The 288,358-nt window shown below is 38.4% G+C and overlaps 1 protein-coding gene across 10 annotated transcripts; it reads left to right on the top strand.

The window, feature by feature from the left end:
* The first annotated feature begins 58,657 nt into the window (after positions 1 to 58,657).
* LOC131036686 (uncharacterized) lies at positions 58,658 to 234,912 on the top strand. Of its 10 annotated transcripts, none has more exons than XM_057968638.2 (14): positions 58,664 to 59,026; positions 87,618 to 87,757; positions 87,864 to 88,006; positions 89,549 to 89,694; positions 90,103 to 90,182; positions 132,422 to 132,682; positions 145,978 to 146,088; positions 146,603 to 146,725; positions 186,664 to 186,785; positions 186,953 to 187,022; positions 196,266 to 196,358; positions 209,941 to 210,068; positions 234,150 to 234,274; positions 234,386 to 234,912. In XM_057968638.2, exons 1-14 carry the CDS (start codon positions 58,879 to 58,881, stop codon positions 234,424 to 234,426), a joined length of 1,731 nt encoding a protein of 576 aa, XP_057824621.2. In that variant the 5' UTR covers positions 58,664 to 58,878; the 3' UTR covers positions 234,427 to 234,912. The 10 variants fall into 10 exon arrangements, 9 of the variants coding, with proteins under 9 accessions (XP_057824626.2, XP_057824627.2, XP_057824621.2 ...); XM_057968636.2 differs by having other exon boundaries at positions 58,673 to 59,026; positions 234,150 to 234,303; XM_057968637.2 differs by having other exon boundaries at positions 58,678 to 59,026; positions 87,621 to 87,757; positions 234,150 to 234,303.
* The last annotated feature ends 53,446 nt before the right edge of the window (positions 234,913 to 288,358 follow it).

Genomic DNA, 288,358 nt, shown 5'->3' on the forward strand with positions numbered 1-288,358 from the left:
TATCTCTGGGAATTTGATCATAAGATTCATAACCTATATTAGCTAACCACAAAAAACTAACAAGCTATGAAAGAAATCCCAATACATTCAATAGAGCTATGAAGACAAAGCACTTAAAATAAATATGCAAACCATAACGAAGTACTTCCTCCATGATTCTCCATTGTTTCTCTTTTTCCTCCAAATATGTGGGCTTCACCTACAAAATGCAAGTGTGAGAAAGAGAGCAAGATTGCAAATGAGTTCGACAACATGAGGATATTCGAGAAGTGGTTTCAAAATGAATGAGAAATGAATCCAATTTATAGAGAAATTGGAGAGAATGATCAAAGATTGGAATAAAATCAATAAAATTTACAATTTACTTCAATCAAGGGAAAAATCAAACTGAAAAAGAAATGCCATGACACTTTCCCATGCAAGAGGATAAGATCATGTCAAGATAAGATTTTCAAATCCTTGAATTTGAAAATTATAGAAATAATATCTTCCAAAAAAATCCATCAAATAGGATAGATTTTAGGAAGGATATTAGTTGGCAAAATCAAAATAGAAAGTTGAGGAACTAGTTGAATATTGATGAATTAAAAATTAGGAAAATGAGAAGAAATTAATAATTAGAAAGTTTTTGAAAAAAGGAAATTAGAAAGAATCGATAAATAAATATTCCTTACTCATTAATTCATAGTTAGCCAATTAAATAAAAATATTTAATTGTGATAAAGGGACCTAAGATAAAATAAATAAATTTATTTAACCTAGAAGGATTAAATGATTAAATTAGAAAACCCTAGGAGATGAATTAGAAATGCAAGAATGACAATTAGGTCTTGACAAAAGATAATTGATGTAGGGTTGATATGATCATGATGAAAATTGGACAATTGATAAAGTACCGAAGTCAATTGAACAAGATCAAAATTGACAAGGATTGCAATTGATAGGCGCCAATTGACGAGGACCAATGACTAATCGATCCAAATTGACAAGAAATGATAAAATTGATGTTGATTAAGACAAAAGCCTAATTCAACATTGAGAAGGGTTGACGATGTTCTATTGACATGATAATATTGATAAAGATAAAAGATCACAATTGATAATGATAATGTTGACAAGACCTAATTAAGGATGCGACAAATGAAAGAAACACAGAAGAATGACAAAATGTCGACAAATAATAAAGATCAAGTGTGCGAGATAGAAGAAATGTTAATAGGATGTGAAAACCCTAAAATAAGGTCACACAAACATGTTAAAGTATGACACCACAAGTGTTGACCATTTCTAGATGCCTACAATACACACACACACACACACACACACACACACACACACACACACACACACACACATAGTTCACGACCCATCTCCACCCACACCACTTCATGTGCCGCTCTAAGAGCCTCTTCAATCTGCATTAACTTTGCAAAAGTTTTAAATGCCTCCCAACCGCAACATGTCAAAGCTCAGCACCTTGCTTTTAAATCATCCTCTTGCCAGCAAAAAAAAGGAATGACATTCAGAGGTTCCTCCATCCCTTTCAAAAAATCAACAACACCCGAGACAGTCCATTCAAAAATTTAGTCCACGTTTCCCATAAATTCTTTTGCAATTAACTCCTTCAGCACTTGTTTTACCTTATCCACAACATCTTGAAATGATATTATTATTGTTTTTCAAAATATAATTTTTTTTAATTATTTATATATATACCTTGCAATATCACTTCAAAATTTCTCCTACAAATAACATGATATTGAAAACTAACTTCATATGAATTCAAAGACTATTTTATCACAAAAACAATGAACTCTCATTTTTCAAAAATCAAGTGTTCAATATATAGAAAAAGAGAGCCATTTCACACTACAAAAAATAAAAGAAAAAGATTCACATAATCTTTTCCAAAAATATTTCCATGCAAGACATATTCCTTACAACTTGTCATAGTGGTGGTGGGGGATTAATTTGACCATGCATTCAAATTTTGAATTTGAATTTCATTTCTAGAATCTGCTTGTCATAGTGGGGGTGGGGGAAGGGGGTTAATTTGACCATGCATTCAAATTCTGAATTTTAATTTCATTTCTAGAATCTTCTCTTTTCTCCTACACCACGTGCTCAATTAGAATAGTGAGAAAATAATTAATTTCCAAATAAATTATGACCTCATGTAAGAGTCGCCATTTATTAATTCCTTTTTATTTAAATATCTCAACCTTATTCCAATTTATCTTTTCTATCTAACATTGTTCATTAACAATATAATAATAATAGTAGTAGTATTAGTAAGAATAATAATAATAAGTCTAATCAAGGTCTAAAAAGAGGGTTATGACACATTTGATATACTCTCCATATTTCACATGGCTGACTATAAGCTTGCACCGACTCCATTTTTGTTTAGGATTAAACTTGAGGTTAAGTGCTCTTCACCATTGGTTGATGGCACTTCATACTAACGACTTGTTGAGATTCTCATCTACTCGACTCATACAAGACCTTACATTTCATATGTTGAGCCATGGTCTGTCCATTCATGTAGGAGCCACATGATTTGCATTGGAAAGCAGCTAAGTGGATCCTCCACTACATTCAGAGTACTCACAATTATGTAATTCAGATATTGAATTGGTGGGATATATAGATTCAAATTGGGTAGGTGATTGTCAAGATCACAAATCTACTTTAGGGTATTGCTTCTCACTTGGTTCTTCCAATTTGTTGGTCGAGCAAGAAGCAGTCTGCAATTGCTCTTTCATCAACAAAGGCTGAGTATTGAGAGGTGGTCAATTCCACCACTGAGGCTATTTAGTTATTAAATATTCTCACTAAATTTGGTATTCCAGTCAAAAATCCTACAATCATCTTTTTGTGATAATCGGAGTGCTATACAGATCTAAAGAAATCCAATTCATCACCAAATAATGAAACACATTCAGATGCATATGCACTACATTTGGGAGCTAATTCAAGAATTCATCATTAATCTTAAGTATTGTTCTACATCAAAGCAAACCGGGGACATCTTCACCAAACCCTTTACGTGAAGCAAGTTCCTTCATTTGATATATTTTCTTGGGATGTGACAAGTATTAGGAGAGGCTTCTTAGTCTTTCATTCTCTCTCTCTACTATAGGGCGGGGTTTGGGGGGGGGGGGGGAATGTGTTTCTCTCTATTTGGAGGGGGATATTCCTATTATGGGGGCAGGGGATTCATCTCTTGGGAGGAATCTCTATGTACATGGCCACCTAAGATGGCCTTCAGGACCCACCTTTTTACCCACCTAAGCTACGCTTAAGTGGGAGTGTTAACATAGGTTTTTTAGTCTTCCTTAGTTGAGTGATTATTAGGAGTCATTAATATGAGCGGCTACATGTGTAACTCCCACCTACTCATGGGTAGTTGAGTTACACACCCTTTTTTGGCTTGTTGAGCCACCTCATGTAACCACTATTTTGTCATCTCCTAAGTGGGTTATTGATGTAGAGCAGAACATCAAATCAAAATCAACACAATTCAACCACCTAATAGAGCTCGCAAAAGTTCAAAGTGGGAATATTTCTCCCAACTCACCTATCCATTCACTAGACCCCAACTCAATGACAATTTTAACACAACCTTATGACAAACCTCAAAATGTTTTAACCTTTCAAAGGTAGGCTTCTAAAATGACTAAGGGCATCATAACAACACTCATCATACCCTGGTTTAGGCCCCACGACTTTCTTTGAGGGGGGTTGCTTCACAACTATGCTAGACTCCTTGCAGCCCTACTCAGAGGGTTTTTCCAACCTAACTCTTTGTACGAACAATTTCAAGACAAAACAAAAGAATTTATGAATACCCTTTTCGCTGGTCTACAACATATCCGGTTTTGGAAGTGGAGGCTAAAAACAACTTATTAGGACCTTATGTGATGTGTTTGAGCCCGAGGAGTGGAGGTTTGAAGTTTGGCACTTGTATTTCTAACAATTTCTTTGGAAAAGTGACCTAATTAGGCCTAAAAGCCACATTTCCAATCTAAAAAAGAGGTATCCATTCCATAACAACTCTTAGGGAAAATTGGATATGTTGTAGACCAGCCAAAAGGGTATCCATAAGTGTTTTTTTTTTTTGTCTTGAAATTGTCCGTACAAAGAATTAGGTTGGAAAAAACCCTCTAAGTAGGGCTACAAGGAGTCTAGCCTAGTTGTGCAACAACCCCCCTCAAAGCAAGTCAGGGGCCTAAACTAGGACATGATGAGTGTTGTTATGATGCCCTTAGTCACTTTAGAAGCCTACCTTTGAAATCTTTAAACATTTTGAGGTTTGTCTTAAGGTTGTGTTAAAATTATAATTGAGTCAGGGCCTAGTGAATGGATAGGTGAGTTGGGTGGTTGAATTGTGTTGGTTTTGATTTTATGTCCTACTCTACATTAGTTATGGGGTAGTTGGGTTTCTCACCTTCTTTCAACTTTATCTACCACCTTTATAACTCCTTTTTTATTTTCATGTAAGGAGATTTTGCCACATGTTTTGGCATTTACCAAGTAGGTAAAACCTCCCACTTTTTATGGGGAGTGGGAGTTAATGAACCTCTTAGATTTATATGCTATTATTTTTCTATATAATAAGCACTATACTCTCACCTTCACTAGTTCAATGATAGCTCAGTGAGAGTCTTCTCAAAATCCTCTTCTTTGTCTCTATTTTCTCTCATTTCCGATATCTCTTCATTTAGCTATTTTGATATTTGATCTTATGTTGCTTGGAGTTGCATGTGATCCATGAACGACATCAGATCTTGGCTTGGTTCTCACTTCTCAGAAAATCTAACAATTAAAGAATCACCAAGCATTCTCTGAACCAATTCTAACATAAAACCACTGTTAAAAACAACAACAACTAACTCTACCATTTGAGTAACAGAGGACCTACAAACTTGATAGTGCAAAATACATAGATCATAAACATTATATATAAAACTACACTCCATAATCTTCACATACCAGAGGAATGTAAAGCATTCTTCTTTTGGGACACTAAAAACTCTTTCCTACATAAATCTTGCTTCCTGCGTATTGAAACTTCCACTACACCAACCTTCTAAAAACACCTCAAATTTGCTTAATATCACTACAACAACATCAAAATAGTCACTTCCAGACCAATTTTGAACCAACTGCAACATCTATACAACATGTAGTAACATAAATGACAACACCAAACAAGTTGACATCAATGAAAACACAACACAATAACTTGAGTTTCTAACAAGTTCGTACTTAATTGAACAATAAGAATCCTGGTGTCCATGAAATATTAACCATTGTGTATGTTTTTATTGATGATCAAACCCGCGGTTGAACTCTCCAAAATAATACTCATTATTTCCCTAACACTTATGATAGGGAGCTTGATAGGGAAGTGCTCACAAGGCTAATTTGCTCAAAAATTATCAATTTGTTACCAAAGACTTATAGATTTTGTTGTGTATGATTACTCAATCTATTTGATTGTCATGATGCCAAGTACTCCAAGGTTTTCTTGCCTAGCAAACTCCCTTACTGGTGATGACTCTTGCCCATACACAAAACTACTCAAAATACTTAACCCTTCCAACTACACTTGCTCATGCTTGGCTCTTGGGGCCTTCAACCTTAGGTTCCGGTGTGTACTAGGGGTCTTCCACATGGAAATATAGGGGTAGTAAGGTAATGTTCACCTTTGAATGCTCGTCATCTTGTTTGAGGTCTATACCCCTTAACTTGCTCAAATTCGCTAACAAGTCTCAACTACCCCCAAATGAGGATGCACACGGTCTAGGAGTCCCAAGGAACACTAGTTGGACTACTTGGAATGTTTCCATTATGTTTAATAAGCCCCAAGTTTCACTTTTCAATCGGGTTCATGCAATTTGCAAAAACTGTCAATGTTGTGTGTTCTGCAACAGGGCTACTAGCCCGTGGAGGCCTAATTGGCCTTGTTTTGCTCCTTCCAGGAAATGATGGACATTTTAACCATAAATAATGTTTGGGATGGTGTTTTAGAGGTGCATACACAAATATTTTTAAGGTTTAGCTCCCTATTAGTGCAGATTTAAGACTGTCCACCTTTTGTGGTTGATTTGGAGGGTTTGGTAGGGTTTTGGGAAAGTAATGTTGGATAGTCACTCTAAACCCACTCTATAATCCTCCACAAGGGTTTGGGACCTCTATCACACCTTTAATAACCTTCCCCATTCTTTTTCCTGTAAGTAAATTTTCAAACACTTGGCAAGCAAGAGGGAAAATAGTGAAATGCCTCTATCACAGTCTTTTTCTGCCTTTTACCAGTCAGCAACATTTGTTCTTTGGTACCTACAAGTATGAAGAGTTTGGGAATGGAAAAGTACCTAAAAGAGGTCTTAAAACATATAGCACTCTTCCTATTACACTGCCTTCAAGATACAAGGCATGGATAATGCTTTTAGAAGCATCCCAATGAGCATTTTACAAATTACCATTCACAAAACAGTGAGCACACTGTTTGTTTACAAAAATAGGAAAGTTTGTCAAACAAGATTGATCCAACAAGCCAAGGTGATGATAAACACTCTAGACCATAGTTCCATATCACTACCTCATTGATTAGTTCATTCCAAATTGCTTTTGGATGACAATCTTGAGTTTCAACCATGAACTAGCCTAGTTGCTCCAACTTGCCTCGTTCACACTCAAATGCATCTTCAAACCATTCTTCTGGCACAAAAAGAAGGAAATGTACATTATATACACATGGATCAACTTGTAAGAATCCATTGGAGGGATCCCAAACCTGGATCAACCAAGTTGACACATTTTACAACTCCAAACCCCTGGCAAGGCAACAGATTCACAGTTTACAAATATTTTTGTATAAACACCTTGCCAATGAAAAACCAAAGAAATAATTACATGAGAAGCCTTATTACATAAAAATATCAACTTCCAAGAAGGTACAGTATGGATTTGTACAGCTACAGTACGAACTGCCCTTCAAAAGCAGAATAAAACAGTCATAAAAGCTAAAAAAACTTGATTTCTATTGAGTTTTATTTGTAAGTATGATCACCAACCCTTTCCAAGGTAAAGGGAGGCCTTATATAGTTTCTCCATTTGGTTTCCATTCCCTTGTATGGACAAAAGGCTTCAATAATTACATTTTTCAAGAAAATGACAATTTTGACAACTTTCTTAAGTCAAATGACAACTTTTCTTGCTCACAAAGGCATTTTTGACAACCTAGCCTCATCAACTTTCCTAAACAACTTAGACATGCTTAAAAACACTAAAAAAACATGTTACAATGCTCTTGAAGACATTAGGAGACCTTTTTGGCAATTTTCCACATTTTTGCCAAAAATTGTCAACTCAAGGCCTAAAAGGCAAAACTTGATCTCTAGAGCCCAAAATAAGATCAAAACCACTAAACATGATCCAAAACAACCTAAAATAGAAAAACCAACCTAAAACAAGACTTTACAAACATAAAAGCATGAAATACCCAAAAATGGGAGTTTTTACCCAACTAGGTGCTCCTGCACCATACTCCCCCAAAAACAAAGAAGTCATGTGACTCCTTGAGGCAGCAAGGAAGAAGAAATGCCAAATTTCTAAAAGTCAGCTTCAGGTATCCAAGTGGCCTCTGAAGTAGGCTGATCCTTCCACTTGATGAGGTGCTCCATATAGGTGTGATTCCTTGTCTTTTTGAGAACTCTGGAGTCTAGAACTTGTTCAGCTTGGGGAAAAGAAAGAGAAGGGAGAGATAGATCAGAAAGGGATTTGGAAACATCTAAAACTCTTTGAAACTCCTCAGGTGGCTACCCTTTGAAAGCAATCAAATCTGCAACATTAAAAATGGGGGACAAAGAAACATTAGTAGGAAAATCAACTTTATAAGCATTAGACCCATACTTAGCCAAGATCTTGCAAGGGCCTATCCTCCTCATCCGAAGCTTGCTTGGAACTCTCTTTTGTAGCCTTGACTTATTCAAATGAACCATCAGATAATCACCTATGGAAAAATGAACATCTCTCTTTGTAGCATCCACTCTTGCGTTGACTTTTTGAGAGGTGTCTTGGAGAGCTTGTCTCACTTGGTCATGAACCTCCTTCATGGAGTGAGCCATGTCATCTATTGTCCCACTCTTATGCTACAAGTTATTGATATCCCTCAACTCCATTATACCCCTTGGATGCATACCATAAAAAACTTCAAATGGACTTTTACCTATAGACCGGTGAACACTATCATTATAGGCATATTCTACTTGATGAATGAGCTGATCCCAACTCTGCCCATAGTCCTTTGTCAAACACCTAAGCATGTTTCCAAGAGAATTGTTCACAACTTCGGTTTGGCCATCAGTTTTTAGATGATAAGCTGAACCAAAAGAGAGATTAGTACCCAATCTCTTCCACAATGTTTTCCAGAAATGACCAAGAAACTTAACATCCCTATCTGAAACAATGCTAGTAGGCAAACCATGAATTCTAACAACTTATTTTGAAAACAAATAGGCAATATGTCTTGCATCATGTGTTTTTTTGCAAGGAATAAAGTGAGCCATCTTACTGAATCTATCAACTACTACAAAGATGCTATCAAATCTTGCTTGAGTTCTAGGTAGTCCTACTACAAAACCCATGCTAATGCAATCCCAAGGCCTATGTGGAATGGGAAGAGGCTGATATAAACCAGAATTAGAGGAATTACCTTTTGCTTTCTTGCATACCAAGCATTGCTCAACATACCTCCTGATGTCTTGCTACATTTTAGGCCAGTAATAGAACCTTTGTACTAGTTCTAAGGTCTTGTTGAGACTGAAATGACCACTTAAGCACCCATTGTGCTTCTCTTGAATGAGGTTCTCTCTCATAGAACCCTTTGGAACACACAACTGACCACCCCTGAATAACAAACCATCCTACAAAGTGAAATTAGCATATGCACCATGGAAGTTATTCTCAAAATCTACAAATTTTATAAGCTTCAGCAAAATCATTATCAGTAGGATACATGTCCCTAAAACTATCAATACCAATACTCTGAACTTTAATCTCACGAATAGTTAATAATCTTCTACTCAAAGCATCTCCTACTTTAGTCAACTGATCCTTCTTATGCTTAAGAGTAAAAGTGTAAGCTTGCAAGTATTCTACCCATTTAACATGCCTATGATTCAGCTTATCCTATGAGTTCAAGAAACTGAGTGCCTGATAATCTATATATACAACAAACCCTTTAGGAAGAAGATAGTGTCTCTATTTCCTAAGTGCTTGTACTAATGCATAAAGCTCTAAATCATAGGATGAGTACTTTTTCTTTCCATCATTCAATTTCTCACTAAAGAATGCAACCGGTCTATTTTCTTGACTTAAAACAGCTCCTACTGCAGTATTACTAGCATCACATTCAATAGTAAAAAGCTTATCAAAACTAGGTAAAATGAGCACTAGTTGAGTAGCTACTTTAGTTTTCAGTAATTCAAACTCCTTATTTGTTGCACTTGTCCATTGAAACTTTACCTTTACACCCCCTTTGATGATGTCCAACATTGGAGCATAAATCTCACTGAATCCCTTGATGAATTTCCTGTAAAACTGAGCCAAACCATGGAAGCTTCTGACATCACTGGTTGTCTTAGGAGTTGGCCAACTAGTTATTGTTGCAACTTTTGAGTGATCCATTTTCAAATTGCCTCCTGATACAACAAAACCAAGATAGACCAATTCTTGCTTCAAAAAATCACATTTCTCAAGATTAATGGTTAGTTGTTCATCAGATAACTGTTTCAAAACATTAGCTAAATGTTGTAGGTGCTCTTCTTTAGTCTTGTTGAAAATAAGAATATCATCTAAATACACTACAACAAATTTGCCAATGAAATCATGTAAAACTTCATTCATGAGCCTCATGAATGTGCTGGGAGCATTAGAGAGTCCAAAAGGCATGACTAGCCATTCATAGAGACCCTCATTTGTTTTGAAAGTTGTCTTCCACTCATCCCCCTCTTTGATTCTTATCTGATGGTAACCACTCTTCAAATCAATCTTACTGAAATACTGTGCACCCCCCAAACAATCCATCAAATCCTCTATCCTGGGTATGGGAAATCTGTATCTGATGGTGATTTTGTTTATGGCTCTGGAATCTGTACAAAGTCTCCATGTTCCACACTTCTTAGGTGCCAACTTTGTAGGTACTGCACAAGGACTCATGATTTTCCTAATCAGCCCTTGGTCTAAGAGTTCTTGTATTTGTCTTGCTACCTCTTTGTTTTGTTCAGGGGTCATCTTGTAGGTTGCCTTCTTGGGCAAAGAGGCTCTAGGAATGAAGTCAATTTGATGGCTAATGGCTCTAGGAGGTGGTATGGTTGTAGGTGTACCATCACTGATTATTTGTTTGAAGTTATCAAGGATTTGCTACACCTCATATGGTATCTCAACTTTCTTTTCTACCTTTTCTTCCTTAGGCTTTACTATGAGTGCAAATCCTACTCCTTCACCTTCTTCTAGTGTTTTTATGAACTCTTTCTCATTCACTAACAAGATGTTAGGTACCTTATTGTTGCTCTCTCCTTCTTCAATGAGGGATTGAATTTGATAGCTTACTCCATCTTTCTAGAAAGAATAGGAGTTTCTTTCCCCATCATGTTGTGCTTTTCGGTCAAACTGCCATGGTCTACCCAACAGCAGGTGGCAAGCATCCATAGGAAGGATGTCACATAGGATCCTATCTACATATACCCCAATGTGGAAATCTACCCAGGCTTGCTCATTTACCAACACATGTTGTCCCTTATTCAACCAGGTGACTTTATATGGCTCCTTGTGTTGTATCCTAGGTAGTTTCAATTTGCTTATTGCTTCTTCTAATATGATGTTATCTGTGGATCCTGAATCTATGATCACCTTACACACCTTTCCCATGATTTTGCACTTAATCCTGAATAATGCTCTTCTCTGTGAGGCCTCTGTACTATGTGGCTTCTTCATTAACACTCTCTTGATCATCAAACTCTCACCATCTTCTGAAGCTAGGTGGTTCAATTTTGAAGTTCTGGTACTACATCCATCTTCCTAAACATAATTTACCCTCTTTTCACCTCCATAGGATGAACTAGGCTTCTCTGGGCATCTATAGGCAGGGTGGCCTAACTTTTGGCAGTTGTAGAATTTCATGGTTGAGAAGTAGGACCCTCTCCCTGGTCCATTAGATCTACCCCTACTCGGGTTGCTTGATCCCCTACCCCTATAGTTGGGTTTGATATGAGAATCCCCACTTTGCTCAATAAGCTTAGACTCTCTCTGGGACCATTGATCTATGTTTCTTCCCCCAAAACTGCCTCTATGGCCTCTACCATCTTTTCCCCTACCTCTTCCTCTATTTTTTTGTTCTTGCTTTCTCCTACCTTTCTCTTCCACCTTAAGTGCCAATTGATAGCACTTGTGTACGGTTTGTGGGCACAACAAGCTCATCTCTTCCTAGATGTTCCATCTTAACCCATTCAAATACCTTGCCACTTTGATACTCTCATCCTCCACTACTCTGGATCTCATGCACAGTTTCTGAAACTCTTCGGTGTAGCTACTGACATCTAGGTCTTTTTGTCTCAAATTTTGTCTTTTCTTGTGAAGCTGTATCTCATAGTCTTCAGGAAGGTAGGTCTCTTTGATTTTGGCTACCATTACCTTCCAGGTGGCTAGTGGATGCTTGCCTACCTTCACCCTTTCCTCTTGGATGAATTTCCACCATGTTAAGGCTGCCCCTTTCAACCTTGATTTTGCCACCTTGACCTTTTGTACTTTAGTCACTCTATCACACTCAAAATGGTTTTCTAACCCTTCAATCCACTCTATTAGAGCATCTGGATCCATCTTCCCACTGAAAAGAGCCACTCCTTCTAAGGTCTTACCACTCATAGCTCTCAAGGCTTTCAAGAATGGTTCTTGCTCAATGATAGGGTCGGGCATGGGAACTTCATCCTCGATTGCCATCATTCTACCCTGATCTCCAACCTTATCATGGACTTCTTCAGTTTTGACCTCTACTTAAGCTAGTTTCATTGCTAGTTGATCTAATCTTTCTCTGAGTGCCCTATTTTCCTCTTCTTGGTCCTCAACCTTCTTATCTAATTCTGCATTGGTTACCATGTTTGCCTAATGTGACTTTCTCCTGAATCTTTTGTTGGCTCTGATACCACTACGATAGAGAGCTTGATAGGGAAGTGCTCACAAGGCTAATTTGCTAAAAAAGGATCAATTTGTTACCAAAGACTTATAGATTTTGTTGTGTATGATTACTCAATCTATCTGATTTTCATGATGCCAAGTACTCCAAGGTTTTCTTGCCTAGAAAACTCCCTTACTAGTGATGACTCTTGCCCATACACAAAACTACTCAAAATACTTAACCCTTCCAACTACACTTGCTCATGCTTGGCTCTTGGGGCCTTCAACCTTAGGTTCCAGTGTGTACTAGGGGTCTTCCACATGGAAATATAGGGGCAGTAAGGTAATGTTCACCTTTGAATGCTCATCATCTTGTTTGAGGTCTATACCCCTTAACTTGCTCAAATTCACTAACAAGGCTCAACTACCCCCAAATGAGGCTGCACACGGTCTAGGAGTCCCAAGGAAAATTGGTTGGACTGATTGGAATGTTTCCATCATGTTTCATAAGCCCCAAGTTTCATTTTTCATTCGGGTTCATGCAATTTGCAAAAACTGTCAATGTTGTGTGTTATGCAGCAGGGCTACTAGCCCATGGAGGCCTAATTGGCCTTGTTTTGCTCCTTCCAGGAAATGATGGACATTTTAACATCATCAATCCATTCCAATGCTCAAAACATAAAAAGGTCTTTATCCTAAGTTCTTTTTTGATATTGCTTGAATCAAACACAAACACGTCACTTTTAGAGTGTCTGTACATCTAGGATAAACTCATCCTAAGAGGCATTTCTACGCAGGTTAAAACTAGTCTATGAGTGCATCCTCTCATTACCAAGTAGTTGAGTTTGTAAAACATCTCAGATTTCTCTAAACCTTATCACATCAAACTTTTTCAATCAAACACAACAAGCAATTCAAGAAAGAACTTTGGTAACATCTACCTTTAGTGCTAGAGATTCATATGCAAAACACTCCACCAAACATAAATCTTTCGTTTCATCAACAAATCATCATCATTTTCACCCAACTTCAACAAAAACTTGTAAACAAAATGGTTCATACTAGATCACGGTCCAGACAACAAGAAATTGAGGAAGAAGAGGAGGAAAATATCAATGAATTCCAAGAAGCTCTTGGAGGAAATCCAAATGATGAAAATCCAAGTACTCCTACTCCTGTGGCAATAGAAAGGGCACAACACAACCCTCTCTTTAATAGACTTTTGATGAAATACTTAGGAGCAATGCTGATGCTCACTTTTTAAGACTTGCTCAAGAAGGAGCCAAACTACCCTCTGACTTTGATGTTGCACAACTAAGGCAAGCATCAGAACGTCAAAGTCGCAATGAGGAAGAAAGAGATCGAGATCACATCAGATACAACCTTCATCAAGGTAATCTACCACCTCCTCCTCCTCCAAATGAAATAGAAATGTTGCGGCAAAAAGTTGAAAATCTCGCCCAACAACTTCATAGTGGTGTGAAAACTAATCAATTTTCACTTAATGACATTTGTCTCTATCCCTTTGATAGGAATCTTCATATGCCACCTTTTCCATGAGGGTTTGAAACACCCAAGTTCGAAAAGTATAGAGGAAAAGGAGATCCTCGCGATCATATTAGAGAATTCCATTCAGCTTGCCTAGAATTGGCATACGAGGATACCTACCTAATGCGAATTTTTCCCCAAAGCTTGGGAGGAACAACCACATCATGGTTTTCCCGATTACCAGGTTGCATTAGGACATTTGAAGAACTCATCCAGAAGTTCCTAGCACACTACTCACACAACATTGAACGTGATATCAACATGGCTGATCTATGTAACACTAAACAAAAACCAGGAGAACTATTTTCAGTCTTTCTGCAACGATGGCGTCAAATGTCTAGCAAACGTTCTCTTCAGTTACCTGAACAAGAACTAGTGGAAATATTTATTTCCAACTTAAACGAAGAAATGAAATTTCACCTGGACGTAAAAGACACAGGCTCTTTCAATGACATAATCACCAAAGGTTTAAAATGTGAGCGAACTCTCATCAAAAAAGGGCTTATCAAGATATATAATGAGCCAAAGGATGGCCCTCACCCACGCTTCAATAGTGACAAGCCTAACTTCTAGAACAAAAACAAAAGCGTCATCAATGACGAGGTTGTGGATGATAGAACTATCAAAAGTGCACAACCTGTGGCCCACTTTGTAGGACAAAATCCCCCACCCAATAATAACACAATTGCTCCTTCACCAAATCAAGGACGCAATGTACCTCAAGAGGAACCCAGAAAGCGTCAACAAAATTTTAAACCAAAATGAACATACACTCCCTTAGGGGAACCTATTGAAATGGTGTTACATTTGTTGGTTTCTCAAAATCTGGTGACCTTACCCAAAACATCAAATTACGAACCTCCGGTCAAACCTTCATGGTGGAGGGATATTGAACATTGTGATTTCCATCAAGGGAAAGGGCATAAAGCAATTGTCACAGATTGAAAGATCCTATTCAGGATCTTATTGACCGAGGGGAGATTGAAATAGAAGGGCACGACCCAAAAATAATAAACAATGATCATCTCATGTTTAAAAATCCACTTCTATCACAAGATCAGAGGGGTCCTTCCACTTCAAGGCGAAACATAGATACCATTGATTATACACGATCCACCTATAATTACACTGTGAATCACCTATATGATGCCAGTGAACAAATTACAACTATTACCATAAAAAATCCCAGTTCCAACTGCAATGTTGTTATATGTCATGACAAGATTACCATAAAAGCAGCTCCACAAGGCACCACATTTATCCCAAAGCAGCATAACCTTGTGGACCAATTAGATAAAATTCCCGCACTGATATCTATCTTAGAGCTATTGTGCCTATCTCTATCTCATAGAAATATCTTGGATCAAGCTCTCCAAACAGGCATCAGTCCCTACAAACTTAAATACAAATCAGTTTCAAGACATGGTTGGAAATCTAAGGTCATCACCTTGTCTCACTTTCTCTGAAAGTGACAACACATCCTTCCAGCAACCTCATAACGCCTCACTCCACATTGAAGGGTTTATCAACCAACATAGGATCAAGCGAGTCTTGATCGACAATGGAGCAGGCCTGAATATTTGTACACTAAAATTGGTCACAACATTGGGATATGCAATTGAATCAGTGGATCCTCGCAAGAAGATAACAATCAAAGCCTATGATGATGCAAAGCATTCATCCAAAGGAGCAGTGGTGCTACCAATTCGAGTGGGCCCCGTAGTGAAGCATATCATATGTCAAGTTCTGGACCTTCCTCTGCCATACAATTTATTGTTAGGAAGACCTTGGATACACGCCATGTAAGCCGTTCCATCCACCTACCATCAGTGTATCAAGTTCCCTCATAATGGTGTGGAAATTACAATCCTAGGAGATGCAAATCCCTTTGCATATTGTCACAATATAAATCATCAACCAAAGATTACTGTTCCCAACAATAGAGAAGTTGTCCCATCCACCTCATACATAAGTCTAGCCTCTCTTTCCATTTCAAACACCACTATACCCAAGCAAGAGAAGCTCAAGATGAAAATAGCAGAGGAAGGTCCTGGGGAGAACAATTTAAGCCAACTCTTTTGTGTTGGACAAATGCCTACTTCTCCTAGAACTCATGGCAAACCTCAAAAGTTACTTCAAGCACCACTAGTCAAACCAACATGTACTCTCATGCCTTTCATCCTTGGAAAGAGTCAAGAAGAAGAGACCAGAGATGAGGACTTAGCAGATTGGATCTATAAAGATCCTATCACCACGAACATCACACAAGCTAAGCTTCCCACATATCAATATGGAAAAGGCCTTCTCATTAAGCAAATAATGGGTTACGATGGTCAGAGTGCTTTGGGACCTTGCAAGCAAGGATGACATGAGCCACTGCAACCAGAATTGAAGCCTAAAGATAACACAAGATTAGACTTTCAAAAGGAGATCCTTCCTAAACTCAAATTCAAAGGGAAACCCATCAAACCTCTATATCAGCCTATCACAAACATAAAGAGGTCACCTTTGATTATATAAGAAGCACCATACACCACACCAACTGCCCCATTGAGGCTAAAAATCCCAGCAATAACATCCACATCACCAATCATCCCACCAATCAAACTAGCAGCAACAATGATATCAATAGCACCACTATCAATATCAACATCTACAAGAGTATCAACAACACTGGAAATTCCAACAGAAGCAACAAAGTCAACAACGTTGATACTCCCCGTATCAGATTCATTGATTCCAATAATCCTTCTTGCAGCATCAATCATTATGTCTATCCAGGTACAACAGTCGATCATACCTGTAGTGTTTAAATCAAAGGATATTCCGGTATGGTATAGTAATAGAATACTGGAAAGTGACTCAGAGACCAACTCACATGAGTGGGAATTTGATTCAGTACATCTCAATACTTCAGATGAGGAAGACGCATCACCCCCTCCACCTCACAAAGAAATCCCTATTTACGGAGAAGCACAGATTAAAACCTCTTGGGTTCCTGAACTGGAAACATCTTCCACAGACCCTACGTCACATCCTATGCCCAATTTTGACAGGGAGAGTACCATCAATGACCTTCACCACAACGTCTTAACCCTCACTGACACATCTAATGAACTTAACCTAATCGATGAGGTAATGCCCATCATCCATCCTGAACTCATTGAATGGAACCAACTTAATCCCCCATGCCTTGACCACTTCCAAAATGATGAGGTGATCATTGACTTTTTGGAACTATGGGATAACATACCAAGTGGGGATCACAAAGATGGATTCACCATAGAACTTGATAGTGCAACATACTTTGGGGCGGATGCCAAACTTTTCAGCTACAAAAATATAACAATAAAACATGGATCTTCCAGTGAAAACCACATTGTGGCACTGTTTGATCCCACAAAAGTAGAAAGAAAGAGCGTATCCAACAGTAAAAACCTCTCTGAGGTGCCTGAGGATGAAATATTTGACATCCTCCCCTCCAGTACATATCCGGAATGATCAATGATTCTCATCGAGGAAACCAAAGAATACAACGTGGGGACTCTTGAAACTCCTCACCACATACATCTGACATCTCTTTTAACTCCAGAGGAACAACCTAAGTTTGTTGAATTCTTCAAAAAGCATCAGATCAACTTCACATGGTCATATGCAGATATACCTGGTCTTGATCCTAATTTAGTCATGCATCACCTCACCATAGCAGAAGGAGCTAAGCCTATCAAATAGAAGCTTCGCAAGATGCATCCCCAGATTGCAGTACTAGTCAAAACAAAACTTAAGAAACTCCTAGATGTTGGTTTCATTAGACCAATTGATTATGAAGATTGGATATCCAACATTGTGCTTGTCGGCAAACCAAATGGGGGCATCCGTATTCGTACTTACTTTAGAGATTTGAACAAAGCATGTCCTAAGGATGACTTCCCCCTACCAAACATCGACATAATATTGGACCTAACAGCAGGACATGCCGTGCTTTCACTCCTGAATGGCTTTTCAGGGTACAACCAAATAAAGATCACACCAGAAGATCAACATAAGACGACCTTCACATGTCCATGGGGAACATACTATTGGAATGTAATGCCTTTTGGTCTCAAGAACGCAAGAGCAGCCTATCAAAGAGCAATGACCACCATCTTTCATGATATGATGCATACAATAATGGAAGATTATGTTGATGAATTACTGGCAAAATCACTCACAAGAGAAGGTCATCTAGAAATATTAGAGAAAATCTTTGATAGACTGGAACAATATCATGTTCGACTCAACCCAAAGAAATGTGTCTTTGGAGTAACCTCAGGGAAGCTTCTAGGATAGATTGTCTCAAGAAAAGGTATTGAGGTCGATCCTGCAAAGGTCAAAGCAATCATAGACATGCCACCTCCAAAGAACATCAGTCAACTAAGGACATTACAAGGGTGACTATAGTCCATCCAAAGATTCATTGCACAACTAGCAGATAAGTGCCATCCTTTTACACATCTGTTACACAAAAACATCCACTTTCAATGGGATACCAGATGCCAGTAAGCATTACAGATGCTTAAAGATTATCTCATGAATACACCATTGTTGATCCCACCAGATCTGAATAACCTCTATTACTCTATATATCAGCAACTAATACAACATTGGGAGTAGTACTGGCTCAACATAATGCAGAAGGGAAAGAGTGTGTTATTTACTACATCTCTCACACACTAGTAGGCTATGAACTCAATTACACATCTATTGAGAGAGCTTGCCTAGCAGTAATCTTAGCAGCCACTAAACTAAGGCACTACCTGTTAACATATAAAGTACAACTCATGGCAAAGATCTATCCACTAAAGTACTTACTCAACAAAGCAACATTGAGTGGTTGCCTGGACAAATGGGTGATGATTCTAAGTGAATTTGACATCAAGTATGTGGACCGTAAGGCTATCAAGGGCCAAGTTATAGTAGATCAGTTGGTCGATACACCCCTCACAGGTGATCATCCTCTCATTTCCAATTTTCTAGATGAAGAGATATTCATGATCACAAAAGCACAACCATGGAAACTATACTTTGATGGTTCATACACTAGGCATGGCTTGGGGGCAGACATCCTGTTTATCACACCTCAAGGTGATAGCATCCTGAAGTCTTACAGGCTCACATTTCCATGCACAAACAACATAGCAAAATATGAGGCCTTGATCACAAGACTCAGAGTAGCCATACAATGGAAATTGAAAGAGCTACAGATATATGGTGACTCTCAACTGGTAATTCGACAAGTCACTGATGAATATCAAACCAAGAATGATAAACTCATGCCATACAAGCAAATGGTGGATAGTCTAAAGACATCATTTACAATTATCACCTTTGAGCAGATACCCAAAGATCAGATTCGGGCTACTGACACTATGGCTACCATTGCATCTCTCCTAGATCTTCCACAGAATTCAACACGCTACGAGTTCTTGGTCTAACAACTTTGGATTCCCGCTTATGATATCCCTGAAACCAAGATGATATGTCACCTTGTCAGTTCTGAATCCCCATTTTATGGTGAATTCTACACCTAACTCCGTGATCACACACTTCCTCCTAACGATTCAAATAACCAACGTAAAACCTTCATTCACCAAACTGCTCGATATACCATTATTGTTGAAACCCTATAGCAATGCAGTCTTGATGGTATTCTCCTTCGATGTTTGGAATAGGATGAGATAACAAAGGCCTTGTAAGAGGTACATGAAGGAATTTGTGGGACTCACTCAAGTGGCTCGTCACTAGCCAAGAAGATCATATGAGCTGGATACTATTGGCCATCCATGGAAAAAGACTCATACTACTTTGTCAGAAAATGTAAGAAATGCCAAGTTCATGGAGACTTGATACATGCACCAACACATGAATTGCAACCAATCACATCACCATGGCCTTTTTGTCAATGGGGACTTGACCTTGTGGGTAAAATCCATCCATCTTGATCAAACAACCACAAATTCATTATTACCGCCACTGAATACTTCACAAAGTGGATCAAAGTTGTTCCACTTACCCAAGTAACCGGCAAGCAGATCATCTCATTCATCCTCAATTACATCATCTATCGGTATGGTGCACCCGTGTCCATCATCTCAGATAATGAGCTTCCTTTCAAGAATCGGGATGTCCATGAGCTCTGTGAGAAGTTTCACATCCAACACCGCTTTTCCACTCCCTATTACCCACAAGGCAATGGTCAGGATGAAGCATCAAACAAAAACATATTAATAATCCTCAAGAAGACAGTCAATGATGTCGGTCGTGATTGGCATGTTCAATTAAATCTCACACTATGGGCGTATCGAACTAGCATTCAAACCCCTACAGGCGCAACTCCCTACTCACTAGTCTATGGCACAAAAGCTATCTTACCTATTGAGGTCAAGATACCATCTCTACGGGTTTCCTGGCATAATCTCATAGATGATGAAGCATACAGAGTCTCACGTCTTCAGGACTTAGAGCTACTTGATGAAAAATGACAAGTTGCATACAACCACCTCAAAGCCTATCAGTAGTGCATGAGCAGAAGTTATAATCATCGGGTTAGACCTCATACATTTGAGGTGGGTGATCTTGTTCTAAAAGAGAATCCTCGTAACCAACCCAACCGAGAACATCAAGGAAAGTTTGAATCAAATCGGTTGGGTCCATATGTTATCACTGCTATTTTGGGGTCTGGGGCATATCGGTTGGCTACTTCAGAAGGAGAATCGCTATCAGATCCAATCGAGAACATGCACCTCAAAAGGTTTTATACCTAAGATGCACAGGGCATCAGGCTCCCATACATATCGGAAAAACACTAAAAACATTCAGAAAAATGTCCTAAAGAAAATACAAAAACATCAAAATAGTAAAGAAAAATCATGCATCCAAACAGTGAACAGCCACTCCGGTGGCACCTTGGGTAAGTGCGATGGTGAAAACCTGGCAAATAGGAGCCACTCGTAAAGGCTATAGCTCCATTGTCTTTCAGGCTTGTTGCGATCATATTCATTACATCCACTCATCCATCAATCCAACACCATGGCTTGTTATTGATCTGCAATCAAAAGATAGTACTTCATGCATCTTGCATCCTGCTTTTTCATAGTCATGTCTAAACTGGGAGCAATGCCCTTAATCTGTTTAATAGAAGTGGATCCTGCATTACTTGTGATTCATTGAGTTCTACATTCAAATTGTCTCATAAAATACCAAAAACATTCAAATTATCTCATAAAATACCAAAAACATTCAAATTATCTCATAAAATACCAAAAACATTCAAATTGTCTCCCAAAATCCAAAAACATTCAAAACAATCATCAAAATACCCAAAAAACATTGGAAAACTATCTCACAAAATCCAAAAACATCAGAAAACATAAAAAATAAATAAAAAACATGACAAACACCTTGTACATACGCATCCAAGAAGATACCAAAGAAACATTGTGAAATACTCAAACAATACCCACATATCACATCAACCCAACAATCAACATCGACACACAAACTGTCTAAACAAGGATGCATCCTTCCTTACCAAAACAAAGACAAGATGACATTTTTCTTTGACAATAAAATTCCGTTTAAGATATCAAATACTTGGTTGATTGGTAGGTTATTCATTCATATATATCAGGTTCCTACGCTGCTCTGGGATATCCACAAATGATTAGAGTGGCCGAGATGGTTCCTTCAACATTGTTTGTATGTCTTCTGTGAATTATTCCAATGAAGTAATGGGGCATGTACTAATGGTGTCTACGTGGGAAGTTCACTAAGCTATGTGCTCATATGCAAAATACAATCATAGATCACTACGGCTTGCTGACTACAACGTATACCTCGACCATTTGAGCATGAACCATTATCGAGGGTCCATATTCTTTATTCTTTAAATATGTTGTTTGCTTATAGGTACAATGCTCCATCTTTGGTTCCTACTGCCTCATCCAAGCTTGATAATGGTTTATCTCTTACTATGGTATGAGCTTGTCTCGGGATATGATCGACAAAAGATCAAGGAGGACGTTCCAAGTCATGCATGAAAGAAGATAATCATTGTCTATTCCGCAAACAATACTTAGGACAACTTGATCCATTATATCAAGTTGCTTGTATTAACTTGATATATCAAAATCCATGTAAGGAATACTCAAGTCATCTTGAATCATTATGTCAAGTTGCTTGTATTTTCTTACAACATTTTAAAGCTCAATGATGAAAATCAAGCACTATGGATCGTCATTCCATCTCATCTATTTATATTGCATTCCATTGCATATCACCCATCCATTTAATCATTCATTATTCATATGCATGGTTTTGTATGCAACTGTGAACAAGATTAATATGAGAAGTTATGTGAACATTGAGTTGGTCTTGGATACAATCACGACAGAGTACTCTGATACATCATCACTGCATCATGCAAAGTCTAAACAACCTTGCATTCACCTATCATAATCACATCATTATTTCATTTAGTTGCATTTGCATATAGTGCATTTCATATCATTTAATTGCATAAAACTACATATAGTTCATTATCATTTATGGGCATTAGTCTCATTATATCATTTCATCATTACACACTCATGACATTTAGATTCATTTATCTGATAAAATTGTCCTTATTTGTATTTGCTACCATGATTAGCCATTACAGATGCATTCATTTAGTACCATTTAAGATTCATTAAGAAAGCATTCATTATCCTTTTAATTGCATTAAGGTGAAGTTATTCATTACCCATGAGTTGCATTATCATTTCACTTCATATTTGTCATTTAGCTCATTATATAAAACCATTTGTATTAACATTGGTTTATACATTACACATATGCATTTATTTAGAAATCATCATATAAACTGATGCTTTGCAAAATAGACAAATGCTTAGATTAAAACTTGTGGTCATATAACACACAAAAACAAGAAACAAGGATCAAAGTTAGTGTTATTCAACCAAAAACTAATCTAAGCAGGCATATAAAAAAAGACACTAAAAACATGATAAAGTATTTAACTATGGAAACAATATCACAAGGCATCTCCAAATGCCTTCTAACATGCTCTTAGCTCCTTCTCCTTTGTTTCTCTCCTCTCCAAGTTCCAAATTAGTGTAGCTCTTAGTAGCTTTTTGCACTATGGATGTCTTATGGAGGTTCAAGATTATAGATGATTATAAAAAGTATGCTAATGCAAGCTTAATAACCAAAAAGATGAGTTATCTAGATGCTATTTGTTAATTTTAACCAAAAGAGTGAATATGACTAAAATATGATAAATGCTCTCTAAAATTCACTATAGATTAAATGCATACAAGTTTTCAAGATTATGACTATGAATGCTAAATGCTTGAGGGTTTGAAAATGAGGAATGTGAGCTCTATTTGTAGGAAAAATGGAGAAATGGATGGTTGAGATTGAGTAATCTCAACAAGGGTCGGGATTGAATGATATTCAATCCATGTGAAGGCTTTCAACCCAATCCCAGGATGACAAGTGTCAATATGAGATAGGTTGAGAGGAGAGGGAATAAGTGTCAATTTGGTTTAATGAATGAATTAAAATAAATTGAATAATTTATTTTAATTAATAAGAGAATGTTTGAAGATGAATTAATTAAATATTAATTTAATTAATTCATGGCTAGTGGGTTTTTAATCAAATAAATAGCAAATATTTAATTAAACTGGACAGATTTATGTGACTACATAAACATTTGTACTTTACATTTGTTTATCCATATCACATTCATCTAAAGACCATCTAGATGCATTTACATAAATAAATCATTTATTTTAACACATTGCATCAACATCATTGCATATCATTATCTTATCATCAATTCACCATAAAGTACAAGATACTGTATATATCATCATATGCATACATAATCATCATGGCATTACATACATAAAGCATTACATCTACAAATCATGCATCTCAACCTGCATCCATATGTTAGCATCACAATCATAAAACATGCATATAGACATCGTGTAGGACTACATCATCATGAAACATACATATAGGAATCATCTCATCAATGCATACATATAGCAAATACAACTATCCATCTAAGCACAAATGATAAGATCATCATCCTACATAAAATCCATACATATCAACATGCATATGCACACAAAAATATGGGATCTCCTCATATATCATATCATATCGCCAAAAACATACATGTATCAGAGTACAATGAAGTCCAAAATATCGGCTACCAAGAGCCATCCAAGACATAGTCCAAAATGATGATGTAAATGCATACGAAATGCTCTCTCAAACACCACTCTGACCAGATGTTGCACCACCATCACCACCTGGTCCCCCACTAGCCCCCACACCACCTCATCTATCTCTTCGTGGAGGACCCATCGCACCCCCACTGCTCTACATCCTCCGAGACCACTCTGATCTCTTCGATGGATCTGTAAATAACTTAGTACTCGTCGACTAGATGGCCCCTCCTGCTCATAAAAACCTAGCCAGTAATCAACCTCTACACCTACTCTCTGTACCTCCCGCGCTAATGCATCCACAGAAGCCCCCTATCCTTGTACTCCCTCTAAGGCCCGCACTCTCTCCTGTAACTGGATCACCCTGTCCACGACTTGATCTCTCTCCCGCAGCACTACAGCCAGCTCTTACTCACATGCAAACAACTACACATCTCTGATGACCACCTCTGCCTCCATATCCTCTAGTCGAGTCTGCAAAACTAATATCATATGGTCCCGCATATCTCCACCTGTAGCTCCCTCCCCCATATCCATAGGTGCCTCTCTAGTGGCTCCCTCACTTGTAGCTCCCTTCCCTGTATCCATGGGTGACTGTCCCTCACCTACATCCCTGCTACCTAGTCTCATGCCTCCCTGCATCAAAGGTCCCTGCGATAGCCGAAATGACTGCCCACCTCTCCCTCTCCGTTGTAAGCGTCCACCACCCCCACCTCCACCTCCACCTCCACCTCTGACTCCACCCCCTCCTCCAAAACCCCCACCCCTCCTCCTCCTTCGTCTATGTCCCCTATCCTCCTCAAAATATGGAATTGGCTCTGTCGGATTTGATATCCGAGGAATCTAATGTGTCGTAATATACTGAGCATACTGCTCTGACACCCCTGCATCTACCATCCCCGACCTCATATGCCATGGTCTCGCCTGTAATATCTAGAACTTTTCCAGCACCTGATCATAGGGTAACACTAGTCCCCACAAATACCTCTCTCATACCACCCATGCATACTCTCTTGATCCACTAGGCAATCCCTGTCACCGCCCAAACTGTCTCAGCACTCTACCCAAAAGCTGTCTCTCCACATTGTAGGTTGTCCTACCAATGAGGTATCGTGTCATGAACGCATACAATAATGCCTCTGCATCATCCTCCCATGGCTCACACTCAATGTATGACCTCCAGATCACTGTATCCAAATCATCCAGTGCCCACCGCCACCACTCTAACTTCCCCAGGTGGGGCTGACTCATCATCCCTCCATACATATATACATAGGGTTGGTCTACTGCCCGAAATCTTAGACTAACTGGTCGGGATAGAGGTAGGTGCTCCCACACCCAAATGTGCAGCAAAGTGATCCCCACTCCCAATGAGCTCACTCCTTGGTATGCTACCTCATGCAACTCTCAATATAAGTGCAATAGCACGTACGGTCCCCATTCAAACCGGTTCCCCTTTGTAATCATCTGCTCGATCACTTGACCCCAACCAACGGCAAGTCCATGCAATCGTCGATCTGGACATAGTAGCCCCCCAACAATCCCTGACAACACTACTGGTAAAGGCTCGTATAATGCTACTATATCCTCTCAGGTTATCGATCTATCATCAATGAAGACATCCTCATCAAAAAATCTATACACTGCTACTGTCCCCCAAGCTCGGTCATAGGTCACCAACTCGCCTCGAATAGGAATGTGCAGGATGTGCCATACATCCTCCAATGTCACTGTCATCTCTCCCTGCGCCAAGTGAAATGAACATGTCTCACTATGCCATCGCTCTGCCAATGCTATGAGCAACCCGCGATTCGTCCGAATCATGGGAATATACATAACATCATACAGGCCTATCGTTGCAATACAATCCACCTCGGCCTCTATCAATTGATCGCGCAACACCTGTGTGGCGGGATGCCTCTCGCGCATCTATAAGATGCGAAGATCCTCCTACACACGCACATCAACCATCATCATCAGTTGTTTTGTTCAAACTTTCTTAAGTTTAAACCTAGACTATCAACAGATACTTTGGTCAAGTATCTTCGGGTCTCAACAGGTAAGTAATCATGGCACACCTAGACTACAACAGACATTTATCCTAATGACCTAAGTCTCATCAGGACTGCTATGGTTCAAAACAACTCTCACCTCACATCTCCATCCATCCATCATTGGCATCTGGAGATTCTTGTTCACACACACTGGGGCATTTTATTTTCCTAACAAAAGTCCTATTCTGCATTCAACAACTCTACACAGCTGACAACAACGCTAAATCAACTACCCAATAGCGCTAAAACCATCAATAGTGCTACATTGACTATACCATAGCACTACTTCACATCAATAACGCTAATTCAATTATGCAATAGCGCTAAACAAGCAAAAGCGCTAAAACAATTATACAATAGTGCAACTTTTGACAAAAGTGCTAAAACCACTCTGCAATAGTGGCACAATAGCGCTAATTTAGTTGACAACAGCGCTAAAACATAGTTTTAGCGCTATTGTCTTGACTCAACTTGAACCTAGCCAAAAACCTATAAAAAATGCATGAAATTCAAAAATTTAAATTTACATACCGCTGGTCTGTAGTCGTCTGGCCGCTGGAATTGTTAGACTCGCTCTAAACGGTGCTCTGCTATGGGAACCGGCATCCTAACTGCTCCTTGCTCTTCCAAAAAGTCAAAACCAGAGCTCAAATTTCACTATGGACACAAATGCAACTGACCTTGTTTTCACCCCTTCCTCTCCATATATACCCTTCGTCGTAACCCTACTTTTACCCAACTCACTACTGTGGTCCCCGTGAACTTCTCGAACCTCCTATTTCTTCATTTTATCTTTGATTTCTTCTATTTTTCACCATTATTACTAAATTCTTCTCTTCTACCACCCTGCCAATTTTCATTCTTTTTCGAGAGATTGCCTGATTTTTAAAAAAAAAATCGACCCATCTCTCGAGGGGGCATACCACCCATTAAATTAACATTTTACGGGGCATATTTCTTCACACCTATTTTTCTTTTTTTGAAACGATGTGATAAACCGCACCTTATCAAAGAGGGGCAAATGTAGTCACATAAATCTATCCAGATTAATTAAATGAATATTTGCTATTTATTTAATTAAAAATCCACTAGCCATCAGTTAATTAAATTAATATTTAATTAATTCATCTTCAAAAATTCTTCTATTAATTAACTAAATTATTCAATTTATTTTAATTAATTCATTAAAAATCAAACTCACAATCAATTAAATGAATACATCTTATTTATTTCATTTAACCCTTTTCCTTTTTTAAATAAATTAAATAAAACATTTATTTAAATCATTTATCCCCCCCCACTTGCATTTTCCTACAAATGCAAGTTGCAACCACAAGTTGAAATAAATAAATTTATTTTAATAAGAATCCTATTTTCCCTCACCCACCAAACCCACTTGCACTCCTAAACCCCCTTCTAGATTCTTCTAACCCTTTCCTAATTAGCCTAATCTATCCCCTAATTATTGTCACATTCCTAAGCAACTTGGAGTCACTTCTCAAAGACTTCAAAGTCTTTGGAAAGCATTAAATGCTTTGTGTGTTCAACAATTTAATTTCTAAAGTCTTCCAAACCACTTATGGCTCTTACATGACCGTTAATGGTTAAATCCACTTGCACCCATGGTTAGAGACTTTAACCCCTAACTCAACCCTCATGTGACTCATGTGTCTCCTCAAGCATTTATTTCTTTGACCATGGTTATCCCTTTAACCTTTGCACAAGAGTTTATCCATTGGATAAAAGCTTTATTCTTTGAATAAAGAATTTATTCACTCAACCCAACCTTGACTTAACTCCCAAGTTAACTCCCAGGTCATGTCAAGCATTTAATGCTTATTCCCTCTCCTCTCAACCCCTCTCATGTTGACACTTGTCATTTTTGGGATTGGTTTGAAAGCCCTCACATGGATTGAATATAATTCAATCCTGACCCTTTTTGAGATTACTCAATCTCAACCATCCATTGCTCCATTTTTCCTATAAATAGAGCCCATTTTTTCATAATCCAGATCCTGAAAACTTGTATGCATATAAGTTATAGAGAATTTTAGAGAGCATTTAACATATTTTAGTTGTATTCACTCTTTTGATTAAAATTAACAAATAACATTTAGATAACTCATGTTTCTTTGGTTATTAAGCTTGCATTTGCATACTTTTTATAATCATCTACAATCTTGAACCTCCATAAGGCATCCATAGTGCAAAAAGCTACTGAGAGCTACACTAATTTGGAACTTGGAGAGGAGAGGAACAAGGGAGAAGGAGCTAAGAGCATGGTAGAAGACATTTGGAGATGTCTTGTTATATTTACTTCCATAGTTAAATATTTTGTCATATTTTTAGTGTCTCTTTTGATATGCCTGCTTAGATTAGTTTTTGGTTGATTAACACTAATGTTTGCCTTTGTTTCTTGTGTTTTGTGTTATACGACCACAAACTTTTGTCTAACCACTGTCCATTTTGCAGAGCATCAGTAACTAAAGTTTTTTGTTATGTCTTCTCATATTAACCACTCCTAATAACTATTGGGTGAATATTTTGTCACTAGCGTACCAATGACAAAATATATGATTCACTCACAGCTATATTGAGAAATTAATCTCTCCTCTCATCAAGGGGAGATTCCCTTTGAAATTTATTCTCTAATTAATAAGAAATTAAAATATGTGGATTGGTATTGGGCATATAACTCTTTTTTTTTAGAGTCTATGTATTCTCGCTCCACCTTGTTACAATTCTCTGTCCCTTGGGATACTTAGAGAAAAGAACAATGAATCTAACAAACTATTCTAAAACTTACAATCAAGTAGCACAAAGTCTCCCTTGAATGTAACACTAACTCAAACTGATTATTACAAATAATTAGAAACTTAACTTGTAGCTCAAAGTCTTCAAGTATAAATTTCTAGTCCTTTAAACTACAAGTAACTGCAGTAATACAAAGCCTACCACTAATCACTTAATTATTAGAAAATTTTCCAAATATGCGAGGAGCACACAGTCTGCTTGCACGATTCAAGAGCTCTTTTACTCACATAACAATATCTCCAATGTCAAGGAAGTAAATAACATGTATAAGTAATGAACATAAGAACATTAACTCATATAAACAACTTTCTTGACACAACACAAAGGTTGAGATCAAACAAAATTGTTTTCTTTATTTGCTTGATAGAATCTTCACAACAAAAGCTCAAAGTCTCAATTGAAGCAAAAATTATGCAGAGTTTTGCTTACCATGAAAAAGATCAAAATATACAAATGAGGGTCCCCCTTATATATAAGAAAATTGGAGAAAAATGTGGGCACAGTGGAATAATTCAACTGCACAGTCCCACTTGACTATAACTACAATAGAAAGAAAATATGCAACTGCGAGAAAACTTGCAGCATCTAAAAATGCAACTACATGGAAAGGAAATACCAAAAAGGGGCACTTTATTCATTTCTCTCCTCCTCATTTGATTTGTGGAATTCCTCAAACCTAGTTAGGATGGCCTCCATATCTGCTTGGTTTGACATATGGGTAGAATCTGTGATTGAACATGGGAGATCGTATCTTCAGCCTCTACAAATTTATTTTTTTCGTCTTTTAGCATGGATGCGAGGACCTCAAAACTGGCTTGGATTTCCAGTAACTTGTCAAATGCATCAATTAAGAAGTCTTGTCTAGTGCAGTGATCCATTAAGGATATAAATTCCTATGTGATGGCATCACTAGTAATGAGATTCTGATTGTCATCATACAAATAATAAGGAAGGTCAGCAATCTTGGCAAAAATGAGATCAATCTCATCATCACCTTCCTTCCATTCTTGATCCAGCTCTGCTATCACCAACTTTATTATCTCTTTCCTGTAAGACAGTAGTGACAAGATTTGGATATATTTGTCTCTTGAAGGAACCACTTTATTTTCAATGAGGATGTCTATTTTGAAGTCCTCTATTTTGCTCTAGAGTGTTGTACTTTTTTCAATATTTTCAATCTCTTGAGATAGTGAAGTTTTAACACTTTGCATCTGACTTTGGATCACTTCAAAATTTGTCAACAATCCAACTATTGAACTTAGGAGATGAGACCCTTCTAACTTCAGTCGTGCTATCCACTCATGCACCACTTGGCCCTTGGCCCCTAGCTTTTCAATTTTATTGAGAGCTTCAATGTCCATCGAGGATCCTATGGGCTCAACTTCCTGAGAGGATTGCGTAACTTTCAGAAGAACATTAGTCAATTGTATACATTTTTGTTTTAATTCATTATTCTCATCCCTCTCTTGGTCAAGTCTTTGTATCAAAGAGTTTAAATCCATCTAAGAATCCAGCTTAACACTTTCATGCGTCTCCTCCCCAAGCTCTACTGTTTGCATGATGTAATCCTCAAGTCATATATCATCCTTATTCTTATCTGATGATGGCACCATGACTTCAACATACTTCCTTTTAGAGGTCGAGTCTACTAACACCCAGGAAACAATCTTTGACTTCTTTGTTCCCTTGGGCTTTGGAGGAACCAATTTCTCAAAGTCAAACTCATTAGGCGAAATCACCTATTTCTTCCTCTTAGGTGCTTCTACCTCCATCCAAGGCGGTAATTTAGGATTAGTCTGTGGGGTAGTAGCTTCTTGCTGAGTGTCACTTGGTATTTCAGGAGCATACTAGCTTGAACTGGCAACAGTGACTGATATCAATGCTGAAGTATCCAATGATATACCTGTTGATGCAACAACAACTGTTGATGCTGACCCTTTTTTAGTTATGGCCACAGAGGAGAAAGTGAAAGGTGCAGTTGAAACAACTTGAGTAGTAACCAGAGGTGGAATTTCTGTTATAACTGTCATAGTAGAAATAACTTTAGGGCTTACCTGAGATGGAATCTTTGTTACGACCACCGTAGAAGGAAAAGTCATCATTTGTTGTTCCGCGAACACTTGCTCCATATCTTCAGGAAACCCCAATATTGAAGATTCAATAGTGGTTGAAGGAATATCATCAAGGCTGGAAAAGTTGGATAGTGCGAAGAATTGTTGAGCAGTCTCTGATTGAGTCATGCTCATACCTAGGTCCTCATCATCGAATTCCTCTTCCTCTTGATCAGAATCAGAATAGATGGAATGGATAATCACTTGTGAATGAGTTGGTGCCTATGAAGTGGCTCGGACATTAACTTCACCAAGATGTGATTTTTCTTCAACCTGTGTTTCCTCTTGTTGAGGAATTTCACCTTCTTCCATCTCTTTCTCTTTTCTAGTATCTCTAGCAATCTGTTGTTCTGGCTCCCTCATGACTGTCTCCTGTGCTGTTGAGGATGATTCAACTTTCTTAGACCCTTTAATTATGAACTTGATTTTGGGTCCTTTCCCCTTGGATTGCGTTACAGGAGCTAAAGACAATGCTTGTGAATTTGCTTTGGCCTTGGTTTTTGTTTCAGCCGTAGCTGTCTTGCCAGTCGGGCCATCACTATTATCATCATCTCCAGAACTAGCAGGAAGCTATTTCATTCTAAGATTCTTTTTAAGCAACCATGCATTGGTGTTTGCCAAAATAGGAGAGATTCTTTGAGTGATAGATTTACTTTCCTTTTTTGACCATTTTACCGGTGGGAGTGAAGGGTCGACAATCTTCTTTTCATAATAGATAGGGTCTATTATATCATCAGTGTCTTCCATGGTCATTGGGATCTTTGCTAAATCCAAGTTTTCAATCTGTTCCAGGGTAAGATGACTGAAGTCCATCCTTCTTATATCTTCTTCATTTTGACAGTCTACCCATACATCTTCAAACCTATAGACATGCGTGTAACTCCTCTCGAGTTTGTTCTTCATGCCACGAAAAAATTAAAAAAATTGTGCCTTGAATCTTCTCATAGTATTCCATTGCATTTCTTCCTCCATGTTTTTGGCTTTGGGGTTAGTTAGAACTGAGTACCTGGCAATTGATTCTGGGAACTTCAACCCAATCTTATGTGCTTGCGATTGCTTTTCATGCACAAAAATTAGTTTCTGACACAACTCCATGAGAACAATCTTGTTAGAAGGATACCTTGGTAGAATGAAGGGTTCACCTGAGAAACATCTGATTCAAATGTAAGTGAATGTTGGGAACTGAAGAAAAACACATCTAAAATGAGACACCCTATTATATGCAGCCTCTGATAATATTTTCTTTTGCAAGCTCTTATCAAACATGCACTTCCACACAACAAAGAAGGCATCATTAACTCTTCTAAAGTGGCTACCTTGATCCTTGATCGTAAGTTGGTCATAGTATTCCTAGACAATAACTAATCTCATGTCACCTTTAGTAGACAAACTTGGATATTGCCTCATGGAAGCGGCTACATAAACCAAGTAGGAAGTCATATAAAATCTCAATGTCACTTTGACTTCTTTCAATTGTGTGCAGAGTGCTTCATTGATCTGCTCACCCCAATCAATCATAGCAACCCCTTTCCTAATTATATTCATGTAATAACACATCCAACTTTGAAAGTAGTGAGATTGTTTTAAACCCTTCACTCTTGATAACATGGTGTCCATATCATTGTACTCCTCATTGAATTCACTCCTATGAAAAAACTGGGCCATTGCGAGGTAGTGGAATTTATGGCATCAGAGAGGTACATAGTATTGATCACTTTCTTGCATTTGATGTCATTTTTCTCATATTAGTCTTGAGCACTTTCTTGAGAAATATCAGCTACTTCTTCAACTAGAGAACCTTTGAAAACACTATTGAAGAAAACACTATCCAAAGTCATGATGATATTTTGATCAGCATCCCTAACCTGTCTTGTATTCGGATCAAAGTGATCCACTATTGCAAGTACAAAATCTGGCTCATGAGCTGCAACTAGGAAGGATGCATATTTATGCAACTCGAATATGATCAGGTTTGTTAGGCGGGCAGGAGCTTTCTCAACTCGGTCAATAAAATCCTGCATACTGACATGTCCAATTTCTATATCTTTGATCTCCTTGATGTTTTAGTCTACTGAACTTTCTGGGTACAAATTCAAGTACTTATGATACTTGTACTTCATCTTTTTTGTTGATGTTTTACCTGGAGAAGATTCCAACTAGCTCGAAGAAGGCTCTAATTTGTCATGAGAGGGATTTGACATTTGCAAATGACTACATTTAACATTATGGATTAGCTTCTTTGATAGTTACCATCATCAATAAAATCAACTTTTATCAATCAGATCGAAAAATCAGACTCAGAATAGGCTTGGGAGCAAAACTGTCAAAAATAGTAGGTCAAGGAAAAAGGTCTGATTTGCACCTTAGGAATCAAAATTTGCACATCGGACTTTAAAAATAAAACATATTTTCTTACATATCGGACTTTAAAGTCCGATGTGCAAGTTGGGGAAAGATCATCGGCACATCAGACTTTAAAGTCCGATGTGCAAGTTGGGGAAAGATCATCGGCACATCGAACTTTAAAGTCCGATTTACAAGTTTGAAAAAAATCATTGGCACATCAGACTTTAAAATTTGATGTGCAGATGGGTAAAACATTTTGAAAACCCACATATCAGACTTTAAAATTTGATGTGCAGATTGGGGAAGGGAAATGGATTGACATGTCGAGTTTTAAAGCCCGACATGTCAATCGGTCATTCTCCTCTTCGCATATCAGATTTTAAAGTTCGATATGCGAAGATTACACTCCTGCATATCGAGCTTTAAAACCCGATATGCGGAGAGGAATCTCCGTTAATCAACCTGCATACCGAACTTTAAAACTCGGTGTGCAGGCTAGGGGAAAGAAAGATTTAAAAGGGAAATCGGATTTTAAAGTCCGACTACCCTCCGAAGACAACAACCAAGCAAAAAACAAAACTAAGGCAGAAAGGAAAGGAAAAATGCAAAATAAATAAAACCAAAAACCTACCTCAATCCGCCACGGTGAGATAAAAATTCGATGGAGACTCGATAAATCCACAAGGTCGACAAGCAAAATTGAAGGAGGAAGGAGGAGGGCATGCGCAGAGGAGAAATCGCAAAATGAAAAAATGAAGAAATAAACTTCAAAACTATTTCACTATGCGTTCTCATATTAACCACTCCTAATAACCTAAGCAAGCTTAAATTATATGTGTATGAAAATTAATGCCCCCTAATGTAGGAAAAATAAATAAACCTACACTAACACTAATATGAGGTTTTTAGTGTTGTGACTTGGAGGACATGTTCATTTAGTTTGTGCGGTATCCCAGTTCATTTTTCTAGTGATCATTTGATTGACAAGTGAAGCTACATGATGTTTTGAGTTTTGTGGTATCAATTGGGTTGGTTTCCAGTTGACCGAGTTGGTGTATCCTATCTAGATCATGTCTTTTGGTCTTGATATGCTTTGGTAGATGAGTTTGGAGGTTGATATGGTATCACTATCGCATGTGTAGATTCACATTATGTTTTGTGCATTGGAGAATGTTTATTTGGGTTGATTGTTTAGCATGCTACATTGTTGGTCTACACATTTCACTTAATGCCAACTTTGGAGGATGTGTTAAGATGTGCAATTTATAGGAATCATTTGGAAAGGATGTGTTTTTATATGTTTTGATTCCCTTTAATTCTTGAAGTGGACCATAATGGATATTATAGGTTCAAGAGGCTAGACTTATGTGATATTGTTCATTTTGTCTATGACCGACCCTCAACTAGGGTTTCAATGAATTATATTGTATGTATAGGAGTGTAGATGTAAGAGTTGAGTATGTGATGTATGTGTTGGCAATTTGCACTCAATTGGTTGGTTTCACTATGTTGTCATTGATGGAAACATGGTATCTTATTCCGGCTTCATGTTTTGGTTTAGTTGTGTACCGACAGACACTTCACAAACACTACATCGACACTGACACCAACACCGGCACCGACATGATAAAAGGATTTCTTTCGTTACCGGCAATGCAAGACGACGTGGTTTAGAATATGGTTATCGGTATTGGAGGCCGACATCTCTTGGATCCGACATTGGGAATTATTTTCGGTATTCATGCATTTATGTTATCTAGGCGACATGTAATTTGATATTGTAATTATCTTTGTAAGTCGACATAAGGCATGATAAATTGTATAGGGTATATAGGTCAGTTGGATTAGATCATTTTGATATAGATAACAGATATGGTGATGGATATGCGAATGTGATATAATATAAAATATATCATAGATTATGTATGTAAGGGTTATTCCGGTAAAGGGTTTAGGGTTTAAGACCGAAATAGACAGAGCTTAAACCAAAACTGTATTCTAGCATAGAAGATGCTATCTTAGCAGTTCAACACTTCTCTGAATCGTAGTTTGGATTTATATGTAGTCAGTGAGGCTCCATTTGTGTTTGAGCAGTGTGCTCTAGGCTGTAAGCCTTCCTGCAAGTGCGGGCCCCTTATATTTTGTAATATCTCTTCATATGGCTAGTGGATTGATATTGTGGGTCACAAATACCATTGTGTTTTTTCCTCTTTGAGGTTTTCCATGTATAATTCTCATTTATGTGATTGTCTTATTGGTTGCTTTACTTATTTCAATTGTGTATGTACCAGTATATCGGTTGGTGTATGCATGTTTTAATAAGGCTGAAATTGATCATTTTGGTATAACACTTATTCAGACCACCCCCTCAGTGTTATTGGATTCCAACAATTGGTATCAGAGCTTTGTGCCTTAGAGGAAGTTTAACAACTTGAGGAAGATCCTGAATCCGGAACCCATGGACATGGCTTTGGAGAAACAACTTGAGATGGCACTTGAAGATTGTGATGCTGAAAGGTTGAAGAACTTAAAGCTACAAAATGAATTGAATTCTGCTAAGGAATTCATTCTTGTCCTATAGGAGAGGCTACCATCTATTTAGGCTAGGAGGAAGGAACTCTTGCAAAGTTAGGATGATGAAGAGAAAGATGCACTTAAGGAACAATGTTAGAAACTGAGTCAGGAGAACATGGTTATGAGAAATTAAATGCAAGTTATAACTATGAGAATGTCTAAAGAGATCGAGGACCGAAAGACAAAGGAAGAAAATCTTGATGTATCCTTGAAGAACAAATTTGAAGAATGTGGTAGGTTGGTTCATGAGAATGATATGTTGAAAACTAATTTAGTACAATTCCAGAGTAATGAACAAGATCTTGAGAGACAAATGATAATTCTAAGAGAAGATCTAACAACTGCAAGTGAGTATAAAGAAAAATTCAATATTAGCTCAACACAACTAGATGAGTTATTGAAGAGACAAAGGCATATTGAAGATTCCAGTGGACTTGGATTTGAGAAAGCACAGAGTTCCGGTACTGCTAACGAAGATCAAAACCATAAGGCATTGATAAGACAATTTAATCCTTATAAATTTAATGGTAGATGTTTTGTTTTCAATAGACTTGGTCACATGGCTAGACAATGTAGAAACAGAGAAAATCAAAACCCTGATTCTACTCCTAGTAAATGTTCTAAATGCAATAAGTATGGTCATAAGACAAAAGATTGCAGAATGAATGTTAAATGCTATGCATGTGGATAGTTTGGACATATGGCTAATCAGTGCAGGTCAAGCAATTTCACTGGCTTTAGCAAAACAATTCAAAGGAATAATGTTACATGTTATGCATGTAATGAGGTTGGACATATTACTAAATTTTGTAGAAGCAGAAATCCACCGGTTGCTAATGGAGGATCAAATGACAAAGGGAAAAATAAGGTTAATGAAATCCGACAAGATCATACTCAAAGATGGGTTAGGAAGACTGAAGAACAATCATCAGATGGAAATGTACTGATTAATTATCCAGTAGAGGAGGTTGCTCTTGCATCGGCAAGTAGCTCATCTGGTAACTGAGACAGATGTCTTAGGGGTAGGAAAAATTCATTAAGATGTTGCATATGCCTCGGGAAGAGGTCCTGGAAGATGTTCCAGACATTAGAGATGCTTATCCAGCATGCATATGTTCTGTTCGAGATCCGGTATCTTTCACCGGCAATCATTTATGTCAATAGAAGATCAGGGTTTTTCTCGGAGGTTAAAAGGTTGAATTCACTTCATTATTGAGCACCTTGCATTTAGAGCAATTTCAGAGTGATTAAGAGCGACTAAGAGTGATCAAATTATTTCAGAGCAATCAAATTTCTTCTTGAGCGATATCACCGGCAACTGGAAGAATTTGTTAAGGATTTTCACTGAAAGCAATCAACAGTATTTATTTTTAAACATGGAAGTGGGATCATCATCTATTCCTATCTTTGTTGCAAACACAACTATAGTAGAGGTCAAGGACCGCCCCAGGCCAATTTTCAAGCGGTATCCCATGTGGCTACCCTAGAATATTCGGTTGGAGCATTTTCCCATGTTCTGGAGGGAGTTGTATATGTTGAAGATGTTAGGGCATACATACATTGTCACATTGAGTACTTAGAAACATCTGAAGTAAAGGGCATGTACATGAGCGAGCTAATGGGAGAATCTGGAAAGATCAAATTGACATACAAGCACATTGAAGACTTAGGGTTTACAGACATTCAGGACATCCCATAATTCAAAGATGAGATAATTAGGTATGTTTTGAGTAGAGTACATGGGGAGTTTATTTGGTTAGATAAACCTTACAAGATCAGCAAGGAAGTCATTTGGGCAATCATTGGTTTACCATCAGTTGGGCAACATCCAGATAAGAAGGTTTCAAGTGATTTCATGAACAAAATCACTAGCGCAACATCTGATAGGAGATCTATGAGAATAAGCACTATTACCGACATGGACATTAGATTCAGTAGCATGATCATCGGGTATAAGGTATTTTAGTCAAATCGACTGAATTCTGTTTCCAGTTCCTGCATTTTCAGTGCATACAAAATGATGAGAGAGAATGTGAAATTGGATCTATGGGGTTGGATGTTAGATGAGTTACTAATAAACCTAGGAAAGATCAAGGGAGAAAACAAGGGAACCTTCCGGTATGGCAACTTAATAGTCTGCTTAATGTTATTTTTCATGAATGATACACTCGGTTTTGGTAAAAGGCAATGGGCATTTGACATCTCGGTAGGGAGACAATTGAAACAATCAATTGCTACTTTAGGCAATTAGAGAGATGATAAAATATGGGGATATTTCAAGGGGTTTTAAAAATCTATAAAGTCTAGGGAAAGGGTTCCTAAGCATATTGTAAAAAACTATTCAACTGACATATGCTTCATGGTGAAGAAGGATGAAACACTGACGGAAGCGGTTAAGCCTCAGAAGATTTGGATTGAGGAAATGGGCTATGAAGTGGATGCATATATTCTCAAGGCTTATGCAAAAATGTTGATTGATGCACTTATTGATGAGGCAGAGAAGCCCTGTGGTACTGCGAAACAAAAATCACAAGAGGTTGAAATAGAGTTCAACCAAAAGAAGAGAGAGAAGTGGGAAGAAAAGGATAGAAAAATTGTTGAGAAGGTCTCACAAGACACCAAAGCATTAAATGATGTTGTCTCGGAGAAAGGCAAGAAGAGGAAGAATCTAGAAGTACACATTGAGCCTGTTACAACAGAGTTTGAATCTGAGGATGAGACACCCTTGGCATTCAAGAGGGTTGTAAGGAAGAAAATAGAGGAAACAAAGGTAGAGGCTAAAAAGAAACCGGTTAGGAAGGTTACATTCAAAATACCGGCACAAAAGCAAGCACCAAAGGCAAAACCTTTAGTTGCATCTGGTACTACAAAGAGGAAGAAGAAGAGTGACATTGATTTGGTAATGTGAGTATCATTCCACCTAAAACTTGTGTAGAGTTAGTAGATGAAATCACTAAGGATGGCATGTTGAAGAATCTACAGTTCTACTATGATCGTTTAGAGGATGATGAACAAAAAGAGGTAGAGGAAGCAGTCTTATTATATTTGGATATTTATAAGAAAGTCTTAATAGAAATTGAAACCAAATACCGACAAAGTTATATAATTTGTTAGATGCTAGAAGATTGTCAGCTATGCAAGAAGACAAACATATTAAAATTCAAGAGTTATTATTTGTTTGTGTTACTATTGCTCCAGAGGAAATGGAAAGGACACTTGAGGTGGCAGATAGAAAAGTCTTTAATAGGAAACATATAATAACTAGTCTGATGCTAGGAAGGGTAAATGAGATAATAAAAGAGACTCAAAAGGCATGGATTAAGTTCTTTGGAGAGAATAGAGGATTATTTACTTCACTAGAATCAAAGACAAACACTGTATACACCCCGGTTGAAGGAAAAGGAAAGGGGATTATGGGTACTTCACCCTCAATTTTGAAGAACATTAAGATAGTGGAAATCAAGCCCCTGATAAATATAAATGTACAGACAGATGTTGAGATACCAACTAATACAAAGAGTGAAAAAGTTAATGATGTAAAAGATACTAATATTGAGGATAACAATCCTCTAGATACAAATGTATAGGTTGAGGTTACAGTTCCTACAGAGGAACCGACAATTACAGAGACTGCACCAAGTGGCGAAGCCACCGGGGCAAGTGAGGAAGCTATAAAGGATAAATCATCAGAGGAGAAGAAAAGGGAAACCGATAGAGAACCAGTAGTTGGTCCATCATTGTTTTCAATTGAAACCTCACAAGTTGAAAATAAAAACATAACAGAGATGAGTCCTACTGAACTTGTATGCGGGAAAAGCGGTTCAATGAAATCCAAAATGTGAAAATATTTCAAGGACTTGCCCACACACCCATGGGACTCTTGGTGCAAGTTATGGAGCTATAAGAAATATCTCAACTCCCCAAGGCGTGTTCCATGGTTTTCTATCTCACAAGGTCCCTCCAGCCAATGCCTTTGCTCTCAGATCACCGAGCAAAGTGACTTAGGGATGACTAATGCAAGAATGAGGGATGCTTTGAATTAAGTTTAACATGAATGCATCCTAGTTATGCATGATTCTATCAAATAAGTTAAACTAGATGATAAGATGACAAAGTTAGTAACAATACTATCCTAACATGATATACTAGTTATATGATTTAAGTTAATGATAATAGAAATAATCTAAAATGCTTATTAGATTAATTCCTATTGCAAAGAGAGGCTAAATGCTTGTTAAAATTGAGTATAAGTATGATGCTAAAGACTTGGATGATGAAATGGAGGAATGAGGGCTCTATTTATAGGGAAAATAGGGCAATAGATGGTCAAGATTGAAGGATCTAATCAAGGGTCAGGATTGAAAGTTATCAATCCATGTTTGCAATTCTCACCAATGAAATGGTGACAATTGTCAACATAAGACTGGTTGAGAGAGGATGTAAGAAGAATTAAATGCTTGAGAAGACCTCATGGTTACATTAGGAGGTAAGGGTTAAGGTTAGGTTAAGGTTATCCATTGGATAAAGCTTTTACCCAAGGGGTAAACTCTTGTGCAAGGGTTAAAGGGATAACCATGGTCAAATCAATGACTGCTTGATGAGACCCCTGGGTTAGATGAGGGTTGAGTTAGGAAAACAGTCTCTACCATGCCACAAAGGGTTAGTTAACCATTAATGGTTTGAATGACTTTGGGGAAAAACTTGTAAGAGTCCTTCCAAATTTGAGGGTATTCAACAAGTTAGCTTGTTGAAGGCATAAAGGCTTTAGTACCTTTGGAAGACTTTACTCCAAATTTGAGAAGTGACCTCCTCAAATTTAGGGAAAAGGGATAAATGAAGGGTTTAGCTTAATTGATTAGGATTAGATGGAATCTAGAAGAGTCTAGAAGGAGGGTGAAGAGGCAAGCGAGAGATGTAGGAAAATGCAAGTGGGTGAGGGATAAATAGGATTTAATTAAAATAAATTGCTTTATTTTGATTTGGTTGCAAGTTGAGGATTTAAATAAATTAGATTTATTTAATTAGGGTGAACTATTTAATTAAATGTAAATTTAATTAAAAGTAGAGATAAGGGATTTAATTAAATAAAATGATTTATTCAATTAAATGATATAAAGGGCTTAAGTGAATTTAAGTAAATAAATTGAATAATTTATTTAATTAAATAGAGGAATGTGGATGATTTAATTAAATTAGATTTAACTAAATAGAGGAATGAGAATAAAATAAAGATTAAATATTCATTTAGGAATATGGTCATTTTTATACGTCTAGAGAACTCATGATGATGGAAACACAAAAACTAATGAAAGAGGGATCTACAGATAAAGGGAATATTGATCAATCAATCACTGTTTTACATAGACTAGTCTCGAAGTGCAAGATTGACAATGAAGCGAGCCCATCTGGCAAGCTTAAGACAATTATTGAGCACATTTCAAAGGAATTTCAATCCTTACAACATATTTCAAACCAACAAGCATTGGAGAGGTTCACTCAGGCTAAGAGAGTTGCATTTGATCAGGTGATTGAATCTGAGAAGAAGAAGATTGATGAAAAGCTGAAACTGATAGAAAATTCTGTGAAGCAGTATACAAATATTTATAGGGTATGTTGTAACACTGATATACTTACAGTTGATGTGGATAAGAAGATAAAAGGATTTCAAGAGAAAATTGCAAATATAGCTAATTCTTTTGATGGATTGACTTCATTGACTACATCCATTGATGGTCAAAGTTTGATTATGGAAGCCCAAATTTTTGTTCTTGAGAAGGAAAGAGACAAAATTATAAGAAGAGCCAGAAGTCTGAGAGGCTTGGTGAGTCCCCGGTTGGATTCACTCAGTGTACATAAGAAATAATGTATGGATATGGTTGGAAAGCCTACACCGACAGAGGTAAATGAGAAAGAGTCATTTGCACATATATCAAGTGGATTTGTATCTATTTTCGGCACTTTCAAAACTGGTTGGGATACCTATCTTGAGCTATTGGAGAAGGCTTATCCGAAAATTTTGAAATTTGTTAAGCTTCGGTAATATATTTTGGGGATATTCTTTGTACGATTTTTTTTGGATCTTTGACATTCTTTTTAGAAATTTTGATGGCATTGATGTCAAAGGAGGAGTGATATAGATGTGAAAAAAATAGGAGTTGTATACATTAGGGGGAGATATGGAGATATGGAGATATGGGAGTATGAAGTATTTTGCATTAATGAATATTCAACTCAGGGGGAGTAGGTAGGATGGAACCGACATATGAAACCTTGATCATTTTTCATGTGAGTGTTGCCATCAATGCCAAAGGGGGAGATTGTTGGAAATTGACACTCAATTGGTTGGTTTCACTATGTTTTCATTGATGGCAACATGGTATCTTATTTTGGCTTCATGTTTTGGTTCAGTTGTGTACCGACAGGCACTTCACAGACACTACACCCGCACCAACACCGGCAGGATAGAAGGATTTCTTTGGTTACTGGCAATGCAGGTCGACATGGTTTAGAATATGGTTATCGGTATTGGAGGCCGACATATCTTGGATCTGGTATCGATAATTGTTTTTAATATTCATGCATTTATGTTATCTAGCCGACATGTAATTTTTATTGTAATTATATTTGTAAGCCGACAAAAGGCATGATAAATTGTATAGGGTATATAGGTCAGTTGGATTAGATCATTTTGATATAGATAACAGATATGGTGATAGATATGCGAATGTGATATAATGCGAAACATATCATAGAGATTAGGTATGTGAGGATACTTATGTAAGGGTTATTCCGGTAAAGGGTTTAGGGTTTCAAACCGAAATAGATGAAGCTTAAACCGAAATTGTATTCTAGCATATAAGATGATATCTTAGTAGTTCAACACTTATACGGATTGTAGTTTGGATTTATATGTAGTCAGTGAGGTTCCATTTGTGATTGAGCAGTGTGCTCTAGGCTATAAGTCTTCTTGCAAGTGCAGGCCCCTTATATTTTGTAATATCTCTTCATATGGCCAGTGGATTGATATTGTGGGTCACAAATCCCACCGTGATTTTTCCTCTTTAAGGTTTTCCATGTATAATTTTGTGTGTTATGATTCTCATTTATGTGATTGGTTTATCGGTTGCTTCTATGTACCAGTATACTGGTTGGTGTATGCATGTTTTAATAAGGCTAAAATTGATCATTCTCATATAACACTGATTCACCCCCCCCCTCTCAGTGTTATTGGATTTCAACAGTATGCAAATTGATGTGAAGTGAATATGAATAATGCAGAAGAAGATTTGGTATAATAGAAGTGTGAAAGATAATTTTTGAAAAGTTTGAGACAGTGTTTGATGTCAAATATGTTTTCCATGATATTGGTTGCTTGACACAAAGGTTCAAGGAAATTTTCATGATCAAGTGATTTTTTTTTAGTTCATTGATCCTTTGCACCTGTTGGAGGAAGGTGTGTTTGTTACGAATATTGTCATTGATGTCAAAGGCCAAAACAAGATTGTCATTGTTGTCAAATAAAAGGGGATAGGGCATATGAAAAAGAATTAACATGTTCCTTGTTTGCATGAATATCTATGAAAGAACGGTGATATAAATGTAGACAATACTTTATACATACATAACATGTATGCAATGATAAGCGTTCTTGATTGGCAAAGATCATGGAGTTTGATGAATGCTTGCACATTGTTGATTATACAGAAGTTTGATTTACACTATGCTTTACATGATTCATATTTTATAGTCCGATCATATATATTTGACAAATATGATTTAGTTAAAGAAGTCCTCATCATCCTCATCCATGTTGAAGACTTGATCATTGCTACCATGGACTAATATGATTAAAAATAAGATCACAAACTATCTCTTCTACAGTGTAGAGAAAGATAATGAAATTTCTCTGTGACAAATCAGGGAATGCACATAAATGAATGAATAGAGATCAATGATAATAGACAACAATTAAGAGAAGATGGTGATTAAAGTCTCCAAACAACACATATTATTAAAGACAATGTAATCATTTATTTAATAGAATATATTATTATTATTTGGAATGATTTATATAGGACGATGATCAAAACACATGCGACATAAAATTTAGACATTCGTGAAAGGAGACAACTAAATGAAAAAAAAAATAACAATGAAGAAAAAGACAAAATCATATAACACAAACTTTTTTATCATTCAAATGACAACTCAACAATTAAGATAGCCTTTAATTTGTCTTAATCAAAAGACAAAAACCTCTGATTGTTCTAAGTGTGTCAGCAACAATAAGAGACAAACAATGAATAAAACAAATAATTGATGAGTCAGCGCACAATAGATAAATATTATAAATCCAAAGGTGGCGGATTAGTAAAGACAGTGATATCATAAAGATCTAATACAAGCCTTAACAACTTACCAAGTCACCGCATAAAAGAATGCGATTTGATGGAAAAGAACGAGTTTGATTATAACAAACAAATAATGATTTTTATTGATTGAATCGACTCTTTATAAGGTGAGAAAGGCTCATTAGGAAAGGCTACGATTTTATTAAACAAAAAGAAAGTCTGTAAAGATATCAATCAAACTATCAGTAATACAGAGTGATTTGTTAAGAGAGGTGTAATTACTAAAGGATATATAAATTATTTTGAAGTGGTGCATTTATTATGAAGGGTGATATCCCTAAGAAGGTTCATCTCTCTTAGTGAGATATAAAATCATTAGGAGAGAATTGAAAGGTGTTGGTGAAGTGTGTGTAAAAATATATATACGTGGATAGTATTAAGTATATAACTCAGAAAACAAAGAGTTCTTAGGAGCAATGTGATGTGTGAGAGAATGAATTAATGAAGTGTGTGTAAAAATATATATATGTGGATAGTACTAAGTATATAACTTAGAAAACAAAGAGTTCTTAGGAGCAATGTGATATGTGAGAGAATGAATTAATGTAGGTATACACAGAGTGTCATAGTGTATAATTCTGAAATTATATTCCAGATAGAAGGAGAGTTTTTAGATATATTTTGTGTTATGTGAGGAAGGAATATATGTAGATTTATGTAGTGTATTGAAGATATTATAAGGAAATGGTGATCAACTTTTTATGATAGGTTTATGGCCAAGTTATAGCAGATTTGATGGGGAGGTTATGGCAGATTTAAGAAAGAAAATTATGGCAGTTTGAAGAAGAGCTTGTGAAGTGAAGAGACATAGAATTTGACATCCGTTGTTATAGAAACATTGTCAAGGTGAAAAATCAGATTTATGTGAAGTGGGTTGGTGCTCACGAATTCTAAAGTGGGAGTTAGTGCTTCCAGTGGGTTGGTGCCTCTAGTAGGTTGGTGCCTACGAACATTGTAAAAGAAGAAATTTATAAAAGCATTAATTTGCCATGGTTTTCTCTCATAAAGGTTTCCACGTATATATCTTGTGTTCTACTTGTGTTCATATTAGTTAAATCACATACAAATGTTGGTATGCAATGAATATGTTAATGAGTTAATTTATATACTTGTGATTGAAGTTGAAAAAATTTAAATTGGTTGTCATACTAATTCAACCCCCCCTCTCAATACAATCATGTGCTCTTTAGTGTTCTTTTTGGTAGTTAGTGCACTCATTTGTATATTGCCTTGAGACAATGAATCTCAATACTACAAGTCCTTTGTATTGTTCCCTAAGATTGTGCACATTAGTCTTGCAAGTTCTTTTAGGGGCGGTAAGCTCCTTGGCCTCTGGCCTAAACATTGTTATTAAGTGTTCATATTCTGAGTGTGATTATCGCTATGGTTTTTTCATGTGTAGGTTTTTCCATGTAAATCTAGTGTTCATGTGTCTGTTGTGGTTTGTTTTTCATGTTTCATAATTGTGTTAATAAGTTAATTATAGTTTGAAGTTTAATTGAAGTTAAAATATTTAGAGGTCCAAACCAATTCAACCCCCACTTAGTCCTGTGGTGTGTTCAATAATTGGTATTAGATCTTGGTTCCTCTTAGAGAAGCTTAACTGTTTCAAGAAGATCGAGAATGACATACAAAATTAATTTCAAAGCTTCAAAGTTTGATGGCACGTGTTACTCTTATTGGAAGTAAAGAATGGACTGTCGTTTGGAATCATTGTAGACTGGAATATGGGAGAGTATTTAGAAGGAGTATACTACTTCAACAAATGGTCCTCAGACTCCAGATGAGATGAAGGCACATGAGAATAATGAAAAGGTTAAAGTTGCAATTATCAATTGTCTAAGCGATTCAATATTTGTTAGTTATAGGGTTGAAGTCAGCTAAAGAGCTCTGGGAAAAGTTGAGTAGTGTATATGAAGGTGATCAAAAGACAAAGAAGGACAAGTTGACAAATCTAAAGCACAAGTTTGAGAACTTGAGAATGTCTAATAATGAGAACATTTAAAGCTATCTACATTGTGTAAATGAGATTATGGGTGCAACTAGGAATATTGGTTGTAAAATAGAAGAAAGTGAAATTGTGAGAAAGGTGGTGTTGACATTGCCTAAATGCGACAAACCTAAGAAGTATGCCATTGAAGAAAGTCATGATATGTAGAAGTACACATTGGATTAGTTGTATGGCTCACTCTTTGCATTTGAGATTGTCGAGCTAGATGATTTGTGACAAGAGAAGAAATAAGCAACAATCAAAGCTACCAAGAAGATTGAAGATGAACTTGAAGCAAGTAATGACATGGATGAGATAAAAGAAAACAATGTGAGAAGACTAGAGAAAGGATCTAGAAAATACAATGGTAAGTTGCCCTTCAAATGTTTCAATTGTGGAAGAATTGGTCATTATGCTTCTAGATGTACTTATAGGGAAGATTATGGTAGAAGCCCTGATGATGATAACAAAGGAAGAGATAACCATAGGTAGAATAATAGAAATAAGAGAATAGATGACTGAGACAAACCCACGAGTATTTTTTGTTTAATGGAGACCTATTCGTCCGAAGAAGAAGAAAATGATGACTCAAATGAATAATCATTGTTCTTAGCTTTAGAGGAGAAGAGAGATGAAAGGTCTAATAATGTAAAAGATATGAACAACAATAAAACCAATAAATGTGAAGATGTCACTACATGCAAAAGTAGAGCCTGAGGCATGGATAATTGATTTTGAATGATCAAATCATATGATAGGTGATAAAAGAAAGAACACTGATTTTGAAAAGCATGATGGTGGTTCTGTAAAACTTGCAGGTGAGGAAGATACACCTATTTGTGGTAAAGGTACTATTTCAATTAATGATAAGCATAACACTGACAATTTATTATGTTAAGGGTTTGAGACATAATCTTTTAAATGTGACTCGGATGTGGAGTAAGGGACATAAGCTTATATTTCAAGGGTTTAGATGTGAGATTAGAAAAGGAAGTTCTGAAAAAATAGTTGTAGAAGGTATAAGAACTAATAACAATGTTTACTATGTGAAAGATAATAGTGGAAACAATTGTATACTGGAGTAGAGCAATGAATATTGGTTATGGCACAAAAGGACGGGACACATCAATTTTGACAATATGGTGAAGATTAGTTCTACTCATGTTGTAAGAGATTTACCAAATATTATCAAACCCATTGATGCTATGTGCAGGAAATGTTAGTTGGGAAAGCAAACAAAGAGAATATTCAAGAACAAGGAGTATTCAACTTCAAAACCTTTGGAGTGGCTCATATAGATCTTTGTGGACCCACAAGGTAAAGAAAACTGGATGCTAAAAGGTATTTTATGTTGCTTATTGGTGATTATTCTAGAGTGACACAGGTTACCTTAATAAGAGAAAAATCTGAAGCATTAGAAAAGTTTAAAATATTCAAGTCTATGTTTGAGAATTAAGTTGATGCTAGGATCAAATGTTTAATATCTAATAGAGAAGTCTTGAGTTTACATCAAATGAATTTGATAGATTTTGTGAGGAACATTGTATTAAAAGATTTTTTTTTTCTCCTAGGACCCCTCAATAGAATGGAGTTATTGAAAAAAATAAGAGGACTATTATTGAAATGGCTACAACTATGATGAAGGATACTAACATATCTAATGTGTATTGGAGAGGTTTTGCATGTCATTGTTTACATTCTTAATAGAGTTTGGATAAGATTGAATCACACAAAGACACCTTATAAGATATGTAATGGAAGATCATTTACTGTTAATTATTTCAGAACCTTTGTGAGCAAGCGTTACATGAGGAGAGATGAGGAAGATCTAGGGAAATTTGATGCAAGAACATATTAAGGCATATTCTTGAGATATTCTATGAGGAGTAAGGGTTATTCGTGTTACAACAAGAGGCTAAACAAGATTATGGATAGTGTAAATGTTATATTTAGTGATGAATTTAATTAGACAAAGACTATACTTGAATATTAGACTAAGATAGAGGTTGTTCTTGTGGCTACAGAAGAGAAGGTTGCTCCAGAAGAGAAAGAATAGACAAGTGTAGAAGAAAAGGAACCTAAATGGTCTCGTAAGCCACCAACAAAGTATGTGAAGAATCATAATTCAGAGGAACAAATTATGAAAGACAATTTTATAAAGGAGTTCAAATAAGGAGAAGGCTTGTAGAAACCAGTGAACCAACAAATTATTGTTTCTTATCTTAGGTGGAACCAAAGACCTATGCCGAAGCAAGCAAGGATGAAAGTTGGATTAAGGCAATGGAAGAGGAGCTGAATCAAATAGAGAACAATCAAACATGGGATTCAGTACCTAGACCCGTGGATAAAAATGTGATAGGAACTAAGTGGGTGTTCATAAACAAGTTGAATGAAGATGGAAAACTCACAAAGAATAAGATAAAATTGGTGTGTAAGGGTTATTCATAGGTTGAAGACATAGATTTTGAGGAGACATTTGCTTCGGTTGCAAGAATGGAGGCTATAAAGATGTTTCTTGCAATTGTTGCTCACAAGAACTCTAAAATAAATTAGATGGATGTCAAGTCAACATTTTTTAATGGAGAACTTGAAGAATAAGTATACATTGAACAACTAGATGGATTTCAAGTTATCAAAAGATCCAAATATGGTTTGTAGACTTGAGAGGGCGACTTATGGACTCAAGCAATCTCATAGAGCTTGGTATGCAAGGTTGGATAGGAATTTGTTGTAGTAGAATTTTAGAAAAAGGTACTATAGATATTAATCTTTATTTTAAAGTTGAAGGTGGTAAATTATTGATTGTTGTTGTGTATGTTGATTATATCATATTTGGAGGAGATGATAATGTATGTAGGAAGTTTGCAGAAGAGTTGTAGAAGAAATTTAAGATGTCTATGATAGGTGAACTATCATTTTTCCTTGGTCTTAAAGTAACTCACTGAGAAAAAGGCATTTTTATTTCTCAGACCAAGTATATCAAGGAGATGTTGAAGAAGTTTGGGATGGAGAATTCTAAACTGGTTGCAACACCTATGGCTATTGGTTGTAAGTTAAGCATGGATGACATATTTTCATATGTTGATCAGAAATAATATAGATCTATGATTAGAGGATTATTTTATTTAACCACTTCAAGATCTAGTATTATGAAAACTTTTTATTTGGTTGCTAGATATCAAGCTAATTCTAAGCAATCTCATGAGCAAACAATGAAAAAAATATTAGATATTTGAAAGAGACTCCAAATTATGGATTATGGTATAAAAAGGATGATAATTTCACTGTAAAAGCATATACAAATGTTGATTGGGTTGGATGTGTTGATAACAAGAGAAGTACAATTGGTGGTGCATTCTACTTGGGAGACAGATTGGTCTCTTGGTTGAGTAAGAAATAGGATTTAGTGTCATTATCTATCGCATAAGCACAATACACTGCAACAACATCTTGCTGCATTCAGTTTATGTGGATTAGCCAAACTCTTGGTGATATTAAGATTTAGTATGATGATGCAATTCATATAATGTGTTATAATACAAGTGTTATTAACATTTCAAAGAATTCGATAATGCATTCAAAGACGAAACACATTGCAATCGAATATCATTTCTTAAGAGAGAAGATTGCACAAAAGGAAGTTAGATTAGAGTATGTAGCTATCGAGGAACAAATTGCAGATAAATTTAATAAGTCTTTGGTGAAAGATACATTTGAGTATCTCCAGTAGAAGTTAAGGTTGCCGCCCCTTCTTTAAATTGGATACATTCAGATGGTGTATCTATCTAGGGGGAGTTATAGTTGGTGTAATTTATGACTCATGTAATTACACTTTACTTAAATTGACTTAGGATAATGCATTCGTTGTAGTTTGCATATGAGACACTTAGGGAATGTGCATCTAGTGAATATGGTTGTCGGAGAAATTCCACCTTTTGTGGCATTATCTTGTTGTCACATTCCACCTTCGGTGGGTGATCCACCTTTAGTGGAATATTCTATTATTTAGCCTACCTACCCCTACCCACTCTTGTATCTCATTGGGCCACATGTCATGATTGTGTGCTCTCATAGCTTTACCTTTACAAGCAAGCACATTTACATTGTATGTATTCCAATTTGATCAATCTAATTGGGTATTTTACATCTTGATAGAAATGCATTTTATTCTTATCACATTTATTCTCTCTTGTGCATTATTCATTTGGCCTCGAGATCTTGGGTTGCTATAGGCAAATTCTCATAGTTCTAAGTTTATCGTTTGCTCCTAGATTGGTGTAGTGGCTACTCTCAAGAGGAGTAGTGAATGTTGCAATTATTAGAGTTGATAAAAAAAATGGAGAGAGTTCAATAGTGTGCCCTTTGTCCTTAATGTCAAAGGGGGAGAGATATATAGATTGGGAGAGAGATCAGTTATATTTTTATTGTTTGTTGGTGGTATGGGTTATGCCATCAATGACAAAGGGGGATAATGTTGGAAACTCGAGTTGTCGTGTTGTGTTGTCTTTGATATCAACTTGTTTGGTTTTGTCAATGATATCACTATGTGCTGTATGGATATTGTAATTGGTCCAAATTTGGTTTGAAAGTGAGTGTTCTAATCTTGTTGTAGTGAGATTGTGAAAGTTTGAGGTGTTTTCAAAAGGCTAGTGTAGTGATTGTTTCAATATGTAGCAAATAGTATTTATGCAGGAAATAGTTTTTAATGTTCCAGTGGAAGAATGCTTTACATTGTTTTGGTATGTGAACATTATGGAGTGTGGTTCTGGATATAATGTTTATGATTTATGAATGTTGCACTATCAAGTTTGTAGGTCCTCTGTTGGTTAGACGGTAGAGTTAGTTGTTGTTGTTTCTAACAGTGGTGGTTTGTCAAAACTAGTTTGAAGAATGCTTAGCGGTTCTCTGATACAAGGTTATTAGTGTTGTGACTTGGATGACATGTTCATTTGGTTTGTGCAGTGTTCTAGTTTAGTTTTATAGTGATGGTTTGATTGGCAAGTGAAGTTGCAATGTTATGAGTTATGTGTTATCAAATGGGTTGGTTTTTAGTTGTCTGAGTTGGTGTATCCTATCTGGATCATGTCTTTTTGGTTTTGATATGATTTGATGGATGAGTTTGGAGGTTGATATGGGTCTCACCATGGCATGTGTAGATCCACATTGTGTTTTGTGCATTTGAGAATGTTTTTGGGCCGACTGGTTGCGTACTACATTGTTGGTCTACACATTTCACTTAATGTCAACTTTGGAGGATATGTTAGCATGTGTGGTTCATTGGAATCGTTTGGAAAGGATGTGTTATGATGTGTTTAGGTCCCCTTTACCTCTTGGTGTGGACCAGAATGGATATTATAGGTTCGAGTGGCCAAATTTATGTAATATTATTCATTTTGTCCGTGGCCAAGTCTCAACTAAGGTTTCAATGAATTATCTTGTATATATAGGAGTGCAGATGTATGAGTTGAGCATGTGATGTATGTGAATTAGATGCGAATGATGTGCAAGAATATTTGGTATATCAGACGTACGAACGGCAATTTGTGAAGAGTTTGAGACAATGTTTGAAGTTAGATATGTTTGCCATAATATTGGTTGCTTGACATAGTGGTTCAAGGACAATTTCATGATCAATATTTTTTCTTCATTTCAGTTCATTAATCCTCTACACCTACTAAATGAAGGTGTGTTCCTTTTGGCAATAAGTGCATTCATTTGTATCTTGCCCTAAGATAGTGAGTCTCAATACTGCAAGTTCTTTATATCTTACCCTAAGGTTGCGTGCCTTAGTCTTGCAAGTCCTTTAAGGGGAAATGAACTCCTTGGCTTTTGGCCTAAACATTGTAATCAATTATTCATATTATGAGTGTGATTCTCAATGTGGTTTTTCCTTGTTTATGGTTTTCCACCTAAATTTGGTGTTCATGTGTCTGTTGTGGTTTGTGCTTTCATGTTTCATAATTATAGTAATAAGTTAATTGTGGTTTGAAGTTTAATTGATCAGAGATAAAGTATTTTGAGGTCCAGACTAATTCACTCCCCACTCTTAGTCCTCTGGTGTTCTCAACACAACTCTCATCAACTTCTTTGTGAAATAGGGAGGTGAAAAAGACCTAAAGAAATAGGATCTAAGAAAGGGTCTATCAATTTTTACACTATTGAAGTAGTGGCACCAGAAAAACACTTTATTTTGGATCATGATGCCTTCAAGGACATAAGAGGCAAGCATACCATAATAATGACAAGTACATCTTGACATAATTTATTTAGTCTCAAGGATACCATTAAAAAAATAAAGATGCTTATCGTCTTCTAGAATTAAAAAAAGATTGAAATAAAAAAATAAAAAAGACAAATCAGATTGTCTCATAAACTATTTATTCTATTATTGTATTACTATGCAATAAAATACATTAAAGTATCTATCTATTCTATTAAAGGGAAAGAGAGAATGCTAGTTGCACAATTGAGAACAAGATCACATCATCTTAGGTGTGAGATCGATAGGTGGAAGATACCCAATGAAACAAGGGAGGAAAGAGCTTGCATATTATGCAATAAGGAGGCAATGGAAACATAACGACACTTTATCATGGAGTGCACATGTAATGAGGATATCCACACTCAATACAAAAACAAATTGAAGGTTCACAACATGCACCATAAGATCAACTAGACATCCAACCTCCTAATCAAAATTAATAGTAGTAAATTTGACATCAAAATTTTTAAAAAATAAAATTAAAAATGTTGATCTTGGTCCCATAGATTGTTTATTTCATTTCATAGATGGGATACAAGTAGAATATCTAAAGTGGGGCATTGAGGTCCTTGCACCTCATATCAATCGCATCTTCAACAATGTCACTTAAGAGGGTTTCCAAGAAAATTGGACAACCAATGTTGTGATCCCTCTTCACAATCTATTAACACTTGAATTTCAAGGCCGACCAATAAGCCGGGTTTAGACCTCCTTAGGTTATGGTACACTGGAACGAGAAAAGCCTCAAAAGAAGAGGATTCACACATTGAACTCAAAGAAATGAAGGTGCACGGAGAAGGCTTTAGGTTTCAATTCCGGTTGGTTACTCGCTATCTGAGATTGAATGGTTGGTAGGACCCGAACTCATTGGGCCAAGTGGCTCCATTGCTCCCTTGTAGGGGGTAGAAGGATGGAAACAAATAAATGAACAAACATAGGCAAAGGGCCTTGCTTTAGGCAAGCCATATTTATCCCTTTCTTGCTTGAATTCTTTGCTCGATCCACTTATTTGGAAGTTGTTTGGAAGCATGATTGAACACATGATTAGTAGCTAGGCAGAAATAAGAAGGAAAAGAGCTAAGGGACAGGCTGGTTTTAGACAAAAACACACTACTATAGACAATGGTGTTACACTTAGATTCTTGGTTGAACAAATATGGAATACATAAGGGGCAAGGCCTTTTCTTGCTTTGTAGACTTTAGAAAAGCCTTTGATATAGTACCACGGGACAAACTATGGCATAGGATGGAAGAATTGGGAGTTCCAAATGGGCTTACGACTGCAGTTCATAGGCATCATGAGTAGGTTAAGGCTAAATTCATAACCTTAGAGGGAATGTCAGAGTGTTTTAGCAGTGATATTGGTGTCAAACATGGTTGCCCTCTTTCTCCAATGTTGTTTGGGCTATATATTGATAAGTTAGAAGAGTGCCTAAACAATAATAGCAACGAAGGAGTCCAGTTGGCTAATTATGTAGTAAAGCTACTTCTATATATGGATGATCGCATCTTAATAGCTAAATCTGCAAAGGGTTTGAGAGAACATTTGCAGACACTTGAAGATTTTTGTTAGGAAGTAGGGATACAAGTGAATATTAGCAAGTCCAAAGTTATGATCTTCTCTTTGAGAAGAAATAAAAAGATACAAGATGATTTTCTTTTTGAAGGCAGCCCGTTGGAAGTGGTGAATGAGTACAAATATCTTGGACTTGATTTTCACAATAAACTTAATTGGGAAACGTGTAGAGAAAAAACAATTCAAGGCAGATGGAAGGCGTTGTACTTGCTACAAAATAGATGTAGAAATGCATAACTTTGGGATTGGAAAAGAAAGAGAATGCTTTTCGGTTTGCTTGTCACTCCAGTGATTTTATACGGATACGAAATTTGGGGTAACAATGTGTCAGATAAAAAATAGAGACAATTGGAAAGAATCCAAAAACATCTAATCATAATTAGTTTCAAGATTAAAACTGGTGTTCCATATGAGATTCTATTGGCTGGAACCGACACCTAACCCTTGAAAGCTTTAGCGATGGTTCATTTGGTAAACTATCTAAAGAAAATTCAAAATATGGAAAAACATTGTTGGCCTAAGTTGATTATGGAGGAAAGACTAGATAGAAGGAAGAACACATGGATGAAACAAAATGACAAATGGATTGAAAAATGGGACATTGGTATACAAGAATGCCCAAGCACCAATGAAGAAATAAAAAAAATTTGTGAAGGAAAAGTTCATGAACAGATTATGGACCAAAAAAGATGGGCATAAAAAAGTCTATTATATCACAAAATTCAAGCCCACATGAGATCGTGAAGAAAAAACCTACATAGAAGAAAATATTAAATGGAAAACAAAAATGCTAATGGCTTGGTTAAGAACCAACTCTCATCACTTGAGGTGTGAAACATGTAGATGTATGTTGCCTAAAGAAGAGTGGGAAAAGAGGATATGCTTATTTTGCAACACAAGTGCAGTAGAGACGGAATGACATTTTGTTGTGGAATGCTTGACATATAGTGACATCCAGGTCATTTATGAAGACATTTTGAAAACAAACAATTTAAACACTTTTTTTGAAGAAACAAAACTAAAAAAAACATTGAATTTGTTGATAAAAATTCACTGCAGAAGAGCAGGTCTTGAAAAGAGGTTACATGCATAGTAAGATCGTGATGCCTTGATTTTGTGGGATGTGCACTGTCCGTGAGTCCCATAAGCTGCTTTGACCTCATGGACGTTATTAAAATCCTTCATTTCATATTTAGCTGATAGGCTTTTTTTTAAGTGGACTTGCCACACTACATCTTCTCGTAAAAGTTGTCTCACGCCTGAAAACAAGCTTTGTCCACTGTCTAACCATTTTTTAGTGAACTACAAAATAAAGTCTTACTGAAAAACCTCCCACCGAAAAAGTCTAGGCTTTTATTTGAGCACATGCAACGAGTATGGTGGCAAAAGTGAGGACACCCATACCCTGTTTCTAGCTTTTATTTTGGCATAGGCAACGAGTATGGTGGCAAAAGTGAGGACACCTATGTCTTCTGTAAGCTGAAATACTCGCATTCCATGACAAAAAATCTTTTTTCGTAAAATAAAGAAGACATGAATAAAATTTAACATTTAAAAATGTAATATATCTTGTAGTATCTTGTGACCGTAGTTTATCATCCTAGACAACCCCAAACAAGAATGGAAACAAGCAAACCCTTTGTACAATTATTCACAGGTTACAAAACCTTAAAACACTTCCATATATGTAAGTGAACTATATGTAAACAAACACTTAGACATATACGGTAGACTCTAATATTACTTCTTAATTCTTGTTGGTAAGGATTTGAAAGGAAAGTCACCTGAACTGGACATTGTACATAACTAGGGCTCTTAATAGAAAATGAGATTGGCACAATATTAAAACAAAAAATAAATGCAATCACATCCATAAAACATCTGAATGAGCAACTTATAGTAAACCAAACGTTTTTGACAAATTGAAATAACTGCTGCTATTGAGGAGATTTCTTTCAATTGTTAGAATGGAATAATGAACTGCATGAGCAATTATTAAAAATGTAGGCGATAGTTTAAGGCGGTTGGCATACATTAATTTCTTCTATGCATTAATTGCCTCATTTCTCTCAGTGCTGCTTCTATGTATTGATTTATTTCCTCTTTTGTTGAGTATTAACAACTAGGTTGCTATCTACACGAGCGGGAAACAAGGGAGTGAATAAATGCAAGAAGTGAGAAGTGGGGGAATGAAATGGTTAGTGGGAAAATAAATCGAAGTGGGAAAATAAATTATTAAATCTTTACCAATATTTTTAGAGCTATGAAAACCTTATATCAAAATGGTTTCCAACATCAGAAAATGAGGTAACAAAGCTGGCAAGTAGTTTTCAGGTGTGAGACAACAAAATTCGAGAAGATTTAGTGGAGCAAGTCCACTTATAACAAAAGCCTATCGGCTAATAATAATTAAAAAAATGATACTTTTTAGTTTTACAATTATTTATAAAAATATCTTGACTTTTATATTGTGACGAAATTTCTACTTTATTATTTGCAGTTGCAAGTGCGCTGGTAGACATGTATGCAAAATGTGAAAGCATTGGCAAGGCAAGTGAATTATTTCAAGCAATGCCTCAAAGAAATGTGGTCACACAGAATGCCATGATTGCAAGATACACACAAAATTGTTGAAAGTCTCTACTTGGATTAGTTTATCATTATAAATAATTTTGTACAATTTATATTTTCAAATTAATTTGCATTCATTGATATTTAAAATTTAATATTCCAAAATCAAATCGTTTGCGTTACAAATAATTATAATCTTTACATTATATGATTTTTACCCTCCAATATATTATTTTAAATATATATTACTATTACGGTAACCTTGCACTTTATTTTGGTACAATAGTGAATGAATGAATGAATGAATGTTTTTAATAACGTCCACGAGGCCAAACAACCTATAGAACCCACAAATAGTAGTCTGCACTTGGGATTCCAAAGGAACTTAGGGTTGCTGTTCACAAACTATATGGCAGGTTAGAGCTAAAATCAGAATTAAAGATGGAATGTTTGAATGTTTCGACAACGACATCGGGGTCAAACAAGAGTGTCCTTTATCTCCTAGTTTGTTTAGCTTATATATTGATAAACTTGAAGAGTGGTTAAACAATACAAATGGAGAAGGTATCCAATTGGCAGGCTATGTGGTGAAATTGTTTTTATATGTTGATGATCTTATTCTTATAGCAAAATCTGCTCAAGGTTTGAGAGAGCTTTTAAAGACTCTTGAGTTATTTTGTCAGGAAGTTGGGATGCAAGTGAATACCAGCAAGACCAAGGTCATGATCTTTTCTTTGAAGAAGAGACAGTAGCAGGTAGATTTTATATTTGAGGGCAGCACCTTGGAGGTAGTGGTTGAATATAAATACTTAGGAATTGACTTCCACAATGAGCTCAGCTGGAAAATATGTAGATCAAAAAAGATACAAGGGGGCTGGAGAGCTTTATACCTTCTTTGAAACAGATGTAAGAAAGCGGATTTGTGGGATTGGAAGACTAAGAAAACACTCTTTGGTTTGCTAGTGGTTCCAGTTATCCTTTATGGGTGTGAAGTTTGGGGGAATAACATGTCGAACCTCAAATGGAGACAAATAGAGAGAATACAAAAGCATCTTATCACCAACAACCTCAAAGTCAAATCAACAATATCATATGAGATCCTTTTGGTTGAAGCCGACATGTATCTAATCGAGGCTTCAGTGGTCATTCGATTGTTATGCTACTTAAAAAAGGTGGAAAGTATGGATAAGCACCGTTGGCCCATCTTGATTGTTGATGAAAACTTAAGTTGTAGGAAAAAGACTTGGAAGAAACAAAATAACAAATGGATGAACAAGTGGGACATAAATTTGCATGACTGCCCCAACAACAAAGAGGAGATAAAAAAGTGGGTCTTAGAGAAATTTAGGAATGCCATGTGGTTAAACCAGCTAGGTAGGAAAAAAACGTACTCTATTAAAGAATTCAACCCTACTTGGGCGCACGAGGAAAAATAATATTTGAGATCTACGATCAATGGTAAGGCCAAAATTCTAATTGCATAATTAAGGACTGGATCTCACCATTTGAGATGTGAAACTGGTAGATGAAAGGTGCCTAAAGAAGAGTGGGAGGAATGAACATACTTGTTTTGCAGCAAGAGGACAATAGAAACAAAATGACATTTCATTATGGAGTGTACAATGTATGAAGACATTCACAACCAGTTTGAGAATGAATTAAAAGTAGATACTCTGAACGAGCTTTTTGAAGGATCAAGACTTCACAAAACAACAAACCTCTTAATCAAGATTCACAAAAGAAGATCCAACATAGAAAAGAATCTGAAACTGAAATAAATTGAACTGTAAGTCCCTTAGACCATTGAGTCTAGTGAACATCATTAAAACCTATTCATTCATTCATTCATTATTACTGTCCAATAATTTACGTTTCACAACAAACGTTAATGGCCTTGATTTGTCGGGTGTGATATTTGAAGTGACGTGTCCCACTCTTCGCAGGCATAGTTTGGCGGCTCTCAAAGCCACACGTCCATATGTATATACATTCAGTTAAAAGAGAACAACCTTGTCTTGTGAAATTCTGCAGCTGAAACATTCGCTCCTCCTAGGTCCCTATTTGCTCTCTGAATGTTAAGGGGAAAACTATAGTTTATGTACTTAAAACTTTATAAAACCGAGGGTTCCCTTCAATTAAATTAGCGTTTACGGGAAAGATGGTGATTATGGCTGCGATTGCGATGGTTTATTCGCGATCCAGGATTCTGAAATACTCAGTGCCGTTAAATTCTGTGCTAAATCCGTTGAGATTTATGGCGTTTAGTACAATGTCAACTCCATTTGTTACAGAACAACATCCTCCAGGTAAACGATCGATACTCTGATTTATTTAGGCTTAGATCAATTAAATTATCATACTAGAAGAAACATTTGATATGCTTAAATAATTTCTGAGTCTTAAATGTACACTTCTTATTTCCTTTTTTCTCTAGGCACCCTTATTTGTAGTATTTCCCCTGATTTAGACCCTTTGTCGTATCTTGTTTTCAGTGCGAAAGCTCTGAGGCAATTTACCACATCCTTTTCCAGAGAAAGAGAGCATATGGTGTGCTGAAATGATTTCTAATTATTAATCATACACTTCTTATTCCCCAAGTTCTCTTATCTGATTTCGTACCTGTCAAATCTCGTTGGATTTGGGCGCATTCCCTATGAAAGCTCTAGGTAGCTGCAGAAGTTTAGATAAGGGTTTGTTCTCTTTGAGGGCTGCCAAACTACGCCTGGGAAAATTGGGCCGCATCACTTCAAAAACCAACCCCCACAAATCAATGGCTGTTAACAGGTGTTGTTAAACATAGATTATTGGACAGCAATAGAAGAATAATAAAACGTAGAGTTCCAAATGTCAAAATGGTGCAGACAAAATATATATATTTTTTATCACACAACTTAATTAGATGATTGGGGATACCTATAACAAATAGGTTAATTAGCAATCATGTACAAATGAAGAATTTTTTAGTGTTATTAGCATAAATTAATATTTTCTATTTTCCAAATAGATGGGTCCATAGATCCTTAAATGGGTGTATGATGGAGAGATGTGTCACTTCCAACAAACATGCCTATGCATGACAAATGTGGTTTAGTCTGATAAAATTCAGTTTATATTTTTAACACCTTCTCATACACTTTTTTTTATCACACAACTTAACTAGATGATTGGGGGACACCTATAAGAAATAGGTTTATTAGCAACCCATGCACAAATGAAGTATATTTAGTATTATTATCTTCAAAATGTATATAGTCTTATCCTTGTTTTGAATTTTCTTGATTATTTTTGTCCATCATTATCCATAATAAGATGTTTTTCATGGTTATATCTATAAGAAAGGTGAAGTATTTCCAAAGATCTTTGTGATCAAAACCTTTATAGATATCAATAAAGAAAGCAAAGTATTTTCAAAGATCTTTGCCATTAAAATCTTCATAGATATCAATAAAGAAAGTGAATCATTTCCAAAATTTTTTGTAATCAAAACATTCACATATATTGTTAGAGAAGGTGAAGCATTTCAAAAGATCTTTGTGATCAAAACCTTCATAGATATCAATAAAGCAAGTGAAACATTTCCAAACATCTCTATGATCAAAACCATAGAAGCAATGATTGGGAAAAAATTGTGATCACTCGCGATTAATGGGCAATTGTGGAGGTTTTCGATTTTTTCCCCAAAAAATCAGCAAACTCGCGTTGATCAATTTTCAATGATTTTTTGTCCAGTTAAAACATGAAAAAATCAGAGGTGTAACTGGCAAAAAATCGTGTCCACGAAAAACCCTAAAAATGCATAAAAAAGGCGTGAAAAGTTTTGCGAAAAATGTTATAAATAAGATGCTGATGTTGCTTCTTCATCAACGAACGCCTTATATTGCTTGTTTAAGCAAAAACATCCTTCGAGATAGCAGGGATTCCGACGTTTGCTGTTGATTGTGACGGGGAGATGAGGGATTTCGTTGGTTGAGACCCAAAGCTGCGACTCGGAAGTTGTGACCTGAAGCTGCAACCTACAATTCCGTGGAGACCCATCCGTTGTAGAGCATCCGATGAAGCCAGGTATTTACCCTAGGCCTTTTTTTGTTAAAAATTTTAAGTAATTTTTTTAAAAATCAAAACAAATAATTGGTGTATCAAATTTAAAATAAATAAATAAATAAATAGATAGTTATATTTTTGTTTATCAAAAATAAATATATGATTTTATTTTGTCTATCAAAATTCATTTAGACAGAATTTATTTAACATTTAATATTATTATTTATTTACAGAATTTCAATTCTCTAAATAAATAATAATAAATATTAAATAAATTCTGGAGTAAACTTTATTAGTTTTGTAAAATGGAATTTATTTAATATTTATTCTAATTATTTATTTACAGATTTGAAATTATGTAAATAAATAATAATAATAAATATTAAATAAATTCTGGTGTCTATTTTTTTAAAATAAATTTTGTAGTAAAATAATATTGCAGTTTTTTTTTTGATTGGTAATAGTATATTTTATTGATTTAAAGAAAGTTTACATGTACTGTCAAAAGAGTACTAAACTACCCATCAAAAATCATTTACAAAACCACCTTACAAACCACCCTGCATTTCAAGACCACTAACCCAACCACCCATGCAGACCCACCCTCCAAAAATACATACTTTGAGCACTCAAAATTTGCTCGTTACAGTAGCCAAATTATACAGAGGATATTCATTTTAAAACAGTTTGACAAAAAGAACTAAAATGACTAAAATAGGGATTAACCCCTCAAACCAAAAAATAGTAAAGACACCATTAACAAAGAGACTTGGAAGCAATCCGGAGGAGGAAATAGGGTTCACTTGCTTCCTCTTCCTCGTTCAATGACCCGCCTCTTCCCTTGCTCTTGCATCTTCTAGTGTGCGTACCTCTCAATGGCTCGTTGCAGCTCCGCTTCAACCTCCAATAAATCTACACATACCTTCAAAGCTTCCCACCCAATATGAGCCTCCCCACTGAAACTTGCCTTTGTTTGGTTATCTCACCACCTCAACAAAGTTATGTAATGCTCGTCTGGAAAGCGATGGTAATTCATAATCCCTTCACACAAATCAAACCACTCACTAGGAACCACCCACTCAAAGATTGATTCCATGGCCAAACGATACTCCTCCACGACAATGGCGTTCATCACCTTCTTCACCGGCTCCGCAAAATGCTCCAATTCTAGTCCCACTACAAAATTAGCGAGTATAGGTCCATATTCGTCTTGTAACGGTGCTCCACCACCCCAATGGATTCGCCCAACAACTTCTTGACACACTTCACCAGCCTTTCATCTCTGGAAAGAAACATGCCATTCAACCTCCTCTTTGAGATGAGCCTGAGAAATGGACAAAGTTGTTTCTTAGTCATTTTAAATGGATAAAGTTGTTTCTAGTCTTCAATGTAAAATTTGCTTCCATTTCTACTTGGACCGGTTTTGTATTCGCCTCCACCAACCTTAGACATGAGTTTTAATTCCAACCTCTCGAAAGAAACAGTAATGAGGATGGAAACAACACAAATCAAAGCACTAAAAATAAGATCATTTAAACCTATTAATGTACTGTCCTCAGGTTGTTGCCTTTCAATCATGATGAGAGAGCTCGCATTCTTCCCAAGGTGGTGAATAAACCCTGCATTAAAGACTCGTACTTGTACAAGGAAATTAAACATTCCAACGGATAACACTACACATCTCCTACCATTAATATAGCTTCCTGACAAGTCATTTTTCACTCTTTCCTATGCAAAAAACATGGTGTCCAGTATTCTTGACATCACCTCAAAAACAATACAACCAAACCCATTGGATGCCAACTAAGCAGTTCGATGTACCTCCTCATCTGCATTTCCCCACCACCTGGTTGCAAAAGGATCCAACTCACATGCCACATTAGACAAATAATTTGCCACACCATTACCTGCCCTTTTGATGTGTGAAATTCGAATATCTTGGAAGGTTCATAGTTTTGAGCAGATGATAGAAATAAACTTACTGATACACCAACTTGGGGAGGAGCCCTTAGAGATTGCATCAACAACTTTTGAGTCTCCTTCTAAATGATCCTTCAGAACCTTTAAGTTGCTAGCTAGCTCTATTGCAAGCAAAGCTGCTTGAACTTGCACTTCGTTATTTGTTCCATCTTGCAAAGGCTGAGCTCCTTTGAATAAGATTTTTCCATCCTCATTACAGGCAACACAACTTGCACTTGAGATGCCCGGGTTGCCTCTCGAAGCTCCACCAAAGTTAACTTTGATCCACCCTTGCTCCAACTTAGCCCAAACACAATTTGAGCCCTCACCACCACTAAGATTAACCTTAGACTGCCCATGACCAGGCCATAATATTGCATAATTTATTTACAAATTTGAAATTCTATAAATAAATAATAATAATAATAAATATTAAATAAATTTTGGAGTCTATATTTAAAAAAAAAATTCTATAATAAAATAATATTGCAGAATTTATTTAATATTTATTATTGTTTATTTACAGATTTGAAATTCTCTAAAAAAATAATAATAAATATTAAATAAATTTTGGAGTCTATATTTTTTAAAAATAAATTATGTAGTAAAATAATATTGCACAATAAATTCTAGAGTCCCTATTTTTAATATTTATTATATGTTTGAAAAACTTTATTAGTCTTATTGTATTGAAAATGATGTATTATTTTTATACTTATTTCACCACGTTAAAATATTAACTCAAAATTATTATATAACAATTAATTCATACACATACACCATTAGACTATTTTGTTGACAATTAGAGTGAATGTGAAAATCTTAAGATCAACAATTTGACTTGACCATTCAAATTAACCTCCTTTTGAAATTAACTATTAGTAGGCATTTCATCCAAGTGACAACATCCACCATTAAGATTCATGACGTTGATGCAATATTATAGGACATCCTAATAAATGAAAAGTAGAAAACCTTGGTTGACTTGTCTACAATCTACAATAATGATATTGTGATGATGATTAGACAAAGTCAATCTAATAATAAATTCATCAAAATCATTTACAACTTTCACACTAAAATTTTATGTGGTGGTTGTATAAGTCCTATAAAATGTTGTTCTTATGTCTTCACCCTTCAAGATCTAACACCGAAATTGGAAAAAATCTATTCAATTGAAATTGTGCAATGCCACATATCAACATTTTCTTTTAACAACCAATAATCATTCCACCATGTGATCAAATTGATAACACTTTGTACACTCCATTTGGCATGAAGTAGCAATTGCAGAATTTTTTTCATGTTCTACAAATACTTTTGAAATTTCTGATTTTTGTTTCTACTTTCTACCATATCTTCGTTGTTTTAAACTTGAAATTCAAGTACATTTACACTTCCAATTTCCCATGTCAATGAAATTCAAATGCAATTATTGTACACAAACCCAACCCTAGATCCCTTAGAAATTAAAGACCGAGTGTAATGTTTTTGCAGATTTGGTTATTGATCACAATGCCACGTCAAAAAGACTTTGCATGGACACATTGTAGACCAATTGTTGGTAGCATGAAGGTTAAATGCAATTGGTGTCTAAATGAAATCAGTGGTGGAATTTATCATTTCAAATGACATATGTCAATAGAATGAGGAAATAATACCGTGATTTGCAAGCAATGCCCTGCTGATGTCTTGTATTAGGCAAAGCAATCTCTTGATGGGATTGTTGAGAGTAAGGCCAAAAAGGCTAGAACCGTGGTTGAACTATGTTTGAGTTCTATAGATGCTAGGAGGAACCGTTTGGGTGGGGAGGGAGGTGACGATGGGGTTTTTAAGGAATTCGGGTCAGCGCCTTCTTCTACAACACGTGGATCAAACATAGGTGGAAATGATTTCTTCCAACCTTGTACTACACCAGGATCACAAACCACTTTGGAGAGTCCATGATGGAGGAAAACTGTCCATGAACAAGCAAAGAAGGCAATTGCTAATTTTTGGTACTCCTCTAGCTTGTCATTCCATGCTTTTAGATCTCCATATTGGCAAGCTATGTTAGATGCTATTGTAGTTATCGGTCCTGGGTTTCAAGCCCCATCTTATGAGTCATTGAGGGTTGGTATTCTCAAAGATGCAGTATGGGATGTCGAAGATGTTGTTAAAGAGTATCGATTTTAGTGCGCTATTAGTGGTTGCATCATTGGACAAATAGAAGGAACTGAACCCTCATTAACTTCCTTGTTTCTTGTGAGATTGGCATTATTTTTTTGAAATTTGTGGATGCATTTGATATAATAAAATCTGCAGCTGCATTGTTTGAGATGTATTACATGGTAGTTATGGATGTAGGGCCACAAAATGTGGTTCAATTTATCACAGACAATGCTGTTGCTTGTGTTGCTGCTTAGAGACTTCTGACAGATAAACATCCCTCTTATGTTTTTTACACCTTGTGCAACACATTGCCTTGATCAAACCCTAGAGGACATTGGAAAAATTGAAGGGGTTAAGGAGGCATTGCAAAAGGCTCACAAGGTTACCAAATTTATTTATAATCACACGAGGATTTTGTCTATAATGCGCTCTTCCATAGGAGGCAAGGAGCTAGTTCAACAAGGGGTGACAAGACAAGACTTGTAACACACTTCCTTTCATTACAAAAACTATGTGAACCAAAAAGTAATTTGAGGCGGATGTTTTTATCAGCTGAGTGGATGGAGTCTGGCTTCACAAATAAATCAAATGGCATAGCAATGACAGAGTACATGTATTCTACTAGTTTTTGGGAATCGATTGAACAAAATTGTAGAATTTTCCGTCTCCAGTAAAATTCTTGAGTCTAGTGGATGGGGAAAAATTCCCCATGGCATATTTGTATGAGGCCATGGACAGGGCCAAGGAGGTGATGAGTAGGTTGACAAATAACAGGGAGAGGTATATGCCGTTGTGGGACATAATTGATAGGAGGTGGGATGGATAGATGCACTCCCCTCTCCATACTGTGGGATACTTTCTCAATCCATCGTTATTCTTTAAGACTCCATTCAGGGATATTGATGCTGAAATCAAACAAGACTTCTTCAAGTGCATGGACAAAATGTTTCCAAATGAGGATAAATTTAATGTAGCTATGTCAGAGATGGAAATGTAAAAGCAGGCTAGGGGTTTTCTCTCTTTTGGGGCTGCCATGGAAGGCAAAAAGACCTTTCAACCAGGTAGACTCTATAAACTTTTGACACACTCTTTATTTTGCTAACATGGTCATTAAATTTGTTAAGATTTTAAAATATTCTTACAATATCGTCTCCATATAATGTGTTTTCAGCTCAATGGTGGGCTTGTTTTGGTGACGAATGCAGAAATCTTAGGTGGATGGCGGTGTGCATTTTGACCTAACCAGGCAGCTCATTCGCTTGTGAGCATAATTGGAGTGTTTTTGAACACATACATTCTAAGAAATAAAACCGCCTAACACAACAACAGATGAATGACTTGGTGTTTGTTCACCACAACCTCCCCTTGAAGCTAAAGAAAGCTCAAGGTTTTGCAGATAGTTGAAATTGTATTCATTGTGTTTTTCACTTGTAAGGCAAAGACTAATTTCTACACGGGCAAAATCAGGAACTATTGAGGAAGACGAGCCAATTGACCTTGATGAGATAGATCCAGAGTTTTGAGTGGATTGCTATTGATGACGATGATGATTTTCTTGAGCCTAATGATTTTGATATCATGGGGGAAGCTGGCTTGGATCCTCAAATTATTGAATGAATTAGGATAGGCTCTCACCTAGGAGCTTCATCATCAGGGCCTTTTGCCCTCTAGCCTGTCATTGGCTATAGTTGATTTTTTGGAATTTTGTAATTAATTTACAGGTTGACTTTGAACAAAGTCACAAACTATATTGTAATCGACATTTTGACAACTGTCACCATCTAGTTATTATTTATGTTGTGGTATGTTCTATGCAATGTAATCACCAATATGAATATAAACAACGAAAATCTATTTTCTATTATTCATGTGATGAAGTCTCTATTTTGATTGTTTTTCCTCAATTTTTTACATTTTTTTGTATATTCAATTTTTTCAAAAAATCTTATACTTTTGTTTTGTTGATTAATTCCCCAAATGATTAATGTTGCTATGATTAAAATGTTCACAAATATCAATAGAGAAGGTGAAATGTCTCTAATGATTCTTGCCATCAAAACCTTCATAGATATCAATAAAGAAGGTGAAGCATTTCCAATGATCTTTGCGACCAAAATATTTATAGATTTAGCAACGATCTCTGCGATCAATTTCAACAATGATCTTTGCGATCAAATCCTTCATAATTTTAGTAACGATCTCTAAAATTAATGCTACAACTTCAATGATCTTTGCAACCAATGTTATAGCATTTTAGGTTTCACAATGATCTTTATGATTAATGTTAGAACCATTCATCAATGATCTTTGCGACCAATGCTACATCTTCTTAGGTAAAAAAATGATCTTTGCAATCAACATTACAACCATTAAATAATGATCTTTGTGATCGATGCTACAACTTTTTAGGTTCAATGATGCTCTTTGCAATGAACATTACAAACATTCAACAATGATCTCTGTGATCAATGGTAATTATTCTACATATATGAGCGCCAACTTCAAATCTCACATATATGAATGCTTTAACTTCAAATCTCGCAAAACCACATGTATATAATTGAAGTATCCCTTATAGTAGTAAAAAAATTATAGATTAAATTGTATGATTTATAGAATAATTTATACATTAAATTGTATGGTTTATACTTGTGACCTTTTGCCAATTGATATACCAATCCATCCACAATCCATTTGTATACTATCTTTATGAAGTTTCTTCTTCCACTTTTTGGTCCAACGCAATTTCTCAAAATGATTCTTCAATCCACAAATAGTACAAGGATGAAGTTTCCAACATTTTTCCACTTTATGTCCTTGCCTATGACAATGAGAATGTTGCATATATTGCATTCCTTGATTTGGTTTGTTTGAACTTGTAATACTTACAATATCACTTCTATTTCTTTCGCCGCTTACATATCTAAGGCCTTCATTTTTTGGCCTCATTATTGCCTCAATGGGCTCTGTAGCTCCTTGTCCATATTTTCTCAAACATTTTCCTTCATTTCTCATTTTTCCCATTATCTTAAAACTAACATTTGTTGGAAAACATTCTTTATCATTATCTTCACAACTAGCCTCACAACCAACAAGAATTATAGATTTAGATATTTTGTTATCTCCAGTTGTACACTTGTTATCAAACAATATTTAACATAATTACATGATTCATCAATTGAATAAAATAAATCATTTGTATCGCATGAGACATTACATAGTGTAGGCTTAGACTTTAAACACCTATTTTTCTTTACATATGCTTCAAGTAATTGATTGAAAAAAAATCAAGGATACCAAGAGACGAGGGGTACTTGGAGACTAGTACCGGTATCGGTACGACAAATTTTCAAAAATAGGAGACGAGGGTACTTGGAGAAACCAATTTTTTTAATATAATTTAATAATTTTCAGAAAATATCATGACATAGAACTTTGAAAACAAGAACAGTGGTAAAGTTTAAGTCTTATTTACATATGCCCACAAATCTATCATTAATTAATCTATGTTAATTTATGGTAATGTGTTAGCAATATGTTGGATTAACTTAGGTTAAGCCTAAAAAAGCATATTTTTTTTTATAAATTCTATTGCATTATTTTTTAATAACAAATTTTATTTTCTTGTTTAAAAATATATCAAAATGTCTTTCATAATAATTTTAATTGAATGATGAAATGAAATTCAACCCTAAAAAAAAATTATTGCAAAAAATATTTACTATTTTAATTTTAAATAAAATGTAAAATTGTCATTGAATATTTAATATTTAAATAAAACTAAATAAATTGTCCAGCCAATTAGATTATTGGTTTATTCCATGGAGAAACCTGATATTTCAGACTTTGCATTAATCTAATCATTCTAGCATATTTTTTTAGGTAGGTTTAATTAGTGACCAGATTTATAATTAAATGATAACACTGTTGGTATTTGTTTAAAATAAATTTTCACAAAATTTTAGAAATATATTTAAAAAAATACAGTCTATAGATTAGACCTTAACGTTATCTCTACAGATTGCTTTGGAATCATTTCATGTTTTCTTGGGTGCTTTGATTTCTTGGTTAGGATTTCTTCCAGCCTCATGTTTTGGTTGTAGACCTGCGTTTCTTCTTTATGTCTGATGTTATTATCTTTTAGTTGCTTTTTACCCTAAAAAATTTGCGGGGGACCCCAAAACTTAAGGTGCGAGATGTGGGAGACTTATGGAGACGTCTGTCTGTCTCGCACACCGAGGAACCCTGCAAGACTCTTGAAACATTTTTTTAATGTCCTCTTTTGTAATTGCTCTAGATTTTACCCCACAATCACAAATTCTTTTCAAATAAGAGAGGTAAGATGGTTAGAGGTATAACTTTACCAGTTAGATCCCGATTGAGACTCCTCGATCGTGTTCGATATAAGATCAATCTTTCCTACTAGGGTTAGGAACATTTTCTTAATCATCATAGTAGTTTACATAATGTGCACGTGGATTCCCTTTAGGCTTAACCCAATGACCCATCCATGCTATGAAGCCCACGAGAGATCATACAAGGCACCTTGAGCCTATCCATCAAGTTCAGGGGCATAGAAGTACATCCGTCATTCGGCCTTCTAAGTGGCACAAAAGTACATCCATCATTAGGCCTCCTAACTTAACTCGAATGGAACTTGACTGCATGCTTTCTTTATATGTCCATATCTCCCCTCCTTAGTAGGACGACAAATTGGATGAAGCTTTAAAGGAATCATTATGAATCATTCATACTTTCTTATTTTATTATTAATTATACATTAGAAGCACTAGAATATCTGCATACATTCCTACTTCCGAACAAATGATAGTCCAATAATAAATCAGCCAATTCATATTGCTATGCATTCTACTTCATACCACACAGTTCGATAATTATAAATGCTTGTTGGTTGAAAATTTTGTACACTTGGGGAAATATACAAAATTGTGGTTTCAACCACAGTGTGTGAGTAAAACTCTCCTAATTAAGGGAAGGCTCCCCCTATCTAACTACAACTTTAAAAATAAAATAGGATGGGACAATAGTCTTTCTTCTTCTTTCAAGAAAGACAATATCCTTTTCTCTTCACAGAAAAGTGATAGCGATTTGATAGAAAACAACAGTAACAACTTTCGAAATGAAATGAGAGAAAGGAAATGAAGTTTCCTGAAAGCTCAAAGACTTCCGTCACTTCCTTCCGGACGGGACAACAATATCAAGCTCAAAGTCTTGATTATGTGAAGTCCTATCTACCCTTTTCTGTACTAATTTTATTAAGAACAAATTATAACAACACAAAAACTGAAATATCTTATTCTTTCTAAGCAAGACAGCAAGAACAAGTGTGAGCTCAAAGACTCACAACTATTTCTCATAAAATCTACTTACTTCTAAACTCTGTTAAGAACAAGTGTAAGCACAAAGTCTTACAACTTTTTCTGAATAGAACTTCTACTTTAACTAAATTAATCTCCAATACTTGCACCTCAAAGACTGCAAATCAAATTTGAGTAAGTTCTCAAAGAAATACTTGCAAGAAAGGTAATATGAAAAATAAACTCAAGAATGTAGCACAAAGACTCAAAGCTTGAGCAATTTTCTTCTATTCCTTTCAATTCTTCAATTTACACATAAAAGCTCAAAGACTTCTTTGCTACAAATTTGGCAGAGTTTTTGCTTGCTTTCCAAAAGATAAAGATTACAATAGACCCCTCCAGTATTTATAGAAGAGGAGCCTTGAGAAAAAGGTGGGAGGATCCTAACTAACTTGAGAAATTTTTTCAACCACCAAGACTTATTCAATAACTAACTAAGACTTATTCCAACTACAGTCCTAACTAAACTCAACTTGTAGTTGCCTTACATGTAATTACAAAAGTGCAAGTAAAGACTTAACTCGCAATTTACAAAAGGCTCTTACATGTAACTTGTCAAAAGAAAAACTACAACTAAAAGATTACAAATCTGGAAAAATACAACTAAGTGTTAAAAATAAAACACTTAAGCTGCAGTATGTGAAGACATGAATTTTTCGAACTTCTGGATGATCATTCGTAGCTTGGCGGGATTTAGTTCGTGGGTGTTCTTGGCAACAACCATGGTCTTCACAATGGTATCATGACATCGAAGAAGCATGGAGTTGTCTTTCTCCAAGACGGACTGGATTTCGTGATAAAAGGTTTGATGTTTCATCAGAGCCTGAATTGAAGCAGCTGAGAATTGTTCGCTCCTCCATTCATTATGACTCCTCATTTGTAGATCTGCAAGAACTTTTTCTGGTATCAGCTCTCCATTTTGACTCATTATGTTGCAAGAAGCCTTCTCACAATGGGAAACAATACCTTGAAATACTTCACCCCGCAATCTTATTGCATCATCAATCTCCTCAATGAGGGATTTGAGAACAAGGGCTTTATTCTCTAGAAGTTCTTCAAGTTCCAAGTACATGACCCTGGAAGAAATAATGGCATGCTCCTGAAGAACGCTCAACTGTTGTTCGGGCATGGTGCGCTAGATTGTCAAACTATCTTCAATCCTTTCTAGATTCTATCTAAAAGTGTCGGAGGTATGATTCAATTTCTCTCCAATGGCCTCCAACTTAGACATCATTTGAAAAATGTCTTTCGGCACTTGTGCACATAGATCATGAAGTTGATCCACCCAAGAATCCAATGCTTGTACTTTTTGGGCAGCTCTCTCAACCCCACGAATCGGTTCTTGGGAACTGGAAGAATTTGTAGGATTACTCCCTTCACCAACAGGTTTTGTAATTTTACGAATTGCTGCAACAAGTTGCCGGTTCTCCTCTTCTAGCTTGTCTGTTTTTGCTAGAAGTTCGTCATACCGTTGCACTAGTGAGGCTACAGATTGCTGGGCATTGTGTTTGACCACTTCATGCGTTTGTTTGCCCAATTCTATCCTTGTAACCTTGTAATCAACAGCTTGCATTTCCTCACGTGGCTTATCCGCAAGGGGCTCAACAATTTCTGCCACTTTCATCTTATTGCTATCAACAATCACTCTTGAGATTGTCTTGGCCCTTTTAGCAACCTTGGGCCTAGACTGTTTGAGTTGCTGACATTAAAAGACATCAGGAGAGATTTCTTGCTTCTTCCTCTTTGGGGTAAAAGAACTAAGCCATGGAGGTAAATCAACTAGTTCTCCTTGAGTAGCTGCTGAAAGCGAAGGAGAAACAGTTTCTGTTTGAACAGTGGTGGTCACCCTGGGAGGAGTATCTGTTTGGATGGCGACTATGGTTTGCTTAGTAACCAATGGGCATGAAGATTGCCTCATAAATTCTTCAAAGCCAAAAGTGGAGGTATCAATCTCTGACAACTGGATACATGCAGGAGTATCCTTAGGAATTTCCAGCACACCCTCTTGTTGATGATCAAGAGGCGGCTCAAATGCTGAAATAGAAACGACATTATGAGGAGACTCTTCCACTATTATGTCAGGAGGAGAAAGAGGCGTCTCAATGGAAACTGAGGAAGGAATCTCATGAGGTGAGTCTGAAGCTAGAGACTTAGGAGCATCATCAGATTGCTGTCCTCCTTTTGGATTATCAGGATCGATCACATGAATATGAAACCGAGACTTTTCTTTTCCACGAACTATCGCCTCCTTAGGAGGAAGCACTACTGCCTGACTAACCCGCAATTTGATCTTGGTGCCAGAAGATGATGCACCTTCCTTGTTGTCAATTTGAATCTTAGACTTACGTCCAAGAGGCCCCATAGAGTCATCTTCTTTCCCATCCTTGATTTTGATGAGTCTAACACCATTTACCTTTGAGCCAAGTATCGGTGTTAGCCAAGATAGGCTGAAATCTTTCAAGAATGGACGTGCATTCTTTATGCGACCATTGGATTAAAGGAAGTGGAGCTTCTTCAACCCTTCGTGAAATATATTCAGGATCAAGTACATGCCCATCATTAATCATCCCTTGTGGAATATCCACCAAGTTCAAATCAATAACTTGCTCAACAGTAAGCCTGCAGTAATCCATCTTGAGAACCTCCACTTTTGTACAGAGATATACTCAGATATCCTCAATACGATGCACATGTACGAAGGACTTTTTGATCTTCTCCTTCATAACCCGGTAATCAAAATCTGCCCTAGACTTAAACCTTTTGAGTTTAATCTCTTGCATCTTAGCCTCCATAGCTTTGGCTTTGACGGATGTGACAAGAGAATGCTGGCCAATTTTCAATGGGTTTGTTGTAGAAATCCCCATTCCAACCTTATGTTTGACAGATTGATGAGCGTGCACAACCATGATCTGTCTTCCCAACTCCATAAGAATGATCTTATCAGTCGGATATCTAGAGAGCATGTATGGCTGCTCACTATAGCATCCGACTCTCATATAGGTAAAGGTCAGGAATTGAAGAAACAAGCACCCATACTCATTCACTCTTTCCCATGCCTCATCTGACACCCTTCTGTTCTTTAGAGTCTTGTCAAACTGGCACATGAAGTAGCCAAAGAATGCATCTTGAACTCTTCTGAAATGCAATCTGCTGGGTCTCAAAGGCAGCCGATCATAATATTCCCATACAGGTATAAGCGAGCGGTCACCCTTGGTAGGAAGACCAGGGAAATGTCTGAGTGACTCTGCCAAATAAACTAAGTATGAATTCATGTAAAAAGTCATGGTGGAAGGGACTATTGCAAGTTTCTTGCACAAAGCATCGCTGATAATCTCTCCCCATGATATATGATGAGATTGCCTTATGAACATGGTAAACTGATACATCTAGGGTTCAAAAACATTGGAGTGTTCAAGACCCATCATCCTGCTAAGGAGATTTATGAGGTCTCCAATTTCCCACTTAAAGTCACAGCGGTACAACTTAGCCCACCTTGAGAAGGCGGCTCGTAGCTCATGAATCCACCTGTTAATATGACGTTTGCAGTCCTTTTCCCTCTTGACATAGTACTCGGCTGCACTATCCTTTGAAATTTCCATATAAACAGGTGTTGGTGGTATTCTGAAGACTTCCTCAATTGTATCTGCATCAAGGCGGATTATTGCTTCACCATCATCATTTTTAATGGTTCTCGTCTCTTTGTCAAAGCGATGGGTGCAAACGAGAACAAATTCAAGTTCTAGGGCAGCCACTGGAAAAGAGGATGTGTGATGAATGTGGCTGTCCAACAGCTGCTGCATATTACTATCCTGCGGATCCTCCACTCTCTTGACAAATTCCGACATGTCCACATGCCCTATCTTCGTGTCTTTGAAGCGATCCAAAGGAGAGGAAACTTGCGAAGGTGAAACTTCATTCTGGTACTTGTCATATTTGTACTTCATCTTTTTTGGAATAGGAGAGGATGGTAAATTTGACATTGAAGGACAATCTGGTATTTTGCGATGAAGACTTAAAAGTGTTAAGGCATCATCATAATCAACTGCAACTAACATTTTTCCTTCTTCAAATGGGAAGAACTCCAACCCTTGCACTTCACGATTTTGTGAGAGAAAGATGGGAAATAAATGGGAAATGCTAGGAATCTTGCCTTTGACCAATTTCGGATCTTGGGGAAAATCTTACAAGTATACAAGTTGGGAAGAATGCACATGCAATTGGATTTTTAAAACCCAAATGCAAGTATACTTGTAAATCAGAAAACAGAGAAATGACTGAAAAATGAGAATTAGATTTGCGGGAAATGACGTGAATGGAAAGTACGGATATAGGCGATATGGATGGGAAGATTTTGGGAATGTCATTTCCAAGAAAATGGGAAGAACTTTGAACATGCAATCCGGTTCTAAAAACCCGATTTTGGAAGGATGGGTATTTTTCATCTTTGCAACTTGGAATTTCAACAAAAGATGGTTAAATTCTTTTAACCGTAAGGGAAGAACAATGATTTTCATCCAACTTGTAATCGGGATTTAAAATCTCGAATACAAGTAAAGAGGGAAAATGGGGAAGAACAATGCAATTCAAAAATTGCTTTTCAAAGGGGAAAATCTCTCTCACAAAACCGATTTTTGGGGCAAAATAAATATATACACAAATTTACACCTAGAAAAGAAAAACAAGAAGACAAGAAGACAAGAAAATGAAACAAGAAAAGAAGAGAAATCATATCTTGCTTCAAATTGAAAATGCCTCTTCAAAAGATGATCAATCTTTGAAAGAAGGAAGAACTCTTAAATAGAGAAAAAACCATTTTCAAAACCCTTGCCACGTTTTTACAAAAACGCTTTGGGCAGCAAAACGTGGCACCAAATGCAAATCAAATGGCACAAGAAGTGGTCAATCCTCCATCCAACCTCAACGCCTTGGCATGAAAAGCAAAAACGACCTAGGAGATTGCAACTTCGTGGAGTTTAGATCCCCCAAAAAGTGGATTTAGGAATCACGTGGTAAACCGTTTGGCAGAAAATAAGGGTTGAATCATTCACCAAAACAGCAGCAACATGTCCCATAACTCACACAAATCGCCTTGCAACAAAAACGCCTCCTTGCTCCATGAATTTCTCCACAAAAAAATTGGGAAGAATTTGTGGCAAAATTGAATTAGGAGAGGAAAATTGGGTTTTTGGAAAGGAAATACAAGTTTCATTTTACATGCAATAGAGAAAATCGGGTTTTAATTCTCATATTGCAAGTTTAAAATGTCACTTTTCCTTCAACAAGGCAAAATCGGTTTTTGGAAATGCAATTACAAGTTTAAAATTCCCCAATTTGCACTTTATGGAGAAAATCGGGTTTTTTGGGCAAAATAGCAAGTTTAAAATGTCACTTTATTTCATTTCTAAGCAAAATCGGGTTTTGAAGAGAGATGTGCAAGGTACAAATTACTTGTAAAGGGAAAATAAAATCCCGACAACAAGTTTAAATAACTTAACACATGTAATAGGGGTTTAAAATCCCTATTACAAGCAAAAGACATTAAAATAGGGTTTTTAGAAAAGAATTACAAGTTATAAATAAATATGCAATTTAAAATTGTCACTTATCCAAAAAATCCCTATTATGACTTAAAAAGCCAAAAAACATCAAGGGGGAAATAAAAAGTAAGTTACAAGTTCTTTTTTCAATAAAGTGCACTTGTAATTAGCCAAAAATTTCCCTACAAAGACCAAAACAAAATAAATCATTAAAACTTGCAATTCAAAGAAAATTTCCCACCTGCAATCAGGGAGAAAAAACCCGAAATTGAAGGAATGACATAGCAAACGAGCCCAGAATGCGATGAAATTCGAAACGTGGTTCGAGGATGGATTGAGGATTAAGCCAGTCCAAAGATTAGGCAAAATTTTGCCTTGGGAAGCATGCCACAGAGTAAAATTTTTATTTTTTGACAAAAATTTCATGTAATGGCCCTTCATTTTTGAAAACAAAAATGAGGACAACAATGCTGCCAGTTAATATATATTTTCTGAGTTCTATCAACTTTTCTCAGATCGAATGCTTATTGATTACTTCTTTGATCCTTTCACTTGATCGTTTGCTGTTGTTCCTTTATACTTTTCCATTGGGTGTGTAGGGTTTTGACTTTTCTCATGGTGGTAACCTTTGGAAAGAGAAGTGTCCTCTTATCAATTCGTATGCTCCTTCATGACTAACCACTTCCAAACATATCATTAATAATTCTAACTAATTCTTAACCTTAATCCATGCCTTTTCTAAACTAACAGCTGCCCTTAACTTTAATTGCTTGTTCTCAATTAAATACGAATGCTGGAATATAAGCGCTCAATTTGGGAATATCTTTTGATTATAATATTATATTAGAAGCACGAATACTTTAGGTGCTAGTGCATGATTAAATCTTCTAGCAGCGATTTGTTGCAAATATTAAACTATGGGTTTTGGGTAGATTATTGCTGGGCATGAACTTGAATCGATGAGGCACATATTGGAAACTTTATTGATTTCATTCAGCAATCTTAATACTTGCCGCTGTGGTACCAAGGCCGTGGTTTGTATCAATATTGCAATCCTCTGATAGCCATTCCCACTCCTTTTGGTCAATGTATTATTGGAGGGATTGACGTGAGGTTACTGTTGGTGTCTGTTTTATCATCTACCAAACATTAGGATAGGATACCCGAAGGCATTCTATCCTCTCCTGAAAAATCACTACTGATTCCAAGGTCTATATGTGCGAACAAGCGACTTTAGTGGAATAGCTTCTTGGGTAGTGTATGCTGAAATTTCAAGGGGGACTTATGTTGACAAGTATCTTGAACTGCTGAACTTAGATGGATTTGGCAATTTTAGGCTCTTTTTTTTTGGGGAATTTTCTGGGGATTTAGACTTTCAAAAGAAAGGGAAAAAGGGACAGGGTTTAGGAAGGCTAATCTAATCCTACGAACTCTGGAGATGGTATCAACTGGGTGCTCTCGAGAAACCAAACCTTGCTTCACCACACTAGGGACAACTACACAAGGCCGGTGCAATCTTCAATGGGTTGTGCTTATGATCGAGATGTTGGGATGCACAGGGGATGGGCTTAGACTAACTTTGCACGGTAGAATGGAAATCATCCATTTACCAAAAGTATGAGCAGAGATACACCATTGATTGACGCTTATCAAATCCTTCATTCAAATTAACAACAATGAAAGCAAATCTAAACTAATTTTAACTAAGTGTTGAGGCAATTGAAATCATGCAAATCATTCAAATAATAGAGATTACAAAGCAGTGCACATGCAATATATTATCTGGAAATGACCTTAAGCAACAATACATCAAAAACCTCACACTCTCCAAATGAGAGGAGGCAACCTTATATAGTTCTCAAAAATAAATGAATGGCCGAGATCAAACAACGATCAAGGGCCAAGATTGAAAGTCCTAAACCCTAATTAGGGCTTCCCGAAATACTATCAGTTCAAACAAATGAAAGAGTGACAAGTGGCACAACTGCTAATTTCACTGAGGTGAGTGGCCACTTTTTTCTTTTAGAGATTCAACATATCTGGACACAATGAGCTTGACCTCCTCCATGGTGACACTTGGCAAACCGCCAATCTGGAAGTCGATGAGGTCCATGTCATCGGTACATGTGGCAAGGATGCCTTCCCACTCAACTGCTTGGGTGAGGAAATTATCATCGATGGAGAGGAAGTTTGCAATCTTTGAAAGATCGCCTTTGTCAATCATCCTTGAATCCCTGAAGAAGCTCGCCTGAATCTTGGCTCTCAGGTTCTCTGCTTGTAAATGCTTCTCCCTTAGGCTTTCCTTCTTCCAGATTTCTGACGCCACACAGAATACCTTGCCCAGGATCTCTCTAACACTTGCCTCTGTCTCAAAACACTTGGTCTCGAATTTCTTCAGAACCTCAATCCGAGTGACCAGAGTATAGTACCACGTGCCGAAGTCGTACCTGTCTCCTGTCTGTATGATGCCTGCATCTACTAAGCTTCTCTTTGACATGCCTCGGATAACCTTCAGATGAGGGAGTATTTCATTCTGAATTTCATCCACCTCTTCCCAATTGGACGCCAGATCCTGGATACGATCAATCAACAAAGAAGTTGCCTCATGTGCCGATACTAAGTTTTCCACCAGGGTGTCAGCACGCACTGAAGCGTCTGAAATTCATTCCTTTTCTTGAGTGTATGAGCCCTTTATATCATCATAGTCCTTCATTGATCCCTGCTGAAGAGGCTGTGGCGGAGTAGCCGGGACTTCACGGTTGAGTGGGCTGGTAAGATGGAGAACATACTTCTTCCACTGTTGGTTCTCTTCTTCAACCTTCTTCCTCTTTTCCTTCTCATGAGCTAGCCTTGCCTTTAGAACGTTGCAGGAGTCATCAAAATATTGGACCTCTTGGTCCTGGGTGGGCTTACCCAGCTCTATGGTGGTAACCTTGTAATCATCTGCGGTGACATTGTCTCTGGTCTTCCCTTCTTTGGGCACTACTATCTAGATTGTCCAGAATCCGGTTTTGTTTTCGATCTTCTTTATCCTATGGAATGGATCAAAATCTTTTCTTGCCTTGTATTGGTAGAAGGGATACCAAGCCAACTCCTTCTCTGTGGTTGCAACAGCTTGTGATGATGGACATGTTTCCAGCCCATTACCAATTGTGAGTGAGGACGTTCCTGCCTTCTTTTGCTTATCCCTTTGAATCACTATATACTCCTCCAATTGTCTCACAACCTCAAGCAACACCACTCGGTTGGTAGGATAAGCCGGAAGCTTGTATGGAGGCCCGGAGAATCCTTGAATTCGGAGGTAAGTGAATTTTGGATATTGTATGTACCAACACCCGAACCGATCGATGAAGTCCATAGACTCCTGAGAGAGCCTTTGGTGCAAACCACCTTGAAGTGTCCGGGTGATGTGCATCAGGAAGGTATCATTCACTCTTTTAAAATGGAATTTCTCCTCCATGTGGAGCTAGGGATAGCAATCGTACACTGGGAACTGGTTCTCCTTGTTCCCAACTTCTCCTCTGCAAGTGAGACCTCTGTATCTGTAGGTCCTGGCCATTGAATAAAACAAGTAAGAACTCATGAAGAAAGTCCTATTCGTCTCCAGGTTCCTCAGCTGGCTGTCTAGGTTGTCGCTGATCATCTGGGCCCAGTCTATCATCCTCACTCCATTGATTATTTCATTAATGAGATAATACATCCAGGGTTCGAATGGAGCTCCCTGAGGATTTCCTATTATTCTATTGAGCAGGACAATCATGTCCCCAATGTCCTCCTTGAAGTATGCTCGCACTAGGCTCTTTCTCTGGAGTTTGGAGGTGCCCTTCCTCGGCTTGTCTAGCCAGGAATGGTTAACTATGGCATCATATTCCTCTAGGTGGTCCTCGTACAGACTGTCAGCTTCGTCCTTTGTCATATACACTGTGTTGTGGTACTCTGGGATCCTGAAGCCCTCTCTGATGGCCTCATCGCTGACATTCACCAACACTCTTCCATCAGGTGCAACAATGTCCTTACTGATGGGGTTGCAGTGTTTGGCACATTCAACTACTAGTTCATTGCACTGCATGGTGGGGAGGAAGCCAACAACGTGCACGATACCACTCTTCATCATTTTTCGCGCAATGGTGGTAGGCACAAGGTTGTCTAGACCAAACATTCGCTTCTTAAACTCCCTCAGATTGATGTGTCCGAGGTTGGTGTCGCTGATGTTCTTCCACTTTGAAGTCATCCTCGACTCTGGAGGAGTATCTTTGTCTACCTGGAATTTCATAATGTCTAGGGCCTGCAGGCAAACAATGAAATTTTAAAGTTAGAAAATGATTTGCAAAGTTTTGAAAATAATGGGGCTGCGAAATGGCTAAGTGTTGGAAAATTTTCCATTTTTTTATTCTCATACTTAGCCATAAAAATCGAATTTTCACCTTAAAACCCTCAGTCTTAAGGCTAGTTGTGGTTACCACCAAGTGTCAAAATTTTCAAAAAAATTTCATACTTAGCCAAAAAAATGATTTTCTTCCTCCAAAATTTTCGACAAAAAATCATTTATTAAATTCTGGAAAATATCTAGAAAATTCATAATTTTAATTTCACCTTTGACTTGGATAGAAGTAAGGCTAGAATTTTCTCCAAAATACTCAGAAAATTCAGAAAAGTTTGGATGATTCTTCCTCGTACTAGTTGCCTTTCTCCAAAAATCTGTAAACCTTTTGCCAAAAAATATTATCCAACTTCCAGCAATATCTAGAATTTTCTCCAGATGATCTTCAAACTGACATACTTTACTAAGCTCTCCTTAGTAACTTTGAACTCCTTGGTGTAACAATGAAGTTGGTAATGAAGTATTTGTAGACAAGGTTAAATCTTCAAGTAAAAACCCCTAAAATCATCCAACTCATACTTCTAATTTAAAAAAAAAAACTTTCCATTTTGATTTCAGTTTGAAGATATTTATCAATTCTCCAATATTCCCTTTCAAAAAAAAACTTTACATTTTGAATTAACATCTCAATAATCTTCCATTATTCTTTCAATATTCTCTTTTTCCAAAAAAAAAAAACTTTCCATTTTGGATTTATTTTGAGGATTTAAAAAAATAATCCTTAGATATTTTCTTCATTTTGGATTTAATTTTGAAATCTCAGTGGATTTTGTGACATCACTGGCATCTTGTTGATTTTGTTTGACTTTTCAATGCGTAGGTGGACTTTTGAAATTTATCTCTATCTTCTCCAAGGTATGGCGGACTTTGGAGACCTCTCCTCATGGCTCTCTTCAAGGCGAAATTTTGGCTAAGGCATGGGGCGGACTTTAGCCTTTGCTCCTTCATGGCCTCATAACCCTTGGTGAACTTTGGACTTGGCTCCTCCATGGCTTTCTTACTTTAGCAAACTTGGGAGAGGCCTCCTACATGACCTCTATCTTGGGCGGACTTCTGTCACTCCTCCTCCTTAGCCTCCCAACCTTGGCGGAATTTGGAGGGCTCTTCACCTTGGCGGACTTTAGGCTAGGCTCCCACCTTGGCGAACTTCAAACCCATCCCCTAAGTGGACTTCAAGCAACATCCCTCTTGGGTGGACTTTGGAGGGCTCTCCACCTTGGGCGGACTTTGGTGTTAGCTCCCCCATGACCTCTCTAGCCTTGGCAGACTTTGGCCTTTGCTCCTTCATGGCCTCCTAACGTGTGGCGGACTTTAGAAGGCTCTCCACCTTGGGCAGACTTTAAGCATAGCTCCTCCATCACTTGGGCGAACTTTAGGCATCTCTCCTCTTGGGCGGACTTCAAGGATGGTTCCTTCATAACCCTCTTAGCCTATGGCGGACTTTAGAGCGTTGGCCATCATGGCCTCTTTAGGCTGGGCGGACTTTGGAGAGTGCTCCCACATGGCCTCCCAATCTATGGCGGACTTTAGATGATCTTCAACACATGGTCTCCCGCATTGTTGGTGGAGTTTGAACTTGCTATACTTCAAAACCCTTGTTAGCCAGACTTAGAAGAATTTTCAGAGAAATTTCAAAATTTCACAGCTTAATCAAATTTAACCGGATTAAATTGAAATTTGAAATCCATGCCTAGGTGGATCATCTGAAGCAGCAAAAAAAGCCTAAAATCTAGGGATTTAGCTTTTTAGGTCGAAACTTGGATTTTTTTGAGTTCTAGTCGAAGTTGGTCAGTGGTGCAAGTGTAAACCCTAGGTTTGCATCCCGAAACAGCAAAAACCAGACATCCCTAAAAAATAGGAAAGTTTTTCTAAAAATAGCCATACTGGGGATCGGGCTGAAAATGCCAAAAACAAAACTTCCTAAAAAATAGGAAAAAGCAAAAAATCAAACTTTCTAAAAAATAGAAAGTTGTCCAAATTCATCCAAATTGATTGCAATCTTCGTCCTTTGGCCTTTCTAAGCACTCTGGTGGTGTTCACACTTCGGAATCACATAACTTGCAAAAACTAACTTTCAATTGTCAGGGCTTGAAATGCTCTAAACTGGACAAGGCTTGGTGAAACTGCGGCAAAAGGTCACAGGACACTAACAAAACCCTAGAAAGCAGGAAAAGAGAGGGTCCCCATTGGCAATGGGGCGATGTGTGAAAAAGGTCACAACAGGTACAAAGGGGAATAATGTGCTTTCACTCTTCCTTGATCTCCTTTGTTATGACTTACTTGTCTCGTATAGCTTAGAACTATTGTGTCCCCTCCTTTCAAGAAGGTTTCCATACACAAAAAAATACAATTTATTTCTTTTAAATTTTTTTTCTTTTAAGAGTATAGAAATTAACGGTTTCAAATTTGACAATGTGATTTGTTTTGGGCAGTCCTTAAATGTTTTGATCTTCTTCATACAAAAGATAGCCTTTTTTTTCTTTTGTGATCGTTTAACTTTGTGATCCCTTTTGTTTGCTTTCTCTTGCTACAAATTTTCTTTCCACAACAATTGGATTCTTATTTGAAATTCTAAACTCTAAATTTTTCTTTGTTGAAAATTATGTTATTGTTCCTAAAGATTGCATAACAAGAAGACAGTCAATTTCTATTACTGATCTTCCTTCAAATATAAGAATATTATTGCTCATTTTCTGCTTATTCTTGTGAGTCTGTGACAACCTCTGTAGGTTGTTTTCTCTTTACAAAATGATGTTGTGATCTCTTTCACTTCGTTGTAATGGTTTTTAATTTAATCTCTCTTTTGAAATTCAAATTGCCCCTTTTAAAAAAAAATGATATTAGCTTGTTCAAGTGGTGGCTTCAAGGAACTAAATTGGTGGCTTCTTTTTCTATGGATTTAAACAAGTGATCTTTATTCTAAAACTGGCTTTACTGGCAACTCCTTCTGGAACACACCCTATAATTCCTTTTAACAGATACAAGAATTCTCTTCAAAAAAAATTGGGATTTACCTTATTTCTTCAGGTGTCTTAATTTTCCTTAGCAGCCAACAACTCTTTATTTATTCTCCTATAAACTATAAACTACTTTTGGTTGGGTAGAAATGATAAGATTAGCTTCCTCTATTTTGACTACCTTACATGGAAATAATCTGCACTCCTGCAATCACTTTTATTATTTGTGATCTGCCTTCATTTGGCTACATCTTTGTAGTTGCTAGCTCGTAATTTTACCTTGGACAAAAAATAATGATCGCTAGGTCATGCAGCCTCTCATTCATTTGAGTGTGAGGTTACCTTCTTTCAATTGCCACATACAAAAAACCACCTCAGACTTAATGAAGTGCTGTTTCTTCCTAAGATCAATATTTTTGTCCCCCTTTCAATTTTGTGATTGCTTTCAAACTCGAGCAATAAATGGAGCGGGTAAGTCCTAGGGTAGAATATCTTTTCTTTAGATTTCAATTTTAGGATCTTTTAGCTTTGATACCATGTAGAAAATTGTAGACAATAAAATAATTTTCTATTTTCCAAATAGATGGATCCATAGATCAGTAATCAGTAAATATGTGCATGTATGGAGAGATGTGTCTCTTCCAACCGACATGCCTATACATGACACATGTGGCATACTCTTATAAAATACAGTTTATATTTTTAACATATTTGAGCAAAAGATGTATTCGACACACTTACATGTTTTGTACTTATTACAGTAAATAAAATTAAAACCTTTTAGTCACAATGAATGCTACATCCACAAATTTAATCTCATATATTTCTCGAGCTGCTTTACAGGCCTGTGACAATATCAAGGATTTAGTTAATATTAAAGAGCTAATCCAAAGTCGCCAAGGCTAGAAAAGCAAAGGATACTTGAATGCTGTTCGCTTCTGCTAGAAATATTAATATGTAATATAGAACTAGGTAGAATGTCATTAGTTTACTTAGCTATAAGCCTAACATATCCTCCCAGTATGTGGCAAACCTTTATAATGTATTTATTAGTGGCAAAGAGGAATAGAAAAATGTAATGCATGGTGATTTTTGTTTTATTGAATCCCTCAGATGGGTTTTTGTTTCTCATTAATGCTCTTCTTCTAATTGTTTGTGTAACGGGTTTGTGTTGTGAATAATCAAACTTGTGTACCAAGTGCAAGATTTTATGTAGGCATTATTGCACCAAAATCTTTGCTAATATGGAAGTAGGTCTTGGGGTTCAAGTCATTCCATTCTTGTGTTAACATCTTCTCGCTCTACCGTACTATTGACATGGGAAAAGTACGCTCTTTGTTTGGTCAACATAGAATAGAATGCCGAGTATCCTATCCTCTTTTGAATAAGGAAATCCCTAATGTTGTTTTGAATGATCAAAGGGTACAACCTCAAGGTTCCAACTGTCAGGTCTTGATTGCTTAGGATAACTTAGCGGTTGATGTGTTTTGTTGGGAAACACGAGGGAACTTACAAATGCTACAAGCTGGCCTGCATATGCCAATGTCTTGCTTCTCAAATTGGGGAAATAAATAACAAAAGGGATATGGTTTAGGAATCCTAAGGACAATGATAGTAACAATTGGTGTTGCGGGTAGACAGATTTCACATAAACTAATTCTTACTTAGGCAGACATATACTCACAATTCCACAAGAATAGTGCAAGGTCCTAAGAAATAAAAGATTTTTAGACTATGGATATTCATTTAGGCACTCAATTCTGGCACAGCTTGAGACAAACACCCACAATTGAACAAAGAATAGTATTGGGTTCAGACTAACCATACGCGGAGACCTACAATCAACAAGCCTCCCAATGGTATGAACTTGAAATCAAATCAGATACCCTCACACTTCACCATTAAAATCATTGAACGCTAACCAACTAGATGAAGAGAAACCATGCAAACAAATTAGGACAAACAACAAAACACCATGCTTCAATGTTCCATTCATTTGTTCTAATCGCCATTACAACAATTTCTGTTCGGCGGTCCTATTCTACTTATAGCTACTTCTAATCCGTAAAAATCCTAACTATCTAATTGTTCTAACTCCTAAAAAATCTAACCTTCTAACCCTTTACAAAGAGAGAGGCATTGGCCTTTTATAGATTTTACATTTTTGAATCAAAGGCCAGGATTTAACCCATCCAATGGCTATGATTTGCCTTCTAGAAGCCTTGACAACTTTAACCCATACCTAGTGATTCTCATAACTTCCCAACTACCTCTTTTCAACCACTTTCAACTACACACTACAGGACAAAAATAGACAACTTTGGGCATATGGAGAAATAGCTAACCTTTTGGCCTTTTTTTATTGTATTAGATTGAGCGAAAAGTAGTTATTTTACAGTATAATAACTCCCTTTTACAATAAAGCATTTCCAGTTGTCACTTCCACCTGTCAATCTTTTGAGTATGCATACTTTCTGTAGCATTCTGTGTTCTGTCACTGTGTTCCATAAATTTGAAATATCATCACATTGGCTCCTTTGCGCTATGGTTTTTCCTTTAATCCCTCACCCTGGCTTTCAACTTGTTGCCGGTGGTGGTGGTTTCTCCTTCCCGATCTTTGGGACACGTTCTTCATTGGTGCTGCAAGCCACTGAGATGTTCCCCTTTACCATCACTCACTCATTCCATGCCTTAGCCCTGAAAAGACAAAGAAAACTCTTTAGCATTGTTGTGAGTTGATATTAACACATGAATGTTAATAAAATCTGATTTTCTCTTTATTCACAAAGCCGACCTTGGCATATGTTTTGAAAACACTTTTAAGTGTTGAGCTTTGGTTTCCTTGTCGGCCTTTGCAAAGGTGTTAGTTCTTTTGGCCCTTTAAAATAACTAAACACCACCCTCAGTGTTTACATTGGGGATAGCAGGTCGATTAGAAAAACAACCCCACCATGCTGCTGGCCAAAAAAAAAAAAAGATTACATTTTGCCTTCACCGAACTTCACATGTTTTGATTTTTTTTAAATGCTTAACATTCTGGGTTCCTTTCGGTGATATGAGGAGCGAAGACAAAAGACGATGTTGAAAAAAAAGGACTTTATTCTAGACCTTGCTTGAACTTCATTTCCTTTAGCACTTTGCCTTTCGACATTTCTATTGACATTCTTTCGTTAGGCGATAACAAGGCTCGTAAAAAAATTACGAACTTTCTTTTTATTGTTTGATTTGAAAGCACCTTTCGGTGCTTAGTTCGACATTTTTTCAAGGTGAAAGAGACATCTCATTGCTTAAAAAAAAAGATGCCCAAACTTTATCATTTGTTTCGATTTCAAATCCTTGTTTGGTATCTTTTGATCAAGTTTGGATTTTGGAGAAAGACCGAACTTTTGATACTGTTTCGGCATTCATTCTGGCTTGGAGGGAGATGATTTAAAAAAAAAAAGTCTGAACTTTTCTTTGTTTGCGTTGATTTTAGAAGCACCTTTTCAGTGCTATTATCGGGTTTGGAAGGGGCGTTTTACAAAATACGATTAAAAGAAATGAGCCCGATCTTTTATTTATTTTTTCGCTCCCCTTTGATGTTCAGACTTTACATTTGTTTTCTTTGGTCTTCATTACTTAGCATTTCGGGGATGATAAAAGAGTTGTGTCCGATAATGCCAAACCATCTAGGTCAAGGATTTCAACTCTCCTAACTTTGCTTGGAGCTCAGGATTTTTGGTGATGCCAATGAGGTTTTAGCGGCTTTAAAGAAACGATTCTGCCGAACTTTCACGTTTTGACTTCGGCCTTTAATTGTTCATTGCGTTTCCTCTCTAAATGAAATTTGAATTTCGGGGTTATTCTCGACATTCTTATCGGGATGCATGAAGGTGAAAGCAAACACGACCTCCTATTTTTCTCAGAGCTTCCTCTCTCTCTCTCTCACACAGAGCAAGTTAGACAAAGGGGGGTCCCCGTTGGGGAATGATGTGCAGCGCACAACACATACCGACAACTCTATTTACAAGTTATTCACTGCAGTGGCATATCTGTATGATTAGATTTCATTACACATTAATACCCTTTAGCTCTTCTCTTAATGGTCTTGACTGGAATAATATATAAGAATGCTCATTAGAATATAGTTGAAAATGGAAAAAAAGAATTTGATTAATCTTAATCGCAGATGCATACAAACTTTTTCTCAAGGCAAATATCCAGTAATCATTTAGGCTAAGTATATATTGTGGTATTGTATCTACATGAATTTCAAGTTATGATTCTACAAGTCAAAGGAAATTGGGTTCTGGTTGGATATCATAGAATTTGCATATGCTTAGAGAAAAAACATGTTTGCAGTTCCATGCTCTGGCTCCTCAACAAGCAGTGCAAGCTAATTATGTTAAAATGATATTTCATTTTCCACAAACATTGTTATTTTATTTCTTGACAGTTTTTTTAGGCAGGGAACTATGCCATGCAAGCTCTTTAAGTCTTTGATTATTTAATAGCAGGTCCACTTGAGATTTACAAGTCTAAGGTGAGGGAAGGGACACTGAAGTATGATCCTCAGCAGGAAATGGTAGCTGCAGGATTACAAGATCTTCTTGGGCAGTTGCACCAATATGAGAAAGATATGGAGAATTATTGTGTATGTAGGATCTATCCCATTTGCAGAACATATTTTTCAACTTATTGTTGGTTTTTCAGTTTTTTATTTTATAAATTCTTATTTATTTTTTGTTATCTTTTTCAAGGCAAGGCTAAGGGAGTGGAAAACAAGGAGAGAACAATTAAGACGAGAGCTTCTAATTGAGGAGGCAGAAAGACAGCAGAAGGGTGGTCTATGGAAAATTGTTGCGAACATGAGTGATAGCCAGATTGTAAATTTTTTTTCACGGTAATTAGCATTAGTCAAAGGCAGAGAAACTCTGATATGCATTTGTGACAAAGGTTAAAAGTAAAATTATCTTAGGAACAAGTCCACAAATGCTTAAAGAGATATGTAACATTATTATCTTCCATGCTGAGCAAGTACACTCAAGAAGCCTTTTGACTTATAAGCATTTAGAAGCAATTTAAAGTCATGCCTGCAGTTCTGTTTTTACACTCAAGAAGCCTTTTGACTAATAAGACTCATGCTTGCATTTTTGTTTTTCACTTTTTTGTATTGCATTGTATTCATTAAATTTAAAATTGTCGTTGATCTTGTCTTAGCCTTTTGCTTTGCATTCACATTTCCCCTTATGCATGCTGTTATTTCTTTATTTTGCCTTTGGGAAGGTGCAATTGTTCCTTCCAAAGATTAAGAATAGTAAACTTTATTTATGATGACATTTAAAAATTATATAAAGCTTTTCATTGACTGCCATTTAGTAGGAAGTGTCGAGTTTTTAGCTTGGATAGATTAAATACTTTACTATTAGTACTCTGAGATGTATCGTCATTAATTTTGTGATCTTCAGCAAAGTATTCTATTAAGGAATCAGACTCCGTCTACCAACTTACATCTTGTAGAGAAGGTTGTCTTGTTTTTTCCATTTGGTTGGAAAGGTTTACACACTGAGCAAAAGAAACATTTTGAAATATTTTTGGGTAGTGCAAGATTGTACAACACTTGGGATGCTCCTACATTGCTTTCTTTCTGGCATTGATCTTGTAATGTTTCCTGCTTTATTCTTGTTGGCTTGTTGATTTGTTGTACTGATACCAACACATTTCAGTGAAGAGATAACCATAGTCATTTGGGTGCAGGGCATGGGTGATGGTCTTCAAAAATGTCTGTATAGGGTGAGGATAAACTTGTAGCATAAACAATTGTAATATATAATTGTGCATGCATGTATGTACGTGTATGTATGAATGTATATGGATACACACAAAGACTATATAGACAGATGTCATAATAAATTATTGGTTTGGATATTCTTCAAATATGCATGTTTCTGTTTTGGGCCAGGTGTGTGCATCCTCATAACAGCTTAATGCTCCTTACTTTTTGATGATTTCGTTTTCTGCATGGGATTTACTGTGTTGACTCCTTTTTCTTTAAATGTGGAAATGAAGTCTGTCTTTTGTTGTCCTGGTCTTTTGTACCTAGTTTTTAATAGCTCAATCTGCTTTTTGAAGTTGTTAAGAACTCTTATTTATCCTAGATCCTTTTGTTTTTCTCCTCTTAGTGTTTATATTAGGCGATGCCATGTACCATTTGATATTTTTCTTTCCAGTGCTATAAGTATAGAGTAAGCTAGTTTATTGTCGCATATATTACTTAAGGTAGTCCTACAGGCATTTTAAAGGAGGTAGCTTCTTCGGAACTTGCTAGCAAATAGTTAAAAACATTTTCATCATAAGTAAATTAAAATAGTAAATGAAAGAAACATGCTAGGCTGACATATGTCAGCTGCTTCATGCTAATATTGATTCACTTTCCTTTCATCAGGAAGAAGAAAGAAAGGGCTGAGCCAGGTACAGGAAGAATGGTATCTTACCTGAAGCGGGAGAAAAGGTTGGATTCTCTTGTTGGTTCTTGTCCAGTTGTGCCGCCTGCTCCTAAAGGACTGTACTTGTATGGAAATGTTGGTTGTGGTAATTGATCCCATGCATTATTGACGAGTTAGCTAATAAGAAAATGCTTTATTTCTTCGAAGTATTCAGCGAATTTGTGTTGTAATTGGGTGGAGATTGTTTCCTTTTTGTTCTGAACACTTTCTTTAAAAGTATGTGTTTACTATCAATCTTATATGGCAGTAAAAAAGAAAGAAAGAAATCATTAATATCCACAGATGACCAAAAATAGGTCTACTAGACTGGAAAGGTACATTCAATTTTAATGGAGTACTACTACAGTAAAGGAAAATTAGATATTCATTAAACTCATTCAATAGTCTAGTTTATTTGAGTTGATTAATGTTTCCTGGTTTTATGGTCTTATTTTACATGCAACAGTGAGGTTGTTTGTTCTTGTATCTAATGCAAGGAATTTGAACAATGCAGGAAAGACTATGCTAATGGACATGTTTTATAATGCTACCAAGGGAGTTGTAAGACATCGATATAGGCTGCATTTTCACGCGGTACATATCTTAGTGAAAATCTTGTCAGATTTCTTTGATTATAAATTGGCTATAGGATTCAATATACAAAGGACCTATGTATGTATTAGACAGTCTCAAAATGAAAACATAGTATCTACACACCTTCAAAAATGAATTATAATTTGTTGTGATTCTGCTTTTTCCTTTTTGAAGGTAAACACTTATTTTTTTGATTGAAAGTTTGTTCTGTTAGTTGAATGAATTCATGTCTCTGCAAGACTTTATAACAGTAGCTGAAATATCATGTATGGAACCAAGTTATCTCTTTGGAGATATTAGTAGCACACATAATATCTACAAAACATAGGCATTAGGCATATTGGAAGTTGCGTTGGTCAGGGTAGCCTAGAAATTACTACAACACATAAGCATTAGGTATGTTAGAGATTGGGTTGGTCAATGTAGCCTACCATTCCTTCGAATCATGCTTTTGGAAACCTCTTCCAAAGAATCAGTGTATTATGATCATTGTATCCAGTAAGCCTTCCCTTGTTACCTTGTGAATATTGGCAGGAAGAAACTGTAAAGGAAATAGGGGTAACAATTAGAGAGTACATTATTGGCTCTGAAATCAATAAGGATATAGTAGTTATCAGCTATACTTTGATCTACATGAATATAGATCTGGATAAACCCTTTCTTGACTAGGTAATCTTGGAGATGGAGGGTATTGAATGGGAACAATCGTTGGACTGCGAGAATCTCCAATTATGATATTGATTATGCGATGAATGGAAACATTTGACAAAAGTTTTATTCCAAGAGTAGAAGGAAACCTAGTTCCCAATTAAGGGTCTTTAAATGATGAACAAAGAACAGATCCAACATGTATAAATCAATTCATGCCTCCAAAATGTAGTTTGACAATAATTAAAAACAAGTTATTTTGTAATTAAGTAATTAGTCCCTGACAAGTCGGGTGTTAGTTGGTAGTTGTCGACGGTTGGCATTCTCAGCCAACATCGACTTGGCTATATATATCTTATTGTACTTGTAGTTGAGGACTGCACACATGACATTCCTATATCTATTGCACATCCAATAAATAAATGAATGAATATAGAGACATATCTTTCTGGAATATAATTGTAAGTAATTGATATTGTTCTGTTTTGTTATTCTATTATTTTTGTTTACTTTATAAATTATTCAAGTAGAACATAATTTCAGTTTGGCCAATGGATTTCAACCGGGTATTTTGTATACCTTCTACAGGGGTAGCTGTGTGCAAGCCGGTAAGAAAAATAAATCCCTAGCATAATGAGGCCTCACCTCGCATAATATGCAGGCCAGATTTAACACAACAAGAGAAAGATAGTATATGGAGTGCAAGAAATAGGGGCTTGTGAAAAAATTTCTTGGCTACCATAGAATGCAGGTGCTAGTTGAGCATCATGTTTGGCCATTTGGATGATCGACTATATGGTTGGCTTAAGCATGGGCAAGGTATACAACTAGGTGAGATTGTTGTCAGAAAGAATTTCATAGAAGTACACAGAATTTTACATGATTCAACATGCCATTGCTCTATTCTTGGATGCCATTCATACTCAAGTCCTTGCTAACAAATGGGGCAAGTTCTAGCTTGTGTCATAGCTTGATCCCTTTTCGGTGATGACGTTTTACTAGACTACTTTGGATATGTAGACACCTATTGGGGAGGAAACAAAACAACCAGCTAGAAAGAAAAAAAAAAGGGATATGTCGGGCAATAGTGGAGACAGTACAAAAGAAAACTATGAACATGTAGAATTGTGTAATGTCCCCATTTTTACGCCTTCCAATTCTGATAGGGTTGGCTTGTTCCTGGAGGTTTATAGTTTCTCAGAAAATGTTTTGGAGTTGTTTGACACTTTCTGGGGTGATTTTGGGCAACTAGTTTGAGACTTACTATTTTTTAGTAAGTGTCAGTTTTGACACCATTTGATTAGTTGGGAATTTGGGTTGACTTACTATTTTTAGTAATTACTATTTATAGTAATTGCTATTTCCAACAGTTGGTCATAGTTCAGTCGCCTCCCAACTTTAGCATGCAACAACTTCAGTTAGTAGGTTTTGTGTGTACCTTCCAAAGTTTTTATTGGTCACTTTTGTTCATACTTACTATTTATAGTAAGTCAGAGGATGATTAGTGGGTATCATGGCTATTTCTGGATAGTGTTATTGTAGAAGTTGATAGTGTCATGGTGACTGAAGCACTTTGATGTTGCTCGTCAGATGTTGGCTATGTTTGGTTCGGGTACTCCTTTCTCAGATGAGCACAGTGATAGTGGCCTTTCTCTAGCAGAGTTCCATTCACTATGAGAAGCCATTGGGATAATGAAACATAATTCCTTGCAGTTCGTTGCTGATAGAGACTTTCTTCTCGAGTGGGATTATATTTGCTATGATGCACTGAACGGGAAGGAGGAGGAGGTTGACGAGCTCACTCATGAGATTGAGCTGACTATGAGCTCATTGGAGAGCACCCAATTGGCCCTTCAGGAGTCATAGTCACGGTTAGAGGAGCTTACCGCGGAGTTGAGTTTGATACAGTCTTCACCAGCTACAAATACAGTTCAGTTTTCTATAGTGGCAGTTGGTGATGATGTTATATTCATGGGTTGTGGTGATGGACATGTTGAGAATGTGACTACATCCATCACAGATATAGGAGCAGTAGTCTTGGATGGGATGAGTATTTTGGGTGAGAGCAGCAGAGAACCACTGGTTGCTCCAAGTTCCCTTGCGGATAGTTCCATGACAGGTGATGAAAGGCAGATTATTGATAACTCTTGTGACATAGTAGTTGATTCTTCCGAGAGTTGTGTGTTGGTACACGATGCTACTCCATCTTTTTCACAGGAGATTTACAGGGTGTCATCTGGTTGGGAGTATGGCTCTCATGTTGATTTGTTTCCCTCTCCTAGAAGCAAATCTGTTTCTTCATATCATGCAACTGATGATGTTAGACAACTTGTTGTGTTGGAGAATCAGAGTGATCAGCTGTAGGTTTCAGAGGATAATGTTGATTCCGCCTTATGTCGTTTTTACTGCACCGATACATTTGCTGAGTACTTGCTTGAGAGTTCAGAGTTTTAGGAGGGGCTATTTGGGGTCACTAGGGATACTATCATTCATGGTTCATGCGCTATCAGATGTTTTGTGGGAGTCATTTTAATTACTCTGACTAGAATGTTTCCTCATAGAGATTTTGTGGTTGGGTTTGTAGAGCAAGTTGCCAGAGGCGCTACCCAACCAGTGATTATAGATTAGAGATTGGAGCTGCCTCTTGATTCCAATATTGCTAGTGATGAGCCATTGACCGAGGTAGGAGTCTTCTACCGTAGTTGCATGGTGGGGAACGCTCACCATTTTTCTTTTGATCCACACACGGAAGAATTGATGATGCATCGGCGTGGATTGGTTCCAAGATTAAACCATCCGTTGTGGGATGGGTATTCACCATCTTTAGTAGATGGGATTGATAGTTGCAAGTTGGATTACTTGCGGAGTCAGCACATCCATGGGATTTCAGTAGAGTATGGAGATAGTTGTGGTGATGTAGATACCTTTAGTTATTCCTATCTCCACAAAGCAGATGGATGTGAGTTTGGCTTGCATTGGGACCTGAGTAGTGATAAGTTTAGCACTGCTGTTAAGATGAGTTCCATTCATTGGCCTCACCACTTCTGGCATGGTGAAGTTGAGATCAGATTTGAGCAGCGGAGGTCTGGGAGTGTTTCTCATAACAAATTTGCATACCGGCTATGGGATCTAGGGATTGTTCCATCTGGTGGATTACTTTTCCCTGCTGTTGGGGTTGACTTAGTTGCTCCATACAATGGTATCATGTTGATGCCACATGGTTTGGAGGGAGTACTATACATAGTGATTTGGGATCTTGGTATTCAGCGCATTTAGCTGAGCATTGAGTATAGAGTTTGGGATTCTTTGGGTATATTGGGATTCCAAATAGGGTTTATAGTTGAGTATTGAAGCGTGTTCATTGTGCTGAGATTATACGAGCTCATCCTTGGCCTTCTTGAACATGTTTTGATGTTGATGCACTATCTTGGTGCGCAAGGGTTGGATAGTCGACATGATGTGTCCTTGCGCAGTTGTGTTTATGTTGGTGCTACAGGGGTCGGTTGGAGATGTGTGGGACATTTCAAAGTTCATCTTTTGGACCTCTGGTGGAGTGGAGTTGATTTGCAGTAGAGATTGCTTGAGCACAAGCAATTTTAGGGAGGGCGAATTGTAATGTCCCCATTTTCGTGAGCATCAGAGTTCGAGGGATTAGCCTATTAATTGGACTTTCGTAGGCTAATATGTTTGGATAGAGAGTCTTAGTGGCAGTTAATGGAGATTGTTGTCGCTCCATGTCTTCAGTTCAGTCTCAGGTTCAGTTCCCGACCTTATATCAGTGTTTGAGCTTAGTTGAGGAACTTACTATTTAGAGTAAGTCAATCTGGTAGTGAAGCTATTTTTAGTTAGGGCACCTGGACACATGGAGGTTATACAGTGTTGACCCCAGCTTCTGATGGAACATCAAAAGATTGAATATTGAGGGAGATATTAATAGTTAAGTGGTTAATTTAATCCTAAAGGGGTTATTATAAACTTATATTATTAACTTTATTAAAAGTGGGCCACTTAAATATTATAAAGTGAATATCAAAAAGGTATGCCTAAGTGGGGGATTAATTTAATTGATGCATAAAGTATTTTAAATGTATTTAACTCCTTTCAAGAAGGAAACCATACTTTTTGGGGAATTGTGCCTTTTTGAGGGTTATAAGAAGCAACAAAGACAATTCAACCTCATATGGTTGATTATTTGACATAGTTTATTTTTGGCTTCTTTGTGCAATTGTCTGAGACAAGGGTTACAACGAGTTTTCACCATTGGAGAACGATAATTCTTCATGGATTTGTGATCTTGAGGCTGTGGAAGATCAGCTGAATCATTGCATTCTGAGAGGGCTTCATTTTGGAGTCCATTTGTGCTTCATCAGAGCTTATTTTCTAATGTTCCTCGATCGTACTGGCGAGGGAGGCAAGGGTGTACGGTAGTGTTTGGTGCAGAGACCTTATGGTGGTATAAGGCAAGGCCGTACGGTGTTGGGCAGAGGTCGTACGGTGGATGTTCGATGGGTGTATGGTAGTGGGCCATATGGTGGGTGCTGGATGGTATGTATTGTATTGGGCCGTACGATGGGTGCTGGATGGGGATGTATGGTAGTGTGTCATACGGTGGTTGTTGGGGTGTACGGTTGTGGGTCGTTCGGTAGGTGAATGCGTGCCAAGTTCCGCCCTTGAGCCCTTCAGACACTTAATCAATTCGAAGTAGTTGTATTGAGTAGTGGAATGAATTATTATTATTCCAGGCACAAGAGACTTAGGTGTAGATGATGAATACTCGCATATGCACAGGGAATTATATTGATTATGATCGCACAACAAATTACACAGACTCGGAACAGAAACAGAATAGGGCGAGGAGAATTCCCACTGAAACTACGGATGCCAAGTAGGGAGGATCTCTCACCTCCGAAATGATAGACAATCAAGATGAACTCCAACTGGAATTCGCACATCCAAAGAAAAATACCAAATTCGCATACCGATGACAAAGACTAACTCGGCCATATATATGGGCTTCAAGAAACTTCCCGAAGGGTTACAAACGGGCTGACACGACTAACCAAGACTTGCCTAAACTAATTAAATAAAAGGGCCCGAAAGATTTGTTATTAAATTTGGGGCCTTACAATAAAGTAATTAAATTTATTATTTAATTATATCGGGGACATCACAGTCCTCCCCGGGCCAAGAATTGCTTGCCCTCAAGCAATTTCAGGTTTGGATGCTCCAGAATTTGCTCGCCTTCCCAGGTGGCATCCTCGATGGGTAGATTCTTCCAACACACAAGGAACTCCTTGACTGTGCGTGATCTTAGCCTCTTTTCTTTGACATCGATGATCTCTGTCGGCTCCAGAATTAGTTTCCCTTCTTCGTCGATGGGTGGTAGATCCTTGGACACTGTGATGCGCTGCCCAACGACCTTCTTCAAACATGACACGTGAAAACCATTGTGAATCCGACTTCCCTCAGGAAGCTTCAACTCGTAGGCAACTTCACCCACCCTTCGAACCACCCTGTAGAGTCCATAGAAACGCGGCTTCAACTTGTCCTTACCACCTGTCTTCAAGGAGGATTGTTTGTGCGGTTGAATTTGGAGGTGTACCAGATCGCCAACCTCAAAATTTCGCTCAAATCAGTGTCGGTCAGCGTACATCTTTTGCTGGTTCTGAGCCCTCTGTAGGTTATCTTTGAGAGATGTTAGGATGTCTAAACTCTCCTGAAGCCAATCTTTGGCCCTCAGTGCATGACTGTCTCCCAATGCCAGGTCAACAAATGAAGAAGGTTCATAACCGTACAGAGCTTTGAAGGGTGGCATGCCTATCGACATGTGATAGGTGGTGTTGTAACAATGTTCACCCAAATGTAACCAGCGAACCCAAGCCTTCTGTTCAGCTGAGACGTAGTTCCTAAGATAACCCTCCAACCATTTGTTCACAATCTCGGTTTGTCGGTCTGTCTGCGGATGGTAGCTCGTGTTGGGTGACAACTCGGTTCCTGCCAACTGAAATAACTCCATCCAAAAGGTACTTAGAAAACGGCTATCCTTGTCACTGACTATGTTTCGCGGTAGACCATGTAAGCGGAATACCTCATGGAAGAATAACTCGGCCACTTGAACTGCTTGGTATCCTATGGGGATGGCAAAAAAATGTGCATACTTGCTCAAGCGGTCAACTACGACGAAAATGCAATCCTTTCCTTGCACTCTGGGGAGCCCAGTAATGAAATCCATCGAGATGCTATACCATTTCTGGTCGGGGATTGGCAGTGGTTGCATCAGTCCGGCCGGCAGGGTGTGCTCATATTTGTTCTGTTGACAGGGGGAGCATTCTCGCACATATTGCACGACGTCATTCTTAAGCCCCTTCCAGGAAAACCTTTCTCGGATCTGTGTAGGTTTTCAAGTATCTCGGGTGTCCAGCCAAGGGAGAGTTGTGCATTTCCTTCAGAATCTTTTCCTTCATCTTGGACTTGGGTACCAGATAAATTCTATCCTTGCAATAAATGATGTCGTCAACCACCTTGTATCGGTAATCCTGCACTTGACCATCCATCGGTTTGCAAGAAAAAGTATTCTTGGAGTATTCAACCAACAGGTGTTCCTTCCAATCCACCGAAATTTGGGATAAAGAACATATGGCAGGCCTTCTTGACAAGGCATTAACTACCACGTTATTCTTGCCCTTCACATATTCAATGTCGAAATCAAATGCCTTGACTTTGCTCACCCACTTATGTTGTCGTTCACTCAGTTCCCTCTACTCTAAGAAATATCGCAAGCTGTTGTGGTAGTCCGCACAACAAACTTTGCCCCGACGAGGTACTGTCAAAACTTCGTCAGTGCGTGCATGATGGTGAGCATCTCCTTGTCGTAGATGGAGTACAACCGCTTAACTCCCGAGAGCTTCCGACTCTTGAACGCAAGGGGGTGATGGTCTTGCATCAACACCGCTCCAATGCCTTCCCTCAAGGCATTGGTCATTTCGAATTTACATTTGGACCTTTTGGCATATAATGATTGCGATTTCATAATCCCCAATACTGCATCCAAATGTCCCAGATGTTCCTCCCAGGTCTTGCTGTAGATGAGTATGTCATTGAAGAACACCAGTAGGAACTTACGTAGTTGCTTGTTGAAGATGTGGTTCATGCAGGACTGAAAAGTGGCCGGAGCATTGGTTATTCCAAACGGCATGACCAAGAACTCATGGTGTCCGTAATGGCAACGAAAAGCTGTCTTTTCGACATCTTGCTCCCTCATACGGATCTGATGGTACCCGGAGCGGAGATCAATTTTGGAGAAATAGATTGCGCCATGTAGTTCGTCCAGCAGCTCATCGATCTTGGGAATGGGGTATCTATTCTTGATAGTCTTCTTGTTTAGTGCACGGTAGTCAACACATTTTGAGAGTTCCGTCCTTCTTCACCAGTACCACCGAGGACGCAAAGGGGCTAGAGCTGGGCCGAATCCATCCTTAATCGAGGAGTTCCTGGATCATTTTCTCTATCTCTTCTTTGAACTTTTTCGGGTGGCGGTTGGGTGTGGTGATAACGGGTTTTGCTCCTTCCTCCAACTTGATGGTGTGCTCGAACCCTTAGTGTGGGGGGTATACCAGGTGGAATGTCAGCGAAGACCAAACTATGCTTATCCAGAACCGACTGAAGTTCCTCATCTTGGTAGTAAGCCGAATGCTCTTTCACAGGTTTTGTCGAGATCAAGCAATCTGTTGCCCAGACTACTTCATCATGTCGGAATATGGCTTCCATCCGTTTGGCGGAAATCTCCCTTGGGCCGCCATTCAACATTCCTCTGAGAACCACCTTCCTGCTATCCACCTCGAATGAGAACTCCATCCTTTTGAAGCTCCATGTGTACTGGTCGAGGGTTTCCATCCATTGAATGCCCAATATGACATCCGTGTCATCCAGATCTACTACAAAGAAATCGTCGGTCACCGTGTAATTTTCCATGGTGATGCTCACTTGCGAAACAAGTGAGTGCATGATAGGAGATTGCCTCCTGCTACCTTGACATCGAACCCTTCATGCTCCTTTGTACACAAACCCCTTCGGGTGACGAGTGATGAGTTTATGAAGTTGAGTGAGGCCCCACTATCGAGCATAACCAAGACTCGTTGCCCTTGGAGTGTATTATGTACCCTAAATACACTGCACCTTGGGGTACCCGCCAATGTGGCAATGAATCCTCCCCTCCTAACCAATGTGGAGATTCTCTCTGCTAGGCTGGTTGCCTCGGTAGATCCTTCCCTTGGTGGTTCACTTTCCTCAGGCTCCTCTTCTCCATCGGACATTACTTCAATATAGTGAATCTTTCCTTTGCCCAAACATCGGTGTCCACCTCCCATGGCTCCTTGCAGGTGAAACAAAGCTTCTTCCTTCTAAGTTCTTGTTTTGTGGCTTCATCAAGAAATGACCTCTTCGGAAAGGGTTTATTATCCTTCTCCTTCGGAACGAAAGGTGGCTTGGTATGTGCAAAATTTCTAGAAGAGGAAGATGTTGCCATGTTACAGGCCTTTTTGATTGCTTCCATGAGCGTGCTGGGGTTGAACCCTTTTACCCAACCTTTCAGAGGTTCCATCAATCCGTCCATGAACAAGACCACCAATCTCTGCTCTGAGATGTCTATTACCAACACGGACAGTCTCTGGAAGTCTGTGATGTAACTGTCCACCGGTCTCGACTGTTTTAGTTGTGCCAGCTCCTTGAAATTGAGTTCTAGATCCTTCCCGTCAAATCGATCTATGAACTTCTCCATGAAGTCAGCATAGGAAGTTATCTGGTCATGGCCGAGAGTGACCATTCCATGATGCCACCAATCATGCGCGACTCCTTCCAGGTGAAGTGCCTCAAACTTGATAGCTTCATCTTCAGGTAAGGGGTTGAGTTGGAAGTAGGTATTTACTTTTTGAACCCAAGCTCGTGTCGAGGTTACTCCGGTCCCATCAAAGGATGACAAGTGATCTTGCCAACCTTCTGCTTGATGTCATTGTTATAGTGTCCATAATAGCGCCGACTTCTGCCACCTGATTATTTCATCCGGAGCTTAGCATAATCCTTGAAGGATATGTCCCGCTCGAGATTTGTATCCCTCCAATCTTGGTTCAACTGTGCTTGCAACTCCCAAAAGGTGGGTTCATGTTCTTCGCGTGGCGCTTCTGATTGCTGAGGAAAAGTCGGCATCAACGGTCGTGAATGTGAGTGTTGGACGTTTGACCTTCTAGTGACCGAGTCATCGCCATGCCCATTTTGTTCCCAATTCGTCTTTCCCAAGGCCAATTGTTGTAAGGTTTCGTCCATGATTTGTTGTCGTTTCTCCCCTTTGGTTATGGTGTTGTTGAGCTAAGCTTGGCTTTTGGTTAGCTCCCTTAATAGTGCCATGACTTCTCTTGCAGTATCTTGTGGTTCCCCCATTCGGTCGGCTAAACGGTACCTCCTTCTAGTGTACACTTCCATCCACTACACGATAGGCTGGCAAGATCACAGGTTCTGATACCACTGTAATTTTCCCTGACCGTACTGGCGAGGGAGGCAAGGGTGTACGGTACTGTTTGGTGTAGAGACCATACGGTGGTATAAGGCAAGGCCGTACGGTGTTGGGCAGAGGCCGTACGATGAATGTTGGATGGGTGTAGGATAGTGGGCCGTACGGTGGGTGCTGGATGGGATGTACGGTATTGGGCCCTACGATGGGTGTTGGATGGGGATGTACGGTAGTGTGCCGTATGGTGGTTGAGACCTAGTCACTCATCTGTACCTTGGAAATTATGCTGACCTCTACTATTTTCTCAATATCCTCCTATACCTTGGCAGTGTAGTTTTTGTTCATCTTGTAGGGTCTCTTTTGTATGAGGGGCATTCTATGTATGCAGGGTTTTGGTAGTATCCCCTTTAGGTCCTTCTATGTCTAGGTTAAGGTGTCCTTATATTCCATTAATATCTTTAATGTAGCTAGGTGCCTTCGGTATGGAGTCCCTGTTGTCATCGACCAAGATGACCTTCAGGTTGTGTTCATCGCTAAGATTTATCTTCTTCACACTCGACTCCTAATATATATTATCTTTTCCCTTTCAAAGTGATGGTTTGACGTATCATCCACCCGCGCCACTCCCTCCTTGTACTCCTCGTACTCCAGGGGCAAGGCAACACTCTTGGCACCTTGGTCACCTTCCTTTATCTCCCTAATCTGTAGCATCTTGCATTTGGGGTGGAAAATTTCGTAGTCTTCCATTTACCAGTGAAATAATCCATTTAGGAAACTTGTTTAATCTTCAGAGTAGTCTTCCAGCTTGAGCACCCCTTCGTGATTAGGTTCCATGCCTTTCCTTCATCCATACCCAACTCTTTGTCTTTTGACTATGATTTGGAGCATGCTAGTTCCTTGTTCACCGCCTGATTCCTGAGATTGATGAAGTATTTCCTCCTTTCGACCTTAATCGAGAGTGTGTTCCGCTTCCAACTATGATTCACCTTGGTAGTGATCAAGTAACCTTATCCAAGGAGTGTGTCATATACCTTCTTTTGTGACAAGATGATTATGAAGTCCAAGGAAAAGTATTGTGTCCTAGTTGTTACCTTTTGTGCCATGAGTGTTCCCAACAACTTGATGCCATGTTGGTTGGCACCCACCAAATGGAAGGTTGGCAGCCAAAATGTTGGCTTACCAAGGCATTTCCAAGTTTCTTTCGACAATACATTGATTCCCGAGCCACCATCGAGAATGGTATTTGTCAACTTCCACCCCATTCTCTCCATCTCAACAACAGCTGGCTTCCTCCTGATGCTTATCATCAACAACATATAATCACTGGCTTTGTTAGTGTAGGTTTTTTATTTTCCTTATGTTAGGGGGTATTTATTTTTTCCTACACATATTATTTAAGCTTGCTTAGGTTAATAGGAGTGGTTTATATGAGGACACATGGCAAAATACTTCAGCTACATGTGTAACTCTCCACCTCACATGGGTAGTTGAGTCACACACCCTCTTTTGACTTGTTGTGCCACCTCTCATAACCACTATTTTGTCATTTCCTAAGTGGGTTATGGGGTAGTTGGGTTTCACACCCTCTTTTGGCCTTATGTGCCAACTTTCTCAACTCCTTTTTTGTCTTCATGTAAGGAGGTTATGCCACATGTTTTGGCATTTACCAAGAAGGTAAAATCTCCCACTTTTTATGGGGAATAGGAGTTAATGCACCCCTTGGATGTATATGCTTATATTTTTCTATATAATAAGCACTATACTCTCACCTTCACTAGTGAAGTGATAGCTCGGTGAGAGTTTTCTTCAAATTTTCTTCTTTGTCTCTATTTCTCTCTCATATTGAAATTATCTTCATTCAGCAATTTTGATCTTCGATCATCCATTGCGTGAGGAGTTGCATGTGATCTACGACTGACATCAGATCTTGGCTCGGTTCTCGCTTCTTGCAGAATCTCACATGGTATCAGAGCTTATTGTCTGGTATAGCTCATTGCTTTTTTTGATTTATTTGAGGGATTTGAAACTTTTATATAGCTAATATTTTCCTTAAAAACTAAGTATGCTCTTCTCCTGCATTCTCGTGTGATCTGGAGAATCAGAACAGTTTAAAGGAAAATAGCTTCTAGTTAAATCTGGTTTACATGTATGTGTTTTTGTAAGATCTGGGTGATTGCAGCTTTGTGGTAATATTGGAAGCTTAATAAGAATTTCTAGAGTGTCCATAAGGCTTGACAAAGTCAAAAGTGACTTTTACTTCACCAAAATCAGAGTTTGGAGGACACAGTAAAAAATCAGAGTAAAATCTTTTTACTGGAGCTGTTTTCATTTTGGCTTTAGTGTTCCAACTTCTGTTCACTTTCACGAAAAACGATTTCTAGGTTTTCTTCCCAGCATCGAAAAACTTCTGGGTTTCGGATGGTATTTCCAAAAAATTAATAAATTTTGCAGAAATCGAGCTTGAATAGGGCTTAAGCTGTTTTTCTATCAGAGAAATTCAGCAACCTTTCTTAAAAGTTGCACAACTTTTGCCTCGGGTGTCAGATTTTTGCAAACAAATACTTGACAGAAAGCTGGAAATGAGCACTCTCCATTATTGCAGGTCTAATTGATTTTTTTTGCCTTTTTCTATCAGATATTAAAGGTTGTATCAACTGTTTCTTTTTCTCTTCAACTAGTCATATCTTTCTCCTCACAACTCTGTTTTTCAAAACTAATAGTTGTTGGAAAGGTATTGAGATAAATTAAGCAGTTATAAGGCTAATTTGTTTTAGATCTTGTTTCAAATTATTTGTATTTAAAATCTCTATTGGTTTCTTAAAAGAATTGTAATATGATAAAAAGCCTTGTAAATGCACTAATTCTAAAGTGCCAACCTTGTAATATTTGGGGGGGGGTGATTTCTGAGACTAGTGAAAAGGGGGGGGTGTCTCTTGTGCCTTCTTTCTTGCAGTTTTCCTGATTCTTTGCAATCTTTTTTTCTACTATCATGGATGCATCTATAGTTCCACTTTTAACACCATATAATTATTTTGAATGGAAATCTAAGATGATAATATATCTGAAAAGACATGGATATCATCGTGTTACTATGGGACTTGAAACTGAACCTCAAGATGTTGCCGAAAAGATTAAATGGTTTAATAAATGTGATGAAGCTTTTGGTACTCTATTAATGTCAGTCTCTTTAGACCTTCTTTTTCACATTGAATCTGCCACTACACCAAATGCAGTGTGTGGACCACTTTGGAAAACCTCTTTGGTAAGTAGGATGAGCTAAGAGGTCATCAGTTAGAGAATGAACTCATAGGGTTGAATCCAACCAATTTTGATACTATACAAGACTTATTCACTAAACTTAAGTTTGTAAGATTGCAGTTGGAATGGTGTGGAACTAAGAAAGATGACAAGCAACTGATCTTGAGTATTCTTTCTAAGCTTGGTCCTAACTATTCAGTGTTTGTTTCTACATTCTATGTTACAAAATGTGCCCTAGGTACCACATGCAAAATGCCTTCTCTGGATGAATTTGCTGCAGAACTCACTAGGGAGCAAGACAAATTGGTTCAAATGGGTACAATAAAACCCTTAGTTGTAAATCAAGGCACAAAAGAACAAAAAGGGTTTAGTAAGCAAGATAAGAAACAAAAGAACCATGGAGAGAAGAAAAAAGATCAGAAATCTGCTACTTCAAAAGCAGATAATCGGACCTCTTCATTAAGAGGTGAACAACCTAAGAAGGAGAAGGTCAAGTGTTCTTATTGTAAGAGGCCTGGTCATGATGAACATAAGTGTTTAAAGAAACAAATTGATCACCTTTCAAATCTTCTTGAAAAAAATAATATCAAGGTGCCTGATTCAGTCAAATAGAGTTCATCAGAAGGATCTTCTAAGGATACAGATAAGAGTAAAGGGAAAGGAAAGGGTAAGGCCCTAGTTGCTGTTGCTTCACAACCCAATTCTTGGATAATTGACTCGGGTGCTTCGCACCACATGGCTTCTTCAAAAGATGATTTCACCTCTTTAGAGCCATGTTCTATGCCTTCCATACTAATGGGTGATGACACTCCTGTTGAAGTGCATGGGAGAGGGTCTGTTGATGTGGGCGAAGGAACATTTAAGGATATCCTTTGTGTTCCATCTTTATCAACTAATCTCCTATCTGTTTATCAGATCACTCACACTGGTTCTAGCAAGCGAGTTGAGTTCACACCAGATACAGTGGTAATCAGTGAAATGCATAATGGGTCTACTATTTCTATGGGAAAAGCAGATCATCAATCCAGATTATATCAGTTTTCTCACTTTGTTCCTGACTCTCCTTCGACAATTTTACTCACTCATGCAGATGAGATTAGTTGTTTGTGGCATCAACGATTTGGCCATTTGAACTATCGTTACTTGCAACAACTCAGTCAACAGGACATGGTTTCAGGGTTGCCTTCTATTCGATTTTTTGATGGAGTTTGCTAGGGATGTATTCTTGGTAAGCATCCTGAGGAGAAGTATGATAAAGGCAAAGCATGGAGAGCTCCATAGCTATTGGAGTTGGTAGATAGTGACTTGGCAGGACCATTTCCACAACCATCTTTTAGCAGGGCGAGATATGTCTTAACATTTATTGATGACTTTTCTAGATTTACATGGGTTTACTTTCTCAAACAAAAGTCTGAGGTATTTGAGAATTTTCTAGATTTCAAAGTTTTTGTAGAGAAACAATCTGGGAAGTTCATCAAGATTCTACGTACAGATAATGGGGGTGAATATGTTAATAATCAGTTTGAACAATTTTGTGCTTCAGAAGGTATCAACATGCAGCACACAGTTCGATACAGTCTTCAGCAGAATAGTGTCGTAGAATGGAAGAATAGGTCCTTGAAGGAGATGGCGAATTGTATGATTCACTCCAAGTCTTTGGCACCTTAGTATTGGGTAGAGGCCATCAATTGTGCATGTTACATCTAGAATCGAGTTCCTCATAAAGCTGTGAAGGGGGTAACTCTTTTTCAAGCTTGGACCAGTCGGAAACCTTCAGTTAAGCATTTCAGAGTGTTTGGTTCTCTTGCATGGGCCCATATTCCAGCAGAGAAATGCAAGGCTATGGATCCGCAGAGCAAGCCTTGCATATTTGTTGGGTATCCAGATGATGTCAAAGGGTATAGACTTCTCCATCCCTCTACACATGAGTTGTTCATTGAGAGGAGTGTTCGTTTTGAGGAGAGTTCTTCTATTTCTTCTCATACCACTTCTCCATCCACTATCACATTGGAGACATTGCATGATGATGACAGTTCTTCTGAGGATCTTAATCCTCCTAATCCTAATGAGGAGTCTTCTTCCTCCACTTCAGATGGTGATAGTGATGGTGAGGATTCACATTCTTCTCATAGTCATCCTTCAGAGGTTGATGATTCTGCCCTAGACTCTCTAGCTTCAGTGCCTCTTTGGGCTTGACAAACTTTTGAGTCAGCAGGAGATTGGCTTGGTGATCCATCAGATACTAGAAGAACTAGGTCACAATTTCAGCAAGCTCCACATCTCTTCATTGCTTCAGCTTTTGATCCATAGTCTTTTCGAGAAGCTATAGGTGTTCCCGAATGGGATGCTTCAATGCAAGAAGAGTTTAATTCCTTGGAAAGGAATCACACATGGGATTTAGTTCCTCTTCCTAGGGGAAGGAAACTTGTTCGATGCAAGTGGATCTATCGAACAAAATTTGCAGCAGATGGGTCGGTTTATAAGTATAAGGCTCGCTTGGTAGCAAAAGGCTTTTTCCAAGTTCCAGTGGTTGATTTCTCTGAGACTTTTGCTCCAGTTGTTAAGATGAATTCCATCCGGCTTGTCCTTGCTATTGCTGCAACCCATCGTTGGGAAGTTCATCAGATGGATGTCAAGAGTGCATTTCTTCACGGTGACCTTCACGAGGAAATCTACATGGAGCAGCCACAAGGGTTTGTTCAAGATCCTTCACTTGTGTGTCGACTTTGAAAGTCTCTCTATGGCCTCAAACAAGCTCCTCGAGCTTGGTATGCCAAGATGGACTCCTTCCTTCTGACAGTTGGTTTTACTCGATGCCATTCTGATCCGAACGTTTACATTCTGCACCAGGATGATACTCTCACATTTCTAGTTCTCTATGTTGATGACTTGTTGATCACAGGAGTCACTCATCCACCATCAAGGTAGTGAAAATTGCTCTACATGATAGATTTCTGATGTCAGACTTGGGTCTTCTACATTACTTCTTGGGAATTGAGATTACTCAATCTTCTTCAGGCATCTTCCTTGGACAACCCAAGTATGCACTCGATCTGCTCTCTAGATTTCGCATGGTTGATTGTAAGCCTTCACCTACTCCTTTTTTGTCTGGGGTCAAACTTGAGGCTAAGTGCTCTTCACCCTTGGTTGATAGCACTTTATATCGACAAATTGTTGGGAGCCTCATCTACTTGACTCATACGAGACCTAACATTTGATATGCGGTGGGCATGGTCTCTAGATTCATGCAGGAGCCACATGAGTTGCATTGGAAAGCAGCTAAGCGGATTCTCCACTACATTCAGGGTACTCACAATTATGGAATTCAATATGCAGTAGGCATGTATATTGACTTGGTGGGATATACGTATTCAGATTGGGCGGGTGATTCTCAGGATCGCAAGTCCACTTCAGGGTATTGCTTCTCACTTGGTTCTGGTCTAGGTTGTTGGTCGAGTAAGAAGCAGTCTGCAATTGCTCTTTCATCAACAGAGGCTAAGTATCGAGGGGCAGTTAATGCCACCAGTGAGGCTATTTGGCTTCAGAATATTCTCACTGAGTTTGGTATTCCAGTTAGGAAGCCTACTATCATCTTTTGTGATAATCAAAGTGCTATATAGATCTCAAGAAATCCAGTTCATCACCAGAGGACGAAACACATTGAGATACATATGCACTATATTTGGGAGCTCATTCAGGAAGGCATCATTGATCTTAAGTATTGTTTTACAACGGAGCAAACTGCGGACATCTTCACCAAACCCTTCACCGAAAGCAAGTTCCTTCATTTGCAATCTCTGCTTGGGATATGACAGGTGTCTACTTCAGGAGGGACTTCTTAGTCCTTTTTTTCTCTCCTTATTTAGGGGGGGGGGCTATTCCTCTGATGGGGGGCTTCTTCTTTTGGGGGGGCTATCTATGTACATGGGTACCTAACATGGTTGCATTTGCTGGGACCCATATTTTCACCCACCTAAGCTACGCTTAAGGGGGTGTTAGTGTAGGTTTTTTATTTTCCTTATGTTAAGGGGGTATTTATTTTTTCCTACACATTATTTAAGCTTGCTTAGGTTAATAGGAGTGGTTTATATGAGGACACGTGGCGAAATACTTCAGCTACATGTGTAACTCTCCACTTCACATGGGTAGTTGAGTTACACACCCTCTTTTGGCTTGTTATGCCACCTCTCATAACCACTATTTTGTCATTTCCTAAGTGGGTTATGGGGTAGTTGGGTTTCACACCCTCTTTTGGCCTTATGTGCCAACTTTCTCAACTCCTTTTTTGTTTTCATGTAAGGAGGTTATGCCACATGTTTTGGCATTTACCAAGAAGGTAAAACCTCCCACTTTTTATGGGGAATAGGAGTTAATGCACCCCTTGGATGTATATGCTTATATTTTTCTATATAATAAGCACTATACTCTCACCTTCACTAGTGAAGTGATAGCTCGGTGAGAGTCTTCTTCAAATTCTCTTCTTTGTCTCTATTTTTCTCTCATATTGAAATTATTTTCATTCAGCTATTTTGATCTTCGATCATCCGTTGCGTGAGGAGTTGCATGTGATCTACGACCGACATCAGATCTTGGCTCGGTTCTTGCTTCTCGCAGAATCTCACAGGCTTGGTTACCTTCTTCTGTTGGTTTCACTATTGGTTCCTCTTATGACTTACCTTGTTTTTGGCCGATTGTGTCAGCACAGACTATATTGGTGATTGCCATTTTTAATTGTGGCATAGTTTGTAGAAGGTCTATTACCTTTACAGGTATTGTTGTTTGCAGCACCTGACGTAATATATTCTTCTTGTACTCCGGCTATAGTGGAGTATTGGCGGCTTAATTGGAGGCTCTTCTTTCGCTCGCCATTGCCTGTTCAACATTGGCTTTGGCTTCTTGAAGTCTCTCATTCTTTGTACATGGATTCGTGTATATTGGCTTCTTTGTTTGTAGCGTGGTGATTGCTAGGACTTCCTCGTTTGGTTCTTTCATGACCACCATATTCACTCTTTGCTTTGGGCAGTCTACGTCTTCGTGATTCTTGGGTCCACACCACTTGCATAGCATGCCTGAGTTATTTTGACCTCTTTGGCACTCTCAGGTGAAGTGATCCCATTCATTGCACTTCTGACATTGAATCATTGGTCTCCCCTTTGTGTCGTAGTGTATTTTTCTTTGTGGGCCACTATTGTTATTGTTGTAGCGGTTATTATTTCCTCGCCTATTATGGTATTTTCTAGGCGATGTGTTGTTATTGGTTGGTGGTTTTGGTGGTGTGATTGGTGGGGTTGTTTGTTTGCCTTGTGTAGAGAACACTTGTGTGCTTCTTGTTTTTAGGTTTTATGAGCATTCCTTGATGGAATGTCCCAATTATCTATAATAGATGTCAGAAAACAATTTCTTCCAACAGATTAGTTTTGTGTGACCTACTTTACAATCGGTGCACCACATTTCCTTGTTTTCCTTCAGATTGTCTTTCTCAGCCTTCAATTCCTTTAGCTTGCATTTCATGTTGTGTGTCAAATTTTGTACTGTGTTCAAGTCATCCTCACTATTGCTATCCTTGGTTCTCTCATCGTCACTTGCTTTGTTCTTTTTCAATGATGTTTTGTTCTCACTATCAATGCCCATTGCCTGCTTGTAAGCATTGGCATACGAGGATGGAGGAACTACCTTCATCTTCTTCGACAAGGAGGGGATGAGTCCCTCAATGAACCACTTCTTATTCAACTCGTTGGCTGGTTGGTTCTCCATCTTACCATGCAACTCCTTGAGCCCACGATTGTAAGCCCGTACATTCTTGTGCTTCCCTTGTTTGGTATTATAGATTTTTATAACAATTTCATTGTCATCTCTTAGAAGTTTGAATTATGCCTGAAATGCCTTCTTCAATCTCTCCCAAGATTCTATGTCCATCTTCCAGTTCTGTGAACTAGTCGATTGCTATTCCTCATAATATTGTGGGAAATGAGCTTAACCAATAATCCTTATCAATTTGATTGCTTGTCAACCAGTTGGTTTTGCATATCTTGCAGTGTCTTATGGGGTCCTGTTGATGTGTTTTTCATGCACATGCGAACACAGAATAAAATACCTAGAAGGTACCTTATCCTCTCTTGAACAAAGTTCCCGACTGTTGAAGATCTCGCCTGAAGGATCAGTCAGAGTAACTCCAAGGTTCTTGTATGTAGGTTCTTGTTGACGTGTATTTTGTACACAATCATACACAGAATAAAATACCTAAAGGCATCTTATCCTCTCTTGAGAAAATAGTCTCTAACTGCTGAAGATTCGCGTAAAGGATCAGTTAGGTAGACTCCAAGGTTCTTTTAGTGGGGTCTCCACGTGTGGACAAGCTCCAGTAGTATGATGTGATTTGCTGGAATCACAAGGGGACTTACATGTGATGATTGAACTTCCGATCTGCTTTGCTGGACACAGGCTCTGACTAACTTAGATTAAAAAAAGGGAAAAAGGAAGGGGGTGAAGAGAGGATCTATTCCTAATACTAAGAATGTAGGAGCAATGATTTGATTTTTGATGAAATTCTAACTAGATCTTGTTTTGACATCAATGGAACATCTACACAAGACTAGTGCGATCTTCTAAGGGAGCTTTATGATGTTCAAATCATCACCGCAGGCATAGATACCATCCAAGTTGATGCATATCGATGAAGAAGCGACAAATTGAAATTGAGCTTAGGCTGAATGATTCCAGTTGACTACACAAGGCAAGTCTGCAATCAACAAACTGCTAGTAGTATGGATATACGAATTCCACCATTAATCAATCACATTTCCTCCATTCATCTAATCATCTACCATCTAGAATTGAAGACTCAACAAGAAACCATGCAAATTGCAAGAAAACGACATATTTCACCATTACTTCAATGAAAATGGAATTTGTTTACAATCAATGGCAACAATTTCTTGCCTTGTCCTCCTATTCTACTCTCTATCTACTAACTACTTTCAACTATTTCTATATTATCTCTCTAATTATTGCTAATTATTCTTTACAAATGAAATGCCTGGGCTTATATAGTGCCCACAATACAATTTGATGGCTTAGATCAATTCAAGATCAATGGCCAAGATTTTACAATGAAAACCCTAATTAGGGTTTGTTACAACCATTACATAACATTTAATGTTTGACCAATGATAAAATTGTATTGCTTGGACACATGTCCTCTTTAGAAAAATCGACCAATGGATAGCCAGGGTAGGTACATCGGAGTTTGTGCCACCTTCCATGAGTTAAGTACATTGAATCTGGACATGCTGAGATGGACTTCACTGATTGGAGAAATGATGACTGGGACGCCACCTCATTTGACACTTGGAACTTGGTAGATATTCAACTTGATGTTGTTGAGAAGCTTGCTTTAATTAATTCATCTGGAACTATTTTGCTTCTTCAACGAGCCCTTGTTCTAACTCCTTTTGTCCTTGATGTGCAGGAAGATGATGTACCTCGCCTTGGAACACTGGATTGAAAGAGTTCGCCCTTGTCCTGGCTTGATCGTCCTGACGAAGACCGTCCTTGATCCGGCTTGATTTTCCTTGAAGAGATCTCCATTTGATGCCTACACAACATTTCAAAGTTAGTAACATGATTTTGCAACAAATAGCATAGATTAAATTAATTTTAGGAAACTTCATGATTAGTCCTTGAATTATCATTTCCTAAAAAAGATTGAGCTAAGGATTCAAAATTTCAAAATTTCAAAATTTAAGCTACAATAAATCCATATCGCCATACCTCTCTTGAGAGCCTAACTCTAAAATGCAAAATAAAGGAATTCGCCTAGGCAAAATTTGAAATTCGATAGTCTTGATGTGATCTTCAAAAGAACGTTCCTCTTGTCAACTTCGCCACCCTTCAAGTCTTGGACGTGATCTCCTCTTCAAGTTAGCAATTTCGCCATCTTTGATATGTCCTTGACGTCCTAGGCAACTTCGCTCAAATGGAAACTTCAAGTTCGCACCACCTTGCTTTGAAATAAAATTCGCTCCTTCAAACACACTCGCACTTCTCCCTTTGATCGCATTTGAATGATAAAATGGTGATGTGAAAATGAAGATTCTCACCCTCCCTTTATAGCGCTCACCTCATACTTACCTTAAGGCCGACTTTGTGAAAATAAAGCAAATTAAACGATTTTTTAATAAATAACAAGGCCGACCTTGACAAAATAAACCCAAGCGCTCCCTTCTGATTTTTATTAAATAAATAATTAATTATTAAATGCCTTTATTTTTAATTAATAAATTTCGATTTTTTACAAAGGCAAAAAATAATTAATAAATACATACCATGCGCTATTTAAATGCTTTTAATTAAATATCGATTTTTTTTTTTAGCATTTAAATAAATTAAAAAAATGTGTTTTAAGCGCCAAAATGAAAAAGTGAGAAGATACGTACCTCATCGCCCTGGTCCCTGACTGAGGGACAGGAGCGATCCATCAATTTGGTCATGATTCTTGCAATTTTTACGTCCAAGGTCCTTATTTCCACGTTGGAATTGCCATTTTTGCTAGGTCCTTTGAGCTTAATTGACTTGTTCTTGCAAATGAATATCCTTTAGATATGATATCGCCCTGGTCCCTTGGAGAGGGACAGGAGCGATCTCCATTGTTTCTCCTTGATCTTGCATCTTTGAACTTCAATCTTCATTGTGGGGACAAACAACGTTATTCCTTCATTCCTTTCTCATTTCACTTGAATTTTACAAGGCGCTTTGATGTTTAGAAGATCATCGCCCTGGTCCCTTGGAGAGGGACAGGAGCGATCCTTGTGTCCTAGCTCAAATTTGCAAACTTTTGATCTCCGTTCTTCGTTCATTGCCTTCCAAAGGACGTCCTCGATCTTGCCCACCCTTGCATTGTCTTGATTTTGTCGGAACATGAGTGTCTTAGTAAAAATCGCCTTGGTCCTTGTCCAAAGGACAGGAGCGATATAGTCTCTTGGTACAAATTGGTGATCGTTTGATGTTTGAAGCCTTTGGTATATCACCTTCGAAGGACGCCTTAGACCTTTTATCACCTTGCAAAACATTGACTCAACGTGATTTTTGTATGAATTAGCCAATATATTCAACATCACTCTGGTCCCTTCCTGAGGGACAGGAGCGGATTTCAAGATTTTGAGCTTGTCTTTGCCTTTTTCAACTTGCCATTGTCTTCATTGGGTAAAACGTGGTCCCTTGATCCTCCTCAATCACTTGATGCGTGATAAACTTTCAAAATTTAGAGCCTTTATACAAATTTCGCTCTGGTCCCTTCCTGAGGGACAGGAGCGAACTGGGAGTCTTAGTGCAAATCTTTCAATGTGACGACCTTTGTAACTTGTTGCTTGATGGAAATGCCTTGAGACGTCCTTGCCACCTTGTTCTTCGCCTTGGAGTGGTTTTGAACTTGAAGAAAAGGCAACACACTTATTGTATCGCCCTGGTCCCTTGGAGAGGGACAGGAGCGATTTTGCTCTTGTGGGCCTCATTTCACTTCATCACCTTCGAAAATTATATTCAACGGATTCGCAATGCCTCCTTTCATTCAATCATGCCTTGAGATCGATTGAAATTTGGTGAGAAAATCATCTACAACAAAAATCGCTCTGGTCCCTTCCTGAGGGACAGGAGCGAACTTAAGCATTTTGGTCCTTTGTTGACGTTTGATAATCTTCAATTTGTCTTCAACGGGTTCGATTGACCTCCTTCCTTGCCTTCAAACATAAAGTTGACTTGATCTTTGCCCAAATCGTACCTTATGAAGAATTTCGCTCTGGTCCTTCAGTGAGGGACAAGAGCGAATTTGACCCTCTAGGCAAAAACTTCATCATTTCGTTGTTTTTGATCAAGTCTGGATGTTCTATCATGCTCATTTCGTCCTTCACCATGCCTTTGATGTCTCGATTCGTCCAAACAAGGTCAGGAATGGCTCAACTAAGCATTTTCGCTGTGGACCCTTGGTGAGGGACACGAGCGATTCGCCTTGGTCCCTTGGAGAGGGACAGGAGCGCTTTTATACTTTAAGTTATATTCCATATATACTTTCAGGATGTTTGAGAGTGGTTTCAGACCTCCAGGAGTTATATTGCAAAATCTAGTTTTTGGAGGTTTTTTCAGTTTCCAGACTTAGTCAAATTTCAAGGTCAGGACATTCCAGACTTAGCCAAATTTCAGGATCAGGACCTTACTCAAGCCGGACCTGCTACCCTGTTGATCTCCCCGACAGCACTTCAAGTTATATTCATTTGATAAAATATACCTCTTTGGACCTTTTCACATCGTCAAGACGTTAAAATCTTGCAAGGACAAAGCAAAATTGGATTTGTAGCTCCGGTCCTTCACTGAGGGACAGGAACGATTTTTCCCCTGGAGGCATTTCTGTGTTCATGAAAATCTTCAATTTATATTCAATGGAAAGATCTCGCCTTTCTCCATCACTTCCAATTCGTAATTCATCTTGACCCTGCAGGAATAGTAAAATATTTGAAAACGAGCTCCCGTCCTTCACTGAGGGACAGGAGCGATTTTGCTCCTACAGGCCAAAATAACATGATTTTTTACATTTTAACACTTCACGAGGCGAAAACAAAACATTTCCAATGCCCAGGATCAAATATCAAAAAAGTCAAAATTTGGTCAAAATTACTCAATTGGACAAAATTCACATTTCATCTTCAACACTTAGACAAATTTAAGCTCTGCATCAACATTCCAATTGAAAATAGACCATTCTGGCGAATTCATTGCATTCAAAATTTGCATTCTAGAAAAGGAAATTCAAAAAGCTCCCAAAACCGATCGGATTTTGGCCTGAAAAGACAAAAGTTAAAACCCTAGGGGTTGACCCTAAATCCAGACGACTGACTGACTAACAAAACCCTAGAAAAAGAAAAGCGAAAACGAGCAAAACGAGCAAAAAACATGGGTCCCCATTTGCAATGGGGCGATGTGTGAAAACGTCACAACAGTTCTCTACTCGTGGATAAGCTCTCTGTGGTATGATGTGATTTTGTTGGAATCACAAGGGGACTTACACTTGACGACCTAAACGTCTGATTTGCTAGAATCACAGGTCCTATTAACTAATTGGAAGACAAACAAATGGCAAAAGATGCAGGGTTCAGGAAGTCTACTCTACTACCTAGAATGCGAGAAGATGGATGAACGACTAGGTGGAGTCCTTTTGGGCTGGGTCTCACCATCAAGTTGAACAATTCAACACCAACTCAGTGCGATCTTCTGGGGAATGCTTCAAATATATTCAAATCGGACTCCATTAGATACTGATCATCATTCAGGTTAATGCATGAACAATAGACGTGTAACGATTTGAGATTAAGCTCATTTTATGCCAGTTGACCACGCAGGGCGCACTTACAATCAGTAAGAGGCTAGTGGTATGGATTAGACGGATTCCACACTGGTGCATTCAACAACTTCTTTCATTCAATTTAATTATCTATCATCTAAAATGAAGATTCAACAAGAGACCATGCATATTGCAACGAAACGACATATTTCACCATATCTTCAATGAACAAGAAGTCTTTACAATTAAGGCAACAATGTCTTGTCTTCTCTTCCTGGTCTACTCTAATTGCTATTCTATTTGGTATTCTACTACCTATTCACAGACTATCAACTATTTTCTCACTATTGTCTATTAGCTAACCATTAGCCTTTACAAATGAGGAGCTAGGGCTTATATAGCGCCCTCAATACAAATTGATGGCTGAGATCAACTTGAGATCAATGGCCGAGATTTTACAATGAAAACCCTAATTAGGGTTTGTTACAACAAACTCAATTCCGGCCAATGAAATAATTGCATTATTTGGACACGTCTTCTCTGGAATATTCGACCAATTGATAACCAGGGTAGGTACATCGAAGTTTGCGCCATCTTCAATGAGTCAGTTACATTGAATCTGGACATGCTGAGGTGGACCAATCCGACTGGAGGAGCGATGACTGGGATGCCACCTTGTCTGACACTTGCAACTTGGTAGATATTCAATTTGATGATGCTGAGAAGCTAACTTTAGTTAACTCTTCTGAAACTGTCTGCTTCTCCAACGGACCCTTGCTTTAACCTCCTTTGTCTTCGATGTGCAGGATGGATGGTGTACCTTTCCTTGAAATGCTAGACTGGAAGAGGTCGTCCCTGATGATGTTGGACCGGAGAAGGCCGTCCTTGTCTTGGCCTGGTCTTCTTTTAACTGCAAGACAAACCAAAAGATGATTAAGGACACATAATAAATTCATTTCAACATAGTATTTCTAAAGAAAATGTTAAAATGAAGTTAGTTCAAGACTCTTTCCAGGGATAGGTCCTATCCAGAATTTCGCTTTGGACCCTCTGGAAGGGTTAGGAGCTCATTTAGCATTCCTAGCTCATTTAGACCTCCTTTCAACATTACCTCACAATTAGCTCCTCGCCTGGCCCCAACAAGGTGAAAAATAGCAGTTTCAAAGGATTTCGCCTTGGACCCTCTGGAAGGGTTAGGAGTGAATTTTGCATTTTTGGACAAATTCCACCATGTCTCTACTCCAAAATGCCTTCCAAGGCAAGCATACGCTATCCTTCTCCTCACCAAAGGCTAGGAATCCACAACTTGACCTCTATCATGAGCAATCTAGGTGATTTTGGGAATTTCGCTTTGGACCCTTTGGAAGGGCCAGGAGCGAAATTCCTTCTTTAGGCTTCATTTTGCGCTTCCTTTACCTCAATTCGCCCTATAAGGTAAGAACATCTCACTCCAACCTCAACCATGCCATAGGAATCCAAATCTTGTCTTGACATGATGGGGAAATAGTGGTTTTGATGAATTTCGCTCTGGACCCTTTGGAAGGGTCAGGAACGAAATTCCAATTTTAGCTCAACACATGCATCTTTTGTGGTCAAAAATCTTTTCAAGGTATTTCAAATAGTTTCTCCCATCTAGCCTAGTCTTGAATTCACTCAAACTCTTTGAAAATAGGGTGTGTTTTAGGATTTTCGCTCTGGACCCTTTGGAAGGGTCAGGAGCGAAATTCCTTCTTTTGGACTCATTCCTTTGTCATTTCATCTTGAATCCACCTCACAAGGCAAGGGAACACTTCTCTTCTCTCATCCAACCCAAGTTTGACTTGATTTTGCAAGGAAAAATAGGTGATTGTAGAATTTTCGCCCTGGACCCTTTGGAAGGGTCAGGAGCGAATTTCTTCCTCTAGCCCAAAATCATCATTTTTGGAGACAACAATCAATTCAAGGGCAATCTCAAGGGCATCCCTCACATTGGTCTAGGCATAGTTTGGCACAAATTTAAATGGAATAGGTGGATTTTAGGATTTTCGCTCTAGACCCTTTGGAAGGGTCAGGAGTGAAATTCCTGTTTTACGGTTATTCCTCCATCCTTTCAACTTCAATTCACCTCCAAGATTTAGGACACATCGCCTCACTCCTCTCTAGGCCACAAAAATCAAAATTTTAACTTGTCTTGCAAAGAAAGTAGGTGCTCTTGGGATTTTCGCTCTGGACCCTTTGGAAGGGTCAGGAGTGAAAATCTTGACTTGGTTCAATTCCTTCAACTTTAATGATTTCTAGCAACTTGAAGTCACTCTTAGGGACATCTCCTTCTTGATTTTACCTTAGCCCACACTTGATCTAGCACAAAGTTAATAGCAAAGAGAGGTTTTGAGAAAATTCGCTCTGGACCCTTTGGAAGGCTCAGGAGCGAAAATCTCATTCTTGACCAAAAATCATCATTCTATCAAGTTGAAACTTCATTGCAAGGTAAAATATCATCTCTATTCACCCTAGGAACAAGGTTTTAAGCCTAAGAAAGGTCAAAAAGGTAGGTTTGTAAGCAATTTCGCCTTGGACCCTTTGGAAGGGCCAGGAGCGAAATTTCCTTTCTTGGCTAAAACCCTCATTCCTCAATGCTCTCAAACACTCTCAAAGGCAAGATCATGTCCATTTTCCCTTTCAACATGCTTTGGACATCACAATTTGGTCAAATAGGGAAGGAAATGAGGTCTAGGAGGATTTTCGCTCTGGACCCTTTGGAAGGGTCAGGAGCGAAAATCATGATTTGGGCTTGATTCTTCATTTCTCCAACTCAAAATCACCTCAAGAGGCAATTAAACATCATTCTTCACCCAAGGGATAAGATCTTAAACCAAAACAAGGTCAAAAGAATAGGCTTGCAAGGAATTTCGCTCTGGACCCTTTGGAAGGGTCAGGAGCGAAATTCACCTTCTTGGCTAGAATCCTTCATTTTTTCAAAGCTTTCAAACATTTCCAATGTCCAAACATGTCCACTCTTTCCTTCAAGATGCCTTACAAATCAAAATTTGGTCAAATAAGGCAAGAAATGAGTCTTAGGTTGATTTTCGCTCTGGACCCTTTGGAAGGTTTAGGAGCGAAAATCACAATTTGGGCTTGATTGTTCATTTTTCAAACTTCAACTTTCTCTTGGAGGCAAATATAGATCGTTTTCCATCAAAGGAGCAAGGTTTCAAGCTAAAACAAGGGAGCAAATGAAGTTTATAGGGAATTTCGCTCTGGACCGTTTGGAAGGGTCAGGTGCAAAATTCTCCTTTTGAGCTAAAATCTTGATTTTTCAAAGCTTCCCACTTCCTCTCAAGGCAAAAACATACCCATTCATCCTCCATCAAGCCAAATCCATTCATCCTCCATCAAGCCAACGCCTAGCCAAAATAAGGAGGAAAACAGGAGTTATAAGGATTTTCGCTCTGGACGCTTTGGAAGGGTCAGGAGTGAAAATCATGTTTTGACCTTGATTCTTGATTTTTGCAACTCTCATCCTCTTTGGGAGGCAAACATAGATCCTTCCTCATGCATCTCCACCTTGGTCTTGACTCTTGCTAAAGGAAAAATGAGTGCTTTCAAGAATTTCGCTCTGGACCCTTTGGAAGGGTCAGGAGCGAAAATCTTGTTCTTTGGCTAAACTCTTCACCTCATCCAACTTTACTCACCTCCTAGGGTTAGGACATGTGAAGACACCCCCAAACATGCCTAAGGAAATATGAAACTGGTCTTGACAAGTGATAAATTAAGGTGCATAAGGATTTTCGCTCTGGACCCTTTGGAAGGGTTAGGAGCGAAATTCCTAATCTTGGCCAGCTTCTCACTTAGGTTCACTTCATTCTCCACCAAACTTGATCAAATCAACTTCCTTCTTTCACTATCAAGATATTCCTCCATCCAATTGGGTCTAGGCAAGGTCGAACTAGGCCTTAAGGCCAAAGGAAGGCAAAAGGGAAGATTTCGCTTTGGACCCTTTGGAAGGGTCAGGATTGAAATCCTCATTTGAGGCTAGCTTTCATCATCTTGAGGTCCAAAAATTCCTCTTCAAGGCAATATGTACCAAAACCTACCAAACCATGCCTTAGAAGCTCCTAACTTGGTCAAGCTAAGAAGCAAAATAGAGGAAATATGAATTTCGCTCTGGACCCTTTGGAAGGGTCAGGAGCGAAATTCACCCTTTGAGCCAATTTCTCACATATTTTCTCCTCGTCATACTTTGGACAATCTTCATTAGGCCTCCTTTCCTCATGATCATGCAAATTTCTCCTTTAGGTTGACATATAGCTCCAGTTTTTGTGGAAAATAGGGTTTTACATGAATTTCGCTCTGGACTCTTTGGAAGGGTCAGGAGCGAAATTCCCAGTCTAGGCTCAATTCACCCTCAAATTGGGTTGACTTTGTCCTAGGCTAGATCCTTGATTCATTCCTTCCATATCTTAGCCGAAGTTGCTCAACCACTCCCTGACTTAGGCAAAGCGTGCTATCCAGTGATCCCCTTGGCGACACTCATCCTGCAAAGGCTAACAGACAAAACCCTAAAAGACCAAGAAAACAAACCCTAGAAGGCAAAAAAAGTAGGGGTCCCCATTTGCAATGGGGCGATGTGTGAATATGTCACAATAGGTCCTTAGATCTATTCCCTGTAAATTTGGGGATTTTTTGCCTCTCGATACTCGAACTCTATCGAGGAATCATCATCTTCCTCAGTTGTTATGTGTCTTGTGCCTAGGACGTGGTTGGATTCTTTTGCTGACAATGTTTGGTGCGTCACTTGCACTCATGACTATGCTCAAGTCCTCCACATGTTCGTCCCTAGCGTCCCCTGCACCTTGGTTACGTTCCTCGTTTTTGGACTCCCTACTCCCCTGGGCCTTCGGCGTGGGTCCCCTTATTCTTGGTTCCTTTGCTATAGATAGGCTTTAGATGTGGTGCTGATTATTCTCAAATATTTCAGCAACCTCATTCTCGAGGTTCCTTCGCCCCGTTCACTGCATATGGATTGTACAAACAAGTTACTCTCTACATACTCGGTCCTAGAGTTTGCTTCGTCCTCTTCGTCTGATATTGACAGTACGGACTGGTTGTTTGCTTGATTTGCAAGATCTTCATTTGATAGGGAGTGGTAGGTTTTTGATAATTTCCTCCCCCTCACTATATGTACAAGGTGTTGTGCCCTTGTTGTGTTGTCCTCGTTTTTGTTTTAAAAAATGATGGACCATTACATAAAATTCTTGTCAAAAAATGAAAATTTTACTTAGTTTTGTGCGTAAAGCACACCTTGTCCCCATTCTTTGCAAATGGGGACCCCCGTCTCTGAGATCTTAGCAGTAGAAAGCCCAAGTCAAATGCCGTTGAAGCCAAATTCGGCCTTGAGGGCCAAATTGCAAACTCCAACCCCGAAAATTGCATTAGGAGCTAATTGTGAGAGAAGCCCAAAATCGCGGAGGGGGAAGAAAATAAGAAAAGGCGTTCAAACTTAACCATTTTCAAAACCCCCCTTTCGGGCTGAAAAAGAGAAATCACGTGAGGAGCGAAATGCAAACTAAGTTTTGCAAAACACGTTCATAGGCCAAAAAGAGGGTTAATATTCTCTTTTTCGCGAAGTTTCCTCCTAAGCCGAATGTGATATGAGGCTCTCGAAATCCCCTCCACAGGTCAAAAAAGTAAGTTTCAAAACCTTTCAGTAGCTGAAAGTCTATTAAAAATCGCATTTTAAGAGGCAAGAAGGACAACCTCGCAATGATCCATGAGCCGAAAAGGAAAACGGAGCAAGCTCGGAGTTTGTAAAATCGGCTTCATAGCCAGAAATTCCAGGTTTTAAATCGCTAATTCCAAGGGATAGGTTAAACCCTAAGTCCCGAAGTCTATCTTTAAGCCAAAAATATCAAATGACAAAGTCTCGCAATCGGCTCAAGTATCCCGAAAATGTTTTATAAGTTAAAATTGCACAAAGTGAATATTTAGAAAACTTTGCAAAATGACATTTTTATCCGAAAATGAAAGAAGTTAAGTTTTAAAGTTTGCAAATAGTCATTCCAGCCCGAAAATGGGCAAGCATCATAAAAATTGCGAAATATATTGATGAAGGCGCTTTTTTGAGTTTGCAAATAGTCTTTTCTACCCAAAAATCGCTAGAATGATGTAAAACAATAAACTTTAACATTTGCAAAAGTGGTTTTACCCCGATAATAGGGAAGAGTGTCATTTTTTATAAATCGCGAAGTTTGCATTTTATCAATTTAACCTGAAAATGCATGTCATAAGGGAGGACTTCACTTTACAAGCTTGCAAAGAATGGTCTCTCCAGCCCAAAAATTGTCAAACGGTGAAAATCGTAAAAGGTGGAAAGGCTTTTTAACATTTACATTTTGTCTTTATAGGCCGAAAATGACCAAATCATCAAGTTCACGCAAAAAAGTTTAAGGAAGCCGAGGATTCATGAAATCAAAGCAAATAACCAAGCAAGTAAAATCGCACGATAACATTTATTTGCAAGAAAACTTAAGGTTTCCAAACTTGCAAAATAGTCAAATAACCCGAAAACAATAGAGGAAGAGTCGTTCCAAGTCAAAATTGCCCTATAAGGCCAAAATAAGAATTCAAAATCTTGCAAGAGGCCCCTACGACCTGAAAATTGAGTGGGCAAACATCGTGATTTTGAATGAAACTTGAATTTCACCTGTTGAATCCGAACTTTGCCAGGTAAAAGGAGAAAGTATTTTAAAGGCGTTTGCAATTTGGCTGAAGAGTCAAGTTTTGCCAAGGGGTCAACTAAGTGAGAACTCACGCATTTTAATCCTAAAGCCCTAATGAATTCAAAAGAAGTGGCCTTAACTCGAAACAAAATCCCTCAACTTGCCTAAAGGTCTTGAATTCCCAGAGAAGAAAGCGAGAACATTCAAAAGATACATCTCACAAAGAGCTTCTCAAGCCATACGTTAAAATTTAATATTAATTAATTTTTCAAATTGATTTATTGAAATGAAATTGATTGTTCACAGGACGTCATCCCAGAGAACTAGGAGAAAAGATTGAAATGCAAATCGAAGAAGGATTGCAATCAAGGCCAGGTGCTGAAAGCTGACGAAGAAGATGCAAGAACGCGCTGCAGGAGTGCGAGATTTGAATCGAGCATTGGGAAGTGTGCCGCTGAACAACAAACTAAAGTCTGCCACCGGGACCTAAGACCGAAGAACACTCCAAATGCTGCAAGTGTATGCTTCAGAAATGCACAGCTGGATTTAATTCCAGAAATTCAGTTGGGAAAACTGAAATTGTTTAAATTTAAAACTGCTTGTGGGCCCGACTTAAGATATTTTGAAACAAAAAGGGGGCACAGGACAGTTATGTTCAACTACCGAATAGACCCAAATTGAACCCAAACAACTGTAGGCAGTTGAGGATAGTTATTGGATAGATGACTAAGAGTTTAATGGGCATGGGTTAAAGCTGCCAGCTTCTGGAAGGTAGATCAGGACCCTTGGATGCAATCCATCCTAGCCTCTGATTCATATTGTAAAGATCTATAAAAGGGCAGAGGCCTTTTCTTTTGGAAAGGGTTAGACAGATTGTTAGAGAGTTAGATTTTAGAAGTTAGAATAGGTTAGATTAGAGGAATAACATAGAGATGCTGCATAAATTGTTGTAATAGGCAGCTGAAATCAATATATAGACATTGATTTGGTGTTTATTGTCTTGTTTTAATCCTGTTTGCATGGTTTCTTTCAACATTTTAGATAGATTTTTTTGTTTTGGCTGTGCAGGTATTTGATCGATTCAGGCTCATACCGTTGAGGATATACTGATTGTGTATCCTTTTGTATAGTTAACCCGAGCCTTTGAATTGTGCTTAGTTCAATTGCAAGTGTCTATCTGAGCTGCGCCAGAATTGGGTGCTTAGCCGTGCGTTTGCAGTCTGAATCTTCCAAGTCCCCTTGAAGATTGCACCATTCATGCAAGGTTGTGAGCTATTCTGGCCAAGTAGGGATTGGTAATGTTGAATTCGTCTACCCGCATACCAGTCTTGTTAGTTTTAGATCTCCTATCCCTTCTCTTTTGATTTTATTTTGCAGTCCGATAATCGCAGCAGACCAGCAAGTTGCAAAATCGTAAGTCCCTTTGTGTTCCCAGCAAATCACATCAACTACTAAGCTATCTTGCAGTCAAGACCTGACAACCGAAACATTGAGGTCATCCCCATTGATCAAATTAGCACAGCATTAGGGATTTCCTTATCTCAAGAGAGGATAGGATTCTTAGCATTTCTATTCTGCGTTGGCGAATGAAGTCGTAGTTCCGTGACTTTAGACACGTCAACATATGGCACACTTCCCAAGGCAGAATTTTGCTTCGCCCTTGGACTGGCTTAATCCTTAGTCCATCCTCGAACCACGTTTCAAATTTCATCGCATTCTGGGTTCGTTTTCTATGTTTTTCCTTCAATTTTGGGTTTTTTCTCTGTGACTGCAGGAGGGAAATTTTCCTTAAGTTGCAAGTTTTAATGTTTTCCTTTGTTTAAGTCTTCGTAGGGAAATTTTTAACAAGTTACAAGTGCACTTTATGAAAAAAGAACTTGTAACTTACTTTCTATTTCCCCCTTGATGCGTTTTGGCTTTTTAAGTCTTAATAGGGATTTTTTGGATAAGTTACAAGTTAATTTTAAATTGCAAATTTAAAAAGTCACTTGTAAATTCTTTTTTAAAATTCCTATTTTAGTGTTTTTGCTTGTAATGGAGATTTTATTCCCCTATTACATGTGTTAAGTTATTAAAACTTGTTGAAGGGATTTTATTTTCCCCTTTACAAGTTATTATAACTTGTCTTTCTCTCTCAAATACTCGATTTTGTCTAGAATGGGAATAAAGTGACATTTTATAACTTGCAATTGAGTTTTAAAAACCCGATTTGCTTCATGAGTGAAAATAAAGGCATTTTAAACTTGCTAAAGGGTTTTTAAAACCCGATTTTGCCTTGTGGAATGAAAAGTGACATTTTAAACATGTAATATGAAGTCAAAAACCCGATTTTCATTGTTGCATGCAAAATTGAAACTTGTTCTTCATTTCCAAGAACCCGACTAGCCAAGAAGGTGGATTTGTTGAAGATTTCAAACAAATTTTGTGGAGATTTTTTAGGAAGAAGAGGCGTTTTGGATTCTCATGCTATTTTCATGCATATGCAAACTCTTTTCATGCCATTAGGGATATTCATTTGCTGGTTTGAAGGCGAGTTTGCAGCAAACACGTGATTCTTCCAAGCCACGTTTTGGTTGATTCAAGTGCCACGAATCTCTTCTCCCCTAAGTTGTTTTTGCTTCCTTCACCTAGGCTTGGGGTTTGGATAGAATTTCAACCTATTTTCTTGCATCTTCAAACACTTTTCGCTGTTATTCTCCAAATCCGAGTTTGGAAAAACGTGGCAAGGGTTTTGGAATCTTTTTTTATTTAAGAGATTGTCTTCTTCATTCAAAGATTGTTTATATCTTTTGAAGAGGCATTTCGGATTGAAGCAAGGTATGTTCTCTTTTCTTCTTGTTCCATTTTCTTGTTTTTTTGTTTTTCCATTCTAGTTGTAAATTTGTATAGGTTGGTTTTGCCCTAAAAATTGGTTTTGTGAGAGAGATTTTCCCCTTTGCAAAGCAATTTGTGAATTACATTGTTCTTCCCCATTTTCCCTCTTTACTTGTATTCGGGATTTTAAATCCTAATTACAAGTTGGATGAAAATAATTAATCTTCCCTTATGGTTGTAAGACTTTAACCATCTTTTATCGAAATTCCAAGTTGCAAAGATAAAAAATACCCATTTTTCCAAAATCGGGTTTTTAGAACCGGATTGCATGTTGAAAGTTCTTTTCATTTTCTTGAAAATGACATTCCCAAAATCTTCCCATTGTTATCTATCCATATTGCCTGTATCCGTACTTTCTGTTCACATCATTTCCCACATGTCCGAATCTCATTTTTCACTCATTTCTTCATTTTCCGTTTTACAAGTATACTTGCATTTGGGTTTTAAAAGTCCGATTGCATGTTTGTTCTTCCCCACTTGTATACTTGTAAAATCCTCCCCAAGATCCGAAATTGGTCAAAGTCAAGTTTCCAGCATTCCCATTTATTTCCCATCTTTCTCTCACAAAGTTGTGAAGTGCAAGGGCTGGAGTTCTACCCATTTGAAGATGGAAAAATGTTAGTTGCAGCTGATTATGATGTTGCCTTAACACTTTTAAGTCTTCATCGCAGCATACCAGGTTATCGTTTAATGTTAGATTTGCCATCATCTCCCATTCCGAAGAAGATGAAGTATAAATATGACAAGTACCAGAATGAAGTTTCACCTTCACAAGTTTCCTCTCCTTTGGATCATATCAAGGATATGGAGATAGGGCATATTGACATGTCAGAATTAATTAAGAGGGTGGAGGATCCGCACGATAGCAACATGCAGAGGTTGTTGGACAGCCACATTCATCATGCATCTTCTTTTCCAGTAGCTGCCCTAGAACTTGAATTTGTTCTCGCTTGCGCCCATCGCTTCGACAAGGAGACAAGAACCATTAGAAATGATGATGGTGAGGCAATAATTTGCCTTGATGCGGATACTATTGAGAAAGTCTTCAAAATACCACCAACACTTGTTTATATGGAAATTTCGAAGGATAGTGCAGCTGAGTACTATTTTAAGAGGGAAAAGGACTACAAACGCCACATTAACAGGTTGATTCATGAGCCACGAGCCGCCTTCACGAGGTGGGCTAAGTTGTACCATTGTGACTTTAAGTGGGAAATAAGAGACATCATTACTCTCCTCAGCAAGTTGATGGGTCTTGAACACTAATGTTTTTGAGCCTTGGATGTATCAATTTAGCATGTTCATAATGCAGTCCCATCATATATCATGAGGAGAGATTATTAGTGATGCTTTGTGCGAACAACTTGTAGTGGTCCCTACTACCATGACTTTCTACATGAATTCATACTTAGTGTATTTGGCAACATCACTCAGACATTTCCTTGGTCTTTCTACCAAGGGTTATCGCTTGCTCATACGTGTGTGGGAATATTATGATCAACTGCCTTTGAGACCCAATAGATTACATTTTAGAAGGGTTCAAGATGCATTCTTTGGTTACTTCATGTGCCAGTTTAACAAGACTCTAAAGAACAGAATGGTGTCAGATGAAGCATGGGAAAGAGTGAATCAGTATGGGTGCTTGTTTCTTCAATTCCCGACTTTTACTTATATGAGAGTCGGATGCTATAGCGGGCAGCCATACATGCTTCCTACGCGACGGATAAGATCATTCTTATGGAGTTGGGAAGACAGATCATGGTTGTGCAGGCTCATCAATTTGTCAAACATGAAGTCGGGATGGGTATTTCTATAGCTAACCCATTAAAGATTGGTTGGTATTCTCTTGTCACATCCGTCAAAGCGAAAGCTATGGAGACTGAGATGCAGGAGATTAAACTCAAAAGGTTTAAATCCAGGGCAGATTTTGACTACTGGGGTATGAAGGAAAAGATCAAAAAGTCCTTCATACATGTGCATTGTATTGAGGATATCTGGGTAGATCACCATATAGAAATGGAGGTTCTCAAGATGGACTACTGTAGGCTTACTATTGAGCAGGTTATTGATCTGAATCTGGTGGACATTCGGCAAGGAATGATTGGTGTTGGGAATGTGCTTGATCCAGAGTATGTCTCACGAAGGGTTGAGGAAGCACCACTTCCTTTAATCCAGTGGTCACATAAAGAATGCACTTCCATTCTTGAAAGATTTCAGCCTATCTTAGCTAACACTAATACTTGGCTCAAAAGTAATGGTATTAGACTCATCAAGATCAAGGTTGGAAAATAATACGACTCTACGAGGCCTCTTGGACGTAAGTTTGAGATTCAGATTGACAATAAGGAAGGTGCCTCATCTTTAGGTACTAGGATCAAATTACGGGTTAATTGGGTAATAGTACTTCCTCCTGAGAAGGGGACAATTCGTAGGAAAGAAAAGTCCTGACTTCACGTTCATGTGATCGATCCTGATGATCTAGAAGGACAACAATTAGTTGATGCTCCTAAGTCACTAGCTTCAGAATCACCTCATGAGATTCCCTCCTCAGTTTCCATGGAGCTGGCTCTATCTCCTCCTGACATAATAGTGGAGGAGTCTCATCAGAATGCCGTCCCTATTTCAGCAGTTGAGCCACCTCTTGATCATCAACGAGAGAGACTGCTGGAAATTTTCGAGGATACTCCTGCATGCATTCATCTATCGGAGATTGATACCTCTACTTCTAGCTTTAAGGAGTTTATGAAACAAACTTCATGTCCTGTGGTTATCAAGCAAGCCATGGTTGCCATCCAGACAGATACTTCCCTCAGGATGACCGGGGTTGCTCAAACAAAAACCGCTTCTACTTTGCTTGCAGCTGCTACTGAAGGAGAGTTGATGGCTTTACCTCCATGGCTTAGTTCATTCACACCCAAGAGGAAGAAGCAGTAGATTTCTCCTGATGCCTTTGATTACGAGCAACTTAAGCAATCTAGGCCCAAGGTTGCTAAAAGAGCCAAAACAATTGCAAGGGTAACAGTTGATGGTAATAAGATGAAGGTGGCTGAAATTGTTGAACCTCTTGTAGATAAGCCACATGAAGAGATGTCAGCTACTGATTACAAAGTCACAAGGGTAGAATTGGGTAAGCAAATGCATGAGGTAGTAAAGCATGATGCCCAATATTCTGTAGCTTCACTAGGACAACGCTATGATGAGCTTCTAGCCAAGAAAGACAAGCTAGAAGAGGACAATAGGCAACTTGTTGTAGCTATTATCACAAAACCTGCTGGTGAAGTGAGTAATCCTTCAAGTTCTACTAAGGCACGAGAATCAATTCAGGGAGTTGAGAGAGCTGCTCAAAAGGTACAAGTGTTGGAATCTTGGATTGATTAGCTTCATAATCTATGTGCACAAATCTTGAAGGAGGTTTTCCAAATGATGGTCAAGTTGAAGACCATTGAAGAACAATTGAACCAAGTTTCTCATACTTTCAAACGGAACTTTGAAAAGGTAGAAGACAATTTGGCTATTTGGCTTAAATTCCTCAACAAAAGTTAAGTGTTCTTCTAGAACATCAGGTAATGCCTTCAAGAGTTGTGTACTTGGAATATCAAGAGTTCTTGGAGATCAAAGCCCTTGTTCTTAAGTCACTTATTGAAGACATTGATGATGCTATGAGGCTGCGAATGGAAGTTTTTCAGGATATGATCTCTCATTGTGAGAAAGCTTCTTGCAACATCATGGGCCATGATGGGGAATTATTGGCAGAAGAAAAGGTTCTCTCTGATCTGCAGTGGAAGATCTGTCAAGAGTGGAAAAGTGAATCATTTTCAGCAGCATCCATTCAAGCCTTAGTGACTTATCAAGCTTACTTGCGGGAAATCCAGTCTTCCTTTGAGAGAAATAATGCCACAATCTTTCGTTGCAGCGATGTTATTGTGAAAAACATGATTGTGGCCAAAAATACCAATGAACCGGATCTTTATGAGCTGCAAATAATCATCTAGAAGTTCGAAGGATTCATGTCTTCTCACTATGCAACTTAAGTGTTTTTCAACACTTAGTTGCATTTTTCCAGAATTGTAATCTCTTATTTGTAGTTTTTTCTTTTGACAAGATACATGTAAAAACATTTTGTAAATTGCAAGTCAAGTCTTTACTTGCACTTTTGTAATTACATGTAAAACAACTACAAGTTGTGTTCAATTAGGACTGTAGTTGGAATAAGTCATAGTTAGTTATTGAATAAGTCTTGGTGATTGAGAGAATCTCTCAAGTTAGTTAGGATCCTTCCACTTTTTTCTCAAGACTCCTTTTCTATAAATACTTGAGGGGGTCTATTGTAATTGATATCTTTTGGAAAGCAAGCAAAAACTCTGCCAAATTTACAGCAAAGAAGTCTTTGAGCTTTCATGTGTAAATTGAAAAATTGAAAGGAGTAGAAGAAAATTGCTCAAGCTTTGAGTCTTTGTGCTACATTCTTGAGTTTGTGTTCCATATTACCTTTCTTGCAAGTGTTTCTTTGAGAGCTTAATCAAATCTGATTTGCAGTCTTTGAGTTGCAAGTATTGGAGATTAACCCAAATTAGAGTAAATATTCTTTTGAAAGGAGCTGTAAGATTTTGTGCTTACACTTGTTCTTAAGAGTGTTTGAGAGTAGATTTCGTAAGAAATAGCTGTGAGTCTTTTAGCTTGTACTACTTCTTACTGTTTTACGTAGAAAAGAATAAGGTATTTTAGTCTTTGTGCTGCTATAATTTGTTCTTGATAGCATTAGTATAGGAAAGAGTAGATAGGACTTCACATATTCAAGACTTTGAGCTTGATATCGTTGCCCCGTCCCGAAGGAAGTGACGGAAGTCTTTAAGCTTTTAGGAAACTTCATTTCCTTTCTCTCATTTATTTTGAAGTTGTTACTGCTGTTTATATTTAATTGCTATCACTTTTCTGTGAAGAGAAAAGGATATTGGCTTTCTTGAAGAAATAAGAAAGACTGCTGTTCCATCCTATTTTAGTTTCTAGTATTAGATAGATAGCGGGAGCCTTCCCTTAGTTAGGAGAGTTTTACTCACACACTGTGGTTGAAACTACAATTTTGTATATTTTCCCAAGTGTACAAAATTTGCAACCAACATGTTGCTGGATTGTTTCGACCGCTTTGGGCTATGGTTGACATTTCTACTTTTACTTCTTGGTAGACTTTGCGATTCCTCAATGATTATCTGCAACCATCGTCATCGTTCACTTTGCTCTCTAAGCTAGAGAGATCTACAAATTGATCCCTCTCCCTCCTCTCGGCTGTTTATAGTACGTGTTTTGTCCTTGTGCGGCCATAGGGGCATTAATTGTTGGAGGTACAAAATTTGTTTGTATCACTCTCTTCTTCCCAATGGTTCCTTTCCGCGTATTGTTGTAACATCCGCCGTTGATGTTGCTCTCGGTTCCTTTCCTCCCAAAGATCTCAAAGGGCAATGAAGTTTCGTGCTAATAACCTTGGTAGTCTTTGGAGGGGATGGTTGATTGTGCCATTCACTGTGAGTCTATCTCAGATGGTGCTCTTAGGGACCTCTTGCTGGAGGGCCTCCTTTTGAACATATTGGTTGACGGATGATTCCCACAAGTATACTAGCTCTTGCATCAATTCGTTCTCTATCATGTTTTCCTTTTCAGATTCAGATACACAATTGGCCCATTATATTGCCATGCTGCTTGTTGCCATATTGTCTACCTTTGACTTAGATCTCCAGGCTTCGTATCGACAATGGTGCCAAAATGTTTACTTTTGTAGGGAACTTACTATTTAATATGTAGAGTAAACGAAACTATCATTTGCAGAACATAGAATAATTGAGTATAACAATGCCATGTACAATATAGTTTTCAAAAAGATGTATCATTCATTATCATATGCAATGTGTACAATCCAGAACTGGTTCCTTATACAACAAAATGAGTGCATAAATACTACTTGGCAGTTGGTTAATATTACCAATCACCAAGAATTGCCAAATACAACTACCCATCAGGAACAAATTACAGAATTACATAACATAGTGGACTAAGACTTACATAACATAGCGGACTAAGACTTACATAATTAACACTTCGCCGAACAAAATATTTATTTACGAAAACATGGCATGAACTGCCAACTACACACCATATATCTCACCTATTTGTGTCCTTGTGTGTTGGACTTGGTGAGATTGTGTTGACCTAGACGTTCTTGGTGCCCGACTTGCACTCTAGGCCATGTACTAGTCCTCTACACTTTCTCCGTTAACATCCCTTGCACTCAAGATATCTTTAGACTTGTTCCCGCACTCCCTTCGTTTGGGGGTCTTTGGTTTGATTCTTCCAATTCTCGGTTTCTCCAAGATGAACAACCTCTCAATGTGGCATATGTTATTTGTGAATATATTGGTTAGTTTGGGGTTTGCTTCTTTCTCGTCGTCCAATGTTGCTTGTATGGACGTATTGTCTACTTGGTTAGCAAGATCTTCGTGTACATTGTTTGAGAGTGGTAAGTGTCTAGCAACTTCCTCCCATTCACTTTGTGTACATTGTGTACTCTCTTCATTGGATGTTTGCCTTTCTTTTTGGCTACGATTTTTGTTGACAATTTTTCTTTGGGCTTTCAGATTTGTCAGCAATTCTTCTCAATGTCCTTTGTTGTTCGCTTTGTCATCTCGATCAAAGAAATCTTCTCACTGATCCCTCTGTCACTTCTTAACCTCTTGGGATTTGTGTTTTGCCTTTATTTGGTTGCATGGGCATTAATTCATGAGGGTTCGTATTCTAGTGGTATCGTGTTCTTCCTCTTACCATTGGTTCCTTTCCTTGTATCGTTGCAATATTTGTTGCCTTTGTTGCTCTCAATACCTCTCTTCGCAAAGGTCTTGAAGGATGATGAAGTGCTGTGCGATAAGCCTTGGCAGTCTTTGTAGGAGACAATCAACCTCCTCATTATCTAAGATAGTACCCTAAGGGACCTCCCTGGCGAGAGCTTCCCTCTGAACGTAATCTCTTAACAAGATGTCTTAGAGATTTATCAAGTCTTGTGTGAATTGATCCTCTCGTTCTTCATGGGCTTGTACTGTTCATTAAGGGTATGGCCCATTAGAATGCTATGATTCTCATCTGTGAGTTATGTTTGGCCAAAGTTCATATCGGCAATGCTGCCAAATATTTACTCCTGATTCTACTTTAACAAGATATAGAGTAAATGGAAATATAGAGTTACAAAACATAGGAATATAATTAACTTGCAACATTTCCAGAAAGTATGGCTTTATTATAAATTCTTAGATATGCAATAATTACAAAATAACATGAGAGCAGTCGCTGACTATGAACAAGCAGGGCATATAAATAGTAGACCAATGTTGGTTAAGGCTACGAACTGTCGGTAACTACCAACCGACAACTAACCATTGGTCGGGGACTACCACCGCAAATACAAAAAAAAATTATTTATTACTTAGCCGACTATAACATATTTATTTATTCTTTGCCGGTTACACATATCTCTTCTTATTCCTCTTCGCAAATGGCAACATAAAGTGGGAATTGTTGATGGTTCTTTATTAACATTTATTTTCTGGATATGTTTGTTTCAAAGATAGCTTTATTTGAAGGTGCAATCATTCAAAGCTATGTCATTCTCTCAATTGTTATGTTTCAACACCCAAGTTTCTGTTTTAAGTGCCAGCAATATGTTGCCCTCACTATCAGATTTGGAATTACAAGATAAACAGATATTTCATGTTACAAAATGTTTTAGTGTGCTACCAATATTCGTGAGCTTGTATCCAAAGGATCAGATGATCATATGCTTATCTAAATAGATATTTTAGATTGTAAAATGTTTCCATGTGCTAGCAATGCTTGTGAGATTATATCTTAATGCTAAGATGATTGTATGCTAATTTATTTTCTTTGACAGGCAATGCTTGATGTTCATGCTCGTATGCACAAGATTTGGCAAAGTCAAAAATATGAACAAAATCTACAGGCAAGATTTTCTGGTTGGATTGCAAACCTTCCATTTGAAGGGACCGTGAAAGAATGGCTATCTGTACAGGATAAATATGAACAAGAGCTACATCTGGACAATATTCTTTCTACTGCAGCAGACAGTCTTCTGAACATTGGAGAAGACAGTAATATGGAAGGGGCATCTGTCCTCTGTTTTGATGAGATTCAGGTAAAGGAAATTACATTTAGATGTGGGCTGGTGCTATCCATCAGTCTCTTCTTTTTTTAAAAAAAATTTGCAAAGCTATTTTCACATACATAAATATATTTCCTGTGCAGTGCAATAACATTATCCATTTAAGGGATACAAACTATTTTTGAATTTCCAAACTTGTGACTTTTGATTCTTGCTATTAACTTATGGGATGGAAAACCGAAAAAGTAATATCTCCTTGATTAGTTGCATTTATCGACCCTAGAAAGTGCATTGTTAAATTACAAACTAATACAAAAAAAACAATGTAATAGAATTTGTATTCATTTTCTTTCAAAGAAATCAGCAAACCCTACCATGTAGTTTTTGTTTTTTTTAAACTTAAAGAAACCAGCAAACCCTACAATGTACATTAAACATGAAAAATGTGCATTGTAGAGTTTGCTGGTTTCTTTAAGTTTTGAAAAAAAAAACAATCTACATGGTAGGGTTTGCTGATTTCTTCGAAAGAAAATGAACACAAATGTTTAAAAAAAACAATGTAAATTTTGCTTATAAAACACTAAAGAAACCAAAAAAATTCAATCTTACCTCTTAGAACAAGGTTGAAATTAAATGCAACCTCTTTCCAATCCTCTCTAACAAGCTCTTGATGCACCAAATGCAAGTATTACACTGCCCCAATGTGATTTGTTGAAGAAATTTTGGTCCTCCTCCTTGCTGGTTGCCCTATTATGCACTCTTCTTTTTCCTCACAACTCACTCTTCTCCTCGTATTTTTTCAGTAGAATGAAATGAGATGACGTTTAGCCCTTAGAAGAAAATATAAGTGAAAAAAAAGCAAGTTAAAACTAGTTTTAAAAAGTTTTTTTTTTTTCAATTGGGTTGACGTCGGCCGAATCTTGGCATCAGGACTCGCTGGGTCCAGGCCAGGGTAGCAAGTCCAAGGACTTGCCTGGACTCACCTAGGAATTGACGAGAATGGTGTTGGCGGCAATATTGTACACGGAAATAAAACTAGTTAATTAAGTTGTAATTGTGTTGGTTAGTTGGCAGCTGAGGGGTGGTAGTTGCGGTGCGACGGTTGGCACTCGCACCCCCTCGGCATCTTTATATACTTCGGAATGTAACTTGTAAAGGGAACAATTATGAATGGAATAACATATTTGATACTTGTCTGATATCTATGGCATTATTCTGCATTACGTACTTTATGCTTTAAGTATTCACTCGAGAGGGCAAACATTTGGCGCCGTTGCCTAGACGTACTCGGGAACGAAAGACGCGGATGGCGCACGGACGCGATGGGCCTACCTGTCGGTGAGATGAACCCAGAGGCCGACGACGCGCCCACGGAACAATCGCCGAAGGGGAAATTGAATCCTGTAATAATCCCGGCACAATGTTGAGATAAATTGTGGCCGAAAGGGAAAAAAAAAAAAAAAGAAGAGTTTTTTTTGTGTACATGGCGTGTGCTTGCTATGTACGGAAGTGATTTATGCCCAATGTATTAAATAAAGATAGAAATAAAAAAAGCAAAAACGGACGAGTGGGAGGTCGCTCAGAGGGCCTTGATTCTGGAGCAGCAAGTAGAACGAAGGCGTAGGCTAAGGCAGCTTGCCGAGGGATGACCGGTCGAGGGGTTGCTCGAAGGGAACCCAGGAGGTGTCACGGAGGTTGCGGAGGCAGAGATAGACGGAGAGAAGTACACTCTCTACACTATCGTAGGGTTGCCCGAAGGGAACCTAGGAGTCACGGAGGGTGCCGAAGGCGAACTCTACAGTTCGCCTGAATACCACCACCGTAGGGTAAGAAGTCGCGAAGAGTTGGTGGAACAAACAAGGCGAAATCTAAAGTTGATCGATGCTACCAGAGACCTACTAAAGAATTTGTCCATTTCGGAGGACAACTGGAGGGAGACGACCGAAGGTAACGGTACGGCCGACGGCGCCGAGGGAGCACAAGGGTATCGCACGGGAGGCAATCTGTTCGGTTCGGGGTCAACAACCTTCTCCGGAGGACCCACGAGTGGAGGGTTAGGTGCAGGAGGCGGAGGCGGAGGCGGAGGATCACCAGGTACAAGCACACAAGACACCAGAGGAGCGAGATCGAGTGGTGGGATGGCTAGTAAACAGAAACTGCCGAAGTTCAATGGCGACGGGAAGGAAGATCCTGTCTACCATTGTTGAACGTGCGAAACCATATGGTCAGCGAATGGTGTTACCGACCAAAACGAATGGGTAACACAGTTCCCAACAACTTTAAGGGGAGTGGCCATAGACTGGTACTCAGACATGGATAAGGCCAAAGTCGGCACATGGCCCGACCTGAAGGAGTTTGGGATAGAGTTCCACCTCCTGAGAGATGATAACGAAATAGTCACTGAGATCTATGGAACGAAGCAGAACAAGAACGAGACTGTTCGAGCCTATAGTCAGCGGCTGAAGGAACTATTAGGAAAAATGGAGAATCAACCAGCAGATGGGTTGAAAAAGCGATGGTTCATGGAGGGACTAAAGCATTCCCTCCGAAAAAAGATGAAAATCGTTCCACCTACATCGTATGAAGACGCATACAATAGAGCGATGGATCTCGAGAGTGAGACCAAGACATCGAAGAAAAAGAAGAAGGATAGCTCGTTCGAAGAGGATGACTCGTCACAGGAAAGCAACAGCGACAACGAGGTTGGCAAACGGGTGCAAGCGCTCCGGAAAGACATGGAGCAAATGAGGAGGGAATTCAAAACAATGAGAAGCACCAGTCGGACCGAAGGGGACATATGGTGCACTGAGTGCAAAGAGGAGGGGCACACAAAGGGTACTTGCTCGAAGAAGGCATTCTGCGAGATTTGCCAAGTGATAGGACACTCCACCAAGGAGTGCCCATACAACATGAAAACTCGAAGTACGCAAATGAGCCAATTGTTGTTCACGGAGCAGGGCACAACATCCGCACCAGCGGGTACGGCCCAGCAAACCAACACAATGGCATCATCTGGAGGTTACCGGGACAATAGACGCGGCGACAGAAGGAATAGCAACAATAACAATAACGGAAGCCGTATCCAGTATGACGCCAAGGGCTGGCCAATTATCCAATGTAGGGCTTGTAATCAGTGGGGGCACTTCGCCCGTGATTGCACGAAGGAAGCCACCCCTCAGTACCTCTGTCGATGGTGTGGGCCAGGCGACCATGAGGATGCAAATTGCCCACAGGCAGGGGTTAATCTCCTCAACATTGAGAAGGCTGAGAAGACTGGTGAGAAAGAAGTACTGGCGATCACCCGTGCCCAGAGGAAAAAAGCCACTTATCCCGACCCCCGTACGGAGAAGGAGAGATTACGGGAGGCAAAGGCCAATATTGAACGTGAGATGATGATCGAACGACGGGAGAACGAGGTGGCGAGTACATCATCCCGTACGGAAGCGGAAAATAACATCATTGGGCAAGTACTGCAGATGGAAGTACCTATAAGGGTAAAGGACCTTCTAGAAACAATGCCACAGTTAAGAACCACCATTTTTAGTTCCATAAAAACCACTGCGCAGGCACTTGTGCGTGCCACACGGGCGGAAGATTCGGTCAGCCCCTCGGCTGACCCAATGTTGTTGGCCTTAAATAGTGGTCAGCATCCTGCTGTAGTAGAGATGGGAATTGTCGGGGCTATCCTCAAAGACACCATCGTGGACGGAGGTTCGGGGGTGAATGTACTGCCAGAGGATACATGGAAGAAGTTGGGGAAGCCAACACTATGGCCACCCACGTTCAACTTGGTAGGTGCAGACCAACACGGCATCAAGCCACTCGGCACCCTGATGGCCCAGCCGGTCACCATCGGCACGCAACCTTTTATACTAGATTTTGTGGTAATCCCACTCAAGAAGAAGGGGTACGACGCCATCTTAGGCAGAGGGTGGCTGGTTACAGCAAAGGTGAACCACGATTGGAAAAAGAACACCCTTTCTATGGAGAAAGGGGGGCGGAAGTTCACCATTGATCTGAGGACCTAGGTTGTTAACGAGGAACTGGCATCATCTTTGGAATCGGAGGATGAAAGAAAAGGCGACCGGAGGGACGAAGGACGGGGTTGCAGGGAGCCCAACGACGAAGGGATTCTCAAACTAGGAGAGTGCTCCGAGGATGAGACAGGATTATTGAACAGGCTCTTCCATTGGCAAATGGAGGATTACGAAATGTTCCAGAGCTATAGGCTCGAAGTAGAGGAACCAGAGCAAGCAACAGAGGAGGTGTACCTGTCAGAATACAGAGAGTCTTGGAAGGGAGACGCCCCAAACCTTGATGACGTAGATAATCCCAAGATTATTGGCAACGATTGGAACCCTGTGTGGAAGGCCGCAGCCTTCAAAATCTTTATTATTCTTCTTCTTCTTATGTACGGGAAGGAGACCGTGGTCCCTGTAGAATTTGTGGTTCTAGGTCTTCGGATGGCCATTGAAAATAGATTGGCCACCAACGGGCCCAAATTGAAACCCTACCACGCGAAGCGCGCAGGGGACCTGAGAGGCCGGATAGACACCCGAGAGCCTGGAGGATGGAAGGGGACTCAAGAGGCCGGGCAGGCGACTCAAGAGGCACAGGACCACAACAAGAGACTCTCGGGCAAGGAAAATCGAGAAGGATGAAGGGCTATCCGAGAGATAGGGGACTCGAGTCGACGACTCTCTAGACAATTAAATTAGGAGATCAAAAAAAAAAAAATAAAAAAAAAAAAATCCATACGGTCGTACGACAGGCGACCTTACGACCATTTTTTTTTTTGAATAACAATAAAAAAATGGAACCACCGTACAGCGGGACCACCGGCGGTGGTAACACCGACGGCGACCACCGTGCGGTGACCACCATGCGGTGGTAACATCGACGGCGACCATCGGGCGGTGGTAACACCGACAGTGACCACCGTGCGGTGGACCACCGGCGGTGGTAACACCAACGGTGGGACCACCGTACGGTGGACACCGACGGTGGTAACCACCGTCGTGCGGTGCCACCCGCAACTACAAAGCCCGCACAGCCCCGCGCAGCGGCGCACAACCCGGAACAGTCCCGCACCACGCAGCCCACGCAAAGGAAGAAAAAGAGGCTAACAGAAAAAATAACCCTCACAAGCACACCACGCAGCCCATGCAAAGGGAGCAAGAAAAAAAAAAAGACGCAGCCGCACAACCACGTAGCTGCACAAACACACACGCAGCCGCTTCGTCGCCAGTGGTCACTGTACGGTTGAACTGCGTTGGGCGTGCGGAAGGAGGACCGTATGGTGTGCATAGTTGAGCATGTTGTCCGTACGGTGGAGGTGTGTCCGTATGGTAAGGAGGGTGTCGACCGCATGGGAAGGTGTCCGCACGATTGGAGGTGCCAGTGTTGTTGTTGACTGTACGGGGAGGTTGTATGGCCGGGTGCCATCGAGGACATTACGGTGAAACAAAAAAAGAAAACGACGACCAGATTTAAAATCATTCGATGGAGTTTGGAGCCAGGACACTGTAAATTTAGAGTGGAGAAGAAGGGTTTTTGCATCTTAAAATATCACAGAAAATGATGTGCGCCATGGATTTTCGTATGGTTCCGAAGGTTGTAAATTGGTCGCGCTGCCCTCGGACCCCCCGCGAGGGGCGTTGCCCCTCAACCCCACTGGGGCGCTTCCCCCAGACCCCAGTTTATTTTTGAGCTACAGTACACTTGTTGGAGTTGGGCGAAGGGCATTGGAGATGTTACAGTAAGTGTTGTGGTTGTCCGTACTGTGAGAAAGAAGCTTGCAGCTAAGCATTGGCGGGGAAGCCATAAGCCGTAGAGGGAGACGGATTTGGAGGTTGGGAACAAACAGAGTTTGAGGGAAGGCATTGCAGGTCCGCGCAGTTGTATGACACCAGAGAGTTATTCGGTTCAGTTGTTAGCTTTTGGGGAGTGTGATGGAGGATTTGAGGTGTCTCGTAGCCCTTGTGCCAGCGGGTTGTGGCCACCTCCAGGCAGGAATAATACGCTTTGAGGAACTTGGAGTAGGTCTCGGCTGGATGTGAGGTTTCCTTGGTGGACGCAGAGAGGGCTCGGGAGGAGCTGACCACTAGGTTGGAGGCAGTACTAGCGTGAGACTTAGCTCAGTGTACCTAGGAGTTGGATGCTGAGAGGGCAATGTCGGTGGCTATCGAGGACAAATTGGCTAGGGAGACAGTATCATTTGAGTAGCAGTTGGTGGAGGCTGAGACTGAAAAGCATGTTTTGCAGACAAGTTTGGTTTAGGCATAGGAGGGTTGTGATGTCAAAGGAAGCACTAATGGTGAAATCCGTACTTGAGCATAGGATGGTAGCAGAAAAGGGTTTTTAAGCGAGGACGCAGCAGGTGTATAAGTTTCGGGCTCGACTGGCATTAGCAGTTCTGTTTAATGTCATCTCTATTTTGTATTAAGTCGTCTGGAGACAACTTCTTTTCTTTTGGGGGGGATGATGTAGGCGGCAATATTGTACACAGAAATAAAACTAGTTAATTAACTTGTAACTGTGTTGGTTAGTTGGCAGCCGAGGGGTGGTAGTTGCGGTGCGACGGTTGGCGCTCGCACCCCCTCGACATCTTTATATACTTCGGAATGTAACTTGTAAAGGGACCAATTATGAATGGAATAACATATTTGATACTTGTCTGATATCTATGGCATTATTCTGCATTACGTACTTTATGCTTTAAGTATTCACCCGAGAGGGCAAACAAATGGGTTTGAGGCCGTAGGACTCACCTAGGGTCACTCGGTCCGAGACTCGCCGAGTCATGGCGAGTCTCAGAACTCTGATTTGACCTAGGTCTCTCAATTATTTTTTTGGGGTCTGTTGTGACCATTTCACAACACCACCCCATCAAAAGGGGGGCCCCCTCTTTGCTTCAAGCTTTAGAGTCTTGTAGCCTTTCATCTCTTGCAAAATTGAGTGAATAGGGTTCATGTGTGGTTACCAATCCAATTGATCAAAACCTAAGGTGGCGAAAGGATGAATAGAAGGTGGCGAAAGGATGAATAGAAGGTGTCAAGTGATGTCAATTTGAGCAAAATAGGTAAAGAAGTTTGAGAGGTAAGTCGCATGGGCAAAGTCTGGCTAAGTATAAGAAAATTTCCATTGCCCCAAGAAAAGTCCGAAGTTTTCTTGATGGACTTCCATTGACCTTGGAGAAGTCCGAACTTTTCCTTGTGGATTTCCATTGCACTTCCAAAAGTCCGAACTCTTCTTGATTCACTTTCTTTGCCATGCAAAAAGTCCGAACTTATCTTGGTGATCATGAGGTTGACAGCCTTTGCTGGTAGAGAAGCTCGAACTCTCACTTCCGTTGCCTCCTTAGAAGTTCGAAATTGTCTTTGCTTTCATGAATCATGACTTAATGCCTTTGCTAAGCAACGACTTGATCTTTTAATCAGCGATCCGGCCTAGGAGACATTTTCCTAGCATCCGAAAAGGTTTGATGTAGATACAAGGAGTCCGTTTGAAGGTGAATTGATGAGCATGGACGTATGGAAGAAAAACCTTGAGCATTTCATGTGCTTCATCACAAATACAATCTCACCTTTGCTCATTGACATGGAATGAATAAGTGATAGGACTGAATTAATGGAGACTTGATGGAGGCAAACTAGAAGACAGTGATTCAAATCACTTCCATTGCCCTCCTAAAACCCCGATCCCTCATAGATTTGACTTCCTTTGCCATGCCAAAAGTCCGATCTTTTCTTGAATCACTTCCATTGCCCTTGACAAAGTCTGAACTTTTCTTGGATGGACTTCCATTGCCTATCAATAAGTCCGAACCTTCCTTTGCACATCAGAAAGTGCGAACTTTTCTTCTAGTTGCTTAACAATTACCAGCGCTAATGTTTGAATTTGGGAAAATGTTTAAAAAAAAACCACGAAGTTGGCCCTTAGCAAATAATATTTTTCTGTGTAACACATAACTGAGTCGGCCTTAGGGGTGAAAGGACACACTTCATGTTTGGATACCTATAAATATTGATTCAAATTCTTCATTTGATCACCAAAAACAAAGCAAATTTCTTCTCTACAAGAGCAGAGCAGCGATCCTAACTTCAGTAAGCAGCGAATTGGAGCAGGTATAAAGCAAATTCATTCACCTACCTTCAGCACCAGCAAACTTCTTGAACATTATCAGTAATATCTCTTGATTAAATACATCAATATAGGGTCAAAACCGTCAAAATCAGAGGCATGTTTGACGTGCAGATTAGTGAAAATTGTGGTGCAGGTCTGATTCATGTTAACTTTGATCATTTTAGACCTCTTAACGTCATGATTGAAGGATAGAGTGCAGATAAAAGAGTAGAATTAACAGCATTTAAGCAGTTCTTTCAGATTTCTTTGTGTTGAGGTTCTATCTTATTCATTGATATAAATCATTCATTAGTGTTTCTAACGCCTCATAAGCATAAAACTAGGTGCTCTTCGTAGTCCTAACTTAGACAACTCTCTTAGGTGAAGAATGGCAGCGCCAAAGGCTAGTGGAGCAGGCACACGTCAAGCCCTTATCAAGGAAGATTCCAAAGGCGAAATACTGGAAATAAAGATCACTTCCTATTGGAGCAGCGTGGGAGATACCAATCATGGAAAGTTTGATGTCAAGAGATTCCGCAGCTCACTATACACAAGCAAGCCTTCAGCAACAGCTAAGAAGATAATCGAAAGTGGAATCATCAAGGCAACTGGCTGTCCTCCTCCTGTTCAATGGTATGAATCGATGGTCGAATGTGCCAAACACTACAATTCCCATACAATGACAATAGTGGCACCAGATGGAAGGATACTTACATACTTGTCAAAAGCAGCTATTAGTGAAGCTTTCCACCTACTTGAGCCAAAATATATGATCTATAGAAGCATGGAAGGAGCTAAGGCATTCTATGATGACCCGGAGACATGCCTAGGAATCATCAATAGGTACTGGCTATTGAAGAGAAGACCTGACAAAAGAAAGATCCCTGATAGAGTACATAGAGTGGATTTCAAGGATGAATTCAGGGACCTAATCACCTTGCTCAATCGAATCACGGGTGCCTCCTAAGCATTCTACTTTGAAAATTGGATGTTCTTCTTCATAGAAACAATCACCCATGGGAAGGATATGATCAATTGGGCACGGATTATCCGCAACAACTTAGATGTACAATTAAGGAGGCTCATTCGCAATAAGACTCTCTCTATGAGCTTCTATATCATTTACTCTCTTGCCAGAAACTATGAGTATGCTGGATTGATGTACAGAGGTGTAGTTGGAAGAGGACCTGGAGAAATAAGAGCCTGTGAATCATATACGCAGTTGTAGTATCCTAGTAAACAACACTATAGAAGAGTCAACGATGCCTTCACCATGCATATCACAAGAACCTTGCAAGGCGAAATTCATCAGCAGTTATCCTCGGAAGCATAGGAATTGGTCAAGCAATATGGTGCTTGGTTCATTCAGTTCCCAAAGTTTACATACATAAGGATTCAAGGATGCCCTTCCCCTCCCTACATGTTACCACACTATCCGACTAATAAGATAGTGTTACTTGAAGTGGTAAGGTAGCTGGTTGTGTATGACAAAGTACGAAGAGATAGACACAAGACTAGCATTGCTTTCCCTATTTCACTTGGAGATTTTGTAGAAATGTGCCCCTCTCTACAAGCAGTTGATATTGCCGAGGAAGAATTGTCATTCTACTGACTCATACCATTTACTTCTAGAGATAACTTTGATCCTGATGACAACATAACGTGGGCTGATGGGAAAAAACACAAACATATATGGCAATTGGAGGGCTATTGGATGAATGCTCAAGATGATTTTGAAGAAAAAGGATGCATTCCAGGCTACCCATTGACCTCATTTGGAGATGTAAAGTCTTTAGTGTTGCTGATCAAGTGCAAGACAGTGGTAAACGTTTCCAGCCTACATACGAAGAAGAGGAAAACAAGTAAAAGTCAATTGGACCAAGGTGGAAGTCACAGATTTGAAAGACTTGGTGAAACAAGTCTTGGCCTATACACGCAAATGGGTAGATGTCCAACATCAAAAATTGAAAGAATGGGAGTGCAATTAACATTTAATAATGAAGAAGATGCAAGTGCAAGTGGAAGTGCTACCTGATCAGCTCCATCCAAAGGTTCCAAGAGGATGGAGAATCATGAAAGGGTCATCACGTAAAAGGCATGTCAAATTCCGATCATCCTTCTACCAATACCTCTTCCAGGCATGAGGAAGAGATGAATCCAAATCAGAGAATTGAAAAGGATTTGAGTCATGAGGTAAATGAATTGATGGAATCAACAATCCGGAATGACAGAGGTGAAAGGTGAGACAAAGGAAAACAATCACAAGATCAAGAAGATCCCGCTCCCCACATTCAAGTAAGTGATGAAGATGAAGGAGACGATAATGACGAGACGACTTCCCCTCCTAGAGATGAACAATTGCCCGAAGAAACACAAGTAGGAGAAGGAAGATCCTCTATCCCGGCATGGCTTAAAGAAAGGCTCGCCAAAGAAGTAATTGCGGTGGATGAAGAACCATTAGCTGACTTGGATAAGTCTCCTAAACCGGACTCAAGAAATCACTGAAAGGAAGGAGGCAACAAAGATGTCTAAAGTAATAAGGGATAATACAGGTTCTCGAGTATTGCAAATTGCCACTCCAATGGTTGATAAACTCGAAGGTGATATCGCATCAGAAGAATATGACTTGGAAATTATTGATTTGGGCCCGCCCACCATTGAGAAAGCATTGGGTGATATGAATGATTTAGTGAAAACAGTTCACGACATGCTTAGGATGGAAGTAGAAAAGAATAGGAAATTGGAGAGAGAAGTAAGTGCATGGAGAAATTACTTCCAGCAATTCAAGGAGCCATTGAGACAACATGATCCATCGGTTACATCACCACCGTTGCTTCCTCTAGAATCAATGGATCATATGGAGAAAATAAGGAATTCAATGCAACTAATGGATGTTTGGATGGATAAATCCTTCAAGAAGGCTAATATATTTGTAAGAGATATAATGAAGATAATAGATAGAGCTATAAAATTTCTTGGGAAAACTCTAGCTCTCGTGGCTACATTTGATACTTTTGTCTACACTAGGGACATCACTTTTCCGGTCTTGCAAGTATTGAGGAAGACGCCTAAGCAAATTTTGGTGAAGGAAGGGATATTGAAAGATGGACAATCACCTAGCTTTCTTCAATGGGGGAGTTTGCTTCGCATAAGAAAGATTATCTTTGGTGACATCAATAATGGATGCAACCAAGTTGGTGAGGCAATCCATCTGATTCATGACAAGATTGTGGAAGTGATGCAAATCATTCTCGAAAAGGAGATAGAGGTTGGAATGAACATAGATATCAGCCAGTTGGAAGAGAGAATAAAAGTCATTTTCCATAAGACTGATGGGTCTGTCATAGAAAAGTAGCTGGATGACATACATGCACTTATGGTACTTGTTAGCAAGACAAGAGATTACAAGCTTGGATGGGATACTACTTTCCCCTCAACCTTTGGAGAAGTTATCTATCTGGAAGAGCAATTCAAGAATATGCCACCAGCCCCAATAACCGAAACTGAATGCATGATGACCAGGTTCATTGAATTTGCCAGAAGAGAAAGAGAAAAGGGGAACAAAATTTTGGATGACAACTTGCTGTAATCCTATGTGGCGGTTCATTTCCTTATTGGAGGATTCTTCCTCATTATTTGTGCTGATTGGATGTCACATTCCCATTGGCTGATATTTCTGATAATGTTTATCTAGATAGGTTCTGATTGTATCAAACCATAATTAGGGTTTAGGTGGCGAAATCCCGGCCCTTGATTTCCATTCGATCTTGGCCATTTGTCATATTTGGGAGCACTATATAACCCCATTCATTTTCATTTGTAAGAGATAAGAGGAGAGACTTGAAAAATTGTTGCAATTTTTGCTATTGGATTAATAAAGACATTGAATTGTGGTGTTTTCTATTCAATCCTTGAAGCATTTGCATGATTGTTCATCTTCTCAAATCAAGCTGTAAGATTAGTTTAAGTTTTTAAGTTGAATGATAGAATGTTCTATATTATTCATAGTGAAACTCCTAATCCGTACCACTAGCAGTTTGTTGATTGCAAATTCGCCTTTTGTGGTCAACTGGAATCCTTGAAAGTGCTATAGTTCAATTGTTATTCACTCATTGACATGCATTTGATTGACGGTGTCTATGTTTGGTAATGATTTGAAAATCATCTAATTTCCTTAGAAGATTGCATTAGCCTTTGTGGAGTTGTTCTTGCATGTCGAAGCAAAGACTAATAGAGTTTCACTAAAAGTCATCCATCATCCTTGCATTCTTAGGAGTAGTTTAATACCTCTCAACCCTCAACTTTTGCATTTTCTTTATCAAACTAGTAGAAGTATTAGGAAGTAGAAAAGCTTTATCGCATATCATTCGAAAATCATTTCTTGAAGTTAGACATTCATCTCTTCAGAAGTAGGTAAGGCTCCTTGGAGTAACAGCAATCACAACGACCAACTGTGCTTATCCACAAGTCGCGACCCGACAATAGAAACCTTGGAGTCTTCCAATTGATCACGTAGTTTAGCATTTGGGAAGATTTTGCTCAAGAGAGGATAAGATACTTTTGGGTATTTTATTATGTGTTTGATAGTGCCTAAAAAACACATCAACAGGGTCCTAGGTGGTTTCTTTGTGGGTTCGTTCAGTTTCCTACACAGGTCCTTTGGATTTAGTGAGTGAAACAAGGCTAGACCCTAACCAAGACTAGAAGCTAGTTGAGATCTGTTTCATTGTGGCCAGGTTTCCTTCAGAATGCGGTAACATAGGATTATTGTATTATCTTGAAGCCCATCTATGCTTAACTCAATTGTAATCTATGCCATAGATGGAGTATAGTTATTTCTTTTTGATATAAATTTGACTGTTTTTGAAAACAAAATTTCCTTGGTTATGAGTGGTTGAATACTCATTAGGCCTACTGAATTGAAACATGACTGTCTCGAGAACAATTTTAATGTGTCCACAAAGACTTCTTGTTGAACATATGCTAGCCATATGCAGTTCTTTCGGATTTTTAACTCTAAACACATTTCAGATATATTTGAATCAATTTTTTGTATAAAAATTCATTAGGAATAAACCCAATTGTTTCTGATTTGTTTTACAGTCCCGATTAATGCTATAAGGCTTTTCAGGTGTTTTTGACAAATTTCTTTATCTTCATTAGAACTAAGATACAACTGCTGATATGCTGCATTTGATGGACAGGCAGTGGATGTATTTACAGTTGTAGCCCTTTCAGGAATTATAAGTAGACTACTGAATAGGGGAATCATCTTAGTTGCAACGAGCAATCGAGCTCCAGAAGATCTAAATCAGGTTTCTTAGACTAGTTGTAACTTATTTTTCTGATGCCTTTGTACTTGCATCATTATTGTCCTTTCTGTAGTCTTATTTTTCCATATATTTCAAAGCTAGAATTAGTTGGTCATTTTTTAGCCTTTTCCCAGGTACCATTTCTTTAAAACTATAAGCAAAATATTTGCGTTCAAGTTACAGCTGAGCAGATTTCTTGTGAAATTGTCAATGAGAAGGAATTAAGCAAGTTTGATCCAATATGCTTTGGCTTGCTGTTTGTTTCAGGTAAGTTTGCTGCTAGGTATGGTTGCAGAGAAATCTTTTTAATGATTTCCTTCCATCTAAAAGTCAAATGCTATATTGCTGCATATGGTAGATTGCCTTGATATAAATTTATGCATAATTGGGAAGCACATATTTGAGGTTTGCTGTCAGGCTAGCTTGCTAGCATTTACATTTCTTGTTTTATACATAATCAATATATTCATTTTTATTTGGATTTGTATCATGATCATTGAAAAAGACTCTTCTGTAGGATGGTATGCAGAAGGAAATATTTGTGAAGTTCATTAGAGAACTAAAGAGACATTGTCAGAATGTATTGGTTGGATTTGAAACTGATTACAGGCGTATATTAGCAGATACAAATTTTATTAAGGTTTGTTTTTAATTTTCTCAGATTGTGGTTGCTCAGTCCATTTAATCTCCATTGATGTTTTCATTTAAGTAAGTCAGGGAAGATGAAGTTGAAATATCCCATTTCAGTTTTGAAGATGAAGTTTGAAATTTCTCATTTCAGTTTTTACTTTTCATTCTAGTCCATTAAGGAGTGTCTCATGCCTGAAGTGGAAATCTATATTATGTTCATTTTGGTGGTTGTAAAATTGAATTATTTACACAACAGTGGAGTAATATACGAAATTTATTATGAAATATCTACTTCCATGCAGGGATTAATTGCTATTTTTTATATTTTAAACTCTAGTATGTCAATGTCAAGCACAACCATAAAATATAAAGGCTCTATTCAAGGGTCATGGCTGAGGATGTAACGCAAGCCTTGCAGTAGTTGGGAAAAAATGCATTAAACTTAAGTTGTCTTGTTTAAGAATATTAACAGCTTAAGTCTGGTAGTATTGATAATTTGATAGTGATACAAACTCAAGTTTTTCACTTTGATAACTTCAACACCAAATATATACGTTATGACCCAAAAACAAACAAGCAGCTGAAAAATCATTCTATGGATTTATAATAATCAGGGCAGGAATTAAGTATTGGAAGGAAATCACTAAATTATATCTGGTCCTGAATTAAGATGAACTCCCTAGATGTCCTCCTCAATAGGTTTCCATGAGGGCCTGTTGACGTGTCTGAAATCGCATTGCTGCAAACTCCATACGACCAACGTAGAATAGAATAACCAGCTGAGTATCCTATCCTCTCTTGAGATAAGGAAGTCTGTAATGTTGTTTTTGGTTTGATCAAAGGTGACGACCTCAAGGTTTTGATTGTTAGGTCTTGACTGCGGGACTACTCAGTGGTTTGATGTGTTTTGCTGGAAACACGAGGTGACTTACGATTTGCAACAAGTTGGTCTGTTATGATTCTCGAATTACGCAATAAAGAGCAAAAGGAAAGGGTTAGGAGATCTAAAACTAACAACACGGGTATGCGGGTAGACGGATTCAACATAACCAATTCCTGCTTGGCCAGAATAGCTCACAACCTCGCAGGAACGGTGCAATCTTCAAAGAGACTTGGAAGATTTTCAGACTGGAGACGCACGGCTAAGCACCCAATTCTGGCGTAGCTCAGACGGACATCTGCAATTGAACTAAGCACAATCGAAGGCTCAGGTTAACGACACAAAAGGATACACAATCAGTATAGCCTCAGTGGTATGAGCTTGAATCTATCAAATACCTGCACACCCAAACCAGAAAGATCTATCTAAAATGCTGAAAGAAACCATGCAAACAGGATGAAAACAAGACAATAAACACCAAATCAATGTTTATATATTGATTTCAACTGCCTATTAAAACAATTTTTGCAGCATCTCTATGCTACTGCTAAGATCTAACCTATTCTAACTCTTAAATCTAACTATCGAACAATCTCTGACTATCTAACCATCTAACTATTTAAACCTTTACAAAAGAAAGGCCCCTGCCTTTTATAGATATTACAATTTTGAATCCAAGGCTAGGATGGACCGCATCCAAGGGTCCTGATCTGCCTTCCAGAAGCTGGCAGCTTTAACCCATGCCTAATCAATTCTCAGTTATCCAACCAACCACAATTTCAACCACCTACAACTGTTTTGGCATTAATTTGAGTCTATCTGATCTTCTTAGTGGTTGGGAATAGTTGTCCACAAAAAATATCTTGCATGGGACCCATAGGCAGTTTACAATAAAGCAGTTTCAGTTTTAAAACTGAATTTCTGGACTTAAATCCAGTTGTGCACTTTTTTGAGAATGCATAGACTTGCAACATTTAGAGTGTTCTTTGGTCTTTGGTCCTAGTGGTGGACTTCAGCTTTGTGGTCTGGTGGCACGCTTCCCAATGCTCGGTTTTTCTCGCGCTCTTGCATCTTTTCTTTTCAAGTCTTTAGTGCCTGGCCTTGATTGCGGTCCTTCTTCGATTTGCGTTTTAGGTTTTTCTCCCGGTTCTCCAATGATGTCCTGTGATCAATCAACCAATTTTATTTCATTAAATCAATTTGAAAAATTAAATAATTTAATTTAACAAACATTAAATTTAATTACGACGTCTGGCTTGAGAAGCTCTTTGTGAGATGTATCTCGAAAATGCTTCCCCTTTCTCTTCGAATGTGAAATCTAATCCTTGGTCTTGATAGTGTTTAGGCGATTTACTTCTGCGTGATTTTACCTTTGGAGTCTTGGGCGTTTTGAATGGGTTTATGGTGTTTTGAAAACTTCTTGTAGTGCGATTCTGGAGGTTTGAAGAGCTTCTGCAAATTTTAAAATCCTAACACATGCCTTTTCTGGCGAATTTCGGAGAATGAGGGGGAGGGAGGGGGGGGGGGGGGGGGGGTTTGCAAACTTAAACTGCGCTTTTAAACCTCAAGTGCGAAATTCGGATGCCTTGGCATATTTTTGCGATTTTGAAAGAACTTCGGAGCATTCACGCCCTTTTGCAAAATCGAAGAAAATCGGACCATTTGGGGTCTTTTGCAACTTTAAGGTAAATTTCGGACCATTTAGCATATTTTGCAAGTTTCGGAGTTTTAAGCATTTTCAGCGAACTGGAGGCATTTTCAGACCTAAACCACCTTTTTGCAAATTTATGCAACTTTGAATTTCGGCCCTAGGGTCCGAAATTGGGGAACTTTAAGTGAAATTCGGATCTCTGGGGGCTTTTTGCAACTTTCCAAGCATTTTCGGACCTAAAGCACCTTTTTGCAACATTTCACATTTTCAACTTTTTGCCCCAGGGTCCGAAATTGGGCATTTTAAGTGGAATTCGGTCCTAAAGCACCTTTTTGCAACATTTCACATTTTCAACTTTTTGCCCCAGTGGTCCGAAATTGGGCATTTTAAGTGAAATTCGGACCTAAAGCACCTTTTTGCAACATTTCACATTTTCGGACCTCCAGCCAGTTTTTGCAACTTTTTCCTCAAGAAGTGCGAGCTTGGGCACTTGGGCGAGTTTGTCAACATCTCGCCAAAGGATCATTTTATGGAATATAACATTAAGTATAAGAAAGAAGAAAGAATACTTTAAGTTATATTCCATATATACTGTCAGGATGTTTGAGAGTGGTTTCGGACCTCCAGTAGTTATATTGCAAATTCTAGTTTTTGGAGGATTCCTCAATTTTCCAGACTTAGTCAAATTTTAGGATCAGGACATTCTAGACAGCCAAATTTCAGGATCAGGGCATTCCAGACAGCCAAATTTCATAGCATTTGAAAATCAAGATGACATTCCAGACTCCATCACTCACCAACTTGACCCTTCATATCCCCTTCCTCTTCCGCAAAGACAGAAAGGCACAAACCGGGGGCTCCCTGTCCAAGACGGGGATGGGTGTGCAATTCGCACAACAAGGCCTAGAAGAATGAAATTTCAACAAGGTTCTTTGGTATAAACTTGGTGTCTCATATACAAAGAATAACTATCATAATTACTAGTTGTTCTAGTGTTTACGTGCTTGTTTATCTACTTTATGCCAAGTTATGAATCTTGGTATGGTTTGGGTTTGGGTTCATGGATTCAATTCATGGATGTGGTCATTTTTTTTTAAGGTTGGGTTCAACCATATGAAAATATATAAAAATGGTGCAAGAGCACCCAAGGCACCATCAGGCCTCTATGAGGCAAACTATGATGTTTTTGTGTTTTGAAGGATAAAGGTTGTAAATAAGTTCTTTTAAGACCATATGTGATGTAATAAGGTCATTGAGACCATTGGATGTTAGGTCAAGTCCTATTAGGGTCATATTGTTAATATTGCTAAAAATTGTCAAATTGTCAAAAGTTGTCATTTTGTGAGAAATAGGTCTCAATGGGTCAAGATTGATGTTTAATGGTATGTAAGGGTTTTTTGGATCTATTTGGACTTATCTAAGTGAGTTTGAGTCATGGTTTGGTCTAGGATCAATTTTTAGACAAAAGTTGCTCATATTGTCAAAAATTGTCAAAAGCAACTTTTGGTGTTTGAGAAGGTAATTAGGTGTTTGTTAGTCATGTTGGTTCAAAAGGTGGTTATATCAGTTCGGAGGCCTTGGAGGCATTCAAATAGGCCCTTCCCATGACCAAAAGAGGTTGGATACAAGATATTGTATGAAGAAGACAAATATTAATAAGGTAAGCATTGAGTTTCTGCAATTTCTGAACGTAACAGTCTGTTCTTGAGCGTGTTTCTCTATCAAAACTTGGTCATTTGACTTGGGAACTGTTTGGAACTTGTGTGGGCATGAATCTAGTTTAATTTTCCTTTTGTCTCATCTGATTTCATTGAGGTTTTGAAAAGTTATAGCCATTTTAGTAAAAACTGTCCAAACCCTACCTAGGGCTGGCAGCAAGCATAAAAAAAATGTAAAACTTTATTTCTATTCAATGTAAAACCACTCCAATGAGTGGAAAATCTCTGTGCATATATGCTTTCTATCTCCTATGTCTTGCAGAGATCCATGAAGCATTTTCCACGTGTTATTGAAGGACACAAAGTTTGATTTTGTGTCTCAGACTGTGGACATCAGTGTATTGTTGGTGTTTTGAAGGTGTTGAAGTGCAAATTGAGCTCCTAGAGGTTGGTTGAAGGCTTGGAGAGGTGTGAGGGGTTAGTGCAGACCCTAATCAAGTGTTTGTGGCCCTTGATTGGCCAAAATACTCACCATTTTATGACTGTCCCAAAACTGAGTATTTTTCTGTCCTAAGGAACTAATAACCTGAGATATTATGAATATGATGCAAAGAAAGGGTTTGATGAGTGGAGGACAATTGGGGAAGGTGTGTGGGAGTCTTTAGTAACCCTTGGAAGTGTTAGGAAGCCTTGGTGAGAGGATTTGACTCAAATTATTATGACTGTCCTAAAGCATCTATCGGCTGTCCTAGAAAACAGTGTGTTGGTTGTGAGTAGTAGATAACCTTGTTGGGTGGTTGGGAGGGTAGAGAGCCTTGTTTATGCATGTGTTGAAACCTTTGGAGGGATGTCCAAGGGAAATTGGGTTGTGAGAATCCATTGCATGATAAAAGTGGAGGTTGGAATCTTGACAAAGCATTGATGTTGAGTAAGAGACTATGAGGGTGTTGATGATGCAAGTGTTGGAAAGTTTTCAATGAGACTAATTTTCTTGTTTTGCCTATTTGAGAATATGCCAATGGTTGGAAGAGAGTCAATGAATGAAGAATGTGTCCTTAGGGTGTGAAGACCTTGTGAGTAACCTATAGCCTTGTGAAGGGTTTGTGAGTGAGTGAAGCTTTTTCCTATTGGAATAGGTAAGTTGGGAGAAAGGAATCCCAAATTGGAGTTTAGTGTTGGATGCTTTGCATCAAAAAATTACACACACACACACATCACCTTCATTTAATCTAAATTCTTATTATATTTTGTGTGTGTCTATATTTAAATTATAATAGGCCTTTCCATAATAAAAAAAAAAAGATATATCTATATTTTAATAAGCATCTGAGCAAGCATTTTATGGATTTATAATAGTTAGGGAAGAAATTGAGTATTGGAAGGAAATTGCTAAGTGAGATCTAATGCTGCATTAATATAAACTTTCTAGATAACCCCCCTTGATAGGTTTCCATGATGGCCTAGAACAATAAAATTCAATGAGGTACTTTGATATAGACTTGGTGTTTCATATAAACGGAATAACTATCATAATTATTAGTTAGTAGTTACTTGCTCTCTTATTTACATACTTGGTTATCTACTTCAGGCAAAATTACCAAACTTGGTATTGGTTTTGGTTTGGGTTCATAGGTTCAATTCATGGATTTGGTCAAATTTTTTTTGAGGTTGGGTTTATCCACAGAAAAACATATAAAAAATATTTATCACACACACATTTCACTTTCATTAAATTCTCATTGTTTTCTATGTAATGTCTGTTTCTTTCACCTAGGTGTGCAAATGCCCCCCCTCTAACTTGTAATAGCCCCATTTTGGAAACCAAACATTTTGTGGTCCAGGCTTGACATCTTCAATTTAGTCAGTAGCAGAACTAAGACCGATCTACATTTAAGAGAATGCAACATTAATGAGCAGTGATTTGCATTTAAGAGAATGCAACATTTAAAGATAGAATTGCAGTGAGTAACATGTAAAGGATTAATATTTAATCAACTGCAGCAGCGATTCCATGGATTGGAAAAGTAGCGCTTATAAGAGATTTGACTAAGCACAAAGTGATAATGATTAATATGATTAATGTAAAGTGCAGATTTGTTAATGATTAACAAATAAATAACACTGTGATCAAGAAAAGAATCAGTTGCTTAAGTTAGTAATAACGACCATGTTTAAAACATTTAGGAAAAGGCAGTTATGTTTTCAGGTTCAACTGCAGTAGGTTTGAAGACAACACATGCTGTAATACTTGCAGTCGAGAAGCACATCACCATGCCGTTACTGGAGCAAAGCAGTGTGGAGAAAATCATGGAGAGTGAAAAACATATTGGATGTACGAAGTCATGGCAATGCAATAGCTAATGGTTGTGGCATTACTTTGTCCATTACCCTTGTCTTCAAAGTAGAATCAAAGGATGAGTATGGCAGTGGATCATGCTGTAGCAGCAGCCATGTGTGCCATTGTATCTGTTTCAGGCAATGATATAATGAAAGCTACATTCTCTGATTTTACACAAGGATTGCTGTCAGAGATGATTGAAGACAGCAGATTATGCTAGCCGTTTTTATTAGTGCCCGAGATAAGAAGTTATAAAGACCAATCATGTTGAAGACACATATAAATATATTTGCCATGTAAGGGGTCGATGTCTACCGAGGAAAGCAGCGATTTAAGACACAAAGGTTTAAGACAAAATAACAAAGCGACTTATGTTAATAAAGATTGTGCAGCGATTTAATTCTTATATGAAGTGATAAGTTTCATTAAAGAACAGTGAACAACAATCATTGAGACAAGTGATTGAAATTATCATTTAGTGAGTAAATTTTTTTGAGGACTCAACATGATTGAAGACCATATTGAAGGATTATAATATACAGAAAATATGTATTACGGTGCAGCGAATCACATATACAAGTTAGACAGTGATTCATGTATACACAGTTTGTAATGTCCCCACTCTAGTCAGTATCAGCTGTTGATGGGTTAACCTATTATTTCGACTCTCGTAGGCTAACATGTTTGGATAGAGAGTCTCAGTGGCATTTCGACTTCTTCAGTTCAGTCTTGGGTTCAGTTCCAGGGCCTTTGCAGTTAGTGTGTGGACTTAGTTGAGGGACTTATTATTTATAGTAAGTCAATCTGGCAGTAGTGCTATCTTTAGTCAGGGCACCTGGACACATGGGGGTTATTCAGTGTTGACTCCAGCTTTAGACGGCACGCCAAAAGATTGAATACTGAGGGAGATATTAATATTTTAGTGGTTAAGAAGAGAGCTGAAATGCAGAGGGCAATCAGTGTCTAATCTAGTGTGGTTGGCAGTTTTTTCTCATAGGCTATATTTAGTCTCATGGATGTTAAAATAATTTCTTCTTCTTCTTCTATGGATATTTTAAAGTCATAAAGTGACTTTATTAAAATTAAAAGCCACTTAACTATGATAAAGCGATTTTTATTAAATTACTTAAGTGAATTTGGACGTCCAAAAAGCAAATTAAACTATGGAGAGTAAATTAAATACATTTAAATATATTTAAATGACTTTGGATGTACTTTTTTGGGAAACGTGCCATTTGGAGTTATTATAAAGTTATATTATTAACTTTATTAAAAAGTGGGCCACTTAAATAATATTAAGTGAATATCAAAAGGGTACACCCAAGTGGGGAATTAATTCAAATGTTTCATAAAGTACATTAAATACATTTTAAATGTATTTAACTCCCTTAAAGAGGAAATCACACTTTTTGGAGAATTATGCCTTTTTGGGTTTATAAAGGCAAAGCAAGCAATTCAACCTCCATTATTGATGATTGATTATTTGACATTGCTTGTTATTTTGCTCCGTGGAATTCTTTGACAAGGGTTTCAGAGGTTTGGCCATTGGAGAAGGAAAATTCTTCAGGGATCTGTGATTGTGAGGCTGTGGAAGATCAGCTGAATTATTGCATTTGTCAAGGCTTCATTTAGGAGTCTTATTGTGCTTCTATAGAGATTCTTTTATCTAGATATTGCAGATTTTTCAATAAGCAGCTGTACAATTTTCAGTTGCTGGCTATTTAATTCAGGCTTGGCACGCGGAGTCCACAAAACGGATGTTTTGTTTTGGAGGGCTGAAATGTCTTTTTTCTTGCATTTTGGTTGCACAATTTCCATCGCCTAGCACATAAAGGGTATTCCATCACTTTTCTCGCTTGAAGAAATAATTTCCTGGACTTGTACATCTATTTTGGTTAGTTTTCCAGTTTTGGTTGGCAAACTCCAGAATTCTTTATTTAAAATAAGCTGAGGGGTATGTTTTATGTATTAGTTTCATTTGCAGCAGTTATCTAATTCATAATATAGATTCACTTGCCCTATATTTGGTATCTATTTAGTTTTATGAGCAATTCTTGCCTTGTGCACTTGTTATTTTTTATTCAAAATTGTTTAAAACCCTTGAAAAATCCAAAAACAAATCAGCAATAGTATTTCAAGAGAGGTAGAACTAGTAGGGTTCTTACACAGTGATCCAAGTCAAGTGGCTTGTTTAGTCCTTACGGTGAGGTTGGTAAACTCATGGATAAACAAAGATATCCCACACGTACCAACAATTCATGTAATAGAACATTTATATATATCAAAGCATAAACAAAAATGACAGAACAACTATGACAGAATAATGATATCTTTATTGAATTCTCAAATATGCCAATGCAATAACATCCTTGCCCAGGTTCCATCCATACCATATATAGACTCGACGGTTGGCCAAGTTGCCAACCGTCACCAACTACCAACTAACCCACGAGAACCTTTCGGCGACTCAAACATAACAAAACATAAACACCGGACCCCACTATAAACTAACATGTGTTATTGACCCCTAACATCAGCCCACCTCAAAAAGTAGTTGTCTTCCAGATGACCAAGACAACAGGAGTTGGAATAACAAAACAAAAGACTAAGACTGAGACGGGGGAAGAGGCGTCCCTGTCGTGGTTGAAGAAGGTTGTTGACTTGTGTGGAGTTTGAGGTTCTTCTTCGCTATCAGCTACCACTCCTGTGCCTTCTTGACCATGTGTGCGACCTCCAATAGTTTTTTGTCCTTCTACTCCATCTGTAGAGTAAGCTCAACCACTTGTACCTCTTTCTGCATGCTGCAACGACCCTCATAAGTAGTCACCTTTGTCTCTAGCTCAATCCTCAGGTTCTTCTCTACTGTGGCTAACTTCGAACGCTTCTCCCCTTCTCCAATTTTGCTGCGAACAGCCGTTGGGTTTGCTTCTCTATTTGACTCTGTCGCATTTGTAGGTGGACATTCCAAAACGATCCTTCCATGCTGCTCAAGGTGGCGCCCATGGTGCCCACTCCTTCCACCAGTCGCATGTGCATCCACTCTTGTACCATCTTCGACATACTACTGTCTAGCCACACCTGCTGCTCAAAGTGGCGTGCAAACTCGTCCACACATCCGGAAGTCATGAAGTGGCATAGCTTCTTAGCGTCAGTTGAGTTGTCGACATCCATTTGTCCAGTCAACTGTGCCATTCCGTGTGCCATATCTGAAATCTCGTGTAGCTCCCCAAAGAACTGCTGAAGCGAGCCTGCTGGAAAGCTAGGGTCTGGCGGGGTGAGGTGAAGACTTGCCAGTAGTCCTTTAGACCTACTCTCCTCAACATCGATGATCTTTGGGCCATGTCCACCACCTCCAGTTGCTCTGTTCTGCTCCTCTGCAGACATCCTCTCATCTTGATCTATGATAAGAGTGGTCCTATGCTGTGTCTGGCTTTGTCCACTTGCCATGGCATGTGGTGAGGGCGAGGGTGAGGTGTGAGTGCAAACTGCCCTAGTCACCCGTCCAGAGATGCATCTATATCCTCGTCCGTCAGTGTGTCTAGTACCGCCAACTCCTCCAGACCATCTCCTTCTGCCATCGATACATCCCCGGACTCATTTCCCCCTTTTGGTACCATACTAGTACATTTCGTACTAGTATCCGCCGTACTAGTACCCGTCGTACTAGTACCTATCTCCTGTACGACTGCTTTTGTTGTCTTCGTAGCTTCCTTTGGTACGATTGTCTCCTGTACTGCTACATCCAGACTATGCTGTACAATCTCCTCTACCAGCGTACGGTCTACCATTCCCCCGCCGCCTAGGTCACTACTTGTATAGTCTAGCCTACTGGTACAACTTGTGACTCGAGTAGAACCAAACATATCTGCGATAGTGACACCCGTCGTTGTGCCGGTGGTTCTCCTTCATCAATTCTCCTAAACAACACCCCTATTGGTCTTACGTCGCTTACGGGGCTGGCCACTGTAAGTGCTTCTTGCGGTACCAACTGCACTGAAGGGGGCAATTTTGGGGGTGTAAATTTCACCTGCGTGCTTTTCCACTGTGCTCGCAGTCCTCCATGTTGCTCTTCCTCCTCCCCTTCCTGTTGCTGTGATTCCGCTTCCTCTTCTTCCTCTCCTTTGTGTGGTGCCATACAAAATCCTTCATCTCCACTCTCTTGCTCCTCAGTTTCTTCGGCCTTCTCCTCAGAATCCTTCGTGTTGCTGTCCTCTGTAACTTCGACGGACACATCCAACTTCCTCCTCTTTGTTGGCTATGTGGTGTCACCAAGAGTATCTAGATGGGCATAATAGTACATGGACGGTTTATTGGGTTCCACACTTCCGCTTGGTTCAAAAGTACCCCACATTTCTGGAGGTACTTGCGAACGTACGACATCCAGGAATAGACTAATGGCGTGGTAGCACATATAAAATGTTTTGTGTTCCAGCTTGAGGAAATCATGAATCCTCTCAGCTAAAAGCTGCCCCCAGTTGTAAACTTTGCCACACTTAATTCCATTCATCAACCCTATCAATCAGATGGCTATATCGGATGCACGACTGGCCCCTGTGAGTCGACTTTTTACTAAGTCCATCAACATCCTCCATTCTCCTGGTGCGATAAAAGCATGCTTCAATCTCCTACTGTTAGACTAGGCGCTCTTCCATTGCTCTTATGTGAAGTCATCTTTGCATACCAAGTCGAGCATCCACTTCTTTTTCTCTATAGTGAGCTTCTTGACCGGTTTTGTTGCAGATGCTCCCTTCTCGAGTATACCAAATACCCTCCTGGAGTCTTCATCCTTGAAGGAAACTTGTATCGTTCAGCCCTGGAACTGAATGATGGAAGCCCTTTCATAGCGGTTGTATCCAGACACCATGGTCCGCAACACCGGCTCAAAATCCTTGATGTTGAATGTCGGCATCTGAATGGCATGGTCTACTTGTTCTTTCCTAAGAGAGTCCTTTATCACATGGTGAGGAGGGGTTTCCTCCCACAAGGCATGACATTCGCTGCCAGTCATGCTCTCAAAGGCCACACTCTCGGCAGTGATTCCCTTTGGATCCTTTTGCACTTTTGGCTTGATTTTGACCACCTTACTGTTGCTGGCTGGGTCTGTAGCGGTCATGGTTGCACTGTAATTGCTTTGCCTTGTGTCTGTTTTTCTGTTTTTGTCAAGTCCTTGACCGTTATTATAATGGTCTGAAAGTGTGACCCGCCAATTTGTACGGACCATTGTACCAACTGTTGCCTCGACACTGTACGGATTGGTCCATATGCTTCCCTTCCTTGACCGTGCAGCCTCTTCAACTCGTGAAAACTCTGCATGCATGGGCTGTACAGATGGCACAAATTTTTATGCTGATACCTTCAAATTTTTTATGCAACTCTTCTTTGCGTGTACGGACGTCGGGCGATCTAGTTCCTTCTGTTGCTGATATTCGTACGGTTTGTTGAGCTTGTCATGCGACGTGTCTTCTCTTGTGCCACACGGTATGATCCCTGTACGAATTGCTTGCCCCACGTGTTGCGCAATATATGACAATTCCGTACGCGCCTTTATTGCTTGAAGTCGCACTCAGTACGGTATGTTTGCTTGGTCTCGCCGTACACCGTACAGATTCACTTTCTGTGCACCTCCTCCTTTGTTTGTACGTGCAAACCGTACGCCGTACGGATTAATTGTTTGCTATGCCTCCTCGTCTTCGTCCGTACGAACAGTGAAGAGCACACAGTTATACTGAGAGGGGGGGGGGGGGGTGAATCAGTATAACAACAATATTTTTTCAATTTAAACCTTTTCAACTTCAATCATATGTATATAACTTATCTCATTAACATATTCATTGCACACCAACATTCATACATGATCTAAATAATATGAACACAAGTAGAACACGAGATATATATGTGGAAACCCTTATAGGAGAAAACCACGGCAATAAATGCTTTTATATAAATCTTCTTTTACAATGTTCGTAGGCACCAACCTACTAGAGGCACCAACCCCTAACTTTGTTTGTGAGCACCAACCCACTGGAAGCACCAACTCCCACTTCTGATTTTGTGAGAACCAACCCACTTCATATAAATCTGAATTTCCACCTTTACAATGTTGCTATAACAACAGATGATGGGCAATTTGATCTTCTCAAATCTGTTGTGATGAATAATACTAATTAGTCACATAAATGTGATCATAATCTCCTCATAACTCTGTCATAAGTATGTTCTCAAACTGCACATATAAATCTGCTCATAAGTCTTCTTTATCTCTGCATGAAATGCTGCATAATCCTCCCACTATATCTACATACACTTCTCTTCTATCATCATCAATATGTCTTTATAAATCTGCACACATTTCTCTTTATATCTGCATATGCTTCTCTTCTATCATCATTAATATATATCCTTATCTAAAAGATAGGTCTTTTCACAAATGAGGAGTCACACATCTTCAAAATACTTTAACACAATTAAGTTAAATGTATCTCTATTATATTCTTCGTCTCACCCTTTCAAAGTTTATCAAGAATGTAACTTTAAGTCTACGTCTTTTGTGTATGAATCGTATTATTGTTTTTAATTGAACATCTCATCTTAAAATATCCGCACCTTTCTCATTCATATTCTTCCTCTATTATCACGTGTCTTCTTCCATGGTCAAGTGGCATATATTCACACTACTTCATTACGTAGATGTTTGTATTTCTTTACTCATCATTAATAATAGTTAACATTAATCAACTTCCTTCATATTATTTTATTCAAATGAAATCACCGACAAGGTGTAATGTTGTAATGAAATCGTGCTTATAGAACCTTTCCTTGATTTCGTCTGCTACTTAATAATTAATTCCTCTTTAATGAATCGCACCTTTTTGTCTTACGTAAATAAGACAAAAACATCACTTTTCTGAATAAGACAAATCATATTTCCCCCTGGACATATCTTCCCTTCTACTATAGGATCACACCTTCAACAAAGAAGAATAATCATATCGCACCACTTCTTATGAGAATAGGACAAAATAGGAATAGGACAAAAATACTTCACTTTTTGAATAAGACAAATTTGTCTTATTATAGGGAGTGTTGTTTATATAAAATAATCACTTCCTTATCAAATGATTTTCTCCTTAAATATAATTGTTGCTCATATAAATTATTGATAAACGCTTCTTACTCCATTTTTTCTCTGTAGTTTATTAATATTAGTTGCTCGTAAACTTATCACTGTTATTTCAATATTAATTTTTGTATATAGTTACTGCTCTCTGTCGCCTTAATCTGCTATCACAATGATGTCTGTATGGATTAACACATATGATGAATGTCTTTTTGTACTGCATTCCTCCATCGCATCCTTCTTTGAAGGAAATTTTGAAATTGTAATACATGTTGTTAAATAAATCATTGTATGTATTGTATGCTAATATATGTATATATATCAGTGCATGTGTATCTGAGTCTTATGTATGTTGTTAATATACTGTGACATATCATTGTATACAGAGTCTTCAGTATATGTTTGTATGCTGTAGAATATACTACAGTTTTCTGTATTCTACTGTCATTCTCTACACTGGCATGCTGTCATTTTGTATCTGTCTTAGTCTCTTCCACAACTTTGATTACTGCACCAATATTTTTCCTTCTATGGTATGGTCATTTGTTGTTGTAGTCATGTCTTTCTGTTTATGTACAACATTATATATCAGAATATACAGTATATATTCTTAGTCACTGTACTCTGTAGCCATTTACTGAGACAATATATATATCAGTTTGTTGCTTAGTGGTTCATTGTCTTTGTAAGAAGATCGCTGCATGGATCACTGTATACCCACATCTTGTATATGGAGTTCATCTTCAAAATTGATCACTAATCTGATTATGGAGATGTCTTCATACAAATCACAGCTATCCAATTCCTTAACCATCACCTTTGACATTGATGATAGTCTTCTTGCGTCTTTGACATCAATGACAATATTTCCATCCAACAGTACGTAGATCGTATGGATTGCTTCGGTGTACCCTGCCTTCTCTTTCTTCCCCCTTCGTACAGACAATCCGTGCTATGTACGGATTCGCTTGCTTGCTTTGAGCCTGTGTGCTGACTATATGCGTAATCTGTACACTGTATGGTGTCTCTGCTTCTTCACCTGTACGTGCACTGTACGGATTCGACTTCTCCTGTGGCTGTATGGGATTTTGCCTTCCCTCTCTTGATTTTGTCTTGCTGTCGAGTCTGCTTCTCCTGCTCTGACTTCTTTCCTGAGATGTGTACAAATGGCCTCCTTGGGGGTCTTTATAATCTTTTGTCAGGGTTAGGGTTAGGCATAAGTATTTTATTAACTTTTTATAAAATAATTGCCTTCTTATCAATTGTATTTTTCCCTTACTTATTTCCATTACTTTTGCCTTGCACTTTAATTTTTTAATAATCGCTAACCCTGGCCTTTTTATCTCTTCCATATACTTTTCTTTTTCAACTTTTAATATCCCCTCTTATCGATTGTTTTAAACTTTTTACTTGACAACATTTTTTAAATGCAACTCTTTGTACCTTCAGTTTACCAAGGTGTGTCGGGGTTAGGTTACATCGTTCAGGTGGCCCTTTGTGATCCACAGGGTAGCTTATTACCTCTGCGAACACTGCTGAATGATCTTTTTGCCCCCTTAGTTTCCTCCTTATTGTTCGGGTACTTGATTTTTTCCTTGCTCTTCCCTTGCCACTCGTCCTGATTTCCTTCCACCTTTTGTTTGATCCTTGGTCAGCGTCCTCGTCTCCTATGTTCCTCTTCATTCCTGAGGGGTCATCCTGAGTCCTTAGCCTTATCTCTAAATCCTATAACCACATACATACGTGCGACATCCTCCTGTAGCATTCTTGTGCACAACACGTCCCCATGTACTCGAGGTCCCATATCTTTTCAACTAACGGAGCGGGTCCCACCCCCTTTTACTGCCTGTCAATGTAGCGGCCTCCGTACTGTTGGTACCATTTTACTTTTTCTCCATCAACCTCCGGAGGTCCTGTGGGGTTAGGGATCACCCGGTATAATGACTTTGGTTCGGCTTCCAATTCACTTGGTTGGGAGGCGATGATGAATAAGTCTTTCGTTTTCAACACCATCTTTAAACAGGGACCTAGAGTTGCCCCGTACTCCTCTAAGTCAAGTTTTTTGTCCAGGTCTACAAGTTTCTCCTCTTTATTTGCATTCTTGGCTTTCCTTTTGTAGGTGCTTGTCATACCAGCATTTCCACCGCCCCTACACTACCTGTGTTGCCCATTGTGCCATCACCCTCCCTTCGTCCAGTTTCACCAGGCTGTCAAGCTTTGCACTCAAACTCTCTTCATCATTGAGTCTATTATCCATCGCCACCCGTAGGCTTGGTACGATGTACTTGGTAGGTACCACTGGCTCCCGTCCGTACATGAGCTGGAACGGGGTATGCCCAATAGTGATCTTGTAGGTCGTGCGGTAAGCCCACAGTACGGCCAGTAGCCTTTCTTCCCAATCCTCTTGTTCCACCCCACACGACTTATAAATTATTGACACCAATACCTTGTTGGTTGCTTCTGCTTGTCCGTTAGCTCGGGGGTAGTACGAACTAGAGAGATTGTGAAAGATTTTGAACTCTACAGACATGGTCCGGATTACTTGGTTAACAAAGTGCTCTCCCTGGTCACTTGTGATTTGAAGGGGTATCCCATACCTAGTGACGATCTGTTCATACAAGAACTGTGCCATACTTAGAGCCGTGTTATTTGGTAAGGCTCTGGCTTCTGCCCACTTAGTGAGGTATTTTGTAGCCACTACAATTATTTGCACCTATGCATAATGCTTGGCTTCAAAGGTCCCATGAAGTCCAGACCCCATCGTTTAAATAGCTCCTGCGGCTGAGAGGGAAAGAGGGGCATGAAGTCCCGCTTGAGTGGTTTTCCTGCACATTGGCAAGTGTCACACCTGATCACCCACTCTCGAGCGTCAGTGCGTACAGTTGGCCACCACAGACTTGCCAGAAGTATTTTCTGCGCAATTGCATTTGGTCCCATGTGTCTGCCTGCTAACCCGTCATGTGCCTCCTTCAAGAGACTGGGGATTTCCTCCTCCATAACACATATTCTCAGAATTTGATCGGGGCCCATTTTATACAACATGCCATTGATTAGTTGGAAAGTTTTACTCTTCAGTGCTAGCTTCCGCCGTTCCCCCGGGGACATCTCCTTTGGGAATGTGGAAGTAGAGAGGTAGTTGTTGTCCTCATTTTTGTTTTCAAAAATGAAGGACCATTGCATAAAATTTTTGTGAAAAAAATGAAAATTTTACTCTATGGCATGCTTCCCAAGGCATAATTTCGACTAATACTTCGACTGGATTAATCCTTAGTCCATCCTCAAACTACGTTTCGAATTTCGTCACATTCTGGATTCGTTTGCTATGTCTTTCCTTCAATTTCAGGTTTTTTCTCCCTGACTGCAGGTGGGAAATTTCTTTTGAATTGCAAGTTTTAATGATTTCCATTGTTTTGGTCTTTGTAGGGAAATTTTTGGCTAATTACAAGTGCACTTTATTGAAAAATAAGAACTTGTAATTTGCTTGTTATTTCCCCCTCGATGCTTTTTGGCTTTTTCAGTTAAAATAGGGATTTTTTGGTTAAGTTACAAGTAAACTTGTAATTCTTTTCTAAAACCCCTACTTTAATGGTTTTTGCTTGTAATAGGAATTTTAAACCCCTATTACATATGTGCAAGTGAATTAAAACTTGTTGTAGGGATTTTATTTTCCTTTTACAAGTGATTTTAAACTTGCACATCTCTCTCCAAAATCCGATTTTCTCTATAAAGTGCATTTTTGAAGAATTTTAAACATGTAATTCCATTTTAAAAACCCGATTTTGCCTTGTTGAGGGAAAAGTGACATTTAAAACTTGTCATGTTGCCCAAAAAACCCGATTTTGCCTAGGAATGAGATAAAGTGCATTTTAAACTTGTTATGTTGTCCAAAAACCCCGATTTTCTCCAATACATGCAAAATCGAACTTGTTCATCTTTTTCAAAAACCCGACCAACAAGAAAAACGGATTTGTTGAAGATTTAAAAGCAATTTTTGTGGAGATTTGTTGGAGATGCAAGGCATTTAGGATTCTTCCCCTATTCTCATGCATTTGCCCACACATATCACGTCATTCTAGGGTTTTGGATTGCTGGTTTCTTGGTGTCAAAAATGCAAACACGTTTTTACCAAAAACCACGTTTTTCTCTCCTAAGTCACCATGAATCTCCAACCTCCTGAGTCGTTTTTACTTGCTGATGTAAGGCGTTGAAGTTTAAAGTGGATTCGACCCCTTCTTGGGCCTTTTTACTTGCATTTGGTGCCACGACTTGCTGCAAATAATGTTTTTTTTAAACGTGGTCAGGGTTTGGGATTGTGGTTTGTCTCTATTTAAGAGATATTCTTCTTTCTTCCAAAGATTGATCGTCTTTTGGAGAGGCATTTTCAGTTTGAAACAAGGTATGTTTTCTTTTCTTTTCTTGTTTCATTTTCTTGTTTTCTTGTTTTCTTATTTTCCTTTCTAGTTGTAAAATTGTAAATATGTTGTTCTTGCCCCAAAAATCGGTTTTGTGAGAGAGATTTTCCCCCTTCATAAGCAATTTTTGAATTGCATTGATCTTCCCCATTTTCCCTCTTTACTTGTATTCGGGATTTTAAATCCCGATTACAAGTTGGCTGAAAATCATTGTTCTTCCCTTACGGTTAAAGAATTTAACCATTTTTGGTTAAAATTCGAAGTTGGAAAAATGAGAAATACCCATCCTTTCAAAGTCAGGTTTTAAGAACCGGATTACATGTTGAAAGTTCTTCCCATTTTCATGAAAATGACATTCCCGGTTCTTCCCATTTTTTTTATCCATTCATGTCACCCATATTCGTGCTTTCCATTTTCGTCATTTTCTGCAAGTCTAATTCTCATTTTCCACCCATTTCTCCATTTGCAAATTTACAAGTGTATTTGCATTCGGGTTTTAAAAATCCGATTGCATGTATGCTCTTTCCAACTTGTATACTTGCAAAAATTTCCCCAAGATCCGAAATTAGTCAAAGTCAAGACTCCCCCCATTCCCATTTGTTTCCCCTCTTTCTCTCACAAAGTCCTGAAGTTCAAGAGTTGAAGTTCTTCCCATTTGAAGAAGGAAAAATGTTAGTTGCAGCTGAATATGATGTTGCCTTAACACTTTTAAGTCTTCATCATAGTATTCTAGTTTGTCCATCAATGCTAGATTTGCCGTCATCACCAATTCCAAAGCAGATGAAATATAAATATGACAAGTACCAAAACGAAGTTGCACCTTCCCAAGTTTCCTCTCCTTTGGATCGTATAAGAGATACAGAGATAGGGCATGTGGACATGTCGGAATTTGTCAAGAGGGTAGAGGATCCGTAAGATAGCAATATGCAGCGGTTGTTGGACAGCCATATTCATCACACATTTTCTTTTCCAGAACCATAAAAACTAATGATGGTGAAGCAATAATCTGCCTTGATGGAGACACAATTGAGAAAGTCTTCACAATACTTCTTGCACCTGTTTACATGGAAATCTCCAAAGAGAGTGCAACTGAGTATTATGTGAAAAGGGAGAAAGATTGCAAACGTCATATCAACAGGTGGATGCATGAGCCACGAGCCGCCTTCTCAAGGTGGGCTAAGTTGTACCGCTGTGACTTCAAATGGGAAATAGGAGACGTCATAACCCTCCTCAGCAGGATAATGGGCCTTGAACATTCTAATGTTTTTGTGCCTTGGACGTACCGGTTCATCATGTTCATAAGGCAGTATCATCATATATCATGGGGAGAGGTCATCAGCAATGCCTTGTGTGAACAACTTGCAGCAGTCCCTTCCACCATGACTTTTAATATGAATTCATACTTAGTGTATTTGGCAGCATCACTCAGACATTTCCCTGGTCTTTCTACCAAGGGTGACTGCTTGCTTATACCGGTATGGGAATATTATGATCAGTTGCCTTTGAGACCCAGCAAATTGCATTTCAGAAGAGTCCAAGATGCATTCTTCGGTTACTTCATGTGTCAGTTTGACAGAACTCTGAAGAACAAAAGGATATCAAATGAGGCATGGGAAAGGGTGAGTGAGTATGGATGCTTGTTTCTTCAATTCCCGACCTTTACCTATATGAGAATCAGATGTTATAGTGGGCAGCCATACATGTTGCCTAGATACCCAACTGATAAGATCATTCTTATGGAGTTGGGAAGATAGATCATGTCTATCCATGCTCATTAGTCCATCAGACATAAGGTTGGAATGGGGATCTCTACAACAAACCCATTAAAAATTGGCCGGTATTTTCTTGTCACATCCGTTAAAGCCAAGGCCAGGGAGACCGAAATGCAGGAAATTAAGCTCAAAAGGTTTAAGTCCAGAGCTGATTTTGATTACCGGGGTATGAAGGAGAAGATCAAAAAATCCTTCGTGCACGTGCTTTGCATTGAGGATATCTCGGAAGATCTCCGTACAGAGGTCGAAGTTTTGAAGATGGATTATTGCAGGCTCACTATTGAGCAAGTTGTTGATTTGAACTTGGTGGATATTCCACAAGGGATGATTGACGATGGGGACGTACTTGATCCTAAATATATTTCACGAAGGGTTGAGGAAGCTCCACTTCCTTTAATCCAATGCTCTTACAAGGAGTGCATATCCATTCTTGAGAGATTTTAGCTTATCTTGGCTAACACCAAGGCTTGGCTGAAAAGTAATGTTGTTAGACTCATAAAAATCAAGATTGGAAAAGAAGATGATTCTATGGGGCCTCTTGGACGTAAGTCTGAGATTCAGGTTGACAACAAGGAAGGCGCATCATCTTCGGGCACAAGGATCAAATTGTGAGTTAATCGAGCAGTAGTGCTTCCTCCTGAGGAGGGGACAGTTTGTGGGAAGGAAAAGTCACGGTTCCATGTTTAGGTGATTGATCTTGATAATCCAGAAGAAGGGCAGCAATCTGATGATGCTCCTAAGTCTCTAGCTTCAGACTCACCTCATGAGATCCCTTCCTCAGTTTTCATTGAGATGCCCCTTTTTCCTCCTGACTTGATTGTGGAGGAATCTCCTCAGAATGCCATTCCTATTTCAGCATACGAGCCGCCTCCTAATCATCAACAAGAGAGCGTGTTGGAAGTTCTGTAAGATACCCCTGCATGTATCCAGTTGCTAGAGATTGATACCTCCACTTCTGGTTTTGAAGAATTTATGAGGCAATCTTCATGCCCATTGGCTGTTGAGCAAACCGTGGTCGCCATCCAAACAAATATTCCTCCCAGGATGACCATGGTTATTCAAGCAGAAACAACTTCTCCTTTGCCTATAGCTCCTATTGAAGGAGAGTTGATGGCTTTACCTCCATGGCTTAGTTCTTTTACTCCAAAAAGGAAGAAGCAAGAAATCTCACTTGATGCCTTTGATTATCGACAACTTAAATAGTCTAGATCCAAGGTTGCTAAAAAGGCCAAGACTATCTCCAGAGTAACTGTTGACAACAACAAGATGAAGGTAGCTGAAATTGTTGAACCCATTGTAGATAAGCCACTTGAAGAAATTAGCTGCTGATTACAAAATTACAAGGATAGAATTGGGTAAGCAAACGCATGAGGTGATTAAACATGATGCTCTATTTTCTATAGCTTCACTAGTACAACGGTGTGATGAACTTCTAGCGAAGAGAGACAAGCTAGAAGAGGAAAACTGACAACTTGTGGCAGTTGTTCATAAAATTACAAAACCTGTTGCTAAAGGGAGTAATCCCACAAGTTCTTCCGGTTCCCAAGAATCAATTCGTTGAGTTGAAAGGGCTACTCAAAAAGTACAAGCATTGGATTCTTGGGTTGATCAACTTAATGATCTATGTGCACAAGTGATGAAAGCCATTTTTCAGATGATGTCTAAGTTGGAAACCATTGAAGAGAAACTGGATCAGACTTACGATACTTTCAAAAAGAATATGGAAAGTGTTGAAGATAGTTTGACAATTTGGCATACCATGCCCCAACAACAGTTGAGTGTTCTATAGGAGCATGCCATCATCTCTTCCAGGGTCATGTACTTGGAATTTGAAGAGCTTCTGGAAAATAAGGCCTTTGTTCTTAAATTCCTCATTGAGGAGATTGGTGATGCAATGAGATTACGGGGTGAAGTTTTTCAAGATATTGTCTCTCATTGTGAAAAGGCCTCTTGCAACATAATAAGTTAGGATGGAGAGCTAATACTAGAAGAAGAAGTTCTTGCAGATTTGTAGATAAGGATTCGTAATGAATGGAGGAGCGACCAATTCTCAGCTGCTTCAATTCAAATATTGATAAAACATCAAATCTTTTTGCATGAAATTCAGTCCATCTTGGAGAAAAACAACTCTGTGCTCCTCCGATGCCATGATACCATTGTGAAGACCGTGGTTGTTGCCAAAAACACCCATGATTTGGATGCCGATGAACTACAAATGATCATCCAGAAGTTTGAAGGATTCATGTCTTCACGTGCTACAACTTTAAGTGTTTTTCAACACTTAGTTGTATTTTTCCACATTTGTAATGTTTAGTTGTAATCTTTTCTTTTGACAAATTACATGTAAAAGTCTTTTTGTAAAATGCAAGTAAAGTAATTACTTACTTGCACTTTTGTAATTACATGTAAGGCAACTACAAGTTGTGTTCAGTTAGGACTGTAGTTGGAATAAGTCTTAGTTAGTTATTGAAGTTTTAGTTAGTTATTGAATAAGTTTTGGTGATTGAGAGAATCTCTCAAGTTAGTTAGGATCCTCCCACCGTTTCTCAAGGCTCCTCTTCCATAAATACTTGAGGGGGTCTATTGTAATTTTTATTTTTTTGGAAAGCAAGCAAAAACTCTGCCAAATTTACAGCAAAGAAGTCTTTGAGCTTTCATGTTTGAATTCAAGAATTGAAAGGAATAGAAGGAAATTGCTCAAGCTTTGAGTCTTTGTGCTACATACTTGAGTTTGTGTTCTATATTATCTTTCTTGCAAGTGTTTGTTAAAGAGCTTAATCACATTTGATTTGCAGTCTTTGTGCTACAAGTATTTGAGGTTAATATAGATTAAAATGAGTATTCTGTTGAGAGAAGCTGTAAGTCTTTGTGCTTTCACTTGTTCTTAAGAGAATTTAGGAGCAGATTTTGTGAGAAATAGTTGCGAGTCTTTGAGCTTATACTACTTCCCATTGTTTTAAGTAGAAAAGAAAAAGATATTCCAGTCTTTGAGCTGTTATAATTTGTTCTTGATAGCATTAGTATAGAAAAGGGTAGATAGGACTTCACATAATCAAGTCTTTGAGCTTGATATTGCTGTCCCGTCCCAAAGGAAGTGACGGAAGTCTTTGAGCTTTCAGGAAATTTCATTTCTTTTCTCTCATTTCATTTCGAAAGTTGTTACTGCTGTTTTATATCAAATCGCTATCACTTTTCTGTGAAGAGAAAAGGATATTGTCTTTCTTGAAAAAAGAAGAAGGATTGCTGTTCCATCCTATTTTATTTTCAAAGTTGTAGTTAGATAGGGGGAGCCTTCCCTTAATTATGAGAGTTTTACTCACACACTGTGGTTGAAACCACAATTTTGTATATTTCCCCAAGTGTACAAAATTTTCAACCAATAGTACTAGCCGATCTTCTCGTACCATGACGGTAGTACTGCAATCTGGAACAAGTGTGCATCTTGAAAGTCCTTGTTCACCCCTTCGGCGGACTCTCTTGACTTGATCCTTGACAGTTGATCGGCTATCACATGGGACTTCCCTAGCTGCACAATAATGGTAAGGTGGATTCTTGCAAGGGCAACACCCATATATTTACCTGACCTTGGATGATCGATTTATTTACCAAGTACATTAGTGCCTGATGGTCCACCTAAAACGTGAACGGAGTAGCCAACAGGTAGTGGCGAAACTTTTGTACTGCGTACACCATCTCGAGTGCCTCCCTCTCCGTTGTGCTGTAGTTTCGTTCGACCTTTGACAAAAGTCGGCTGGTGAAAAAAACGGGGTGATCTAGTCCTTGCATGCCTACTTGTGCAAGGGTAGCACCAATGGCGAAGTTGGAGGCATCGACATGTACGTGAAACTCTTTATTCCAATCCGGGCACACTAGTATCAGTGCACTCACCAATTGATCTTTCAATTCCTTGAAGGCTCCTTCCTGCTCCGTACCCCATACGAACGACTCTCCCTTGCTTTTCAGCTTGTCTAGGGGCCAGGAGACTTGTGCAAAGCCTTCGATAAATCTCCGGTAGTAGCCAACGTGGCCTAAGAATGACTTCACCCCTGTTACATTCATCGTATTCTCCATGTTGATGATCACTCCTGTCTTATCTGGGTTTGTGTTTAGACCTTCTTTACAAACAATGTGGCCAAGGAGCTTTCCCTGCGGTACAAGAAACCTGAACTTCTTCGGGTTAAGAGCTAGCCTAGCTTTTTGACACCTCTCCATACATTCTCCGAGTGCCTTTAGATGGGTGTGTCTTGATCATTGAAAATAGACCAATCATCCAAGCATTCCTTGAAGTTCGCTACGAACATTTTGTCAAAGATGTGTAAAATTATTCTTTGGAAGGTTGCCGGTGCATTACATAGCTTGAAGGGCATGCGATTGTAGGCGTACACCCGCTTTTCCACCACGAATGTGGTCTTTAGCTTATCTTCTTCCATAATACTTATCGGATTGTATCATGAAAATCCATCCAGAAAAGTGTATATCTTGTGCCTAGCTACTTCTTCTAGAACGCTGTCTGTGAATGGGATTGGAAATGGATCTTTGATTGTTACTTCGTTAAGGTATCTGAAGTCTACGCATGTCCTTATCTGATTAGCCTCCTTCTTGAGAGAAATGACTATTGGGGAGACCCAGTCACTTGTTTCCATCTTAAATATGATCCCAGCCTCCAACATTTTGTTCATTTCCTCATTCGCTTTGGTCATGTAGTTCTTGTTCATTTTGTATGGTCTTCTCCGTATGGGTTGGGCTCCTCGTATGAGGGATAAGCAATGTACACACAGTTCCGGGGGTACCCCTTTCAAGTCCTTGTAGGTCCAAGCAAAGACGTCCTTGTATTTCAGGAATATCCTGAAGGCCGCCGCCTTTAGTACGGGGTTCCAATCATCCCCTATGAGTATCACTTGTGGGTCCCTGTCCTTGCCTAGATTGACTTTTTTCACATCCTTTTCCTTGTACTTAATGGGTTTGTCTCATTCAAACCGGTGGGCTGCTGTGTCATCCACCCATGCCATCCCTTCTTGGTACCTATCGTATTCTGGGGGAAATGACTGCTCTTCCGTACCGCCACTTTATTCCCCAATCTCGCATATTTGCAGCATGTGGCACTTCGGGTGGAAGACCTTGTAGTCCTCCATTTGCCAATGGAAGAGTTCGGCCAATGAACTAGTTCCATCTTCAGAGCATCCGTCCAGTTCCAACACTCCATCCTCGTTGGATTCCCTTCCTCCTCTGTTTCCTTCGGAACCCCACTCCCATCTATTTGAGTCCTCCGAGTCGGAGTCAGATGACACAAGCTCTTCACTGACGGTTTGATTCCTCAAGTCAATCACATACTTATGACCTTCACTCTCAATTGAGAGTGTATTCTTCTTCCAGTTATGATTGGCTCTAGCCATGATCAACTGTGCCCTTCCTAGGAGGGCATTGTATGCTTTTCTCTCTAGTGGAATGACTACGAAGTCTAGAAGGAATTGTTGTGTCCCGATCACCACCTTTTGCGCCATGAGAGTCCCAAGGGGTTTGATGCTGTGCTGATCCGCATCGACAATGTGAAATGTTGGTGGCCAGAGGGTAGGTTTGCCAAGACCTCTTCAAGTTTATTCCGGTAGCACGTTGACTCCAGACCGGCCATCCACAATAGTGTTTGTGAGCTTTTGTCCCATTATCTCCATCTCCACCACGACAGGTTTCTGTCCAATGCTTACTGTGAGGAGCATAGGTTCTATGGCATCTGTACCAGGTTCCTTCATCGGAGCCGTACTAGGTGGTCCTATCGTCGTTCGGTGCTCCTGGTCGACGGTGGTGTCACTGGCTACATTTGCCCGGGCTATCCTCAACTACGACATGGTCTGTAGGAGGTCGGATACCCCTACGGGTATAGTGGTCTGTAACATCTGCTTAATGATAGTTTTTTCGGGTCCCTACCGAAGTGGGGTACTGGTAGCCGGATGTGAGGCCCTCCGTTCTTCTGCCATTGCACGTTCAATGTTTGCCCTGGCTTCTTGGAGTCTTTCCTTCTCCGTGCGAGGGTTAGGATACATGGCTTTCTTGTTTTGCAATCTTGTGATTGCCGGTACACCTTCCTTCGGTTCTTCTATCTCCAACATATTCACCCCTTTTTGCTTTGGACACTTTGTGTCCTTGTGATTCCCTGGACCGTACCATTTGCACAACAAACTCCCTGCGTCATCTCCATTTTGACACTCCCACGCAAAGTGATCCTATTCTACTCCTTGGTGTGTTTTTGTTGAACCTGTTGTTACCTCGTCGGTTGTTTCGGTACCCTCTAGGAGAGGCGTCAGAGTTTTCTGCCGGCTTCAGAGGTATCGCTGGCCGTGTGACTTGGTCGGCTTGGGCGTAGAGCACTTGTGTGCTCCGTGCTTTCAAGTTGTACGGGCAGTCCTTAATGGAATGTCCCATCACTTGGTAGATGTCACATAAGGCTGTTCGAGGGCAACTTCCCTTAGTGTGCCTTTCTGTCTTACAGTCGGTGCATCATAGTTCCTTCCCTCCGTTGTCATTTTCTTTGTCAGCCTTTAGTTCTTTCATCATCCTGATCATATCCTTTCAGAGTGCTTGTACGGTCTTGGATTCCTCGTCGCTGTCTTCATCTGTACTATCACCATCGCTCACCCGACACTTCCCTCGGGATGTCTTATTTTCACTCTCAATATCCATCGCGCGGCTGTATGCTTCGTCATACGAGGGCAGAGGGTCCAACTTCATCTTTCGTCTGAGAGACAGTACTAGTCCTTCAACAAACCTTCTTTTCTTTAGGCCATCGGCCGATTGGTTCTCCGTTTTGTTGAGTAGTTCCCTCAACCTTCTGTTATAGGCCCGCACACTTTCACTTTTTCCCTGCTTGGTATTGTAAATTTCTGCCACTATTTCATTGTCATCCCGTAGGAGTTTTAACTCCTCTTGGAAAGCCTTCTTCAGAATGTTCCATGATGTTTTATACTGGTCATCCAGGTCCGTATACCAGTCAATTGCTATTCCTCGCAAGGTGGCCAGAAATGCCTTCAACCACTAATCCTAGTCGTCTTGGCCATTTGCCTCCCAAATGGTCACGCATGTCTTACAATGTCGTACGGGATCCTCCGACTTGTCGCCCATGAATTTTGGAAGCTTTTGTTTCTCTGGAGTGTGTGCCATTGTTTTCGTCTGGAGGGTTTTATGTAGCGCTTGGAAGTTATTATATGCTCGGAAGGTATTATGTGTCTGGAAGTGTCATGTCCCCTCCCTGATCGTTATATATATCCTAAATGAGGCAAGTATTACTATTAATTAATATAATGATTAACAACGAATGATTATTTGAAATTTATTTATTTATTAAATAATTATTTAATATATATTAATATTTATTCTTGAAATGTGATAAAGTCAATTATTAAAATGATGTTAATATATTAAATAATGTTAATATATTAAAAGAGGAAATGAATTATTAAATAATATTAATATATTAAATAACTTAAATATAAGAAATAAACTATTAGAAAATGTTAATATATTTAAATATATTAAATAAGGGAAATATGAATTATTAAATAAATATATTTAATTACTACATGGAACGAGGTTTAATAAGTGACGGCATGTTACGGGAGTTAAACACCAACTTCCACGAGTTTCCTCCTCCCCCCCCCGCGATAAGTGATGGGACGGGAGTCGCAGCCTAGGCTACGACTACCGCCACACCCCTTCCCTCATAAAGGAAGTGGTGGGACGAGAGTCGCAGCCTGGGCTGCGACTACCGTCACACCCCTTCCCATGGAAGGGACCCCGTAGAGGGACACGACCATCCCCCTCCACGGGTATATAACAAGGCAACCGCAGAGACAGTAAGGGGGGACAAAAAATAGGAAAAAGATAGAAACTACAGCTGCGTCAACAGAGGCAAGAGAAAAGGCAAAAAGATAGCAGTGACGCCACAGGTGCGTATATGTGTGTGCCACACACACACATATAAATATATTTGTAGTTTTGGTAGATCTATCACTATTATTATAATGTATGTTACAAAATTATGTCATTATTATTATAATGTGTATGCTACAGAATTATGTCATTATTATAATGTGTATGTTACAGAATTATATTATAATTTAAATGATAATGATAATATTAATTATAATGATGTTACAAAAGTAGGTAGAGGCTGACATAATGATAATTTAAATGATATTGATAATATGAAATGTTGGATATCAATGAATGACAATAATGTGATTATATGATGGAGGCTATTGGGAGGAAATCCCCATAGTCTAATTCAGGGATTAAATGATAATCCCTGGTATGCAGTATATACTGAGTATCTATATGCATATATGTTATGGCTTGGGTGACAAAGGTTCATCCAAGAAGAGACGGATCTGGCCGGTCCTCTTTGGTAGACTTGGATGATGAGATGCATTATCCAAGGCAAGGAATTGATCATATATGATGGTCTTCCTTAGTAGGCTTGGATGTAAGACATTACATCCAAGCCAGGAATCGAATTATCCTTAGATTTCCTGGTATGGCTTGGAACCAAGATGGGTTCCAAGAAGGTGAGCATTACATTTGCCTAAGGACATGTCCCAGTGCTGCACTCGTATCCTTTTTATTAAATAAGAATTGAGATTGGTTTTAATTAAATAATTAAAGTTTAATTGCAAATTAGATTAGTTAAATGTATATTTGTTGCATTCTAACAGTCTATTTAGCGGGACAGTGATCTCTAACTAGTAGGGACATTACAGGAAGGTACCGTACGCGTTTGACCTAGTTGGACCCCTGTCTTCAGGGCTTTGGTCACCCTCGCTCCTACAGTCCCTCCTTCCTAGGGTTTCTGGGTCTGACCCTTCTAATTTGGTTTCCTCTAACAAGGACAAATTCCTGATGTCGGATAATGTCGTTTCAAAAATATTGGCGATCTCTTCGTGCAGATCCCATATCGCCTCCTCTCCTTGTTCAGAATACTTTGACGAGCTTCTTTGCGACTTGGCTCCAGAGTCTTCTTCACTTGACGTCGAGTGTGGGGCCTTGTCGACAAGATCTTCGTTCGGTACATTTGGAAGTGGCAGGTTCGTGGCAACCTCCTCCAACTCCTTCCACGTACACGGTCTTTGTCTCTTCCGACTACGACTCCGACTCACACTCCAACTTCTGCTATGTTCCTCAGGGCTCTTTGAGTCAACAACTTCCCTTAGCCATCGTCTCCGCTCGGCCTGTTCTTTTATGCAAAGGGATCTCCATATGGTTCCCTCATCCACTCCTTCGGTGGTAGTGGTACGTTTGTCTTTGTTTGGCCGTAGGGGCGTTAAGTGCCTGGGGTACGACGTCAGCTTGTCTCCCTTTCCTCTTCCTCCCTACGGTTCCGCTCTTCGTTCTTTTGGAGTACTTGTTGCCGACGGAGTTCCCGTGCAGTTTCATCTCTTCGGTCTTGGAGTGCAATCGGATTTCTGGTGAGCAAACTTGGAATACTTCCGAGCAAATGAAAGACAAGAGTGCTGACGTTGAGTTCACCATGTACCGTGCCTTCAGAGACGGCTCTCTCCTGAGCCTCTTGTTGATGTGTCTGAATTCGCATTGCTGCAAACTCCATACGGCCAACACAGAATAGAATAGCCAACTGATTATCCTACTGTCTCTTGAGATAAGGGAGTCTCTAATGCTGTTTTCTGAGTTTGATCAAAGGAGACTACCTCAAGGTTTCTTTTGTCAGGTCTTGACTGCGGGATTTTTTCAGTGGCTTGATGTGTTTATGCTGGAAACACAAGGGGGACTTACGTTGAACTGGCAATTTGTAGATAAGTTCCTTGGAACTTTTACGATCTTTCTATCGGATGATTTCGGTTAATTTGATACTGTTTTGATAGGACTGCAGATTTTTTGAATAAAAAATGGAAAAAGGAGGGAAGGAAAGAGAGGGAGAGAAAGACATGAACTGTAAATTCTAACTAAGATAGCAAATTCAGTCAAGCAGACAGATACCTCCAGGAAACTAGATTAAACATCACTAGCTACTTAAACACAATGTTTGCATAAATCCAGTGCAATCTTCGAAGGAGAAACTAGATTTTCATATTATCAAGTACGATATTAGAACTTCTACATTCATAGTATGTATTTGATAACCGAACTAAGCATGAAAAGGTTCAGATTAACCATGCGGAGAGAAAGGCAATCAGTCGTTCCCTAATGGTGTGGACTATAAGGATTCTATCAGATGCTTGATTGAAAAATGCTATGTAAAATAAATAGACATAATTGAAAGATTTCTAAATTAAGTGAAGAAGGAGACCATGCACTCACAAGGAAACTTGAAAATAGTCTTAATTCTTTGCATTAATTCCTGTAAATTTCTCCAGAGCTTTCACAACAATCCAAGATTTTCTTACAAAAAGAGGGAAAACCAGTCCCTTAAATAGGCTTCAAAAAGGATGAATGGCCTAGATTTAATCTAAACAAGTGGCCTAGATTCATCCATAAAGCATGGCTGCCCATACCCATAAATGGGAGGCAAATATCAACAACTACCCCAAAATGGGCAATAACTACCCAAAAAGGGATAATTACAACAATTTGAAATAATCCAAAAAGGTGCATCAAATAAAGCTTTACATTTGTTGACCAAAAGTCAACTGTCACCCTTTTGTGCAAAAGTGCACTTTTAAGATTTGGAGGGAAAAAAACACTTTTGAGAAATTGTTTTCTCTATTTCGGTCTCACACTCCTTTTCTAGAAATTGATCTTCGCCATGCAAGTATTCTCGCCATAAATCACGACCTGCTGCTCATTCCTCGCGAATGTATTCCTGGAACTTGATACACAACTGGAAGAGCAGACTGAATGGAGGCATGGGAGGATGGCGAATTTTGTATTGCATGCCCTCGAGATACTGGTCCACGTGCTTTAAACCGTCCTTCTAGCTGGAGTGATTATGCTCAAAGCATAATATGTTTGAATGGAACTGACCAGTAAAACTCAAGTCCTTAGCGGAATAGGAAATCTTATCCGTCCTCAATCTTTCTTCCTAGTCCGGCTGGATTGCATTATCGGACAAGTCGTTTATCCATCCCGAAACCATTGATCGGAGGATGGTCTTACCTAGTTCTTGCATGTTTCCCAGAATTGCTTCACATGCGTCACTTTCTTTGTCAATAATTTCTTTGGTGTCGTTCTTCATGGTGATGGTCCAGTACCATTCCTTGAGAACACTGATGCTATGAGGATCCAGGATGGCAGACAATGTGGGAATTTGCGCGTGTCTAGAAAAGAGCTCTCATGAGGGGAAGGGTAGTGGCTGCCACTTCGTGCATATGAAGGGATTCCTTCTTTACCTCCAATAACTTGACTAGAGTGAGCTCTTGATGAAGGGCCATTTCTTTCACCTCCTTAAGGATTTGCTCTCCCTTTTTCTTGATGTCTTGCATCCATTCATTGACGGCCTTTGCGGTATCCCGAACTCCTTCAAATTCAGTTGTGGTCCTTTGCGCCAACGCTGTCAGGGGAATATGGGATTTAGAGGGATTGTGCAATGGCCTTAGGAGCTGATCGATGTATCCTTCGGCTTGCTCAGCATGGGCCCGATACTTGTCCTTTTCCGCTGTGATCTCTTCGAGCTGCCTGAGTATATTCTGCACTGAATCCTTGAATTCTTCTTTTTCTTGCTCTTTGGTAGCTCGTCCGATGGGGACGGTTGTGATGCTATAATCTGCTAGTGTTGTTTGATCTGCTGGCTTGTCTACGGGCGGGGTGGCAATATGAAGAGTGCGGTTCCCTTGTTCGTCTTTGGTCATTCTAGAATATGCCCTGGGCTTTTTCTTCCCCTTAGCTTTTGCTTGATCTATACGTGAGAAGATATCCTCTAGGTCAATGGGTGGTTTGGTGGCGGCCTTGCGCTGGGCTCTGGCAATCAGCCACTCTGGAGGCACTGTTTGGGTTGATGATAAGGTCATGTCAGCATTCTGCTCTCTAACGTTCTCAACCGACTGACCATAGATTCACAGCTGCCCTGCCAACGGAGGAGTGAAAGAGGTGTGAAGCTCTTTGCTTGCAGCTGAATTCTCCCCTATTTCGCTGAACAACTGCCTGACATCTTCATGTGAAGGTCGTTCTTCAGCTCTTTCAAGCTCATGAGTCTCATCTACCCTTTGTTCTCCCTCGACGGTAGAGTCATCTTTGGTTGTATGGTGGAGCAGCAACTCGTGATGGCTCTGTTGAGTAGGTTCATGCACTTTGACCCCCTGGGTGGATGGAATTCCTCCTTCTATTTGGTTACCCAGTTCGGTCAATTCGAGGGCTCTTAGCTTGGTGTCTAGGACATCGGGCGCAAGAGGATCATTGGCTTCAAAGGCATCGATGTCGCTCTAGGAAGGCGGAGCAGGTATACAATCCAATTCTACAGCATCGTCGGACGAACTGGGATCTTTTGAAGATGAAGTGACCTCTGGCCTCTTTATAGGAATCTTTTCCCTTCTTGTTCTTTTGGACGTCCGAGTCCCTCTACAAGCCTTAGCCTTCTTTCTTTTCTCTGGTTTCTCAGTTCCTTCCCGGGGTGCACTAGATGTTCCTTCGTCTTCTGAAGACTGAGAATCAAGGCTGCCCATTAAATGGTAAGTGAATTGGACTCCCTCATGGATTAGCCTCTCGATCTGTTGATGTAACCACTGATCTGTGTACCTTGCTGGGGCTGCCATGACTGCCTCGAAATCGGTGATTGGGTCCTGGGACCAATCAACGCTTGGCAAGAGATGCCTTACTGCTTCAAATTCTCTGACTTGGAGGCAATTTCCTGAGTCCGTGAGCTGATTTGGGACTCGACGGTATTCAAAGAGTCGCATCTGCTGCACACTCAGTCTAGAATATTTCCATCACTTGACCTCGTAGTAATCAGAGCAATTCTTCCAATAGTCTTCAATTGACTCCTTTGCTCTGTACCTTCGACCATAGGCTCTTTTTGCCAGATTATCATGATCGAAGTATTTTCTTTGAAAATGGTCTTGTAGGCCATAAGAGGCTAGCTCTGCAAGGGACTCCTCTACTAGGGTGGGGGTCTTTAAGTGGACATCATGGTTGCCTATGATCATAGGAAATGTAAATCTAGCTTGCTTGCTTTCTCGGAGTAAGATGTCGGCCGGGCGTGACTGCCTTGCAACCTCCATAAGAATTACTTTGTCGGTTGGATACCGTGGAAGTCGGAGGGGAGCACCATCGAAGCCAGGTATTCGGATGTAGGAAAACCTTGGGAACTGAATGAACCAGGCTCCATACCTCTGCACTAAAGTAGTAGCTTGCTACGAGAGCCTTATGTGTAACCCTCCTTGCATTAGCCTGACCAGGCGCATTGTGAAGGCGTCATTGACGCGTTCATACTGACCAATTGCATAAGCCGGGCTGTTCTTTTCCCTCCGAGCTATATCTTGGTAGTGCAGCTGAAGGTAACAATCATAGACTTTCACCTGACTGTGCCCATTCCTGATTTCACCTTTCATTATCAATCCTGGCAGTGGCTGGTTCTTGGCGAACATATAGACCAAATAAGAGGTCATGGTGAAGTACTTCTTAGTTTCGAGCTCAATCAGCTGAGTGTGGATGTTATCGCTTATGATCTGGGCCCAGTCAAACTTAGACTTTCCGGCGAAGACCTGCTCTGTAAAATAGAACATCCACTCTTCAAAGTAACTGGACTTAGGAAGTCCCATGACTCGGCTGAGTAAGGTGACCATATCCCCATGTTCATTATGAAAGTCACTCTTGGGGGTCTTTTTCACAATTCTGGCACTTGAAGGCCTTTTCTCCTTGAATCATTCTTCGTTGATCAATGCCTTGCATTGGGCCGGATTCATATCATATGCCCCTTGTGCTTCGTCTATGGTTGTAGCTGTGGGATTGTTCGGAAAGGGGATGTCAAATGCATCACCAATAGCCTCAGGGGAGAAGTCGGCGATAGTCATATTCTCCAGGGGCACTAGTCTGGAATTTGGTTCATAATGCCGGGCAGCCTCCACTACTAATTCATAGTTCTGTATTGCTGGAGGAAAACCTGCCGCTTGGGCGATGCCACTTTCCACCATCTGCCTAGGCCTGCCATATGCGTTGGGTGAGAAGACCCGATTTCTGAAGTCCTGAATATCGATATGGCCAAGGTCGGTATCACCAATGTTTTCCCAGAGGCTCTGAACCTTCGACTCCCTCAATCCTCCCCTTTGATACTGATACTTCATCCTTTCAACCTTACGCAAGATATCTGATTTGGATGCTCGTGAGGTTTCGGTTGCAGTGGGCGTTTTTGATGATTCCACCGCCGATTTAGGCATTTATCCTGCACAGCTGGATGCGGATTACGAGGTGATACAAGAAAAGTAATGCGGGTTAGATAGCAAAATGTTCCAGCATGCCGGGATTAATTTAAAGTTTAGTTTGGACATGGAGCAATATTTCTAGCTAAGAGCTTGATCAATTTGAAACCGGCATATTCATGAAGATTTTTGACTGTGCATTTATACTTATCATTTCTGGATTTTGGATTAATTTTCAATAGAGGCAAAGCATGGAAATTTTCCTAAGTTTGAAAAGAGATGCAATTTCTGGTGAAGCCTTAGGAGTGAATTCTAAATTTTCGAGTGCTTTGAACAACGTTTTATGAAAAAGAGATGCAAATTTCAAGAACTCAAGCATTGTGATCAAATTTCACGCATTTGTCTATTTGATTTAAGCATTTTTCAAATGATCATACGCGACAAAGCGTACTTACCTGATGGGAGCGGATGGCGAGAGATTACCCGACCTTGTCGCTGTTGCCGGGAATAATCATTATGTTATGTTGTTATATTATGTTTATGTTGTCGTCGGTAATAATGAGTTACGACGATCAGTTAGTTAGCCGACAGGTAGGTAGTTGGAGTCGCGACGGTTGTGTCGTATCCCTTCGGGTATTATATATTGTGTACCTTTTCTTCGAAGTATGATCATGTTAGTCGTGTCAGATTTAATGTTATAAGCACTTATTGTACATGGACTGTGGAATTAATACAGAGGCTGGTTATTTAATATATTTCCATTATGTTCTGTGCATCTACTTTCTGCATTTAACTATTTACCCGAGAGGGCAAACATTTGGCGCCGTTGCTTAGACGAACTCGGGAACGGAAGACATGGATGGCGCACGGACACAATGGGCCTACCCATTGGTGAGATTGACCCAGAGGCCGACGACGCGCAAAGGAAACAATCGTCGTGGGATGCAGAGCGTGATGGCAAGAGGCGAAGGGGAAATTGAACCTTGTAATAATCCTGACACATTGCTGATATAAATTGTGGCCGACAGGCAAAATAAAAAATAAAAATAATAAAAGTTTTTTTTGTGTACATGGCATGTGTTTGTTGTGTATGGAAGTGACTTATGCCCAATAGACTAAATAAGGACAAAAATAAAAAGATACAGAGTGACGAATGGGAAGTGGCACAAACCGCGTTGAATCTCAGACAGCAGATAGAACGAAGGTGTAGGCTAAGGCAGCTTGCCGAGGGATGACCGGCCGAGGGGTTGCCCGAAGGGAACCCAGGAGGTGTCACGGAGGTTGCGGAGGCAGAGATAGACGAAGAGAACTACACTGTCTGCACTGTTGTAGGGCTGCCAGAAGGAGTCACGGAGGGTGCCGAAGGAGAACTCTACAGTTCGCCAGAATACCACCGTAGGGTAAGAAGCCGTGAAGAGTTGGTGGAACAAACAAGGCGAAGTCTAAACCTGATCGACGCTACTAGAGACTTGCTGAAAAATTTGTCCATTTCGGAGGACAATCGGAGGGAGACAACGGAAGGTGACGGTACAACCGAAGGTGCCGAGGGAGCACAAGGGTACCGTATGAGTGGCAATTTGTTCGGTTCGGTGTCAACAACTTTTTCCGGAGGACCCACAAGTGGAGGTTCAGTTGCAGGAGGCAGAGGATTGCCAGGTACAAGCACACAAGGAATTAGAGGAGCGAGACCCAGCGGTGGGATGGCGAGTAAACAAAAATTGCCAAAGTTCACAGGGGAGGGCAAGGAAGACGTCTTACGGCATTGCCGTACATGTGAAACCATTTGGTCCGCCAATGGAGTAACAGACTAGGATGACTGGGTACAGCAGTTCCCAGCCACGTTACGAGGAGTTGCCATAGATTGGTACTCCGATGTGGACAAGCAAAAAGTGGCCACGTGGGCCAATCTACAGAAGGAATTCACGGGGGAGTTTCGGTTGCTCCGTGATGACAATGAAGTTGTAACGGAGATATACAGTACCAAACAAGGTACCAGGGAGACAGTACGGGCATACAGTCGGAGGCTGAAAGAACTCTTGGGTAAAATGGAAAGCCAACCCGCAGATGGATTGAAGAAACGATGGTTTGTTGAAGGGTTGAAATCCTCCCTACGGAGGAAGATGAAAATTGTACCCCCGACGTCATATGACGACGCTTATAATAGGGCGATGGACTTGGAGAGCGAACACAAAACATCAAAGAAGAAGAAAAGTAATAAATCCTCATCTGAGGACGATGACTCTTCACAGGAAAGCAGCAGCGACGACGAGGCTGGCAAACGGGTGCAAGCGCTCCAGAAAGACATGGAGTGAATGAGAAAGGAATTCAAAATAATGAGAAGCACTGGTCGGAACGAAGGGGACATATGGTGCATTGAGTGCAAAGAGGAAGGGCACACAAAGGGTACTTGCCAAAAGAAGGCATTCTGCGAGATTTGCCAAGTGATGGGACACTCCACCAAGGAGTGCCCATACAACATGAAAACCCGAAGTATGCAAATGATCCAGGTGCTATTCACGGAGCAGGCCACAACATCCGCACCAGCGGGTACTAGCCAACATACTAACACAACGGCATCATCTGGAGGATACCGGGACAACAGACGCGGCGGCGGAAGGAATAGCAACAATACGAATAACGGAAGCCGTATCTAGTATGACGCTAAGGGCCGGCCAATTATCCAGTGTAGGGCCTGTAATCAGTGGGGGCACTTCGCCCGTGATTGCACGAAGGAAGCCACCCCTCAGCACCTCTGGCGTTGGTGTGGGCCAGGCGACCATGAGGACGCAAATTGGCCACAGGCAGGGGTTAATCTCCTCAACATTGAGAAGGCTGAGAAGACTGGTGAGAAAGAAGTACTGGCGATCACCTGCGCCCAGACGAAAAAAGCCATTTATCTTGACTCCCGTACGGAGAAGGAGAGATTACGGAAGGCAAAAGCCAATATTGAACGTGAGATGACGACCGAACGACGGGACAACGAGGTGGCGAGTACATCATTCCGTACGGAAGCGGAAAATAACATCATTGAGCAAATCTTGCAGATAGAGGTGCCGATAAAGGTAAAAGACCTTCTAGACTCTATGCCACAATTGAGGACTGCCATCCTTACCAATGTGCAAAGCACCGCATCGTCGAGTGCACCACAGGTAGGGGTTCCCGCCACCGCATCGTCGAGTGCACCATAGGTAGGGGTTCCCGCCACCGCTTCGAAGAGTACACCACAGGTGGAGGTTTTCGTCAGCCCTTCGACTGACCCGATGTTACTAGCCTTGAGCAGTGGTAGACACCCAGCTGTGGTAGAAATGGGTATCTGTGGGACCATTTTGAAGGACACCATTGTGGACGGGGGATCTGGGGTGAATGTACTACCAGAAGAAACATGGAAGCGGCTGAGGAAGCCCACCCTGTGGCCACCCACATTCAACCTGGTGGGAGCGGACCAACACGACATTAAGCCACTCGGCCTGTTGATGGCCCAGCAAGTGACAATTGGTACGCAACCATTCTTGTTAGATTTCGTGGTTATTCCCTCGAAGAAGAAAGGAACCCTGTGGGGAAGGCCGCAGCCTTCAAAATCTTTATTATCCTTCTTCTTATGTATGGGAAGGAGACCGTGGTCCTTGTAGAAATTGTGGTTCCAGGTCTTCGGATGGCTATTGAAAATAGATTGACCACCAACGGGCCCAGATTGAAACCCTACCACGCGAAGCGCGCAGGGAACCTGAGAGGCCGGACAGACACTTGAGAGGATGGAAGGGGACTTGAGAGGCCAGGCAGACGACTCAAGAGGCACAGGACCACAGCAGGTGACTCTCGGGCGAGGAAAACTGAGAAGGATGAAGGGCAATCCCAGAGACAGGGGACTCGAGCAAACGACTCTTTAAGACAACTAAATTAGAAGAAGAAAAAAAAAAAAAAAAAGAGAACGTAAGGTCGTATGACAGGCGACCGTACGGTCAAAAATTTATTAAAAAAATGAAAAAAACCGTACGGTCGTACGACAGCGACCGTACGGTCAATTTTTTTTTATAAAAAAAGAAGGAACGGACCACTGTACGGCGGTGGTAACACCGATGGCGACCACCATGTGGTGGTAACACCGTACGGTAGATGCCATCGTGCGGTGGTCAACCGCACACGCCAACCACGCACCGCCAGCTGCACACGCCGCACTCAAAGCCGCACAGCCGCTCCGTCGTCATGGTCTGTCGTACGGTGGAGGGTAGGCCGCACGAGAAGGTGGCCGCACGATTGGGAAGGGGGCCGCACTATCGAAGGTGCCAATGCTGTTGTTGAAGGCCGGGGTGCTGTTGCAAATTGGTGTTGGCGGCGGGGGTGCTGCCCCTCGACCCCGCCTTGTACTGCGACAGGGAGTGCACCTGGGGCGCTGCCCCAGGACCCCGCGAGGGGCGCTGCCCCTCGACGCTGCTGGGGCGCTACCCCTTGACCTCGCTGGGGGCGTTGCCCCCAGACCCCCAATTTATTTTTGAGCTACAGAATACCACGGGAAGTGTTGTGGTTGTCCGTACTGTGAGAAAGAAGCCTGTAGCTAAGCATTGGCGGGGAAGCCATAAGCTGTAGAGGGAGACGGATTTGGAGGTTGGGAACAAACAGAGTTTGAGGGAAGGCATTGCAGGTCCGCGCAGTTGTATGACACCAGGGAGTTATTCAGTTCAGTTTTTAGCCTTTGGGGAGTATGATGGAGGATTTGAGGTGTCTCCTAGCATTTGTGCCAGCAGATTGTGGCCACCTCCAGGCATGACTGGTACACTTTAAGGAACTCGGAGTATGTCTCGGTTGGACGTGAGGTTGCCGTGGTGGATGCACAGAGGGCTCGGGAGGAGCTGACCACCAGGTTGGAGGCAATAGTCGCGTGAGACTTAGTTCAGCGTACCCAGGAGTTGGATGCCGAGAGAGCAGCACGGTGGCTATTGAGGACAAATTGGCTAGGGAGACAGTATCATTTGAGTAGCAGTTGGTGGAAGCTGAGACTGAAAAACGTGTTTTGCAGACAAGTTTGGGGTAGGCCCAAGAGAACTGTGATGGCAAAGGAAGCAATATTGGTGAAATCCGCACTTGAGCATCAGATGGTAGCAGAAAAGGGTTTTCAGGCGAGGACGTAGCAAGTGTATAAGATCCGGGCCCGACTGGCGTCAGTAGTTCCTGCCATTCATCTCTATTTTGTATTAAGTCGTCGGAGTCGACTTCTTTTCTTGGGGGGGATGATGTTGACGGGAATAATCATTATGTTATGTTGGTATATTATGTTTATGTTGTTGTCGGTAATAATGAGTTACGGCGGTCAGTTAGTTAGCCGACGGGTAGGTAGTTGGAGTTGCGACGGTTGTGTCGCACCCCTTCGGCTGTCATATATTGTACCACCTTCGGGTGTTGGAGGACATGTAATGTTGGCGACACATTATAATATGAACATCTTTTGACATTAATGGCAAGCTTATTCTGGTACTTCTTTTGTATTTGCATTGTGCATTGCTGTTCGATTTCTGTATTCTTCCTGTTTACCCAGTGAGGTAAACATTAATTTATTTGTATTTCTTGTTTGTCTGAAGTTTTAGCCTCGTGCACTTCCTTAATAATTGAAGATTTTTCTTTCTAGTATTCTCTGCCAAACTCTTCTTATAAAACTTCTAAAATTACAAACTGTGAAATTTGTTTACTGGATAAAAAAGGATACCTGGATTCTTGGAAATTAATTTGTTCAATCTTTTTTATAATCTTTCTTAAACAATTTAGTTATTTGCATGTCTGATGCAATCTCCTTATGATTCTTCCTATGTAATGAGTCACTTAATATTGTCATTGCAGGGACAATTCTTTTGGCCACTGAATTCACAATCGCATTTCAAATTTGAAAAATGTTGGCAAGACCTAACAAGCCAAGTTGGTGGTCCAATTATTTCCACCACTATCTCTGTGATGTTTGGAAGGTAGGATATATGTAATTTGAGTTACCATCCCACTTTCTCTATGTTTGGAGGGTACGTAACATGCAATTTAAAGTTAGAATCTCATGTTTTTTAAAGCAATTATGCTTTCTTTAAAAGAGCCTTTTCTACTCATGTTTTTGATACTTGAAAATTCCAAATGCATACAGGCTATTTGAGATTCCAGAGAGTTGCAATGGTTTGGCACGCTTCACATTTGACCAACTATGTGCTTGTCCGGTTTGATTTTAATGCCCCTTGAATGAGATTTGCATTTGAACAAATATATTGTTTCTTTTGTTTGCTTTTGAACTAGACATCACATTATACTTGTGAGAGTTTGTCCTTGAAAATACAGTATGAAATGGAAAAAGAAGACCAGAAATCCTTCAATATTTGCAGTGGTTTGTGAGGAGGATAGTTGAAGCTTATATTGAATTGGAGAAATAAACGAATTTGATGTAGAAACCACTTTTTCTTTTCTTTTCTTTTTTGCCAGGAAATTGCATTTTTCCTTTTATCATGTTGACAGACTGGGTACAAAATGGAAGTAGAACTTAGAAGTAATTAATATTTCTTAAAAAGGAAGAGATGAGTCTACAATGTCAAAATTCTGAACGGCATTTATAGTCCTAGAGGAAACCTGCTGAATAATTGGTAGTCTAAGGTAAATAGAAAGAGCCACAATCTTTACTGAATTCTTATTGTGTGTGTCAGCCAAGAAATTTTTTAAACCAGCGTTTTTTTAGTCATAGGAGTTAGAAGACTCTACCACTTGCTTTCTTCTGTAGAGTATTTCTTCATAGTCTTGAAAAATGTTTCTCAGTGCAGTAGTGACAAAGCTAAAATATTTTATTGTAAGAGAAAACATTTTATTTTAATCAAAGGCAATAAATGTGCATTTGGATCATACTGCTTGTGATTTTAATTGTAAGTAGGAGTTTTTCCAACGAACTGATTTCAATGAAACTGTGTAGTGTAATGACATTCTTTCTAGAGTTTACTATGCTACACTGCATTTCCAAGACAGGGATGGCAGTCTATGGGAACAGTCTTAGGAGACAATAGTGGATGGTAGTGTATATACAGACACATACATGTATGTATGCTTGCACATGTTAGTATTTTAATGTCTTTTCAAGACAATAAAAAAAAAAAACAGTATGTGAGAATAAACCTCTCTTCCAATTGTGAGGCAATTCCCCTGAAATTTAAACTAATCCTAAATATTAAGCTAAAATGATCTTAGTGAAAAAGCTATTGACAACATATATAAATATTGACACTATACGATATCTTCTTTGTGGATTCACAGTAATGAAATGACTACATACCTATGTTTTTGCCTTGGGTATGAACACCAAATAGATAACAATTATGCCTTACAATACTACTGAATTCAGCGTTACAATAAGAGCATTAGCTTGCAGATTACAATAGGAAAATGATATCCAGACACACCAAAATGTTAGGAATCAATACTCTAACAAATAAGAACTATCCAGCATATGAGAGTACTTAAAAAGGTAATTAACCTAGGTCTGATATGAAAAACAACAATCTGAAAATACAGACCAGCAAGACTAGAATTCACCTAAATGCTCATAACTTCATCCCCGTAGCTCCGAATGATGTGAAATCAAATGTAGAGGGGCCTAGGAGACAAGGCGTCCACTCCCAAACCAATAGACGGCTGCAACTCGGATCAAATCATCACTGCACGCTTTCCAATACACTCTCCAGCACGGTACAGCCTACCCAAAAGCGGCGATTGGACTACCAGAGACTTATGAATGATTTTCACGATCAGCTCCATACCAAACAAGAAACTTCAACACTAAAAACAACACTCCAAAAATCAAAAGCATCAAATAACTTCATCTTCCTTATGCTCAATCTGCTCCTCTGAGTGAGAAATAGTCACAATATTCAGCTAGGGGCTATCTTTCAAGCTCAAAATTGAAGGAGACTAGGAGGTAAGCATCCCTCAAAACAAAGTCTGAAATGATTTCAGCAGCACTTCGTTAAGATAAGCAATAGATAGTCTCAAATGAAGGCCAAGGCACTTGTTTATAACCTTCTCCCAAATCGAACCTCCTTTTCCCTCCAATGTGGGACTAAACAATGACATTCAAATTCACTTTAATTTGCATTTCATTTCATCCCTTTATCAACTCGTCCCATTTTGCCTAGACAAGACACACTATCAAAATGCAAATAACACATAATGTGAGCGCCCAACATATAATTGAGAAAATGACTTAAATATAACTTAAGCAATCCCTTTAATAAATCGTCCATATTGTCTTAAGTTATAATCCAACTTTAAACAACATTTTCCAACAAATCGACCCCCTCAAGGTAGCAAATAAACTTCATAAAAATATCAATAAAGTGTGTTATGGCGTCCAAGTTAATAAAGTGAATTATTTCACAAATTAACTTATTTCTTTCTAAGGCGTCCATCATGCCTTATTAATAATTCACTTATAAAATATTTTTCCTCAACCATGAAGTCATGCAACATAAGCTCAGACTTGTCAAAAATAGCTCTAAAAATGTTGAAAGACCAACTGCTCAAACTAACCTGCTGAAAATAGCCATCTAAACTGACCTGCTGAAACCCTGCTAAAAATAGCATTGCTAAAAATAGACCTACTAAAAATAGCACTTACTAAAAATAACATACTGCTAAAAATAGTAAGTGTGTCCAAATGCATTTTTAGTAAGTCCAAAAAAGTCTTTGGATTCGTTTGCATGTCACACCATCGTGAGGCTCTCCAAAAACCTATAAAAATCCAGAAAAATAAGTTGTCCTCGCCCTCACTTACTATAAATAGTAAGTTTGGAAAAGTCCTCAAATTCAGTTGCATGTCACACCATCGCGAAGCTCTCTAAAAACCCATAAGGAATCTAGAATCAGAACTATAAAATTCCAACATGCAAGCCACCAAAACTCCCAAAGCATCCTTCTAGAAAATAAGAAACCCTAATTTCTGCTTCAGATTGATCAATGGGTCTCGAAGTTGGCCAACAGTCCCGAAAACCAACTAGAGCGGAAAAGGGGACATTACATAAATTGAAAGATATTGGTGGCTAGTGAACCAATTTTCAGTCAAAGCAAAATCATAGAATCAATTAATACCAAAATGGATAGTAGTGATATGCAAATTTTGATCAAGTCAAATTGATTAAATATAAGCAAAATTATGTGAATGCCAAAATGGCAGAGTATATCACCTAATTACGACATAGGCCAAGCATGGTGGGTGATATACTAAAAAATAAAGAGGATCCAACAAAAACCGTGTTGACGTGTTTGAAGTTGCATTGCTGCAAACTCCATACGGCCAACACAGAATAGAATAACCAGCTGAGTATCCTATCCTATCTCGAGATAAGGAAGTCCCTAATACTATTTTTTTTATATTTGATCAAAGGGGACAACCTCAAGGTTTCGCTTGTTAGGTCTTGATTGCGGGATTACTCAGTGGTTTGATGTGTTTGGTTGGAAACACAAGGGGACTTACGATTTGCAACAAACTGGTCTGCTGTGATTCTCGAATTACGTAATAAAGAGCAAAAGGAAAGGGTTCAGGAAGCCTAAGGACAAGGATGATAACAGCTGATGCAGTGGGTAGACAGATTTCGATAAACCAGTTCTTGTTTCGCCAGAGATACCCTCACAACTAGACAAAAATGGTGCAAGCTCCAAGGGATGAAGGATTTTTAGACCAGAGACACGTTTTAGGCACCCAATTTTGGCGCAGCCTAAGACGAACACCTGCAGTTGAACTAAGCACAGTTTGGGTTCAGACTAACCATGCATGGTGACCTACAATCAGCAGACCCCCAATGGTATGAACCAGAAATGCATCAAATACCCCTCCACACTTCACCATTAAAATCCTTGCACTCTAAAATTAACCAGCTGAAAGAAACCATACAAACAGACCAAAACAAAGTCAACAAACACCATATTTCAATGTTCATATATTTGCTTCAACTGCCATTACAACAATTTCTGCAGCATCTCTAGGCTATGCCTAAAATCTAACCTATTCTAACTCTAAAATCTAACTATCTAACTGAAATCTCTAACCCTCTAACCCTCTAACAATCTCCAATTATCTAACCCTTTACAAAAGAAAGGCCCCTGCCTTTTATAGATATTACAATTTTGAATCGAAGACTAGGATGGATTGCATCCAAGGTTCCTGATCTCCCTTCTAGAAGCTGGCAGCTTTATCCTATGCCCAATTAATTCTCAGTCATCCATTCAACCACAATTTCAACTACCTGCCACTTTTGGCTTTAATTCAGGTTTATCCGGTCTTCTTGGTGGTTGGGAATAGTTATGCACAAAAATATCTTGCACGGGACCCATAGGCAGTTTACAATAAAGCCGTTTCAGTTTTAAAACTGAATTTCTGGACTTAAATCTAGCTGTGCACTTTCTTGAGAATGCATATTTTGAGTGTTCGTTTGCTTTTTGTCTTTAATCTTGCTGGTGGACTTCAACTCTGTGGTTCAGGTTGTGGTGCGCTTCCCAATGCTTCATCGCTTTGATCCTGCATTGCATCTTTCTCCTCCAGCTTCCAGTGCTTGGCCTTGGATTGTGATCCTTGATTTGTGTTTCAGGTTTTTCTCCTGGTTCTCCAATGACATCCTGCGATCAATCAACCAATTTTATTTCATTAAATCAATTTGAAAAATTAATTAATTAATTTAACAAATATTAAATTTGATTATGACGTTTGGCTTGAGAAGCTCTTTGTGAGATGTATCTTGAAAATGCTTCTCCTTTCTCTTCGAATGTGAAATTTGATCCTTGGTCTTGATAGTGTTTGGGATATTTACTTCTGCGTGATTTTACCTTTGGAGTCTTGGGCGTTTTGAATGGGTTTATGGCGTTTGAAAACTTTTTATAGCGTGACTCTGGAGGTTTGAAGAGCTCTTGCAAATTTTAAAATCCTAACACTCATGCCCTTTCTGGCGAATTTTGGAGAATTGGGGGGGGGGGTTATCAACTTCGAATTCCCTATATTTCTTCTGTGCGTCGCGATTTTTGAAGTTTATGGTGCTATTCTGCAAACTGGAGATATTTTCGGAGCATGGGGAGTTTATTCCAACTGAAGGGTAATTTTTGGACCATTTAACGCCTTTCGCAACTTAAAGAAAACTTCGGACCCTAAGCCCTCTTTTGGAAAATCGGAGAAATTTCGGACCATTAAACACTTCTGCAAATTCGGAGTTTCAAGGCGTTTTTACAAATTTCGGAGTTTTCGCGATTTTTAATCTTTTATCTGAAATTTCGGACCTTTAAACACTTCGTGCAAAGTCCAGGAATTTCGGACCTTTTGCCCGATTTTGCAAACTCAAGGTAAATTTCGGATTTTTTGAACTTCTGGCGAACTGGAGGCATTTTTGGACCTAAACCACCTTTTTGCAAATTTAAAAAAACTTCGAATTTCGGGCCTAGGGTCCGAAATTGGTGTTTTTAAGTGAAATTCGGACCTTAAGGCACTTTTGGCAACTTAAGTGAATTTTCCGACCTTAAGGCACTTTTGGCAACTTAAGCAATTTTCGGACCTTAAGGCACTTTTGGCAACTTTTCCACATTTTCAAATTTCAGCCCCAGGGTCCGAAATTGGAGGACTTAAGTGAAATTCAGACCTCTGGGGGCTTTTTGCAACTTTTCCACATTTCCCAGTTTTTGCCCCAGGGTCCGAAATTGGGCATTTAAAATTGTTTCCTCAAGAAGTGCGAGCTTGTCACTTGGGCGAAGGATCATTTTCTTATACTTTAAGTTATATTCCATATATACTGTCAGGATGTTTGAGAGTGGTTTCGGACCTCCAAGAGTTATATTGCAAATTCTAGTTTTTGGAGGATTCCTCAGTTTTCCAGACTTAGTCAAATTTTAGGATCAGGATATTCCAGACTTAGCCAAATTTCAGGACAGGACATTCCAGACTTAGCCAAATTTCAGGGTATTTGAAGATCAAGATGTCATTCCAGACTCCATCACTCACCAACTTGACCCTTCATATCTCCTTCCTCTTCCGCAAAGACAGAAAGGCACAAACCGGGGGGTCCCTGTCCAAGACGGGGATGGGTGTGCGATTCGCACAACAAACCGACAAGGATCTTTTACAATGATGGGTAGGGATCTGGCAGTTAACCATCTAGGATATTTTTACAGTGAAAGTACCACAAATGTAAGAATATGGTGGAATACATTCCTGATTATTACAATGATTATTAAATCTTTATTATCAACATGTTAAAATATTGCTTTTTGTACAATTGCTGATAAGAATAATCCTGTAACGAGGTGTTGAAGTATAAACTTAAAGCTTCATGTCACCTAAAAGCTATTTTACCTGGGGACACGTCCCCAGTTTTTTTTCTAGGCGTCCTCGTCTCGGGGACGTCTCGAGAATAGGGGACTCCTAGGGGACGCCCCCATAAATTCTGCATATAGACAATGAACATTGACAATGAAATCTATAAGCAATTTGACTTTGACTCTCAATTTATCACAAATTTGCCATAAGAACTTTGCTAGTTCTTATATGTTAAGGTTCTATAATGTATATGTGCATGTTTTATGCATGTTTTCATATAAATATTTTAAATTTCCCTATATATTTTAATTTTCACGATTTTTATATAGCTGTCCCCTTTGCATCCCCTAGGCGTCCCCAAAATTGGCAAAAAAAATCAATGTCCCAAAAACGCGTACCGTCGTCCCCTGTCGTGGAAACTTGGGGTAACATAGCCTAAAAGAAAGCTTGTCTTAGACAAGGACTGTATGGCTGGAAATGATTTTATTCACCCCCTTTTTTGAAAATAACTTTGGATATAGAGTGGCGGAATATAAGCAATATGATTTTAGAATAGCTATTCACCTTTTTGACTTGGTATTGTACCCCCAAGTCTCCCAAAATACCACACATTCCACCAAAACTTCAAAAGCTTCCCTAATTGAAGAGTACAACCAGCAAATAGTGGACAAGTATGCATGTATTTTTTATATAATCAGTTTCCATGTAAGGTACAAACTGTATAGAAATGTGTGGCCTACCACAGAAATATGAGGAGCTGCGATTCAAACCAGATCACTATTATTTACCCTTAAACATGTTACATACTGGTAGAAATGTTATGGCCCAATCTTTGGGAAAGTCATGAGCTAAGAAACATTATATCCAGTATGGCTAATAGTCACCTACAACAGATTGTAAGGTCAGACTTGTACAGCCAGCATATACCAAACACCACAATAATATTTGATAATAAATACTAGTCTCACCAAAATTGAATGATATGCAATAAAATAATGTTCTCACCTCAATAGCATACTTAGAAATCTTCAACCCAAAATAAATAATTAAACTGTAATCAAGAAATCTTGATCAGTTGGAGCACATTTATGATCCTTCTATGGAAATGCACTGAAACGCTAGGAGGGTTTTTCTTTGAAACCAACAATACGAGCGGGTTTTACCTTTTCATTATTAGGAAAGAACTCAATTTTCCAAATTGTTCAAATGAGCAAGAAGACCCTTTTTAAAAACGTTCCTTCTTTTTATAACTTTTTCAAGGAAATAATATTATTTTATTTTCTTTTGTTAATTTTTCCTTGGAAGTTATAAAAAATATGATGAAGTGTCCTTTTCTACTCACTTTTTGTACCTTGGGTCTAGAGACACTTTATTCATTAACTTATATTGCCCTTTAAATAATTAAATATAAGTCCTCTTTTAATTTATAAAGTTATTTTTTTGACAACTTAATTTTATTATTTAATTTCCCCTTTTCAACCACCATATTAGCCTATAGGAAAAATTGCAAAAAATAGGGTAAGGGTCACCAGAAAACTTACATTTGAGAATTGGACATGACATTTTACTTGTTTTCCAGATGAAAAATTAAATGTTAACTGATGAGTGCTCCTCAACCTTGCATGCCATTTAAGAATTGGTTATAACTAATGAGAAGCACTCCTGGACCCTTATGCCATTTAAACTATGCCTTAATTAAATTTTTAATACCTTTTGCATCCCACCCCTGATTTTGATCTCATTTGATGCATTGTAAAGCTCTTTTCTTTAGCTATGCAATGAAACTGATTAAAACCATTATAATATGACATCCTAGAATATGGGAGACGTGGATTCTATAATGACTCTTAGAGGATGAAAAACTTACAGTTACATATATTGGAAAGGAATACCTATACAATTTTTTTTTGGGACAATAGTATGCATGCATGTATGGGAAAATCAATTCATTTATAAGTTAAGGTGCACATGACATTGAAATTAAAGTTTAGACATTCATATAATGTAGAAAATTTGACTTAGCAAACCACAGTATAAATGGAATTCAAATAGTCGGCGTTTAATTGGAAGGAACTTAGAACAAAAGGCTTAATTGGAAGGAACTTAGAACAAAAGGCTGCTTTGATTTAGTGTACTCAAAAGCAGTTTTTATTTTTTCTTTTCTTAAAATTGAGTGGGGGTTTTGGGGGCAGCAGCAACTATAGGGGTTTAAGAAAAGTGCCCCAAAGTGCTCCATGTGTGGTCCAAGAAAAGCCCAAATTAAGACCTTTGAAGTGATAGGACCTTTGTGCTGCATGACATATTTCATAATTTACTTCTTTTAAGCAATCGTAAGGGGTGTAGGAGGTTTTGTGTTCTGGGCACACCCTTTTCTTAATTGTTTTATTTAAAAAAATGTCTTTTCTAAACTGTAAATTGCAGATGCTTGACTGTCCATTGGATGGTTGAGGGGTGTAACAGACTTCCTTGATTGTCCTTGGGATGGCTAGACATCCCTAGGATGTGAAGCCCTGGGGATTGTTTCCTCCCCATGGATAGGGGAAAGCTAATTGACGCCCCTTGCTATTTTGTTGTCTGGGGACGCTGAAGGAGAGTGAGGCTGTTGGGGATGTCTGACTATGCTTGCGATGGTTGAGGGACATCAGAGATTGCCTCGGTTGTCCTCAGGACACCAAGTCTTGGGGGCTGTTTCCTTGTAGATAGAGGATGACTAGGGGACAACCTTTGCCATCTTTTTATACTGCCATGGGAGGGGCAGATGGGTAGGCTTGGGATGTGGGGTGTAGAGGTGGGGATGTATCCTTGTATAATAAAGAAAATTTGTAATTTTGTTCTTATTCGATTTCAATGTGAGATGTATATTACTATGTAGTCAACATTTATCTGCAAGTATTGTCTTCTTTAGAAACAGATCCAGTGCAAAGGAACAATTAATTAATTGTTTATCTAATCAAAGTGGAAGAAATTTCATCTAAAATGCAGTCTGCTTTAAGTTCAGTTTTTTCTTTCTTATTTTAGTATTTTTGGCTGGATGCCAATTGATTTTCTTCTCTTATATGTAAATTGCACTCCTAAGCCTGTTATATGATTTATCATAATAAGACATTTTTCTGAGAATGTTGAAATGTTACAGGTGGGAGCAGCAGATTACATTGCAATTGCTCAAAATTTCCATACTGTATTTATTGCAAATATTCCAACAATGAGCATGAAAATCAGTGACAAGGTATCTTTATGTTCAATCAGACTTTTATTATTTTTTTCTTGAAATTCATCGTGAAAAAGATTGTAAGATTAAATAACTAAGTTGCCGAATCTAGTACGGGAATGGGAACAGGTACGGGGGTACGAAACACTGGTACGGCATAAATTTTTCGTGGGGGTTGGGTACATTTTTGGTACGTTGATACAATATGTGTGTGTGTGTGTAGCTAAACAATAGAATTAAGTTTAGAATGTCATATACCAATACATATACTAAACAAATTCATTACAAATTTCAAATTTTGAAACATAACATACTAATTTAAATTCAGTTTCCAATATATAAAAGATCAAACTAGAATCACTAAACATTCTGGCATATAAAAACATGAACCCTAGACGTACCCATAGGAGATTCGTTTCAGAATCTGATTCCGGTATTTTTCGTACCTGGAATCGCCTGAAAATTCCCACAATTCAGCAACTTAGTTAAATAATTTTATCTGTTGTAGCTTTTCTTTGGGAACTATTATGTTCTTATTCTTCTCTTCCAAGAGATTCAACAAAGTGGTTGCATTTTTCTACTTTCTTGCTTGGTCAATAGGGGTTGACAGGGTTCCCAACCAAAATCCACATTTTAATATGTTCTTGGATAAGCATTACAATAGCAACAGATTCCCACATGATAATAAAAGAGACAATCGTAAAGCCAAGCAGCCTGGGAACAACAGGCATGAGGAGGGCCTCAAACAACCTCTCTACCAAGATGTTCATTCAACATCACTAGCTAGACCAATGTACCTGAATCCAAACTAGTATATCTATATTTAAAAAATATAGGTAGATTATGCCGAGAGATATCTTATAATAGAAGGGAATCTAACAATTAGCAATATTATTAGTATCCAAGAGTTTCAAAAATATGGATAATAATAGAGTTGCTTAAGTATGTAACGGTTTCATATAGTTGGAGACAAGTGGTGAGGGCTCTATTTTATTTGGAGTAATGAAATAACACCTCCACAAAAACCAAAAGATGGCATATTTCATGCATTTACTCGTCATTTGCATGTCAAATTGTTTCAAAATTGAATTTTTGTTTACAGACATTTTGATGTCATTGTAGATGCCTCTTAATAACATAACCTTGGCAGTCGTATCCTGCCTACAAAACCATATGTATGTATCATTACACAGAGGCACATGTAAATCCGAATTTCTGCTTGTCAAAACCAGTTTAGGTTAGAAAAGAGTAGAAACTTCATCACTATTATACAATAACAACCCTGCAGATGGCTTTTCTCATGCACTGTCATGATTGTATGCACACGAGGTTGAAACTGTATCTTGTGGACCATCAAAAGGGGGCTTAGATTCCACTTTTGACAATAAAAGTTCATTGTCATGTGAAGTTCTTAAAATGTGTATTTATCTTGAGATGAAAAGATACAGTGGTACTCATCTAACTGGAAAAAGAGATGCTCAATGGTATTGATGTGCCACCAACAAGTAATAATCTTTACAGAGATTTTTAACCAAAATTTGCAATTTTAGTTATGCAGGCATTTCGTCAAACAGTTTGCATTTCGCATTACTTTGGCATATGTAATTGGCTGCCCTGATTTTATTTTTATCATGTTTTTGCAAATTTTTGAACACCAATTTGAATAGTTTTGCTGATTGTTTGTTTTGGATTTCTTTCTAAAATAAATACATGCATAGAAGACATTGCATTGAAAGAGAGGATATAAATAATAAGCATTTTGAGCAACAAGTTCCCCATTAAGACTTCTTCTATCTCATTCATATAATCTGAGAATGGATGAAATACAAAGTGCAGACCTGGAAATGAGATCTCTGGAAATTGCCTTCAGCTTGCATTAATAAACTCCTTGTCATTAGCATTGCATCTATGAAACATTACATCATTAAAATACCTCTTATTGGAAGCTAAATCAGTCAATCTCAGGTCTGATATAGAGGCTGATTTGGAACAGTTAATAACAAAGACTAAGCAAAGTCTTCAACCGACTGAAATATAGTTCCAGGTGGCTCCTATGATGCTGATAGCACCCCTAAACTTACAATCAGGCCCTAAAACCCACTCAGAAATGAGATCTCTGGAAATTGTGAATTAATAAACACCTTGTCATTAGCATTACATCTATGAAACATTGCATCATTAAAATACCTCTTATTGGAAGCCAAATCAATCAATCTCAGGTCTGATATAGAGGCAGACTTGGAGCAGTTAATAACAAAGACTAAGAAAATTCTTCAACCGACTGAAATATAGTTCCAGGTGGCTGCTATGATGCCATTAGCACCCCTAAACTTACAATCAGGCCTTAAAATTCACTCAGAAATGAACAACGACAAGAAATACTCCTGTTATGATTGTCAACAATGTTATGATTGTCAACAACTTGGAAAATCTGCAAGATACTCTGCTGTAGCAATTTGCTGCACTTTTCTTTGGACAGCTAGCTTCCTAACACCTCCAAACTCCTGTAACCTGTTCACTCACACTAGACGCCTTAGCTAAGATGATTTAAAGAGCCTCCAAAATTCAGCATGAGCAGCTCCAAACACCTCATGTGCCAAACCAAGGTTGGGTGCTACCTCCTAGAGGAGCAATTTCAATAATTAAATCAAATGTGCAATATAGCATATGGAAAAGTGTCACGCAGCTACTGGAAACCCTTTACCAATACCCATAAGTGGAAGTTGACTCATTCTTGAAATATGTGCCAAAATAAGGTTCTTTGTGTAGTTGGAATGGTATGACCAGCTCTGGAAATTGTCACCTAAACCTTTGAAAACTTGAACAGCGCTCAGAATAAGCATAAATCTCGTCAAAACATGAAACCCACATCAAAACACTTCATAAATATTTATTTGCATCAAACTCTTATTACTGATCTTCGAGCAAAACATTGAGAAACTCACGTTGAAAGCAACAAGAAGCTAGGGTGGCTCTTGCACCACCGAAACCAGGCTAAATGAAGAGGGTTTTCATTATTCAACAATCCAAAGAAGAACTCTCCAAGTTTATTCCAATAGCATCTTGTTATGTGTGCACAAGAAAAATCATAGAATGAGAGCGAAAACTCTAATTTATAGAGTTGGAGGGAAAGATTAGGGCAACACAAATTCAAAATATAATATCTTCCTTAAAAAGTCTCTCAAAATAACTTTTAAATCACTATATGTCTCCCCCCCCTTGCGTCCCCTTTCGGGGCAACTTTATAAAAAAAATGTACCGTTTAAGTTATGAATTAAAGTCACTTTTTGGTAACTTAAGTGAAAATTATAAAATATTATTCTCATCACCTTCAAAACTTTGCCAAGTCATTGAAATTGAGAACACTTCACACAAAAGCGAAGAGGGAATTGAGATTGAGATGAAGTTCCCAAAATAGCACTTATCAAAAATAGCATATTCCAAAAATAGAAATGCCTTCAAAAGACACTGAAACAGCAGGGTTGAGCTCTCCACAGAACTCTGGGTCCCCTAACCAAACTCCAAAAAGCCTAGGAGAACCAGGGAATAGGCTAACTGGAAGGCCAACTGACTAAGAGCAAAAAGGGGACATAACATATTTTCTGGAATAATTATCACGTGATGGAATTTATCAACTGCAAATTCTAGGAACAAATTTCCTTTACAACAAATACTGATTGATGCACGTACCAGTTAATCAATGATAAATACATTCATTGCTGTTACAAAGTAACAAACTATAATTTTAAAAAATTCCAAGCAAAAGTTTATTACAATTAAATGGCTTCAAATGTTTTATTCATTTTATTGCTATCCTCATAGCAACATTGGATCTCCTTAGTAAAGTACGACACACCGTTTCTTTGTTACAAATCTCAATATGATGTATGGCTCCTCCTAAAATTGGTACTACACATAAAATGAGAAAGAAGTCTTTTAATGCTGAAATTCCTTCATTGCTGGGTATGATAGGCTTGTAAGAGACTGCAATGAGATGTGTAAAGGCTTAAAGCCTTCAAACAATTGAATTGATCCCTCCTTTGCCTTTTTGTGTGGAGTATGACATCTTTTGAAGGTGTACGAAATCACTTGCAACTTTTCCTTCTTACAAAGCAGCGCTGACCTTGTTGACCTCTTTATGTGCAAGGCTGGACTTGGTGAAGGATGTGTTGGAAAATATTAAGGTTTATATGCCTTCTTAATATATTGCCCTTCCTTTGCTATATAATATATGGTACGGCTCCTTTTCGGGGAGCCAAAATATTTCATGGCTGGGAATACTTAACATCAAATAAATATTATGTAATTTTTAAATCATTTCACCATTACACACACAACATTGTAATTTCTGCTTTTTCACCATTCTCACACACGACTGAGAATTACATAGGCCTCTGCAAATTTATTTTGGGTAACAAAACTTCAATAAATTTGTGCCCATAAATTCCCCAATTTTGAAAGATATAACAATCTGTTTTGAAAACTTTATTTCTCCATTCCTGCACAAATAGTGACTTTGAATGAATCATGTCATATAGGCTAGGGAAGATCTTTCACTCTTCAAACCAATCTTCATCATAGGGTTCCATCCTAGGGCTATTGTTGAACAAATGTCTTCAGCCTCAACAACTATGTTCCAATAAAATTTCAAATGCAAATGAGTTTCCTCAACCTCCGTTTATAATACCTTCATGGGACTTCTTGGAAATTATATTTTAAAACCACTTTTTAAATAATTTATTCCATGGGGATGCGTCATCCCCCCAAAAAATACCCTCTATGCCCAATATGTTAGGGTTCCCACAGATACTGGGGGGGGGGCGGGTGAATCAGTATCTGACCGGTATTAAAATTTTCTTAAGACAAAAGATGCAGAACATAAAGTAACAGTGTACCGGTATGCAAGAATTAATGTAATAAGCAGAATCAAAAACATCCACATGAAAAGAACACCATAACACAAGATGTTTAACGAGGAAACCCGGTGTGGGAAAAACCTTGGTGGGATTTGTGACCCACAATATTCACTTACTGGCCAATAAGAGAATATTACTTACAATAGGGGCCTGCACATGCAGGAAGGCCAATTGCCTAGAGTACATTGCTCAGTGAGAAGTCACACTGACTTACAATGAGGATTATGCTAATCCAATATTCTGTAATGCTTTATAATAGCATCTTCAATGCCAGATTCAGTACCGGTTCTTGCTTTGTTCTTTACATATACCCTTGACCTATAATTCGCACATTAGGTCTGTCTAATAATTTTCTTTATGCTCGCTTACCTATCCCTACAAATGTCTACAGTGATCTCTTTTATATACAAGAGTCATTTTACAATTTGCCAAGTCGGCTTGCAATAATAATCAAAATATTACATATCAAAAATCCTATCGGCCTTTGTGCCAGTATACATATTTTCTTCTGTGCCGGTGCCGGTGCCGGTGTAGAGTGGTCTTAATGATGCCGGTGCACTGTCTTGCTTGAATAATGCTTTGCTGGTAGAATGTTTTGCCGGTGCCATAGGATTGCAAGGTTGCCATCAATGACAAAACTTTCAATTTGACACAATGTCTCATTGGAGTGACCATATGCCAACACAATATGGGGACGTTTTCAAGACTTGGGGACTTGGGGGAAGCGTCCCCCCACAACAACAACACCTCTGGGATGTTTGGAAGATAGTGTATCTCCATATTGGTATTTTGCGAAACTAGTGGAATATTATCATTGCATATGCTGTAGAATCCGAGTCATTTAGTCGGGGCGTACTCAGAATCATCAGCTGTAATCGTATTCAGATTTATATCGGGCATGTTGATACTCTCTATAATCTGAGTTAAATGCTTTTGATTAATAAGTGATGCAGTCTAGAATATAAAGACTGACTTGTTTTCATTCTCTGTTAAAGATCGAATTTCTATCCATTAATTGCATCAAATAAAATACTGTGTCTATTGAAAAGTCAATTAACCAGTGAATCAAACGTAACTATTACATAAGTTATGAATCCGTGGATTTTCTCTCTTCCATGAAGGAATAAGAGTCAAAGTTTTGGAAGAATAATATCTGTAGTCTTAAATCTTGGAATGGGAACTATATCATCTGTTTGGTATATAACCATTACTCATGTGAAGCCTAAAACAAATTCTTAGATATTGGCAAATCGTGATTAAAACCTTAAAGGTTGCACTGTAAGTAAAACAACTCTGTTTATATATATCATCATTATTAAGGTCAAGGACCCAGCTTTGTAGGAGTAGCATTCATTTTAGTTTCCGGATAAGGCTATTTGTTGGATTTGTTAAATATGTATTGATTTATAATTTAATATCACAGTTGAGTAGTGATAATCCTTGTGAACTCAGGAAGGTAGGTTGTCCATGTTCAACTAATAGGGAAACTACTAGAAAATAAAGAAAACTGTTAACTTATAGTTCATATAGGTCATTAATGACCATTAGTGTCAGCAGACAATAAAGTAGATGGCTTCTCTAGCGGGTTACATTCCAATGATGTACGATAATGTCTGTTAGTGTTAGTAGACATTAAACAGTTGGCGTGTCTAGTTGGTTGAGTAAACCAGTGAGTTAGTTGAACTGAAGATTGAATGTACAAGCCGAGTAAGGGTGGTGAACATTGACAATGCCTAAATTGTGCTTGCAACTTAAAATCTTGGCCAAGGTGGCACAGTGCTATGCGTGTGACCATTAGTTCACATGAATTAGATACACTTTTGTAATGTCCCTTGTTAGGATAACTAGGGATTATGGGACAATTAATTAAATTCATTAGAATTACAATATCTGATTTTGCTATGAACTTATGTAATTGATAATATAAGGGCAATTAAATATAAAATGACAATTATCAATACCACTTGCTATCTCTGATTTATATAAGAATATGCTTAAGTGAATCAATATGATTTGCACTAAGTGCAATGCTCTCTTAGGATCTCTGCTATGTTAGGTATGGCAATATGAATATGCAATGAGATACAATATGGTATTGCTCATAGCAATTATGTATTTGCTGTCTCTGATATAAACTCTTAATACATGCAATATATGATAGCCAATATCACTTATAGTGATATAGTTGTTGTGTCTGATCCTGATATAATAACTTGCAATGATAGGGTTGATGCTATTTTCGATATATGCTTTCTTCACTTGCAATCACTGGTGCCATCTCTGATTTGTAATTATGTGCTTGCAGCCGATTTATGCCAAATAGGCACTTGCTCAATTGAGCAGATCCAATCAAGGATTAAAAGTTATAAGTTTCCAAAATCGATGATTGAGAGCATGGATTCGATACTCATTAAATATCTTACAAGATTGAAGGGTTGCATTGTTTGAAGGCCAAAGAGACATGTCTCTCCCTTCTTTTGTCACTTCATAAGCAAATCACATCCATTCAATATACTAAGGATTAGTGTTATCCCTTAATCGATGTCACTTCCTGACTCATGCAATTAAGCTTTTATGCTCATCTCACCTTTTCACAATTGATGTGTTATTTCATATAAATTGGACATGTATGTTAATTACCGCCACTGATTACCGCTGGTAATTACTTAATTGTATCTCGTATTGTTGCAATCTCACCTTATCATAGCAAACAGATTCTCTTGACTGGTGCTGATTGGTTTCAGTTTGTAGTTACCAATCTGGCACATAGACTAATTATTTATTAATTAGTCTCTTGACTCTTAATCAATATTCTTTAATATGTAATGATACTTGGTAGAATTTGGATATCTTCAAATTTGTGCTTTTGTTATCTCTCTTCTCAGCAATAAAGATGGAAAGATTGATAGTATTAGTTCTGTTGACTCAATTAACCGTGCCACTCTATCAATAATTAAAGCGGCATAAAGATTAGAGCTTTCGTATTTGTAATGTCCCTACTAGGTTTCATTGTGGGGTTCATTCCATTGAAGTTACTTATGTCCACAATGGCCTTAGTTGAACTTGAGATTACCCATGTCCTTTTCAATTAATTGTGGGGCTTAGTTAAATTCTCTAGTGTAATGAATAGTTAGGCCTACAAGAGGTAATACATGAGCCTATTTTTGATAATGATCAGACTAATTGAGATTAAATCATTGTATTTGAGTTTGTAGAGCAGACAAAAAGATGACTTTTATTGGAAAAGAAGTTACTAACACCAAATGGTAATGAGTGTCAAGGGACATTCATCTTCAAACATGGGTCGGTGATGTTTTTCCTTTATCTTAACAATTGGCTTTGACAACTAGCTTGGATGGTTTTTGTGCACTTATTATCACTATGTGATGATCCTCAAAACTCAGCATAGTGTTATACTCACCTAGCATTATAATTGGAATATCTTCATGGTGTATCTCCAAACATAATTGTAATGTCCCTTATCGGACAATGTAAAGATTATGAGATAATTGACACTCGGTTCTTACAATAACCTAAGCATTTGGAGATGTAATCATATAATAGCAATATTGATTTGCACCCAGTACACCATTACTTGCTGTGACAATATTAATATTTCATGAACTATAGATTGATACTGACAATAGTAATATGAACAGTTGTTTCTTATTGGAAATATACAATATACACAATTCGATTACTGCTGTCCAAATCTGGGAATGATGTTCTATAGGGTGTTTAGTGCTGTAACTGCTGTGGCTGGATCTTTGCTTCAGACGTACAATGTTGGGTCCGAGACTTGATCCCTAGATTCTCTTATGTTGTAATCTAAAATCCTTTTATCCTTCTTTTCCGATGCTGGGTGAATGATTCAGAATCCCTTCTTATACCTCGCATTTGGAATGGTCAGTCAGGTTATGAAGACGTGACTCTTGCCCCTTCAAAATTGTATCTCTTCATGACAACGATTAGACTTGTATCTCTAATACATATTCATAATAACATTCATCAATTCGTCATTAATTTAATAGTTATTACCCAACGATGCATAGTAATTTCTGTATCCGTTGCTAACTACCAAATAGTGACTAATATAATTAGTCAATTCGATAATCATTATTATTCTTCCACAAATCGCTGATTGATACTTGCCAAAATGTTTATTTAATGTCTTTTATAATTGACCTATTTGTTTATTCGCTATTCCGCATCATTCTTCAGATTCTGAATGGGATCTACCAGATGAGCACACTCAGGTGTATGGAATGCAGGCCAGGATTGCTTCTATCGATGCTCCATACTTGGCGATGGTTTCTCTTAAGTGATGATCATCTTTATGGATACTATACATAATTATCTCTATATGCCTTTGCAAGTATTACTGCAATTTTGTCTTCTCGAGATGCATCACCAATTGAGTTATTGGGTTGACATGACGTGAAAAGATAGGGACATCACAATAATCTCTTCCAAAAATTATATTATCAAGTAGGTATATTAATCTCCAAATGTGTTTCCTTCAATAATAATTCGCACCATGAGTTGTGCCTGATAATTATATAACAATGTATCCAAATTTCACAGCGATAAAGTTATATTATTATCACCAAATATCATTGCCTCTCTTTTATATATATATATGCGCAAGCAAGTTGTATTAACAGTATTAAATTATATTAATAGTATCAATATTAAATTGCATTAGTAATATTAATTGTAACAATATTAAATTCTATTAATAATAAAATGTGATTTACATATTACTAAATAATTTTTGTATAATAATTTTCAATATTAATTTGTGAATAATAATAATAATATTTAATAATTAAATATTAATAAATATTAATAATAATATTTAATAATTAAATATTAATAATTTCAAATAATCATTTGTTGATTATTTTAGTTTATAATAATATTTGTTTCATTTAGATTATAAATAACGATCAAGGAGGGGACATGACAGTATTAATTATTCCATTTCTATCTCCCACGATGATCTCTCTTGGTAATTCTGTTTTAAGATTTAATTGCTGCCATTAACCTTCTAGCTTGTGTCTTTTCACAAATCCATCGGTAATGATGTAGATTATCATTATCAAATTGTGCTTGCACATAAACAATCTCTCTTATCATAATCATTGTCCAATTAACTCTTAATGTCGGTTATACTTGTGTAGTAAGTCTAAACAGTATTCTTTTGACTGGTCCTTACTGATATCGATTTGAGTCTTACTTCCAAATTCGTCTCCATAGGAGACTTCCCGTATTCGGTCAACCTTGGTGAACTGTGCTCATATAGACTTAGTCTTGGAATGGTTTGGATTGGATGGGGACATTACAACTTTCTAGTTAGATGGTCATTCTAGTTAGGAGGTACCTATAGTGTGTGACCAACTAGAGTGGTGTAGGTTTTAAACACCAGGCTGAGATGGCAAAATGGCAATTAGACTTAGTTCTTTGTTTGTACCCTCATGAAGGGTAGGGCCACTTCCTTATGGAAGTTGTGTGGGGGATTGCTAGGTCTATGGTTGGAGGTAAAGCCCTTGATGATGCTCTCCCTCTCTTAAACTATGCGGAGACTTGTAAGAGAATTCGGATTGGAAAGCTGAATGATTCTGTAAATTCTTACCCTTCCTCTTCCTTTATGATGTACAATATATATAATGTTTCATGATGTTATATTGTTTATGCAATATTTTAGAAATTATGCATCTCTATGGAAAAGATTAGTAAAATGTTCATTTCAGTTACACATAAAAGATTTAATTTCTGTTTCCATGAAGATTGAAAAGTAATTTATTTCCTTGTGATAGTTTAGCTTATTACAGAACGGGGACATTACAAGTTCAGATTGTTGAATTTGGATCAGAATTAAATTTTCTTTGATATTATAAATTCTGAAGCAATATATTAATATGTTGAGGATATTAATGCCTTCTTTAGTCACTCGATCCTTCTAGTATAATCAATTTGCTTATTTATAAAATCGCTGTTTGCCACATACGGTAAACGATTAAACGCAGAAAGCAAATGCACAGAACATAATGGAAATATATTAAAGAACCCGTTTTGTATTAATTCAACAGTCCATGTACATCAAGTGCTTATAACATTACACCCAGATATGACTATGATGATGCCACTATGAAGGGAAGGTATGCAATATATAATACCCGAAGGGGTGTGACCAACTGTCGCATCCAACTGCCCTTCGGGATGACTAACTGACTGCCGTAACTCATAATTACCGACGACAACATAACATAATACGACAACATGACATAATGATTATTCCTGGCAACATCATCCCCCCCAAGAAAAGAAGTCGTCTCCGGATGACTTAATACAAAATAGAGAGGACATTAAACAAAACCAAGGTAGAGAATTGTAGGAACTGCTAATGCTAGTCGAGTGTGGAACTCCTACACCTGCTACGTCCTTGCCTGAAAACCCTTTTCTGCTACCATCCGATGCTCAAGTGCGGATGTCACCATTATTGCTTCCACAAGGAGTTCTTTTTTTTTTCTTGACATCACAATCCTCCTATGCCTAAACCAAACTTGTCTGCAAAACACGCTTTTTAGTCTTAGCCTCCACCAATTGCTACTCAAATGATACTGTCTCCCTAGCCAATTTGTCCTCGATAGCCACCTGTGTTGCCCTCTCGGCATCCAAGACCTGTGTACGCTGAGCTGAGTCTCCCGCTACTACTGCCTCCAACCCGGTGGTCAGCTCCTCCCGAGCCCTTATGCATCCACCAAGGCAACCTCACGTCCAACCGAGACATACTCTGAGTTCCTCAAATCCTCCATCACACTCCCCAATGGCTGATAACTAAACTGAATAACTCCCTGGTGCCGTATGACTTTGCGTTCTTGCAATGCCTTCCCTCAAACTCTATTTGTTCGCAACCTCCAAATCCGTCTCCCTCTTCGGCTTATGGCTTCCCCGCCAATGCTTAGCTTCAGGCTTCTTTCTCATAGTACGGAACAACCCCAACACTTACTTTGACTTCTCGGATGCCCTTCGCCCAACTTCAAAAAGTGTATTGTAGCTCAAAAATAAACTGGGGGTCTGGGGCAGCGCCAAATGTTTGCCACATACGGTAAACGATTAAACGCAGAAAGCAAATGCACAGAACATAATGGAAATATATTAAACAACCAGCTTTTGTATTAATTCAACAATCCATGTACATCAAGTGCTTATAACATTACACCCAGATACGACTATGATGATGCCACTACGAAGGGAAGGTATGCAATATATAATACCCGAAGGGGTGTGACCAACCGTCGCGTCCAACTACCCTTCGGGACGACTAACTGACTATCGTAACTCATAATTACCGACGACAACATAACATAATACGACAACATGACATAATGATTATTCCCGGCAACAATCGCTGCGTGAAGATGCACAGCAAATGATCTTTATAAATTACACAGCAATTGTAATATCCCGACTTCACACGTATATTTTCTGCAGACCACAAACAAATATAGATGTGTTAGAAGAGAACAACATAACCCTCTATATCGTATACACTGAATTTACATCAGCCTCTCCTATGATGTATATGTCAGATCAGTATTGGTCTCTCCTCACAACCACACGCCTAGCAATTGCCCCCGAGAGAAGATAAATACTCTTGCAATTTCGGTGAGGGGTTCTGACCTCAATCGGGTTGCATACCAAATGAGGGGGTGCGATGTGTAATCACTGATAGGCAAACAAGACATAATACATGCTAACTAAACATAACTAATTAATAAAAGCAATGTGTATATCGGTGATTAGAATGACAACAATATAATAATCCTAACATTGATTAACATGTTAGCAACATCGATCATGCAAAATAAAGAATGGAATCGCTGATGTAATGCAGCGATGAGATATATATTTAGATAGCAGTCATGTTGAAGATTGATAGAGTCGGTTATCACTTCCAGCCTGAGGAAGACAAATGTGTAAGTGGCCTAATTGGCCTAATCGGCTAAGATGGGGTGTTGATCAAATTCCTATAGGCCGACATAGATAACATAAAGGTTGTGATAATTATTGTGATATAATAATTATATTGATTGGTATTGATAATATAATTATTATATTTTTTTGGGATAATATTTGTGATAATATAATTATTATGATATAATAATTATATTATTATTGTTATTGAGATTATATAATATAATATAATATAATTATCTTATATTATTATTGAGATTATATTATATTATTATAATATAAGAATATAATTATATTATATAATATCATAATATAATTATTGGGCCAAGAGTGGTGACCCTTAGTGAAGGGACAGCACCAATATATATAAATGAAGTGATGAACACATACAATCAATCAATGGACGATAGGTAGAAATAATAGAGAATAAACAAAAATAAAATCTACAGCCATGCATATACCAAAATCAACAAGTCAGATACGGATACCTCTTGCTGCTACAACATTAACATAGATGGACTAATCCAATAACATGAAAAATATTGTATCTCTTGTATAATCATTTTTAGTATTCTTTTAGCTGAAAATACCTAATCCAATGAAGTATTCTTAGAGCATTTTATACCATCAATGACAAGATATTAGTTTAGATATCGGTTTCCTCTTTATTTGAATTTTAACTTTTTTTTTTTTAAAAATTACAGGCAAGAAGGTTTATTACACTTGTCGATGAACTCTACAATCATCATTGCCGACTTATTTGCACTGCAACCTCATCCATTGATGATCTATTTCTAGGAACTGATGAAGGAATGTTGTTTGACTTGGAGAGGTAGCATTCTCTGTCCTTTATTTGTAGCTTTGAACATTATTTGCAGAGTTATGGATACAATTTTTTGATTCAATTAATAATAGTATAGATTGAAAATGTCAAGGCTTATGCTTTGTGGAGGTTGTAAGACAGTTATTTTGCCATCAACTTGGATATGTAGTGATGTTTTCATTTAAAAGGAAAATAACTAGGTTACAGGGTTTGGCCCCCTAGCCCCCTGGTCCGGTCCGGTTCGGGTCTGGGGTTCTGGTCCGGTCTAGCTGTGGTTCGGATAGGGTCTGTTTCCACAGGCCGGGTGTGAACCAAAACAGACCCGGGCAGACCCAGTTTGAACCCCGAGGGCCAGCCGACCCAAAATAAGTTATTTTTAGCAAAATTTAATTTTTTTTGAAAGACCCCAATGAGAAATTTTTCAAAGAAGTGGAAGCAATTGTTGTAGAAAGGTGGAATAAGATGACTACTCCTTTGCATCTTCTTGCCTATGCCTTGACACAAAAGTACCATGGCAATCAATTTCTTGATAAACCAGGAAGGATTCCACCATGGAGAGATCTAGAAGTATCTGATGGGTACAAGGCAGCATTCTTTAGACTATGTCTTCATGATGATTTGCGAGATATTGTTACAAACGAGTTCATAGAATTTGTAGATGGGAATGGTCTAAGTGTTGATACTCTTCGTCATAGATCTAAGAAGGATGCTCATAGTTGGTGGTACTTCCATGGCGCATGCTTCCAACACCTACAACCCCTTGCTGTCAAAGTTTAATCATAAGTAAGTTTGATTAATTAAAATTTATCACAAGTTTATTTATAGTTTACTTTGTCTTCATAGGTTGCTAGTTCATCTGCTTCCGAAAGAAATTGGAGCACATACTCTTTCATCCACTCAGTAAAGCGCAATAGGTTGCTATCAAAAAGAGCGGAGAGTTTAGTATATGTGCATTCCAACCTATGTCTTCTTTCACACAAACAACATGACTACACCCAAGGGGAGAGTTTAGTTTAGCATACTGATTTGGATGCTTCCGCTTCTCAACTTGTTGCATTAACACTTGATGACTGGAATTGTCATGTCTCCTCTTTAGCTCTATCTAGCAGAGACATGTGAGTCAGTTTATTATGGGGTCTTGTAGGCTGACAGTGGTGGATAGAGACTCAGTGAGGATATTCAGTGTTTGGGATTTGGTGTTCTGGCAGTAGTAGACCAGTTTGGAGTAGTTCCTTAATTTTAGGAGGCAGTTCCTACATTTGTGGAGGATTTTCCTACTATTTAGGAGTTTATGACAGTATCCAGGTTTGGGTTTCCATGAGACTATTCCTTGGTTTCAGTTTAAGAAGATTTGGGTATGTTTCCTAGTTTCTAGGAGCATGCTCGTGAGGTCATGGATGGATTGGTAGTGGATGATAGATACAGTGTGGTAGATGACTTTATCTACTACAAGGGCAGGGTTTATCTTGTTCCTGGTTCATAGTTGAAGGAACAAATTTTGCATGCTTTTCATGATACTCCTAGAGCAAGACATCCAGGGTATGGTAAGACTTACCAAGCGGTCCGGGAGAGATTCTCGTGGAAGGGTCTCAAAGATGACGTTTTGCGTCTTGTCCGTGAGTGTATAACTTGTTAGCAGAACAAGTCGGAGCATACCTACCCCGCTGGCTTGTTACAACCCTTGCCTATACCGGAACAAAAGTGGACAGGGATTTCTATGGATTTCATTACAGGTCTTCCTCGGGTTCAGGGGAAAGATTGTATCTATGTTGTAGTAGATGGATTAACAAAATATGCCCACTTCTTTCCCATTGCAATTGATTTCTCAGCATCTCAGGTGGCTGAGCTATTTTTCAGAGAGGTATTTAGACTCCATGGTCTTTCGAAGACCATAGTGAGTGACAGGGATAGTAGATTCATGAGTTCCTTTTGGCAGGAACTTTTCAGACTAGCAGGCACAGAGTTGACACCTATTACTAGTTACCACCCTCAAACAGATGGATAGACCGAGATAGTCAATAAGTGGATTGAGGGATATTTGCGTAGCTACGTGTCGGGGCAGCAGCAGAAGGCATGGGTACGTTGGTTGTATTTGGGCGTGTATTGTTACAATACTACGCACCACATGTCCATAGATATGACTCCTTTCAGAGCTCTTTATGGTTACGAGGCATTATCCTTCATTGATTTGGCTTTGAGTGACAGTAGAGTTCCTTTGGCTCAGGATTGGTTACAGGAGAACCAGGACATCATGAGTCTTAGGGAGAACTTCCAACATGCTCAAAATCAGCAAAAGATGTACGCTGATCGGCATAGGACTGAGAGGGCATTTGAGGTGGGTGACATGGTTTTCCTATGCTTACAACCATACCGACAAAGCACCCTTAAAGGGGGGGGGAGCTGAGAAGCTCAAAGCCCGTTTTAATGGGCCATATAGAGTTCCCAGGCGCATTGGAGAGGTTTCTTATGAGGTTGAGTTACCACCTGGCAGTAAAATTCATAATGTGTTTCACGTATCATGCCTGAAAAAGGCCCTTGGACAACATATTACAGTATCACCCGATTTGCCTCCCATGGATGAGGAAGGTAAATTGACTTTGGTTCCTGAAAAGATCCTTGAGGTGAGGGAACAACGACTGAGAAGCAGGGTGATTCGGGAGTATTTGGTACGTTGGAGAGATCTTCCCATAGAGGATGCCACTTGGGAGGGTGAGTCTATTTTGCAACATCCAGCGTTGCAGTTGCTTGTGGGCAAGCATCTCCGAGAGGGGAGGACTGTCATGTCCCCTCTTTAGCTCTGTCTAGTAGAGACATGTGAGTCAACTTATTATGGGGTCTTGTAGGCTGACAGTGGTGGATAGAGACTTAGTGAGGATATTCAGTGTTTGGCATTTGGTGTTCTGGCAGTAGTAGACCAGTTTGGAGCAGTTCCTTAATTTTAGGAGGCAGTTCCTACATTTGTGGAGGCTATCCCTACTATTTAGGAGGTTATGACAGTATCCAGGGTTGGGTTTCCATGAGACTATTCCTTGGTTTCAGTTTCAGAAGATTTGGGTATGTTTCCTAGTTTCTAGGAGCATCCCTAGATTTTAGGGATAAGATTGCCTGTGGAATTATGATTTCCGACTTCAGTCACAGATAGGTGGCAGGTTCTGTTTTAGGCTTTTGGAGTCATTTGAGCCTTCTGCAGCTATTTGGGTTATATTTTTAATATATTTAAATATTTCCTAAGTTAGCGTTTAATTAATTAAATAAGGCTATGTTTATAGCCATTTTGGAGTAATAAGGGGCTTTTGGCTTCATCTGGATGCATATGCCCATGTGTTATAGCTCGTTGGAAAGCTCTTGAACTTTTCTAAATGTTTCCCATTTGTCAGGGACCCTTTTGATGAACAAAATTCTTTTATATTTAAAAAGTGGCGTTTTCTCTATACTTGGCGACTAAAAATGAGAAATAAGACTTTATAAGCCTAAGCGCACTTTTCATACACTTTTAGGGTTCGAGCTAGAGAGGAGTTATAAGGAGATGGTAACCTAATTATCATCCATCTTTACACATTTTCATCTTTGATTTGGAGAATTTACTCTGGAGAGCGATTCAGCATCTGGGACGAAAACCTCAGGGTCTTCACTGTCTGGGACGTAGCCCCCAGCACAGTGGTTATTTGGTTCTTGCATTCAGTTTTCAGTGCCTTAGAGTTGGTACGACATCTTTTCTGGAGGATTCAGTGGACAGAGTTAGGGTTTAGCGTGGAGATTGGGGTTTCTAGCTTGGCGTCACCTAACAGCCATACGGCCGTACTTTGCAGCCATTTCTCTTCACACGTGGAGCTATGTAAGAGCTTTGGACATTTGCCGCAGCCTCCTTCTCGATTACAGTATTCACTCTTCATCCAGGTTGGACTCATTGCTTATTGTAATCTTCCTGGAATTGTTTGGAATCACTATTTGGATAATTTTTTGATTTAAATAATCAGAAATCTGCTTCGTATGATTCTGATTTGGCTGTGTATGAACATTTATTTCCAGTACTCTTTTCATGTACTTGTTCTTCAATTATTACGAGCTGAAAAACTATCAAAACATAAAAAGAACTCAACCTTCTGCAACTTGTGTCTATTTATGGAAGATTATAGTAATAAACAGGAAATTCAATTAAAATAATAAAAAAAACTACAGCAGATCAGCGAAGGGATCCATCAGGGGTCTTTCACGAATAGCGAGCAAACTTATAGTGCAAGTACAAGTGCAAATTGGCTCATCTCATGTCATTGTCATTGATGAGGAGGATGAGGAGGAGGAGAATGAGGATGATGAATTAGAAATTTAGAGAATCCATTTTATGATTAAACTTTAAGTTTAAATTGTTGAAAGTTGAAACAATGATACTTGAATATTTTGTCATTTTGATATTAAACTTGATGTATATGATGCTATGATTACAAGTTTATGTTTGTTTTGTTGTTTATATCATATATGATGCCTGTGTCACCGCATTCGGCGAATTTTGGGCTTCAGGTTCAAAATTCACCGAACCTATAAAAATTTAATAAAATTCGTAAATATTCGCCTCAAATTCGTATGGCGAAAATGTGAGTTTGTTTTCTTAGGGTTTCGACACAAATTCATACGGCGGAAATATGGGTTTTGTTTTATAAGGTTTCAGGTGAAGTGAAGTTCGTCCATCATGCGACTGAAGCTGCTGGTGTCTGTTTGTGCTCTGTTTGTTTGTGTTCGTGCTCCGTTTATGAATTCGTGAGCCCCTCGCCCAGGGGCCGTAGGTTTCCCTTGAAGGTCCTGTGTTCATATTCATAAACGTGAAAGTATTTGTTTTTAAACTTATCGGGTCAGAGTTTTATTGTTAAAATATTAATAATATTATTATTTTTATCATCCTGTGAGAGTTTTAACTTTTAACTTATTAGTGGGTGAGTTCTATTATTTTTGTTTGATTGTTTTTCATTTATATTTACAGTTTTTAAAAATATTAATATTTAGTATATTTAATTTATTATTATTCTATTTTATTTATTGATTTGTTGTTGTTTTGTATATTAATTTTTTATTTTTTTAATTTATTGGATATATTATTTATATTTAAAAAAAAATTATATAAGGCGAATTTAATGTCGATTTTTTTTTCGAATTTTTCGTACTTGCCGAACTTTATCCGAATTTCATGTTTGCCGAATTCGAATTCGAACGTGGTGACTTAGTATGATGCTATGTGACATGCTAATCTTCATTCATGCTTATAGGCTGCATATATATATATAAAATTTACATGTTTTTGTACTTACAAACCCAAACGAACCCAAACCCCTTTTCAAAATTTTGCTGTACCAGCGTATTGGTTCTTCGAACCCGAACTGGTGCTCGAACTCGAATTGGCAACCTAGGAAAATAACAATATTACACCCATGAGCTCAAACTCTGATTACATACACAAGGCAGTATATTGCAATGTTACTCGGAAACGCGTTTTCACCCTAAATGCACACGTTCCGCAAACGGAAATGGTTTCAAGGACGGGGGGACAGCCGCAAACATTTCCAAGCCGACCCTGATCTAGTAAAATTTTTGGAAATTGTCCCGGAAACTCGGAAACAGTCAATGATTTCGTTGGAGACCATTGACCGTCCCCAGGATGGCTGGAGATGGCCAAGCCGTCCCTCGATTGTCCCGGGCAAAGTTCAAAAACTCGGACTCGCCACGGACTCGGCAAACCAAAAATTTGGACTCGGACTCGGACTCGTGAAAGACTTGTGAAAGACTCGGCAAAAAAAACAAACCATAGTTTTACAAAAAAACATAAAGAAATTAATGCATTTAGAGAACATAAGAGCCATAATTGAAACATTACACATGTCATATGATCAACAAACGCACAATATTTGAAATTTCATCATTCATACTGATAGTTTCAAACTTTCAACTCTAAAATGTATAATACCAAGATTTCTTCAATGCTAATTATGTTGTTATATGGAGCCTAATCAGACTCGGAGGTGAAATTTTCCCTATTTCCATCAGCGCAGTGTTGTGCATTGCACACGCTCCCTGTTGCCGATAGGGTCCCCTTTCCTGTTTTGAGCTTTCGGTCGTTGTCTTGAGGTTCCGAGCAGAGTTTCTCGTGTCTCTTCGAGCGAGTTCGTGACCGATCCGTAAACTGATTGACGTTGAAGTAATGAACCGATAAGTCCTCCTGACTAGTCTAGCTCTCAGGCGTGAACGCCAAGAGCTTTGTTCGAAGTTTTGAGAATCGCCTTAGATAGGCGTAAGGTGGTAGGAATTGGCGGATCCCGCCAAGCCAGAGCTGCGAGGCCGATTGCATAAGGTTTGTCACCCGACCTTTGTAAAGTCTGGGCGAGAGATGATTTTCGCCTGCTGATGAAAGATCAAATTGCCTGGCCAAGTGCCTTAGTATTCTGATGCCTCCTAAATCCAGATTTGTGGAACCTAGCAAAAGGCTAGTAGGAGGTTCGACGTTCCGTGCAAGTTTTCAAAATTGTCTAAGGGGTAGATTTCGGACCCTGGGGGGAAAATTTCAAAAAATGGATGCTCCCTACTTGGTTCGAAAACAATGCAAAAGTTCTTTTAAAATGTTGCAAAGATAGCTCTAGGCCCCGAAAATCACTTTCAATCCCAAATTTGGACCCTGGGGCGAAACTGGAGCCTGTAAGAGGCACGTTTTGGTCTGAAAGTCGCTTCAAACGTCTATTTTTCAGACCCCGGGGCGATATGTTTAAAACACGATTTTGCAAAATGTTTGAAAGCTCGGAAATCACGAAAGTCCCAAATTCGGACCTTGGAGCAAATTGTTTTTAAAAAAAAAAAGATGAAAGGCAATTAGTTAATAATGGGTTATGGCAGTTAGTTAGTCGTCCCGAAAGGCAATTGGACGCGACGGTTGGTCGCATCCCTTCGGGTATTATATATTGCATACCTTTCCTTCTTAGTATCATCATGATAGTCGTATCTGGTGTGATGTTGTAAGCACTTGATGTGCATAGACTATTGAATTAATATAGAATCTGGTTCTTTAATATATTTCCGTTATGCTCTGTGCATTTACTTTCTACGTTTAATCGTTTACCCGTATGTGGCAAACATCTGGCATTGTTGCCTAGACATACTCGAGAAAGGAAGGAGCGGATGGCGTACGGACACGATGGGCCTACCCGTTTGTGAGATTAACCCAGAGGCCGACGACGCGCAAACGAAGCTCTACGAGGGAGAAGACACTGCAACGAGGGAATTCTCAATCCTGCTTCAGGTGGCCATCGATACCGACGTGCGAAGAGAGGTCACTGAGGCTGAAGTCCCAACAAGTTCCGTGTGGATCGCATTGGAAGTTAGCCCCGAAGTGAACCGGTTGATGAACCACTTCCCCCAATTGCTTGCACAGGTATCACTGGCACAACGAACTCGCCTAGAGGAGATTGCCAGTGAGGAGCGACGCTAACAAGTCCTCCAACAGTACGAAGAAAACAGTCGTCGCTGGGAAGCGGAGTGGGATGGCACGAGGCCAAGGGGAAATTGAATCCCGAACCCCTAGAGGAATAAAGAACATTCTATACTATAATAATGGTGTCGTACTATTGACACGAATTGTATCCGACGGGATGAATAAATAAAGAAGTGTTCTATTTTTATGTGTTGTTGCTATTTATGGAGATGTACGGGAATTAATGCCCAACCTATTAAACAAAGATAGAAATAAGAAGGCAAAAACTGAGGAGTGGGAGGCTGCACAAAGGGCCTTGATTTTGGAACAAGTAGAACGTAGACGGAGGCTGAGGCAACTTGCCGAAGGACGACTTGTCAATGGGTTGCCCAAAGGGAACCAAGGAGGTGTCACGGAGGGTGCAGAAGCCGAAGAAAATTTATACGCGTCGCCAGAACACCATAAGGTGAGAAGCCACGAAGAGTTTTTGGAGGGAACAAGGCTATGAAGGAATTTTGTCGAAAAGACCCGGGATCAGTTCAAGAACTTATCCCTGCACAGAGAACCACCGAAGGGAGCGAGCAGAGGACGTGGGTGAGAATGGAGGGAAGGGCAACCATACGACCGTAGGTGCAGAGGAGGCATAGACACACGACAGACAGGAGCCCCTCTTGTGACCCACCACACCAAGCGCGTGGGTACAAAACACCGTACCCCCACTCACTCAAGAAGGAAACATCGCCGACGCGGGAAGGAGTGGCGCGGGTGCATGACAAACACAGCCACCTCCGGGGACATGAACCCCACAGACACAACCACCTCTGGGGACACGACCCCCATCACTGGCCAATAGGCAGAAGCTACCGAAATTCACCAGCGACGAGAAGGAGGATCCCATCAGGCACTGTAGAACCTGCGAAACCATATGGGCTGCCAATGGTGTCACTAACCAGGATGAATGGACAACGCAATTTCCAGCGAAATTACGAGGAGTTGCCATCAGCTAGTACTCGTATATCGATAAAGCTGCAGTGGCCACATGGGAGACGTTGCGGAAAGCCTTCGAGAAGGAGTTCCGCCTACTCTGAGATGATAATGAAATAGTGGCAGAGATTTACAGTACTAAACAAGGACAAAAGGAATCAGTTCATGCCTACGGAAGGCACCTGAAAGAGCAAATTTGGAAAATGGAGAGTTAGCCGGCCGACGGACTCAAGAAGAGGTGGTTCGTTGAAGGCCTAAAACCCAGTTTGAAGAGGAAAATGAAGATAGTCCCTCCTTCGTCATATGATGATGCATACAATAGGGCTATGGACTTAGAAAGTGAATACAAAACGTCTAGGAAAAAGGGGAAGTCCTCTGAGGAAAATGATTCTTCCTCTGATGAGAGTGGTAATGAGGGGTCGAAAAAGAAGGTGACGGCCTTGCAGAGGGACATGGAGTGTATGATGAGGGAATTTAAAGCAATGAAATGCTCTACTAGCCGAACCGAAGGAGACGTGGTGCATGGAGTGCAAGGAGGAAGGACACACGAAGGGTACATGCGCGAAGAAGGCCTTTTGTGAATTTGGCCAAGTAATGGGACACTCCATCAAGGAGTGCCCATACAATATGAGGACTCGAAATACGCAAGTGTTGTTCACTAAGCAGGCCACAACATCTGCACCAGCAGGTACGGCTCAACAGACCAACACAACAACATCATCTGGAGGTTATTGAGACAACAGACGGGGTGGCGAAAGGAATAACAACAAGAACAATAACCGAAGCCATGTCCAGAATGAGGCCAAGGGCCGACCAATGATCCAATGTAGGGCCTGCAATCAGTGGGGGCACTTAGCCCGGGATTGCATGAAGGAAGCCACCCCTCAACACCTCTGCCGATGGTGTAGGCTAGGCGACCATGAGGACGCAAATTGCCCGAAGCTAGGAGTAAACCTTTTGAACATCGAACCTACGAAGGCAGAAGTGTTGGCAATCACAAGGGATCCAATGTAGGGCCTGCAATCAGTGGGGGCACTTAGATAGGGATTGCATGAAGGAAGCCACCCCTCAGCACCTCTGTCGATGGTGTAGGCTAGGCGACCATGATGACACAAATTGCCCGAAGCTAGGAGTAAACCTTTTGAACATCGAACCTACAAAGGCAGAAGTGTTGGCAATCACAAGGGCACAGGCCAAAAAGGCTGCATACCTAGATACTCGCACGGAGACCGAGAGGGTGCGGGAAGCAAGAAACGAGATCACAAAAGAAATGGCTGCACAAGGACAAAACAACCACGAGGCCACAAGCTCGTCACATACGAGGGGAGAAGATAGAATCTTATGGCAAATATTGCAAATGGAGGTACTCGTGAAGATTCAAGACCTCCTGGAAACCATGTCGCAGTTGGAAACGGCTATCTTAAACTCTATACCCACACAAGTGAAAACGAGGGAGGTTGCAAGCCCCACGATCAACCCCATGTTGTTATTAGTCAACAGCGGACGCCAACCAGCGGTGGTAGAAATGGGTATCTTGGGGACTACCTTGACAGACACCATTGTGGACGGATGGTCAGGAGTAAATGTGCTCCTGGAAGAGACATGGAAAAAACTGGGAAAGCCTACATTGTGACCTCCCACGTTCAACCTGCTAGGGGCAGATCAACACAGGATTAAACCCCTCGGTACGCTCATGGGCCAGCGGGTGATGATTGACACGCAACCATTCGTGCTAGACTTTGTAGTAATTCCACTAAAGCAGAAAGGGTACGACGCCATTCTTGGGCGTGGGTGGCTCATTGCAGCAAAAGCGAATCATAACTAGAAGCGGAATACTCTTTCCTTGGAAAATGTGGGGAGGAAGTACGTGATCGATCTTCGTACGCAGATGGTGAGTGAGGAGTTGGCATCCTCCTCCGACTTAGAATCCGAGGGAGACCAGTTGGGTGAGGTTGGAGATGGATGCAGCATGGAGCCCAGTGACGGAGGGGTGTTAGAACTGGAAGCATGCTTGGGGGATGACAGGGACTCCTTGAATGGCCTCTTCCACTGGCAAATGGGAGACTATGAATTGTTTACACCCTCGTGCAATGTATTGAGTATCGAGGAAGAACCAGATATATTTCCTCTAGGATACAGAGAGTACAAGGAAGGGGAGGCCTCTGTGAATGACAGGCCTGCACACCAGTTCCTGAAGGGTGAGCCTATTAAATATCACAAAGCCCATTTGAAGGAGACATCTTTAGGGGACGAGCGACGCCAAGATCATCCTTGTCGGAGATGACTGGAATCTAGTGCTGAAGGCTGCAACCTTCAAAATTTTCCTTGAATACAAGGATGTTTTTGCATGGACGTACAAGGACCTGAAGGGCGTGCCCCCAGAGCTATGTGTACACCGCATAACATTGGTACCAGGAGCCCAACCCTTAAGGAAGCGGCCTTACCGTATGAACAAAAATTATGTTGCACGGGTGAATGACGAAATTGAGCGGATGTTGGAAGCGGGCATAATCTTCAAGGTGCAGACAAGCGAATGGGTGTCTCCCATTGTGATTTCCCTCAAGAAAGAGGCCAATCATATCCGGATCTGTGTAGACTTCCGATGTCTGAACGCTGTCACTATTAAAGACCCGTTTCCCATACCCTTCACCGACAGCATCCTCGAGGAAGTGGCTAGACATGAAATCTATTCCTTCATGGATGGGTTCTCTAGGTACAACGAGATATCTATCGCCTAGGAGGATAAGTTGAAAACGACCTTCGTGGTGGAGGACGGTGTGTATGCATACAACCGGATGCCCTTCGGCCTTTGTAATGCACCGACGATCTTTCAGCGCATCATCTTGCACATCTTCGACAAGATTTCCGTAGGGAACTTCAAAGTTTTCCTGGATGATTGGTCTATCTACAACGGACATGACATCCACCTAAAGGCCCTTGGGGAGTGTTTGGAGAGATGTCGAAGGGCACAGTTGGCCCTTAATCTGAAGAAATGTAGATTCATGGTACCACAGGGAAGATTGCTTGGACACATTGTGTGCAAAGAAGGATTGAAAACGGATCCTGACAAGATTCGGGTCATAATGGAAATGGAAGCTCCTACAGACGTCACTGGGGTAAAATCTTTCCTTGGTCATGTAGGGTAGTACAGGAGGTTCATCAAGAACTTTGCTGAGGAGTCCCACTCGTTGGATAGATTGACGCGGAAAGGGGAGCCATACATATGGACGAAGCCACAGAGCGATGCATTTGAAGAGTTGAAAACGAGATTGATGGGAGCACCTATACTAGCATACCTGAACTGGGATAAGGAATTCCACGTTGATGTGGATGCTTCAAATTATGCCATTGGGGCTACATTAGCCCAAGTAGGAGGACACGGGTTGGACCATCCCGTTTATTTTGTGAGCAAGTTGCTCTCCAAGGTTGAAAAGAACTATAGTACCACGGAACGCGAAGCCCTCGGCATGGTCTATGCTGTACAAAAATTGTATCATTACCTACTCGCTACACCATTCACATTTTACGTAGACCACCAGGCACTAATGTACTTGGTAAACAAGCCTATTATCTAAGGGAGGATAAGCCATTGGCTATTGCTACTATAGGAGTTCACCTTTACAATTGTGGTAAGACCAGGGCGAAGCCATGTCATAGTCGATCAGCTGTCCCAGATCAAGTCAGGGGAACTTCCGGAGGGAGTAAATGATGATTTATCGAATGCACACTTGTTCCAAATAGCCGTCCTCCCTTCGTGGTACAAGAAGATTGGAGAGTTCCTGTCGACGTCTCGATTTCCGGAGGACATACCCCCAGGGGAACGGAGCAAGCTAGTACTGAGGAGCAGGACCTTTTCATTGATCAATGGCTTACTCTACAAAATGGGACCAGACCAGGTACTAAGACGTTGTGTCATGGAGGAAGAACTCCCCAGTGTATTGAGGGAGGCACACAAAGGACCTGCAGGCGGACATATGGGCCCAGACAATACCGCTCGCAAGGTGTTGTTGGCAGGGCTGTGGTGGCCAACCGTACATAACGACGCCCGGGAGTGAGTCGTGGGGTGCGACACTTGCCAACGAGCGGGCAAACTGTTGAAACGGGACTTCATGCCCCTCAACCCTTCACACGCACAAGAACTCTTCGAACGATGGGGACTCGACTTTGTAGGGCCTCTTAAGGCTAGCCGTATACGACGGTGTCGTTACATTGTGGTCGCGACAAAATATTTGACTAAGTGGGTGGAGGCGAGGGCTCTCCAGGATAACTCTGCAGTAAGTACGGCTAAATTTATCTATGAACAAATTATTATGAGATATGGTATACCTATTCAGTTGACAAGTGATTGAGGGGGCCACTTTGTGAACCATGTCATATGGCTATTGGCCACAGAGTTTAAGATTTTCCACTCACTATCGAGCCCGTACTACCCACGTGCTAATGGGCAGGCTGAGGCCACTAATAAAATATTGGTGTCAGTAATCTACAAGTCCTGTGGAGTTGAAAAGGAAGACTGGGAGGAGAAGTTACCCTCAGTACTATGGGCCTACAAAACGACTTACAAAGTGACCACCGGTCAAACTCCATTTCAACTGATGTATGGTCAGGAAGCAGTGGTGCTTGTTGAATTCATGGTGTCGAGCTTGCGAATAGCAATTGAAAATAGACTCGGAGACATGGAAAGCCTGCGGGAGAGGCTCTACCACTTGAACAAGATGGACGAACGTCGAATGGTTGCGCAGTGGGCCACAGAGGTCGCAGAAGCTTGAAGAAAAGTATGGCACGACAAACATCTAAAACGGGTAAGATTCACCCTGGGATAGCTGGTTTTGAAATACAATGGGAAAAACAAGATCAAACCAGGGAAGTTTAAGGTGAGATGTCTAGGGCCCTTCTGAATTTGCAAAGTCGGGACCAACAGGGCCATCCGACTGACAACGTTGGATGAAAAACAGGTACCCGAGGCTATGAACAGCTCGAAATTGAAACCGTACCGCGAACGATAGCCGCACCAGTAAGTCCTCAAGGATGAAAATAATTGAAAAAAAAGAATATATATATATATATATATATGATAAAAAAAATAAAAAAATAATAATATAGAAAAAAAAAAAAAAAAAGGAAAAGAAAGAAAAAAAAAGAAAAAGGCCACGGTGGAACCACCATACGGTGGGACCATCATGTAGTGGAACCACTGAACGGTGAGACCGTCGAACGGTGGGATCACTGAACAGTGGAAACACTGTCCGGTTGGACCACCGTGCGGTAGAAACCACCGCAAAGACACCGCCGCCCAACATAAAGAGACGTTGCCAGCCACCAACACTAATACAGGTTGCCCGCAAAGACACCGTTGCAGCACAAGGGAGCGTAACACAAGGGAGACGCAACACAAACACTATTAACATGCACACGTAGCTGCACAAAGCCACACACAGCCATAGGCCTTCAGCGAAGAGAAAGGAGACGCTCTTGTGGAATAAGGGATTCCTGGCATACTCGCAACCATTGCCTCAGAGAAGGGGAAGTGGTGTAACAGTTTTACGAGTAGCCATATCTTAGCTGGTAGGTTAAGGAGGCAAACTACAAGGAATGCATTCAACTGACAAACGTCAATGGCGAGCAAAGTTGCAGACAAACGTGGACAAGACCGCGAGGGTTTTACCATCCGGAGTTTGAGTTGTAGGAGGCAACGATACAAGCATCAACGCCAGCAAATAGAAACATAGGCCAAGGATAGCCACAGCCACAACCACGGGAAAGGTCACCACCGACACTATTATGTTCGAGGGTGTGAATGGAGCCGAGTGCCGCAAGTGGTGGCAGGAGAATGCTGCTGATCACGAAGTGAAAAAGAATTTATAGCGAGTAGGAGTTCATTGGGCTATCCAGATGCCTGTTTTTCCCATAAAGAAATTTGAGGTACCTCTGTGAATGATGGTCGACGTGTTTGACGCCACCTCGAGAACGAGCACGTTTGACTACGACAACCATAGGCTAAGGGTTTCCTTCACAACAACGGATTTTACGAGGGTATTTGGCATCCCAGGCTGCAATGGGAAGAAAGTGGAGTTGAAAGCTAAGAAAATGAATAAGGACACGAAGGAACACTAGGTGAAGATGGTTTCCCGCAACCTTACACCGGCTAAATTGGCCTTTGTGATCAACGCCACAAAAAATAGGGGAATGAAAAAGTCATTTGTAGCTGAAGGGTCGTGGCGTTGTATCATGGATGTCATGAAGAGCCGACTTATTGGGTCCAGCCATGCATTAGATATCGCCCTACCTCAGATTATTTGGATGAATGGACTTATGAATGGGGTTCAGTACGAATGGGCTACAGTACTTGCTGACAGAATGTGTGAGTTCATGACTCTACACCACCGCACTATGCCATTGGGTTTTTCTTGGAGGCTATATGTTCCTAGCTGCCGGATGACTAAGTAGTCATCAAACCGGTAGGTAGTTTGGCACCAGGGGAGCCACCCATTTTCTATTGGCAACATATGGATGTAGGGCTGACACCTACGACAGGGCAGAAGAGGCGAAGACAGGATGCATCCGAGTCTGATGACTTTGACAGCGGATGTTAAGAGACCTCCAAAGCCTCGAGTGATTCAGATGGAGATAGTGGGGCAAGCTTAGTCGAGGCGGTACGAGCATCCACACCCCCACCCCAAGTCTTGTTCGCCACACCCATGCTGACCGCCTTAGCGCATTTGAGTCCGCCTACGGGTGGCATTCCGTCCATTCCGGCCTTTGGGGAGTCGAGGGCGTCGGTAGTAATGGGGCTGCCATCAGGGACCGAGGAAGGGAGGACAAAGTTAGTTCCATCCGAAGAAGTCGGGGAATCCGTACCCACAAGGAAAGTGCAAGGGCATGATCAGACAGTGATGGCAACAACACTGGGTGGGGGGAGACCACAGCCCCTCGAGGAGGATAGTTGGTTGAGTAGGGAGTTCGAGATGACACCAATGTCGCCTAGGTCGGTTACTACCATTTCTCCCTCATGGGCCACCCCCTGTGCGCGGTGACCCTCGGGAGGACGTAGACGCAGAGGTTGTGGACTTAGATAGCGGTTCTCCTAGGGATGTGACACACTCGACGGAGGTACAGGGCAGGGAGTTGGCACTGGAGCAAATAGCGGAGGTCCGCGTGGACAGCTAGCGAGGCAAGGTAGAGTGCCACATAGAAAGCAGGTAGTCAGGTCGGGTAGACGTGGAGGCGTACCTCCAAGATATGGTGGGCTGAGGGCATACTTACTTTCAAGACCTGGTACAGACTTATCTTCAGGAAGAGGTCCGTAGAGGGCGGGAGGTTATTGCCTCCCTTCAGTCAGAGGGCCTCGACAGCACTGTTCAGGAGTTGGAGCAGTTGCTCAGGTTTATGCAGGAGGGTTGTCCGCAGGCATTTGCTGCCTATTTTGAGAGAGGCGGATGGCCAAAAACTGAGACAGCAGAGATGTTAGCTGCATGGGCAGTGAGCATGCCAGCAGTGGAGTCTCTCAGGAGGCAGATTGAGCAGACCTTCAGGGAAGTGTATCACACTCTTCACTAGACGGAGTCCGTATCTGCAGAACATCTGACTGCGAGGGTGGCCGTGGAGAGAGCTCAGGAGGAGTTGGCCACCCAGGTTGACACTGTGCATAGAGACTTGGACCGTCGGGAGGCGGCGTGGGAAGCCGAGAGGGCTCAGTTTGCTGCCGAGAAGGCATGGTTAGCTGTAGAGTTGGAGGACGCAAGGGCAGAGTAGGCGACCCTGAGCACTAGTTTGGTACAGGTGCAAGAGACGGTGGATGCCAAAGAGAGAAAGCTCCTGGAGGCTGCCCGGATGGTTAAATCTGCAATGGAGCACAGGAAGGTTGCTGAGCGGAACTTGCAGGTGCGGACACAGCAGGTGTACGATCTGCGTGCACGACTGACACCAACATCATCATCAGCTCTACCACCTGCTAGTTCAGGGACGCCCCCTCGACCCCCTTCTTCTTCTATACCTTGATTTTATTTAGTGTATGACCATCATCTCTATTTTGTATTAAGTCATCCAGAGATGAATTCTTTTCTTGGGGGGATGATGTTGTCAGGAATAATCATTATGTTATGTGGTCGTATTATGTTATGTTGTCGTCGATAATAATGGGTTACGACAGTTAGTTAGTCGTCTCGTAAGGCAGTTGGACGCGACAATTGATCGCACCCCTTCGGGTATTATATATTGCATACCTTTCCTTCTTAGTATCATCATGATAGTCGTATTTGGTGTGATGTTGTAAGCACTTGATGTACATAGACTGTTGAATTAATACAAAAACTAGTTCTTTAATATATTTCCGTTATGCTCTGTGCATTTACTTTCTGCGTTTAATCGTTTACTAGTATGTGGCAAACATAGGTGGGAAATTTTCCTAAAGTTGCAAGTTTTAATGTTTTTCATTGTTTTATTCTTTTTAGGGAAATTTTTAACAAGTTACAAGTGCACTTTATGAAAAAAGAACTTGTAACTTACTTTCTATTTCCCCCTTGATGCTTTTTGGCTTTTTAAGTCTTAATAGGGTTTTTTTGGATAAGTTACAAGTTAATTTTAAATTGCAAATTTAAAAAGTCACTTCTAATTCTTTTATAAAATTCTTATTTTAGTGTTTTTGCTTGTAATGGGGATTTTATTCCCCTATTACATGTGTTAAGTTATTAAAACTTGTTGAAGGGGTTTTATTTTCCCCTTTACAAGTTATTATAACTTGTCTCTCTCTCTCAAAAACCCGATTTTGTCTAAAATGGGAATAAAGTGACATTTTATAACTTGCAATTGAGTTTTAAAAACCCGATTTGCTTCATGAGTGAAAATAAAGGCATTTTAAACTTGCTAAAGGGTTTTTAAAACCCGATTTTGCCATGTGGAATGAAAAGTGACATTTTAAACATGTAATATGAAGTCAAAAACCCGATTTTTATTGTTGCATGCAAAACTGAAACTTGTTCTTTTTTCCAAGAACCTGACTAGCCAAGAAGGTGGATTTGTTGAAGATTTCAAACAAATTTTGTGGAGATTTTTTAGGAAGAAGAGGGGTTTTGGATTCTCATGCTATTTTCATGCATATTCAAACTCTTTTCATGCCATTTGGTATATTCGTTTACTAGTTTGAAGGCGAGTTTGTAGCAAACACGTGATTCTTCCAAGCCACCTTTTGGTTGATTCAGGTGCCACAAATCTCTTCTCCCCTAATTCGTTTTTGCTTCTTTCACCTAGGCGTGGGGTTTGGATAGAATTTCAACCTATTTTCTTGCATCTTCAAACATGTTTTTGCTGTTATTCTCCAAATCCGAGTTTGGGAAAATGTGGCAAGGGTTTTGGAATCTTTTTCTATTTAAGGGATTGTCTTCTTCATTCAAAAATTGTTTATCTTTTGGAGAGACATTTTGGATTGAAGCAAGGTATGTTTTCTTTTCTTTTTGTTCCATTTTCTTGTTTTTTTGTTTATCCATTCTAGTTGTAAATTTGTATATGTTGGTTTTGCCCTAAAAATCGGTTTTGTGAAAGAGATTTTCCCCTTTGCAAAGCAATTTGTGAATTGCATTGTTCTTCCCCATTTTCCCTCTTTACTTGTATTCGGGATTTTAAATCCTGATTACGAGTTGGATGAAAATAATTGATCTTCCCTTATGGTTATAAGAATTTAACCATCTTTTGTCGAAATTCCAAGTTGCGAAGATGAAAAATACCCATTTTTCCAAAATCGGGTTTTTAGAACCAGATTGCATGTTGAAAGTTCTTTTCATTTTCTTGAAAATGACGTTCCCAAAATCTTCCCATTCTTATCTATCCATATTGGCTATATCCGTACTTTCCGTTCACATCATTTCCCACATGTCCAAATGTCATTTTTCACTCATTTCTTCATTTTCCGTTTTACAAGTATACTTGCATTCGGGTTTTAAAAATCCGATTGCATGTTCATTCTTCCCCACTTGTATACTTGTGAAACCCTCCCCAAGATCCGAAATTGGTCAAAGTCAAGTTTTCAGCATTCCCATTTATTTCCCATCTTTCTCTCACAAAGTTGTGAAGTGCGAGGGTTGGAGGTCTACCCATTTGAAGAAGGAAAAATGTTAGTTGCAGCTGATTATGATGTTGCCTTAACACTTTTAAGTCTTCATCGCAGCATACCAGGTTATCCTTCAATGTCAAATTTGCCATCATCTCCCATTCCAAAGAAGATGAAGTATAAATATGATAAGTACCAGAATGAAGTTACACCTTCACAAGTTTCCTCTCCTTTGGATCATATCAAGGATATGGAGATAGGGCATGTTGACATGTCAGAATTCATTAAGAGGCTGGAGGATCCGCAGGATAGTAACATGCAGAGGTTGTTAGACAGCCACATTCATCATGGATCTTCTTTTCCAGTGGCTGCGCTAGTGCCTGAATTTGTTCTCGCTTGTGCCCATCACTTCGACAAGGAGACAAGAACCATTAGAAATGATGATGGTGAGGCAATAATCCGCCTTGATGCGGATGCTATCGAGAAAGTCTTCAGAATACCACCAACACCTATTTATATGGTAATTTCAAAGGATAGTGCAGCTGAGTACTATGTTAAGAGGGAAAAGGACTGTAAACACCACATTAATAGGTGGATTCATGAGCCACGAGCCGGCTTCACAAGGTGGGCTAAGTTGTACCATTGTGACTTTAAGTGGGAAATTGGAGACATCATTACTCTCCTCAGCAGGATGATGGGTCTTGAACACTCTAATGTTTTTGAGCCTTGGATGTATCAATTTACCATGTTCATAAGGCAGTCCCATCATATATCGTGGGGAGAGATTATCAACGATGCTTTGTGCAAACAACTTGCAGCGGGCCCTACTACCATGACTTTCTACATGAATTCATACTTAGTGTATTTGGCAGCATCACTCAAACATTTCCCTGGTCTTTCTACCAAGGGTGATCACTCGCTCATACCTGTGTGGGAATATTATGATCAGCTGCTTTTGAGACTCAACAAATTACATTTCAGAAGGGTTCAAGATGCATTCTTTGGTTACTTCATGTGCCAGTTTAACAAGACTAAAGAACTAAAGGGTGTCAGATGAAGCATGGGAAAGAGTGAATGAGTATGGGCGATTTTTACTTATATGATAGTCGGATGCTATAGTGGGCAGCCATACATGCTTCTTAGATACCCGACCAATAAGATCATTCTTATGGAGTTGGGAAGACAGATCATGGCTGTGCACGCTCATCAATCTGTCAAACATAAAGTCGGGATGCGGATTTCTACAACTAACCCATTAAAGATTGGTCGATATTCTCTTGTCACATCCGTCAAAGCCAAAGCGATGGAGTCTTTACTTGCACTTTTGTAATTACATGTAAAGCAACTACAAGTTGTGTTCAATTAGGGCTGTAGTTGGAATAAGTCATAGTTAGTTATTGAATAAGTTCTGGTGGTTGAGAGAATCTCTCAAGTTAGTTAGGATCCTCCCACCTTTTTCTCAAGACTCCTCTTCTATAAATACTTGAGGGGGTCTATTGTAATTGATATCTTTTGGAAAGCAAGCAAAAATTCTGCCAAATTTATAGCAAAGAAGTTTTTGAGCTTTCATGTGTAAATTGAAGAATTGAAAGGAATAGAAGAAAATTGCTGAAGCTTTGAGTCTTTGTGCTATATTCTTGAGTTTGTGTTCCATATTACCTTTCTTGCAAGTGTTTCTTTGAGAGCTTAATCAAATCTAATTTGCAGTCTTCGAGCTGCAAGTATTGGAGATTAACCCAAATTAGAGTAAATTTTCTTTTGAAAGGAGCTGTAAGACTATGTGCTTACACTTGTTTTTAAGAGTGTTTGAAAGTAGATTTTGTAAGAAATAGTTGTGAGTCTTTGAGCTTGTACTACTTCTTACTGTTTTACGTTTAAAAGAATAAGGTATTTTAGTCTTTGTGCTGCTATAATTGGTTCTTGATAGCATTAGTATAGAAAAGGGTAGAGAGGACTTCACATATTCAAGACTTTGAGCTTGATATCGTTGTCCCGTCCTAAAGGAAGTGACGGAAGTCTTTGAGCTTTGAGGAAACTTCCATTTCCTTTCTCTCATTTATTTTAAAGTTGTTACTGTTGTTTATATTTAATTGCTATCACTTTTCTGTGAAGAGAAAAGGATGTTGGCTTTCGTGAAGAAAGAAGAAAGACTGCTGTTCCATCCTATTTTAGTTTTTAATATTAGATAGATAGGGGGAGCCTTCCCTTAATTAGGAGAGTTTTACTCACACACTGTGGTTGAAACCACAATTTTGTATATTTTCCCAAGTGTACAAAATTTTCAACCAACATGCCTACGAATCATTAAAGAGGGGATTGGTATCTCCTCTAGGTTGGTGTTTAACAAATTTCTAAAAGAGTTTTATATAAGCAATATTTTGTTGTGGTTTTCTCCTGTAAGGACTTCCATGCAAATCTTGTGTCGCATATTTGTTTGATCTTGCATGATTGATTTTTCTATGGTAGTTAAATTTTGAAAAAGTAAAAGATTGTCTTGTACTAATTCACCTCCCTCCTCCTACCCTCTCAGTATAAGCTTGTGCTTGACCAAGAGATAAAAATGCAGGATCCCTTTTGTAAGAAGTAAACAACTGGTGGATAATAGAAATTCATTTTAGTTTGAGTATATTGCATAAAGCAATATTAATTATTTTATTTTTTAGCATATTATTAAACTTTGACATCAAAATCTGCAGCAACACCTCTATACTCATTATTGCAACCTATAACTGAGATGCATTTTAATAATATAAACATATTTATCCTGTAGCATGAAGAACAACTTCCATAGCATTAACACATTATCCTTGTAATTAATGCAGAGTCCACATTCCCTTTCTATAGTAGATTAATTTAATCCTGTAGCATAGTGTGAGATTCCTATAGCAGGTAATAAACATTTGAAGCATGCCTACAAGTTTGAAATATATAAATAAACTCTGTGTTCTACCAATGGCATCCTTCTTGAGAAGCAAGTTGATACAAGCCACAAACAGAAAAATAAACCGAAAAGAAGTGAGAAGCTGAAAACTAACTGGCAGATATTTTTTTGCTGATATGGGATTGCACGTGAACTGGATGCTCCTGGATCACATGTACAACAAACAAACTAGAGTGTAAGTAGGAGCAGATACAATAGTTAAAGAATATTAAGTTCTTGGGCAAATCAAATATAGCAATCAAATAAGAGGTCAATGGTCAGCTAACATCATAGATGCAAGACTCCTAGAGTACTCGGCAAGTTAACTTTTTTGCTCTGCGAGATTTTTTGCTAAAAACTTGTAGAGAAAAATCACTGAGTTTTTCACAAAAACTCGTTGAGTCTCTGGCAAAAACTTGGGTGTGTTAAAAAGAGAGGCCCAGATGCATCAGAAAATTATCTAATTTTCTTTTTTCGAGGGCATAGCTCCTAAACCCCACTTTCAGCCTGTGTTGGAGGCAATATTGTACACGAATAAAACTAGTTAATTAAGTTGTAATTGTCTTTGTTAGTTCGGCAACCGAGGGATGGTAGTTACGGGTGCGACGGTTTGCCCTCGCACCCCCTCAATACCTTTATATACCTTGGAAGGTAACTTGTAAGACATACATGATTATGAATGGAATAGCACTGCTTATGTTTTATCGGATATCGATGGCATTATTATTCTGCATTGAGTGTTCTACCTGTATGTTCTAACTGTTCACCCAGAGGGTAAACATCTGGCGCCGCTGCTGAAATTTATCCGGAGCACGGGAGTATACTACATGGCACACGGATGATGGGACAACCATTGGCCGAAGGGACAAGCAATAACTCGGACGAAGAACCTGAAGAACTATTCGAGGGAGAAAAAGCACTTATGAAGGATTTTTCTTGCATCCTCCAAGTGGTGATTGAAACACATGTGCGAAGGGAAGCTACCACCGAGGATGTTCCCAAGGACACTGTCTGGAGTGCACTTGGGGTAAGCCTGACGGTAAATCGGTTGATGAGCAATCTGCCCAGCCTTCTGGCACAGGCATTTTTGGCTCTCCAAAGCCACAGGGAAGAGACCTACGAGGAGAACCGACGCCAGCAAATCCTACGGGAGTTTCACGAGTGCCAAGAGGAGCGCAATGAAACCGACCAAGGGATGAATAATCCGTGAATGTGTACGGGCTGAGAGGAATAAAAGAAGAAAACCCCACTGTAGTGGCATACATTGTATGCCAGGGATGAATTAATAAAAGTGTTCTTTTCAATATGATGCCTTGTTTTATTGCATAAAGAGAATTTGAATTAATGCCCAATCTGCTAAATAAAGACAAAAATAAGAAGGAATACATTGGGGACTCTGAAGCCGCCCAACGAGCATTAATTCTCGAGCAACAAGTGGCACGCCCTGTATTGTTGGGTTTTTCTCACATCTTACACCTTGTGCAATTTGCCATCATTGGCAGTGCCACCAACTTCTACATTCCAAGATAGAGGTCAAGCCACAACTTGTCATGTCGAGCGAGGTGGACGAGCCACAGTGGACTCCTAGGATTAGATGCTCTAGTTCAATCTCTCCCCTATTTTTCATTAGAGCTGGGAAGAGGTAGATGTAAAACATTTTGATGTAGTATTTACTTTTAATTTTACAAAAACAGTTTGCTATTTTCATTTTTTTTCAGACTATCAGCCATCAACATTCCACATGAAGATGCCATTTTGTACCCAAGTTGCATTTAAATTAATCAAATATAACTAGACTCAGCATGTTTCTTTTATTTACTCATTTATTGACACGTTGGATGCATCTCCTCATTGAATTTTGCAAAAAGAAGTGCGTTTCTAATGAAATTTAAGCATTTTTTTAAGTTCCAAGTTTTTGTCGAATTTTTGCTTAGTCATATTTTTGGGCCTTGCAGAGTCGGAGTTTTTCAACTATGGCTAACATCTTGAAAAAAGTGAAAACTTACCTGGCTTAAGTCCACAGTTAATAGCAGACAGTTTTAGTTATTTAGAGATCAAATGACAATTAACCTTACAGTCAGTACTATGTAAGTGCATGGTGCCATGGGCAACTTTGTTGAGAGCACCAGTGTTGTTTTTCTCCAAATCATGCAATCTTCTTTCAAGTCTTCACTGGCAAAGAAAAGTTTGAGTTTAGATGTGGGCATTTAATGGTGTCAATTTATGTTTATTCATACACATTTAATGAGGTCATTGCGGCCATCGTGGCATACAGATCAGCCCAGTTAACAGCCATAGTAATGCTTTCAAAACTATTAGCTATGATGATGTAATCAATCTTCTTGGTCCTGTTTTGCTGTCTTTGTTACATCCCTAGCTATAGGCATACATCATATGATTTTGATAAGGGCTTCTTTTCTTGTGGCTATGCACTTGAAAATCCTGCTTTGTTTCTTCCCATTTGAGCGTAAGTTCTCAAATGTAAGGAAGTTTTTAAATTCTTGTAGCTTTCAGTCTGTGAAAGACAACTTGCTTCAAATTTTTAGTTGATTGCAAGGGTAAATAAACTGCTGTCCAAGTGGATCTAAAAAGTATGCTTGAATTTCAAGAGTGTTTTCCTGGAATTTTTTCCCTTTCTTCCTTTCATAACCATGGCAATTCTTCCTTACATAATTCTTTCATTCATTTTGCTTGAAGTTTTCAATTTGAAACTGAGATGGAGGGAACAAAACTGCGGCGTGATGTATTATCATCTGGTGATGTGGCACCTATTGCATCAACTAATGAAGAACGCACAAGCATTCATTCTCTTCTTTCTGGACGTGAGGAGATGTTTGCCTTCCGGAGAGCAGTATGCATTCTAATGTGCTTAAGTATTTTTGAGCTTTATTTTAAATCGTTTCTTGAAGTTTGCTCATTTTGTCACTCCACAGGTATCAAGGCTGATAGAAATGCAAACACCAGCATATCTTGAAGGAGTGAGGCTTCACCCTCAGTTTCAAGGAATTTAGTAAGTCTTAACATGTGGGTCATTGCTTAGTTTCTTGCCAAGAAAATTATCCCTCTAGTACAGCTACTTATATAGTCCGCATTTTATGGTATGAAAGTTGTGTCCTTTCTTCCGAGAATTCTAATGTGTCCTTCTGGCCAGATTTAGTCATTTACTAATTCCTTGAATTTATTCTCTTGCATTGCTAGAATTTTTTCTCAGAAGTAACTAGAAAGCTTGAAGCAAAAGTATGTCTGAAGTCATATTTTAGTTCTAAAATATGTCTGAAGTCATGTTTTAATTCTATCTTATTGCAGTAATAATCAATTATCCTTGTTTCGAGGTATTATAATTTAAACCTCAAACATCTCTGATGCATGTATTAATATTTGTGCTGCCTTCCCATTTGTGGCAGCAAAAATTGAGAACATACTAATGCATTTATTGAAAGTAATAAGGCGTTATTTCATCTTCTACAAATATGTTCATCTCTATAGTACTTTTTCTTATATATGATAGTGCATCCGGCCCATCAGAATACACCAGAAGTACCAGTCATAAGATAGTTCATCCTTTATGTATGATTTTCCTATTTTAAATTAGAAGAAAATATAACTTTCTTTCAAGCAAATTCAGCAGCTATCACGTGCATATCAAATATCTCAATTGCATAGGGCTTTTGTTGTTTTCTCTGTTCAGGCCAATGTTGTTGCTGGTGGTTTGAGTTTTGTCCATGTTTTCTCGACTTTGTGCTGGCTCTGGACTCTTCTTGGCCTGAACAGAGCAAACAACCAAAAGCCATATGCAATTGAGATATTTGATATGCACGTGATAGCTGCTGAGTTTGTTTGAAAGCAAGTTATATTTTCTTGGCAGCCTGTCTGATAGTTGTAAGTCACTTTAAGGGCAAGTTGCAATTGCTCTGCAAACTTTCAGTGAACAATCATACGCAAGCATAGAAAAAGCTTTGCATAACTAAAAATTGTGTTGCTATTTTATTTATGTGCAATCTCGCTATTTGTTGATTTTCAAAAGTGTATCAGTCTGCTATCATTAGACTTGTCACATTTGCTACAATGTTGAACACTTCTCTCCTGCACGGGCAGCAGCATTTTTTGGTGCTCAGATACCATGCGAGAGAGAAGCATTGAAAATTGTAGCAGAAGCAACAAGTCTAGTGATAGCAGTGTGATACACATTTGAAAATCAACAAATAGCCAGATCAAGCACATAAAGAATCTCTAGGAACACAATGTTTAATTATGCAAAGCTTTTTCTGTTCTAGCATATGATTGTTCACTGTAAAGTTGCAAAGCAATTGCATCAAGCTGCTCACGTTTGACTACAACTCTTCTAGATTAGAGTTTCCAAGTTATAAAACAGCAGTTTGCGGTTCTCTCTTACTTTTCCTTTCGTCTATCGTTTTTCTCTTGGCAAAGAAGAATGGGATCATTTTGTGTTTTCCTCTCACTTTGTCTATGTCTATTTTTTCCGGGCAAAGAAGGAATAGTTGAATCAGAAACATTCGATAAGATTCAGGGCATTTTACAAGGTTTATTGGATGGCTAAAATTGCTACTACAAAAGAGATTTGGCACACAGACAAACTGAAAAATATAAAAATGCTTTGCAGTCAAATATATGTGAAATGCAATTAACATCTATAATAATCAGAGTTGCTAATAATAAAACAGAACTTAGGAACACAGATTAGTGTAGAAATTGGGAGAGGCATATATAAAGGTGAAACTGGGAAAAGATGTTGCTGAGGTCACAAGAGATTACATTTCGAGATCCTCATATCTGTAGATAAAGTCCATGTCGCGAAAAATTTAAAAACAGCCTTCCCTTCAAAAAAGTGTTGTTATATATATATATATCAAAATAACATTCGTGTTTTCTATTCGGCAACCATGAGAAGCACTACCGAAGAATAAAATTAGTGCTCTTGCCAACCTAAAATGTGGATTGCACTCGCAAATCTAAAAATGCTGAACATAAAAAATTCTCCAAACGTTGTGCTAAAATATATTTATTGTTGTATTGAACATAGAATTTACTACAAGTGGGTGGGCTAAAATATTTACGAGGAAATAACTTTCAACACACCGTGTGCTACGTACATTGGTTAGACCCAATGAGCAACTCTATGCATGGCTCGTTTCTTTATTTGAGGCTTTCCTGACTTGAATTTAATTATACTTCAGGGAAATTACTACTTCATTTATGTGACATACAAAATTTCCAATTCACTACATCAGATACGTGTGTACATATAAAATATCCAATTTAAATAGATATAATTATAATTTTTTATCATAAATACAATTATTATTATAATAAATTAGATATTATAATTTCCAATCAAAATCTCTTAAGATTCATATAATTTTGAATAATTTTTACAAATAACAGATTCAATATTTATTTGAATCAAATTACTTGAGCAACCACTTTTACTCTAGGAAGGTTTTAGTGGTCCTAGCTCTTAAAGTCGGACTATGTTCTAGGAGAGATTAGTAAATTTTAGAACAACATGATCTAAACTATATACACACTTGTAATGAAACTCACATTAAAAAACCTTTGCAAAATAAACTCTAGGTGAAATCTTTGATCTTTTAACTTTATCAATTTGATTATTTATGTGCATCATAACATAAATCTTATATTTTTTTTCTATATAAATTTTGTAAAACTTTTTTTTATGATTATATAGCACTTAATGAATGATATTGTAGTGTCAAAAACTGCATACTCGTGCAATTTCACATATCTAGATTTGAAAATTAATGATAAAATTTTATAATTGGAATTCAAAGATTTAATCTCACGACCAGTAAAGACAAAGTATTATTAACTTACAGTTTGATAATCTTGAAAATTCCTTTGTATTATAGTGCTATGCGTAGATGTCGATGTGGTGCACTAGGGTCCTGTGAGTTTTCGAGATTCAAAAGTGTACTTTCTATGTGGTTCATTTATGACATGTCTCGTAATGCCTAGACAAGAAAATAACGATTTCTCCTACTTGTTGGACAAAACTAAATTCTTCTCATTTTTCTTAGAAGATTTCTTTCACTTGCTCTAGCAAGTGAAGTTCTGACTTTAAGAAACAAAATTTTATCAAAATCTTCTTAGCCATTACAACATTGAACTCATGTAATTTCCATAGTCCATAATGTTAGCTTTTCTCATTTATAATTTTGACCTGTGTGTGATACTTTTCATCATCTGATTGATGAAATGAGATTTCCACAATCCATAGATTATCTATATTCAAGCTCCTAGATCATACTTTTCATACAACATCATCATCGTTTTGGATCATACTACATGATCCATCATTAAGATGAAGTAAATAGTTAGAGAGCACAATGAAAGGATATCTATAGCTTGAAAAAATTAAATAGATGTAGGGGGGTGGATGCTAGGGGTTGGGGGAAAAAGACAGAAAGGTAAAAAATATAAACACTATTAATGGCAAAAAATAACTTAAAAAGGATGCCAAAAGCATCTACAAAGAAAGAGATAGCTAAAGCATCAAAATAATATGAGATACCCAAACACACACTAATAAATGTGTGAAAGAATACATTACTAATATACTAAAATACAAATAAGCAGAAAAAAAGCTAAAAAGAAAATACAAACAAACATACATACAGAGTATAAAAATATGCAGATACACAAGTTTATAGTAAAACTTAAAATAACAATCGACAACTACACACTACAAAAAAATAAAAATAAGAACTAAATAAAATTTAAAAACTAAAATAAAATAAAATAATAAGAAAGAAAGACAAGCTTAAAGCTTAAATTAAAAAGCTTAGACAAAAAATAAAAAAATAAATAATATATTATAATGTTTATTCTTGCTTATTTATAACATTATATTGTCTAATTTTTGTTTTTGTCCTAGCCTTTTAATTTAAGCTTGAGGCTTTTGTCTTTCTTTCTTATTATTTTATTTTATTGCTCTTTTTGGTATTTTATTTAGTTCTTATATTTTTTGTTTGTAGCATTTAGTTGTCAATTATTATTTTTAGTTTCATTATAAACTTGTTTATTGGCATATTTTTATGCTTGTGTGTATGTATGTATGTATGTATGTATGTATGCTTGTGTGTATGTATATATGTATGCATTTTTCTTTTAGTTTATTTTTTGTTTATTTGTATTTTTGTATTTTTTTTAATAAGTAAATAGCTGCAGGGGGGTAGCACCCATTTATATTAATATAAGAGATTTTTTACATAGAGATATAGAAAGACTAGACTTCAACACCATACTCAGCCACTAATCTGCCCTGCAGACCTCATAATGGGCCAACTACACAAGTATTACATCCAACAGTATCAACGGAATTTGCCACTAACCAACCCTCGCAAGCTATAACCAAACTATACACGAAACTAGAAATAAGCAGAAACATAAAAAACCTTAGCACAATCAACATTCAAGGTTCTTGCCCAACAAATACAGAGAAGACAAAACAAGGTCATAATCTTCACATGGCATCGACATCCGCATCCTCAGGCTCAATGGCATCTAGGACGCCCACCACATCTTCCTCCAAGTCTTGATCAAGCTCCTCCTTGGATTTCTGACCCATAACAACTCTCAAGACCACCGGGCACTTCAAACCACAATCTGCGTGTGCTTCTGAATCCACCATTTCTTCAGGGAGACGACAATCATCCGGGATCCACTCCTCGCCGCGACCAAAACCCCACTCATTCTCAAGGTCTTCCTCTTCATTATCCAAAATTCCAATGTCTTGCCTTCCACCCAATCCCTCCTTCAAAACATACTGCCTCCTCCAAGATTTGCTAAAACTGGGTAGGATACCTATGGATTTTAGCAAGAAGGAAATATTTCAGTCCTTCGTTTCCCATTCTGCTACCATACTTTCTTGGTCAAGAGATTGCACTACAACAAATTTCTTTACCTTAGCACCCACACCAATAGACACGTAGTAATTTTGAGGAAAGCGGGGTGCACAAATTTTCATCGACATTGTCTAAGACTATGTCAATCTCCCCCATAAAATAATGCTTGAAGATCATCTAAGTGATCTTTTTAACTCTCGGCTTACTCACCCCCATATAGATTAGCATGGATACAAACATGGCAGGGATGTTCGAATTTACCCAATATCGTTGATAAGCTCTGAGAAATTCCCCCCCTAAAACCCTTTTCACAACATGTAGAATGAGAGGGTGTTTAGTGGCCATTACTACTAACAGTCGCTTGTCAGAGATTTCCCCCAGAAATGCCATATGGCGTTTTGTAGCATCCAACATGATAGGTGTGTCCATCCCTTCCTATACCCAATTTCACAACCCAACCACTTGAACCTAGCTCTCAACTACCAAATACAATGTGAAAAAAATAAAAATGGAAAGCCTATAAATAAACACTTCCATTTAATGTCATGATTGTCGAAATAATATGAAAAGTCCAATTACTCACATCATTAATTGCTCCTTCGTGCCACACTATTTCCAAGCCATCAGACCTTAAGGTAACAATGAGCTTGATGATTCGGCTCAGTTAATCATGTCAAATCATACCTAGCTGGAGCATACGAAAAAATGAATGCTTTAATCCACCTGTCCTAAGACGCAACCGAGAGAGAATAATACCATATCAAGTAATTATTAAGACACCAAGCCCGTCCAGATGGTCTCATGATGTGACCATCAATACAAAGTGATTATGAGCTGATTGACAGTGCTGTCGCTTTTGCCAACCTATTTGCCACCTCATTGCCTTCTCGGTATATGTGACTTATATGAAAGTCATCCAAGCTGTCCAAAATGGTTTGGATTGGGCAAAGCCATTGGTTAAGGATCCAACTTGGGTCTCATTTTTCCTAATTGCATTAATCACATTTAATGAGTCACCCTCCAAGTGAATTCTTTGAATCCTACCATCGATTCCAACGTGCAGACCACACAATGTAGCTCGAAATTCCGCCAGGTTGTTTGTGGCAAACCCAATATGCTCTGACACCTCAGCCAGAGAATTGCCATGCTCATCTATGATAACACAACCAATGTTGCTAGAACCCAGATTACCAATCTATACTCCATCAAAATTAATTTTAACCCAGCCAGGTTTAGGAGCACTCCACTGGAACAAAGGTCTGGAGTTGGTGCGAAGATTGCTGCAATTGCTCCCAAACAAAGTAGGAACAAAGAGATTTGAAAAGGTTAGTTTCATTTTGTTATCCTACCCAGTGTTGAATTCTTCTTCAAGGTTTTCGATTTAACGGCTTCGTTTGCAAGATCAATCAATTGGGTTTCAATCTCGCGACAAAGACTTTCGAAGTCTATGTTTTTGTTTTGAAAATGTCTCCTATTTCGCTCCTTCCATAGTTCTCAAATTAGCAGAGAGGGAAGGATAGCCATAAATCACCTAAAACTTCTCTTGAAGAATATCTCGGCTACATCCTAAACCAGTTATCAATCCTAATCGAAAAGAGGCAAGTAAAATTCAACTTTTGCATGAAATGCCACCAACAATTGCTTGCATATTCACATGACAATAACAGATCGTCCATTGATTCCGAATTCTACCCACAAAGAACACATCTGCTAGGCTCCTGAATGCCAAAACTCATGAGTCTATTGCTAGTTAGAATTTTCTTCTGTATAGCCAACCAGGCAAAAACCCCAGCCTTTGGCAAGCAATGCTTGTTCCATAGCAACTTTGATGACCATTCTTGATTAGCTATGGCAGCTTCCTTAATCTTGCAACCTAGGCTAACTTCATACTTCCCATCTTTCGATCGACACCATTGAATTATATCCTCTTCACCAGAAGGGATAATCATACGACTACTTAGTATGTTTCTCAAGGCATCTTTCTGCTGCTGGTCAACATTTAGATTATCTAGGGACCGCCACACCCACTTGCTTACTCCATTTTGTTGGACTATGTCACCAAAATCACTAACCTTGCATCCCCATAGTTGACTCTTTGGGAGGATTGAGTGTTGTGAGGATACTCTTCGGCTCAATTGAATCCAGATACTTATGCTTAAGTATTCTGACTGACTTTTGATCCCCTCCAATGCATAGAGCCCAGACTAATTTTGCACCCATGGCCAAGTTCATTATTGACAATTGACGAATGCCTGCACCCCCCCCTATCCTTGGGTTGGCTGGCCTTCCAGGCAACCAGAGGAAATTTGTTTTGGTCACCAACTCCATTCCACAAGAACTTACACATGATCTGGATGAGCTCCTCTTCTACTGCCAAAGGGATTTTGAAGCATGCCATTGAAAATTCTGGGATAGCAAGCATCACTGATTTGATCATAGTGAGTCTCCTTGTCGAAGAGAGCCACTTTTCTTTCAAGCTTTCAAGTTTGCCTCTGCATTTCTCAATCAATTTATCCCAATAACTGATCTTGTTTAGCTCTACAAACAGGGTTGTATCTAAAAATCTTCTCGGGAAGTAAGCAATTTTTAAATTTAAAATTTTAGACAGAGCTCTCTGCAATCTCGGTTGGGTATTGATAAAAAACTTCAGACTTATGTGAATTATTGCTCTGCCTAGATACCTTACAATAATCTTCCAGGTAGGTCTTAATGGTTCTGACCTCGCACCTACTTGAAACACCAATCAAAATTGTGTCATCCGCAAATTGAAGGTGGGTAGTGTTCTCAACTCCTTTAGCTATATTTACCCCTAGCCAACGCCCTTCCTGATAGAGCTTGCTGATTGATCTTCTGATGGCCTCCACCATTATGATGAATAGAAATGGGGAAATTGGGTCCCCTTTCCGAACACCTTTTGTAGAGGAGAAGAAACCATGGGCATACCCAATGATTAATACAGAGAATTTGGGAGTCGACAGACAACTCTTGACCCACTTGATCCAACAACTTTCGAAGCCAAATATGTCCAATACTTAAAAAAGGAACTGCCTATCCACCAAATCATAGGCTTTCAGGATGTCCAATTTCAAAATCATACAAGCATTCCTGGTTTTTCTAGCTGAGTGTAGGGTTTCATGTGTTGTTATGATACCTTCTATAATTGATCTCCCAGGAGTAAACCCACTCTGCTCATCAGATATAATATGATTGAGAATTTGTCTCAACCTATTTGCAATAATCTTTGTGATTATCTTGTATACTGTAATACATAAAGCAATTGGTCTAAAGTCTCCTATGTCTTGAGGGCAACTCTTCTTTGGGATTAGGGCTAAAAAGGTGTGGTTAATTGCTCCTAGCATTGTCATCTTCCTCCTTGATTCTTCCATAGCCAGATAAAGATCCTTACCAATAATGCCCCAATAGGCTCGGAAGAAAACTTTAGGAAAGCCATCACCCCTAGGGGCCTTGTCTGGGTTGAGTTGAAAGGAAGGTTTGTTGACTTCCTCCACATCAATCTTTTGGGATGGAATCCAAAATCTTATCCCTAGTGCCTCTGTCTACTTGGATGTCTCTATCCAAGATCGATTCAAAATAATTTACAACCTCTTTACTAACATCCTCTGAGTTTTGGGCCAGGTTGCCATTCGATCTCTTAATTTATGAGATTATGTTCTATTCCTATTAGAGATTGTCGATCTATGAAAGAATTTGGTGTTTTTGTCCCCTTCATTGAGCCATATCTCTCTAGATTTCTGCCTCCAATGTATTTCTTCCCTTTTAAATATTTCATCAAGTTCTTCCTTAAGCAACTTTTCTCTCAGGAAATCCGAATTATCCATTCCTTTGTCGATCACAACTTCATTGATCCTTTCAAGTTCAACCTCTACTCTTCTTTTTTCTGCAAAGATATTTTTGAATTGATCTTGATTCCATTCTTTGAGTTTTGATTTAATATATTTTAACCTCTTGCATACTTTGTAGAGTTGTGAGTTATTTCCCCCATCAATCTAATTCCACCAAGTTGCAATCAAATTTTGTATTCTGGAATCTCTGTTCCACATTTTCTCGAACTTGAAAGGGATACCTCCCCCAGGGAGACAAGGTGATGTTGTAAGTTGAACATGAAAGTGATCCGAACATGTAAGAGGAAGGATGGAAGTTTCCATAAGAGGACCTTGTATAATCCAATCCCCATACATCAGAAATCTATCTAGCCTTTTAGCAATATTAGTGATTCTTTCCCTTCTGTTTGACCAAGTGTAAAGACCATTCTTTGGAATAATGTCCATAAGCTGATTATGATTCACAAATCTTTGAAAATCCCTTTGAACTACATTAGGCCTCTAGATACCCCCCAACTTCTTGTTAGATTCAATGACAGTCGCAAAGACACTAAGAGGGGGGGGTGAATCAGTGTCTAACCGGTTAGGAGAATATTTAAACTTATTTATAACTTTGCAACCCAAAATAGTGTATTGGTAAATAAGAATTATTGCAGTAAACAAAAATAATAGAGACAACATAGAAACACACCATAACACAAGATATTTTAACGAGGAAACCTGGTGTGGGAGAAACCTCGGTGGGATTTGTGACCCACAATATTTACTCACTGCCCAATGAATAAATACTACTTACAATAAGGGGCTTGCACATGTAGGGAGGCCAACAACCTAGAGCTCACTGCTCAATGAAGAGTCACACTGACTACAAAATGGATAATTAAATCCAATATAATGTACTGCTCAAAACAACATCTCTAATGCCAGGTTCCGTACCGGTTTAAGCTCAGATATATACCTTATCCAAAAACCTTCGATGGCACTAAACAATTATTTTCTACCATACATATCATATCCTCTACACAAAATGACCTATAAGATCTCATACAAATATGAGTCTTTTACAATATACCATGTCGGCTTACAAAAGATAATTATATTACAATAAACAAAAGTTCATCCCATGTCGATTGGAGTGTCGATATGCTTTGTTGCCAATGTAATCTGAATGCCGGTGTAAGTGCCTGTCGGTGTCGGTGTCTGTCGGTGTATGAAGTTTGTGATGTCGGGCATGTAGAAATCTATTGCCGGTGGGTTACAAGTTGGTTGCCATCAATGACAACATCAACTATTCTCATAAGAGTGTAGAATGCCAACAATCTCCCCCTTTGGCATTGATGGCAACACTCATGAGAAAAATCAAAACTGTTATCCCAAAAACTAAAATCCAACAAGATGTGCTCCCCCTGAGCAAGTGATCTCCTTTGTACATGCATTTTTCTCACTACTACTCCCCCTTTGTGACATCAATGACAAAGGATGTCATAAATAATCGAAAGAGTAAAAAAATTCTACTTGAAGGTCTGTAAACGACTGGTTACTATCTGAAAGATGTCTGCCAAAACTAGATTCGGACTCTGGATAAACTTGTTACTGTTAGTTAAAGTTGCCTTAGACTGCTGGATCATACCAGTGAGATAGTGCATTTACTACTTTGGTGATCATTCTCCTTGAACTGTGACCTTAGATAATTCAACTCTTTGAGTAATAAGACTATCCAGCCTTAGACAAAGTTTATCCTTTAATTCCCGGGCATTAGACCTTATTCTTGCCTTCTCTTTCTCAAGTTTTTTTAACTTCTCCTCAAAAACTGCCATTTCCTGCTCAAAAATTGATATAAGTCCAGATGAACCTATTATATTATCCACAATGTCATCAATTTCTTTTTGTCTTTTTGATCTCCTCATCAATGTCCTCTGTCGAACAGTGAGGTTTACGTGTTTCCTTATATAACTCTTTATACTCCAAAATTGTAGAATTAAGTACCGGTAAAAGTGTATCCATGTGATCGGTACATTTCTTTATGGTGTTCTCAAAGAATGTGTTTTTCTGTTTGTCAACTCTTTCCTTAATGATATCCTCATTCACCTTATCTATGGTTATTACATTATCAGTAATGAATTTGGACAATGTGTCCAATTTCCCTAAAGAATCATTCATGTGATCTATCTTGCAATTAGGTGCAGTCATCTTCAGAATAGGTAAAGTGTTATCAATTGCCTTAAATGCTAAGGCATTGCAATTAGTAATCCTCTTAATAGAATCCAAAAGTACCTCTGTAATGTTAGTGGGTCTGAATTCACTTGTAGATGTGCTTGGTTCTGTTGTAGGTTTCTTTTCAATAGATGTCTGATCAATTGCCTTCACTACATCCTCTTTACTTTCACCAGATGCATCCACTTTACTTATCTTTTCTTTCGGGGGATCTATCTGTGTATGTACCTCTACCTTTAATGGTTTCTCAGTTTGATTAGGCTTCTCTACAACTGCCGGTGTCACAGACTCAACATGAACCTCTACCTCTGATTGTTTTTCTATTAGTACTATTGTCGGTTTCTCAGATTTCGGTGGCCGTGTGCTAGTTGTCTTGTCCTCAGTTTGTTTCTCAGTCTTCGATTGCTCTGCATGAACTGGTATCTCAGTGTTCTAAGAATCAACAGTTTGTGCCGGTATCTCAGTCTCCCGAGAGTCTACTGTGTGTGCCGGTTTCTCTGAAATCTTGTTGTCCTCAACACTATCTACCTTAACCTCTATAGTTTCTTTGTCCACAACAATGTTTATATCTTGAGCATCTACACTCATGGTGAAAAGTATCTTAGACTTTGGGTTAGTATCATCATGAGTTATACCTTCAGTAGCCATATCCGGTGGATTAGCTGTACGTATCGGTGATGAAGGTGCTAATGGAGGGGTGTCCTGAGTCGGTGGAGGGATGCTATCTGTTATTTTGATAGAGGGTACACCACGTATTTTACCTTTTCCCTTGTCTTTCTGATATACCTTAAATGTCTTTTCCACTTTTGGTTTGCTTCTTTCCTCTTTCTTTTCCTTCTCTACAAAGAATACGTCCCATTTATTTGCAATCTCATCTGCAATTTCGTTAACCCTTCCAGCCATCAGGCTCACTTGCCGGTGTCCACTAACAAATACTGACTGGTTAGCTTCAGAAATAGGCTCATCTATTTCTTCCTTCAAATTTATCAGATGCACAACTAAGAGTGCTTCAACTTTCAGCTTCTTGTCCAGTTCCATCGCAGATAGCCTTTTAGCTTTCAATATCATGTATAAATCATTGGGTAACTCATCAATCACTTCTATCAAAACTTTCTTGTAAATATCTAAATGTAAAATAATGCTTTCTTCAATTGTGTTTTTGTCAGAATCATTGGAAGTATTATACCATTTGCATACATTAGACAAATTTCCTTCCTCTGTAATCTCATATAATAGATCATCTAGTGTGGGGGTAACCGGTGTCTGTTTCTTCTTAGGTGTAAGCTTCTTTTTCAGTTCTCTAACTGCTTGCTGCTTCTTCCTTAGTGTTTTGGTTTTCTTGGGAGTAGGAGAAGGTATCGGTGAGGTTTTCCTTTTCCTTTCCACTCTTTTAAACTCAACAACCTTACCATTGTCAGTATCAGAGGATGTTACAACCGGTGAAACATGTGCTTCAGGTTGCAGTCCTTCAAGCTCACTTGCTGATATACCTTTGATATTCATTACATTTTCTTTGATTTCTTTGACCTTCTTGGAGGCATCTCTGATAAAATGTTCTCTTCTTTTTGTCATCTTCTGCATAGATATGTTACTCTCTACGATTTCTGCATTACCAAAGAATTTCTCAGATGACTACCTTGGTACATCATGTAGAGTTTTAGCATATGTCTCTAGAACAGATAGGTCTACCTCGTAACCCAAATAGTTCCAGAGCTTGCTGCTTCCATCCAAGTTTCATTTCACTTAATGACAAAACAGATTTCGTTGTCATACTTGTCAATTATGCTCTACAGTAGTCTCTCTCTTGCTCTCATCTTAGTTTGAAATATTTTGAAGTAGTCTATGATGTTCTTAACATTGTCAGTGCCCATATCGGTGAAAGCTTCCTGTAGCTGTCTTCCTACCAGGATGTCATAACCAAAATCTTTGTGACCTATGTCGAGTATCTCTTTGGTAAAGTATAACATCAGGCATACTAGTAGGTTTCCAAAACGGAAAGTACCTTTCTTGTCTCCCTTAATCTTCTTCAAATTGTCAATTAATTCGTCCTTAAGCCATTCACACACATCAATCTTAGCATTATTGTTTACAATCTCATATGCATTGTGAATACAAAGGCTAGAAACAAAATTCAATCTATTTGCATGAGTTGCTTTGTATCCTAGTACCATACTCACATATCTCACATTTATATCTTTAACATCATTCACTCTAAGTGACCTGCTATCATATGTGGCTCCGGTTAAATCCATAAGTCCCTTGTTAGGTATTTTCTTGGTTTTATCAAGCCTACTACCGGTTGAAGTTAAACCAGTGATTGCCTTAATTGCTTCCTTGGTTATCTTGCAAACTGATTCTAACCACATGAATTCTCCATGGACTCTGCTTAATACAAGTCTTACAACTTCCTTTGGAAATTCGGGAATGTTCAAAATCTCTACAAATCCTAAGTCTTCCACAATCTTATGTTCAGGTTTAATTACACCATTTCCATCAGTAATAACCTCATTAAGTATTTTCTTCAAATCCTCAGTCCCTAGGTTTTTTATGTTGCAATGTATGTAGATTCTAGGGTCTTTAGCAAATGGTACACCCTTCGGAATTTTCGAAAAAGTTCCGACAGAATCATCCTGTTTTGAAATCTCGGGGATAATCTTAAATACAAGTCTAAGGCTTTTGACGTTTTCCACAATGGTAGGGTTCAAAATAAACTCAGGAACAAAAGATGAGGATGCCATTTCAAAAGATAAATAGTTGTTAATCGAAATTCTGAATGCCTGAAAATCACTTCGTAGCTTCGCCTTAGAATACCCTTGTTTAGTTTCGCTCTCTCTAAATATTTGAATGCTTGGTGAGTTCAAAATGAGGGTTCTTCGATGTTATATAATGAAATATCTTTCAACAACTGCATTAAATGCTCACTGGTTAAGTGAAAACGTAACACATCTACCAGTAAAGAAGAAATGTATCTTCTCACCATCAACCGAGGGTAGAATGCATGATTTTCAACTTGCTGCAATACCCTGTAAGGATTATTCCTCAGTTAGATGAAGAAGCTCATGCCAATGGAGAATTAATCTATTCTACCGGTGCAGAGATAGTTTCATCAACTTTTTGATCCGCCTTCTTAATCCATTGTTTTAAAAATTCTCGGTTTACTTCATCTACCTTTTCTTTGCTCTTCAAACTAGATCCTTTATTTGTCGTCGGTGCATTCTTGCTTCTACATAATTTTGCAATATGTCCAATCTTTTTGCATGCATAACAAGTTACATTATTCCTTTAAATAGATTTACCATATCCTTGACCGGTTTGTGATCTGCATTGATTAGATAAATGCCCAAATCTTCCACAAACATAGCATTTCACATTCATTCTGCAATTTTTTGAATTAAGACCAACTTTGTTGCATTGGGAACATTGACTGGTGGGTGAGTTTATATTCCGATTATTTCTAAATCTACACTGATTTGCTTTGTGATCATATTTGTTGCAATTGAAACATTTCCCATTGAATTTATAAGCATCAGGTTGTCTTACCGGTTTGTTCTGAGCTTGATTATTTGCAGTACCAAAACTTTCTTCAAGTTCTAATCCAAGTCCATTTGTATATCTATCAGGTTTCTGTCTTTTAAGCATGTCATCAAGTTCTTCTGAACTTTTCTTGAATTTGTCTTTGTGTTTATTTGCAGTGACCAACTCATTTTCCAGAATTCCAACTTGTCTTAGAAGCTCATCTTTATCATGTTGCATGTGAATCAGATCTGTCTTTAGCATATCATTTTCATGACCAAGTCTCAGATTTCCATTTCCAACATCATTAAGTCTCCTAGCCAAGTCTTCTTCATTCTTCTTTCTATCTTCAATATCCTTACATAACCTCATAGTCATATCTTGCATTTCATTCTTCATATTAGTGTTCTCTTGTCTCAATTTATTTGCAATATCTCTAGGAGTTTTTTTTTCATCATCATCATTATGCATCTCTTATGAAGTTCCTTTCTCTTATTTTGTGCTATAACAAAGTTCTCCTGAAGTCCTTTAATGAATTCCCGTGTAGTCCTCAAATCATCCTCAAGTTTGATATTCTTCAATTTTTCTACATCAAAATCTTCAAGAGCTCCTTCCAACTGTTTTCGTAAGTTCTTCATCTGTACCGGTGTGAGAATCTCCCTCAAGTTGTTAGGCTTTTGCAAATAGAGGACCAGACTCTGATACCAATTGTTAGATTCAATGACAGTCCCAAAGATACTGAGGGGGGTGGGGGGGCGGTGAATCAGTGTCTAACCGGTTAACAAAATAGTTAAACTTATTTATAAACACACCATAACACAAGATATTTTAATGAGGAAACCCGGTGTGGGAAAAACCTCGGTGGGATTTGTGACCCACAATATTTACTCACTGGCCAATGAATAAATACTACTTACAATAAGGGGCCTGCATATGCAAGGAGACTAACAACCTAGAGCTCACTACTCAATGAAGAGTCACATTGACTACAAAATGGATAATTAAATCCAATATAATGTACTGCTCAAAACAACATCTCTAATGCCAGGTTCCGTACTGGTTTAAGCTCAGATAGATACCTTATCCAAAAACCTTCACTGGCACTAAACAATTATTTTCTACCATACATATCATATCCTCTACACAAAATGACCTATAAGATCTCATACATATATGAGTCTTTTACAATATATCATGTTGTCTTACAAAAGATAATTATATTACAATAAACAAAAGTTCATCCCATGTCGGTTGGAGTGTCGATATACTTTGTTGTTGATGTAATTTGAATGTCGGTGCCGGTGTCTGCCGGTGTATGAAGTTTGTGATGTCGGGCATGTAGAAATCTATTGCCGGTGGGTTACCAGTTGGTTGCCATCAATGACAACATCAACTATTCTCATAAGAGTGTAGAATGCCAACACTTCTCTTGGTCGTTCAAAAGGGCATTTAAATCTTATGCTATGATGTTGCTTTCATTACTAGTGTTTATGGTGAAAATGGATAACAATAATAACAAAATTGAAAGGCTAAATGAATTCAACCACCAAACCCTAGCCTAACAACAACAAAGATCCACCATAACATATGAAGATTACCTAAGACAATGCAAATCAAATGAAATCACAAAGATTATGCCATCACATGTCCAATAGGGTTTTGATCTCCATTCTTCCTATCTCCATTGATCTTGCTTGATATATTTGCTCTCAAATTTTATGTGCACAAGAGCTCAACAAAGAACGGAATGTGGTTGCAAGTAGGATCGTAGTATAGTCAAATGATCAAAAATAGTTCTTTAGGGTTTGATAATGAAGGAAACATCTCCTTAAATAGAAGACACTATATGAAATGGAGGGATAAGATTGAGAGGTGTAAAAAGAATGTCGGCTATGATTAGAGGGTAGGTAGAAGAAATAATAAAATAATGAAAGAGGTAGGTAGTGTAAGAATTAAGAGATGAATGACATGTGTCATGTGTAGAAAAAGGCTAATGAATTAATTAAATAAATAAAGATTTATTTAATTAATAGAAGAAATGAGATCAATTAAATAAATAAAATATTTATTTAATTCAGGAAAATGATAATTTAAATAAATAAATGTATTTATTTAAATGAGAAGTAAGGTTAGAAGAGGATACATGAATTAATTAAATAAATAAATATTTATTTAATTAATAGAAGAATTGGGCATAGATAATTAAATAAATAAAATATCTATTTAATTAGACATGACAATTTTGAGTGTCTACAACTAGTACCTTCCAACTTTCTAGTAATTAAATTCCAAAGCTACCTCTTTTCAAAGGTGTCCGTAGGACCATAAACATGATAATGAAAAAGCTTTCATTATTGCTCATAAGAGTTATCTTAGTATGTTGCCAGCTCCTGCCCTCGCCCAATACTTCCCTGTTTATAGTTAAGGGATTCCAGATGATGCCAATACCTCTCGACGACCCCTCAGCTACTACAAATTGTCTAGACCTTTGACCACTGCCTCCACATCGTCATCTTATCAATTTCAGCCCTACTCCACTATGTTTCTTGTAATAACCATATATCCCCTTTTGCCTCATCTATCCGGCTCTTGATCAAGCGTCATTTGTCAGGGGCATTTAAGCTCGTGACATTCCAGTTTGTGATCCGCATTGCCCCTGGGGATGGGGAACACCCTTCCTTGTTGAAAGTTTGGTTTACCCTGCAACCTTTGTTGCCATTTCCAACATTGTTTTATTTGATTTGCGCCCTCTCCTTCCTTTAGGTTTGATGTTGGGTTTATGGACTTTAGAGGCAGTAACCTCAAACCCTTTTATATTGCAGCCTCTTGATTCTTCAACCTCAATTTTGTCCTCTTCGTCCCACTCGGATTTGGTTTCCTCTTCCCCAGTAGCTTCCACTTGGTGATCCAAATTTTCCATAACTGAATCCCTATTATGCTGTACAGAGGTATGCTCATCTTCTCATATCATCGAAGGGAGTGGACATGACTGTGTTTGGACTACCCTCTGCATCTCTTGTACCAATTGCTTTGTTCCCCCAATGAATGCTACATCTCCTGGTTGCCCCATAGGATTTGAACCCACAAACTCTCCTTGTGTCATTGGTAGAGCCATCATCTGCATTTCTATCTCAGATTGTAAAGTCCTAGCCTCCCTTAGCAATAATTGCAAGCCTTCTGCGCTGCCTTCGAATTTTGCTTCTAAATAATCCTGATCTAAGCCACATTGATCTGGCAGTTCCAGATATGGTTCATAGATGGGGTTAGGATCACCAGTGTGGTCTCCCATAATTTCATCAACTGATAGCTCCCTATGTGACCCTATAGAGTCCTTATCTATATCCATCCACCTTGGCATTTCAGGATCATTGAGAGGATCCTCGATTTGACCAACTGCACTTAGATTGACGATGTTCTCCTAATTGATCAAATCCTTGTTTTGGGTACATGCATATGCTTTAGAGACTTTTGCAATGAGTTCAAATTCTAGACCTACATGTTCTCTAGAGAAGCATTTGGGACATATAAACATTTGGTCTTCTCTGTCAACTCTCTGGGTCCAAACCTCCCCAACACCTAATGTCTTGACTTTACTTGGCATAGCTGAGATCTGATTGACATTGACACATAATCTGAGAAAGCTTTCCCAAATCCTATCTTCCAGGATGTCATTTGCCGAGATAAAGGTTCCAAGGCTTTTGCTAATTTCTTTTAGCGTCTGTATGTTCTAATGCAAGTATTGTCATTGATGTCAAATTAATTGCAAGCAGAAAGCATCTAAAATGACATCACAGAAAGAATGAAAGTATCTAAAATACATCCTAGAGTCGGGTGTAGGTTTGGAAGTTTCTTGGCAAATCTGCATGATGAAGCAGAAGATTACAGTCATCATGGTTCGTATCTATATCATTATCGGAAGGCAAAAATCAAAATCAAATGAAAACTATTAATGGAAAGATTTTATACATAATCCAATATATTTATTACCCGATATATAATATGGAAAGACTTTATAATTATCAGCAAATATATTAATATAGCGGCAAGTTTATTACAGCGAAAAAATGTTTTGATGGGGGATATATTAACCAAGTATTTTTGACGACACCTCATGAGCTTTAATATATTGAACAATAAATCTCGACGGCAAAAAATATTAAACTTTGTGTTTAGCGGAACTTACTTAATATCGACTTGGAGAAAATAATATCGTAAATAAATTGCATACCTTATTTTTACGATACATATTATCGGGCTTCATTAAGTTCGATGATTTGTTTATTATGAAAAAGTATTTTCTAAGGTATCTTGGCATAAGAGTTTATTAATATAAACAAAAGTCTTTGGCAAACAAATACTCCCGTAAAAAGTTTATTAATAGAATTTAACAAAAAGAAGTTATTGAAATATTGAAGGATATGACTTTTCAAACTAAAAGTCATGTTGGTTTGCAACCGGTGGAACTAGCACATATATATATGAATTTTTAAAAATGCTTTGAGAAGGAAGTTGACATGCTGGATATATATACTGTGTATAAAACTGTGGATTTTTTAAAGTATACCTCATGTAGGTGAAGTAAGAGGTGTGCAAAGAGAAACATGAACAATCAGTCCTAAAAGAGCATAAGTTTAGAATATAATAGCAGATATATAAACTTAGCACATGCAGATTTGAAATGAAAAGTAAGGCAGATTTATGACCAGCTTACAACAGACTTAAGAAAGAAATTGTGACATATTTGTATGAAGATGTGTATGCAGATTTAAAGAGTGTTACCATTGTCCATTATCCATTGTTACAACAACATGATCAAGATGGAAAATTAGATTTGTGAAGAGTGAGTTGGTGCTCGCAAAACAGAGTTCGGGGGTTGGTGCTTCCAGTGGGTTGGTGCTCACAAAATAGAGTTAGGTTGTTGGTGCTTCCAGTGGGTTGGTGCTCACAAAATTGTAAAAGAAGAAACATAAATATATAGCATTCATTTTCAGTGGTTTTCTCCCGCATTGGGTTTCCACTTAAATCTTTGTGTTATTGTGTTCATATGCAAAAATTTTGGTGATTGATTCTATCATATAAAATATTGAATTGAGAAGTTTCATTAGACTGATTCACCCCCCCCCCCTCTCAGTATAATTGTGTGCTCTTCAATTGGTTTCAGAGCCGGTTCCTTCGGAGATAGCCTTACAGCTTGAAGGTAGATCCTCTAAAGAGCACAATGGTAGATAACTATGCATTTAGAAATCCAATTTTTGATGGGACAAATTATGCATTTTGGAGTATCAAGATGAAAGCCTATCTGAACACACTTGGTTATGATGTTTGGCAATCCATGGTAGATGGATACACACCTCCATCAACTCCTCCGACCTATGCAGCAGGAAAGAGGAAAAGTGAGAATAATGCCAAAGCAGAACATGCTCTTCTGTGCAGCCTGGCTGATTCTAAATTTAAAAAATTCATGCACTGCAAATCAGCAAAAGAGATATGGAACAAACTGAAAAGTATCTATGAAGGGGATTAAAAGGTAAGAGAGGCCAAGCTTCAATCACTTAGAATGAAATTTGAAAGCCTTAAAATGAAGGAAGATGAAGATATCGCCACCTACTTTTTGCGTGTGGATGAAATCGTAAATGCAATCACAACATTAAGAGAAGAAGTTGAAGACACACCTCTCGTTCGAAAGTTGTTGAGAACATTGACAATGAAATTTGATCCTAAGATATCAGCAATAGAAGAAATGAAGGATTTGAAAACATTAACAAAAGATGAATTGTTTGGAATCCTCACAGCCTATGAAATGAGGAGAGAAGACAAACCATCACAAAAGGAGGTATCTTTCAAAGCATCAAAGAAGGGCAAGAACAAAAATCATACACCAAAAGAGAGTACAAGCAGTGAATCAGATGAGGCTGAAGCTTACTTCATGAGAAAGTTCAAAAAGGGCAAAGACAAATACAAAGGCAAATTCCCTTTCAAATGTTTCAATTGTGGCAAGGTTGGGCACTATGCTTCAAAGTGTCCTGAAAATGAAAGGGATAGCAGTGAAGAGGAGAAGAAAAGCTATTCAAAGAATAAAGGAAAGAAATACTTCAAGAAGAACTACTCAAAACATAACAAAAGCTTCTACTCTAAGCAAAGTTCCAGTTCATCGGAGGAAAGTTTTGAAGATATGTCCAATAGTGATGGAGAAGAGATTCTTTTTATGGCAATGAAAGTCGAAGATGATGAAGATGAGAAGGAAGAAGGACAAGAGGCTATATGTGATGAAGAAGATGTAGATCTTGAAGAAGAGTTACATTATGCATATAAACAAAATGAAAAGCTAAAAGGAAGGGTCTCAAAATATAAGACAAATTTACAAGAATCAAACAAGCTCACTGAAGACTTAAAAATACAATTGGAGGAAGCAAAGAAGAATGAGAAGGAAATAAGGGATCAGCTTAAAAGAGAAGAGGAAGGATGCAACAAATTAGAATTAGAAATTGTCTCCTTAAAACAAGACTTGGGGAAACTTCAAAAATTTGAAGACAACAGCAAGAAAATGGATCGACTTCTTAAGGCACAAAGACCTATGTTCATTAAATCAGGTCTAGGACATGAAGAGGATCAAACAACTAATGCTACTAGTTCAAAAACTTTGGATGATTCATGGAAGACAGTAGAAAACAAAAGAAGGAAGAATGATGCTCAAAAATCTCATCCTCCCACAAATACGTTGAAAACATCTCACATAAAGAAATCACATGTAACTAATAATCATTATCCATTCAAAGGACATTGTTTTTCATGCTACAAGTTTGGTCATAAAGCAGTTTATTGTAAAAGTCATACTAGAAATATTTCTAACTTCACTCCAAAGAACTATAATTCATTTTCTCCTCTAATGAATTATGATGTAATATGTTATAAGTGTCACAATTTTGGACATAGCCAGATTCTGCCGAACTATCTTCCCTAGCTTACCAAGAAAGGGAGATGTACCTATCAAAAAAGAGGAAACATCTAGAATGACTTGGAAGAAAAAAAAGCAAGAAGAGAAAGAATCCTTATTTGTTCAAATAGCTCTTCATGCAAAGAACAAGAAGGATAGATGGTATGTAGACAGCGGATGCTCAAGGCACATGACAGGGGACAAAAACAAATTCATCTCTTTTGAACCAGCAGATGAAGGATTATTAAGGTTTGGTGATAACACAAAAAGAGAAATAAAAGGTAAAGGAACACTTAGTTTAGATTATGGAAAGACTAAAACTGAGAATGTGCTATATGTCAAAGGCTTAAAAGAAAATTTATTAAGTGTTAGCCAACTTTGTGATCAAGGACATAGTGTGACATTTTTGTCTAAGGGATGTGAGATTAAAAAGGATGGAAGAATCATTGCGAATGCCCATAGAACTGCAAATAATTTATATATTGTAAATGAAATAAATGAAGAAACATGAAATTTTGTTCAAAAGGATGAAAACTGGCTATGGCACAAAAGGCTAGGCCACCTTAACTTTGACAATCTTGTCAAGATCAGCAAAAAGGAAGCAGTAAGGGATATGCCTAGAATTACAAAACCATCTAATGTCATTTGCAAACAATGCCAATTTGGGACCAACCAGAACAAAAAGTTTGCAAAGGGAAAGGTATTTTATGCTGTATTGTAAAAATCTAAAGCTCTTGCAAAATTTAAAGCCTTCAAAGAGTTAGTTGAAAATGAGATGGGTGTCAAAATTAAGTGTCTTAGATTAGACCGAGGAGGGGAATTCACTTCAAATGAGTTTGAAGATTTTTGCACAAAACATGGAATAAGAAGACAACTTTTAGCAGCAAGAACTCCACAAGAAAATGGAGTTGTTGAAAGGAAGAATAGGACAATTCAGGAAATGGCAAGAGCTATGTTGAATGAATCAAAGATTGTAGACACTTTTTGGAAAGAAATAGTTCACACAGCAGTGTACATATTGAATAGAGTGCAAATAAGGGTAAACAATGACAAAACACCATACGAACTATGGAAAGGAAGGGCTGCACCTGTTGATTATTTTAGAATTTTTGGCAGCACTTGCTACATTAGAAGAGAAGAAGAGGACTTGGGAAAGTTTGATGCCCGGTCAGATGAAGGAATCTTTCTTGGATATTCTACCAGAAGCAAAGCTTATAAATGCTACAATAAAAGACATCACAAGATAGTTGAAAGTGCTAATGTGAAGATAGATGAAGGAAAGCAATTTGAGAAAGCTATAGAAGATCATCCTAAGGAACAAAGTGATGAAGAAGAATTAAAAGAAGAAAGTGAAAATGAGGAACAAGAAAGTTTTGAAACTCCATCAAAAACACCATCAAAGACACCTTTAAAAACACCATCAAAAACTCCATCAAAGTTTGTTTATAAAAATCATCCAGAAGGCTTGGTTATTGGAGAGTTGGATACAAACATTCAGACAAGGAGGAGACTAGCTACCACCACAGAACATGCTCATTTCTGTCTACTTTCTAAGATAGAACCAAAGAATTTTGATGAGTGAAGACAAGTATTGGGTAAATTCTATGAATGAGGAGTTGGACCAAATTGAAAGAAATTACACATGGGAGCTTGTTCCAAGACCCTCAAACAAAAATGTCATTGGGACCAAGTGGGTTTTTCGCAATAAAATGAATGAGGATGGCGAAATTACAAGAAATAAGGCAAGGCTTGTGTGTAAAGGTTATGCACAAGTGGAGGGAGTCGATTTTGAAGAAACATTTGCCCTAGTTGCCAGATTGGAAGCTATCAGAATGTTTCTAGCTCTTGTAAGTCATAAGGGTTTCAAAGTCTATCAAATGGACGTGAAATCAACATTTCTAAATGGTGATTTAGAAGAGGAAGTGTATATTGAACAGCTCAAAGGATTTATCCTGTCAGAAGAGGAAGATTATGTATGCAGATTAAAGAAGGCACTCTATGGTCTCAAACAAGCCCCTAGAGCATGGTACTCCAGATTAGACAACTACCTTCAAACACAAGGGTTTAAAAGAGGAGCAATAGTCAATAATTTGTACTTCAGATGTGAAGGTAATCATTTGCTGATTGTAGTTGTTTATGTAGATGATATCATTTTTGGTGGTAGTAAGAATCAAATGTGTGAAGAATTTGCTTCTAACATGCAAAAAGAATTCGAGATGTCTATGCTTGGAGAACTTTCTTTCTTCTTGGGATTGCAAATTTCACAATCAGATGAAGGGATATTTCTCTCACAGACTAAGTATGTTAGGGAGATGTTGAAGAAATTCATAATGGAGGATTGCCATCCTGTCAGTACTCCTATGGTCAATGGTTGCAAACTTAGTAAAAATGATGAATCCCCTGATGCGAGTCAGACTCAATATAGATCCATGATTGGAAGTCTCTTATATGTAACAGCTACCAGGCCAGATATAATGCAAGCTGTTGGTGTAGCAGCATGGTATCAAGCAGTGCCAAAGGAAACACATGTACAGATAGTTAAAAGAATCTTCAAGTATTTGAAGGGTACAATGAATTTTGATTGTGGTACCCAAAATGTGATGATTTCACTCTCAAAGCATACATAGATGCTGATTGGGCAGGCGACAAGGATGATTGCAAAAGCACTAGTGGAGGAGCCTTTTTCCTTGGCAACAACCTTGTATCGTGGTTGAGCAAAAAATAGGCTTCAATATCTCTATCTACTGTAGAGGTAGAGTACATTGCAGCAGCAACATGTTGTACGCAAGTATTGTGGATGAAACAAACCTTGCAAGATGTTAAGATTGAGTATGATCATCCTATCTCTATATATTGTGATAATACAAGTGCAATCAATATGTCAAAGAATCCAGTGATGCACTCCAAGACAAAACACATCCCTATTAAAATTCATTTCTTAAGAGACCAGGGTCTTGAGCAGCAAGTAAAGTTGGAATATGTTCCAACAAAGGAACAGTTAGCAGATATCTTTACAAAACCTCTTCCAAAAGAGACTTTTGAGTACCTAAGGGAGAAATTGGGAGTAATATCACTCTCATCCTCTCAGTAAGCGCTTCGTATGAAGCATACATTAAAAAGGGGCAAGTTACAAACAACAGAAAATCCCTTGCCATTGATGTCAAAGGGGGAGAAATTGGAGACAGGGGGAGTGTTGGTTTGAGGGGGAGCAATCTGGATTGTAAGGTTGCCATCAATGACAAAGGGGGAGATTGATGCAAGTATTGGCATTGATGTCAAATTAATTGAAAGCAGAAAGCATCTAAAATGACATCACAGAAAGAATGAAAGTATCTAAAATATATCATAGAGTCGGGTGTTGGTTTGGAAGTTTCTTGGCAAATCTACACGATGAAGCAGAAGATTATAGTCAACATGGTTCATATCTATATCATTATCGGAAGGCAAAAATCAAAATCAAATGAAAACTATTAATGGAAAGACTTTATACATAATCCGATATATTTATTACCCTATATATAATATGGAAAGACTTTATAATTATCGGCAAATATATTAATATAGCGACAAGTTTATTACAACGAAAAAATGTTTTGATGGCAGATATATTAACCAAGTATTTTTAACGGCACCTCACGAGCTTTAATATATTGAACAATAAATCTTGACGGCAAAAATTATTAAACTTTGTGTTTAGCGGAACTTACTTAATATCGACTGGGAGAAAATAATTTCGTAAATAAATTGCATACCTTATTTTTATGATACATATTATCGAGCTTCATTAAGTTCGACGGTTTGTTTATTATGAAAAAGTATTGTCTAAGGTATCTTGGCATAAGAGTTTATTAATATAAACAAAAGTCTTTGGCAAACAAATACTCTCGTAAAAAGTTTCTTAATAGAATTTAACAAAAAATTTATTGAAATATTGAAGGATATGACTTTTCAAACTAAAAGTCATGTTGGTTTGCAACCGGTGGAACTAGCACATATATATATGATTTTTTTTAAAATGCTTTGAGTGGGATGTTGATATGCTAGATATATATATACTATGTATAAAACTGTGGGATTTTGAAAGTATACCTCACCTAGGTGAAGTAAGAGGTGTGCAAAGAGAAACATGAACAATCAGTCCTAAAAGAGCATAAGTTTAGAATATAATAGCAGATATATAAACTTAGCACACACAGAATTGAAATGAAGAGTAAGGCAGATATATGACCAGCTTACAACAGACTTAAGAAAGAAATTGTGACATATTTGTATGAAGATGTGTATGCAGATTTAAAGAGTGTTACCATTGTCCATTATCCATTGTTACAACAACATGCTCAAGATGGAAAATTAGATTTGTGAAGAGTGAGTTGGTGCTCACAATTTCAGCAGAGAGAGTTGGTGCTTCCAGTGGGTTGGTGCTCACAAAACAAAGTTCGGGGGTAGGTACTTCCAGTGGGTTGGTGCTCACAAAACAGAGTTCAGGGGTTGGTGCTCACAAAACAGAGTTAGGAAGTTGGTGCTTGCAGTGGGTTGGTGCTTACAAAATTGTAAAAGAAGAAACATAAATATATAGCATTCATTTTCAGTGGTTTTCTCCCGCATTGGGTTTCCACTTAAATCTTTGTGTTATTGTGTTCATATGCAAAATTTTTGGTGATGATTCTATCATATAAAATATTGAATTAAAAAGTTTCATTATACTGATTGACCCCCCCCTCTCAGTATAACTGTGTGCTCTTCATGTTCCAGTATTCTAATGGAATGTTGTATAGCCTTACCCAGATTATCAGGAAAGGCACGAGTCCTAGGGTTAAAGTTGGGTTGCCAGTCAATCAAATGGACTGCAATACCATCTAACATGTATGGACCATTGTTTAGGGCTTTCCATTGATCATTTTTGCTAGAAAAATCAACTAGGAAGTAGTCATTTGGGAGCAACTTGATCCTAATCTCTTTACCCCATTGAACCCTACACCAATTTGCAAAATTTCCTCTACCCCAATGACCCCCACCCCATTTTACGAACAATCCTTTATTCTGAAGACTATCCCTAATCTCCCTGATTTTATCATCTTCCAAATGGATTGTAGTGAGTGATGTTTCATTGACCCGATCTTGCGGTTCAACAACATTTCGATAATTGTTGTCGTTCTATTTGATACCCACTTTCCTTTTCCATACTTCGCCGGATCGGGGGCAGGGGGGGGCATTGGGTTCCTGGATCTCTAATTGTCAACTTGATTAGTTTTATGTCTTTTTGTTTGCTTGAACCACCCACTCACGCTTTTCTTGAAGCCATGCCTTTGGAGATGCTCTGCAACACTTGTCATGGGAGGGAGATCATTCCTCGTGAAATCATGTTGTTTATTCATCCCATGCCTAGTCCATGCAGGCCCTGATCGCTTATTCGACCACTGCTTATGCTCCACGTTTTGACCTTCGCCCATCAGTAGATCCGTGTGCTATTGGTTTTGATAATAGGGATGACATTTGTCGATCCATCTGCCCCCCTCAAAAACCCATTGGGCTACATGCATTGTTTGATGCATTTGGTTCGGATCAACTTGAATTCTGCCATTGAGTGATGCTGGAAATTGCGGCCTCTCTGAATTCGAGGCCCTCCACTTTTCCTTTGTATCCTGGTGTCGAATGGTCTCCATAGGAAATGCCTCATCATCTTCCGAGCCTTCAAATTTTCGGTAGTTCGCACCATATTACTCTATTATTGTTTTAATCTTTGTATTTTTAGTATATTAATAATCTATTCTTTCACACATTTATTGGTGTGTTTGGGTATCTTATATTATTTTGATGCTTAGCCATCTCTTGCTTTGTAGATGCTTTTGGCATCCTTTTTAAGTTATTTTTTGCCATTAATTGTTTTTATTATTTTTACCTTCCCTTCTCTTTCTCCCAACTCCTAGTGTCCACCCGTTGCGTCTATTTAATCTCTTCAAGCTGTATTATCCTTTTATTTTTCTCTCTAACTATTTGCTTCATCCCGATGATGGATCATGTAGTATGATCCTAAACATTGATGATGAAAAGTATTACACACAACTCAAAACCAGAAATGAGAAAAGCAAACATTACAACATTCTTGCAAGCACACATTCAAGGTATTGTGACATCATTGTTTACTACAACTCAAGCTTTCTCAATCTATTTTACATAATCAAATCAATCCCAACTCTTGAGGGATGAAGGCCAAACGGTGTTGATTCTCTCTATTTGTTTATTAGTTTGTTAGTAGAATAAATCTTTGAATCTTAGTATATCCATTTATCCTTCACTAAATTTGTAAAATCTCATGGTGGTTTTCCCCAGAGACCATGGTTGACACCATATTTTTATTATACTTTTGTAGCTCTACTTTTAAATTCCTAATATCATTAGGAATTAAAAATAATCATTTATTGTTTTATCATCTTTTGTCTCTTACTTTTTGTGGAGGTTGGATAATCAAAATGGGAGTTTGACTAAGGCAAACCCTAAACAACCCCCAACATTTTTTTGTTGTTTGTATGTTTAGGTTAGGTAAACTTTGGCATCATAGACGAACATTTTGGGAAGCTTATTAGTTGACTGTGTAGGGATGACAACAAATTGCGTTGTAGTCCATGCTACATTGGCGTTTGAGGTTGAGAGCCTATTAGCTTAGTGTTAAGTTCCTTTCTTCTTGTACTCTCATTTCTAGTATACATTAGATTTTTATTTGTCTTGAATTTGAATATAAACTGATTTTATTATTTCCCAATTTCTAATTGCTATACGTTCTAGTGAGTTTCTTTAATTATGTGTTGATAATAGGAATTTAATATATGTTATCTTGAGGTAATTTAAATATTTGTTATTTATGGTTGCATTTCATTCAAGAATCAAAATTTTTACATTACATTTGGGTGAACTCGTCACTTTACACGCTTCTTTGCCATTGTTCTCACCTAGCCTTAAGTGAACTCAACCTTACTAGACATATTAACTAGTTATTAACTTTTGGCTCTTTTAATTTTTCTCCTTTCCTCACTTTTCCTTTGTTGAATATCGGATCTCTTTCGCCAAACTTTTAAGGCTTTTGACAATGCATTTTCCAAGGAAGATTTTGACATTTTCCTAAATGATTGTTTTGAATTATCTTCTTTTGAACAATCTAATTCTTTAAACTCCTGTTTTGTTATTTTTTCTAAAAAATATAATAAATCTATTAATGTGATTGTTGTCTTTAGTAGATCCTTTATAAACTAAGAGGCCAATAATCTACCTTAATGGATAAAACTTGAAACCAAAGAAAGTAATAAGCATGTATGGTGATCTTTCTATACAACAACCACCAAGTAATTACTTGCATCTTGCGTAGTCTATTGCATGTAAAGTGCTTGTGACTACTAATTATGATTTAGTAGCACACACTTATAAATACTCAAAGAAATAAGTAGAATGTTGATATTCCAACATTTCTTCCATATTCTCAACTTATGCTTCCTTCAACACCTAAATCAGCTTCAACGTATTCTAGTGAGTATGCTCTTGTCGAGTGGCTTTTTATGCTCTTCCCAAGATCTTACAGTTGGATCTTCTTCAAAATTATTTGTTTTATCATGGAATGCTTCAAGGAGCTCTACAAAAGATTCTCTTGCTCACTTCTATTAGATCAAAGGATGTTAATGCTTTGATAGATCATATTGAATGTGATATATTGAATATTACATTCTATCCACGTGAACTTCCTTTTCTAGAATTGTACACAACCAAGCTAATACATTAATGATTATTGTTTTCATAAATGGTACTAATACTAGATGCACTCTCATTGATTTTGGCTCGACATTCAATGTCTATAGTGTTGATCTTTTACTTGAACATTAATACTAATTCTTTTGTTGCTACATCCTTATGCATTTGTGAGTTTGACAACATTGGTCAAGAAGCTTTAGGTGCAATAATATTATCTTTGCAGCTTGGACTTGTTACTTTACCCACCCTAGTATATGTAATGCTAGGTGCTTTACCATATAGATATCCTTCTTCGAGGAAGATCGCGGCTTCATCCTATGGGTGCAATCTCATCTACCTTACATCAATTTGTTAAATTTTTAAATAGCGATCAAGTTGTTATAGTTAAGGTTGACATTGATGCCCTTTTATTATTGTTGATTGTCAAAATCTAGTTGGTTTTTAAATCGCACTACTTTTAAACATTTAATTCCCATTCATGATCTAATAATGTAATATGATCGTCTAATATTTTTTATAAGAATAAGCTTATTGGTCTAAAGGTAATGCCTGTCAAGGTAACTATTAGAGCTCCTTGGACATTAACCCTCCTTTGCTGGAAAATATAAACTCAATCCCCTTCACTTTGACATCCCAAAAATATCATTCACACTTGCTACCAAAGGTGATCCATCTTCTATATCACAAGACAATGCGAACAATACCTGCAATTACATTTGTACTATTGATTATGCCACTAATGTTGATCCTCGCCCTTTCAAACAGTTGCAATCATGTTATGATCAAGAATTCAATATTCTTTCAAAAATAGGCTATGAAGGTAAAGTTTGTGGACTTAAGGAGTATGTATCAAGATTCCAATTAGAGCCAAATCTACACCTCTAATGCAAGCCTTGGATATTGCCCTTATACTTCTCAATCAAAACCATGGTTAAATATAAGTATGATTTCTTTAGATTATTCATCACTTACTATAGCATCGTAATTGTTCCAACTCACAATTTCATGCCATTTTTACCACCCATTGTTTTTACATATGTGACTAATCATGAGTGAATGTGCTTGTTTTGGGCCTCGATAGGCAATCTAGGTCAAATCCCCTATTGTCTAGCCCTTTGAATTGCCGAATAGGGTAGGACTCTAGCATCCATCACTAGTGTTAGTCAATTTAGCTCCAAATGCTAATGTTCAAATGTTGGCTTCAGGTCCTTAATGAACATGGCCTTTTTGTAAACCTAAACTTAAAAGGTTATTGCAAAAAAATGTAAGTAACATATAAATGTGATCCCATCATTTGAAAAGCCTAAGTAAGCTATATAAGGATCAATCTAACCAATTTATCTCAAGCTCCTAGAATTCAAAATCGATCAAGTCAAGAAATTTGAGGATATTATCAAGCACGTTGTCATTTGCACTCAAGAATTTTATCTCTTATTTACTGTTATTATTATGCTTTGTACTAACACTTGCAAGGCTTCATCATCACCTTGTGTGGAATTCAATCAAGAGCTTGACATCTAAGGTAATTTTTATTTATGTGTTTAGAAATATTGTCATTAATGTCAAAGGATTTGAAAGTTATCATAATTATCAAAGCTGAGATTGTATGAGTAAGACTGTTGAAATGTTGTGATTAATGTCAATGATGCTAAGGTGAAATTGTTAGAATGTTATCATTGATATTGTGTAGGAGAAAAAGTGACACTAAGCAAACATGCCCTAATCTCACTTTCAACCACACATTTGTGGAATACGAAAGAGCCTAGAGGTATCACACAATTGGCTACTTCTTCTTGTGGAAGAGAGAGCCACGGGCTACCTATTAGGATTTCTATTCCTTTGTTGCAATTGAAAGATGAAATGATGCAAGTTCAATCCCTAACCCCAAAGTGCAAGTATGAACTAATAACAAGATTACAGAATTGAACTTAAATGATGGAAAGCTGTAAACACAAGGACAAGACAAGAATGCAAATGCGTACCCGGAGTTACAATCTGACTGAAAATGTTCGGGACGGGGGCGCGAGCGCCACTGTCTTGATTCTGCCCCTGAAACTGCTTCGAAAACTGCTGTTTTGCACTCTGGAAAAGCTGTCAAAAATGCTGAAAATACTGTCTGTTAGGAGGACCAGGGCGCCCAGCGCCCCTGTCCCAGGGACCAGGGCGCCCCACGCCCCTGTCCTGGCAGGACCAGGGCGCCCCACGCCCCTGTCCTGGTCTTTTGATCTGAAATTTGGTATGAAGGTCTGTCTCAGTCTGCTTCTCCCGGATCTGCAACCTGCGGCGTCGTCCGAGTCTCGAAACCTGCACTTATATCTGAAAAGGTGTTTGGGCGGCTATATAGGGTTTTGCCTTAGTCAAACCTCCGCTTCGGTGATTTCCACCTCCACGAATAGCCAAGTTGTATTGTAAAATGTATTGTGTGTGCAGACCTAGTGTGTATGCAAGGTCCTAAAATGCAAGAAAGCAAACTAGAGCAACCTAGAAAGTAAACCCTAATTGCTTGTAAATGATAATGTAAATGCTCTAAATCAAGATGCAAAGTGATCTAAAGCATGAATAAAGGATATATTGAAGCTTATGCAAAGACATGAAAACAACATGAAATCATACCCAACCCTCAGGGGAGGAGTACAAGCCAATCTTCAGTCGGTAATCTCCTATTGTTCTTCAATGTCTTCCAAGCCCTAAATGGATGAATGAAATTGATAAATGCTTGATAGAAGGATGTTGAATGTTGTTGAAGTCTTCAAAGATTTGCTCTTTCGCTGCATAGAAGGTCCTTGAAAGCCAAAAATCCGGATCCCTTCAAATGAAGAAAGAGAGCTCTTATATATGAAACCCTAGGTCTTAATTCCAACTTTAGGCCGACCTAGAGATTGAATATCCCGCCAATTTCTTGGGGTTAAGCTTTATTTTATGATTGGATCGTGCTCCCAAAATTTCGGGAAAAATGTCCGGGACCATGTGCACCGGGCGCCATGGTCCCGGCAACTTTTCACCAAATTTTCAGGGCCGTCGGATATGATGATTTTAGAGAGAATCCCGAAGTTACAGGTGATTTCGAGATGTTTTGACCCCCGAAATCAAGCCCCCAAGTTCGAAATAGGACCTAATTAGGGTTTTTGATTAAATGATGTATTGGAAGAATAAAATGAAAGGGGCACACTTTAATGAAAGGGCCCAACTTTATGATGTAGGAAATGATAAAATAGGACCTTAGACCTAATTAATTTAATTAATTAAGTGCTAAAGGGGAAATGCAATGCAAAATGCAAAATGCGCCAAGGCGGGTGCTAAACTAGGTGTGAAATTGTACCACCCTAGCAAGTGCGTACAATTTACGACGCTACAGATATCATAGGTGAAGACAATGTCATTCATAATATCATTGATGTCAGAGGTATGGAGAACATATTGACAACGAAGGCCAAAGGCCAAAGGTTGTTTTAATTGAGCATGTTTTGGCATATACTTAAGGTATCGCTATAGAGGTTTCATTTGAGGTACTAGTTGTATGGTGGAAAAGTGGGCGAATAAAACTTAAAATGTGAAAATTTAGTTAATACTAGTCCACACACACACACAGGACTTCTTGATGCAAGCTATGGAGTAACGTAGTGTTACTCAGCTTCCCAAGGAGGGTCCCATGGTTTTCTATCTCACAATGTCCCTTAAACCAACGTTTTTGCTCTCAGATCACTGAGCAAAATGGTGTAGGGATGGCAAATATGAGAACGAGAGATGCTTTTATAGATTTTAGTATGAGATGGATGCTAAGCTATGTATGATCTTAGAAATGCAATAAACTAAATGATAAGATGACAAGATTAGTATGAATACTATCCTAGCATACTATATTTAGTCTATGATTGAACTAAAAATGATAAAGAAAGTAATCTAAACATGTATATTTAGTCTATTTCCTGATTTAAAGAGAGGCTAAATGATGAGCATATATGAAATGAAAGCTTGAAAGAATTTGAGCATAAGTGTGATGCTTCAAATTTGAAAGATGATTGTTCAAAATGGAGGAATGAGAGCTCTATTTATAGCATAAACAGGGCAATGGATGGTCAGGATTGAAAGGTTTAATCAAGGGCCAAGTTTGAAAGTTGAGGATCCATGTGCACAATTTGCACCAATGAAATGGTGACAAATGTCAACACAGGATTGGGTTGAAAGAAGAGGTTGGAGGCATTAAAGGCCTGAGAAGACCTCATGGTTATCTAAAGGCTAAGGGTCAAGTCTAAATTAGGTTTACCCAATGGTTTAAGATTTAATCCAAGGATAAACCTTTGTGCAAATGATTAAGAGATAATCATGGTCAAAGCATTAATGGCCTGATGAGACCTTTGGGTTGGGTAGAGGTTGAGTCAAAACAAATGTTTTAACCATGTGGGAGAGTTTGAATTAACCATTAATGGTTATTGGAGACTTTGGGGATTAAGTGGTTGAAGGTTGGAAGCCTTCAATGGTTTTCAAAGACTTTAAGGGTTTTGGTGGTTGAAGGTTGAAAACCTCTAATGGTTATCCAAGACTTTGGGCCATTTGAGAAGTGACCTCCCTTTGCTTAGGGATGTGACAAAGTTTAGAGGAGGGTTAGGTTAATTAGAAGCGATTAGAAGATTCTAGAAGGCATTAGGAATGGGTTTGGGATTTTGCAAGTGGATGGGGGGATAATATGATTTTATTGAATTAATTGATTTTCATTCAATTTGGTTGTAATTAAATAAATTTGATTTATTCAATTTAGGATAACTATTTAATTAAATTTGAATTTAATTAAAAGTGGCTAGGGGGATTTAATTGAATAAAATGATTTATTCATTAAATGGTATAGTGAATTTTATTGAATAAATTGAATAATTTATTTAATAGAATAGAAGAATGTGGATAATTTAATTAAATTGGATTTAATTAAATAGGGAAATGAACATAAAATATTCATTTAGGAATATGGTCATTTTTATACGTCTACATTTTGCCCCTCTTTGAAGTGACGTGTGTGCACATGTTATTTCAAAGAAAATGATGCTTTATCATGATTTATGATCAAATGCAATTTTTGTTGTGTCGCTCTTTTATTTGCAAGTCATGCCCCAGATTCAATATTTGATGTGTGATACCAGATTTGATTTGATGTGTGATACCCCAGATTCAATATTTTGATGGTGATGCCCCAGATTTGATTTGATGTGTGATGCCCCAGATTCGATATTTGTGTCGTGTTGTCATGATTTTATGTAGTTGTCCAATATGAGTGTCGGTATAACTTGTTTTGATGTGAGATATTTCAAGTTATGTAGATATCAATGTGTTGTTCTGATCAAAATATGATTTATTTGCATGTTCTATTTCAAGTTCGATGTGGGAAGCCTGATGTGTATTACAAGCCGATATGGGTTGGAAACTTGAGTTGTGTTACAAGCTGATATGGATGGGAAACTTGAGTTGTTTTACAAGTTTATGTGATTTTGGTACTTGAGTTGTTTTACAAGTTTTGATATGGTTTTTGAGAACTTGAGTTGTTTTACAAGTTGATATGAAATGATAGGTTTTTGAACTTGATGTAGATGAGCAAATTTGTTTCATGTTGTTGATGTAAGTTTGATTTTGATATCTTTGTTTTGATGTGGAAACTGATATTGGATATGTTTTGAGATTTGATATGATAATGCTCGCTCGGGAGATCGTTCGTGCACACAAAGCATGAATGATCTCTCGAAAGAAGAAGAATGTTGTTTGAAAGATAGAAGAGTAGATAGTGATGGCATGCATGGGTTTGACAAGATTGATTAGATTGATTGGAATGAGAGCAAGTCTTGTTTCAGGTATGACACCTCCTGTATAAGACATGGATGATCGATCATCTGGGTTTAGGAATGATATCGCCTGTATAAGACATGATAGAAGATAGTTTAGAAGAATGATAGAAGATAGTTTGGAAGAATGATGAAGATAGTTTGGAAGAATGATGGAAGATATGAAAGTGAAGAAAGATTCCATGATGATGTGATAGATATGCATGTGAGGGATGCAATGATGAATGATGAATGATATTTTGAAAATGAGATGTATGATATGATATGCAACTAATTGTAAAATGATATGCAACTATGTTAAAATGATATGCAATTAATGTAAAAATGATATGCAACTATGTTTTTGGTAGCATCCTCATTCTGTATTTGCCATCCGATATAGCCATTTGTTTGCTTTCTTTGTAAATATCATCATTGAGCATTGATTTGTTTAGGATATGTTGAAAATTTATACAAGCATAATGGTATAATTGAACCATGATGACCTGAGAAAAATTTACATGATGTTTGATTTTGCAAGATAGCACAAGCATCAAGGTATAATTGAACCAGGATAACCTGAGTGCATATTGCGTAAACATACAAGAGTTAACCTTTGTCCCATACAAATCCGAAATGTCCTCAGCGATATGCCACCGGATTTCTTTATAGGACAAATTTGCATGGTAAAAGACTTCACTCACAGATAGAAGACAAATAAAACATCACATTCCTTCCTTGCTTCTCTAGTCGTAAGACATTCTGGAGGTGCTCAGGAGATATGATAAGCAAAAATTAACAACCATAAGTAATTATGCATGCTATTGGAAATGTATTCTTGTCAGTTAAAACATCTTGCAAAATAGATCTTTGTTCAGTTGAAATCAGTTCAAGTTCGTGATGTTTAGCCTTCTTGCATTGTCGATTGTCATTTGTTGGTTGTTTTGATCCTTGTTGTCTTACTACGTTTTTGGTCTGATGTTTGAAAATCTTGAAGGCGAAATGCCCCAAGCGAGGCCAAGATTTTGCCCCTTGCTGTTGATACTACTTTGATAAGGATATATACACTGATCACCAAGCCATGGTGGGATATTATTTGGATAATTGTTTCAGATAAACCAAGGACAGTGACTACACTAAGTATGTCCAAGATTGATAAGTATTTGTGAATTTTTTGTGATGCCTCAGATGGGTGGATATGATATGTACAATATGATTTGTGAAACATGTACTACCATCAATTGATAAAGATAAAGCTAACTATAATAAAATCCAGCAGTCATACTGATTGATGTCATTGTTATGATTTGGTTGATGATTGATGTACAAAAATTTATTTCTCTTGATGAATTTGGAAAAACTACGTTGTTGTTTCTTCAACGTGATGTTACGATAAAAGTTCTTTCTTCTCAGAATAAGGGGATTAGTCATGCATGAGTGATCAATGAATTCCTTTGATTGGTTTGGATTCAGTTGATTCTTGTTTTTGAAAATTTCAAATCTTACTCTATCAAAGTGAAGGTTTAGATGCCCCTTCATGACAAAGTGTGTCAAATGATATGGATAAAAGCCTCTCGATCTGGAAACTGGATTTGACAATTTGAAAATTTTAAACAAGTGTTTTTGAGATAAAAATCCGTTAGAAGGTAAAGGATTTGATTGATACTGATGATGAAAATTTTCCGGATTATGATAGGATAGACGTCCTTTATTGCGCGATTTGTTTAGGATTTTGACAACTTTTGTTTGGACACAAATTTGACTTGAGAAATAGTTTTAATGATTTGTTTGTCACTCTGCTTTGATGAAAAATGATGTTGATGGATGGATTGACTATCAAGACTTGAATGATTGATAGGAATGTCTAGATTCAAAGAGTGAGTACCCCGTATAAGACATGTTTGATGTTGATGTTGATTTCAAGTAATGAATTGATTAACAAGACATGTGATAAGTTTGATTGCAGACTTTGAGAGTTTTCTTGTTGTTGATCTGATTTGATGGATGGCCCATGTGTTCATGCTTTGATTTTTTTTTATTTTGTTGATTTTGAGTTTTTTGGATATTTTGATTTTTTTGAGTTTTTGGATATTTTGATTTTTTTTGAGTTTTTGGATTAGAAGAAAGATGTATTTGGTTGCCCCAATGTATATCAAGACGAGGAATGGATGAATGAATGACTGAACCATTGAGGTGGAAATAGATTTGTTGTCCATAGTTTTGATCAAGATCAAGGATGAAAAAGGGGATATGGATAGAGATAGGATATAGATAACACTGGATGATGGAAGAAATGAATAGATAGGATAGATAGATATGAATTAGAGTGAAGCAAGATTGTAGAAAGAATTGGATGATAGAAGAAACGAATAGATAGGATGAGGGATATGGATTAGAGGATATGGATGAGGTGAAGCAAGATTGTAGAAAGAATTAGAGGATAGAAGAAATGAATATATAGGATAAGGGATATGGATTAGAGGATTTGGGAGATATGGTAGGAAGAATAGAGTAAATGAACTTTGCCCCCAAGCATAGAGGTTTCCATTTGCAAAAAGGTGATATATAAGATTGTCATAGTATTTAGCACCATCTGAATAAGTGTTTCTGAACTTTTCAAAGATAGAGACCCAACCCACACTTGGAACCTCTGGAAAATTCAACTGAACATTTCTAGCAACTAGGAAGTAGACTCAAAAGGGAAGAAGAATCCCAAACTGGATCAAGGTACTTAGTTCTTTGATTACCCATGTGTGTGCAAGTGGGTTCATTCTAGCTCATATGATCATTGTAATCTTCAGAATCCAACATGGCTAGCTACATGAGTTACCTTAACTTCAAAAGCATCATGGATAGAGCCTCGCTGCCAGTGAGCGTCCATAGCCCCGACGAGGTTATCGCTGTAATCTCACAAACATTGCTCCATTGCCAGTCAGGCGTCCATAGCCCTGATGGAGTTACTTGCATGTTCCCATAGCCAATCATTTTGATATTGCATTTTATTGCATTTTGCTTTTCTGGATATTCATTTTCTTGCTCATGCTTTTGATTTTTTTTATTTTTATTTTCTCTTTATTTTTCTTGCATTGGCTTGTAAGTGATGAAACTTACATGGGTCTGATAATTACAGTGGCACTGAAGCAAGATTTTAGATTTTTCACTAGCCATGTCTTCAATTTAAGAGATCACAATGATTTTTAGAGCAATCGATTAAGTGTATGAGATATAGTAATCAAAAGATGTTGGTACCAAGATACGATAAGTGGTTCTTTTCTAGATTGAGTGTGTATCCCAACCAAAAGAAAATGTTCAAGAGGAACAACCTCGGATTCTGAAGCATTTCATGAATAGATATCTAGGAAAAGGACTGAACATGAGATTCGAGCATGGGCAAGTATGTGACAAAATGACAAAAATGCCTATTTCACAGATGAAGGATGTATGCAAAGGATTGAATGAAAGGGATGGAAGGATAGAAAAGAGGTGTTGGATAATAGATAGAATGTTTGAAGATTTGTGCAAGGATAGAGGGAAATGTATTCAGGATGAGTGTTGGTACTTGAGAAGTGATGAAGAGATGGAGGAAAATTGAATTTTGGGACAGAAGGACCCAAAATAGATAGAGGAAATGATAGAAGAAGTTTTGGAAAGATGTTTAGATAGAGGATTGAAAGAATTTCAAAGATGTGCTCCTCATTGATCTTTCTTATGGATCATTTGAGGTGATGGATTTGTGGATGGAGGGAAGTAAGGACCCAAGATGGATGGAAGGGATGGAGAATTCGATTGTGGAATGAAAGGACCTAAGATAGATTTGGAGGATGAAGAGATTGACTTTGGAATGAAAGGACCTAAAATAGATTTAGAAGAAGAAGAGTTTGACTTTGGATTGAAAGGACCTAAGATAGATTTGGGGGATGAAGAGATTCCTTGATCTTGATCTTGACTTGGAGTAGGATCATTTGGGTTTGTGCTTTCCTCTTGATTTTGAATTAGATGAGTGGAGGAGATGGAAGGGATATCATGCTCTTGCTTAGGAGGTGGATGTTGAATGGGACTCTGCTTTTGAGATGAAAGGGGATCATTGGGGATGGAATACCAAAATTTTAGGGGATCATCATAAGATTCTTGACAGGTGGGATCTTGATCGAAGATGGGATCAGATTGGAGAGCCATGATATTGTGATCTTGATTTAGGCTAGGACTCATTTCCTTTGACTGAGTTTCCTTTTTCTTGGTTTGATGATGAATGGTCATACGAATGATAAAAGTTGATGTTTTTGATAGTTTGATGTAGAGAAATTTACTCCTGTTGATAAGGGTCCTAGGACTAGGTTGTCTCTTCTTTAACTTAGTTTTGTGATGAAGACTTGTTCGTCTCAAAATATGAGGAGTGGTCATACATGAATGATCAATGGTTTCCTTTGATGTTTGGATTGAGATACTTTGTTTGGAAACTTAAGTCTACTTTTATCAAATGAAGGTTTAGATGCCCCCTCACGACAGTGTGTCAAATGATATGGATAAAGTCTCCCGATATGGAAACTTGATTTGACAACTTAAGTCTAAACTAGGTATGATTGTTTGATAAAATCTTGACAACTTAAGTCTAAACTAGGTATGATTGTTTGATAAAATCCATTAGATGACGAACCTTTTGATCAAGGTGATGATAATACCTGATTTTGATAGGATAAAGTCTTATCCTGAGCTAGTTTTGGATTTGACAACTTTTGTTCTAAGACTAACTTGTATTGATTTGGAAATGATTTCTCTAGTGTTTTGATTTGATTTCTTGCGACCCCATTTGATATTGGACCTGAAAGGATACTCAAGAAGTTTGAAAATTTTTTCTAGAAAGGATTACTTGGTTTGGTATTCCCCTAATCTTGTTGGATGAAAGTCTTTCCTAAAGATAGTTGAAATGTTGATAGCCATCTCAAAAGATGTTTTGTTGGATATGGAAATCTTCTCCACTTTATGATTTTTTCTTGTTTGAACTGACTTTTGAGTTTGATTGTTGGATACTTTGCAAGATATTTTAACATTTGTGACAAGAATACATAGCACACATGAAGACAGTGATCATCCTAATGCTAAACATTGAGTGTATATTCTTTTGAGGATGTGTTCAAATCCTCGATGTTATCACTGGTTTGATTTACAACAAAAGACACATCAGATAGACTTTTTATTCAAAGGTCATTGACAATATCATAGCCCACTAGTCTCGATACTCCGTTAGCTCAAACAGCCTTGTCACCCCCTAGAGGGCACCCATTTTTTTGCCTTTTGCCAGAAATTAACTCAAAGTGAATCGCCTCACAGTTGAGTAGTTATCTTGGGAGATATATGGTGAGTAATCTTGGGGGCGGATTCTTCCCCACCCTTGCACTATGATATTGCCAATGTTTGGCGACTGACTCGGCTCAAAGTTTCTAATGCTAAGGTTCTTAATCAGGCTTCCTGTTCAGCCGTCACTGATAAACTCCCTCAGGAGGCTTCCCAACCTTTAGAACAAAGGCTTTACGTATCTCGAGGATATTGGGGGAAGGCTAATCGTTGCGCGCAACCGTTGAAAAGGATTTTCATCACTTTTCACTTTTGATTATAGTGGGTTGGAATACTTGGCGTCAAAGTCGTTCCCCACTTAGGTCGTTCCCTTCACATCGGCCAAAAAATGGCTTTAAGAGTTTTTCAACCCCTCAGGAAGGCAGGCCTGCTAAAGGATTTAAATGCTTGAAGTACAGAAAGCTTAAGAGTGGTTTGGCTTTTTGGTCACCCAGTTAAGGGGAGATCATATGCCTTCCACTTTCGAGACAAGGCAAACAAGTTGTTATTTTTAACCTTCAAGACAATAATTTGCTAACTTCTATTTGGAGATGTTGCTCCAAAAAGCATGGTGTTCCTTTTTAACCTTTCATAGCAAAGTGTGTATTTCCAAAACTTTTGTAAAACAAGCCTGGTCAACAAAGTAAATCATGATGTTTGGTCAACAAAATTAAAGTCGATAGGGGAAAACGTTCCCTCTTTGCCTTGCACAAAATGAAGATGAGGTTCTTTTACTTTGCAAAATGAAGTGAATCCTTTTAAACACCAAAGGAAGGTGAGGTTCGTTTTAAGCTTTGCAGAAAGTAAATTTGCTTGTTCTTTTTAGAGCTTCCAAAATGAAGTGTTTTTTCTCTAATCTTGCAAGAAAACAAATATGAAGTTTGTTGTTCTTTTTACCTTGCAATAAAGAAAAGATGAAGTTTTATTTTAAAACACCAAAAAGGAAGGCATGAAGTTCATTTTATGCATCCAAATGAAATGATGAGGTTTATTTTAATTTGTGCAAAAAAAAAAGAGTGAGTTCTTTTCAACCAATTTTTGTTGAAAGAAAGTAAAAAAAGAAACTTGAAGCTTCTAAACTAACTCCTTCCCCTGCACAAAAAAGATTAGAACCTGCAAACAGTCAGTGATCAAATGTTAGTGTGGGCTTACACAAGCCTAAATTCTGATCTTGGTTACAAATTTTACAATCCTGATCCTGAAATGCCCTGAAATTTGACTAAGTCTGAAATTTGGAAGATCTTCCAAAAACTAGATTTTGTATTACAACTCCTAGAGGTCTGAAACCCCTCTCAAACATCATGAAAGTATATATGGAATATAACTTAAAGTATAAGAAAGAGAAAAGAAAGTATATATGGAATATAACTTAAAGTATAAGAAAGAGAAAAGAGATTCCATATATATTATGCCTCCCACAAGCCTAATTTTTGACTCTGTCATAAATTTTTGGCTCTGCCAACTCTATGCACTAAACTATTGCACGGATGCGCTAAGAAAAAGCACCCACGCGCTATTATGTGCCTCCAATGCGCTAAGCTGTTTTCCCGATGCGCTATTCTATTTTTCTCCCGCGTTGATACCTACAGGAAAATATTAGTGTTTTGATGCACTAAAAGATTGACTTCAAGCGCTAGAGTATAGACCCCACGCACTAAATAGTAAGTAGGATGCGCTAGACTATTAACCGGATGCGCTACTCTGTTTTGTTTCCGCGTTGAGGCCTACAGGAAAAACTTAACGGAGGTCATGTGCTAATGTTTGAACTGCACGCACTAGATGATGGTCTCCATGCGCTGAACAGTGGATTGGATGTGCTACTCTGTTTACTGGATGCGCTAAAAAGTGTTTTTCCCGCGTCGAGACCTACAGGAAAATTTTTATTTTTTATTTTTAAACAAAATCATGCGCTAAAGAAATGATTTTACGCGCTATAGCAGAGACCCCACGCGCTAAACAGCAGGCTAGAAGCGCTAAACTGTTAGGTGGATGCGCTAAGATATGTTTCCGACGTGCCGATTCCTGTTTCCCGTGGACCTGCAAAAGTCATTAATTTGAAAAACCGATTTGTTATTTGGGGTCGAGCCCCACGGTGGGCGCTAGAAATGTATGCGGGAAAAGTGGGCGAATAAAACTTAAAATGTGAAAATTTAGTTAATACTAGTCCACACACACACAGGACTTCTTGATGCAAGCTATGGAGTAACGTAGTGTTACTCAGCTTCCCAAGGAGGGTCCCATGGTTCTCTATCTCACAATGTCCCTCAAACCAACGTTTTTGCTCTCAGATCATTGAGCAAAATGGTGTAGGGATGGCAAATATGAGAACGAGAGATGCTTTTATAGATTTTAGTATGAGATGGATGCTAAGCTATGTATGATCTTAGAAATGCAATAAACTAAATGATAAGATGACAAGATTAGTATGAATACTATCCTAGCATACTATATTTAGTCTATGATTGAACTAAAAATGATAAAGAAAGTAATCTAAACATGTATATTTAGTCTATTTCCTGATTTAAAGAGAGGCTAAATGATGAGCATATATGAAATGAAAGCTTGAAAGAATTTGAGCATAAGTGTGATGCTTCAAATTTGAAAGATGATTGTTCAAAATGGAGGAATGAGAGCTCTATTTATAGCATAAACAGGGCAATGGATGGTCAGGATTGAAAGGTTTAATCAAGGGCCAAGTTTGAAAGTTGAGGATCCATGTGCACAATTTGCACCAATGAAATGGTGACAAATGTCAACACAGGATTGAGTTGAAAGAAGAGGTTGGAGGCATTAAAGACCTGAGAAGACCTCATGGTTATCTAAAGGCTAAGGGTCAAGTCTAAATTGGGTTTATCCAATGGTTTAAGATTTAATCCAAGGATAAACCTTTGTGCAAATGATTAAGAGATAATCATGGTCAAAGCATTAATGGCCTGATGAGACCTTTGGGTTGGGTAGAGGTTGAGTCAAAACAAATGTTTTAACCATGTGGGAGAGTTTGAATTAACCATTAATGGTTATTGGAGACTTTGGGGATTAAGTGGTTGAAGGTTGGAAGCCTTCAATGGTTTTCAAAGATTTTAAGGGTTTTGGTGGTTGAAGGTTGAAAACCTCTAATGGTTATCCAAGACTTTGGGCCATTTGAGAAGTGACCTCCCTTTGCTTAGGGATGTGACAAAGTTTAGAGGAGGGTTAGGTTAATTAGAAGCGATTAGAAGATTCTAGAAGGGATTAGAAATGGGTTTGGGATTTTGCAAGTGGATGGGGGGATAATAGGATTTTATTGAATTAATTGATTTTCATTCAATTTGGTTGTAATTAAATAAATTTGATTTATTCAATTTAGGATAACTATTTAATTAAATTTGAATTTAATTAAAAGTGGCTAGGGGGATTTAATTGAATAAAATGATTTATTCATTAAATGGTATAGTGAATTTTATTGAATAAATTGAATAATTTATTTAATAAAATAGAAGAATGTGGATAATTTAATTAAATTGGATTTAATTAAATAGGGAAATGAACATAAAATATTCATTTAGGAATATGGTCATTTTTATACGTCTACACTAGCTAAATTGAGAAAGCTCATATTGTGGCCTGTGAAAGTTGTCGAGTTAATATAGAAAGGAAATGAAGAAGATTGAGGTGATATTCAATTTTTCACATGAATATTGTTGAAAAGAATAAACAAAGAAGTAAATTATGCAACAATCTAATTATTAACAACAATTACATATTACCTAAATGGACAACAAGTATGGACAAGATTAAATACAATACACAACAATTAAATATTTAATGAGGTGCAATCCATGCCAATGTTTATGTTAGGAAGAAGCAATTATATTTAAAAAAAAGGCAACCACAACACAAAAGGTGCAACATGATATAGGACAAAAGATGAATAAGACAAAACTTGTCTTATATGAAGAAAGATAAAGCAACAATTGGTGTAAGAAAACCAAAAGGTACTATTCATAAAAAGTATGCTTTGTTTCTAAAAAGAATTAATCCAAGAGGTACAATACACTTGAAAGACCTTTTAAAGAAAGATATTAAATAAAAAGGTAATCCTTTTTGAAGTTGCTTTACAAAGAGGCATGTCTTTTAAATGAAATATCTTGAAAGGTACAAATGCATGATGGTGAATGGAGATAGAAGTGTGAGAGCATGTGAATGAAATAAAAAAATATCTTTGAGAGAAGTGAATAAATGGGTTAAAAATTATTCAGATTTTGAGAAGTACAAATCTTTATGAAGAATATATTGTAATAATGAAAAGAGGATAAAGCTAACAATTGAGTTAAAAACAAATTTGTTAGTGAATGACATGACCATTCAAGTGGTTGTATCTATTTCAAAGAGGTGCACCTTTTCATGAAGATATGAAGATATATGACTATCATGAAAAGTTGTATTTGATAGCGGGTTGTTTGTTGCAAAGACAATCAAGCATATGCACCAAGGGTCATTTGGGGAGAATTTCACACCATTTCGTGCTCAAAGAACTTACTATAAATAATAACTTCATGTAAATGCAAGGTTGAGACACCATTTTCCTAACATTCTCCCACTTGGCAAACACCTTGCAAGAGCAAAGGGAGTATCTACACAATAAATTAATTGCTTGGGGCCATGAGGCCTATAGAATTTTAACACCATCTAAACTTCTTTGTGCCCACAACCTTAGTTAAAGAATATGCAGCATTCATCAAAGTCTCTACCTTAACCAGCTTCATCCTGCCATCTCTGACCATATCTCGGACAAAATGATACTGAACATCAATGTGTTTGGTCTGAGCATGAAATGTCGAGTCCTTAGCTAGGCAAATCACACTCTGACTGTCACAATAAATTGTCACTGCATCCTGTTTTATTCCAATATCTGAACACAATCTTTTAAGCCAAATGACTTCTTTACAAGCATGAGTAGTTGCCATATACTGTACTTTTGTAGTGGACAAAGCAACCACAATCTGTCACTTACTCATCCAACTAATTGCACCACCAAATAAAGTAAACATATAAGCATTGGTGGATCTTTTACTATTAATATCACCTCCTCAGTCTGAATCCACATAGCCATGAATATCAAGGGAAATCACGTCTCTAACCAAATTACCATGATAACAAAAAGAATACTCTAGGTTCCCTTCAAATATCTGAAGACTCTTTTGACTGCATCCCAATGAACTCTACCTGTATTAGACATATATATGAAAAGACCTCCCATTGCTTGGGCAATGTCTAGTCTAGTACACATCATATTATACATCAAACTTCCAAATGCACTTTGGTAAGGCACTCTGCTCATATCTTCCATCTTCGATGGAGATGTAGGACAATCTGAAACAGATAATTTTTTTCCAACTGTAAAGGGAACACACAATGATCTACAACCTTGCATGTTGAACCTCTGTAAAATTGAATTCACATACTTTCTCTTGCTTAGCAATAGCTTTCAGTTCATTCTATCTCTTCTAATTTCCATCCCCAGAATGTGTTTTGTTGCACTAAGATCTTTCATTTCAAATTTAGCAACCAGTTGAGACTTTAGTTCTAAAATCATGCCTTTCCCTTTACCAATGAATAAAACATCATCAACATATAATGCAATGTATAGGAAATGATTACCATCAGATTTAAAATAAACACAGTTATCTGATTTAAAATGTTCAAATCCCATACTCAACACATATGTATCAAATTTCTAGTACCACATCCTAGAACTCTGTTTGAGGCCATACAAAGATTTTCTTCAATTTACAGACCAAATTACTTTTACCTTTTACCACATAGTGTTGTAGTTGTGTCATATAAATATCCCCCTCCAAATCACCATGAAGGAAAATAGTTTTCACATCCATTTGCTCAATCTTTAAATCATAAACAAAAGGACTAGAAAGTAGAAATCTAATGAATGTCACTTTTGCTACAAAAGAAAATATCTCACCATAATGAATACCCTCAACCTCAGAGTGGCCTTTTGAAACCAACCTTGCTTTATACTTCTCAATGCCTCCATTTGAACCAATCTTTTTCTTGAACACCCATTTACAACCAACATGTTTCTGTCCTTCAAGCAATGGTACAAGATGCCATTGGTCAGTCTTTTTCATAGTTGTCATTTTTTTCTTCCATAGCAATTTTCCAAGATTTTGCATCATTCATACCTAATGCATCTTCTACAGATCTGAGTTCATCCACATTAGTATTCAAAGAAAAAATACATCTCCAATAATCATGTGAATACCTTTCAGGTGATTGTCTATGTTTTGTAGACCTTTGAACAAGCTGAGTTAGAGGTTCTTCTTCCTCTTCCGAAGATTCAAAGCTAGATGAGCTCTCTTCAACTTCTTGTTTATCAAGTGGTATGGATTCAACTCTTTTAACTGTAAAAAGGAATTGAATCACAACTTCCCATTTAGTTTGTTCTGGTTGCAATGTAACAAAAGGAGACTTAATTTCTCTAAAAATAACATTTGTACTATGTATTGCCTTTTGTGCAGTAGGATCCCAAAGCTTGTATTCTTTCACACCATAACTATATCTGATGAAAATACATTTCATAGCCTTGTTCTCCAACTTCGCTCGCTTCTCCTTTGACACATGTGCATATGCCTTGGAACGAAAAACTCTAAGATGTCTCAATGAACGCTTGTGACTTGACCATGCTTCCATAGGTGTTTTATCAACAAGAGTTGATGTAGGAGACCTATTAATTAGGTAGCAAGAAGTGGACACAACTTCAATCGAAAACTTTTGTTCTAGACCAACACCACTTAGCATACTCCTAGCCTTCTCCATCAATGTCATGTTCATTCTTTCTACAACTCCATTCTGTTGTGGAGATTAATAAGTTGTCTTTTGTCTATTAATGCCATAGTCTTTACAGAATATATTAAAATCATTGGAGCAAAATTCATCGCCTGTATTAGTCCTAAAAAATTTCATTTTCTTTCTAGTCAAGTAACTCAAGTATTGCTTTAAATTCTTTAAATCGACTAAAAATTTCATATTTGCTCTTTAAAAATATACCCATGTCCTACTAAAATCATCAATAAATGAAACATAATATGTGGATTTTTCAATTGAAGGAATATCTATAGGATCAAACACATTAGAATGAATAAGATTCAAAACACACAATTATGAGAAATCGAGTAAAACTGAACGTGCTTTTGTTTACCATAAATGCAATGCTCACATAAATCAAAGTCAAGATTACAATCATTCAAACCTTCAACAAGGTTTTTTATTTTTCAAGGTCCTTAGACCCTTTTCTCCAATGTGGCCAAGTCTCTAGTGCCATAACATAGTGTTCTTTGCAGGTCACTTTGCTTCAAAAGAAAGAGCACCCTTAGGTACCCAATATCCATGTCCATTTGTTGAAGGTGAAACCCTCAAATCTTTTGATGAAGTATCCATAGATTTACTTTTCACAGAAGTGTTATTACACTCTAACTTATACAAATTGTTGAACCTTACACGTGTAGCAATTACCATAGCACCCTTACTCATCTTACATCTTACATAAAAAAAGAGTACCTGTACACCCGCATCTATCAGTTTGCTCACAAATAATAAATTTCGTTTTAATCTAGGGATATGCAACACATCAGTAATCCTTTTTATTCTACCATCAAGAAACTTGATGCTAAGTTTACCACGACCAACAATATCGAAATGTGAATCATCACCCAGGTACACCTTACCTCCATTATATTTTTCATATTAAAAAAACGAATATCTATTAGAAATCATATGAAAAGATGCACCTAAGTCAATTAACCACACATCATTACCTTGCATGAGTAGCCAAAGCTACAATGAATGCATCACCATCTTCCTTTTCAGACTCAGAATGAGAATCAAACTTTTTTCGTTTTCTTCTTCTTTTCTTCTTTGCAATCCTTACGAATGTGAGCTAATTTACCGCAATTCCAACAAAAGACTTTGGACTTTCTAGGAGATTTCGATCTCCCTCTGGATTTGGACTTATTGTGCTTCTCATTCTTGTCTTTTTTCTTAGGTCTTCCACGAATAGTTAGGGCTTCCTTCAAACTGATGGATACCTTCCTCTGCATCTCTTCACCAAGTAGGGCACCCACCACATCTTTAGACTTCAAAACAATCAAAGTAGTACCGATAGCTATAACAAGAGAATCCCACGAATCAGGCAAAAACAAAGCAAGATCTGACATTTCTCCTCTTTGTTCATCTGAACACCAACAAATACGAATTGAGTCACCAACATATTGAATGCTTCTAGATGGTCTATAATTCGTCCATCTTGTTCCAGTAATATAATATCTTCCTTAAGAAGATCCGATTCAATAAAGTTTTCGCTTGATACATTTCACCAAGCATAGTCCATAGATTTTGTTTAGATTTTTCTTTGTGGACATTGATCAGAACGGAGTCTGCCAAACACAATCTGAATAGACCCTTGGCGTTTTGGTCTATAATATCATATTGAGTAGTTGCAGTAGGATCTGCAGGTCTTGGGACATTTGCATCAACATCATCCCACAGATCTCGATCTATTAGCAAATCTTCGATCTTCAGCTTCCATATCTCAAAATTACTTCCAGAAAATTTCTCCACCTCTATTCTCCTTGACAAACTTGCCATCTAAAAATTCTTCCAACAAGATAAAAAAGTATCTTCTGCACAAGCTCCCACTCAAATCTAGATTAGTTCAAAAAACTCAACAACCCACAACTGAAACCAAAGGTGATCAACCTCTTATACCACTTGTAAGGAAGTTAAGTAGCGAAACAACTTCCTACACTAACCTTGATGGGAGGGTACTGTAAATTGTTTTAAAAAACATTATAATAGTTACAAAAACTTTACAAAAATAGACATAATAGCATGCATACCACAACACAGTGATTCATGTTGGAAAATTTATTTTCAAGAGAAAACCCCATACTCCAAAAGCTGCCCAATATATTATACATAAATCAATAATAGATTACAGTATACTTGCAAAGCAATTTCTTCATGTGAGTATCACCAATCAGAGATCTAGAGGTAACTAAATAGCTAGTAGACTCTTACACGCAACCTCTATCTCATGCACCTCATATATAGGAGATACAATACAAGAAATCGTCAAACAACATTACAAAAGCATAGGCTAAAACCACCCAAAAAGTAGAGTCAACCTTATCTCCATTCTAGATGCCCTATGATGTGTCAAAAAACACATCAACGTGTTCCTCCCTTTTACAGGTCATTTATGTGTTCAATGCATTTTATATTTCTTATTTCAGGATTCCAAACTTTTAGAGGCGATAACTTGTGAATTGGGTGTGCGATAGACGAACCATTTGAAACATCGAAAAGCTTGCAAATCGCTCTATCACCTCGTAACTCACTATGGCGGTGATGCCCACTTTTTAAGGCATTTTGGAGCCTCTAAAGTCTTCAAAATTAAATTTAAACCTTTCATCAGAACCTTCAAAAGCAAAAGCTTTAATATCTTCAAAACTAGTTATAATCTTGTGACAAAAAAATGTCGGCATGCTTATCTAGCTAATCTGAAGCTTTGGGGAGAATTTTGCATCATTTCATGCTCAAGCAAGAACTTACTATAAATAGTAACCTCATGTAAATGGAAGGTTGAGACGCCATTTTCCCAACAATATGTTTAGTTCTTGAATTCATAACTGAATTCTTTGAAATGAATATAGTATTGGTATTATCACACATAATGTGAATAACTTCACCATAGAATACTTTGATATCCTTAAGAGTTTGCTTCATCTAGAAAAGTTGAGTACAACAAAATGCTACAATAATATATTCAACTTCTGCAATGGATAATGATATTGATTATGGCTTCTTACTCATCGATGAAACTAGTGTCTCCCAAAAAGAATGCACCACCATTGTTACTCTTTATATCATCAACACTTTCGACCCAATCAACATTTGTATACACTTTCAATATGAAATCTCCATCCTTCTTATCCCATAGGCGAAAATCTCAAGTTCCTTTCAAATATCTAAAAATCCTCTTCACTACTTGATGATGAGTTTGCTTCGGACTTGCTTGAACTTTTGTAACCAAACACATAGCCTGCATAATATCTGGTCTAGAAGTGGTAAGACATAGCAATCCTCCAATCATAGATATGTGCTTCTTCTGATCAACATATGAAGATGTATCATCTTTTCTTAACTTGCATCCAACAGATAAAGGGGTAGAAATATGTTTACGCTTCTCTATATAAAACTTCTATAACATCTCTTTGACATAATTAGCTTGAGATATAAAAATTTCATCATCCAATTGAGTAACTTGAAGACCAAAAAATAATGACATCTCACCAAACATAGACATCTCAAATTCTTTCTACATTTCTTCTGCAAATTTTTTACACTAACCATTATTTTCTCCAAAAATAATATCATCAACATAGATAACAACAATCAAAAAATTGATTCTTTCAACTTGGAAATAAAGATTGTTGTTTGCAGTTCCTTTCCTAAAGTTTTGTTGTAACAAATATCTGTCCAATCTTGCATTCCACTCTCTAGATGCTTGTTTAAATCCATACAATGCCTTCTTCAATCTACAAACTATATCTAGATCATTTGATAGCTTGAATCCATTTGGTTGTTCAATGTATACTTCCTCTTCCAATTCATCATTCAGAAAAGCTGACTTAACATCAATCTGATAGACTTTAAAATTCTTATAGGTAGAAAAAGAAAGAAACGTTCTAATAGCTTCCATCCTAGCATTTGGGGCAAAAGTTTCATCAAAATCAATACCTTCTACATAAGAATAGCCTTTACGTACCAATCTTGCCTTGTTCCTTGTTACTGATCCTTGTTCATTTAGTTTATTCCAAAATACCCATTTAGTTCCTATCACATTCTTATCCACTAGTCTAGGTACTAGCTCCCAAGTCTAATTCTTTTGTATCTAATTCAATTCTACTTCCATTGCTTTAACCCAACTTTCTTTCTTGGTTGCTTCTTCATAAGATTTAGGTTCAATGAGCAAAAGAAAACAACAATTAGATTGTTCATTTACTTTTGTAGCATTTCTTCTTTTCTTCTTATCTGGACTCCCTTGTTCTTGTCTCCAATTATCTAATCTTCTGAATGATTCCTCTGGATATATTTCGAGGTCTTAATTGTCTACTCTAGTCCTTCTTTATCTTCTTTTTTTGTTTCATTTGATTTCTCTTCATTGTTTCCTTCCAGACTTATCTTCTCTTCTGCAACAATAGGAGTGATCTCAAATTCTGTTTCTTGAATAGGTTCAAGGGCACTTATCCCATACCTCACATACTTTCACATGTGTGCTCTCCACTATCCTATTTAATCTCTTATTGTAACACCGATAAGCTTTACTGTGCGTAGCATATCCCAAAAATATTCCTTCATCCATTCTAGTATTAAACTTTAGAAGGTCATTTTCATCTCTTCTAATATTACACTTACACCCAAAGATCCTAAAGTATTTCACAATAGGTGGTATTCCATACCACAACTCATAAGGTGTCTTTGTATAATTTATTCTTAACTGAACCTTATTAAGAATGTAAACAATAGTATGCACAAATTATTTCCAATACATATTAGCCAAGTTAGCATCTTCCATCATAGTTCTAGCCATCTCAATAATAGTCACATTCTTCCTTTCAACCACACCATTCTGTTAAGGAGTTTTCAAAGCAAAAAGATGTCTCCTAATGTCTTTTCTCATAGAAATTATATAATTCATTGAAGTAAATTCTCCACCTTTATCAAATCTCAAGCACTTGATTCTAGCATCAACTTAATTTCCTACCATCGACTTCAAAACTTGAAATCTTTTAAAATCTTCTATTTTTTCTCTCGAAATGTAACCCATGTGATGCAAAGCATCATGAAAAACCAACCAAGAACCCCAAACCAACCATGGAGTCCCAATCCTAGAGTGCTCAATGACCCAAAATAATCATCAATATTCAACCTTGATTTTTTGAGGCATCCAAAAGGATTAATATCAACCAACCAATCCAATATCAAATCTTTCATATCATTTATAACCCTTTAAACATTATTCAAGACCCAAACAATGCATTTTGTTGTCCCAATTAATGACAATATGATATACCCGTACTCAGTTATTAATAACTTTCCACCTCGACCATAGTTTGAAGATCGCTTCGGCGAGGTTGTATAATACTAGGTTTCTAAACCCATATTAAAATTTTAGAGCAATCCAATGGTGGATTTAAGATTTATGCTCTCTGCACTGAGACCATTTTGACTGTTACAAAAAAAACAAGAATTCTTCATTCCCAATCCGCCTAGGGCATCAAATATCTCATAGAATACTTAACCAATCACATTGAAACTGAATTCATTTGAAATATAATTCAACCCTCTATAAAACACCAAATTTACAACAATTTCCAATGGTGAAATCAAAAGATTTTAGTGAAACTCTCCACAAACCCCAATTTGGAGGGTTTTTTGACAGTTTTCACCAAATCTTGCATAACTTGCTTCAAAATGGTTGAAATTGAATGAAACCAAAGGGAAAACAAATTTAACTCATGCCATTATCATATCCAATACATTTCCAATGGATAAAAATTATTTTTCATAAAGAAAAACGTGAATGATTAGATTGCTATACCTAGAAAACAATGTGGAGTGTGTAAAAACTTCAAATGTTATTCATTTCCTTCTTCCAATCTTACGGACACCCATTGGATTCGACCAAATGATGGTTTTTATAACCACCACACATCTATATGGTAGCTACAACTACCCAAGACTAATTACATCCTTGGTTTGCAACTTTATAATGCAGTTTGTGTTTGACATTTTTGATGCAATTGACAATTTTGACATTTTGATAAATATGACCCCTAATCTTTGCGTGTGCACTTGAAATACATTTAGATGTACTCAAAATAAACTTTTACATCTTATTTACCCTTCCATGGGCATATTTGCACAATGTGACCTCCTAGACCATATTAGGACTCAAATACACATCTTGAGCAAATGTCTTACAATGCTTCACAAAATGACTCAAAATACATTAAAATGACCATATAAACTCAAATATGAGTGAAATGATTCATGGCATGATATTTAACCTCCTAGTGTATGTTTGGGTTAGGTGCTCTTGCACCACCATGTCATTTTAGAATAATTATCAATGAGTAACTTAAAATGTACCTTTCCCCATTTAGGTTGCTTGTCCTTGTAAGGCCATATAGGTCTGTATGAATTATCACCAATGGATGTGATGTAGAATACTCTTTGTTCTTGAAACTTTTCTTTATTTGCTTCCCCAACTAAAATTCCCTACATACAATACCAATAGGTTTGACACTTCTTGGTAAATCTATCATGGCTCTAAAGTTATTGATCCTTATCATGTTATTAAAATTAACATGTCTCATCCTCTTATGTCGTAACTAACATTCATTGCTCTAACTCAGAAAACATCTTTTTCCACTTTTGTCCTTTATATAACATACATTTCCACTTGTCCTAAGTACTTCAACTACCAACTTTCTGATTTTTCCTTTTTTGATATTACATCCAATTTATGTGAACACAACTTCATAACCTCTATTGCATATCTGACACACTAAAAAAACTATCTCAAGAC

This window comes from Cryptomeria japonica, chromosome 1 (genome assembly GCF_030272615.1).
Source record: "Cryptomeria japonica chromosome 1, Sugi_1.0, whole genome shotgun sequence".
In the NCBI taxonomy this organism is placed as follows: Eukaryota; Viridiplantae; Streptophyta; class Pinopsida; order Cupressales; family Cupressaceae; genus Cryptomeria; species Cryptomeria japonica.

What these genes read in the sequence shown, in the direction of transcription:
- LOC131036686 (XM_057968636.2), top strand. Translation starts at nt 58,879, where the DNA reads ATGGTGATTATGGCTGCGATTGCGATGGTTTATTCGCGATCCAGGATT. An exon ending in AAGATATGGAGAATTATTGT is followed by an intron (nt 87,758 to 87,863) that starts GTATGTAGGATC and finishes ATCTTTTTCAAG; the next exon opens with GCAAGGCTAAGGGAGTGGAA. An exon ending in GTATGGAAATGTTGGTTGTG is followed by an intron (nt 89,695 to 90,102) that starts GTAATTGATCCC and finishes TGAACAATGCAG; the next exon opens with GAAAGACTATGCTAATGGAC.